The sequence below is a fragment of the Gavia stellata genome, chromosome 1, assembly GCF_030936135.1.
Source record: "Gavia stellata isolate bGavSte3 chromosome 1, bGavSte3.hap2, whole genome shotgun sequence".
Taxonomy (NCBI): domain Eukaryota; kingdom Metazoa; phylum Chordata; class Aves; order Gaviiformes; family Gaviidae; genus Gavia; species Gavia stellata.
Genome location: NC_082594.1, coordinates 45,372,756 through 45,661,113, shown reverse-complemented (window position 1 = coordinate 45,661,113; position 288,358 = coordinate 45,372,756). Strand labels below are relative to the sequence as shown.

At 42.0% G+C, this 288,358-nt stretch overlaps 1 protein-coding gene across 1 annotated transcript; it reads left to right on the top strand.

The window, feature by feature from the left end:
• Positions 1–101,522: 101,522 nt before the first annotated feature.
• Positions 101,523–236,238, top strand: KLF12 (KLF transcription factor 12). Its single transcript, XM_059818127.1, has 6 exons — positions 101,523–101,588; positions 163,177–163,720; positions 179,304–179,439; positions 192,115–192,174; positions 232,573–232,730; positions 236,096–236,238. The coding sequence occupies exons 1-6, from the start codon at positions 101,523–101,525 to the stop codon at positions 236,236–236,238; spliced, it is 1,107 nt and encodes a 368-aa protein (XP_059674110.1).
• Positions 236,239–288,358: the final 52,120 nt, after the last annotated feature.

Genomic DNA, 288,358 nt, shown 5'->3' with positions numbered 1-288,358 from the left:
CCGGGGCCGGGCGGGGGGCGGTGCGGCCGGGCGTTCCCGTCCCCACCCCCCGGGGCGGGGCGGGCGGTGCACCGGGCGCCGGGGCGGCCGAGGGGCGGGGGCGCGGCCCCTCCCCTCCCCCCACCCGGCTGCCGGTGGGGGCGGGGACGCGCCGCATGCCAGCGACGCCACCGGCGCCCGCCGCGGCCGGAGCAGGGGCCGGGAGCTGGGGAGAGGGACAGCGGTCCGGACCGGGCCCTTTGTCTGAGCGGCCGGTGGGGTGTAGCGGCGGCGGCCCCACCGTGAGGCGAGGCGAGGCGAGGCGGCGCCGGGAGCCCCCACCCCCGGCCCACCCTGCCCCCGGCTCATCATGTGACGCGGGTAAGTCGGCGGCGAGCGCCGCGGTTCCCCGGGCTGCCCCCATTCATTTCCCGGGGACGGCGGCGAGCCCGGCCGCCGGCTGCCTCCGCCGGTGCCGTGTGTGAGCGTGCGTGTGGCACTGCCCGGGAGAGCGGGGCGGACAGAGAGAGAGGGCGAGAGGGAGAGCGGGGACCCTCTGTCAGGGGAAGGAAACAGTTTCTCCTGCTCTGCCGCTTCTGCTCAGGTCTGTGCCGATTCCCTTTCTTACCAGAATAAACGGCTAACGTGCGGATTTCTTGCTGCTGCTGTCCCCATCGCCTTTCTTTTAAAGAGAATGGTAGTAATCGCTCCTATACTGAAGTTAAATGAGCTTAAAGAACAGCGGGGTCAGGGCGCCCCCCCACCCCCCCTTCCCCCAGCGCCGCCGGAGCGGGCTCCGCCGCCGGGGCGAGCCGGGGGTTAACGGCGGTGCCCCCCCCCCCCCGGTGCCCCGGCGGCAGCGATGTCGGTGTATGTGTATGTGTGTGTGCGCAGGGTGCCGGGGGCCGCCCCCGCCGCCGGCCCGAAGTTTTCCCTCAACTTTCCCGCTAAGACTTTGGGGGGGGGCGGTGAAAAAAGCGGGGGAAAAAATGAAAAAGCGGTAAGCGAGGAGTGATGAGCAGCGAGCTGGGAGCGCCCGGCCCTTTGTGCTGCCGTCCCCGGGCGGGCGCGGTGCCCCTGCGCCTTTGGGCGGGGGGGTGGGAAAAAATTTAATACCTCACAATAAATCTTAAAAAAAATGCAAAAAATGGGGGTGAACGCTATAGGGGGGGAAAATTCAGGGTGTAACGCTTGGGAGGGGGGAATAAAATCGGAGTGTGTATTATCTTCTACAAAAATAATTACCTTGTATATAATGAATACTTGCTTTCCCAGAAGTCGGCCGGCGTTGCTCGGGGAGCAAAGCGCTGGTATTTACGTTAAAGCGTCTGCCCAGCGCGGCCACGGCAGATGCGTGCCCGTGGCACCGGCGTCACCCTGTGAAGCCCACCGAAAGCTTTCCGCTGCTGGTGCAGGCGGGTAAATGCGCTGCGATGAAATTTGGGCTCCTATCCGCCTCCCGTTAGGGTGCTGCGGGATTTTGGGGGAGGCGGATAGGAGCAACCAGATGGGTTATTTTGTATTTCCCCCCCTGTCCATGGTTTGCAGGGGTGCGATGCTCCGCGCCAGGCAGCGGGGTTTTTCGTGTCTTGGCTCCCGTCAACGGGCTTGTGTGGAAAATAACTGTTTTAGGGAGCAGGTACGAGCAGTTTGGTAGGAGGCACCGAAGAGAAGTTCACTTGCATCGGGGTTTATATCGAGCTTGTAAAATCCCGCTAGCTTTTGGCAGTCCCCCTGAATAAGTAAGTAAACCAATTTATTTTTTTTAATTATCCATCATGAAATAAATGGCATTCTAACACACCCCCCCCTTTTTTTTTTGCTTTTCCCTTTTTTGTCTCGCCACGGCAGGTAGATATTCGCGGCAACTTTGCGAGGCTGCTTTATATAGCGCTGGCATATGGGCTCCATTTTCTGCTTTCTGGTTGGTCTCCAACTCTGAAATGTACAGGAACAGCAAAGTGGTCTTAGCATGGGATTAGTAACTGTGCTGGATAGGTCGCAGATGGGGCGATAGGAGCATTTTATTAGTGACGTAAGGCTGCATAAAAAGAGCCCGCTTATTTTTTTTTTTTGGTACATATTATTCGTGCTGGGGGAGGGGGAATATCTTTCTAATGGGACGTAATCAACTTGAAACCGCTGCCTGCAAGCCGGCGTGTCACCTATCGTCACAAACCGACCGCGCATAGCGAAGGAAACGTTGCATGCGGGTTTTTTCTTTTTTTAATGGTTTTTTTTTTTCATTTTTTTTTCCCCTCCCAGTGCTGCCAGAGGCTTTGGCAGCCGGTCGGAGCTGCCGCCGCTGCCGGCGGGTGCCCGGGCTGGAGCCTGGCGGGATGACATCACCCCCTCGGCGGCCGGGGAGCAGCACCCATGCGCACCCCTCCCTGGGCCAGCACCCCCACCCACTCCCCCCCCCCCCCCCCCCCCCCCGTTGCATCCGGAACAGCAGTGGTGGTATTTTCCTTCTTTTTTCCCTTTTATTATTCACTCCACCCCCCTGCTTTTATTTTCCTATATCTGGTACCTGGAACTGGGGGTGGGTGGGGGGGCAGTCTGGGGAGCACCTTTCTTTAGGCAAACCTTTTCATTAGGGTACTGGCAGCTTTACAAGGTGGCTTGGGCCTTTTATTTTTTTTCCTCCCCCCCCCCCAGTTCATGGAGTGGTAAATAGCCTTTAAAAAGGGCTGCAAAAAATCATATTTTCTCTTCTGTCCCCCAGCTGTGGGGGAAAAAGAGGCTTTTTGAGGAGGAGATAGGCCATGGGGCATTTGAGGAGTCATTGCACATGTGCTGGAGGGGCTGGTAAGGAGTTTAGGATGTGGGAGATACTGTTTGGTTTCTGCTTCTGATAGTGAGGCAATATCAGATGCATAAAGAAGGGGGGATGGGAGATGAGGTATTTCTAAATTTTTTTTTTTTTCTTTCCCCAGCAATACTTGGTGGTAATATTTCCAGGCCTTCCTGCGTTCTCTTGTAGAAAAACCTTTGCTGGAAAGGCCCCTGAGAGCCCAAGAAGACTATGTGTAACAACTTTTAAAAATAAACTTTGAGATTCCAGGGCAGGCTAGTTGTGGAGTCCTCTGCCAGCTGTTTCTGTCAGGATGAGCCAGACCTGAACGTGCGTGAGCAGAGTTTTACTCAGAGAGAGGAGGCTGAAATGCGGCGGGGCTGAACCAGCCCTTCTTCCCCCAGGAGATGGTAGAGTGGGGTCAGCAAAGGGCTGGGGCTGCAAAGCCCCGTGGTAGCAACCGTCTTCTACTTCACCCAGACCAGGGTGGTGTGTGGTGGTACCCACCATAATTAAACAGAAATACAGACCATGTTTTTGAGGAAGATGGGCGATGCCTCTCCCAGGTGCTTGGGGAGCTCTCTGCTGCGCTGTGGGGTTGCAGAAGGTCTGCGTAGTTCAGTGCGGGTTTCAGTGCTAGAAGGGCGTCCTGTTGTTTAGATTTTGGATAGTTTATAAAGGGAAGGTCTGTGTCTTTTCTCACTACTGGGTGGATGGTGCCCGCTTAAGCTAACCTTAGCAAAGCTGTAGTGCTGTAGGCGTCAGGCTGCTGTATCACCTCTCTGAGCCTTGCGCAGCTGCTGGCACCACTTTCCAGGATGGCCAACCTCCTTGCTCGTTCCTTCAGTAGGTGTCACTTGCATTGTCTAACAGTTCTCGTCAGTAGAAGGTTGGTTTTGACCAAGTCTTTGTTTGAATCAAGTAAAATATGAGACTGTGAGTGAGGAGTTTGTATATTAATAAAGCTGGGGAAATAATTATTTTTACTGAAGTGTTTTGCTTATGGCTTTTGAAGTATTGTATCTTGATTTATTTTGTTGGAAGATGATAGTGGCTTGCCTTTCCTTGGCGTAACTACAAAACAAAACAAAAAATTAAGTTCTTGAAATGGAAATTTCATTTTTAGAGAAGCTGAAATGGATGCAGCACCGAGACTTTGACCTTCTCAGCTCCTGACTAGTGGTTGTTTACTACAGCTGCAGCTGTGCCTCTTTGAAAGAGGAGGAGCTGCAAACACAAGCATGCTCACTTTCCCCAGCTAAGAGGAAAACATATAATGAGCATGCTGTTTCAAAGTGAGATGTAAAGTACTGAGCAGTCAGGTTGTGGCTTTTCCTTTCCTTTTGTGCAAGGTGTGCTGTGCTGTATCTGTAAGACAAACTTTGAATCTTGGAAGTGCAAATGTGGAAGCATGAAATGACTATGCTTCCTATGCAGTGAAAAATAAACTAATTTTTTGAAATTAAATGCATACTTATGCTAGAAAAGAGAAATCCTTTTGCACTGTAATACTAAGGACACTTTCAACATTGTTTGTCGGTGGAAAAAGCTCCATGTAACCTTACCCTGTGTTCAACAACAGAACTTTAGACAGTCCTCTTGCTTCAACTGAACTGGTTACTAAGTGCAAAAAATAAATAAGAGCAAGAATTATATTTTGAGGATACAGTGTCAAAATGATTGTTTTAGTTTATAGCTAGGCATAGAGCTATGTTGACAAACTTGACTGAAGCGTCGACTAGACCGAATACATGTATGTGGGGCACTGTTGCAAAAGTGGGTAAAATTGGACCAATGTGAGGATAGTTGTGCAGTCTCTTTCGGTTTATATACACAAAAAACCCCCAAACCTGTGTTAGTGGTGCTGTGTTTACATTTGGAAGCTCTTTTCTGTGCTACTTAGACTTGGTGCCCTAGAATCTGTGAACTTTCTCATACTTCTGCGAAGTTTGGTATGACTGGTAGGTTTGAAGTTTATTCTGAGTCTGTGCTCTCATGTTTGATCCCAAGCAATAACTGTAATACAAAAATGGTAGAGTATTCTTTAATTAGGTTTATTTAGCTTTTGGTGGCAGAGATTCTTAAAATAATACTGAGAGACAGAAGGAGGAGGAAAAATGAACATGGCTTTGCCAAAAAGTCAGTATAGCTACACTGTATGTAACGCTGAGCTTGTGTGGACTTCCCTTTCTTGAATTCAGTGTAAAATCTCGTGGTATTAATCAGAAAGCATGATCTAGACTTTGGTCTAAACCAAAACCAAATTATAATACACAAATATTTTTTGCATTTATGTCTACTGCAGAATGATGTATTTTGGAGAAGACAACTTTAAATTATGGTGTGCCTTGGTTCTATAACTATTTCTGTCATTTCCTGCGTTTTTGGGAAGGGATAGTGGCATGAGCCATCCCAGTGTTTCTCAAATGAATATATGGTAAAACTTGGGAGTGAATATATGAAGTCATGTGAAATATAATCAGGGACTGTGTGCTACCTACTGACTATGTTTCCTCATGCACTCCACATCTTAGCACATCAGCTCCTGTGTCAGAGGAGCCCCTTCAGCTGCAGGTGCAAGGGTAGGACTTGTCTAGGTGTTGGCTTGCTGATTATTCCTTTTTTTTTAATTTGAATTTTTATTTTTAAAGTTCAGTAAAATCACAAGGATGCATAGGCTAAGGTATATCAGAACTAAAATTGTGCGTGTTAGGGTCAAGGGAGGTCACATGATTAAAGACTAATAAAGATATATGCTCAGGGATACTGAATAGTTTGCCAAGATGGTTGCACACTGGTGTTTCCTACCCTCTGAATGCAATCCTAGCATTGTCTGTATTTTTTTTTAATCTCCTGGTTTGTTTATTTGTTCATAGATTTTTTTTTATTTATTTTTTAATTTTTTTTCATAGAAACAAATGCCCTCATGTGCAATGGTGTTTATCCTTTTGTGGGTCACTGGTAGTGCTGGCGTTGACAGGCTTTGGACTCGCAGCGCAGACCAGCACCACTTGAGTTAAGGAATGTCTGGTTAGCAGTAGCAATCTTTTGTCCTCTCTGTGAACCAGCCTCCAGGACCGGAATGAAGCACACTCTTTGCTAATGGCTGGCACGGTATTTGCTACATAGCAGAGTAATGATGGGACTCAAAAATCCCAAGCTTTGTTCCTGGTGTGTTCTCATTGTTTAAACGTAGAACAATCAAATGCATGACCTTGGACATCCGTGCCACAAAGGGAATAATTAATTGGATGATGTATCATGTTGGGAGACCTGAGTTCTGGTCTCGGTTTTGTCAGATGTCACCTAGGACAACCACTTCGTTACCCTCTCTATAAGGTGATAAGCAGTGACCCTAATTCCTTATTAGTGTGGGGCATTGTCCAGCGGTCAGAGCTGCGAAGAGTACAAGGTTATGCATGCTAACGCAGATTGGCCTGCTGAGTACCTAAATAGTTACTTTTTCTCTGCCTTGGCCAAGAAGGGCTTTGCCGACGGTGGTGTTGCATCTCTTCTCTGGAGCCTTCTAAGTCCCCGATGGCAATGCAGGAAGCATGGTGATGCTGGCTGGCCAGGTCAGTGTGGGTGATGTGCAGAGAGCTCAGGCCGGCTGGAAATAAGATCAGGTCCATTAGCGGAGTTGGAGGTGCTACTAGTGCGCTCTGGAAGCCTTCCTAAGCATGAGCGAACTGTAATTTTCGGGTGTTTTGTTCAAGTCTTGACAGACTGGCATTGACATGGGTAAAGGCAACTATCTAAGCCCAGCAGTTTCTGTCTTTTTCTGTGGACCCCTGAGGAAGAATCTTTTTCCAAACAAAATATTCTGAATTACTTTTTAGCTTTTTTCCACTACCAAAATTGTCAGAAGTGACTGGTGTGTTCTCAAAAACCTTCAAATCAAACTTTGCAGAAGCAGTCACTGAGAATTTCAGCTGAAATGATTGAAGTTTGTTAAATGGAATAATGCAATATTAGAAATTTGTAACTTGAATTTCAAAGAGTAACTGTGACTGTTGTCATTTACCATGGATGTTATTCCTTTTTTTTCCGTGGGACCAGCATTTTAAGATGGTCCTCTAGAAATTGAGGACACCTTTTATAGCAGATGTGATAACACATCATCAGAGGTAGCCACTGAGATATTTAGGATTAATGGTATCAGTTGCCAGTTTTTCCTAGGAAAAAAAAGAAAGGTAACGGCTGTATTATGTAGTAACATCTGACATGAATCTGAGCAGGACTTGACTTAAAATCAGAATTCTATAGAAATATTTTTTTGTATTTGTCTTTATTTTGAGTGTGCAATGCTGGCATAAACCAGTTTTGAGTTACTCTTCAAGTATGAGTTGGCAGTGCTGTAGAAGAGCATGTAAAGATCTGGGATTGATGACACTTTAAAATTTTTTTAAGTGTTGGACAGTAGCTGGAGCTCTTCCAGTTCCTTTTTCAGAGAATCTTTCAGTTGCAAGAAAATTTGGGTTAAGTGGGAAATGAAAAGATTTCTCTTAACAAAAAAAAAAAAAGGTGGGGAAAAATGTTCCTTTCCAGTTTCTATAAATCGGTAACAGTTACAAGGCAACGTAATTTTTCATTGGTTCCATCTAACCAAGGAAATATTTTGTATAGACAGTGCCCTACAGAATTTTGAATGGAAAAATGAGCGAAGTGGGTTATTTTTTCCCCTTTTGAAAGGGTGAGCATACAAACTCAGTCTAGTTTAGCAGGCGGATTTGGAGGCTGCTATTTTGGAAAGCATTGCCATTTTCACTTTTACTTTCCAGATCTATATTCAACTAAATCAACATTTTGCTGAAATGTCTTTGATGCTTGTCTAAAGAGTATTTATCAGTAATTCTGGACCTTCTATTTTGAGAAGGTGATAGATTTGTAATTTTTGGTTGTGACTCTATTGGAAAAAAGTTTACAATAGTCACATGGAACAATTAAATAGAAACATAGCACAAAATGAAAAATATCATGAGATTTAGTACACTTTTTCTTCTTTGCATCCCAGCCAGTATCCAAGATGAATTTATTTTGTGCTTGCCGGAGATGTGCTCTCTTTTAGGTTTCATGTCTTGCTGGATTTAGGAAGACAATATTTCTTTTTCATTGTGATGCTAAAGAAGCATGTGGGCTAGGCAGGGATGGAAGGCTTGAGTCTATGCATAGCAATCAGAGACACTTGCCTAAGTCAGTTCTGGCAGATAGCTTGAATAAAATATGTTCTTTTCCCAAAAAGAGGAGCCTAGCTATGCTTGCCTCAGAGGTGTGTACTCAAATCACGACGCCAGAATTATTCAAGAATCAGGACAAGAGGAAATGCCCTCAAGTTGCACCAGGGGAGGTTCAGGCTGGATATTAGGAAAAATTTCTTTACTGAGAGAGTGGTGAGACACTGGAACAAGCTGCCCAGGGAAGTGGTGGAGTCTCCCTCACTGGAGGTGTTCAAGGAACGTGTGGACGTGGCATTGTGGGACATGGTTTAATGGGCATGGTGGTGTTGGGTGATGGTTGGACTTGATGATCTTACAGGTCTTTTCCAACCTTAGTGATTCTGTGATTCTCATGGTCAGAAGACCGTTAGAAAACCTCTCTGTTGGCTGACAGTAGAGGAAGTCTGAGATGTTTAGCTCACAAACAGATGCGTGCGGTGTACTTGTTTCAAGATAGGTGAGAGGAGACCTGCTTTGCTGAAATCCTGGGAGAAGCATTCCTAGCCTTGCAGGATTTGGTGGTGGTGAGGAAGGAATAGAAATTTCTCTGGACTTTTCTCGTGGCTTTTGTTATTTGGTGTTTAACTTACCCTGTGCATTGTGAGAGCAGGCACCCCTAGCCAGGCTGTGGCTTCCTACAGTTGGGACGGCACTGGGAGCTGTGCAGTTTGGTACCCAAGTCCTCTTGTGGGCACAGCCTGAAATGAAAAATACTTGTACCTTCAGATCCCTCCCAAATACTATTGAAGTTCCATGTATGTGTGGCTTTCATTGACATGTCTTTTTTTCTTGCCTTAAAAAAAAAAAGAGGAATTAAAGTAAAAAGAGAAAGTTTCTTCTTGTGATGAATTCTGTCCATTCTGTCCACAGTCGATGTTGCACGTTCCCGTCCATCGGTTCTCATCATTACGCGTTTAGCTATTGCACTGCCTTCTGCCTCTTGCCAGCAGCGCTGTCCTGCCCCTGTTTGGGTGAGGAGTGCTGTTCTCTGCCATCCTCTTCCTCTTGTTGTAACCCTTCTGCCGGTGACCTGAATGGAACAGTGTCTTGTCACTAAAAAGCTTCTTCAATTGTTATTTCCAGCCACGTTTTCTGGATCCTGGATTATTGTAAAGCTGCCTTCACGTTATGAAAAGCGTAGCAACTTTAACCACTCTTCCCCCCCGCCCCTGCTTTTCCTTAAAAACGTTTCTACTTGTACTGTTGTGCTTTTCAACCCATCCGACTGAAGAAGCCAGTGGCCCTTAATGCTATTTCTAGTGTGTGTATTCATATATATGTTTAAAATTGCTACTTGCTCCGCGTAAGGGATATTTTCCTCAGTTGTTCAGCACCTAACGGGCAAGCCCTCTAAGCAGGGCTGCTTTCCTGAGAGCGCGGCTTTCCATGGTGGCTTGTGCCTGGCCAGAGAGTGGGGCAAGTGGGGTGAGGATGCTCCCCTGCATTTGGCTGCGGGTGCTGGAGTGTCTTTAAGCAGATCCAGAGCGAGCCAGGGTCAGTCCCACGTCCAGGCTGACTCCTTGGATACTGCTGTGATATCATAAATAGAAACATGAGGGTAGCACTCAGTCTTCTTTTCATACCGGTTAAATATTAGAAATATGAAAATAGTCAGTGGAAATATTCTCCTTGTGTTATACAAAGTTAAAACTAATTCAGCAAACCCCAAAATTTTTATCTCCATCAAAGAATCTGTAAAAGTTATTTTTATAGGAGGGTGCAGAAATGAGACACATGCTACAGCAATCATTTGGTATGATCTAAAACAGTAATTCCAGTCAGCATTTGTCAGACTTTATAGTGTTTTCAGTTTAAAAGTTGAACAACTAGACCACAGCTTTTATGAAGCTTGAGGATTGGCAACCATGTCAAGTACTGGAATTGTGTCCTAAAAGCATCTTGACAGTGCTGCAAGTGCCGTAGAAGAAGTGAAGCCATGAAGCCACATTTAATGAACGTGTAAGTTGCAGGATTTCTGGATTTCTGCCTGGATGAACAAGTTCGAATTTAGCCACAGGTGCCAAATTCAATTCGTTCTCCCAGTTTGTAATATGAACCCTGTTTTTGGAGAACCATCTAGTGCTGTATGTCTACTAGGAGGCTTCCGGCTTGAAACTGAGCTCTTAGTTCAGTGGTTGAGGATTACTTCTAGGCTGTTTTGCTTTAAAACTATCATCCTTGCTCCTGGTGCATGATGTAGGCTTTCCTAGCCCTCTGTACAGCAATCTTCTGCCTAAACATGAAGTCCCATGTTGAGAGGGGAGCTTAATTCCCTGTGTCATAGGCTAAAGAACATGTTAGGTACCACCCATAGTGTAGCGTGTAAAATACAGTTTAAGTCTGCAGTGACTTAGTGAAAAGGCTTTGAAAAGTGTGTGTTTGAGGTCTTAATTGAAGAGTGAAGCTGCATTTTGAGTTCAGTGCCACCCCAAAGGATGGTTTCAGATGATAGCTGGTTCTCTTCAAAGTCTTCAGTTGGTGGTGGACATGTTGGCATTTAAGCAGATAGCAGAAGGAACGTACTGTAAAGTCAAATGAAGTTATAGTCACTGGGGCAGGACTTAGTGAAGTGAGAAGAAATACCAGCTCTCAGTATGGGGTCAAATTGTAGATTAATTGATTTGAAGATCAGAAAATGCCAGTCTGATCATCCAATTCAATTTAAATAATGCTGTCAGTAATCGCCTTGGCCTGCATGAAGCACGCATGGTCTCTTGGAACTGGAACATTTTGTGAATACATGGTTGTAACGTAAAAAACTTCATGCAGTGGGGAATCGGCTGTCGTCTTTGGTAGGCTGTTCCAGTGGTTATAATTACTTTAATCTGTATGCATTATTTGTACCCTGAATTTATCCATATATTTGGCTTCCAGCCACTTAACCTTGTCATACCTCTGTCTCTTAAGTGAGTGGTCAACCAGTCTCCTCTCAATTCCTTCTCCATCTTCGTTTTCAGAGTTTGCATAATTGAACAGTGTTTTAATTTGTGGCTGTTGAAGAGGGTGAATTGATTTAAATCATTTTGACTTTAAAGTAGCGGGCAGGAAAACTTGATTTAAACAATCAGTTTAATCTTGTTTGGTTTGTGCAGTTCTTACTGATTTTCTGTTCCCAGTGATGTCTGTTGGGAAAGTGACATTTAGCATGCTGATATGCAGCAAATGAAATAGTCTTTATGCAGAGTATACTCAAATTTTTTAGCCAAGAGAATGCATTGTATGCATACCTAAATATTTAAAAAGTTTGTGGAGTTAATGTTCATTTACTGAGTTTTAATTTTTGCATGTTTAATATTACAATATGACTGATGATGTGTTTCTTATTTACTAGATGGTTTAATTTCACTATTGACTTTGTCAGCTATACTTAAGGTAGAAATTGGAACTGATATAAGCTGTAGAAAACATAATTGAAATTATTTTTATTAATATTTTGATTTATTTTTAATGTGCCAGGTTACTTTAAAAATCTTATTAAAAGTATTTGTGTTTAAACCTAAGTTTTATATTAAATAAAGGAAAAATAATACTTGGTTATTAAGAGAAACTCATAGTTTCTGTTGAAAATAGCCTTGAGAGTTTTAGAACTAGTAGGTATCACCCTTCAGCATATTGTTTATCTTGAAAGACTGGAAGAGAATACCACATGTACCTAGTTTCTTTTGCTCCGGGTAGATTTTTCAACTTTTGAATGAGCTAGTTATAGGTCTGTGGTGGGTTGAATAAGCTGTGAGAAAGAACATACTCTCTTATGCACCTGCTTATTGATTAGTTTTCTACATTTCAGTTTTGTTTAATCTGTGATTTTTATCAGGTTAGTAGTTTCTCTGAAACGTGAACAGCAAATGAGTGCTGCTTGAGCATTGATGAAAGAAGGAATGTAAATGGGTTTCATAATTTCAAGTGTAATTTTGTGGAATAATTTAAATAAGAGTCAGAATTTTTCATTAGAACATATAATAATGTTACAGGAAAAAAAGCCATTTCTTTACCAGACAGGTTTTGGAGCACTGTTGGTTAGCCTGCTGCTTCTAGGAGTATTAAACATTGTCAAAAGATAGGAGTAGCCATCTGTTCTCATTTTGTGAAACTGCCTATGAAAATAACTTTTTCAAATATTTCACTTATTCTCAGCTGGTGACACTGACACCCCATTTCTCAGTTGCCTTTTCGGACATGTCTATTCAGCGTATTATATCTAAAGTATGAAATAGGATGCTCGCTGGCTAGAGGTACCAGCTGAGCAGAATCGCCCAGGCTCAGTGTTTCGTGTGCTTACCTTGTGTTGCACTTCTCAGACCTTTCTGTCTCTTGCTCACTCTTTTTTTTTTCTTCCTATCATTTTCCAGGATCATTTCAAACTTAATAGTGCTGTTACTTGGATACTCCCATTTTTTTCCCCCATAACTGCTGTTTGTTAATCATACCAGTTTTAAGAGTGAGTAAGAATACCAGGTGATGTTGCTGAGCTCTACTCAACTTGGGGAAATTGTGCTCTTTCACAGTGATCTTATCATTGAAGTCCTACTGGTACTTGAATGTTCAACTGGAGCTCTTGTAATTATTTCATCCTTCTTAGAGACCTTCTTCAGTGCTTACGTATATGCTGCTCTATTTCCTCAGTCTTTTCAAGGAGATATAATTATGTAAATAAAGCTTAATTTCTACATATTCTGACTTTAAAACTGTGATCATAGGTAACCTTATTTTATAAGGAAACCAAACTAAAGATGGGCTTTTCTTCTTGTTCTCTGCCTTCTCCCTAACTTCTTGAAATAGCAACTAAAGGCTAAAGCAAGATGATTATTTTTTTTTTTGCCAGCTTTTCATTGTATAGTTTTGTTCAGTGTGATAACTCCATTTCTACTTGTATTTCTCATGGAGCCAGACAAAATGATGTAGGATGCAGAGTTAACAAAAATAGTACAATTGGAAGTGTAATTCCCTTCCCCCTTCTCAAAGAGGGAAAAGGAAGTTTGTTGGCTGTGTCACTTACTTTTTGCAAATTGGCCTAACTAGTGCAGATCCTGTGAGAAGGATCAGGGTCGGGAACAAGGACCGTTGTGCGGTGTAGCCCTGTGCAGCAAGTCAGAAAACTGACAAGCGTCGGTCAGAGGAAAGGTTTTATTAATGCTTCAAGCTGCCTGAGAGGAAAGCGAACCAGGTAAAGAGCACTAGAAAGATATCCAGGCACGATGGAGACTCTCTGCCAAAAGAGTATCTCCTTATGCTCTTGAGAGAAGTCCAAATGGGTGTTTACTTATCTGTGTTTTAAAAAAGGAAACACACTGTACAGCTAACTTTACACATATCTTGTACACCACTACTGCAAAACTAATTGGTCTGTGGGGAAACATCACCTTTCCAAAATCCAGTCCGACCTCTGGTTGTTAGAGTCCCAGCATTTGCTCCAGTTCCTCTTCCTGACAAACTTCTCCAGTGCACTGCAGTGTCTTGGTTTAGGCTTCTAGTGGGGTGCTTGAAGTAAGCTTGTGCTTTCCTCCATTGGGCTTACTACTATTAATGATTTTTATGTTCTTTATGAACCACCAGTTTATGAAGAAATAGCCCCTTACAGCCCAGCAGTGGTGTGTGATGCTCATGAACAGCTCTCCACAGAGCTTTTGAACTTTGTCTTCTGAGTACAGCCCTTCGTGTGGCAAAGAAGAAATGTGAGCCTAAAGCGTTTGCAGTCATTAGCTTAAAATTCTTTCTTTGCAAAGTCTAATAATGATTTCACTTTTTACTGAAGACGAATTTTTAGGTGGTGTTTGTTGTTCTTCACCAGTAACGTTGTCCTTGTTTTCTCCATGCGATGTCTGTTAGCTTTTTCATCTTTTTTTGACTTTCAAGTTGTTTTTTTTTAAAATGCAGAATTAGTTTCTGTTGCACACGATTCTAAATGCAAAAAATGACCATCCTTTAATTTATATTTTCATCTTATAGATGACATAGCATGTTATAGGTCCCTGGAGCCCTGAATTTCTGCTGAAGATTTATTGCAGCGGTTCCTGAAGGCATCGCGGTGAACCAGTAACCCCTTGGTTTCTGGGTCGGTGCAGTAGACAGCCGGAGCTGCACGTGGCGTCTCAGTACTGGCGTCTCTCATTACCTTTGGGAAAACTTGTGATACCTCACAAGTTGCCACGTGGAAAGTGACTCCATTTCTTCCGTTTAGGTCAGGCTGTCAGGTGCCTTTCATGTCCTGGTCTTGTGTAACTGGGACATCTGAGGTTCGAGGTGACCATGACTTCACTTGCAGTCTAGCAGGAGGGTCCCTTGGGCCTTTCCCTCTCCTTGCACTCTGGGTGAGGGCTGCCTTTGGTACGTGTCCTTATGTTTGTTCTGGCTCCAGGATCTTGGGAGAGTATTTCTGTTTTTTCCCATCTGTTTCCCAGTTGTGCTGTTGGACTCTGAGTGAGTCGTGCTTCTCGGGGATGAAGGCAGGTTGCAGGGGCGAGAAACTACTAAATTAAGGGGTGGGGGGGAGGGTACAAATCATCCAAGAAAAGTGAGCGTGTGTATGTGTTTTTCATTAGTAAACGGTGACAAAAAGAAAGACGGTTGTTGCTCAGCGATGACTTAAGATCGTTTGAAAACTATGTGCTGCTGAATATACTTTCCATCAACATGGATTTCTCTTACTGCAGCACTAGTTATTGTCCACCGAAGAGCTTGTCCATTACTAATATCTCAGTCGTCAGCTCTGGAATGACATTTCTTATACTGCAGACAACTTTGAGATGTTTTGTAAGACAGAAATTGGTTTTCACTGCTCGCCGCAGAAGTGTATGATGCTGGGTACGTTGTGTAAAGTAATTCTGTTGTAATGGGTTCATTTTTGTTGTTTGAACAATCCTCTGTTGTAATGTCAGAAGAGTCTCCTGGCTGCTGCTTGTAGGCTTGTTGAGAAGCTGCAGGTTTATGTCGTCTGTTGTTCTTGAATGTGATCTTTGTAGGTTGCGGATTTGTGCTGGATGCAGTAAATTTTGTTACAGCCAAAGTCTGTGGATTCGGCTTGATGCCTGTTACGTCAGGAAATGCAACATCCTGAGGAACTTTGGATACGTGTTTTGTGTATTAAACAGTTGTCGAAGGCATCTCGTAGTTAGATACGAGCAGGTGTGAGAGTGTGATGTGTATTTTTCTAGTCTGGATGCTTCTGGTGAAACTTCAGAGTCTTTGTTTTTCAGCAAGGATGTTTGGACACATAATGCTTTTTAAGTGTATCGTTTAAAAGCACATTACCAGGCTTTTTGGAAACAGAAGTCGTACAGAACTTCTAACAGACAGGAAAATTGATTTCTTTTTTGCTTTGATCTGTCTTCAGTGTGCAAGAGCACAAAAATACTCTTGCAGGTGTTTTGTTTTAAAGTTTTAAGTCTCCACATAAAGTGGAATTCATAGATTTGTTATTTCTACTTAATGTCAGGCTTTACTTTTTCCGCGTCTCTTCTTCAGATAGAGATATTATGTCATTGCTGCTTCACTGATAATCTTGCTTTTTCCAAAGATCCCATAAAAAAAATTACTTTGAGTGTATTTTGTGCTCCTCACCATTTATTTTATGTCTGCAGGATGCAGTAAGCTAGTCATGCCTTAAATTGATTTAAATATCTGTCAAATAAGAAAAATAACAGAAAAAAATCAAGTAAGCAGCATTCTGTTATAACATGCTACTCTATCAATAGATTTAGTCTCTGTCTTCATTAATACTTGAATTTTACCATGAGATGCATAGGACATTTTTAGAGAGGGTGGTGAGATATGTTCAGACCTCCATAGGTGGTGCACTGGCTGTTAATTTGGAAGTCATTTAAGAAGTGCCTCATTTTTGCACGTGCAAAATGAATGTAATGCTGTTTACCCTGGGCACTTTTAGATCTACCATTGAGGAAAAATATGTAGACAAGCTGACTAATACAAGGGTTATTACATGTGTGCTTCAGATGGCAAAGTCCACAGGGATTTCTGTAGATGCTTGCTACGTATGTTGCTTTAGTTGCTTCTGCAGCATGATGTTTTTCTCGGAAGATGTAAGGAGAAATGTAACTTCTTTCCTTTGTCAGACTGAGAATAACTTCTATGAGCCCTGTAGCCATGAAAACTATATTGAAGGAGGCTGTTTGCAAGAGGTATTACCCACTTGGTTTCCTTGGAAACATGAAACATGATTTACAAATATTGACTTGAGAAAGCTGCAGCTTAGAGGAAACCCTAAACTGTTGGTTCAGGCTTTTAAATTAATATCTCTGAAGAGTTTGAAAGTTACTGCATGTCCATGAAATGATATTTATAGTAATTCTGGGTTTCTGTGTTTCTTGGTGTAATAGCTAATTCTGGATGCTGGAGGACTGAAGAGAATCTGTGAGAGTTTTGCTGGATAAGGAGGGCTGAACTGGGATCTCTGTCTCCAGTTTCACCTGTGTTAAACATCCCAACTCCCACTGGAGTTAACAAGTTAATGCTCCTAAAAATCAGGTCGTTAGTGCCTTACTCACAACTGGTGGACTGCAACCTGGAATGTTTTCTTCTTGGTGGAGTTAGACACTGTCAGTCATCATTCATGTCTTGTAAATGTTTCTAAACTCTATGGAGGGTGGTTTGAATGCTCTTTGTTATGTTTATGCAAGAGATTGTGTGATAAGCCTAAGTAAATTACATTTACTGAATAACTTCTTTTTATTATATAGGAATTTGCATATACACTTATTTTTAAAGGGTGCTGATCATAATTTGGTCTTGCTGGGCTTGTTAAGGTTATCAAAGCTAAAAGCTCCTTTATCCCTGGAGCATGGGCTTAGATTATCCTGAAGTCGGTGTTAGATTCATGCTGAATGAGTGGAAAGGGGCATTCTGTATGGGAGAAAAAGCACACAGCAGGGTGTTGTGTACATGTTATGAGTGCTGAGTTGTGTACAGAGTGGCTAGAGATAGCTTCTGTGCACTCATTAGTGAGGAGCAGGTCTTCGCTCGGTCTTTCTAACCTAGGTGCTGCCAGCTGTGGTTTTATTTGTGCTTCTCTTAGTGTCAGTGCTGGCTTATGCAGTTCTTCTTGCCACCCATCTCCTGTGGTGCCTGTCCCTCTGTCACTCATGCTGCTTCCACTGTCAGTGGACTGGATTGGATCAAGAAACTGCCCTAACTTCATGGGTTTTACTGATTTATTCTTAATTTTAGGTTATTTTCCCAATGCGGTTGACTGTTCATCCTCCAAGGCAGTTGTGGCTGTGCAAGAGTGGACCAGGTGGCTGGAGGCCACCAGTGCTGCCATCAGGAAGGCACCTCCAACTGTTCCCGGAGTTGGGAGTGTGACAGCCTTATGTCCCTGGCATGTTTAGTCCAGAGGATTGCCTCCAGAGCGGAGATGAGATCTTGGATTTCTCTAGGGAAAAGCCCATCCCACCTGTGTTTGCTGGCTTGTAGTGCTCGTTGTTTTCATGGCCGTGGCCATGAGAAGATGGCAAGGCATGGTTTTTAAGGAGATTCGATGTATTATGATGAACAAATAATGCAATTGGAAAGAACATGAGCATGCAAGCCTGTACTTCTGTTTCAGACCTGGGTAAGACCTTGTGTGTCCCAAACAGCTGGATTTTTTTCCCCAAAATGTATTACATGTTTTATGCCAAATATTATTACTCCTTACAAACTGTGCCTTGATGGGTGATTATAAAGGTGTTTATTGTGAGTGACATTTATGATGAGTGGCCTAAGGTAGCCTTATGTGGCTACCTTAATTAAGGCAGGATGAATCTAGATCTGCCTACGTCTGGGGCTGCAGGAGGATTTTACACTGGAAGTAGGAGGTGGGATGCAGGCAGATGGCTGCCCAGGTGCTTCAAGGGGTCAGGTCCTAAATGTCTAGAGGCATTGGTAGTATAGGCAAGTAAGGACCACTAAAATCGGTAGGTCACTGTGTCACGGAAAGACAGCTATATCTATGGGCTATATGTCTTGTGGGACTTAAGAGCAAATGGGAGACCACAAAAGCCCTCCATGCATGGGCCAAGCGATGCTGCTTTTCTCACCAAGCCAGCTTAACTGGGGAAAAAGGCTTTGTTCAATGCTTCTGTAAATAACGCTTAACATCCTGAAGGTTACAAGGATGTTCGTCTCTGATGTGGGTACTAAGGAAGGATTCAGCCATTTTTCAGTGGCTAGTTCTAGCAGATGAAGGTGGCTTGCTCTTGACTTGCCACCTGCAATGGCTATGAATGATGGTGGCAGAGGCTGTGAGATGGCAGGAAGATTAATGAATGGGAGGAGGGAGTTGGGGATCTATGGAAAGAGGGAAAGTGCATATATAGAACAGACATAGTAGAAAATGGCAGTGATGCAGCACCCCACAGGGACTCCTGCCGCTGGCAACTCGTGTATAGAAGCGTTAAGCTGAAGGGGAGATCAGTAAATCAGGAAAAAAAAAAGGTTTCTTGGTTGGTGTTTGCAGAAGGAAGACTGAGAAAGGGGAGTGCTTGCTTGCTTAATGAGTTTTAGGGTGGGGTTTTTTTGTTTACTTGTTTTAAAGTCCGCAGATAAAGCAGAAGGTAGAGTTTTATATGGCTGAAGGCAGAACAGCAGGTATACTTAGACGTTCGTTGAGGATTATGAACACGCATCAGAAAAAGTGAGCATGGTGGTTTAAGATGCCAAACATAGATCCTAACAGAAAAGGAAGATAATTATGTCAAATGAACTGTGGTTCTTTGTGTAACCAAACTACATGGATTACTGCAAAGTCAGTCAAGATGGGAACAAGGGTTTGCAGCATAGGAGTTCTGCTAAAATTATGGTTGTTTTTATGTGAAACCATTGTGCCAATACAAACTGAATTTCATACTGCAGGGTTGATTGTAAGATAAATGCCTCTAGATGAAAGCTGGAGAGAAGTCACTGCTCTTTAGTTAAACTTACAAGGAAGAAGGAATAACTGCATTGAAGGTATATGGAGAATTCTCAGAATATGAAAATAAAAGATGGAAATGTATGAGATGGCAGTGTGATACTGCTTTTATTTGAAGAGAGGATTATTCTGGGTTCTTTCATTTCATAGTATGATGAGGTCTTCTGTATATCACTTGCTTTAAGTCATTAGAACAGTAGCCCTATATGTAGGGTATGCAGCCTCTAAGGCAACAGTTGGGGAAAAATATACCCTTACACCTATTGCTTTTTTCCAATTTCTTCTGATTTTTTAGGGTGTCACCAGTAAATTGGTAGTTGCAAGAACTAAGTCCTATAGAAACATCAGGGGAGCTTTAAATGTTCAGTGTTTTTCTGGCAGAATATTGATACTATTTTTAGCTTTAGACTTCTTGTTGTTTCTAGCAAGTATAGGTACAGTTTAGAAATAGTTATGTGATGTTTATTTAGCTGTTGCTTGTATAATTCTGGAGGCTCAGAGCATCTCTAAGCTTTGTGGTGGCTCCAAAGCAGCTCCAATGCAGCATCAATGTCAGTCGTCAGATACGTTGGCTTTTGCCCTAGGTTGTATTGACTTCTGGGAGTAAGGTGATGGAAGAAGTGAGAGATGACATTAGGCACAGATAAAGAGAAATCAATTCAAGTAGAAAGTAAATATCTCTTTCTTACTTACCTTCAGCCTATAATGCGTGTGAATCTCTGACTATCAGTCAGTTCTCTGACCGGGCATGGGAGCTACAAGGTGTTAAAGCTTTCTGGACAGAGCACTTGGATTCTCTGTAGCCTGATGTGATGAAAGAGTGAGTTATTTCTGCTAGAGGAAAGATGGAGACTTCTGTTTTCAGCTCTATAACAAGATGTTCTTCACGTTGATGCTGAAATAACCATTGGAAGTGTTCAAGGTCAGGTTGGATGGCGCTTTGAGCAACCTGATCTAGTGGCAGATGTCTCTCCATGGTGGGGGGGAGGACTAGATGATCTTCAAAGGTACCTTCCAACCCAACCCATTCTGTGATTCTAAATGAGAGAAGTTAGTGTGGAGGTAAGTTGGAGATGTCATCTTCTTCGAATCAGAATTATCTCTTTCGTGTCTTCCAGTGTGTGTTTGTCACGAAGCTGTCTTTGCCGCAGGCTGCCCGGGGAGGTTAGAGCCAGTGGGCAAATGGCCTCTTCTAAGAAGAGGGAAGGGCGAGGAAGAGAACTGGTGGTAGAATTTGCAAGGCCCACAGAGTCCTCCTCCTCACTAGTTATTCTGGACTTGTGTGTCAGATTTACTTGGTCTGGATTCAAATCTGTGTCCTTTACGACTTGAAAATAAATTCACTGAACAGCAATATAATAGACTGAGCATAGGTAAATGGTGAAGTTACTGAGAGAATAGGAAATCCTGGGTTTAAGAGGGAAAGATTCATGTGGCAAATGGAGTCTCGTGGAAAAAGCCTGGTTTTAATGTACTCTAAAAAAAGTAAAAATCTGAGATACTGGCAGGCATCCTCTTCAGTTAGCAAACTGCAGAAGCATGTCTGTGCAAAATGAGAAATGTGTTTGCTTGGCCAGCTTTTCTGAACTGAAACATTAAAGGTGTTGTGAAATACTGTAGAATGTACAAATGAGCATGTTGTCAAGAAAAGCACTTTGCAACACGTGAAGGTTGCACGTAGAATGCAGCTGAGGTGGCCCTATAAAAACAAGAGTGAAGCTGGTTAAGAGCGGTTGGCCCTGTTTCCAAGAAAGATGACTTTCCTCTATATACATAAGAACTTACACCATTCTCCAGGCTTGCCAGAGGCAGTTTATACACTGCGGTGCACCACACTTAGTCATAGTGACAGTCCCAAACTTATGAATGTTGAGATGTTGGGGACAAGATTTAGGAATGGGGACAAGACTTAGGAATCTGGTCTTAATTGCATTGTTATAAGTATTTCTCTGTGTGTGGTGGGGTGAGATGGAGATGGGAATGGAGAGGAGGGAGGTGGAGCACCTGTTTCTTACTGAGCTGAAATTGTTTGGTTTTTTTTTTTTCTGAACTGAATCAGTCATTGAAATAAAGGGGGGACGAGTTAGGGAAAGAGCAAGCCCTTGGAAAGAGCCAAGCAAGCAAGAAAGGGGAGCTGCAGGAACCAATGGGGGACCAAAGGAGTGGCTTTTGGTGTGGGGCTAGTGGGAGGTAGAGTGGGCCACGGTAGCCGGAGGCTTCCTAGTGAATGTGAGAACTGGTTGTGTTCCCACTTGCCAACAGGCTACTCGGGAGAATAACAAATAATAACAGAGAAGACCCAAGGACAGCTCACAGAATCACTAAGGTTGGAAGAGACCTGTAAGATCATCAAATCCAACCATCACCCAACACCACCATGCCCATTAAACCATGTCCCACAATGCCACGTCCATACGTTCCTTGAACACCTCCAGTGATGGTGACTCCACCACTTCCCTGGGCAGCTTATTCCAGTGTCTCACCACTCTCTCAGTAAAGAAATTTTTCCTAATATCCAGCCTGAACCTCCCCTGGCACAACTTGAGGCCATTTCCTCTTATCCTGTCGCTTGTCACTTGGGAGAAGAGACCAACACCCACCTCTCTGCAACCCCCTTTCAGGTAGTTGTAGAGAGCGATGAGGTCTCCCCTCAGCCTCCTCTTCTCCAGGCTAAACAACCCCAGCTCCCTCAGCCGCTCCTCATAAGACTTGTGCTCCAGACCCCTCACCAGCTTCATCGCCCTTCTCTGGACACGCTCCAGCACCTCAATGTCCTTCTTGTAGTGAGGGGCCCAAAACTGAACACAGGATTTGAGGTGCGGCCTCACCACCACTGAGTACAGAGGCATGATCACCTCCCTGCTCCTGCTGGCCACACCATTTCTGATCCAGGCCAGGATGCCGTTGGCCTTCTTGGCCACCTGGGCACACTGCTGGCTCATCTTCAGACAGCTGTTGATCAACACCCCCAGGTCCTTTTCTGCGGGGGAGCTTTCCAGCCACTCATCCCCAAGCCTGTAGCGTTGCCTGGGGTTATTGTTACCCAAGTGCAGGACCCGGCACTTGGCCTCGTTGAACCTCATCCAATTGGCCTCAGCCCATCGATCCAGCCTGTCCAGATCCCTCTGCAGAGCCTTCCTACCCTCAAGCAGATCTACACTCCCGCCCAACTTGGTGTCATCTGCAAACTTGCTGAGGGAGCACTCAATCCCCTCATCCAGATCATCGATAAAGATATTAAACAAGACCGGTCCCAAAACTGAGCCCTGGGGGACTCCGTTTGTGACCGGCCGCCAGCTGGATTTCACTGCATTCACCACAACTCTCTGGGCTCGGCCATCCAGCCAGTTTTTTACCCTGCGAATAGTAAAGCTATCTAAGCCACGAGCCGCCAGGTTCTCCAGGAGAATACTGTGGGAGACAGTGTCGAAGGCTTTACTAAAGTCCGGGTAGACAACATCGACAGCCTTTCTCTCACCTGGTCATAGGAGGAGATCAGGTTGGTCAAGCAGGACCTGCCTTTCATGAATCCGTGCTGGCTGGGCCTGATCCCTTGGTTGTCCTGTGCGTGCCCTCAAGAAGAACCTCTCCATAATCTTCCCTGGCACTGACGTCAGGCTGACAGGCCTGTAGTTCCCCGGATCCTCCTTCTGGCCCTTCTTGTAGATGGGCGTCACGTTGGCAAGACTCCAGTCATCCGGGACCTCCTCTGTTAACCAGGTCTGTTGATAAACGATGGAGAGAGCAAGATCCGGGTGCACTCACATAGTACCAGGGAATGAGGGAATAAGGTTGCGCTGCTCAGAAGAATTAAACTATTGCCAGTGCTGCGTGGCAGTGCCAGCGTACCTGCCTGCCTTCTGTGCACAGGGAATACTGAAAATATGCATTGGTGGGCTTCGTAATTCACAGCTGAAGAGCCTGTGCCTCTGCAAGGGTATGCCTGCGTTGCTTGGGTGTAAGAGCAGCTTGCTGACCAGAGCTGTGCCACCGTGCAGCATCTGGCTCTTTTCGCCTGCCTCCATCTCCCTTTCTGCTCAGTAGCAGAAGTAGCTCCATCCTTGCGTAGGTCTGGAGAGCACGGCTCTCTGAACCAGAGTTCTCGGGTGCTGGAGTGGAGGTACCGTACAAATAGACAAAAAATTGTGGCATGGGGAAAAAAAAATGCATTAATCTTGGATTTACTGGAAGTTTAAACAGTGAAGCACTCTCTTTTTACACAGTAAGTAGAGGAGTATCTATTGAAGGAAATAAACCACTGCATGTCAAAATCTAAAACAGCCACTGAGGGATTTTTTTGAAACAACTCCTCATTAAAAAAATCAGGTCCTTTAATTTGCAAGCAGCAGGGACATTGCATAGTGCAGTTTCACTCTTGATATAAGTGGATATCCACTTCGGTCACTAGCAGCTTTTCGTGTGGGGAGTGTATTATTTCAGTCAGTGTGTTCTGAATGTCTCTGTAGCTAAACTGAAGTTATTCCTTTATAGTTTCATCATATTGTTTGGATTTATAATAGTGAAAAATCCTGTAGTTCGTAGACACTCTTGGGGCTGCCTTTGCTGACTTCTTTTCTTAGATGCTTAAAGTTAACTCTTCTTGAGGGTTTTAAAGACTTGTTGATTAGTTAAGTGTAGTATAGATGGCTATACATATCGAAATTGCTGATTTTCATGGTTTATCATTGTGTCTGCGCTTCAAGTTAAAAAAACTTGATTTTTTTTTTTTTTTCCTTTGACATACTTGAAAATTTGAGCTGAGATTGCTTCCTCATCAGTAATAAAAGCGTAGCAGGTAAATAGAGGCCTCCATTCACATCTGTAACTGCGTTGTCTTAAAAAATGCAGGTGATACCAAAGGAATGAAATACAGACTCTGGTGCATTGTCTGCTTTCATTTCACTGTGTAGAATAGGTAACTTCAATGGGAAGAAAAAAAAATCCTGCAAAACTGGGAAAATACAGGAACTCATTGTTCATCTTGCCCAAGTATAATGTGTAGAAGAAACTATTGATTCAAGCTTACACTTACATTCTTTATAACACTTAGAAGTTCCTTTTGTCTTGTAGCCAGCTTTTCCCTCTTAATTAGTCTCTGTGTGTATAATTTCTTTCTCCTTTTTTTGTGCCCTTGTTACGCTGCCCGTCCTTGTTTGGGATTTGAAATCTAATCATGTAATTGGGCAACAGTCTTCTCCAAATACACTTAACAGTGACTGACTTCTCCTCTAGCCCCTCTTTCCCATCTCTGGTATAAATTAACAATGCAGTAGCGTACAGAGGAAGATAAAGACTGGGGAGCGTGGGAGTGTGGACGGGGGCTTTCCCTTTCCATCCCTTGTACAGGTTGTCTGTATGAATCTGGGAAATGGTCTTAGTATTCATTCTTCTCTTATTCAAATACTGATGATAATACTTGAGGGAGAAGAGTGTTCTCATAAAGGTACTAAAACTGGAGGTTGTATTAGATTGGCTTGAGACAGTCTGGGTGCAGTGCAGAGTTGTTTCAGTTCATCTACTGAAATAGTAAAGTTGGCCTGAAAATTTACCCACAGGGTATCTGAAGTTGGGTGCCAAAAATGTGTGTCTGCTTTTGAAACAGTTCAGCTACTGGTATTAGTTTTCATATCAATACGTTGAAAAATGGTGTGCGTATATTTGTAAATAAATAGAGGATAGTTACGAGACGCATTCGTTATAGATGACTGTCCTTAAATGTTCTTGCATAAGTAAGTAACTGGAGACAATTATTACCCTTCCACATCTGGGACTGAACTGAGAGGCAACCGAAGAAATTATTAGCTTTGCATCCTTTGCCTTTTTGCTCACAGGCATAAAGCTTGGTTTAATGTCAGTGCCAAGGAGATAGTCGTTATCCTTTTTAAAAAAGTACTCCCTTCATTATCATCTATACAAACTGTGAGTGATATGAGATGTACCTCACATCATGTCACTTTAAAGAATTATGAATTTTACTTGCATAATGGTTTCAATCAGATGAAAATGCAATTCACGTTGTAACTTGCAAATTGTAACATAGCAGTGACAAGGAGCTGAAATCTCGGGGAGGCTGACTTTGGGGAGTATGTGATTTCTGTAAGTGATTCTACTAGAATGATGTGAGGAAGAACAATTTTGATCTTTTTCTCCAGATACCAAATACATGAACACTTACCGTATTTGTGTTTAGTGCATCGGTACTCTGTTAAACTGGAATTAGAAAAGTGAAGTTTTAAAACTATTTTTTCTGTCTTTGTACTGAATTATATCAGAGTTACAGTGCATCCAAATGGGTTATTGCTGTTCAGTAAGTCTTTGAGAAAATGCACAAATACTGTGATCAACCTATTTGCCGAGATCTTTCATAGAGGTTTGTTATAATTAGATCAGTACCCAAAGCACACTTCAATTTTGCTAACAGTAGTGCCTGATCAGAAGGCCATGGAGAGTAACAGAGTATATGGGTGGTCCCTTCGAAGAGAAGCTGATCTCCTCATTTGGGTCTATCCAAAGACTCAGTCACTGTAAATTGTTTAATCTGCTTGGAGAGCACAAAAGCTATTCAATTATGTTAATCAGCAGTTCTGCATCATCAGAGTTGAGCTGTGCTTTTCTTGTTCTGTTGGAGAATATTGTCCGTAAATGCATCATAAATGTTTCCTTTTCAAATAATTTATTTATTTGTACAAGCCCTGGTCATTGGTCAGGATCCCTTATGATAGGTGGTCCACAAACAAACTCCTAAGAGTCGTAAGAGTAAGACAGCTGGCAGTAGATGGACACAAGCGGACTAACGGGGGAACACACGGGAGAGCAATGAGGAGGATACTTATCAAAAAGAAGAAAACCCAACCAAGCAAACAAAAAAAATCAACCCCCCCCCCAAACAAGTCAAAACAAGTGGAAAAACAACCCAGGTCTCGGCACAACTGCATCATTGAAAAGAAAGTTTGAAGGTGGACAAATGCCTCTTGTAAATGACTACAAAATGCACTATATCGTGTGCTTGTGTGTGTATATATATAAAAAAATATTCTATATATATTACACTTTTAAGTATATGTATAAATACAGTCTTTTCTGTGTGTTTCACCCATCCTTTATTTGATTGTCACTGTGCTGTACAAAAACTGCCTTGCTCTTTCCTGGGTGTTTATGTCATTTCAGTACAACTGGTGCTCGCACAGCAAACGAGGCCATAGCAGTGATGGTTCACCGCTCTTGCTGGCTCTTTGTTCTTCTTGACCTACTCTTGTTTCTCCTTTCTACTTGGAAAGCAGCTCCTTGCATCAAATCTACCCGAGAGGCATCATGATAACTTTTTCCCTTACCTTTCAAAACCCTTTAAAACCTTTTATGGTTGGGAGTTTTTTGGGGGGTTTCCTCTCATGTCTTGTCCTTGTTTGTTATAGCAATTCATTTTCCTGCTGTTTCACCTTACTGGTGGGTATCCAGCCCAAAGGGTACATGCCTACAAATCTGTCATCTTTACTCAGACTTCTTGTTTTTCAAGGAGATAACTTTTTCCCTTATTGTATGAGGAATATCTTCTGGTCTCTGTGTCTTTCTACCATGCCTGTCTTTGTAGACTTTGAGTCCTCCTAGGTAAGGACTTAATCAGAAGTTGGGCTTAATGATGGGTGCTCAAAAAAAAAACCAAACACCCCAGCAACCTGCTAACCAACCCATCAGTGAAAGCTGAAAAAGATTTAAGACTGCCAGAGGCTGGGCAAGGCGGGGAGAGGTGAGGGGAGACAGGAGGTGCTGAGGTAAGGACTTTGCTCACTTGGTCCACTGAAAGTGGGAGAGCACATCAGCTACACCGGTGGCAGCTGCCACGCTTTTGGCACACTTCTTGTGCTGGTGCTGTAGGCCCTTCTGTAGATGGGGGGGATGCTTGGAGGCAGGAGTGCTCCTGCTGGATTTGCAGCCCTTTGGGCAGGAGGGGAGGTTTTTGGGCAGGTGTGCCATGCGGAGCAGAGGGCTCGCAGTGTAGCACTGCAGTGCAGCAGCAGCAAGAGCGGGAAAGGCAAAATGCGATGCTGTCTGGTTGGCAACTGAGATTAAAAAAAAAAAAAGACAGTGTTAACAGTTTAATGGCAGCCGGGGGGTTTTTGCAGAACTCCGGAAAGTTTATGACGTTGTTGATAATAGCATGCAAATCCTCATGCTTAACAAAGCTTTAGTAGGCTATCAAGTGACATTAGCTGCTGACATGGTGCTTAACTCTTATGCCATAATATGTATAGCTGAACAAGAAATGTAAGAAGTAGGCTTCTTCAAGTCACACTGCTGGCTGAAAGTGCCATCAAAGAGGTTAAATGCTTGGTGTGCTTTTTTTTTTTGTCTACATTACTGCATATGTAAGGATGTCTTCAGGCAAGACCGACTTGCCCAGGACTGTTCCAGGGCTGAGGTGTTTTCTGTGGTGTGCTGTAACTGTTTGGTCCTTGTGGTGCTTTGTGTGTTCGGGCTCCTGGCGTCCTGCGAGGCGGCCTCTGCGTGGCCATGCTTCAAAGGTTGCTCCTTCCGTCTGATTCCCGCAGCAGCTGGGGCAGTGAAATTGAATCCTGCTACGTTGGAAGTAAAAAAGAAAGTCGATTGTGATCTGTTTTTAGAGAAAACATCATGGACAAAGAATTTCCTCAAGGAGACCTGGAGAGGATTTAGTGCTTCCATACATCTTTGGGGGAGGGAGCATCGGACGTGGAGGGCCAGCATGTATTTTCACTTACGGTAACTGATAACTTTGTTTTTCAGATGCATGATTTGAAAATGGGGCAAACAAATTCCTGAAATTGCTCAGATAGTTTCGGAAGTAAAACTTGTTCTGGCGTAGGTGGCGGCTCTACTGCACCTCTGATTTTCACCTCCATTTTTCTGTGCTGTTCAGTTGTCGGGTGTGTGTATAACTTCAGTGGGAATTAGAAACTTGGAAAAGTTCAAAGTTGAACTTTTCCAGAACATGACCTCCACCATCTCAGGCATGAGCAGGCTCTGACAGATAGATATCTTACTTGGCAATTACTTCTGCTCAGCAGTAACAAACGTGGCAAGGTACTAAAGAGCTTTTAATGCTCACTTTGAATAAGCTGATAAAATGTGATGGAAGGAAGCCAGAGGAGATGAATCAAGTGCAGTTTGTTAAAGATACTGCAGCAAATCACGGTAGTTTCGAGTGTTGCCCATCAGTCTTGTTTTCCCCTTTTCTACTAAAAAAGTACCCCTGCCACGCTGCAAAGAAGTGGAAATACTTTGTGAATGCGATGGTACGTATTTCTCCTTTACCTTCTTCTGTGCAGTCTCCACCAATCTTCATCCTGTTACATTGAGTTTTTGGTAGTGTTCTCTGAAGGCTTCATGTTATCAGTGGGGATCAGTTGGAGCCAAGTCCCCTGGTCACTCCTGTGCAGACCGCAGAAAGGGGTGCTGCTGGAGGTGGCAGATGTCCCTCACCGTGCTCTGTGCTCGTAAATGTCAGAAAAGACATTGCCAAGCACGCTTCACCAGGAAACTATTGAATGTCTTTGGTTTTTACTTAATTTTGACTTGGAGAACGTGCCTTAGATGTAAGTATTAAAGATCCTTCCACTAGTGGTCCTTGACGTGCGTCTGCACCCCTTCTTTGTTCCCTGAAGAACGGAAGTCCTAAGTTATTTTGCGCAAATGTATTTTCTTGAGGTGGTTCTCTTCCATGTGCCAAGTAGTTCTGTCACCTTGCAGACTGCAAGGTTTAAAGTTGTTTCCCCTATGTTCGGTCACTGCAGTTAGGCATCTGGTTTAGCCTAGTTGCCTAGATGTCCTCTACTAGCAGTGCTAGACAAAGAGATCTCCAAAGGATGTTTCCTCCCAGCAGTCACAGAAATGGATCTTAAAAGAGGATAAACTGCTGTCTGGAGGTGGCTGTCCTTTTCTTCGACTACAGAGGGAGCCTTGGACTGTTAGCTTTAGTTAAAAGTGTTTAGATAGCTAATGTTAGGTGAGCTGAAATCCACCCTTGGTGTATAGCACAAGATGAGTAGTTGTGGTAGCCTTTTTTCTGCGTTATCCTTCTCTTGGTTGAGGAGGATAATGCAGAAAATAAAAAAAACAGGAGAGTGCTATAGTTGTGGTGTTTGATGTATCCCCACAACAAGGCCTGAGTAAAAGATAAAGGTTTCTTGAAAACTTGATTTGCATAGTATGCAAGGGATGGTTATCAAATCAGTCAGGCACTGAGGTGGTAGCACATGAACACGCACGTGTAAATCTTCTATTTAGTCACCTTTTTCTTTCCTTTTGTTCTGAATTCCTATGCTTCTGTTCCATGATTTAGTGGAGTTATTCAACGTAATATTTAGCTGCCTTTTTCTTTCTCTTTTCTCTTAATTTCTTCCCCACTCCTTCTGGTCCATCTCTTTCTCAATCAGATTTATTCCCTCGACGTTTTCCTTTCACCCGCCCGTAAGTGTATTCAGGCTTGACTGGGAAAGGGGCATGAAATGATCATCTTCCTCTCTTCCCTCTGAAAAGTTTATCTGGCAAGTTCATGAGTTTCCTTTATTTCCAAGAGCAGCTCACAAAGGATAGATTTCTTCTTCCATGTGCAGTGAATGTGAGGTGATTGCCAGAGCATTGTTCTTCTAAATAGCTTATTTTTCTCTGTGGATGGACCCTCCCCCGCAGCTATTTTTAGAGCACTGGTTAAGTGATAATTTAAGTTTGTGTTCAGGCTTCTCTGAAGTACCCGTAAAGTAATCCAGTACCAATTGGTTGGTGGATTTGGTATTCTGGGCAGAGCACGAGCAAACTCATGCACCGAAGCCCAGATGAAAAATGCAACCGAGTTTTTCTCGGAGACTGCGGGAAAGCCCTAGCCCATCCCTTCCTCCGTGCAACGTTCCTGGTTTTTGGCTGGGCTGTTTCAGGTGGCAAGGAGAAGGTAGATAGCTATGCTGAAGTGCTTGGATCAGTATAGATGGCTCACGTGCAACTTCTGTGAGGCAACCGCATCATGTGTCCAGAAGCAGGACTGTACTGGCGCAGGGGTTTTGGGTGATCTGAGCGCACAGCTGTAGGAGGAGGCAAGCCAACAGGCTTTGCCGAGGCTAACATTGCTGCACCTCCTCACACAGAGCGCTGTGTCCAGCGCTGGAGAAATGAGACCTCTGGAGATCCATTGTCATCTCCCCCCAGCTCCTCCAAGGCGTGAGGTACGTGTTTTGTGCTTCTCAAAACACGTGGAGATTTTGGTATGTAGGCTTGGCAAGGCTGGCCAGCTTGACTTGCTGCCTCCCTGAGGAACTCCCTTCCCTGTCCTGAGTGCTCTCACTCACTGCAGCTGCATTGCTTCCCAGCTGCTGCTTCTGCATCTCTCTTCCCTGCTGTGAAAGGCTTGTAAACCTCACCACTGACCTCTCTCCTTTGCTAGGAGGTTGATGCATCTCCAGCAGAGTCTCTGTGCCCTCGGAAGAAGTGCTACTTGCTTTCCCCAGCTATTAGCTCTGCATTCAGTGGCCCAATTGCAATGTCAGACTGCTCTGCATTCAGTGGCCCAATTGCAATGTCAGACTGGGATTGTAGCACTGGCCTCATTTGTGCCACTGAGCCATTTCAGCAGGTTATGGGTGAGACTGGTGTAAAATGACTCCTTAGTGGGTGGTTCCCAGCACCTTTGCAGTATTTAATTGCTGGTATCCCCATGTGTGCTTTCCTTTACTAATAGTTTCTAGGTGATGTACAAAGCTTGCTTCACCTTAGTCTTGCAGAGGTCTGGCACTGCTCTGACAGCCCACGTGGCTGGAGACACCTGAGTAGTTCTGTTATGTTCTGGGCTGTGGTCATCCTGACTCTGGGTAGCAAATAACCTACAAATTAATTGCTGCTGAAATTTCCACCTGTGCTGTTGGGCTGTCAGCTTGGGATTAGTTTCTTTTGCAGCACAAAACTCTCGGAAGTATTCACAGAAAAGGTATGACCTGTGAAAGTGTTCACAGAAGTCAGTTAGCAGCTATGCAGAAGACTGCTCTCACAGGCTAGCCCTAAAGCATTAGGGTAAGTAATGATTGTTGTGTTAAAAGTAGAAATACTTTCTTTTTTTTTTTGTGAAGGTTTACCTGTAAGCACAAGTTGAGGTGGTTGCTCTGTTCAGCTGGGTTTGTCTCTTTGCTGTGTGCAGGCCAGACGCTTTAAAATACTAAAAAAGGATTTCTTCCCACAAGTTCTTACAAGTGTGTTGGGGTTGTACTGAGTCTGTGGGCTCCACCTGCTTTTCATGCATGCATTGGGCTATCTCCAATTTGCAGTTCTGTACTTGAGGATCTTCCTATTGCTTTTCTGGTGATCAGTATACTGAATTTTCTTTGTCATGTGGCAACCTGTCTGCTTTATTTGATTTATTTTTGTTGGAGATCTGCAAATGGCTCATCTGGGGTAGAAAAGACACCCTTGTTGTGGCTCTCACCAGTCAACAGCAACAGGCTTGGAAGATGGCCCAGATCCCAGCTGGTCAGGCCCTGATGTGGCCAGCTTCCATGTATGCAGCACCCCACTAGTCTTCTGCAGACAGATGGCTTCCACCACAGTTTCAGCTCAGTACTGGTAGACCCCAGACCCTTATCCATGTGTTACAACAGTCACTAGCTCTGTCATGGCTACGTGTGGTCCTTCAGCATGAGACGGGATGTCAGAAACAATTTTTGCTAGTGTGGGGGCCAGGACCTCTGAGCTGCTTACTGTCAAGTTGTTACTGGACTGATATGCCCAGTCTGTAGAGCAAAACAAGAGGAAGAAAGTGCGGTCCACAGTTGTCTTAGTCCTGCTTGCTTGATAAGATAAGAATAGTTTAAGGGTCCTTTTTGGTAGGAAGGAGTATGGAGGCCTATGCAGCCATGAGATAGGTGACCGGGACACCCTGCCGTGCAGCTGTGATGATGGCTTTCTGGCATGAACATCACAGGTGCTCTTCAGACCAGTTCCATGTCCACTTCCTTCCTACTTTCTGGCTTCTCCCGACGGATCTAGGACTTGCTTGACTTCTTGGTCTTTCAGTGGTGCATTCCTCAGTCCTTCACCCTGAAGAGCTCCTACTTTCTTTTACAGCCTTCTCCTAAATTCCTTGATTCCCTCTAAAAGGAGGTTTTTGAAGGCTACAGGATGAAAAACTTGGAACACCGTGTTACCAGATATGGGATGCAGGCAGAAAGCTCCTACCCAGATGAGTTATACTCGCTTTCAGTGTCGGTAGGAAAGCTTCAGAGAGTAAAAACCTAAAGATCAGACAGGAGATGGGAATTAGTGATGGGATGGGACTCCAGGCCTGTCCAAGTCCAATAGATATGTTCAGCTTCCTCTCCATAGTAAAATTGCTATCTCCATGTGACGTATGTTGGATTTTGGTCTGCCACCTGTATGTAACAAATAACTCTATCTTAAAAATGAACAAAGCACCAATCAAAGAAAAAAAAGTATTTGGAGCTGATCCCCTTTTCTTTTTCTTTCTTTCTCTGTCCATCACCATTCCTCCTTCCAGTGTAATTCCCCCCTTTTCTTCACAAAGCTCTTCCTTTGCAACTTCAGACCATTGATGGCAGAAAAGCAGGCTACGCTCCTGCATCATGACAGCCCACAGACACTCAGTACCGTCTGCTGAAGGGATGTGCTGGGAGCACACTACCCCTGAGAGTCTGCTAGTAGATGTCTGTTCGGGGGAAAGCAGGTTGGTCCTCTTATGACCTTCCAGAAGTGCCTTTCAGAAGTGATCTCTTGTGTATGACCTCCATACTAAACATTTATGTGCTGTTGTACCAACAGTTTTCGGAGGGTGTCATAATTAAGCAGATTTGTCTATTCAAACCACCCGTGTCTTTATTTCTGGACATAAATCTTGAGTTAAAATTTCTGAAAGCCTCTTACTCATTTTGACTTTCAGTGAGAAATAGGCTCCAAAACCTAGCAGTTTTAGCAGCGGCTCCAAAGCATCTGAAGTGGAGAGATGATTTGGAAAATGACCTGTGTGGTACTGAGATGGTTAATTTAGGTTTTTCAAGTAAATTCAGTGCAAACCTTTTTGCCTTATGAAACCTCCTCTTGTATTGCCACTGATGACCGCTGCCAGAGCAGCAGTGTTTTCTGTCTGCGCTGTGACCACACCTGGGCCCTGGTTGAAATCTTACATGGGTGACTTACGTCCCTGGTAATCTGATCCTGAAAAGGTGTGGAGTGGTCATGGGCCAAAAAAAGCATGTTGACCGTGCCACCTGATCCATAAACGCAATTCCAGGTCGCTCCTCTGCAGCTCGGTGTGCACAAGTGAGGTGCTGCAGTCCCTGGAAATGCAGCTCTGCAAGCTTGGGCGGTTGGGGTAGGGATGCAGCCGTGGCAGTGTTGCTCTTCGGGCTTTCTCCCGAGACAGGGCTGTGAACTTGTGATGCATGACAGGTGCTTGCACTCTGCACTGATTTGTGCATTGAAATGTAAAGCATCGATTGTAAAATATCCCCCAGGGATTTATAGTCCTGTTGGAGCAAAATTTACCGACACAGATGTTCTTATGAAGAACTTGCTGGTATGCATTTAAGTTTATTTAAGAAAGTTTAGTTAACTTAAGACATTTTATTGAGTATTTTGTACTGTTTAGCAGGCTGTATCTCCATCTCCTCCAACTCCTGGGTACATCACAGGTGTTTTGGGTGCTTCTACTCTTGCAGGCTTTTCTTAACTGTCCTGTTAGATCTTCTGTGCCCCGTAGCTCTTTACATCTCTCTTGCTAATCTGCCTCTCCAGAGTCTCCCTGAATTATGGCGGAATAGCAGCAGTGTGAAATTTAGGCTTGTTTGTCAGTTTGGGGTTTGTCCCCAGGTTTTCCTCACAGGAATGCTCTGAAGTGGTGTAGCGAGGTACAACAGCATCACTAGGAGTGATTCTGTAGCTCATTGCCTCACTATATGCTTGCTTGTGTTTGGAAGGTTATCTCTGTAGTCGTAACTTCTAGGTTTTTTTTTTTCTCGTAGGGAAGATTAGATTCTGCAGAACCAGATGACACTCGTGGAGGTTTCCTACTTGCCAAGTGTGGGCAGATGTTTGGATTCTTCAGATTTTGTGTTCAAAAGAGATTTTTTTTCTCCCCCCCCACTCAAAATGAAAGTGAATATTCAGACTTGGGGAGGAGGAAATAATAAACTCACCCTTTTCTACCTAGGAGCAGACTGCTGCTTTTGCCAGCTGGCCTCTTTGAGAGAGCCAGCGCAGTCATCAAGCCCGTCTATTTTCATCCGCTGACACAGTGCACCGAGGCAGCTGGAGGTGCAGGCACACAGCAAGCAAGCGAGGGAAGGAGGGTGGGTTTTATTTTTCCTTCCTCTGCTCCCCAAGCAGCAGAAGTTTTTTTTGTTGTTGATTGGCAACATCACCATTTCAATCCTGTTGAGGTTTTGGTAGATGGAGTGATCTGAAGGGGCTGGAAGCAGCCAGAAGTGTTGAAGGGGCACCTCAACCTTCGTCATCTAAAGAAGCTGGTCTCAGCCTCACATGCGCGTGGCTCGGTGTCAAGCTGCTGTGATGCCGTTGTTGAACTGACCGGGTCACCGTGGGTAGGTGAAATGGTGACCATCGGGGGCTGCAGGCAGGATCCTTGATTTAAACAACAAAATGGAAATTTTTTGACCAAGTAAAGGTCAGAGATGCCAAGGCTGCTATTAGCTGACTCGATCATGCAGGGGATGATCAGAAAAGTGGTACTGCCAGAAGTAGGACATACATAATTTATAATTTATCAGTATTTAGGAAAACACAGTTAATGTCCTGCTGTGCAATACATGTATCCGCTACAGGATCACCAAAGAGTGATAAGATGCTCTGCTTGTTTTTTAATTTACATCTTTTCACCTAGTTAAAAAAAGTCGCTTTTGTTCTTTATTGTTCAGTTAATCAAGAGCTTTATCTTGTGTGCTTGTATCTGCAGGGTTAGAGTGAATGACACATAGGATCCTGCCTTGAGGATTACATATTTGCCACCACAGTGTATTTAAAGGTGTACCATGAACTTCATATTGCGAGCAATTAGTGAAAACTGTTATTTCTGAAACATGAAAATACTATTATCTGTATGCAGCCTGAAGGAGCATGCTGGCAGCCTCTCAGCTGGCTGAGGGAAGAGGCAGGCTGTTTTGGAGGTAGGCGCAGAAGCGCTATCTCACTGCGACGTGTAGTTAATGGAACTAGACAGAGTTGTGGCATGACTGCGTTCAGGGGTCACGACGGTGAAGGATGCCATGATTCAACCTGATGTAGCAGGGTAGCCTTGGCAGGAAGCTGCCGTGTTTATAAGAAGCGGGGTAACCACAACTGCCGGCGGCCCTGAAAGATTCTATTGTGTCTTTCGTTATGCAGAGCAGGCATGGCTGCTGAAAACTCAGGTTAAAAAAGATACCAACAGGAGACACCGTGTGAAGGAGACATGAGTTCTGTCTCCCAGTAACAATAAAAATTTCTGGTTCTGCATCTGTCACGGTTGTTGTAAGATGGAAAAGGATCAAAGATCAAATAATTCCAAAACACCAATTTTTTTTTTTTAGTATGAATTTGATGTTGGGGAGAAGTGGGGAAAGAGGAAGGCCACCATCGTTTTGGTTTGTTTCAGTAGAAGTGGAGAAGATGGGCTCCTTGCAGTCTGCTGCTCACTTCATTGGGTTAAAAGACCTCTCCTATCAGTGGCTGTGTTCTTTTGCAGAAATCAAGTGGTTTTGTTTTTGTCTTAAAATGCTTTCTGAAAATGATAGGCTGCATTTGCCTGACTGTTGAAATAATGTCTCATCTTAATCATTTGAATGCCACACAAATACATCTCACTTAAAGCCTGAACTGGAATTTAGATCGAAACTGGTAAAGAAACTCCCAAGTTTTACAGTAGTTTTTATTTTGTACAAGGGATACATTTTTCTGCCTAAGTGAAGGGAAATCTCTGGAAGTTACACACCTCGGTCAAGGTTGAATCTATCCCAATGTGATGTGTGTTTTCCAGTGTAGGTAGATTATATTTATGCATAAAGCATCAGAAATGAAGTTCCCGGTCTTTGGCTAGGATAACAAATGAGGCATATGAGCCAGGATTTTTGGGTGACGTGTTATTGTGAAACAAAGTGTCAGTCAGTTTTGCCTTCTCAACATCGTTTATATGAAAATGGTTTAAAATGCCAAAGATAAATTAAGAATTTTCGGCCAAGCTTTTCTACTGCAGATCTGTTTCTCTGCCTTGATGGCATGGCATGGATTTAGCTTTTAACCTGCTATATTATTCCACATAAGAGTTGGTATTAATCAACTTGAAAAGAAATTTTGTTTGCTTTGTTGGCTTTTCATTCTGCAGCCTGTTAATCTCTTGACTCTTTCTAGTCTTGGGTATCTCTTTTTGGTGCATTACTGTGAATGCTTAAAAGGGTGCTGAACCTTTGTGGTACCAGGCTCAGTCCTGCCTGTTGTTTCTTCCATGTAAGTACAGACTTTTTGAGATGTCTGCCATTTTGTAGCTCTGAGCTGGGCTTGCCTTGATCCTTGTAGGGCCAGGTACCTGGTTGCCAAAGCTCAGTGCCCTGTGCCACTTCTGCTTTGCCTGTGGCATCCATCCTTGCTCTGCTCGCCCCTCCTGGGGAGTCAGAAAAAGGGCAGCGTGTCCCTGCTGCCCTTTGCTAACCTGCCACAAGCTCAGCTGATGAATTGCGTAAGTGCCGTGCATGAAATCAGTGCAGAAAGGAAAGCACGGGGGCGGGGAAGTGCAGGGTGAGTTGCTGCACGTTTATAGTTTGGTTCTTACTTGGTGCTTCTGGCATCCCGCGTTGGAGGGAAGTTTGACGAAACTTATCAGACAGTTAATTCTGAACTTGACTGATGTTATCTGCTGCCTCAGAGGTCAGGAAAGTGCAGGCTTGAGCTTGTTTTGGTCACTGCTGGCATTGAATTACAAACATGGCATGTGGGTTGGGCAGATGATGAACTCTCCAGCTGCTGGGGAGGGAGGAACAAAGAGCCCAAATCTGGCTGGTCTGCACTTGGTTTTGTAACTGAGTAGATTAGCTCCTTTTTATACCATACCGTGCTCTTGCGGAGCATTTACACATAATGTGCAGTTACGGGTGGTCTAGATTAATTTTGACTTGGTTAAATGTAGTGGTTGCTTTCATAAAACGTTTGGATGGGTTACAGAGGTGATAACGGCAGTCTCCCGTCTTGTGATGTCTTTGTAGAGAAAGTGGAATTCACTTACTTACTTTTTTTTTTTAGTGTGGCTTTGTTTGGTATATCGTGTAATAAATCTCTTGGGATCAACATATTTAAGAACCCCTTTCTCTTCCTCTATGATACCTCTGCTGTTATGATGGGAGAAATTACTTGAGTTGGAGTCCTTGTTACATTAAAAGACAGTTATTAGCAACAAATTTTCCATGGGGAGCTTTGGACTTTCTGAATTTGCCCAGATCTCTGTTAACTGTAGAGCACAGCACAAACCCCTCATGCCTAGCCATCTTATGAACAGAGGGGATCACTGAGCATTGTAATTAGCGTGCTAAGAAATGAATTTTGCAGCTGGATTGGTTTTTGTCTTTTGGGGAGTTCAGTGAACAGTTTCTAGCTGCCGCCTTGTGTTTGTAAATTTACCAGACAGGGGAAGTGCCTAAAACCATGGGGTGGTTTTTTTTCCCCTCCCCTGTGATACAGATCTGAAGCTGCTGGGTTGGAAAACTTTGATATTGCAGAGCAATGCAAATACGTAGGGGGTTGTGATACCATTAAATCTATTACAACAAATTAGTCTTGTAATGTCTGTACGGAAGAATTAAAGTTCAGAGTGCCACTTTGCATTGACACTCACGCCTCCTGAAAGCCACAAGTATCTTTTAGGTTTCTCGATTATGTGCTTCCCAGCCTTGAAGACGAGCTTTAAGAGAGCAACAGCACACGTAAAATCTTAACTGCTTTAAGACGTCTCGAGTTGGATGCTTACCTTCTGAGAAGCTCAGCCTCCTCTGAAAATCCTGTCTGACAGAGCAGGTTTTGTTTTATTTTTTATGTTTTTTGTGTCTGTAGACTCCAGCAGCTGACAAAGTCGAGCCCAGAGGATTCGCAGAAGGCCGAGAGAGCCCCTTCCTCCTCCATGCCTATGTTGGTCCAACCCCCAGCACCAGGGCTTTGGTGGAACACCTCGTCTGGCTGACGAAGCCTGGGTTTGCTTTCTTGTTGCTGTGGCTCAAGTCAAGCAACGTGCGGTTGAGTGCAAAGACCTGGTGGCACTGGTTTGGATCAGGGGAGATGAGAAATCAGCAGGCCTGGAGGACGGATCCATTTGAGAGACAGGGGCTGCGAGTGGGTGTGGGAGATAAGTGATGGGGAGGGACGGGCACGCCACGCCACGTGGCGCCAGGGTCTCGCACCCTGTCACGTCTCTAGACGTCCTTCAGTGGGAAGGAAGAGGTTTGCAGCCCCCGCGCACTGCTGGTCCAACCAGAGCAGGTGACAGCTGCCTGTGAGAGCACGAGCCAGTGGTTTTTAGAAGTACCGGACACCCACGAGAGGTTTTTCTTTCCTCCTAAGCAAAATTTGTCAGGTTTTCTGATAAACTTCTCCTTTGGCTGCTCCCACCTACCTGTCCAGAGCTTCCCGTTTTGGTATTTAGCTTCAAAAGGCATTCGAGGGCTGTTTGGGCTCAGAGATCTAGAACTTACAAATGGGCTGATAGACCAGAACAGGACTTCATTTTTGAAAGGCCAAAGTGACTTCTCCTACCTGCCCTGAAGTTTGAGCACGGAAATATGCTGCATCTTAAGAGCCTGCATACGGACAAGAAAGGTACAATCTATTTGTCAAATCCAAGAGCACGTGGCGGGAAGACAGAAATACCAGTAAGGAAAGCTCTGGGATGTGAGTGTAGTGGTGCAAGAAAGTTTACTAGTGTAGATCATTGTGAAATGGGATTATTTTTTTTTTTCTGGGGGGGGGTGTGTGAATATATGAGGGCATTGGGATGGTGACAGTCATGATGGAGAAGAGGAATTCTGTTCTGGACATAGCTACCATTTTGCCTCTTCCTATGCTTCTAAACTGGGCAGAAAGCTGTAATCTTTGTCTTTCCTAAACCAAATGCTGCTTTCCAGGCACAGCCCAAGTGTGGAAAATCTGATGCTGAATGGTAGGAGCTTCCTTCTGGAAGTGACTGCAAGAGATTTAGCATGGCAATACTTGTGTGACCCTATGCTTAAGACTGTCGGATTTAACACCCTCTCATGAATCATATTTCCCACTTTCCTTTTTGAGTATCTTCTGTTCTGAAGACAGGGAGATTAAACTTAATATTACTTGGTGACCATAAATATCTCCTCTTTAGGAGTTTGGATCTGTGGTAGGATAGCCAATTAACAGCTGTGTTATTTTCAAATTACCTACATTGCCTGAAAGACAAAATGAAGCCTAAGTGACCCCCTCAGGTGGTGCTGGTGGTTGTTACAAATACGTTGTGGTTGTGTCTTCCTCTTTGGGGCTGTTTCATGTTTGAACGTGGCAGGGTTGCAGCAAGAGACTTCTCCAACTTTCTTGTTGGTTCACAGGTCTCGAAGAGTGGGAATTTTGGACTCTTTCGAGAATGGCAAGAACACGGGAGGGAGGCAGAGCATTCCTTTTGCAGTATATGGAAAACAAATCTGAGCTATGTTTCCAGATGCTCAGGCTGTGATTGCCTTAAAATGCTAATAAAAAAATAAGGGGAACTGCTTTTATGGTGAGAGATGGTTGAAACAAAAGGAGCATGTACAGGAAACTATACCTTACAACCTTTAGAAAAGTCTGGAAAAGCTGGATCTCCCCGAATACATTCCTTTTGCTTAGCCTTTTAGAAAACTGAAGATGCACATAGTGTGTGTTAATTTTCATACAGCAAGACATCTTGGGTAAGATCAGCTGTATCTCCTTTTCTTCTCTTCTTTTGACTTCTCTCGTTTTCTTGCTACAGACCATCTATTTCCTTAATGATGCTCAGACTCTTCTAGATCTTGCTGCTCCATCCCTCTTCCCTCAGGTCATTTTCAAATCATCCATGTTCTCATGACTAAGGATAAACAAATGTGCAGATGTATGTGCGGGACAAAAAGAAGAATGAAATAACCCCAAATCCCCCAAGCACTGCAGTGCATGTGTGGTTTTTCCCAGGAAAGATTTGAGAGAGACTAAGCTTAAGATGACAGATGTTAGTTATGTTTCTTTACATCCTTTTGGACGATGCTCAGATGCAACAGAGCAAAGGGCCTGAATTAGTTCAGTTTGTTTAAATACCCTCGTACCTTTTACATTTTGCTTTCTTTATGGTTGGCAGACTTGAGATTGTTTTATAACTGTGTGATCTTTTTTCCTGCCTGGGTCAAACAATTTAAATATACCAATGATTCACATAACCCTTTTTGAGACGCACATATTTTTTTCTTATCTAGGAACACATGCGCAACAACAAAAAAAAAAAGGCACCAGAATGTTATGAGAGAGGGTCTCCTCTTAGTACATTGGTCTCTGCTGTTGTGAAACTCTCTACAAAATAAGCACCTAAAATTTCTGTGACAAAGATTTGGCTTCTTAATGCCGAAGCATTTCCTGAATTTAGTTGTTATCTAGTCTTGGTCAAGACAGTGGCATTTGTTTTGATTTCAAAGCAGCTCAGTTTTCAGCTGGAAGAAGTCTGAAGCTGTATCTTTTTCTTATTCAGGACGGGAAGCTGGAAGGCTAGCAATGCATTCTTCCTTCTGCGGCAGGCTTCCTATAGGAAGCTACTGAACCGCTCAACTCTTCTGCACCTCACTGTGTGCTTTAGTCACTTGAAATGTTAATGCTCTGGAAACAATTGCTTTGGAAATTAATTAAATTTGGAGATTTTTGCATGAAGGTGGTCTCATACAGACTTTGTATTTTTAATATACATGCATAAAAATATGTATTTATATAATCTATATTATATGTAAAAAATATATATTTAATGCCTCATATTTTTAAAAACTATTTTAGCAATGAAGGGTACTATCCAGAAGAGAAGGATTTTTAATTTTTAAAATTAAAAAACAATCTTACGAGAGCAGTTTACAACTTGCTCTTGATATATTTTATGTTTTGGCTTTCGGAATTCAACATGTGTTAGTTGTGGTTCTCTTCATTCTAGTCATCATTGAGGGACACGATATGTACTTCAGGGCAGGGAGGTGATGAGTAAGAGCTGGTCAGGCAGGAACAAGTCCAAAGTCTTGTTTTCAAAGCTTCTTGTGGATTATAAATAATTTTAATCAAAATGTTCTAAATACTGTTTTGTTCTGCCTGTTGGACAAAATAAAATGAGTGAAAGCAAAGAGCACCTTCAGACCATCAAGGTATAACTTTCTGTAGTTAAATGCACAAAATAATAAACAAGAAAAAACTTGCATTTGGCAATAAATATTTTAAGAGGTAGATTCTATGTATTGCTCCATATAAATTCCAGACACATAGTGGAGGAGGTGAGCAGAAAATAAAAAGAAAATGCTTTTAAGGTAGATGAGGAATAAAAGGAATATAGGATGTTGGCTTTTTAAGTAAGATTATTTAATCAATAAATTTATAGGAAACCAGTGCATATCAGTGCTGTAACCATGAAGCAAATAATATTATTTAAGTATTATTCTTGCAAGTGGCAAAAATATCTTGCATAGTGTAATCCAGTATGCTTCGTGATGGTATTTGATGCTTGTGTAAGGGCCACCTACCTACCTGCAACGACCTGACCCAAACATTTCCTTTTGAGGTTAGTCCTTTTACCAAGCACACCTGGAAGATTGCTGTGAGACTTGCTCTAGAAGCCTCTCTTCCCCCACTTTGACAGTAAGGGGAGCCTTGGGTGGTGGTTTCAGATGTGCTGCTGCCCAAAGGTACCACTGATCAGATGCTTGCATTTTTTGATTCGAGGATGTCCGTGAAGTCTAGCAATGTCCTCCTTACATGTTCCCAGGGGCAAAGCTGCCAGATTCTTCAGCTTCAGTACTTAAGCCTTTGAGCTACTTTCCCATGATTTTGTAATTATTTGTAAACATGCTTAAATGTTCTGCCTGCATGGAAAATAGGGGAAGGTGGTTCAAAGAAGCAGCAGGAGTCAAGGAGAGTAAAGGGAACCATAAAATATCCAACAAATACAGGTTTGGTAGTATTAGCAAAACATGCATCATGCAGCGTGAGTTTATTTTAAAAGGTATTCAAAGCAGTCGTAGAATCTTGAAACTACCGGATTTAGACTTGTCTCACCTAACTATGTGCTGGAGGCTATGTCTACGTGAGCAGGTGGTTTGGTGCAGCAGAAGCAGATGGAAACGATGAGAGCAGTTGTTATTGCAGGCCCTTATGACCCCATTGGGGGTTGGAGTGCATTTGGTGTGCAGCTGGAGAGGGGCTTCTGGTTTAGCTTCCTCCAAAAGCGACCTGGTTTGTGTGCACCACAGCTCCCCGGGAACCAGGGTAAGCTGATGGCCCAAGCCAACGTGCTGATACAGAGGTGGCCTCCATGTTGCAAGGTCCCTCCAGAGAGGGACGCATCTGCAGGTACAGTTCGGCTCTTATGTCTCTCTTCATTTGACTGTATTTGAAACTTCGGGTCACCAAACTCCTAATTAGGCTACTTTGGCATTTAGAGCTTGTGTGGAGGAAAGCTCTACTTAACTACTTGAAGAGTAGTAGAAGATTGCTCCTTTTGCCACAGAGTTTGCGGTGCTGTGTTACAACTCTGTTCTCAGTTACTGTTTCAACGAAAGATTTGTTGCATGCTAAATTTTCTGAACTTCAGAGCAGACCAAAATTCAAAGAAAAATGCTTCTTCCCCTTCTCAGAAAGGGAAGCGGTCTCATTTTATTTATTTACTCTGCACTTGGTTTGTGGAGTGGTTGTCTCTTTATCTGGCATCCTCGCTTGGCCTGGATGTTCCTCAGGGCACAACAGTGAATCATTCATCTCTGCACGGGGTGAGACACTTCCTTTTTTAAATAAATAATATTGTGGCAGAACTCGCATGTGTTTTTTTCCTTGCAAATTGCTGCTGCTGCGTAGAAAATCAACCAAATAGGACATAGCTACATAAAAGACGAATCGCCCCTCGCTGTGTACTGGAGGATGTCACTGGGAGTCGCAACGCAACATACCATGCGGATGCTGTCCATTTAGGATGTAACCATATAGAGGACCATTGCTCCAGGTCCCCTTGCTTGGGGGCTTTGTCCCTTTGACACCTGGAAGGTCACTTAACTTCCTTCTTTAACTTTCCCATAGCCTACAAGCAGGATGTATTGCCTTATACTGAATCCTGCATAGATAATTAGGGTTTTAGATGTGTTTTATAATTTGTTTATCTGTTGATTGTGTCATGATCGCTCAGTTTCCTTTCTTTTGCCAGTCTGATAAATGAGCTGTAGAATTGCATAATTGTGGGCTTACACCATAATTTGTGTCTTTTTTGTGCCTCTGGACCAAAGGGCCGGGGAAAGACAAAAACAACAGTCATGAAGGGCTTAAAATAACTTGTCTTAAGTCAAACTCCAAACAGTTAACGCTCAAAGGATACTGGAATATATTCTAGGTTTTTAAATGCATAAGCTTGCAATATGGCTAGTTACCTTAAAATTCAGTTGCCTATTACATGCAAATTACTATTTTTGTGTGCTACGTGCAGGTTTTTTTAGCGTGAAAGAGATTGATTGCCAAAGTGGATTAATGCCTTTCACATCTGCAAGTCTTAGTTCAGATCAAAAGTGAAATAAGCCATACGTGTTCAGAGCAGGCATGTGCGCACATCGTAAATACTGCCACACAGGCTGGCCTGGTTTGAGAATTAAGAGCTCCTTTTTTTCGTAGGAGGGATTCAGTGCTAAAATATTAGTATTTCATAAGCAGCACAGATTTAGCCTCAATTATTTTTTTCAATTATTATTTGGATTAATCCCCAAATCATTCTCATTGGAAAATTTTCAGTCAAACTTTTTATTTTAAATTTTAAATGTATGTTACAATTTTAAAGTTTCATAGCCGTGGGATTTGAAGGACCGGAGTTGTCTGGCGTTTTTCCAGCTAGTCCAGCTGTCTTCAGAGGAACTGAGTAGGTTGGCAAAGTGTGGCGTGGGCTCTTTTCTTAAACCCATCACAGAGAGCGAGAGAAACGGGTGGTAGCTGTGGTGAGAGCTTTATTGTGTGTGTACTTTCCGCCTTTTCATCTCGACCTCCCAAAATTCTCTCTTCTTCCAGGGTTTTCTGGTTTTGTGCAAGGTTTCCTGAGGGTGTTCAGGTGGGGCAAGCCTGGGGTCGTTACTCTGCTGCTTTCTCGGGAGCTGCTGGGGGAGCATGAGCTCCTGTTGCATCTTCCTCAGGTGTTGGTGCTGCTCTGAGATGGCCTTCTGCAAAAATGCGTGACGTGGGCTTTGTCCTGAGGGTCTCTGGCTAGCGGAGGGGCCTCTGAGCATCCTCTGGGAAGGCGGGAGCAGCCTCCTCATCTTTTGGTCATAACATGGGAGGGATAGGATTTCTGACACTTGATAAGACCACTGGTGAGTGTGGGACAGGGGCTCCCAGGTGCTTATTTGACATGGCTTACTTGGAGGTATGGATGAACAAATACAAAGATTAAAGCAAGCAGTGAGCTGCAGGTGTGGACACCTCAGCAAACACAGGCAAGAAAAATCAATTTTTCACAAATGAAAGAGGAGAAAAAAAATCAATAGGGAAAGGACTGTTATTTTCAATTTAAAGCCGGAGGACTTGGGGTTTGATCTCTGAGTTCATGCTTTCCTGTTCTCATTCACATGTTGCATGACTCTGTTATTGGAGAACTCTAGACTGTGTTGTATAGAGATCATTAAATATAAATGGTTGAAAGAATGTGAAATGCTTCCCATCCTTATTTATTTATTTGTCTTGTCTGCTTGCAGATACTTCTTCCTCTGTAGTTAACTCCTATGTATGCTAGTTCCCTGTACGGGAGTATTGGAGTGCATCGAGCTTTCGCTGTGAAGTCCACCAGCCTTTTCCTCGTGCATGTTTTGACAATATTTAAAGCACACAAATCAGACTGTAATTATTGATCTGTGTTTGTTTCTTTTCAACAGACTGTGATTCCATCTGGCTACCTGATGGTGAGAGTGCCCCACAAAAACATGGCCGATATTTTAAGTAGAAATACAGAAATTGACTTTGCAGTATTATCTGCATGAGGTCTGGTAAACACGGTGTGAAGGGACCCAGGTGGGATGCAGAAGACCCTTTCGTCTCCTCTTGGTGCAGCCTGCTGTAATGGCAGGGCAGGGTGCCAGTTTCTTATGTTAAAAACAACCAAACCAGTGTTTTTGGCTGATTCCTACTGCTAGATTCCACGTTGCCAAACACATGTCTGCTAGCATTAACTGTGAGAGCTGTGCTACCTTGCGAATCTATTCGTGTGGAGACTCAGCCTGGTCAGTAGTAGGCAAAACTGTGTACCGATGCAAAGACTCTTTCCTTATTAAAGCGCCGCAAAAGTGTAGGGCTTGCTTGCAAACAGGCACTTGCTAGGTCTTGGCTCCGGTGGCGTCTCAGGAGAGCAAACAGAAGTGATCATTAGGAAGGTACTGCCAAGTTCATGAGTGATCTGCAAAACTACATGTCTTTATCGCTCTCTTCAATCTATAGTAACTTTTTTTATAGTATATATTTTTTAGCTTAATTGGATTAATTTCTCTGCTGTGTATGACTCCAGCTATGTCAGTACAAAAGTGTGTCAGGAGATGCACCCACACCCACGAAAGGCTTAGAGGTTCTGTAAAGGTGGATGGGAGGAAAAACAGTCTGTCCTGGCTTGGACCAGTTAATTTCTTTGCAGGAGCAGCTTACTGCTTGAGTGCAAGCGTACCAAGAGCAGTTGTGCTGAAGAATGCTTAAGTGCATGTATTTATATGTGCATGTCTGTATGTACATATATATGTATTTGTACGTGTTTATATATCGATATGTATATGTGTGTATATATGGGTACGAAATACAACAATAAAGGAAGGTGGCGTAGGTTTCTTTCATTTAACTGTAACATCTGATGCAGGCACTGTGCTCGGATAAAGGTGTAGTCAGCACAGTGCTCCTGCTATGGTCAAGGCAGAGGTAGAAAGCCCTCCTAGATCTCAGGTGGGCTGTGGCAACCTCCAGAGATGCCTGTCCACGTGTAAACTGTCTGTAGGGAGAGTCTAGGACACCTTGGGTCCCCAGCTGGGTACTTTGATTAAATGCCTAACATTGGGGGGAGGTGGACATAGGCCACGGCGGCAAAAAAAAAATGTAAAAGGTCGGATTTTCAAATAGTCTGAATGACTGAGACAACTAAATGTGACTCTGGCTTTCAAGGGGATGTGTCTGAATGGCTGAGATACTCTTGAAAATGCCTCTCAAGCTAATATGTAAGGACTTTTGAATGAAACCAGTAAGGGGCGTACAAATTGCAAACCAATTACCACGTGAGACAGTGTGTTCCCATGTTCCAGGAGCTCCGTAATAGGACTGTGCGAGCCAGGCAAGGCAACTTTGCGTTTCACTATATGTTCTCTTTCAGGTACTACCCCAAAAACTTGCTACCCCAACCTCACCCCATCATAGGTTACTACCTGCTCAAGTGTGTTGCATATTTGAGCGTGTTATCGTTCCCTAATGGAGAATACCAGGTGTGAAGGGAGGGCAACCACTGGCTGGGGCAGTATCTTCTTCAGCAGTGGTGGTTGGAGGACATGTTCTCAAACCCTCAGTTGTTTACACATTGTGTTGCTGTGTGGAGAGTGGTTGGAAATGGCAATTTAGTCTCGCTTTTTTCTCCCTTTCTTGGCAGTTTCTTGAGGCTGTGCAACTTTTCTGTCCCTGCAGCTTCTGATGTGAAGCAAAGCTGGTGCATCTAATGAAGGGGGGTTGTTGCAGGAAGAATCCTTGCCGTGCGGTTTGAGGAAAGGTTCTGTTACTGTTCTGAAACTTTTTTTTGGCTGTGACTGCAGGAAGATACAAGAGGCAAACAGGGAGGGGAAAAAAATTCTTCATGGATACTCAGACTAACATTTTTAGGGGATTCTTTTACTATATACATACGTGCCTGGGTGGGAAAATGGCCAGAGAAGTTGGAAAAAACAAAGATGTTAGCTAGCTAGAGAGCAGGAGAAATATAAGCATGCTGGACCCAGAGTGCTGCTCTGGTTCTAGGTGAGGTGAATAGAAGAGAAAATAAAATTAGCCCAAGGCTTTAAAAGCAATTCTCCAGTATTAATTGGCTGCGGTCATGTAGGGATTGGAGAAAGCAGGAGAATCTTTAGGATAGTACAGATCTCTTTTGCTGCAGTTTGACTCCTTCCTCTGAGGTTGCTGTGGTTGCCAACAATTGGAAGAACAGTTTCTTGAAAGCACTTTAAGTACAGCAGGAGCCTTAGTGGTGGGAGGGCTCCCGTGCTCCTGCAGAGCTGGAGCATGGGTGCAGTAGAGGTGATTTCATCCTTCTGTCTTGCTATTGGTTTGCTAAAATTCAGAACAGCCAGAAATACTAATATAATGAAAATACTCCTACTAGTCCTATCATCTTTTTATTATGCTCATAAATACAGGACACTTGCCAGATACGTGTAGTGTAAAAGTAAGGAAAGCACAAGCATTATAACTGAGTAGCTTGAAAGTTGCATCTTACTGAATTTTTCAATCCTCTCACTTCTTTGAACAGTGTTTTTTTTTTCTTACAGAAAGTCAGATATAGAAAAGTATCCTCTTACTAGTGTCTCATTCGCATTTGTCAAATGTTTTCTGTTTATGGCTCACTCACCTTTTTGTGTCTTTTTCCATTCTGTTCTCTTGCTCATGAGTATGCATATGCAAGCCACTCTTGCGATTTAAAAACATTTAAAATCAATAGACATAGCTTGTCTCAAAGACTTCACTTCCTGGCAGTGGTCAACTCAGCTTTCAGATCTAACAGTTTCTGTAAAAACAGAGAAGCAGGAAAAAAAACCCCACTACACCCAACCAAACAACAACAGCAAAATGACATTGTTCCCTCAGAGGAGTATTCTGAGGCTTCTTAAAGTACTGAAAGAGCTGTAGAAGTTTACACCATTTCTTTTGTGTTTCTTCTCTGCCCATCACTTATCCTGTTCTTCCTCCTTTTGACCACCATTTTTTACTTTGCGTGTTCTGTTCTCTTCCTCATGTTCATCCTTCTAGTACTCTTTTTCCTTCCTTTATCCATCCTTTTCCTTTTCCGGGAGGAGGTTATACTCCTGCTGTTCCTCCTGTCCCTAAAGGTAACTGCTGGCCACTTGCCATCTCCCTCTCTTTGCTTCCCTCTGTTAGTGGAAGACTTGGAGGAGACTCCTCTGCTCTTGTGCAGCTGAGTTCCTTATTGCATGGTGATGTCCTTGGTCTGTCCATCTTCCTTCAGGGAGAAAGTTCAGGAGTGCCTAAATCCTACTGGATGGTACCTTTTTGTTTGTGGTTCTGATATTAGAAGGTAGTGGGGATTACAAATAACTAGTGATGAAAAAACATTGGGACAAAGTTAGCATCAAGCAGTTTGATCTGTAGTTTGAAGGGTACTTCACTGCAAGATGTTGTGGTTTTTTTTTTATAAAAGCTTTTAAAATGAAAGCTGAGATAAGCACTATCAGTGAAAGCACCTTAAAAAGGTTGCAGGCAGCAGTCATAAAGATAGGACATGTATGGAAGCGATTGTAGATAATGTTTTACCTTGAACTGTCCATTTCTTTTTATATTCTTACAGTAAGGCTTTTTGATAAGTAGCTGAAAACCCATATTTCTTTTATCATATCTGTTTAAATATGTTCATGCTTCCACTGGAAATCCGTATCTTCAGGGGCTGCTAATTCTCAGCTGTAAAAATGTGTTCTGAGCAGAAACTTAGTGTAGGATATCTCAACAAAAATAAAATCAAAGTCACTTCAGGTATAAATCAGCTGCTGCCTGTAGAAAACCTGAAAAAAAGGACTGCAGAAGTTACATTGTACTGTACTGCAAAGAAGTCTGCTACATAATAGAAATGACATATTGTCCAGAAAAGAAGGCTAATGGTCTGTATGTGACTAGAGTTAAGGTGTTGCCCAGTAATAGTGGCTTTGAATTACCTGGGAGGGACCAGTTTTCTTAAATAAAGTGTCGTGTTTAGAGACTATGCTGAAGTATTCCTAGATGGACATAGGAATGTGTGCTTCATTGGCTTAGTGACTGGGTCCAGGATGCTTCTCTCTTTTGCTGGACCTACAAGCAAATCTTGGAGGTTTCATTGTAGTTCTATTTTGGTTTGCCTCTATAAACAGACACGTAATTTAAATACGCTTTTTGTACTGTCTGCTGTGAGAGGTAAAGATTTGAACATGTTCACTTGTATGGAAGCAAAGTACTGAAAGTCACCGCAGTGAATCCTACCTCTTGTCTCTGTCTGGTCTTTGTTAAAGTGCCCATTGGCATCATATCTGACAGTTAAATAGCACTCATGGGTTAATTTAATTTTCTTCTGAAGTATGTCTGTAACATAAAGAGAAAAGAATGTTGAGAAATAAAAATACTCGGGTGGACTCTTCATCTCCTTTTTATGGAGAGTTCTCTTTATATTTCGCTCACTGTTTCAGGAGTGCAATTACATTAAGGATTGATCCCACTGAAGTTTAATGAGAACATGTATAGCTCTGTCAACAGTAGATGAGTCCTGAGATGATTCCAGAATTACAGGAAAAATGAAATGATTACAGGGCCATAGGACACGGTCCTACCAGCTCTTGCTGATGAATTTGTGACATCTCTCTACCTTGATATCACCAATCAAAAGTACAAGTGTTGTTTTAGATTACTTAAAATTTCCATGCAAAATTATCCAGTTATTGAAGAATGTAAAAAATCTGGAAAGCATTTCAGTTCTGCAGTAAGTCAGCTGTTGGCATTTTGTCCCATTTGTCCACCAGATATGGTTTTGGTGAGAGAGACTTAGCAAACCCAGTACCTCACTGTGCCAGAAGCAGTGGTCTCCATCTCCCCTTCTCCTTCCGTTTGTACTCCCCTCTGTATGCTGGCTCCAGTGCTGATTTGGCCTCTGGGCAAGCGGATTCAGTTCGCTAATCTGGCTGAAAATTAATTATATTTTTTTAAAGTCAATTGTAGTTTTGCCTGTTTGGTGACCTTAGTTCTCCAAAGGGTTCAGATGAACATCTGAGGTGGTGAACCTCTTGTGAACCAAGAGTCAATGAGGTGAATCCAGAGTGGGGAATGGGGAAGGGAAGTGCGGGGCTGCTCTGTTAGTGGTACCATGCTTTGAGCTGGGTTCAGCTGTTTTGATTAACTCTGCCCTCCACCAAGACATGTGACTGTCTCCTCCTGGTAGAGTTGCTGTTTTGCTTTACAGCTGAGGCTGGGGTGCACAAAGGGTTTCCTAAACAGTACAGCGTGAAAAACAGGACTTCAGTTGGGGACTACTTGCACTGGGTCTGCATTATCCCTTAGAAGGACATTGCATTCCTTGAAGTGCTTTGATTTTTAACTTAATACCCTGCTTCTTTTTATCAAGTATGAATTAAGGATTGCAAAAAGTAAAATAAATAATAAAACCATAGTTGTTTTTCTAAAGTACAGCTTTCATCCGTTAGAGACATTTCGGTCTACGTCAAGATCTAGAAATTGTTACTGCCACAGTTAAAACCTATTTTGGGGTAAACTGCATTACAGCAGTGATTTTAATAGGGGACCTGACACTCGGAGACAGTGAGTAAACCTTTGCTGGGCTCTGAAACAACCTGTGCTCCTCACTTAAACGGGTGTCCCAGGCACCTCACATAGTTGAGTCACGTATTTGTGTAGGGAAGAAGTAAACGCTAGGTCTGTAGCATTACTAATACATTATCTTGAAGGATTAGCTACAAATTTATGATGTTAAAAATTTGAGCTAGACCAATGTGGTGGTTTTTCCTGCCTCAGGCTATATTTATGCAGTGTAATCCTAATAAAAATTGTCATAAATCTGTGTTTTTTCCTCTTATTTTCAGTGAAAGCTAATACGTAAAACTGTGCTTGCCATACTTCTCTTAATACTTTTATGCCTTGCCAGTATAATAATTAACTTAAATCCCCTGTGTTTCCCACTTCAAAATCCACGAGGGTGAAACTGGCTTTGTATTTTACCAACAACAGTATAACAGTGAATCTGGATTTTTAAATCTTCTTAGGCAACATGTATTTATCCTCCCTCCTTCCCTCCCTTCCCTGGAGAATGTGGGTTAAAAGTTAAAACATCTAAGTCTTGTGACCGAGCAAGAGGATGCTTTGCTTTTGTGGTTGGGGTTTTTTGGTTGTTGTTTTTTTTTTTTGTTTGTGGTGTGTTTTTTTTTTTTCCTCCAGTGCTGTATATTCTCTTTAGCATGTGACTTGATCATTTAAAAACTGATACGGTGTTTCTCATTGAAATTACAGTTACAGTGCAAGGATGGTTATGGGACAGAGCACTAGATATTTGGTGTGAACCGTTGGGTTTTTTCTTATTATTCATTCAGTACCACTGCCAGTTGCTTGGCTGCTGCTTGCTTTCACAAAAATGTTGAATGCTGGGTATCCATGGTGTGATACAACATAGGGAGGGAGGTATGTTCGCTTGCCCTTGGGCTTTTACTGTGGGCACCTGATGGTGAAGTTTGTGGAGAGCTGTGCTGGTGACCATCCATTGCTGAAGGTGGTGGGGGCTCTGGAGAGATGCCGGAGGCACCATGCGGGTAGTGAGCTGGACCAAGGCAGAGCTCCCTCGCTCTCTTCCAGATGTTTCTCAAGGATAGATATGTCTCACGGCCCAAAACAAAGTGTGACCTTCATGATTTACGGTTGAAATGCAGGCAGAATTTTCCACAGTCTGCTTTATGTTCCTTGTTTCTGCTTTTATACAAAATCCGTTTCAGCATTGCAAAAAAAATTATTACAGACATTGCTGAAAACCACTGTTTTAGTGTGGCGATAGGTATTTTGGAACTGAGACACAACCGGAGCATTGCATTATTTTTCTAGAAGGGAGAAACATATCATCTGAGGTTGCACCAGTTTTGACAGAAAAAGGGAACTGAACGTGTCCTCTGAGTCCTCGGTACTGAGCGCAGTCTAACTTTAGCATCAAAGTATAATAATAATTGTGGATTCCATATGCAATTCTGCTGATGCAATCTGTGGAGTCCTGGGTGATTAATATCATGCATGCGTCCTGATGCTTCATTCACAGACGATAGGAAACTACAGAAATCTGTTCGTCCTTCTGTTTCATCATGTGATTCATATTCTTAGTTTGTACATAAAAATCTGAAACTTGAAATTTCTCTTTGGAAGATATTTTATATCTCTGATGGATCATAACATGCTTACATAAACATACCAAAAAAATACTGATGGAATTATTATTACTTTGCTTTTCACTTCTTGAAGGTTTATGAAGTCTTTCTCAGAGCAGTTGATTTGAGCTATTGAAGTCCCCTAGGTGTAGTCTAAAAGTATGTGCTACTGATGGCACATGACTTGGCACTCACGTAATGTGGGTCTTTCTTCTCAGCTGAAAACATACTGTCACTTTTATGGTGTCTATGTAAGCCGTGGTTGAAGCTGTTGTGACTGGTGGGCATCACATGGGGAGAATAGGAAACCTGCGGGACAGGAACTGTGTTTTAAAATACAGTTTGTATTGTGGGAAAGCTGGAATATCCCCAGACAGGGAGAAATAACTATGTGAACTGTATTTCTGTGGTATGGTACTTAAATATGAAGGTCCTGTTTTTCCCCCTTCAGAATGCCATGAACAAATCAGAGTTTTCAAGATGTGTTAGCAAATACATATAAATATACAGTACAATATATATTCATGCATACATGCATATGCATATGTATGCATGTTCATGGTTAGGAGTTCTGAAGAAAAATTGCATTGTTTTTTGAATATCTTAGAAGGGAAATAGGGTTTGGTGTTTGTTTTGTGGTTTTTTTGTTTTTGTTTTGTTTTTTTTCCTAGTTGTAGGAATACTAAAACTTGGTAGAAGCTCCCTAGTTGAGATTTTTTTCCCTGAATTTTGGGTCTTAAAAACTTGTGTCACTGGAGTGGGATATTCCTATACTCCCAAAAAACTGTATTGCCAAAGTCTTAATGGTTGGAGAAACCTAATATACACAGGTGAAGACTCAGAATGGCAGACTAATGTAGGTTGGAGGGGATCTCTAGAGGTCATTCATTCAGTCCAGCCCTGGCTCAAAGCAGGGCCAAATTCAAAGTTGATTCCAGCCTCAAAGTTAGATGAAGTTCCTCAGACCCTTGTGTAATCAAGTTTTGAGTATCTCCAAGGATGGAGATTAAGTGGCCTTTCTAGGCACCCTGTTGCAGTGTTTGATGACCTCACAGAATCACTAAGGTTGGAAAAGACCTGTAAGATCATCAAGTCCAACCATTACAAAAAAAAAACCCCACAAACCCACAACCAAAAAAACCAAAACCACCCCACACCCCACCATGCCCATCAAGCCACGTCCCACAATGCCACATCCACACGCTCCTTGAATACCTCCAGAGAGGGTGACTCTACCACCTCCCTGCGCAGCCTGTTCCAATGTTTCACTACTCTCTCAGTAAAGAACTTTTTCCTAATATCCAGTCTGAACCTCCCCTGGCGCAACTTGAGGCCATTTCCTCTAGTCCTGTCACTAGTCACTTGGGAGAAGAGACCAACACCCACCTCTCTGCAACCCCCTTTCAGGTAGTTGTAGAGAGCGATGAGGTCTCCCCTCAGCCTCCTCTTCTCCAGGCTAAACAACCCCAGTTCCCTCAGCCGCTCCTCATAAGACTTGTGCTCCAGACCCCTCACCAGCTTCGTTGCCCTTCTCTGGACACGCTCCAGCACCTCAATGTCCTTCTTGTAGTGAGGGGCACAAAACTGAACACAGGATTCGAGGTGTGGCCTCACCAGCGCCGAGTACAGGGGGCACGATCACCTCCCTACTCCTGCTGGCCACACCATTTCTGATCCAGGCCAGGATGCCGTTGGCCTTCTTGGCCACCTGGGCACACTGCTGGCTCATCTTCAGCCGGCTGTCAATCGACACCCCCAGGTCCTTTTCTGTGGGGGAGCTTTCCAGCCACTCATCCCCAAGCCTGTAGCATTGCCTGGGGTTGTTGTGGCCAAAGTGTAGAACCCGGCACTTGGCCTTGTTGAACCTCATCCAGTTGGCCTCGGCCCATCGATCCAGCCTGTCCAGATCCCTCTGCAGAGCCTTCTGACCTTCAAGCAGATCAACACTCCCACCCAACTTGGTGTCATCTGCAAACTTGCTGAGGGAGCACTCTGTCCCCTCCTCCAGATCATTGATAAAGATACTAAACAAGACTGGCCCCTTTAGCATAAAACCCTTTTCCTTGTGTTTAATCAGAATTTCAGTTGTTGCAGTTGTGTCCTTTGCCTCCTGTCCTGTTTCTGCACACCTCCGAGAGCAGTCGGGGTCTGTTGTCTTTGTCCCCTATTAGGTAGTTGCAGATAGCAGTAAGTTCCCCTGCCGAAGCCTTCTCTTCTCCAGGCTGAACAGCCCCAGCTCTCACAGCCTTTCCACAAGCACCATGTGTCCCAGCACCTGACCAGCATGATGGCCTGCTGTGGACTCCCTCCAATGAGTTCATGTCTGTCTTGTACTGGGGAGCCCAGCAGTTGCCCCAGCACTCCAGATGTGTCTCACCAGTGCTGAGCAGAGGGGGAGGATCATCCCCCTCAACCTGCTTGTGATGCTCTTTCTAATGCAGCCCAGGATGCTGTTGGCCTTCTTGGCCATGAGGGCCCATGGTCAACTTGTCATCCACCAGGACCCCCAGGTCTTTCTCTGCCAAGCTGCCTTCCAGCTGGTTGCCCTGCAGCATGTACTGGTATGTGGAGTTACTCCTCCCCGAGTGCAGGACCTGCCATTTACTTTTGCTGAACTTCACAATGTTCCTGCCAAACCATTTCGCCAACTTGCTGAGATCCTTCTGAACGGCAGTGCTGCCCTTAAGTGTACTGACTGCTTCCCTAAATTTTGTATTAGCTGCAAACCTGCTGAAGGTGTGCTCTGTCCCAGCATACCAGTTTTAATGAAGCTGTTTTATAGTATTGGCACCTAGAAATTGGCTACTAGTAGGACTTTGAGTAGCTGTTGCATGTATTTTGAGGCCAGTGGTCCAGCTGGTTTTCCACCTACTTTGTAGTCCAATAATTGGAGGTGAAGGATGATTTATCTGGTGTACGTAATGAATTATATGGGTTTCGTAGAATTAAAATTTCTCTCTTGTTAAGTCTTCTAGATTTTTTTTTTTTTTTAGGTATAGTTAGAAGAATGATTTCATTCTGACAGCCTCTGGTTCCCTTCATATTAAGGGTTTTATTTCAATCAGTCTGCTTCTGTCAGCCATCTGCAAGGTGCTCGTTCAGCTCGTGTTTTCATAACTCCCCACAGACCTTCCTCCCCTGTATTTCACATACAGAAGACTTGCACATGGGATATTTATGGGAGGCAGTCTTGGCTTTTGAAGGTTGTCGTATTTTGCTTCCTTTTACCAGTGCTTTGTCCTGTCCTCCTCTTGTTCCACCATATGCTGAGACTTCTCCTTCTTTGCCGTTATCTCCTCTTCACTTTACTCCAGATACTAAATTTAACCCTGTCACCTCTAGACCTCATATCTATTACCCTATTTTTCTGTTTTTCTCTTTAAATATAAATTAATATAAAAAAAATTACGTCTTCATCATGCTGCTACCTTGCACCTGTGCCTGGTGCACTGTTTGCAACTTTGGTGGCAGGGCTTCCTGTCGGTGTGTGAAAGAAAACCCGATACTCGAGCTCCTTCACACAGGAAGGAATCACAAAAAATGGCAAAGCCGGGGCACTGGAGTGTGAGAAAGCAAGCAAAAATTCGTAGAGAAACCTGTTTTAAAGTCAATAGAAGTGCACAGTCACAATATAGCAGTCAGTTGCTGGACTCATCTGCTACTTCCCTGAAAAGAATCTCATTAAAAAATATTGGATTTACATAAAGAAATGAACAGAGCAAAATAAATGTAAAGGATAATGTTCAATTTGTTGTATTTTACAGAGTCGTTTAGTCTTTTTAAAGAGATACTGTGTATAACCCTAGTTTTACACTCAAGGGCTTGATGATTTCTTCTGTGGTGGCAGTAAGCTAGATGGTCTTCACTGTCATTAATACCCCTCTGTTTCCATTTCTGAGCAGCAGAGAAAATGCAAATGCAGTAGGGTGAGTTGCAGTAAATGTGTTCATTTGCCTTCCCTACTTTTCAGTGGCATTTGAGTCTTTTTCTTCTGGTTCCCTTCCTGCTATTTCCTTTCCATTCCTGTTAGTCTTCCCTTGTCTTTCACAAGTGAGTATTGGTGTTTGTTGCTGCTTTTAACAACACTGTTTTCTTATGTGACTGTAGCATATAAGGGAAGATAATTATAAGTTAGCTCATTGCTCTGTATAGATGAATGCTTATGATAATGGATTTCTATCTTTTTCAGACAATGCATCTCCATGGCACAGTACAGGAGCGACGCATTCTCTCTGACCATTATCTATCAGAGTAGATACATAACGATCAGGATTCTTATAGCTAAAATGATATTAATATTGTATGATCAAATTCTAATATTAAAAAAATAAGTAGTTCGCAAGGTTTTGTCTATGCAATAGAAAAAAAATCCTGTTATTATTTATGGTGTGACTAATTGGATGTAACCACATCCCAAGAGATCAGAGGTATTTAGAAATCTCTGTAGGAAGTAATAACACCTTCTGTATGTGGTTACCTTGAGGGTGTCTACATTTCTATGTGTCCTTTTACTGTAATAAAAAGATTTTTATTTTAGTGATGAGAATAGTGTTATTTTGAGTGCATTCACTACTGTTCTTTATTAACGTATAGCCCATTTGGTGGTACAGATTTACATTTCATCTTTACGTACCTTGAGATGCATTGAAATAAAAAATAAAATAAAATACACGCACCAAATACTGACTTTTGTATTTCACTAGGGGTCACAACCAATTAGATCATCAGCTCCAGGACCTTTGTAATGACCTAGATGTGCCAGTATTAGAGAGTTCAGCGGTATCCAGAAACTTCATCTGACTAGGGTTAGCAACAGCCTTGCCTCTTTCAGAAAATAGATTTAGCCAGGGGAACACGGACTTCTGCATGAAGGAACTGACTGCCTTTTGCCAGTCCTGTTGCTGTTTTGGGGGGGCACAGATCATAAAGATTGTGTACAAAATCAGTTTTTAAGAAATTGGAGGACTGATTGCTATTGTGTATGGTTGTTTTCTTTCCATTTAAGACTACTGTATTATTTCATATCATACTGAGGACTGAAAACGTATTTTTCTTACATTCCCTTTTGTTCTTGACAGCTAAAACCTTGTGATAATAATTCATGTTGATTTTCATCTTTAAAACATTTTGCAGACATCATCTGTGATAGCTGATCTGCAAAACATCCTTAAAAGGCATAAAATTTATTGGAATTAGTCATATTTGGGGAGGGGGGTTAATCCTAATTTTCCACTGAAAAATGTTTACTTTATAGATGCCTATAGGAACAATTGAAGTAAATATCAGAAATCTTGGCAAACTCCCAGCCCGCATACACTGACTATTTTTGTTTTGTTTGTGGTCCTGATGGTAAGTTAAAGCAGATGTTTTGTCTTCAGAGTGAATTAGGATGAATCTTGGTGCTACAGGCAGTTTTGCTTTGCAGGTCCAGTGATTCCATTCTTGAAGCTGGTCTATAATGGATATAATGAAGGTGTAATGATTTCTGAGGTAATCAGTGGTGTGAATTGCTAGGGAGAGACGAGATGATCTCTTGAGGTTTCCTCCATCCTAGTTTTTGCAATTTGTGTGAATTCTTCATTGATGGCTCTTTAGGTGGCAACAGAGAAAATGAAACTGTGAAAGCAGGGGAGGGCCAGGTGATAAGGACCCTGATGTGGCACACCCCTAGCAGGAGTGGAGGAGAAGGACTGATGCTTTCCCAGCTATGCTGTCCCACTCCTGCTAATTTCTTTCAGTTTGGGAACAGCTCAGAAGACATGGCAGTCTGCTGGACCTTGCCTCCAGGGTGGTCATAGCTTAAGCTTCAAGCTAATGTTGGTCAGCTGCTTGAAGCTTAACTTAGTTTAATTTAGTGTTACTGCCTCCCACTCCTATGGCAGAGGTCCTTTGTCTTGGTCTAGCTTGGGGGACAGGAGGGGAGAGGATGATGTGGGCAGGAATCTCTGCTTTGCAGAGGCAGCATGGCAACGGTCTCTTGCTGAGGTCTATAGCAAGCCTTCTCCAGCTCAGGGCCCTGTCTTGCTTTCCAATGCCTACAAGAGACTTTTATCATCACCTGTGTAAAGGTTTGTGTTGCTCTGTTCTTACTACTTACTGCTCCAACCCCATAACAGAACTCACCACAGCTACTTGTCTTTATCGTCCTTCCCAAGAGGAGGGGAGGGCGTGTTATGACTGTCTGTTCAGTCTTTTAACTTGAAAATGTACTCTTTCCTTCTTTTCTGAACCCAGAAATTGTGCTCATTTGAGAGTGCTGGGTACAAAGTGTATAAAAGTTCAGAAGACAGAGCTGGTACTGCTGTCACCATTGTTGGTGCATTGTTCTTCAGGAAGCTTCTCAAGAGCAGCTTCTGTGAAACTTCTGCATCCCTGGTGCAGCCTAGAGATGTTTGTGTGTTTTGAAGGCATTTACAGGATAGTAACAAGATTTTGTGAATGTCATCCCTGATGTTAGTACAAATGTGCTTCCGTATTGAGATAATACGCTCCTTCCAAACTCATTCAATGTAATGTTTCCTTGTGGGCTCTTTTCAAACCCTGATAAGAAAAACAACATGGAAAAAAAAATACATTATTTCTTTCAATATGTGTTTAAAAGAGCGTACTTTGTATTTGATGACATACTGGAGGTTAAGAAGTTTCCAGTTAAGCTTGTGGCTTTTTAGTGAATTTGCTTGTTAGGAAGCCAGACCTCGCTGCTTTTTCATTTTGAAATGGTGCTGGCTTGTTCTAATCCTTTTCCGCGTGTCAAAGCTCTTTAAACCGCTGGCCCCAGTCCATGAGATTTTTCCATACAAGAGGATGACTTACCATATGTGATACCCTAAAGATTAGGGCCCTGTGGAGATTTCCTGACGGCTTGACACTTGTATTCTAGCCTGCCTGCTGTGAGCAGTGGGACGTGAAAGCGGATGGGCGGATGAATCACCGGACCGATCTCGCGTTATTGTCACCTGGTCAGTTGATAAGGGAAAGAGAGATGAGAAAAGTGGGCTTCCTCTGTATGTTAGATTGGAAAATGCAGCTGGAAAAGCAAAATAATCTGACTGTAATGCAACAGCAGGACTAAGAATAGAAGTGATGCAGCTGGTGAAAATAGCCCTTAAATGCAAGAGGCCTTCCCCTGTTTGCCCTGCCCAGCTGCAAGCCTTCAGTTGGGTGTGGAGGCCTAATGGGCCAGGGAGGGGTGGTAATAGGGCTGTGCTGAATATAGCCTTGGTGGGAGCAGTTTGGACTTTAACCCTTCGATACGTGTTCCTTGTGCGGGTTTGTGCCTATGTCCACATGCAGGTTTTTTTTTGTTTGAACTAACCCTTGAAGGATCTAGAAGAGCCTGATCCAATATGTAGACATTGTTCTCTTGCGTATTTGCTCCAATATTAACTTGAGGGTTGTAAGACTGATTTTTGTGTTTTGTTTTGTTTTTTTTAAACTGTAAATGTACACTTCTGGGAATTTTATTTTCAGTGGTTTACTTTTTATTATCTATAAAGTTTGGTCTATGTAACCAAAATTTACGATTTTTATTGACTTATATTACTTTCTCCAGTGTATATTAAAATCGGTTTGATTTCCTTCTCCCCCCAAGAGACTAACATTTGTTTTGTTTTCTAATCCTTAATTCATTGTCTTACAAAAATCAGCAAGTTATAACCTGCTTCATATTATAAGATTGAATTACAGTTAATTAAAAATAGATATTTGTAATGGGCATTTTAACAGAATCTTAATTGTGATAACTCAACAGGATGCAACTCTGTAGGGGTTATCATTAGGATGATGACATTTGCCACTTGTGGAGTGTTAGTTGTTTGCAGTCTTCCTTATGTTTACTACAAAGACTATTGCAGCTACTCTGCTTTTAATAAAACCATTCTTAGAATGTCTTAATATTGCAGCATACAGAGATATTTGCTGTTCGCCTCTGGACTGCTGTCAGTACTTTGTGTGTGGTGGTGTTATTAACTGGAGTTTGCTCCTGTAGTGATGCTTTTATAAGTGTTTTGTCTTTGGTAACAAAACCTTTTCAAAAGGAGAGCATTGTGTGAGACGGGTTCTGTTTCAGTGGCATCTCGGAGTAGGTAGCACCAGCCACCTGCACTGCTAGCAGTGAATTTAGAATATTGAAAGCTCAAAATATAGAGAACAGAGAATATTTGTATCTACTGAAAAATCAGGAGCACAACTTAGTGTATAGAAGAAATAATTATTTCCTGTATAAAAAAAAAAAAGCTTGAAATCTTTCATAGTTAGTGGTGGATTAAACAGCAGGATGGAGTCAGAATTTGTCTTTTTACTGGGAATAAAGCCAGTCTCAGTGAAACTGTGAGAGGGTTGTTGCTGGAATATTGCTGGTGGATGAGTGGTCTGCAAAAGGAGGAAGCTCAGGGAAGAGGACGAAGCAAGAGCTGTGGTAAGAGGAGTTATGAGGGTAGGTGGAACAAGTCACAGAGGAGTGTTGGGTTCACAAACTCTTCATCGCCTTGTTTCAGATGATAATTTTAAACTGTTTTGAAGCCACTGAAAGTAAGGCAGTGGGGCATGAGACTGCTTACTCCCTGGGGTGAGGACAGGGTGGTCCTGTTAACAGCCCCACACCCCTGAAGTTTGTGGCTGGAGGTGCCAGGCGTGCACGGGGGACAACCACGCTTGAGCAGGAGGGGCTGCTGCTTTGCAGTGCCAACTCACGTACTAGCAGCCTGCCCTGGCAGCAAAGGAGACGGAAAGGAACATCCAGCCGTCAAGACGTGGGAGGATTTCCCTGCCTGGGTCAAGTGTCAATGGGAGCAGGGTCTGGTGGTGGCTGTGTCTGAAGGGTGGCCGTAGGGATTGTGAACCTGAGAGAGATGGGGGGACACTTGAGGCTTGAGATCTGGACAACTGCGATGTTTCTGTTGGGTAACGCGGAAGGAAGAAGAGGTGTCACCGAAAGGAGTAGTTGGGAGAAAGGGCTGGGGGAACTCTGTGATGCTGACAGTAGATAAGGGGCAACCTCTTGAAGTCAGTATAATTGTAACAGCAAAAGCTGTGTTCGCTATCTCTGATTTAGTCAAATTAAAGGAATATTTTTCAATAGATAACATATCTTAGGAGCTTCCTTATAATTTCAAAATACCAGGTGGGTGTATTCCTGGCATTAAACCGAGGATGGGTGTGGCCCCAGGTGCATCTTCAGCTAACGCATTTCTGCTACTGCCAGTTAGTTCAACCACTTATTTAAGCAGTTTGTCACCTACTGTGTCAGGTGTTACCTGCAAATGAAAAAAGTAATCAGAGGGAATTGATAGAAAAAATAAAAGCTTTGCTTGTTGGGGCATTGCTGAACTTGATCCTCAGGGAAGTGGTGAGTGTGGTTCATCATTCATGTTCTTCTGAGTCAGGATGATTTGTAGGGGTTACAGATCGTGGTGGTTAGTCAGGAATACTTTCTTGTGTCTTGGGTAGACGTCTTTGAGCCTTTCCAGAGGCACGCTTCATTCAAAACAGTGTCCATACTGTCATGTCTACATTGTTTTTCTGTTACACCCGGAATATCGGGGGAAAAAAAGAAAAAGAAGTGGTTCTCCTCAGTGGTAATCTTCTCTGGTATTCATGTCTTCTATTGATATTGAATTATTTATTAATGTTTTTTATTAATTTATTTGTTGCACACTCTTCCCTGACAGATAATTAAATATGATGAGTCCACTTGCTAGCTTGTAATGGGAATGGCAGGAGCATAAATTTGGATTGACTGGTTTCACTGGAATGACACAGAAGTGTGAGACTAGCCAGCCTGGCCAAGCTCCAGGGTGAAAATCCTTGGTTTTTAAAATTGTGTTTTCCTCCATGCAGTACAGGATTGTTTCTTTGGAGTGCTTTCCTCTCTAGTTTAATAAACCAAGCAATGTGACTTCCTTACCATCCTTAGTTTCTGATTTTTGTAATAATTTTTTTATGGTTTTGTCCATGTAACTGATGAGCAGCGTACTTGTATTAACTTTATACATGTAACCTTGGTATGCAGGAAGCTTAGCATGGGCGGTGTTGCCAGTTCGTGCTTGACAGTAGTATTTAACCATCTCAGGTTACCTTTTTTTTTTCTTTTTTCTCGAAGCTCTTTTAAAAATGGGATGCCTTTCCAAGTCTGCCTGGCTCTGTTGAAAATGACGACTTTTAAAGTCTTAAAAATTGGAGGTTTTGGTCGGGAGAACAAAGGAACCTAAGACTTGTTTAAAAAAACCAAAGCTCTTAACTTGTAATACCCTTCACTCTGCAGACAACTACATACCATTTTATTTAAAATACTTTTCAGTCAAGAGCAGTTGCTGGACTGACTGAAATGGCAGTGACTCAGGCCCTTGCACTGCCTCTTTCTCTCCTTTAACTACAGAGCCATGAAGGGCAGGTAGCGCAGGTGTAGGCGTCCGTAGGTAGGTGAGATGAACCCGCCAACTGGCAAGAACTTCATCCGCTGAAGTTATTCTTCAGGTTATAGTTTCTGGGCTGTGAATGTGAATAGTTACTGAGCCCCAGTTAAGAGGGTTGTTTGTCCATGTTCGTCTGCAGAATGAAATGGCAGTAGCTTACTGCATGCAGATGGTGAGTCCTGCAGGCTGCTGCAGTGATCTCAGTAGGGGACTGGAAAGTACAAATTACCTTTGGAAATCAGGCTACTTCTGGTTTTTGCGCTTAAATATGTTGTCAGATGGGCAGGTGAATCCCCCCTTGTAGTACTGAATGAAACAGTACATTGAGTTACTCCCTAATGCCCCCCTGCTCTCCGCACCACCACCCCCCCCCCAAAAAAAAAAAAAAAATCTAAGTGATGGGGAACTATCAGATAGGGGAGAAGTAAATATTTTCTTGCCCTTGCTTAAACAGAAATATAACCAGAGCAACGGTGTCTCCTGTCAAAAATAAGAGGGCTGTTAGAACAAGGAGAGAAGTGACGACAGCTAGGGAGGCCAGTGGAATTAGACCAGGTATGTATCAGGAAGATCTCCACACAGATGCACCTTTTCCTAAGGTTAATCATGGCTTGCACTGAGCTTTACAGTGTGTTGGGAAGTTTGAAATGCTGGGATGGAGAGTTTCCAGTGGAAATTCTCCAGGAACAGTACCGGCGTCAATTTTACTCTTCTTGCTCATCCCAAAGACATCAAGAGCATGAGTATGTGTCAGGGACTTTCTCTGGATTTCAGATTATTAAAAGATTTGTAGCTACTGAATCTGGTAGTGGAGCTGTTTCGAGCTGGCCAATGCCCGAAGGGAACATTGTATACTTAGATACGGGATTTCTGCCTTTTCTGAACTTTTTACCTACAATGTGCTGAGGGATAATTATTAGTAATAATGGTAGCCTGCACTTTCAGGAAGGGGCAGGCTAGGAGAAAAGACATTAAAAATGATTAATGGAAACACTCGTGGTCAATTGATCAATTTTAGAGAGTGTACCTTCCTATTAAAATAGACATTCGTCAGCCACATTTGTAGGATGCCAGCCAAATAAACTCCTTAAACTGATTAATAGCATCAGTGCTGTCACATAGTGCCCCCAGTGCAGAGCCTGAATATGTACCCACACCTTCACATACATAGATATCATGCTCTTTTCTTGAGAAAGCATTTTATTGGTACATTTCTAATGGAAAAAGATGGGGCCTGACTTGTAACGAATGCAGTGATGAAATTTATTGTGTGTTGAGCAAAGGCAGGAGTAGGAGCTGAACATAACTACTCGCTATGTAGAGCAGAGTGCATTCAACTGTTGACTTTCTTTTTTCTTGGAAGCATAACTTGGAGCCTGGAAATGAGGATGGTTGGGTTTCTTCGGTGTATGTCACAGCTTTGAACAGTGTTTGCTTGGTTTTCTTTGTTCATTTTTCCCAACTTTGTGGTAAGTTGTGAGAACCCATCCTCCCTTAGCTGCTGTGGCTGTGCTAGCTAGAGAGGTCAATGTCGCCTCATGCTTATTGCCACCTCTGTTTTGTCTGAGCAGTTTGACAGGTTTTTTTCTAACTTATCTTACGCTGATGGATGCGGTGAGGTGAGACTCCCCACATGTAGCTCAGCAGGTGCTTCTAAGGAGGTGACCCCTCTCCAGGCTGGGGCTTGGTGCAACGGGATGTTGGCTCTCACTGCGTGTGCCGGCTGCGGGGGCATCAACACCGATTTTACCACCATCTTCTGGTCATGTATGAATTTAAAGCTTGTGCAGCTTTCTCTGCTGCTTGTGAGACTGAGTTTGTTCCCTCTTTTAAGACAAGTTTAACGGGTACAGCTTATTCTAGTTTTGCTTATTCTTTAAGTGGTTTTGTTGTGAAAGTTGGCACTGTGTGCTTGACACTGTGGTAAGGGGATCACAGGATGCTTACTACAGCTGGGTTGATCGAGAGCAGATTTTGGCTCAAGTCTCCAGCAAATTTGTGCTCGTTCCTTTGGACTTGTAGCAAGCGGCCTTAGGTGTTCAGCCACCCTCCCTTGGATTAGGTAGTTGGGGAGTTGCTGTCACCACAAGAAACATCAGATGCACACAGAAACTGATGTTCCACTGAGTGTTCTAAGGAAACTGGTGACCTCATCCTTAAGCTCTGGCTATTTCATTTATAACTGTGTACAAGTGCAAGGGTTGTTTGTTCTTCTAGTGGTCTCTGGGATTCAGCAGCCTCTTAACAGGAAATAAAGAAAATCCTTATTTCATTTTTGACTGGGTTAGAGCATAAATGAACATTATCTTGCAACTTTGAGAAGAGAGCATAAGTACTGCTGCCCATACTACAGGTAGAGCCCATACTGCAACTCAGTTCTGGACTGAGCATAAACCTAGTTTGAGTACACATATTAAACTAGAAGAGGGTGAGTGGGTGATAGCATTTGGTAATGTTGATCCTTACTAGCAGGGCAAAATAAGAGTATGAAACCTGTGCAATTAGGTCTTTTTCTGTGCAGCCTCTCTAGTCAATCCAGTCCCTTGATGAAAGATCTGCTGGAGAGGTTGGTCTTTATCCCTTTCCCCACCGTGGTGATACGGAAGAATTACTGGCAAGTCTCTTCCCTCTTACCCTACTTGAAGCACGAGCAGTTGTCCTGTGGGATAACTTCCTTTTGGATTTCACGCTTTGACTTCATTTTTAGTACAAGTAATCACAGTCGTTTTGTCTGAAGTGCAGACGAAATGTAGAAACACGACATAGATGGTTCCGACCTGAAATTAGGAGTTACTAGTTTTTAAAAATTACTGGTTTATAATTTCTTTCAGATGCTCATAAGCCCTTATGAGTAGAAATCTAGGATAGTCATTGTCTGGAGAGTAATACGTACTGTTTTGCTGAAGAAAGTCTGAACATAAAGGGAAAAAGAAAGTCTGAAGATAAGGGGAAGAGACCACTGCTTTTAATTCCAGTTCTTTATGGGTTCAGAACAGTTACATTTTACAGCTTGGCTGAAAATCCTGTGTTGTTTTGATGATGTATTAGAAAGTATGCTTTGAGCGGATTCTTTTAAGACACTTATTTACCAAAAATAATTAATCAATTCACCAGAAACTTGTGGCTGTATGTGTGCATGTTTTTATATTCATATACATATACGTGTATATATGCGTGTATGTGTATATATATATGTATAAAGGTGTAATTCTTGTAACAAGAAAAGGCCCACTAAGTCCTTTGACTTTGTGCACAGGCTGGTAAATAGAATTTTAACTCTAGTGTGGAATTTGAACTGTGTGCGAGGATGATGTGAACTAAGAGGCCTTGCGCTGAGTGTGTGCACTGTGTAACACAAACATTTCCTTATGTCAGAGAAGCTGTCCAAAGTGATGTGTGACTGTGTTTATCAAAATTTTATTTCATTTAGATCTAACAAAAAACAATGTCATTCTATTTAAACTAGAGTTCTGAAGGGAGTATCAAGGTTTCAGAGCTATCCATTCAAACAACTGAAAGTGTCAAAGATAACCACTACTTTTAGAATAAAAAATCGAGGGGGATGTGGTATTTTGCTGTGTTTTTCTCTGCTCCCTGCAATTTATTGCGCTCTTCTAGATTGACCATTGATTATTACCTAAACCCAGGCATTTGAAGACTCCATTAGTTCTCCAGATTTTAACTACTAAATCTTTTTTTACCTTTACAATATAACAGCATGCACACACACTTTCTAATTTCATTTGCGGTACCAAAAGTCTTTGTGTACATTGATACAGTTGCAGGCTTTTTTAAATATTGCTGAAAGACATCATCCTTCCCAGAGTAATAATTCTCTGAAATTATGAAATATAGCATATTTATATATAATTACTTTTGTCAAACCAGACTCTTAAGTTCTAGGGAGAACAGAGAGTTCTTGAAATTCATCTTTAAGTCCCAGAAGGTCTGGGACTTATCCTTGAAGCTGTTCAATTCAAAATAATTCATTAATGTCAAATAAAAGACCCTGTAAAGAATAATGTTTATTCCTCTAAGCCTCTGCTGAAAGACTGTGTAAGCACTCCTTGGAAGCTTACTCATTGAATAAACCTTTTAAAATGAGGAGGGGGAGGTGCATGGCGCACAGACTTCTTGCAAAGGTTGTATGTTCGGTTAATGAATCATTCATCCACATATGGCCAGCTGTTTGCTTTCCTTCTATGGAAACCTGTTTATCAGAGTATAATGATTTGGGGGAAAATTACAGAATCACAGAATCATTAACTTTGGACAACCATCAATCAACACCACCATGCTCACTAAACCACGTCCCGCAATGCCACGTCCATACATTCCTTGAACACCTCCAGTGATGGTGACTCCACCACCTCCCTGGGCAGCCTGTTCCAGTGTCTCACCACTCTCTCGGTAAAGAAATTTTTCCTAATGTCCAGTCTAAACCTCCCCTGGCACAACCTGAGGCCATTTCCTCTTGTCCTGTCGCTAGTCACTTGGGAGAAGAGACCAACAGCCACCACTCTGCAACCTCCTTTCAGGTAATTGTAGAGAGTGATAAGGTTGTGGCCAAAGTGCAGGACCTGGCACTTGGCCTTGTTGAACCTCTTACAATTGGCCAAAAATTCAAACAACACAGAAACAACACTGCTAGACAGTCAGGTGAGCAAAAGATACGCTTCCTCGTGCTGCCGAGAGCCCGATGGCATTGAGATCATTCTGGTTTGGCATAAAAGTTTTGGAGGCATCACCTCATGAGGCTCATCTGAAATCAGGGTAGACATTTGGGAGGAGCTGCATCAGCCCCCCCCATCACAGACTGCAGCTTCTGCAGCTTAGGTGCCGAGCAGGTGGCTAAACTGCTCCTTCTTACCTTGAATCATGATGTACTTCAGCAATTGCCTGTGTCTCTTCTTTCTCTATGCTAGATGTCTTTTTATGTGGGAGTCTGGATAAATATTTCAGTCTGTAGGAGTTCAGGAGAGCTAGGTATCGCCTAGCAACAAGCATCCCACTCTCTGCCTCCTGCTTCTCTTTACTTTTATTAAAATACCAGTGAAATCCAGAAGTTGAAGCATGAAGTTAATTTTCAGAAATATTTTGAGCAGCTTAAGATATTTTTGTTATGACACTACGTCAGAGCAACAAAGATGTTAGCGGGGGGGCTGGCATCTTAAAGCAAGTAACTCCGCTTGCCTTATTTGAGCAGAAATCCCTGTCAAGGACTAGCAAAAACTTCAGCTGAGAACATAGCAAACCTTATTATCACAGTTGTTTAGTGAGTGGCAGAATGCGTAGCAAGTACTTCTTTGGTCTGGTGTGGTCTATAAAGTACATAGCAGTTACGCTTAACCTAAACTGAATGGATTTTCAGTTGTATTACCTGGTCATCTTGCAGCTTGTGATGGCTGCTGGTGGGATAGTGGCTGATGTTGGAATTTGAAGTTTTTTAACTTTTTTACGGACAACTTTGTGGCAAAGTGTTTTGGCTACTTTCACTTACAATGGTACAGAACTCAGTTTACAAAAATCCTTGGGGCTAGACCCAAGTCAAGAAAGGTAGGCACTCGAAGCACAATATAGGTAGGTTCTCGGGTACGCTGATGCAGTACAATGCTGCACTGAATTTCAGCCTCTCCTGTCCCTTATTGATTCTAAATATTGAGGATTGTTGCAAATCTGTAGCTTGCGGTTAACGTATATGTTATCTGCAGCTTCTGCAGAATGTCTGCTGTATGGTGTTTACGAATTTCCCTGCAAGAATCAGAAACATAAGAAAAAAGGGCAAGTATGTGGCTACTATTAACAATGGGTTGAGGATAACCTGTGTTCTTTCATCTGTGAATGCTGCTGAAACCGTGCTTTCGGTGATCCTGCCTTATCTGATGTTCAGGTTGGCCTTCATGAGTTTGGGAGAAGTTGCACTCCATCTTCAGGGAAGTTTTGTGTGACTCAGGGCCTTTGAAAGGGATTACGGAAGTGTAAGTGTAGATTTAAGGGCTTTCAAGAAGAAAAGTGCATACTTTAAAGGTAAATCAATGATGCAAGAAGGTGATTCAGAAATACAGTTATGCCCAAATATGGGATTGCTTTGTAGAGGAAAAAGTTAAGTCATTCTCTGGATCAAGATTTATTAACTTTGTGACTGAGTTAGTCTTTTCCAAATGTGTGTTCCCATATCTATCCAAATTAGAAAAGGGGCAAAATAGCGTGAGGAATAATAGTTTGTAACTGTATTAATGCGAATTTACTTAAAAGTTAGCAGTATGTAAAAGAGATGTGAAAATGGTACTGGTATGAACTTGTTTTTTAATGAACTAACGTGGGTTTATATGTTCGAAAATGGTCTACTTGTAGAGACAAGGGCACCTCTACACACATAGTGGCCTCTGTTTGTCTGGAAATACGCTCAGCATGATTGTCCTGAAACCCTTCTCATGTTCCTTACTCTGGTCCATGATTCCCTGCTCAGTTTCACCGGTGGGTGAAGATGCCGGCCAGGGTGGGGCTACCAGGGCAGGGCTACCAGGGCATTTATTCTGATCAAGACAGGTTTTCAAAATGGACTAGGTGTTACAATTTCTGTTTGGTTTTCTCTTGCTGTAGGAGAAGGAATCTAACGTTTGGTAGCTTTATAAACTCCTGGGGTCTGAAAACACAATTTTAAGATGATGGTTAGCCTTTGGCTAGAAGTGGACATGATTCTGTGTTTGCTACTTACATTTCTTTCTTTTGGTTGAAACCGGTGGTTTCTTAGGTGCTTTGCTCTATGATTACTTAAAGAACCCTTTTGACATAAAGGTGTCGAGTCAGGAATATTGTGCAGTTGTTCTGTCAGGTAGATTTTCTTCTGGTATAAAAACCACTTGATACAAATGGAAGATGCTTCTATTAGGACTTTTATGTCTGTTTTCATATTTCAGATAGTAGAAACAGATTTCACAGTAAGCTGCTGAAAACCAAAGTCCAGAGCAGGTTTGGCAGAATGGATGCACTAGATCTGTAAGGATGGCCGGTCCTATTTTTCATAAGCATTTCAGAGTCATTTCAGCTAAAGCTGAAGCTTTTCAGCTCTTCTGAAAATCAGACAACAGATTTGTGGAGTTACTAGTTAAATTCTGTTGTCAGATGAGTGGTTTGCTCTTCATCTTTTCCCCAAAAGCAGCCTAAAATAGTCACGATGAAGAGGTGTGTGGCCTGTATGGGTGGCATTTGTGGCAAGTGTGTGTTGGCCATCAAAATTGATGCTCTTGGTCACTCTTGCTGGCGGTCAGTGCCAGGGGATAACCCCTGCCCTACCCCCAAACCGCGTGTATGAGGGTGGAGCAGCCTCGTGGGACGGTGGCGCTGCCAGAGCTTGTGGTGTGCCGCTCGTGCTTGGCAAAGAGGAGGACATGCAGAAACCCTTCTATGGAGGGAGAGCACCTCAGTGATGGAAGGACATGGGCAATTCGGTGCTTGATAAATTGTGCAGACCGGAAGAGAATTAATGAGACCCAATTATTTATCATTGCTAATGAAGTAGCTCTTTCATGAGGAGGGCCACTGTACGTCATTTAATAACGCAAAACCAGCTGCAGCTATTGGCTAGTTTGATAGCGGCATGTTAGCAGTTTTGAAACATGTACCCATGTTTGCTCTGTCACCATAGCCACAGTAACCTAATAGGACCTCAGTGTTCGTGTGTAACTTGAAGCTGAGTTGTGTTGTAGGGAGTGTGTGTGGCTGTGTGCATGTAGGGAGGAGTAATGATGAGAAAACCTGGAGAACTGGAAACAATTACAGCTCAAACTCTTGTCTTCCTCTGAGAGAGACCCCATGAAGCTTTTGAATACATTACATTTAATTTTAAAGAACTTGATGACTGAGATATTTCCTGCTGAGGTTAGATAACCACATCTTGTAAGTCCAGGATATAAGAAAACCTCATTCACTTGTCCCATTTTTGGACATGAGCACAGAGAAGGAGCAGCTAGAAACTAAAAGGTGGTTCTTCAAGTGTGCAATTTAAAGAAACAAAAAAAGAAAACCTGCTTCATGAAATGGAAATTTTGAAGCAATCTAAATAATTCCAAGGGAGATTAAAAAAACAAAAGGAAAGAGAGTCTACAAGATGCATGAGAGATGGGGCAAATGGTCTACAATAGTGTAGCATGGTCTAAGCCTACAGTATTTAATTACATTTAGTGAGGTCAGTGTTTGTGATGATTTTGCAACCTTTTATGATTCATATGAATATTTGGAACTTAATTGTATTTCTAAGAAAATATTAAGGTTACTAAAAAAGAGTAAGTGCATGGTGTTTAGTTAGTATAAAAATAGCACAGTATATTAATATTTACTAATTTTACATGCTTAGGGGAGCTTCTTGTCTTGTTTTCAGTGTAAAAGTTTGCTTAGTGTTTGGAAACCTGTTAGCCATGTTGTCGTATATGCAGCAGTAAAGAAATACTGGGTTGTGGTTTAAAAGCGGGCAGGTGATGCTCCACTGCTATTTGAAGGATGACCTTATTTTGAATGGTATAAAAATAACAGCAGATTGTTTATAATAACTCTGACAGCAGATTTAGATTCTTGACTTCACACCATTTCCATTATTAAGAGACATATGTAAGTAGTATTTGCTTCCGGATATATGCACGTATTTTGGCAAGAGATTTAAGACATACTGTCTATTATTTAAATACTGAACATCTGAAGTTTTTTTTTTCCTCAAGACTTTAAAAAAGTTAGACTACTGGATTTGTATATTTTCTTAAACCTGAAGGAGCCTCCCAAAAGTATAATTATAGTATTTAAATCTCTATATACATTTTTCTTTTATAGATTCACATGGAAACGTAACTAAAATAATCATGTATCCATAGGAAACCTTTCAAGAAATGTGTATTCAAATTTTGTAATGGTCTTGCACAGTTATTTCCCATGGCTGGAGTATTGACTGTGTTCACTAATAAATGTATTTTGGCTTTTGATGTGTTATTGTCCAGCTCTCACATAGTATTTCTGGGAAACACATTTTGAAATACCAGTAAAGAATATTTGTACTTGGTAACTGCTGGGAAGTTTACCTGTACAAATGCAGGGTACCGATATACAATGGTCCCTGAAGGCTAATTAAAGCAGTTGGGATTTAGTGTGCTCAAGTAGCGGCTCAGAAATTAAAGACACTGAGAGCATTGACTAAAATCATTAGTTAAGAGGAAACATAAGGCTTTCTCCAATATACTTTTTGTCGTCTTTATCCTTTTTTTTTTTTTTTTGAAGTGCTTATAAACATACTGTTCTTCTGACCTCTGTTTTACTATGGAACAGATGTGCGTGGTTAGGTTTTTTATTTACATATACAATAATGTTTGAGAAATTAATGAACCTCTAAGAAAATACATCAATTATTTCATTTTCTTTTTCAGGACTGAAGTGGATCTAGGGACGAATGGATGACTGAATATTCATATGAAGAGGAAAGCCATAAAAGTTGGTTGACATTTTTACAGGCATATGCATTATACATATTACTGCTATTATCAAAAATTTATATTGTGTTACAAAATGTAATGGATGAAATAACTGATCTGAGCTTCATATGCCGTATTGTCTTTCAGGCAGGGGAATACTATAGCTTAACACAGCTGTAGTTTAATGCAACAGTTCCTGACCAAACCTCAGTGTTCAAAGGAAAACCTAGTAGTATGTTAAGGAAATAGGTAATTCCTTTGAAGCCAAGTGTTTGAATGGGCTGATGCATAGTGGTGTTCATTATTCTCATATGCAAGGATGATGGGAGAATGAGAGAGGCGTTGTCTTCCATTACAGCTACTGACTATGAAGCTTAATACATTGATGAGTGGCACTCAGATGCCACACTGACAAATGCTTTTTAAGAAGTCAAATAGGATATGATAGCTTTGAAAGTATCTTGGTGCTTTGTTTTCTCATCATAGAGAGATGGCTGTCTTACAGCATGCATTTTCTGCACTAGTTAAAAAGGAAGAAGCTGTTAGTGGACCTCCACGCTTTACTGACTTTATTGTTATGCTTTGTAAGGTGATAAAATTCAGTAGGCCTTGACATCTGTCAATCTGACTTGTTAGTAACTGTGAACTATAGGTTTTGGCTGGGATGCTGCGTTAACCAGTTGCTGCCAAGGATGCTTAAACAAAGCTGACTGTGCCTTTGGGTTTGCACCGGTGCAAATGAATTGTAAAGAGAGAAGCAGTGCGCGGTACAGCAGGATGCAGGGTGCGGTACAGTGGGATGCTGTGCAGCAGCTCAGTTAATAAGGCATTCTGGAAATTCTACTGGTCAAGGAGGAATATGTTATAGTGGAAAACCTCTTTCCTAGAGAGCTTTCTTCAATGCCCGAATCCCAGTTAGGGGTGGGAACAATCAAAAAAACAGCAAAGTCCCCAGATTTTCTCAAAAGTACAGTGTCAGTTCAATACCAGAAATGTAAGTCTATAGTTCTATTAACTTGAGTAAAGTAGTTCAGGAGGACAAAGATTCTTATTTATCTCAATGATAATTTGGTTTTATCAATCTTTTAGTGGTTCAGAAGTTTTACAGTTTTTCAACAACTGACTTGGATAAACAAGAGTTTACTTTAACTCCTTGTTGGGTACTCTTTTTTAGTGTTTACAACAGGTAGTGGACATGCTGATCCTAGCTACCTCCAGAATCACAAGGAGCATAAAACTTGAGGGAATAATCTGTGTCCTTGAATCCAGTCTCCCAAAGTAACAGCCAGCAAAACAATCTTCAGTTCAGAAGCATCTATACAACATCTGCTTTATATACCACAGGTCCCAGAAAACACTTCCAGGAGCCGAATTTAAACCCTATTAGAGACAGTGAGTGGTATTAGTAGCTCTGCAGTAATGTACACAATTTCTCTATGGGATCAGGGACCCATATGCCCAGATATGAACGAGCAGTTGTTGCCCGCTAAAACCAGCGCACAAAGTCTTAAGGAATTTCTCTTTGGTTTGATTGCTGATGTGTCAGCAGCTGCTGTCCATACCGATGTCTGATAGCTTGAGATGAGCTCGCGTCATGGGGGAGCAAACACTTCCCTGCTCAGACCTCCTGGCTATCAATAGCAGAGTGAAAAACTGGTACCACCCAAACCTCGCTTGTGTCGTCCAGAACTGCAGTGATAAAATCCTGTATGTATGAATTTGGGGACCAGTTTACTGGCAGAAAGTGTGAGAGGGTGCAAAGAGCAACCTAATTATCTGTGAGCTATCTCTGGTTATCATTATGTTACAGTGGACTCCTCAAACTGTCCAGAAGGCAGCACAGAGCAGTACTACCATAGCGTGGTAATGTTTTGCATTGAATTGTGGAGGAACTGGGCCAAGACTAGAGGACAGTATTTGGCTTGGGAAGTGACACCAGAGCAGAAAACGTTAAGGATTTATCAGATCCTTGAAAGGGGTCATCGTAACCAGAGTCTGCACAGAGGCGGAAGGGCTTGCAGATCAGGCAAATGCAAAACTCTTGGACTCAGTGGCCTTTTCCCAAGTTTCTTGGGAGAGACTGCAGTTGCATGAGAGATGCAGCACTGCTGGCTCTGAATCTCTGTTCCTCTCTCTGGTTTTGCCTTTCTGGTTCAACTTAGAGTGGTGGCAGAAGGAAAGAAGAACAGGAGAACAGGGTGACCTCTTTCTTGTCAAGCCATAGTTTCACTCTCTCATGCCCTTCTGATGACATCCTGCAGTAATCATGGGGAAGCTGCACAAACTATGTGCAGATGAAGAAGGGGATACTGAGTTATTTCTTTACATGTTTTCTGTTTGGCAGTCTTTGCAAACGTAGGGCTCGGAATCCAGCCATTAATCTTTTCTGTTAGGAAAGTACCGTGATTAAATCATATCACTGAACGAGAAAAAAATGTGGGTTTGTGCAGGAATTAAAAGTTAGAGGCTAAAAATTCCTTTTCTGGGAAGACTGATTCCAGAAAACTTAAGCAATAGAGGTGGAGAGGGCTCCTCTGTGGTCACTGTTAAGATCAGTTGATAAAATTCTGGCTCCAAGAGGAAAGAGAGTGGATTTTACCCAGCACCATGCCTCAGCCTTTCACTTTATTGCTGCTTTGCTAATGAAGTTCTGAAAGCTTTCCATTGGTAACATGAGTATGTTGGTGTATCATTGGGAGTGTAAACAACTTGAGTTGCATCATCTGTATGTTCTGTTGGTATATTTTAGGTATTTGTCGGTCTGCCTCAGGTTCAGTTCTCTGAATCTGACATTTAAAGTTTACATTTTTCAGTCTACAGTGATTGAATGTGGATGTATGGAGATGAGAGACCAGGGTAGGAGCTGGTAAGGGAATTGGTAATTGACAGGGAGGAACTATAGCTCAGAAAGTCCTGGGCAAAATAAAGATCAAGACTTTAAACGAAAAAGAAGTGGGCAGGACTGAAAGGAGGTCAGAGTGAAATTAAAGGGGAGAAGAGATTGCTCAGATTGAAACGGTAGATCTGTGTTGTACTTAACGAGTGGTCTTGGGTACAGTCTCCCACTCACACTGTGGTTTCATGGACAGCCTGCAGAAATACTACTGGGCAGTTCATGTGATCAGGCTTAATGACGTTCTAAGTTGTTTAATGCTCAAAAATGATAAACAACACAGTTGTATTGAATTCAGTGATGTTAGGAGACGACTATTTATTTTCAAGAGTTCTATGTGATAAGCCCAGAAAGTACTGCTGTCTCATGTAACCTGTGCTTCATCTCTTAAAAAACAAAACCAAAAACCAACAATGAAAAACAAGAGCCAAGTTTGGCTCAGCTATTTAGAGGAAAGGGCTCAGTACAAAGGAGATCTTTCTTGAGCTCTCCAGAGCTCATCCTATCTCAGGAGTCTTCCTACCTCTGATGAGCCCTTGCCTCACCTCCCCTGACTCCTGTGCGGAGCAGGGCGTAGGAGGGTGCCGGCTAAATGTGTGGTGCTGCGTAGTGGTACCCAGGTGATGCAGTGAGGGCATGGCTGCCGTCTGGGGCGACCTCAGCAGGCTGGAGAAATGGTCTGGCAGGGACCTCATCCAGTTCAGCAGAGGGGAAGGTCCTGCACCTGGGGAGGAACAACCCCATGCTCACGGCGCAGGCTGGGCAAGCCCCTGGGCCGTCTTACCTAACTTTGGAGCTACCCTGATTTTGGATGGAGTTCGGACTCATTGGACTTTTGATCTTTACTTTTTTTCATGATTCTAAAGTCTGGTCATGATAAAAATGATTTACTTATTTTTTAATGTGTTTGAGGGTGTTTTGAGGAATTTTTATGTTTTTATTTGCATAGTCAGAATATTAGTAGCAGCATGATGATTATGTTTGTTTTTTGTCCTCTGCTGTCCCTCCATATCCATTACAAACAAATGCAGTTTTCCTACAAAGAAAGCGACTGCTCTGAAGTGGTCTTTCACATCTAACATCATTCAGTGGATTCTTGGAGTATAATTATGACTAGAAACATCAACAGGATAAAATATATTAATCTCAAGGGAGTTATTTTGCACTGACCATCAATCCATCCTTTCTGTTACATGCTTTTCAGTTTAGATTACTCTCAGGCAAAGAGGCTGTAGTTTGATGTTTTGTCTCAATTCATTATGATTATAAATATCTTGGATAAAACAATGTAACAAACGACCACTTAAAAATGACTGATGGCCTCATTCAGCAAGGCAGGGAGACTTTTGGTTTCATCTGTTGTCTAGCATTTATCAAGATGGGTCCCTTAACAGTCCATTGGTGGTTGATATTTAATGAATATTTCACAGCGTAAATAGATTGACTGGAACTTAGTCATATTCGTAGGACAGATTTGCTTTTACTTACTGTCACTTAAAAATGTAAAACTTATGCTGAAACTGTAGAGTGGGAGGAAAACTTTTCCCCAAACCTTGTACTCAGGAAAGGGAGGAGCAGCAGAGATTTTCTTTCTTATTCTGTTCCTTACATTGACTGCTGCATATTGTGCTGTCTCTTGCTCCCATCCTTTCCCGTTGGGTGCCGTGCGGCTTCTGGGCTGCCGGAAGGCTGTGCATTGTGAGTGGTATAGCTCCCAGGTTTGGTTGCTGCCAGCTCAGCCCTGCTGGGAGTGGGGTGGGGTAGACTTGGAACTGATCCCCATGTCTGAAAAATTGCTGGGGGCATTTCCAACATTGATCTTTTCCCAGAAGAAAAAGGCATTTAAGATGCCTGCAATGAACCCCTTCAGCTTGACGCATTTGCATTGCATACGAGCTCATTCCTCTTCCCTTTGCCTTTGTGAAATAAATGAACGATTTCTGGGAAGACCTCAGCGTTCCTGTTAGGCTTTCCTTACAAACAGCAGTACAAAATTTGTTCTACACCACTTCTTTCTTCATTTCTTCTGGGCAGTTGCTTTCACAGCCTAAATGGTTTCTTGTTCATGGGTCTCAGATCTTGGCTCCATTCCACTCATTTCCCAGTGATTTTGGTGTGTTTACACAGTGCTCTTCAGCAGCTGGCTTGGGGCGGGTATCCAATGCACACATATACACACACATGCGTGTGCACACACACATAAAATCAGTTCATCGGAGTTAGGGCCAAATAATACTTAGTGCTTGGCTTGTGATCTGACCTTGTTTAAACTAAGTTGGATTATGATTTTGAGGGTTTTGTCCTTGTATTTCATTCCTACCAGCGAGGATCAGGGGGCAGGCATATACGGAGGATCATAACTGTTGCTTTTAAGTTTCATATATCAAAACCACAATATATTTTAGAAGTGTTATTTTAGTGGTTGAAGATAGCTGTGGTCTTTCTGCAGCCTCAAACTTGAGAAAAGCAATGGAAGTAGTCACAGGGGTGGGTTAGATTTTCCCCATCAAAACCTGGTCTGTTGCAAAAGTCTCAAGCTTTGCTTTAAAATCATTAAATAAAGATATCTTTATATATAATAAATATAGGCCCAGTCAGCATGGGTTTATGAAAAGGCAGGTCCTGCCTGACTAACCTGATTTCCTTCTATGACAAAGTGACCCACTTAGTGGATGAGGAAGAGGCTGTGGCTATATTCTACCTAGACTTTACTAAAGCCTTCAACACTGTTGCCCACAGCATTCTCCTGGAGAAACTGGCTGCTGATGGCTTGGACAGGCACACGCTTCGCTGGCTAAAAAAACTGGCTGGATGGCCGAGCCCAGAGAGTGGTGGTGAATGGAGTCAAATCCAGTTGGAGGCCCATCACCAGTGGTATTCCCCAGGGCTCAGTACTGGGGCCAGTTCTGTTTAATATCTTTATCAATGATCTGGAGGAGGGGATTGAGTGCTCCCTCAGTAAGTCTGCAGATGGCACCAAGTTGGGCAGGAGTGTTGATCTGCTTGAGGGTAGGAAGGCTCTGCAGAGGGATCTGGACAGGCTGGATCGATGGGCCCAGGCCAACTGTATGCGGTTCAACAAGGCCAAGTGCCAGGTCCTGCCCTTGGGTCACAACAACCCCATGCAATGCTACAGGCTTGGGGAAGAGTGGCTGGAAAGCTGCCCTGCAGAAAAGGACCTGGGGGTGTTGATTGACAGCCGGCTGAATATGAGCCAGCAGTGTGCCCAGGTGGCCAAGAAGGCCAACGGCATCCTGGCCTGGATCAGAAACAGTGTGGTCAGCAGGAGCAGGGAGGTGATCGTGCCCCTGTACTCGGCGCTGGTGAGGCCGCACCTCGAATCCTGTGTTCAGTTTTGGGCCCTTCACTACAAGAAGGACATTGAGGTGCTGGAGCGTGTCCAGAGAAGGGCGACGAAGCTGGTGAGGGGTCTGGAGCACAAGTCTTATGAGGAGCGGCTGAGGGAGCTGGGGTTGTTCAGTCTGGAGGAGAGGAGGCTGAGGGGAGACCTCATCGGTCTCTACAATTACCTGCAAGGGGGTTGCAGAGAGGTGGGTGTTGGTCTCTTCTCCCAGGTGACAAGTGACAGGAGAAGAGGAAATGGCCTCGAGTTGCGCCAGGGGAGGTTCAGGCTGGATATTAGGAAAAACTTCTTCATTGAAAGGGTTGCCAGACATTGGAACGGGCTTCCCAGGGAGGTGGTGGAGTCACCATCCCTGGAGGTATTTAAAAGACATGTGGATGAGGCACTTAGGGACATGGTTTAGTGGTGGGCTTAGCAGTGTTAGGTTAATGGTTGGACTTGATGATCTTACAGGTCTTTTCCAACCTAAATGATTCTGTGAGTCTATGAAATAAGGTTGCATTTTCAAGTAGTCAGTGCAGAACTCCCCAAGAGACTTTGCTCAGAATCGTGAGAAATGTCTCTGGCCCAGCAGTGCTCAGCAGCGGTGTACGGGGTTTGCATCCCGGTGGCTGCACAGATTTCTACTCTGCTTGGAGCTGCTGTGGGGTGTTTCAGGTGCATTGATTTTGCAGTTCTTGAATTAAAATCCTATTTATTCAGCAGTTTTTTGAAACAGGAAGAATGAAGAATTGCATAAAAAAGGATGGCAGCAACCTTTGTGTGAGGTGGTGTGTAGGGGAGTAAGGCGGCCCACGTTGTCGTGCAGCTCACAGGGGAGTAATTAGTCTAGAATTGACAAAATGTTACAAAAATGTGGAATATTTAAAGTACTGGAGTTCTGTTCACAGTTCATCTCATTAAAATTACTAAATGTCATTGTAAAGCAAAGGTAGATCTTTCTGGTGTTGCCTAGATCACTCTTCCACGAAGACATAGGAGGTGATGAGCCTGTGGTTAGTAAATTGTGGGTGTAGGTGAAAGCTGTGTTTAAGGGCCTGCTGCAGCATCTGTTGACGTAACTCGGTGTGGTAGAGTGCCTGTTAAACTACTTCTGAAAGTTAATAGATAACCCCTTAGAATTTTAGTTAGTAAACGTTGGCATCTATCATTTGTATTATTTACTGCTGTTGATTTTAAGGTTTGGTGTGTGATTACTTAACTTATTTTGATTAATTTAAGTCTTACAGAGCTTAAACTCTTCCTGTCATGAGTGTCCTCCTGTAACTGTTTTCAAAGTTTTGGGGTTTTGGGGTGTTTTTTGTTTGTTTTTGAATTCATTCTGGGAGTGAAAACCAAAAAACTCCACCTTGAAAAGTTTTGCCAGGGCTGAGAACAGAGATAGCAAAAACTAGCCTGTGAGCATAAAATGTCCAAGTGCTTTACAATGCAGACACAGACACCCTTGGTTCCCATTTCTGTTATTTGAAATGCATGGTGTGTCAGTGTTCCCATGCTGGGAGGGAGAGGAGGTGCTTTACCAGCAGAGTTCCTGCTTCTTGGGAGCATGTTGTAGACTATATGAAATAAAATGATGGAAGCAGCCCGAAGATCGAGGTGAGAAATTTTGACGTGAGCTGTTTTCTCAGTTCTGGCTGCTGCTGTGTTTAGTACCTCAGGACTGCCAAGCCTAAACGTAGGACCTGCTGTATCTGCCTTGCTGAGTGCATCCACTTCAGTGAGCAAACTGTGGCCGTGGTGTGAGCGATGCCAGCTCCCTGCATGCCCACCCGCCAGGGTTAGCTCCCTCCATACTGCGCTTGCTGCAGGTGTGCTACTGACTTTTGGAGTTTGGGTGTCCTCCCATACCTTTGCCATGCTCCTGTTGCTCGTTGTTGTTGTTGTTGGAGGTAACTGGAGGTCTATCAGTGTCGTGTTTCCATGGTATGAAAGTATCTGTTGCATGTTGTGGGCTCTGGTGTGAGGCCATGTGTGGGGATCTGAGGGGGCAGGCTTGGGGGGCTCGGTAGGACCAGTCAAACTGGTAGAGATTTGTCCACAGTCACTAGAAAAGCCTAGAAGGATCAGTCCCCCAAACCACAAGCTGGTTTTGGTTTTGGAGGAAGCTGGCTGGAGCAGACCAGACCAGAGCTGGGGGGTGAGCTGAGTGTGTTACTGGTTTAGCTTAGATCAGGAAATGCTTCCATGAATGACCCGGCCTGGCGTGCTTCAGTTCGCCTCGTCGCATGGCCTTGGGCTGTGCAAGCTAGGTGGCTTTTGGAAGAAACCAAACTGGGAGGCATGCTCCAAAAAGCTTACCTAACATGCTCTGATTTCTCATGGGCTATTATAAGACATAGGCTGTGTATATCTTCAGCTAAACTGAGAAGATACCTTCCTGTTGCAACAGTGCTGCTTTCTGAGGGAGGTGCAGACTCGTGGTTCTGCAAGGTGAACGCTCAAGGACCTCCCAGTTGAGATTGCGTGATGTCCCTCTTTGTTTAGTGGTGTTTCCAAACCAGTTTCTGGTTCAAACCAGCTTCTTCGGTTTCTCTTTCAGCCTTGATATCCCTGGTGAGGACTAGTCATAAGTGAGAGGTCATAGTCCACAGGGAGCTAGATCTCCAAGGCCTGGATCTGTTCCTTTCAACGTCAGTCATTTTGCTGAAGGCTCCTGTCTTCCACTAGTTGGCAGACAGCAGTAGGCATCTCCAGAGGGCATTTATTCCCATGGGATTTCTGTGTCCTCCCTGGAAGAACAGACATCTCTACCTGTAAGCTATGCTTGCGCAGACATGGTGAGTACACCAGGCTCCACTTTGGGCTCATTCTCCAGTCCTTGGGTTTTCAAAGCATCCCTGCCCTGAGCATCCCTGCTCTTGCAGCCCGACTTCACTGCTGCGGCATGTTCTCGTGGGAATGAAAGAGCAGTCACCGAGCATATTTCACCTTTTATTCCTAGAACACTTAGAGAACAATTATACTAATTCTAATAATGACTAAATTTATACTACTCCAGAGAGGGAAGCACAAGGCATTTAATTTCAAAGCTGTTTGACAAGACCATTTTGATGTGTGTATTTTCGGAAGTATGACACAAGTTTCCAAAGCGCCCAATGGGGATAAAGATGTTTAAGTTCATACCCTCAGGTTTTTGGTTTCCAAGAAGCTGCATACTGTTCAGTTCTGTTGAGCATGATCCATCAAATCAAGTTTAAACCAGAGATTTATAGGACTTACTACTTCTTGTTTCCTAATGACCTGTTTCTGGTCATTAGTTATCAGGATATAAGTGTGTTCATGGGAAAAAAGGATACTTCTGTTGTGGGGGGTATTAATTCTCAGTATGATGAAGCAGCACAGCTAACTGCGTTTTAGAGTTAATCTTTATTTCTCAATGAGAAGGGAAAAACCCATGGTTCTTGGTCTGCACAGCAGTGCTGATTAAGATACATTGAACTAGAAATTGAAATACTACATACGTTTTCTTGTTTTCCTTTTCCTACATATCTGACAATAAACATTTAGTGCTAGAAATAAATGTGTTTGGATTTTAGTATTTTTGACATGCAGTGGAGAGAATAATATCAAACAATGGCAATTTGTCACTTCTTATATGAAGGCATAGAAGAACGTGTTAGAATTCAGTAGCTAGCACGTAAGGAGAAGGCAGTTATTTTAATACTGATATCCACTGCTAACAGACCTGAATAATGATTCCACTGGCTATGGTATTTCATATACCCAAGGACATGTGTCTGAAAGGAAAAATAAGCTCGTGGTATTAATCTAAATCTTGACCCACTCTTAACGCTTCCCACACAGTGTTTCATGTGTACTCCTGGTGATTCATTAAGTCTTTCTTGTGCAGAGGTTTGGTGATGAGTCAGGAAAGGGCAAGTTTTCTGCTTTGACGCTGTCACCTTCTTTTGAACTTCGCTATTTACTTAGGGTTTTTTGTTGTTGTTTCAGTTCAGTTTGGTAACAGTCTGCTACAGCTGTGATTGCAGCAGTCAGCTGTGATGGACATGTGGGCTATGTGGGCATAGCTCAACTGAAAACAAAAGCCTTGGCTTTCAGACGTTATAGGTAAACATGCACTGAGTTTCCACCTTAATTTCTAAGTAATACAGAAATGTTTCAGTATTTGTATTACGAAAAAAACAAAAACAAAAAAGATGTCCTAGAACTAGGGAGATTGAAAACATTATTTTTCCTTGGCTTTATTTTCCTGTTTTTAGAGGAGATTGTGCAACTCCCCAAACCCAAACATTTGGAGTTAAGTCTGAGTTCCATTTAAAACTATATGGGCTTGGGCTTTGGTGGTTATGAAGAAAGATGATAGTGAGAATCTCTCTTGCAAATTAAGAAGTAAAGAGTTTCTGCTGGTCTTAGGAAGATGAAAATTAACTTAGATGTGTAGGTCGCCTTATTAAGTGCAGTGGAACTGAGATGATGTTTGCTGAGCTACTCTTTGGAGATTTACATAATGGATGAGATACAGGAGCTCCAGGCAGCATGACAGTGGAGTTTATTTTATCGCAGAATGTAAAACAAGTGAATTGCCTTAATAATCTCTGCAGAAAGCAAGGGTAATCTTTTTTTATATGCAGAAAGAGAGCCAGAGAGTTCATAATATCCTGGCTATTCATGTACAAGGAGCCAAACCTTTCTTTTGAATAATCTGGATCCCTTTAACTATTATGCTGTCTTATTCAGGACTTTTAAAGCTCTTCAGGAATGGCAAGCAACATGCATCTCTCTGTGAAAATATGGCTTTTACACAGTAAAAATATACTATGTGCTGATAATTCATGGATTGATAAAAAAGGCTCATAAGAGGCTGGGTAATTACCCTAACTGCTATGTATTTAAATATATGGAAAGCATTTCTAAACCAAGCTCACCTGCTATTTATTTCTGTAGTGGTAATAATAGTAATTTCAAAAGTTTTAGAACCTTCATAATTTCAAAGTGGGTGTGTGTTGGAAAGATGTTTTAATATTAACATTAAGAGATTTCAGGCTTTAATTAACTCAAACCAGTTCACCCACGTTGGTTGGTGTGGGTGTTTTTTCCTACCTCAGCTGATGGAATCTTTTCAGCATGGAAAATGGACAAAGAAACACTGGAAAAGTAGAATAATTAAATGTAGATAGTAATAACAACACCCAGCTCCTATTGTGTGCTTCTCAACCATGTATTTGTCTTATAGCAAAACTCTTGCTTGTACTTTACTCTGAATATAAATGTGCCATTACTCTTTGAGCTGTAGCAACAGTTTGTTATGAGCAAGGCTGCTTACCACTTCTGCCTGAAGGGAAAGATCTACTGTTGGGCATAGCAGGTTTCCAAAAGAGTGAATGATGTCCTTAGTTTCTGGTTTCTGTGAGCTATGTGCAGCTTAAGAATCCTTTTGTGTTAACCTGATGTCAGTTGCTACTTCTCTTAGAAAAGTCTGGGCAAGTAATTCATCATACAGTGTTGCACAGAAACACAGGCATTTATTTGCCTAATATGAAACCAGGTCACTGGAAAAAAGGGATAATTTCATGAATATAGCATTCCATGAGCAGGGTTAGTTTCTGCTTTTGTTCATGAAAAAACTTAACATGTTTCCAGTGGTATCAGTAGTGGTGGACAATACCTGGTTGGTGTACTAAATATGCTGTGCTTTACTCTTAATTCCAGGATGCAGGCTGGGATTAATTCTGCCAAATTTACTCTGGGTACTGGATAGCGATTACTATGTCAGTTAATGTACAAAGTTAGATTTTTCTTTTTACCCATTTCTTTTTCTGGCTGGGTTTCTAGTAAACCAGTTATTTTTGTCTAGTCATAAGTTTATATCAGTAACAGTTACTGCAGTATGCAAGGGAGAGCACCGAAGTAATAACCCGTTTGCATATACTTGCTGGGGTCTGTCCACATCGTGGCCTGGTGGGATCAGAGACCGAGGAATGTTTTATGAGGACAAACAGTTGTTTTCATCAGAAAGTGTTTAAAACACTGAAATTCTTCCACCGTGGTGGCTCTGAACTCTCGCACTTGGGGATCTTTAGAGTAAATAAATAAAAGATCACACCAGGCAAATGCGATTTAAAGTGTCTGTAAGTGTTCCCCAAACGGCGCTGAATTCCTAAATAAGATATGAGCAAGGCAAGCAAGGGGAAAAGTTCACTTCAACCTCCAGACTTTCCAACATACTGCGTAGCTACGTAGCACCGGACACTGAGGACACAGAAGAGGATCCTGAAGGAGCCCCCGGTTAGGACAGCTTCCTCGTGCCCTACTTCTCCACAGCTTACCCTACTTTGGGATGTGTGTACATTTGTCTCAGAAGTTTCTCATTTCTAATCCAAACATAAGTGACCTAAAAGTATTTGCCTACATATGTATCTAGTAAGTCAGGAAAAAAAAGGTGGTTTTCCATGTGTAACTGAGATAACGTTGCATTTGCAAAGGAGCCTAAGTGCCGGCTAGCATGGCTGTCGTTGTTTTGTTAAACTATTGTTCATGTAGTTAAAAATCCTGAAGCTTTCAGTTGGAAAATTTTACAAGTTACAAGAATTTTAAAGGGAGAAAAGAGTAAGCATCTACTCTTGTTGTGTTGTCGCAGCATGGAAGTGTCTGCCTCCTTCATGTCTTTCTGAGATGGCAGCTCAAGAATGCTTATTACACTTAAACTGATGAACCCATATTCCTTGCTAGTGAGGAATGAAGCTGGTCATTTCCATCCTGCATCGTCTTGGACTGCTTTGAACCCTGGGGGACGTTCCAGGTAGCAAGCCAAGATTTTGCCCTGCACGGTCGCTTGTTACTAACCTCTCTGTAGGCCATTCCACGTGATGAGCATGTGAAGTAATTAACTAGTATCCGCCTTGCAAAATTTCAATAAAAGTTAACCAATGCGGGCATAAACCTTTACATCTGACCCTAGGGCAGTTGTGTGGCAGCTGATGATGGTAAAAATGTGAAGGATTATTTGGTAACCTATTTTAAAAGGCTTGTTTTGCCTGAGTAGGGTTCTACAGGGCTTGATAATTAGATATAGTCATAACAGTATTAACAGTGATCTCTTGGATCAGTCTAGTAGTTCCTCACAGTCGATCAGCGGCATGACTTCTTTTTTTTTTCTTCCCAGTTTTAGTGTATTCAGGTTAATACTTAATTTTGTGTTTTAGAATAATATACATAATCCATTGATTTTGCGAGTATTCTCACAGGTTGAAAATAAATTCACAGTTCTGCTGTTTTTCAGGTAAATGGCCACTCACGTAGAGTTGTCATTACTTTAAAAAGAACCTAAACAAACGAACAACAAAAAAACAAACCAAAAAACCACACCTGAATGTTTCGGAGACTATTTTAAATTTAAGAATAAATTATGATAGACTTTCACAATTTTTGCTTAAGAGTGGATAATTTATTATTCCTGGCATCAAACATGTGATAGAATTAACATGCTTTTTTCTATAATTCTTGAAAGACAGAGTTTGTTAATATCTTTAGACAATATAAAGTATACGTCCACGTACATAAGGCATACGCGTGCGCACACAAAAGTTGGATGGAGGTGCTGTGTTGATTGTGCTGAGCCAGGGGATGGACATCTGAAGAAACAGCACCAACAATGACATAGCTTTGGTGCTTTTCATCACTAAACATAAGCTGGGTACCTGGCATAGATTCTTTAAGCTGTAGTCCTTTGCGGAGTGATTTTTAAGAAAAGGTGTATTTTCCTGAAAGAATTCTTAGAATTCTTTCTTTACTTTACATGTGAACTGGTGAGCTGGCATGAGCTTTCAACGTGAAAAGCATTCCTGTGAATCATCTACATTGATTGAGGGAACTATTCCCCAGATTTGTGTCCAGCATCATTCAGTGTCTGATAAACACTGTTCTTGAAACCACTGTGGCTGTGATTTTAGAGGTTAGAATATTTTAGTAATGTTTATTGAATTTCAGCATCCAGAGTGATGATGGAGGCAGTTTGTCACATTATTAATGTTAGTGCTTCAGATCTCTTCAGAAAGATGCAGTACACATAACATTCTGTGCCTGTGCAGAGATCATTGCTTAAAAATATGAGCAGCTTAACCTATCCAATTCTTGTGGTGCAAAGTAAATCTAATAAAAGCATTTTATTCTATGTGAGACATAGCTAGTGAGGACAGGAAATCGTTTTCATCATTTTACACAGTGTAACTAAGCCACGTGTTGGGAATAAATATGTGATTTATACAGGCACAATTTCTTATTATATCGTAATGAGAAACGTTAAATATGTTAGTATGACTCAGGGCTTGACACATGCTATAAAGGCTATGTACGATGCCAAACAACCAATTATCTCAGTGCATTATTTCTTGAAAGCCTTGACATGGGTAAGGTCACTATACATTTTTAATGGGAGCAGGATGCTAGATTACAAAAAGATAATACAAATAACAATACTTTGTTAGATCTTCCTGCTGCGCGATGTATAATCAGGTGCACTGACTTGAAGAACACTAATGAGGATTTAAAGACCCAGAAGGGGCACATTTAGCAGTCACACACAGTTCTGTCAAATGCTTTTGCATAGGGCACCTCTGATGCAAGGTAGAGTTCAACAGCAGGTAGGAACATATGGTTTTATTGTATAGCTTGCTGCAATACTTCTGTATATTTCAGTGAGAATAACAATAACTTGCAATGTTCTGATGTTTGCCAGGCACTATTGTTTGGCTGTGATTTTTACCATTCATTAAATCAGCCAGGGATGGTGGTACGCATGGACAGACTGTATTGCCCCATTTTCAGCAATTGAGTAATGACTGAGGGAAGCAAAGGAAGAGGGCTCTGAAGGTATCATTTGAAGTCCATGCTAAGCTGTAGATGCCATGTGCTGACCATCTCTACCTCTGGAATAAATCACAGGGAGTGAAATGCTGCAGAAGAGTAGACAGTAGCCCACCTAGCTTAAGGTCCCTTTTGACAGTGATCCGTACCAGGTACTTGGCAGAAGAATGTCAATTCATTCTTGAGTGCAAGTCTTGAGACTGGAATCCTGTGATTTAGAGCTGATTTAACTTTCATGTTTTTGGTATGTATTATACTTAAAGGAAAGACATAGAAATATAAATGTGGATGTTTTCTGTCAGAGCAAAGGACCAGGTACCTTGTACGATTCCTCTAACAACAATCAGTAACAGATCGATGCTTAGGGAAAGGATGTAGCAAGGTTGTGTATGAGCGATGGTAATGCCCTGATACATCTTCCAAATTTGCCAAAAATCTAGGGCAGAAATACTTCCATAGTCAGAGGTTGTATCTGTATTTTTGTGCTTGATAGCTCTTGATAAACTTGATTGCTTTTAAGCGTTGATAAACTCTTGATTGTTTTTTCAACCAATTTCCAGCTCATCAGACAAGTGGACTTGTCAGGAGACCAGCTTCTCTGAGTGGGGAGGTCATGGCTTCCAGTGCTAAAAGGCAGCATGTAGCAGGAGGTGGAAGCAGAGACAGGCTACAAAGGGTGAACACAGAAATACTGTGCAGGCACACAGGGATGGCATCCGGAAAGCCGAAGTCCAGCTGGGGTTCAGACTTGCAGGAAATATCAAAGACAACAAGAAGAGCTTCTATCACTACATCAGCAGTAAAAGGCTGGACAAGGAAAATGTGGGTCGGTGGCTGAATGGGGTGGGTGAGTTACTGACAGCGAACACCAGTAAGGCTGAGTTACTCCATTGCCTTCTCTGCCTCAGCCTTCACCTGCGTAGCCTTCTCACAGACCTCTGTGCTTACAGACAAGGTTCAAGAAGCAGAACCACCAGTCATGAATGAGGACCAAGTCCCAGGGATTACCTGAGAGGACTCAACCCTCACAAGCCCATGGGACCCACCTGGCTGCATCCATGGGTGCTGAGAGAGCTGGGCGATGTCCTTGCAGCACCCTTCTCTACAGTGCTTCAAAGGTCCTGGAGACCATGGGAGATCCCTGATGACTAGAAGAAAGCAAATGGTGCACTCCTTTTCAGATAAATCCAAAAGGGTGATCTGGGGCACTACAGACCAGTCAGCCTCCCTTCAGTCCATGGGAAAAAATCATAGAGTGAGTCCTCTGGGAACGGACTTCTGAGGACCATGAAGGAGGAGAAGGTGACTGTGAACAGTCAGCATGGATTCACCCAGGATAAAGCATGCCTGAGCCACCTGATTGCCATCCGCAGTGTGACGTGACTGGAATAGTGGGTGAAGGGAGAGAGGTGAACACCATTCACCTCAGCTTCTGCAAGGCTTTCAACAGTGTCTCCAACAATGTTCTTGTATATGAGTTACAGTTATTACCACCTGGATGGGTGCACAGTCAGATGGGCAAAAACTGCAGGATATGTGGACTCAGGGGGATCTTGGTCAGTTCATAGCCGTGCGTGGTGGGAGAATGCGAGACACTGCATTGAAAACAAGAGAGGTTCAGGCTGGGTGTGAGGAAAACGTTTTTCCCCCCCATGGGGGCTGTCTCCCAATTGAGCAGGTTGCCCAGAGAGGTGGTGCCATCTCCATCCTTCGAGGTTGTTAAGACGTGACTGGAGGCTGGATGGGAGACCTCCTGAGGTGCCTTCCCACCTGAATGATCCTGGGATCCTAGGAAAAACCCATTGGCTTATAGCATTCGTTGTTCCCCAGATTTTTCCAGGGTTACGTGATGTTTCATGCTGTAAAATGATACGTTATAAATTAATTACTCATTTTTCTTGTCTTTTCCATAGACACACACACTCATGTATTTTGGTTATAACCTTAAATTTAATATATATGCCCAGTTTGATTGGCTGTATATAGCAAATTTGCTATGTCTGAATTTTAAAGATGCTGTAATGAAAGTTCAAAGCATCTGTTAATGTAGTTCTGTATGTGCTACTCATATATCTCTTTTTGTGATGCTTTTCTGTCATTTTTAAGGCTATACCCATAGTTACTTAAAATACTCTTTAATCTTGAAGTTACGCAGTTAATTATTAGCAGAAATTTTGTTTATGTGCAGTACACTTTTTTAAACTTGTTTGAGGAATTGCAACTTTTCTGAGAATCTGTGGGAAATGCATGTTGGCAACATTTGAAACTTGCTAATTAGAAATTCTTAACACTTAATTAGAATTACCTTTAGAGTGGACCCTAGTTCCACAATAGTTTATTGCTTGTGGGGTCTAATTTGACAGTTTCATACAAAAGCGTTTTGGTCATCCTGTCTCAGGTAAGAAAGCACCTCGTGTGAGCAATCAGGTATCGGCTTCTATCTCAAAGTTGATGTGAGCAGTCTGAGAGCAGTATGTTGTAGACAATTTTTTCATATATTTGGTGGATACTTACAAATTCTCATTCATGAATTGAGGTGCTTTATAATTCATTCACTAAGTGAACAAAAGCCAGAGTTTTACCTTTTTTTGAAATGTACCAAATACTACTCGCCAGCTTTAATATTAATATTTTCACAGGAGTTTGCCCTGAAGCCTGTGGGGAGCGGGAAACCTCAAACTGATGTTAAATAGAACAGAGATCAGGTTGCAACAGGATGTTAAACATTTGCAGTTTGGGAGTTTCATCAGAGCATACACCCTTTCTTTTGAAATGTCAGAATAAGCAGTTTGTTTGCTCCATGGAAAGAAGTGTATAAAGCCATTACCATTCCCCCACGTGCACGTAAAGTGCTGTGCAAAAGGTGCAGGGAAAGGTGACGGAGTAACGCTTAGCTTCTGGCAAATAGTCTGACTTTTTCATCTAAGCATGCAATCGTTCAGCTTTATTTAATTATCCCGTTGTTATTTTGGCATGTGCATGAATCAAACGATCTTTACGTGCAGTTTTGCAAACACCGGCACTCTGGCTGTGCTTCTGCTCCGGTGGAGCTGCTGGGGCGAAGGTTGCGGTTACAGCTCTTCCTAGCAGCTGGAATAGGGCCATTGAAAGAACATTTTTGGTTTCATTGCTTATTGCCTATTGTATCTATGACTTTGTACGTGAACCATGGCAGATGGATTCTGAGGTCCTGTGAGAACCGGCTGCACTCCTTGCAGGTGTGTCCTATGATATTTAGCGTTGGAGGGTGCAGCTGTACACAAGCGTGTTCTCCTTCTCTTAAGGCTGCAGTGAATTTGCTCCATCCCTGTAGCGGGCAGTGCAACAAGCTGAGCTGGAAATGAGCAACTGGGAACAAGGGGTTCTCTTACGGGTGCCATATACTGCTCTGTATTTAGTAGTTAAAAAAAAAAAAAGTTCTAAAAAACTGCTTGTGAACGAAGTAAATCTGACATAAAAATAAGGCTTAACTGAATTTCCTAAATTTTAGCGGTATGTTTTTAACCCAAAGGGGGAAGCTGGCTTATCCTGGTTTCCTTTTAGTTCTGCCTACATGTTGGAGCTCTCAGATAAGTGAGAAATGTTTCTGCTAGCTAAAAGCAATGTCAGCTGCTTAACATTTCTGTGGCCCAGCTGCTAGAAGGCAGCTAGGCATATTTAATGAGTTACCTTATATCCTATGAATAAAAGCAATACAGTTTGTAATGTCTGATTTGTAGAAAGTCAGCTTTTGGCGCTCACAATCAATTTATCACTAGATTTTATCCTAGCGGAGGGAACATGGCACCTGGAGGAGCAACAGTTTTCTCCCCAAGCTAAAGGGTTGGGGATGATCCACCAGCCAGTTGCCCTCCAGCCTTCTTTGCCTCAGTCTTTAATAGCCTGACCAGGTATTCTCAGGGTGTTCAGCTCCCTAAGCTGGAGGACAGGGATGGAGAGCAAAATAAACTCCCCAGGATCCAGGAGGAAGCAGTTAACGACCTGCTATGCCACCTGGACACTCACAAGTCTATGGGGCCTGATGGCATCCACCCAAGGGTGCTGAGGGAGCTGGTGGAGGAGCTTGCCACGCCACTCTCCATCATTTATCAACAGTCCTGGTTAACGGGGGAGGTCCCAATGGACTGGGGGCTTGCCAACGTGACGCCCATCTACAAGAAAGGCCGGAAGGAGGATCCAGGGAACTACAGGCCTGTCAGCCTGACCTTGGTGCCGGGGAAGATTATGGAGGGGTTCTTCTTGAGGGTGCTCACAGGGCACGTGCAGGATAACCAAGGGATCAGGCCCAGCCAGCACGGCAGGTCCTGCTTGACCAACCTGATCTCCTTCTATGACCAGGTGACCCGCCTAGTGGGTGAGGGAAAGGCTGTGGATGTTGTCTACCTGGACTTTAGTAAAGCCTTTGACACTGTTCCCCACAGTATTCTCCTGGAGAAGCTGGTGACTCGTGGCTTAGACAGGTGTACTTTTCGCTGGGTTAAAAACTGGCTGGACGGCCGAGCCCAGAGAGTTGTGGCGAATGGGGTGAAATCCAGTTGGTGGCCGGTCACAAGCAGAGTCCCCCAGGGCTCAGTTTTGGGATCGGTCTTGTTTAATGTCTTTATCGATGATCTGGATGAGGGGATTGAGTGCACCCTCAGCAAGTTTGCAGACGACACCAAGTTGGGCGGGAGTGTTGATCTGCTCAAGGGTAGGAAGGCTCTGCAGAGGGATCTGGACAGGCTGGATCGATGGGCCCAGGCCAATTGTGTGAGGTTCAACGAAGCCTGCACTTGGGTCACAACAACCCCATGCCATGCTACAGGCTTGGGGATGAGTGGCTGGAAAGCTGCCCCGCAGAAAAGGACCTGGGGGTGTTGGTTGACAGGCGGCTGAAGATGAGCCAGCAGTGTGCCCAGGTGGCCAAGAAGGCCAATGGCATCCTGGCCTGGATCAGAAATAGTGTGGCCAGCAGGAGTAGGGAGGTGATCGTGCCTTGGTGCTGGTGAGGCCATACCTTGAATCCTGTGTTCAGTTTTGGGCCCCTCACTACAAGAAGGACATTGAGGTGCTGGAGCATGTCCAGAGAAGAGCAACGAAGCTGGTGAGGGGTCTGGAGCACAAGTCTTATGAGGAGTGGCTGAGGGAACTGGGGTTGTTCAGCCTGGAGAAGAGGAGGCTGAGGGGAGACCTTATTGCTCTCTACAATTACCTGAAAGGAGGTTGCAGAGAGGTGGGTGTTGGTCTCTTCTCCCAAGTGACGAGTGACAGGACAAGAGGAAATGGCCTCAAGTTGCACCAGGGGAAGTGGAAGTTCAGACTGGATATCACGAAAAAGTTCTTTACTGAGAGAGTGGTGAAGCATTGGAACAGGTTGCCCAGGGAGGTGGTGGAGTCACCATCACTGGAGGTGTTCAAAAAATGTGTAGATGTGGCATTGTGGGACATGGTTTAGTGGGCATGGTGGTGTTGGGTGGTGGTTGGACTTGATGATCTTAAAGGTCTTTTCCAACCTTAATGATTCTGTGATTGTTTGGTAGCGTGTTTGCTTTCTTTGAAACCTAGGATGGAATGGGCCAGTGTAGTTTGTGGATGAAGCGATGATGTCCAGGCCTCTGAAACCTCCTATGCGGTTGTTTCACCACTCCCTCTGGGGTTATTCAATCGCAGAGCTGAAGGTGCTGTCGCTTCGGGGTGATGGTCCCTTTGGGCTGCAGGGAGTGATGGGGCCAAGCAGGCCCTGTAGACGGCATCTTGTCGTCTTGGCAAAGAGCAACTATGTTTGGCCATTTGGCCAGCCACATGATATCTCGGACAAAAATTTTGGACTAAACTATGGCTATAGCTACATGCTAAACGCTCCCTTTATTCTCCAGCGTGCAGGGCCTGTGTTGTATCTGTCTTCATGGAAGCAGACTTTGCACTTTGACAGGTGGGGAGAAAGTGTGCCAACCATCTCCCCATGCTTTCAGCAGCTCATTTTCCTACCAGAGCAGGTAAGGGCAGAATTTGGAGTAAAATTTCGGTCACTGTGTGTTCGCTGATATGCTCCTGGGTAATGCCATTCAACACTCAGTTGCTCGACAAGTACAGCGCAATAATCACATTTTAGAAAAATAACAAATACAGGAAAATTTTGTTAGATGGCAGAATTATTCCCCTGACACTCTATTGATGTCGCATACTCCTTTGAGCACCAGAAGCTAAAAATGTGTTGTGGCCTGAGACTTACTTCTTGATTATCTGAAGTTTGATTTTACTTTCTGGTAAGGCAAAAGACGGGGGACCTTTTGAATGAAAACCTGAACTGAAACTGTTCTCACCAGCTGTTCATGTAATTTTTTTCTGAATTTTAATAATTGAGGCAACAACCCACCTAATAGTAAAGGGAACCTTTAAGTAGTGTATGTTTTAGTAAATTTGATCAATATAATATTTGTCAGACTATGGAAATTCTTTTATATTTCCCATTGCAATTTTTTGGTGGGAGGTGGTTATGTTTTAATTTTAAGCCTCATATTCTTCAAACTCTTCTCCAAACTAAAGGAGAGTTGACATAAGATAGCAGAAGACTACTTTGGAAATTGAGTAGTATTTTTTTTAAAATCACTTGACTTATAACTGTGGTCAAGGAAAAGTGGCAATCTAGGTCAATTAATAAGGGGGGTTTTTTGTGATAAAGTCATGAATTTCTACTTGATAGCAGTCTTTACTACTTGTCTGTGCTTTAGAAACACAAAGGAAACTATCAAGAGTTTATTTTACTATTACGCGTCATGAAGTGTTATGAAAAGGGTTTTTTTTAATTAATTCTAGTGTAAAGATAAATGCAGTGCATACTTTTTCCGACCTTAGCCTTTCTTAAGTATATGTCTCTCCTAAATGATGGCTGGTTTTCAGCTCTCTATTTTTCTGTTGTTTTTTGGCGGGATGGGTTTTTTCTGATTAGCAGGACTTCTAAGTGTAAGATAAAGAAAATCCACAAATATTTAATGAATCCATTGGTATTCACAAAAGTCTTGTCAAATATTCTGTGAATGTTGTATTAGAAGGAAAACAATGAAGCCATTAATGTTGATAAAAGTTAAATATATGGGTCTGTTGTAATTACTGTTACTTGTGACATATTGTGTCTGAGTTCCATACTATAGGACTGATCAGTAATTCTTTGTAGAGACAGCTAAAAGTGGCAGCAGAGCAGAGCTGATGTAAAGGGATTTTAAGCACTCTAAGCTGACAGCGTTGACTGCTGAGTCTGAGAAATAGCAGATTGGCCTCTAGTTGCCAATGCACTTGATGCTCCTCTGTCACCTGGAAGGTGACCACATCTCTTCAATTCTATTTATATTTGCTAAAACTAAATTAAACCCAAACAAACTAAAAAGACTTCAGAAGCAAAACATGAGATTTTGGTTCTCTTCACTGAATATTGTCTGGACTTAAACTTTTTCCCTGGAGACAGATTTGTAAAAATGTCTAGCAAATTAAAACATAGCTACATCCTTAGGGATCTGGATACTTAACAACTTTTGGAAACTCTCTCTCTGCAAAGTTAGTATTTTTTTTTTTCTAAAGGATCTAGGCACCGGAATAGGAGTCCAAGAAACTTGTGTTGCATGTGTACATCTTTGTACTGGCAGCAGCGGGATGCAGCCGGACATGGTCTGGTACATCAGGTGAGGATCTCAGCAGGACAACATGAGCCAAAGGCCAACCATTGCACGTGCTTCTCTGGCATTGACAGCATGGAGTCACAGCTGCTGTTGAGGTCTGGGCTCTACCTGCGTGTGCGGATGTAGTAAGAGATCACACTCAGAGGCCTTCCCGGAAAGCTTAGAGCTATGATGCCTCCGTGATCACTGGATGCCATGCAGATGCATGTCCATGATATATATACCTATACCTAGACTGCTCTCCTCCCACGGCCTCCTATGGTGTGAGGAATTTCACGCGCTGCCTTTGGGTCCACCCTGAGCTCTGTTCAGGGCTAACAAGCATACCAGAGAGAGGTATGTAGATCAGTGAGAAATAACCTTGTTGTTAGCTTTAGTTAATTATTCTTCACACCCATGCTGAGCTGCTGCCCTAGTGTATTTCCAAAAGTCCATTGTTGTGATGTTTTAAGCTTTTGTTTTTTAGATAGAACAATATGGACATACAAGGTGCGGTTTATGTCTACCGCACCTTGTATGTCCATATTGTTCGCCCAGGCTTCGGCAAACTCTGTGTTCTCTTCTCACTAAAGGAATTTCATCTTGAATTGGGACAAACTCAAATCAACCCCACCCAGTTTCACATGAAAACAGTATCAAGTTTACGGCTTCACTATTTTTTTCTTAAGAGATTGTTTTGGTTTTCCTTGAAGCATCAATAAATGCAAATGATCCTTTTCTTTTCTAGTGAATTTGACTGGAAACTCAAGTTCGGAGTAAAATGCAGAACGACCAGAAGCTCTGCTTTCTTTATGAACATTTCACATAGCTATAGACATAATTACATATGATGAAGATCTTATGTCAAGACATGGGCTGTTAACCCCGATTCCCTGGCAGAACTCCCAGTTGAGTGATTATCTTCTAGCCACATAAATTTACTTTTATTTTCTATCAGAGAGTTGCTTCCTTCACTTTTTGGAATTAACTGCTCTTATATATACTGTGGCAATGTTAACTGGTATGCTTCACCCTAAACATAACTACACTTAAGTGACTAACAAATCTCATTGTATGGTATATAAAGGACTTCTGAAGACCTTAATTTCCAAAGACTGAGGTGGTAGACTATTGAGTGATTCTTTCCTGTGAGAATTTGGAAAGAAGACATTCTCCTTGGCTTCCTCTCCCTGTGGGAGATGGTTATATTTGAGAAGAGATGGTAATCTTTCATTCTTCTATTATCCCTTGAAACAAAGAGAAAAAACAATTTCAAACTTTGGAAATCTTACCTAGTCGTATCCTTAAAAGGATCTGTCATATCTTCAAAAGCTTTGCCTTGAGTGGATCACTTCAGATTTTTTGCCCTGAAGTATTATGCTGTCTGTTGCTTTGACTGATGGATAACTTCAGTATAGTAATGTAAGTAATGAGAATAATATGAATTTAGGTATTCATGTTCAGAAAAATCAACAGGGTAATCTTATTCCTAGGGCATATAAGTAATGTAGGCTACTTCATGGTTAGCTCAGTGATGTTTCTAAGATATCTGTATAAAAAAGGAAAACTTAAAAATTCGTGTTTCTGAGCACACTGTTTTCAGAAAAGTGACTCAAAATTTTTGAACCATAAAATGAGAATATAATGATGAATTAAGAAATTACTACATGTGCAGAAAACTTGTGTAAAAATAACTAGAAGATGAGGCAGGGAAAGTTGTAAGTCATAGCTTTGAGATGGAAAGACTGCTTAAGGGCTGTTGTTGGCTCTTAGCTATTCAAATGTACTCCCCTTAAATTTGCAAGTTTTTACTGTAGCTTTAATGCTGAATTTGAGACTGCTCTTCCCCCAACTGATACTTATTTCTCAAAAATGAAAGTGTTTCATGTTAGAAGTTAAGGTTGTACAGAAAAGTAAAGGAAGAGTTGGAATGAAGGAGTGAAGTTGGGCCTGGGAAGAAAGGAGGGGTGTGGGGAGGAGTTTTAGTTTTTGTCTTTGTTTCTCACTATCCAACTCTATTTTAATTGGCAATAAATTAAATTGGTTTTCCCCAAATCAAGTATTTTGCCCATGATCGTACCTCCTAAGTGTTCTCCCTGTCTTTATCTTGACCCATGAGCTTTTCCATCTTATTTACTGTTGAGGAGGAGGCATGCGAGAGCAGCTGGGTGGGCATCTGGCAGCCGCCTAAGGTCAACCCACCAGAGTTACAAAGCATTGAATTGTTAGCTGAACATTTTTGGTGTCTCACAGAAAAGTTCAGAACCATCAGTGGCTTTGTCTTGGCGGTGTGCAGCTCTTCAGCGTGAATAAGTAAGCCTGTTGCCGTCATTAGTGACAGCAGTAACTAACATCATCCACCTTGCTTCTGTGTATCTCTTGCATTCATGAGATGAAACAAGAGGAGGAGACTGTCTTGCACAGGAACATAAATGTTTGTTGATCCATGCAGGAAATGTGAGATCTGGGTTCTGGGTACTCTGAAGCCGGGACTCACCGCTTTCTTCCTGGGGTTGTGTTGGGTTGTGCCCATCACAGTCTGGTCAGGTCTGGGAGAGCATCGTTTCATTTCTGATGCCTTAGTAATGAGCAGCTAGACATGAAAATCTCGGGAAAGACAGCTGTGGTGTGGGATGGGGATGTGCAGTTTCTGTCATCTTGTGCTTAGAAGAAATTATGGAGGGGGTTTAGGGGTGTCTTTGGTGGTGTCTCAGGACAGGAGGTTGGTTGTGACTCCGGCTCCCCTGTTGTTGTTAGAAGTTTGCAGCGTGATTCTCAAACGTACGGCTTGGCCACATTAAAAACTTGGCTACAAAACCATAGCCCTTCTCATGGATGGAGCCAAATTTCATAATAGTGTAATTCATAATTAAATAAGCACTACAGGATGCTGGGGGGTTTTGTACCAGGATTAGATACAAGTTTTTGTTTTCTCTTCCTCTGAAGTAGCCAAAGATAATTTGATTAAAACTGGCAACAGAAAGTCATCCGCATGAAGAAAATGCCAGCTGTAGTTGCAGCGGTGCTGTACTGAAAACGTAGGCCTTTTAAGAGGGGGGAGAGTCTTGTTATTAGACTGATTGCCATAGATTCTCAGAAGAAAAGCTTGTAAGCCCGAGAGCTTATCTGTCTTCTGTAACAACTGCTCTAATAGCAGTTGCCCATACGGACCTGGGTATGATTTGTGTTTTTAATTAATCTTTCACGGGAATAAATGTCCAAAAGTGATTAGTGAAAGGCTCCAACGGATGGCAGTGAGAAAGAGAGGTTGATCTCTTTTAGGATGAGTCAGTTTATTGATCCAAGAGAACAGATGTTTGGTAAGGTCATGCAGTGTTTGGCTTGATTATATGCCCAGTTTAGGACGTACATCTACTATGTGTTTTACCTAGGTGGGTGACTGGAGCCTACCAGGTGGGTTGGGGTGGGAGGTAGAAGACTAGAGAAGGAAGGGCTGTCGCATGAATTCAGGTCCCCTTCACCTGGGTGATGTTGGGAGCTGGAAGTTAGCTGCCACAGTCAACAGAGAGAGTTGAGTGAGCCGGGAGGGGACTGCGGCCTGAAAAATGCATTGACTCAATACCTCATATTGGTAATCTCTGCTGGTGGGTCTCCTGGGTGTCATCAGTTAATGTGGGGTGCTGGAGCAGCCTGGCCTCACTCAGGTGTGGATGCTCCATCTGCCTGGCTGACCGCAGAGGCTCCCGTGGGAAGTCAGTTCACACCTCCAGCCCCTGTGGGGATGAGTCAAGCCCCTTTGCCTTAGATGACTGCCCACCGTATGCAAACCTCGGCAATTACATCCTATTTGCTGAATGGCTTTGAGCATACTGTAGCGCAAATGCTGGTTATGGCAGGAGAGCGCAGTTTGGAAAGATCAGCTCTCTGGATGACTGTTGGGCTAAGCGTGTCATCCATATGTATAGCACACAGACTGGATCTACTCAGCTATTACCAGGCAGCAGGCCTGCCAGGATGTGTCACACAATGTCCTTCCAGTTATAAATGCCGAAGGGATCAAATAGTTTGGAAAGAACCTACTTTTGTGATTATTGCTACTCTGAATTATAAATGACCCAAAAGCCAGAGCTATTCACTGCATTCACTCTTCAGACCAGCGCTCAAAAGGCAGAGTGCTGCTTTTAAGAAATATGATTTTAGAGAACAAAAGGGGAAGCGAGCGATATGAAAATTTAGTTAAATGTAAATGTGCTAAATGGTACATGAACTAGTCAGGTTTTCATGATTTATCAGGTTTAAACTTCAAAGGCTCTGGTTAGCTTGCATTTTTAAATCTAATGAGTTTATCACAGCCAGTGGGGAAAAATGGTTCAAGTATATCAGCTGTAAATTGGTACAAAGCACTAAAAGGGACATTAGCCTCTAATCAGATTCTAACAGTTCATTAAACCTGCCTTTCCTCGGTGGCGCTTTGTCTTCCCCCCTCCTCCTGCCTGGGCCTCCTGCGCAAGCCAGCTCGTCCCTTCATTCAGGCGGGTAAGACCTCCTCAGGGACGCGAAGCAGTATCAGCTCATCCTTCTTTGTCTACGAGCTAAACCGCCTAAGGAGTGCTTGATGATGGTATATTCCTGATCTTGCTGTAAAACTCGACTGTGCCACATAATCGAGAAGGGAGAGGGACCTCTCTGCTTGCAGAATAGGTGCTGGAGGGAGCCAGGAATGCCAGGCTGGCTCCTGCTCTTGCTCCACCCCAAACCACATCCAAACCGCTGGAGCTCAGCGATGCCCAGGATCTGCTTCTGATAAGTAAACAGTGCACCGCCCTTGCTGGGAAGAGGGATGTAAAGCCTGCAACAATTTCAGCCAGCTTTGTGGCATTGGAGTCCCTCCTGCTCTTTCCCCACCTCGTGCTTCGAACGCTGAATAAAGGTCAAGGTGCGCAAAATAAATTGCTGAGGAGACATAGGAAGAACTTTTTTTTTCTTCTTCCTGTTGTGTCAAGCTTAAAGTACAGTAGATACACAGCGATAGCATAGCATGGACTGGGACATCTCAACAACTTGACTCATCTTCATTAACACATGTTTGAATACGGAGGTGTTCTGCTGAAAATTACTTGTTTGATCTGAAATTTTGTAACTTAAGCGTTTAGAGCTTTTTATGAACTACCTAAATCTACTGTTTAAGGAAAAAAAATAGAGATTGCGTTTGCTGTTGCATTTGCTTATCTGATTTACTATCAAGTTCCTGCCTAGCCTGTAGTACCAAACCGCAGCTCTGTGTGCTGTAACACATGGGGTTCAAAGTGAGGGCGGTGGGGATTTTAAGCAGGTCATTGGCTCTGCCTGTGGCACCGTGTTGGAGCATGGGCGTATCGGTTTCCCGGCTTTTCAGCATGTTATTTAAATTACAATAAAGTAAAGGAGCATGGAAAAATAAGCAGCTGCTGCAATATTTATATCCCTGAAAATGAAGATTCTGGGACAAGGTGCATTAATTTGAAAAAAGAAAATGTTTAAAGTAACTTAAGTTTTTAAAATGTATTTTGGAAGCTTCATTAGGACAGACCATTTTTCTTAAAATTCTCCTGAAGCAGCCATGATAAGAAACGGGGGTATGAACATGTGTCTTACGAATAAAAGTACTGTGCAGTACTGAACAGATCTGCTGCCCATGAAACACAGGGAAAGCTTTTTTCCATTACAGTGCAGTTACTGAGGACTGTGATGTAACGGTTAGAGCGGAGGTTAGTTTCCAGTCTCGAGTGCTGCCTTCCAGATGGGGCTGCAGATAAGTCAGTGGCTGTGAATGAATCACTTAGAAGCGATACATGCTGTAGTTTCGCTATTTGAAAAATAGCTGTGACGTCTTCGTATTTCTGTACCACTGACCAAGGTGTCTGGATTAGTAAGGTCAGATTTTAGCTTGAGGGATAAAATGTCTTTTATTCTCTCCATGTTGTCCAAACTACGTGGCAGCTGAAGGGGCTAGCTTTCAAACAGCAGCCTTGAGGCTTGGCTGGAATAGAAAATTGACTCAGGTTGAGGTAGTGTTTGAACTCAAGGCACAAGAGGTTGTTTTGCATGTCTCCATCCCCCTGAGATGTTCATAGGAGGGATGTTGATTCAGGGAAGCACAGTTCTGCAAATCTCACTTCACGTTGAAGCTTTCAGCACATATTGCCCATTACTGCAAGGACAATGCATGGTTTAACGTGCTTTTTTATTTCTTTTGTGTCAGAGGTGAGCGTGTGGAGATTTTCTTTAACAAATGCTGATGACTCTGCAAGATAATGAATGATAGGAAATCTGAGGAGTTGTTGATGTGTTAATTTATGGGAGGGGGGTGTGTGTACAGGCCTTCACTATAACTTCTCTGAATTCAAGGGTATGCTTTCTCTAGATAATACAGAAGTACAAACGTTCTGATTGAAATCAAATATACCTAAGTATAGTGCCAAAAACGTGAAGCTATTTGACATCACTGCTCTTCTTTCCAGTTCTGGATAACTGAAATTATAATTTACTATTTTAAAAGAAGTAGTAACTTGGTAGCTACTCCTTGAAATTAATATTACGTCTTCATTAAAGTTATTTCCGCTAAAAGAAACTTACTTCCACAATATTGTAGAACTAAACGAGTGAATTAAACCAAGTGTTTTTCATCATTTTTTTTATTAACCTTGTCCTTTTTTGCCTTAGGACATCAGCGCCTTTGAGAACAGAATGTTAATGCTTGATGGGATGCCGGCAGTCAGAGTCAAAACAGAGCTGCTGGAATCCGAGCAAGGGGTAAGCAGAGGTTTCTGTGTGGCCTCACTCTGCAGCATGCTGGTGACCCTTCCCGAGCTTCTCTGTGGTTAGCTGTCCCTCCCGTTGTATTGTCGTTTTCTTTTCTACGTTTTTCTTCATTTCTACCATTTTGGAGCTCATTTTCTTGTGAGACGTACTAGTGAGCATCTGGGACCTCACTAGTTTCAACTGCTGGGAGCACAAAACAAAACTCTGTGGAAGACTTCTTGAAATTACCTGGGTAGCTGAGATGCTGTTGGTGTAATTTTATGGTTATAAAAAAGATGCAGTTTAAAAAAAAAACCAGGAAAGAATAATGGATTACAGTAAAGAAGCCAAATTCATATGTCTGAGAAGGCCGTACGTATCTTTGCCATTCTGCCTTCTTGGGGATATTTGCCTTACTGTGTTTGTTTCATCCTTTATATGCTTGTATTACTCCATTTTCTGTTTGTGCAAACCTGCTTCCTTTCTGGTGGAATACACTTGTTTATCATTATTTAAGAGGGCTGGAAGCTTCAGATTGTTAAAGCTGGTATCGCGTTGACTGCTGAATACAGGACAAAGATCATGAATAGGATTTGGAATTTTTTGCAGAACAAGTGTTTGGCATTGGAGTGGTAGATTTAAGAAAATGGAATACTACGTTTTTGGACGTATTACGGGTATTTTCTTACATATGTGGTAATAATTAAATCAGGGATTTTACATCACTATGAGGGCATCTATTTAATGGATTTTGTGTTATCATGAATCTTTATTTCCTTGTGTGCATCTTACATTATCCCAAAGAATCCAAGCCACCTTACTGCTCTGAAGACGGATCCCTTCAACAAGCAGAGAGCATAATAGAAGCAGCAATGCTGTTGCCATGTAGGGATGGGCTTTTGCCTCCTTCTGTTAGCTGGCTTTTTTCCTTCCTGCTATTTTCTCAATTATTTAATTGAGAATTTAAATGATATGGAAGAGAGGGAATTAACTTTCAGGATGACTTAATTTGAAAGACATGTAAGGAGATACCAGTTACTCAGGATGTTTTTGAGGCTTTAAATTTGAGAGGAAAAAAACACCTTGACATTTAATGGAGTTCTTGTGCATCTCTCTGCCTTCTTGAGAGCAAGTACCCTCAGAAAATATGCCAATACAGCATACTTTGAGGGGACATGAAAGTTCGACTATTGTGTGAGCCACGATGATGAAAAGACAGATCCATTAGAGGTAATTTTTAATATCTTTTGGATGCTTTGCATTTTGTCTTTGTATGTATCATAAACCTTTCTTTATATTGTTCAGAAGACAAATGATTTATTGGTATGTGCCTTTGTCTAGTTTAAAATAAATTCTATGCATGATGCGTATTGCTGGGTCCTTTATGAAGAATACTTCCTTTAGCAAAGTGTGATTTGATTCTGGAAGACCTATTTGGTGTCTTAGGAGCTGGAAGGAAATGAACAATTTATATAGTTTTTAATTTCCTTAGGGTTTTTTTTTTAATAAAATTTCACAGACTTCTGTGTAAGCAGAAAATGATGTCATCTTTTTCTCTTCCAGTGAGTGAGCCGTTGGACAAAGAGCTTGGTTTGATTTGGGATTTTATGCGCTTTGGTACTAATTAAGTAGTGTCTGGTCAAGAGTCTCTGGCACCTTTATGACTCTTCATTAGGGAACAATCAATAAATACAAAATGAATTCTCCAGTTCACTAGCAGAGGAGCTAGCCATTAGGATGGCAATTTTCCAGAAAACAGCTTAAACTCTGAAGAGAAAGGTGGTTGAAACAGATGCTTAGCATGTGCTTCAGAGACTGTTTTGAATATGTAGATGTTGGTAGACATAAACAGGGACAAGTGTTTGAAGGATGTGATTACTGAAAACAGCATGTGGAGCTGTTTGGGAAGATGAATATCATAACTGGGAAGCATGGAGTGGGAACTAAAGTGTGATCCAAGTAGTATGAATTTGAAATTGCGATGTCTGTTTGTGTTGTTACAGTGTCGAAAGTGCCTAGAGTTGCACCTCCATTGCAGCGTATGCATATACAGGGAGATGTGATTTGTACTTTGAAGATTTGCAAGCTAAGATGGCATTTTGATTCTTCTGAAGGTAGAGGCCAAAGCTTCATCACTCAGGATGCTGAACACCAGACAAGACCAGGCAAACTTTTCCAAAAATCTGTAGGAAGACGGCTGTTTTTTTTGCTGTCCCTGCTTGGTATTTGCTATTGGCTCTAGGTTTGCTGCAAGGGCAAAAGTGAGACATGGTTTAAGGGTTATGAAAAGAAAGTTTCATCTGTGGTTAGGGGATCCTGAAGGCTGTGTCAGTTGTGGAGGAGTGAAACCAACAGAGTCTGGAACACCAGTGGCCCTCAACCAGGGTGGTGAGCACAGAGCGATCAGACCAGAGAGTACTGAGTTGCCATGCCTTGCTAATGAGGCTTTGGAGGAGATGGGATAGTATCATCTGATCTTTTTTCTGAGAAGGGCTACAGAACCACTTTGAATTGTCTCCTGTTTAAGTCTGAGCCCATATTTCAAATAAACATCTTGATTTTAAAACCATTCGTGGTGAAGAACATCCCACAGCTGTGCTAGTAGTTACCCATTCTTGTTGTGAAAGCATGCACCTAATTTTTAATCTGAATTTATCTAGTATCAGCTTCCAGCCCTTTCCAGTGGCAACAGAAAAATTCCCTCGTGGTGCTGTGTGATGATCTCGCTTAGCCCTTTCGGGGCCAGGCCGTACAATGCTTGGTGAAGCGAGGGTGGTTGCTCCTCAGGTTGCTGTTGCTGTGTGGGAGGCTGCCACATGTGATAGCTAAGCAGCCCGGTCTTGACGGGTCTTCCATGTTAATGGTGATGGGTATTTACAAGGCAATTACTGCAAAACTTTATTGAAATTAAGATTAAATTAATTGTGAGTTCCAAGGATATGTGCCTACTTTCTGCAGGCTTTCCTACAAGAACGTTTTCCTGCAGGGCATATGAATATGTCAGCCAGAAAAGGTATTTTCTCAGTAGTTGTGCCTTGATTAGCTGTCCCTAGTGGTTCATGACCTCCAAGGTGGGATTCACAGAAAGTTCAACAAGGCCAAGTGCCGGGTGCTGCACTTGGGTCACAACAACCCCAGGCAACGCTACAGGCTTGGGGACGAGTGGCTGGAAAGCTGCCCCGCAGAAAAGGACCTGGGGGTGTTGATCGACAGCCGGCTGAATGTGAGCCAGCAGTGTGCCCAGGTGGCCAAGAAGGCCAACGGCATCCTGGCCTGTATCAGAAATAGTGTGGCCAGCAGGAGTAGGGAAGTGATCGTGCCCCTGTACTCAGCACTGGTGAGGCCACACCTCAAATCCTGTGTTCAGTTTTGGGCCCCTCACTACAAGAAGGACATTGAGGTGCTGGAGCGTGTCCAGAGAAGGGCGACGAAGCTGGTGAGGGGTCTGGAGCACAAGTCTTATGAGGAGCGGCTGAGGGAACTGGGGTTGTTCAGTCTGGAGAAGAGGAGGCTGAGGGGAGATCTTATTGCTCTCTACAATTACCTGAAAGGGGGTTGCAGAGAGGTGGGTGTTGGTCTCTTCTCCCAAGTGACTAGTGATAGGACAAGAGGAAATGGCCTCAAGTTGCGCCAGGGGAGGTTCAGGCTGGATATTAGGAAAAATTTCTTTACTGAGAGAGTGGTGGGTGACACACTGGAATAAGTTGCCCAGGGAAGTGGTGGAGTCACCCTCCCTGGAGGTGTTCAAGGAATGTGTGGACGAGGCATTGTGGGACATGGTTTAATGGGCATGGTGGTGGGTTTTTTTGGTTGATGGTTAGACTTGATGATCTTACAGGTCTTTTTCTGTGATTCTGTGACCTTGCTTGGGGAATGTGGATATTGTTTGGCCGTGCATGCATGCAGTGCTGTGTGAGACACCCAGCTGGTCCTCCCCACTGTCCTGGCTCTTGCAATGTTGACCTGATGAGAGAGCAGCCAGTAGAGGAGAGTCTAATCGCACCCTGGGCAGTTATTGCATGGAGGCAAGTGTGCGTGCTTGGAGGGATGGCAGGCTGGTGCTGGGTCAAATCCCACTTGGGTGCCAGCATGCCTTGTCGCCTTTGTGTTCCCATGGTGTCCTGTGCGTTACTGGTGTAGGTGAGGCAAAGGTGCGGAGGTTTTCTCAGGAGTTGCTTGGTGCCAGTGCTGAATTACTGGTAAAGAGCGGGGGCCAGAAGGAACCCCTGTGATTCTGTGTTTGACTCCAAGGCCACAAAGAGATGGACGAAATGCCTACGTCTGTGCTTCAAATGGGAATTTTCGTAATGACGTTGTGTACGATGCTGGCTTGGTAGATTACTTCAGCAGATGACATGATCACAAGAGTTTGAGTCCATTTTTACTCCAAGGTTTGAATTTATTTCATAATTTGATGAGTTTAATGATTAAACAATATGTGTTTATCCTAGGACTTTGTGAAAAGCCTGTTTTTGAAATTCATGTGTCTCCGTATAATTTGTGAACCAGTAACCCACCAACCTATTGACTCGAGCAGTAGAAAATACCACCACTTAGCAACCTTGGTATGAACAATGATCACTGCAGTGACTTGACAATATAGAAATAAAAAGCTCAGGAAGAAGTAACGTTCCCCTTCCTTTTATACCGAGTCCACCACAATGGAAGCACAATAGGAGAAAAAAAAGTATATACAAACAGCACCAGCTTTTACCCTTAAGTTCGTTCTTCACTTAAACTTTTGTGGCATACAGCTATGGTGAAATAGGCCCCATCTGGCTCTGTGCATTTCATTGATCAGAAATTCATCTACTCTGTGCTGCTCTGGCTAGCCTTGTGTTCACCAGGTGTTGTCTCTTGACTACGTGTGGTGGTGGTGGTAGAAGTCACCCATGATGAGAACCAGGACAGAGCAAATCATTGAGCTGAGACTAGCATTTTGTGCTGTATTTGGATACCAAGCTAGGCAATCAATCCGTTATATTCCCGTGTTGCTTTTGGTTTTCCTACTGGAGTCCTTGGTCTTTTTGCAGGAGAGGTTAAGTATAAGATAAGGTTCTTCTTTACCACCTGTGCATGACCTCCAGATCTTTAACTTTCTTGTTAGATCTTTTGTTTTGTTTCATGATTCATCTGTGTCTTGCACTGTGTTTGGGTGCTCTGTGTCCAAACCTGGGCTGATAACCTCTGAAAAGTTTTTAAGAAGTATTCTTAAAAATGTCCTTACACTACAGAAGTGTTACATATCTAGAGCAAGTGACAGTGGATTTAAAATGCAATACAGCAGAAGGAATAAGCGAACAAAGAAAGCGTAGTCCAGCTGAAATTTTAGGGTGGCCCTGGGAGAATGAAGCTGTGCGAGCTACTCCCACTGCAAACCAGCCCAGTCTCTAGGCCGAGAGGAAATTGGAGCTGACGCCTGTGTTTCAGCTACGCCCCATGCACCAGTTCCTTCGAGCCTGTGACTAGAAGAGAGGGGGCAGGTTTAAAAGACACTGAGTTCAAGCTAGATGATTGTGGGCGAATGCGATTTAGGGAGACATGCCTTATGAGATACAGGTTACTAGGCAAATTTTGAACAAAGAAGTATTTACAAGGGAAATGGATTTTCTCTTTGCTTTGGAAAAAGTTAAAACAGTTCTGCTTTGTTTTATCGTTCCCAATTTACAATAGTTTAATGATTTTTAGAAGGCCATCAGCATTAGCAAGAACAGATGCTTATTTTTCCAGTGAACTGCTGTCCTTAATTTTGCACGGGAGATTTAATGCAGACTATTGTTTGAGGCTTCAAGAAGACATAGTGCTGCTTTAATGACTTTATCACAAATGAAAAAAAGACATTACATAAAAGATATCGCATTGCCCTTTAACAAGGCTTCGTTATTATCTCCCCTACTGTGGAACAGGAGCTAGCATTGCTAATAAATTGGTAGAATTACTTCAGAAATGTGAATTTGCTTATCATTTAATATCCTCCAGTGACCTACAGCTTTAGATCTTTTGGTCTGCAGGAAAAATCTTTGTATGCTAGTAACCAGCTTCAGAGAAGGATGTGAAGGTGGTCCCTCCCCATGTAGGTGAAGGTGGGTACTTCAGCAGGAAAAAAAATACTCATTCTTTGGCTGTGCCAGAAACTATTTTGAAAAGTAATACTCCTCATTGTAAAAATGTACGGTGGCTGGCTTAATTTAAACGGTAATACCGACTGGGCAGTGAAGTTGTTAGCTGCTGGCTACTGTCAGGAAGTTAGGATGGGTAGTGTTGACTGGCTTCAGTGTGAAGTCTCAAAGTCTTGCTGGTTGTTGCAGGATGTGGCCCGGTTTCTAAAAACTGGTAAATGTGTCTGTCTTAGACATGTGAAGTTACACTTTCTCAAGTATTTGCAGAGTCGGGCCACAAGCTTTTGTTAAAAGGAGATGTGAATGTGGGACTTACGTCCCACAATTACTCTTCAAATACAGAGAATAATGAACCTCTAATTTTCATCAGCCTTTTTGTTTCCAGATCTGCAATCTCATCCATTCCTGTGCCTGCATTTTGTCTCCTCAAATTATTCTTTGAAGATTATGTATCTTACTTTGAATTCACCTCCTAATTCTGCTTGATCCGTCTCCATTCCCATGCTTTATCGTGGCTGAATTATGAAAAGAATGGCTGAAATGACAAAACCCTTTAACAAGCCAATATTGTTCTCTGTGTCTTTCGTCTCCAGCCAAATTATCTTGTCGTCTTGTGTCTGAAGAATGCCATCCATGCTTATGTTGTTATATACATAAACATGTTCTACCTCAACCTGGGTAATAGTGACAGAAATCTGTTTTATTTTCAAAGATTTCCAAAAATACCTATTGAGATTCAGTTGAGAATAGTCTCAATAGCAAAGTTTGCTCCTTGCCTATATGGGGAACTGTTCTATGTTGATTCATTTAGCTTATGTACATTCTTTGCATTATTAGAAGAAAGAGCACTTCTGTTATTTGCTGTTGTAATTTATGAATCTCTGCTTCATTCAGTTAATTTAATGTTTTTTTCTGAATTACTTAATGTTTAGCACAACTGATTTGGGGAAACAAACGGCATATGGGCAATGCACATGCATTGATCTCTTCTGCAGAGAAACTAGCCCTGCTTACTTTCTGTTGGTTTTCTTCATCTTGCAATAGACGATACTCAAGGACTGTTACTGAGGTGTTAGAAACACAGCTGATACGATTCATTAGTTGCTTTACAGTGACATAAATAGATGACATTCTTCAGAAAGAGGTCAAGATCTGATCCCAAAGACCAGTAAGGACATAATCTACAGGACATGATGCAAAGCCATGTGAGATGTACCTAAGGAGAAACAGCTATATTCCCTGAGCACTGCTGAAGGGATATGTTTGCAACCCAGAAGAGGGTGCAAGACACATCCCAGAAGGGTGCCCCACAGCTATATCAGTTGGATTAATTAAGCCAAGTGAAGCACCACAAGCTGATAAATACTGTGGGTGTTGTTTCACGTTAAGTTGAAGCTTGCGTGAAGAATAAAAGGTAGCCAACTCCTACAATTTCACTCTCAACCTGGCATTCCTGCTGTATCCATTGCCAGTGGCTGAATGACATTGGGGAGAGTTGGGACGACTGACCACTGATCCAAGAAAACCGAACCCAACAGGAGAAGGGGAATGGCTGTATACATCCTGCAGTCATGCTGTTAGGAAATCATGGATATCTTCTATCCTATGGAGAGGAGATGGGCGGGAAGAAGATTGTGGGTGCTGCTTTTGACTAAGATCTGTAGTTAGAGCTGGTTAACTGTATCTGAAACTACATCCTGAAACACCTTTACTGCTTCTGGGACTCAGGCTACCTACTTTGGGCATGTCTCTGCACTTCTGCCTTGCCAAATACTGAGTGTTTACAGTGCTGCACATGTTCCTTACTCCTTTTGAAGTCAGCCCTCCTACAGAATAGACAGTTAATGGGGTTTTGCACCATGGTTTTAGGTGTGGTTTATTTATTTGGGATTTTTTCCCCAAGGATCAGACACAAAAGTGCAATAGAAAGGTAATAGATTTAAGACTAATAGGAAATGATAGCTTAACCAGCTCAGTCAGCACACTCACTGTCAATGCTTGCCAGGCAGTCTTTTTGTGAAGTTAACTGAATTTACAGATAGAAAATGCAGGTGGGGTTGTAAGATGTATGATGCTGTCTGAAATTCTCACTAAGAGAAGGATCCCAGATCCTCTGAGACTTAATTTACTGACCACCGTTTGCCATTGCTTTCCTTTCCTAGGCAGTTAAGTTGGCTGTTACAGAGCACTGCAGGGAATGTAGTCCTTATTCTGTCTGGTATTGTTTGTTGTATGTGTGGTAGGAACAGGGAGATTTTCAGTTGTGGGTGAGGACTTCATTGCGCTAGTCACTATACAAATAAAGGGCAGTCCCGGGATATCTTAGTTTAATTAATCAGAAGTTGTGTTTAGATGCTGTTTTAATGGGCATTTTCAGGTAACAATGATTTAGCATATTGGGAATGTAGTAGCAAGTCTAAAAGGAGTGAAGCAGAGAAAGATCTTTGCTCCAAACAGCTCATGTTTAGGTAACAGCACCATGCCAGAAAGAGGTTTCCCATATATATAATGATAGACAACGGGCAGCAAGAAGATGATTTCACTTACTAAAAAATCAGATTTTACAAGGATGCATTTGGTAGAAGAGAAGGATAATATTTTATGTGCAAGACTGGAAAGAGTTTCAAAGAGAACGTGTGATATTACCCAGAAATTAGCATAACTTAATATTGTTACAGTTCTGTAGAAAAATCGTAGTTACACATATCATGTGTTAAATACATGAACTGATAACAATTCTGTGTGCTTATATGGACTGAAAAAATTATGTTGGCTTTGGGAGAAGGAACGTCAACCCTTTGATTTGAGCATAGTGCTGAAGTGCGTCGTGATATTATAGTATGGTTGCCTTCTATCCCCAGTCAATTATTTTGTGAGCTCACCTTGAAGCCAGTCTGCTTTTTTGATGATGTATGACCTCTCAGCTTGCTCTGCTACCAAAGCTTATAATGGGAATCTCATGGAAGATTTATTCAGCTGAGAAAATCCAGCCATAAAGAAAAACAAGCATGGTACATACAAGCTGTATATCTGTTGGTTACTGTGAATTTCTAAATCCACATTTTGTGTTGAAAATTGTTTGCTTTATAGAGATGTGAAAGGTCAACATTAAAAAATAGTTGAAAATGTAAAAAAAAGTGTAAGAAAAAATTTCAACCATCCAAATATCTGCACTTACGTCATTCCCCCTCATAACTCCATTTCCAATGACTCTTGTGTGTGCTCCATGTTCTATTGCTTTTGGGAATCCAATATCCACAGCTTAACTGTGATTTTGATCTAGTTTGCAATCCTAATTGAGGAACCAGTGACGTACAGATTTTTGCTCTTTGCATCCCGCCAGAAGGGTATTAATGCTACAGTCACGGGAGTGCAGAGCATGCCATGTATCAGCTGGTATATAGTAGTCTAAAATCCTGTTGCACTTCTGCGTTGAAACTCAACACAGGTCTCTGGTGTTCCGTGTTACAGTGCAATGCAATTTTAAGATACAGTAATGTGAGTTTTGGACTTCATGCAAAACAATTATTGGCATCTAAAAGCAGTTACTCTTCTGATCTGGTGACTTATCTGGTAGGACGTCTGAAGTTTAATTCAGGTTGCAACTGCAGTGAAATTCAGTAGTTTCCAAGCAAATGTAGTCCCTCCGTTCCTATGGAGAAACTGATGAAGGTGAGCTGGGCAATCCCACTTCTATTAAAAAGAAAGCTACCTTGAATTACCTCACATTTACCTCTGCGCGTGATTATGTATATAGATGGGTAGTGCAGACCTGCTGATGCATGATAACTTCTTCATGGTTCAGAGTTCCTTATTTAAAACGTTTTCCTTTGAAACGTCTCAGTAATAATTGTGAATCACAAAATCTTTAAAGTATTTCACTAGGAGAAAAGTTAATTATTACGTTTCATCTTGTTCTACTCACTGGTGAGTTTAACGGATTTTTACTTTTTTAAAATCCTCATTAGAGTAGTCTTTTCATTATGATGGTCTGTATTTTGTTCAACAGGGCATGTTGGTACGTTCAGAATGGAAGAGAAATGGAAGTGGCTGGGCTCTCGTCCTTTCCCTTTATTTTGGCTCAGGGTGAAGTGAAATCTTTTCTGTATTCCTGTTTCTCGCTTGGTTTATTGCTATACTTTATTTCTTTAAGGACACTGATACTTGAAGTGAGAAGTATTGTGTAAGTGTGTGTTGTTATTGTATTTTTATTATATAGTGGCTAGCTTAAGAAAAATAAGCATAAGCCAATATAACTCAATAATTTACAGTATCACAGAACACTTCAGCAGCATGAGACAAATGCCGCTATGTTATGATAGTACCAAAATTACTTTAATCTTTGTTGTTTGTTATGAGAAGGGATTACTTCTAGTATTCACTTGCTTGTTGATGTTCTCTTAACTCTTCTTTTCTATTTGAGGTTGCCTTATAAATAGTCTTTTTAATGTATATTTTACCCTTGTTCTGTATCCTGCTGGGAAGTACTGAAAGAGCTGTATATTTTTTAGCTTTATTGGCTTTTTTCCTTATTTCTCCCTGTGGAGATGAGCCTTTACATAAATTACTTTAAGGATCCTGTCGTCTTGATTTTTTTTTTTAAATTTTTTTTTAATTCCTTTCCTTCACCCTCCTCCCCCCGCTTTGTTTCACACTGGGAGGATGAGTATTTAATAAACTGTTATTTAGGAGGCATCTGCTTTCACAGACATCCTGTTACAAATGTTGTTATTGCTTGGTTGCATCACTTAAACACACCAGAAAAATCATAGGAGCCACAGGCAAAAAAGCCAACAGCAACAAAAGGTGGTGTTCGTCCTCCCCTGCCTGCACAGGTCGCTGCCCATGCTTGCCATTGCCCAAAGATGGAGCCCAGGCAGACGAGGATGGCGAGGCCCGTGGCAGCTCCACGCGGGCCACCCCTGCGATGGAGCCCCAGCTTCTTGGGGTGGGCAGGGAGCGAGGGGCTGGCGGAGCAGGAGAGGCACTGGGGATGCAATGGAGGGAGGACAGCAGGTCTTCCCAAGTGAGGCTTATTCATGGAAAGGCTCATGTCAGATCAGCCTCCCCAGCCCTGTCTCCTCCAAATGCCTCCACTCCCCTTGTTCCTTGGGGGGACACCAGCCACACAGGTGTCACCTGCATCCCACCTCCTTAGGCTGATCTGGTGGCATTTGTAGCCCATGTCCTACTTCCATAATTTACACTAGAGATCAGTATTGATACAGAGGCACTGACTTTGGCTTTGATCTTCATCTGTGATGCTGCGTGTGGAGCTTACGTCATTGCGGCAGGTGAGTTACTGGAAATTCCTTAGCAGTTGGGTCAGTTTGTCCTTGGAAGCATCACCCTCTCCTGTTTGGGTACAGATAGGCCCGGTTATGTTACTAATACTGTAGGTGCCCTTCCACGACATTTGCCACTTTCTTTGGTAGTTTTTTGCCAGATAGATGGTTTGGATACAGCCTGGTTGTATTCCATCTTGGTAGTTCTCAAGTACTGGGTGCCTGGTGGCTCCGAATGTTTTCTTGTCCCCTTTGCTGGATTTCTTTGGTGGTTTTGCTCTTCTAAGACTGAACAGCTGTTTGTGCACAGAAAGGTGTAAACTGATAAAAGATCAATTGTGGGCCTCTGTTTTGCGCTGTGTTTTGTGTTTCTGCACAGGGAATTCTTGGTGAGGAGGGACAACTGTTGACTGAGGAAGGAAAGGTAGGATTGGGTACCGTTAGCAATATCAAACACTTCACCCTGGGTGAATCCGTGCTGACTGTTCGCAGTCACCCTCTCCTCCTTCATGGTCCTTAGAAGTCTGTTCCCGGAGGACTCACTCTATGATTTTTCCATGGACCAGAGGGAGGATGACTGGTCTGTAGTGCCCCAGATCACTCTTGGAGTGCACCATTTGCTTTCTTCTAGTCATCAGGGATCTCCCATGGTCCCCAGGACCTTTGAAGCATTGTAGAGAAGGGTGCTGCAAGGACATCGCCCAGCTGTCCCAGTGCCTGCACACGCAGGCAGGTGGGTCCCATGGGCTTGTTTGGGTTGAGTCTTTTCAGGTAATCCCCAGGATTTGGTCCTCATTCATGACTGGTGGTTCTTCGCCTCGAACCCTGTCTCTTAAACATGAAGGCTGTGCTGGTGAAGACTGATGGAGAGAAAGCAGTGGAGTACCTCAGCCTTATCAGTGTTCACTATCAATAGCTCATTCTCATGTCAACCTCATTCTGCCACATTTTTCTTGTCCAGCCTTTTACTGCTGGTAGTGGTAGAAGTTCTTGTTGTTGCCTTTGATATTCCCTGCAAGTCTGAATCCCACCTGAGCTTTGGCTTTCCTGATACCACCCCTGTGTGCCTGTGCGTTATTTCTCTGTTCATACTTTGTAGCTCATCCCTGCTTTCTCCTCCTGCTATACTGCCTTTTTGCACTGGAGCTCCATCATGTGTTCCACATCTGCCAAACTGGTCTCCTGATACTTCTTGCTTTTCTGAGTAGTGGGATGCACTAGTCTTGCACTTCGATGTTGTCCTTCAAGATGTTCTGATTTTCCTGTGCTCTTTGGCCCTTCTAGAGCTACCTCCCATGGGATCCCACTTAGTTCCCTGAAAACTTTTGCTCTCTTATAGTTGAGGGTCTAGATCGACCTGGACTAGGTCTCTGTTACTGTCTTTCTTTCCTCACAATCTCAAACTCCATTACTTAAAGGTCATTACACCAAAGCTACCACTGGTTACCACAGCTCCAGCCTGTTCTTCCTTCCACACAAACAGTGGTCATTTTGGTTTTGTCCATATGGGACTTTATGAGAACACCAGAGTGACCACAGTGTGTCAGATGAAAGGTTCTTCTTATCCATACAATGGCAGCTCATAGCACGTGCCTGCAAAAAGCAAGCATACAGCAATACTACCCTGGTACACTCTCCAGTATCTGTCAATGTGCAGACTGGGGACCACGTGAGCAGATGCTGCCCTTTAGTATTGCAAGTTGTCACTGCTCTTTGAGCTCTGTGGAGATTTTCCTGATAACCAGAGGTTGTGACGTTGGTCTTGACCTGTAAAACCTTAAACTGTCTTGCACCTACCTACTGCCATCCTGAGACTACCGTAAGAGCTTAAGATTTAGTTATATAGATGGCAGTGGCAGAGAGAGCATTTCCTGTGATAGACTCTTGATTTATTTTCCCATTAGTCATAGCAGAACAGAGTTGTGGATTTTTAGGGAGTCCATGTGATGACATTTCTGGGGAGGGCAGAAGCTATGGTGTTAAGAACACTGCGACATGCAGAAGGTTTTTTGTTCCTTTGGCTGCTGGATATTGTCGAACAATACTGTGTAATAACTTCATGGGACTATAAACCTTATGTTTAACAGGGTACTTAGGGCTTGTATACTAGTATGTTGTTGTATTGTTGAATAAAAAGCAGATGAAGTACTAATGTCCTTAAAGGCTTTCAAGAAAAAAAGGCCCCTGTGGAAGTAGTAGTGGTCTGGGCTGTGGTTTTTATGGCAGAACATTGATTCGGGAAGCTCCTGTCCACTGTCAACTCTTCCGTGGTTGTGCCAGTTCAGACGTGTGCAGGGATGTGCTTTAAACCAGAAAAAGAGGATAAAAACCTAAAACACCTCAAAGATTTTTTTCTGTCTAAACTCAGGTTATTTCACAGATCCAGGTTAGGGTGTAGGTATAAACTGATTAAAGTGTTAGATCTGCAACATCCACAGTTCTGTGTGGTCCGCACGTTAAAACACACTGTGCAAACGTGGCACAGAAAACATGATTGTTTTTCATGAAAATAGCAGATAGAAATAGAATAGAAGCCAAAATTATTCCAGTTGGCTTCTGAATAGTATTCATTTTTACAAAATAAACTAAAAAAATCCAGAGTGGAAGGGTAGGTATTACTTACCTCTGCTCTTGGAAAACAGTTCATAGTTTGGCTCATTGAAGCTTAAATTTGTTTCCTTTGTTGCTATACCTGTTAGTTTTTGCGAATGGATTTAGGTTGAATGACTTGTCTGGAACATGAAATACACTTAATTATTTTTTTTTTCCTGAATAACTATTCAGAGTATTGATGGGATAAAGTGGCAATTTAAGACAGCTGTTAGCATAAAATAAATACGCATGTTGTTAGTGTTGAATACAAAAGCATTAATTTATTCCTGGTTTAAAATTCCATAAATGCCTCTAGCCTACCCAAGAGCACTCCTTGAGTTTCATCCCACTTTCACTGCCTAGATTGGGATCTTACTGTTGTCAGAAAAGGATCAAATATTTATCAAAGGCTGAACAATAAAATAGCTGGCATACCTAGAAATTTGGTAGCTTTAAATGGATTATGGAGAAACACTTGCAGCTTCCTGTAAATTGGTATTTGCCAGTTCCTGTCTGCAAACCCCAAGTTAAAAAGAAACAAATGATACTCAAAATAAAGTAAATCCAAGTCACATATGGACGAAATATCTGGTCCACAATGGAAAGCATGCTGTGGGCTTGTTCTTGAAAGGTACTGAATATTCAGCATCCAGCAGAGAATGTAAATATCTGCTTCGTTTTTAAGAACAGGAGGAGCTCTCTTACTTACTCATGGCACCGACTTGGGGCCAGGGTACAGTGCAGGAACCTTAAATGTATAAAAACTGCGACCATAATCTCTAGAACCACTGAGGTGTATAAAAGTCTTCAAAATAATTGGAAGAAATCAACTAGATGAAATTTTCTCAGTTTTTAAGGCACAGTAATGTATTGCTTGTCAGGTATGATGCTTCTTTATTTTGTTTTAACGCTACTATTAAACTAATCCATTTCCAATACATCCTACAACAGGAGATGTTTTTGTGAAGAATTGAATTTTAAATATTCTTTCTGGACTAATTTTGTTAATATCAAATGGAGGGATGTTGTGAAGTGTGTATGAGCCAGGGTTTATTGTTGATTGTGTACTCTGATTCTCTAAAAAGATACATGTTTTTTGTTGTTATCCAGTAGTTAATGGTGAGCATCAATTACATCAGCAAATGTCGTTGGAGGGCATGCTATGCTAAAATAACTTTCTGTTTAAAAATTTCGTGTGTAGTATCATTAGATGGATTTGCCTTACTCACTTATTTTAAAATAAGTGAAAAATCTTTTTCTCTCAAACAGTAATTTTTTCATCTAAAAGATGCGTGACAGAGGTCAGTAACTGAGCCCTGATCACTTCTCCTGTATGTTTAGGAGTTGCTCTTTACATTGAGCATGTGTTCCTGAACTTCAGCTCTGTCCCCAGCTCCACTGCAGAACGTGTTCGCCAGAGAACAAGATGACTGTGCACCCCTATGGATGCCAGATGCAATTTAATTAAAAGCCTGTGTGAAGGAGTTAGGGTATGGACAGTAATGGCATGAAAGGGTGAAGAGGGACCAGTGATGCTCACAGTTTTTGGGAGCTGAAAGGGAAAGCACAGGGATAGAAATTCAGGATGGGAATACGTTGCCATGCCAACCAAGTAATTTCTCTAACAGGAGGAAACTGGTAATGAATAACTGCTGAGTGGGAATTTTAAGAGAAAAATATGCCCTGTGAAAAACCGAAAGGTTACATTTTTGATAATTGACCTTTGCCACCCTCCCTATGAAATCCTGCACTGGCAGTCTCTCTGTCAGAGCTTCCTGCTGTCCTGTACCAGACTGTGCTGTGCCCATCTGCTGACCTGGGAAGTGCTCGCCCGCGGTGCGGTGATGGGTGCCAGTGCCGAGCCCGCAGCCGCGGGCTGACCTGAGCCCTGCGTGGAGCGTTCCTCCAGCAGCTGCGAAAGCCAGATGAGGGTTTCACAAGTCTGTCTTCCCTAGTAACTGTGTTGAGTCTTCCCTTTAAATCACTGACTAGAGTATTTACTTTTTGTCTTCATTGTCTCTTCTAACATAATGTGAAAATACTGAGGAGAAGAAGTTTTAACACTGGCATTTCTTACAGATATTTATTTCTAAACCCTGATTAGCTGGGTGTCCTGGAAGTTGGACATGTGCTATTTGTGTTTGGTCTGTAGCTCTGTAAAACCATCTGGCTTTAAAAAAGGAGGGGGGAAAAAAAAAGTCAGTGAAGCTTTATCTGAAATGCTGATTTTTTGTCTTCCTCATGCATTGCAGGAGGAATTAGCAGTGCGAGACAGTTGCATTGCTTTACCTCCAGTACCCTTAAAGCAGTGTTCAACTTGGACCGTGAGCTGTGTTCAGAGCAGTACTCCCACCCTTAGGGTTTTGCACTTAAGTTATGAGCCACCTCTGGGATCCGAAGCAGCCAAATGGTGTTAGTAGGGAGTATCTCCGGATAGGTCAGCCCTTGCTGAGTTCTGAGCTGCTGCAGCGAGGCTCCTGCTGGGCCCTGGCGTGGCCAGGTAGCTCTGCCGTGTGCCGCCGTGCCCCTGCCCTTGTGCAGGTGGCTTGTGCTCCTCTGCTGCCTTCTCAATTCCCCACTCCTTCCGTTGCTTCTCTTGCAGACACACAAACCTCAGGGCAGCAGCTAACAAGATTCTTCCACCTCTCTGTGCTGATGTTTTAAATGATGGCCTCTGCTTTTTCTGGCAGGGTAAGGCATTGCTTTAGCAAACTGGCTGAACACAGAGCGTGGTGGCTTCTCTAGACTTACGCTACCAAAAGGGCAAGATGAGTGCTTACCAGTCTTAACAAGATTTAATACTCCTTGTAGTAATTATCTTACTGTTAGTTGTAGCGGAGGCTAGGTTAGGCATTGGAAGAAGTTGTCCCATTCCTTTGCTCTTCCCTTCCCTTCCCCGCCTCCTCAACTGCCATCCCTGAGCTGACGCTGGTACCCATGGGATCACTTGGTAAGCTGGTTCAGCTTGCCAGTCCGGCATAAAAGTAACCTGGGGAAAAAAATGGCAAAAATGGTAGCTGGAAAGGCATTGATAACACACCAGTGTTTTGGCTACTGCTGAGCAGTGCTAAGGCAGCACCGAGGCTGTCTCTCCAACATTCTCCCCTCACCAGCAGGCTGGGGGTGGGCAAGATCTTGGGAAGGGACGTACCCAGGACAGCTGACCCAAGCTGACCAAAGGGATATTCCATACCATATGATGTCTGCTCAGCAATAAAAGCCTCTGTGTAGTCTGCGCTGTTTCTGGTTGTGGAGTATATCAACCTTTTGAGCCACACAAGGACTCACAGGATCAAGGCCTTTCTTTATGAGGGCGATGTATCTGCATGCTAGAAATCTTAGGAGCATGTCATGCAAAAAAAAAAAAAAAAAAAAAGTGCAGTGGCACAGAGCTGTTAAGATTTATTGCATCATTATCTCACATAAAACAGGAAGATCATCTTGGCATGACTGAGCAAAAACAATGGTGTGAGAGTATCATCATTTATTTGGACTCTGCCGATTGCCCCTAGACATTTCTGGGAGCCAAGGCATCCTCAGCAGCGCGGCCTTTTGTTTCACATAGTTTCAAAGACAGCAATTTCAAGGAGGGAAGCTTGATCTACATCATGTTTCCTTCTTCGTTGTATTCCATAGATGGGATGTGTTCACCTGTGAGTTAGTGAGACTCTCTAAGTGGGAAGGGTTTCTCCTCCTGGCTTTGATATGCTCCTATAAAACCTGACAGAAAAGCCCCTGAGCAGATGATTTGCAAGTTTACACTGAAGAAACATAAAGACCAATCCCTTTCCTTATAGACCTGGAGGAAAAACAAGCTCCACACAATATATTCCCTCTCTGCTGACTGTAACGAACCAGCAGTTACTGCTGTCTGCAGGAACGACAGGAGACTGCACAGCTCAAGCTCAAGATACAACCCGTGACATAGTTCTGTTTGGTCTACAGTCATAAGATTATTTTTTGGGGAGCATTATTAATGAGTAATAATACAGTGTTAATGTAATCTTAATATGTATCCCGAGAAGAGAGCTTGAAATGAATAAGCTGCCCATTTTTGTATGAGGAGCTTCATAACCTGGAAGTGATGCACCAAACATGAAATTGCAGTATTTTAACTTGGATAGAGCCTGGTGCTAGTGGAATGGCTTCAAAATGAAGGTCGTTGGCTCATAGCAGGAAGTACTTGATCAGATCAGCGTTTAAAAATCAGTGATCAATATGGATAATACTATTATTGGTTGGACATTGTTACTGTTTCATACAGCATAAAGGTTTTGAAGCATTTACAGCATCCAGGGTTTTCAGTATGAGCTTCAGTGTGCATAAGAATGTTCCCATTAGGCATTTCTTGTTCTCAGTATTTTGTTTATCTGTAGCACGTTGGTGTATTTCTATAGATAGTTCTTAAAATTCACTTATCAATTTACTCTGGGCAAAAAGTGCCTACACTGAAGCTTTCAAAAAACCCCCTCTTCATATGAGATACAGATAAATGTATTCATTACGGTCCAGCTTCAGTTAAAGGCTCAGTCTAATTTTGAATTCAGAGTGTGTCTCCTCCCAAGTAAATCATTTAGTTCACTGCTACCCACCACTTCAAGCCTGACCTTGAGGAAGTAAAAGAATTTCTCATCATTCTCATAAGCTCGGGGGTGGGGGGAAAAAAGAAGGTTGGGCTCTCCTGGGCCAAGGAAAGCACTCTTGTCACAAATGACCTAAACATCTTACTCTGGTCAGACTCTAGCTAGAGAACCTTATCTGAGTTCAGTTGTCAGGGAAGAATGTATGGAGGAGAGTTTATCTGGGCTAACCAGCCTCTAAGTCAGTAAAGAATTCATAGATGAAAAACAACTGCTTCCATTGCGCCCTGATAAGAATGAGAAGTCTGTGCCTTTTGCAAAACACAGGTATTTGTTTTGTTGCTCTTTTGGTGGGGTGAGATGAATGCTGCACTAGATGATGTTCAAATGAACTTTGTGGCCCTAATAGGAAAAATTAGCTTTACATCTAATATGTGTGGTCTCATCTTTGCTGTGTTGTACTGACCCCTGTGTCATGTTTCCTCAGTCTAAAAATAAAAACGTGCTCAAAATCTACCATCAACGCTGTGTATTTCACTGTGCTGCTTAAATCCATGTGCAGCTCTTGTCTTTTAATACTTGAGCCCCAGCATAAATGTTCTGTAGATCTGTTAGCCTGGTTGATGCCTTGGGTAACTTCAATGGCGAGGTATTGGGTAGCCTCATTGGGAGGCAGTGGGGCAAATGGTGAGGCTGAGGGAGTACATTGGTCTCTAAAATTACTGTTGCTGCGTGGTAGCTGCTGAACCCTCTGCCACTGGGAAAGCCTCACCTTCAGCCTGTGGAAGCTGAGCGGTGTGAGCCCTGCCCTCACGCTGCTGGAAGCTAAGGGTAACTGGGGAAAAATACAAACCTGTATTGAAGGAAGAAACTGTTCCTTCATCTCATACTTCATTTATCAAATGATCTCTTTCATGGTTTTGTTATTGGGAACATGACAACGTAGGTGCTTCACAACCTATTAATTAGATTTTTATCCAAATGGCATCTGACTGAGTACGTGGCATGACATTTTGAGTGGTAATATCCACAAAGGAGCTACATTGACACTTAACAAAAAAACAACCCAAAACCTTCGTTACGTGAGCATGTGGTGAAACCTACTGTGCATTAAAGCAGTATATGGTTTAAGTCTGGTTGTGTGGTGTGAGGTGGTAACAGTAGCGGGCTGATTTATTCAGAACCACCATAACCACCATGGGGAGTCAAGCCAAAGGTCCATTTGGCCACACACTACAGCAAGGGTGCTGAGGGAGCTGGCGGAGGAGCTTGCCAAGCCGCTCTCCATCATTTATCAACAGCCCTGGTCAACGGGGGAGGTCCCGGATGACTGGAGGCTTGCCAACGTGACGCCCATCTACAAGAAGGGTCGGAAGGAGGATCCGGGGAACTACAGGCCTGTCAGCCTGACCTCGGTGTCGGGGAAGATTATGGAGAGGCTCATCTTGAGGGCGCTCACGGGACACGTGCAGGACAACCAAGGGATCAGGCCAAGCCAGCACGGGTTCATGAAAGGCAGGTCCTTCTTGACCAACCTGATCTCCTTCTATGACCAGGTGACCCGCCTAGTGGATGAGGGGAAGGCTGTTGATGTTGTCTACCTGGACTTCAGCAAAGCCTTTGACACTGTTCCCCACATTATTCTTCTGGAGAAGCTGGCGGCCCGTGGTTTAGACAGGTACACTCTTCGCTGGGTAAAAAAATTGGCTGGATGGCCGAGCCCAGAGAGTTGTGGTGAATGGGGTGAAATCCAGCTGGCGGCCGGTCACAAGCGGAGTCCCCCAGGGCTCAGTTTTGGGACCGGTCTTGTTTAATATCTTTATCAATGATCTGGATGAGGGGATAGAGTGCTCCCTCAGCAAGTTTGCAGACGACACCAAGTTGGGCGGGAGTGTTGATCTGCTTGAGGGTAGGAAGGCTCTGCAGAGGGATCTGGACAGGCTGGATCGATGGGCTGAGGCCAACTGGATGAAGTTCAGTAAGGCCAAGTGCCGGGTTCTACACTTCGGCCACAACAACCCCAGGCAACGCTACAGGCTTGGGGATGAGTGGCTGGAAAGCTCCCCTGCAGAAAAGGACCTGGGGGTGTTGATTGACAGCCGGCTGAAGATGAGCCAGCAGTGTGCCCAGGTGGCCAAGAAGGCCAATGGCATCCTGGCCTGTATCAGAAACAGTGTGTCCAGCAGGAGTGGGGAGGTGATCGTGCCCTGTACTCGGCTCTGGTGAGGCCGCACCTCGAATCCTGTGTTCAGTTTTGGGCCCCTCACTACAAGAAAGACATTGAGGTGCTGGAGCGTGTCCAGAGAAGGGCAACGAAGGTGTTGAGGGGTCTGGAGCACAAGTCTTATGAGGAGCGGCTGAGGGAGCTGGGGTTGTTCAGCCTGGAGAAGAGGAGGCTGAGGGGAGACCTTATCGCTCTCTACAACTACCTGAAAGGGGGTTGCAGAGAGGTGGGTGTTGGTCTCTTCTCCCAAGTGACTAGTGACAGGACTAGAGGAAATGGCCTCAAGTTGCGCCAGGGGAGGTTCAGGCTGGATATTAGGAAAAAGTTCTTTACTGAGAGAGTGGTGAAGCATTGGAACAGGCTGCCCAGGGAGGTGGTAGAGTCACCCTCCCTGGAGGTATTCAAGGAGCGTGTGGATGTGGCATTGTGGGATGTAGCTTGATGGACATGGTGCTGTGTGGTGTTGGGTGGGTTGGTTTTTGGTGTGTTGTGGCTTGTTGTTGTTGTGTGGTGGTTGGTTTTTTTTTTTTTTTTTTTTTTCCAGGTTGGACTTGATGATCTTACAGGTCTTTTCCAACCGTAGTGATTCTGTGAAGGGTCTTCAACAGGTGAGGAAACCAGGGAAGATGAAAAAGGTCCATGTTGTGTGATCTTTCCTTGGACATAACTTCGATCAGTCCACAGTTTTTAGGTGATTTTTATCCCGTTGCTATACTTGGACCATTGTGTTAAATAGCCACTAATGAACTCTAGTGAAACTGTTTACTCCATCTTTTAACTCATTTATGCTTCTGGTCTCCAGAATACCTGTGGCAATGTGATGGTAAACGTAGGTGTTACACAAAAGGCTACTTATTTTCAGTTATTTCATAGCTGTCGTCTGCCGATTGCACTTGTTCTTATGTTGTGAGGAACAGTTTCCATGTCAATCAGGATTTTGATGTTTATCATAGGACTTCAGTCATCATTTTCCAAACCCAAGGCATATTATCTGCTTTATATATCCTTGAATGTTCATTTCTCACATCATCCTTGTGGCTTTTTTTGTATTTTTTTCAGTGCTAACATACCTTTTTAAATAACAGATGTAGGATTCTTCTTCAGTAACTTAGGTATTTAAATGTTAAATAGCAGTGTCTTAGTTAATCATCCTTCCTCTCTAGGACAGGCAAGATAAATTATCCTCTGACCCCCTAATTTTTCTCCACTGGGTAGAATGGGTGCATGGATGACCAGCAGAGATTAAGGTGTCAAATATACATCTGAAGATAGAGGAGGTGAGTCCCACAGGGGGAACCAGACTTAAGTGGTGCATGTTGGATTTGTTCAGTTGTGTGGTGGCTCCCTCCCTGCATCTTCCTTGCATGTGATAATATGCCCAAACACGGTTGAGCTGATGTTCTCAGAGAAGTGTTCACAGTAGCTTCGAGCTCTCTTGAGACATTTGTGTTGTCATTCATTATATATGTAAGATAAAGATTTACGGTGAGTTTTCGGGCTTTAGGTTGTGGTTGGCTTAAAACAAAAAGTCACCTAAACTCCCCGAGCCCTTGCCCAAAAGAGGACGTCGATTTAATCGAAGTCCTCGATGTAAGAGAAATTTATTCTTGAAAGATAGGAGGTCTTTAGCACTTTGCCCATGTCTATCTTCCACGCAGCATTTAAAGGGAAGTGTTACACATCTTACTCCATAACTTGGCATCTTCTTTAAGGAAATTTCTTGTTTCCCAAGAGAACTACTGTAATATAACGCATTACCACCAGAACAGCTACATTTAGATGTGCGGCCAGTTTACAGGTCATCATTGTGTACGCACAGTAAGGGTTAGTTTTCCCACATGCATTATGTGTTACTGCCTTGTCACTCAGTATCGCAAGTGCGTTCTGCAAGTCTTTGTAGACAGAGAACTGATATAATGAACGTAAGAAAAGTCTCTGAAACGGGACTTAAAAAACGGAAGTGCCATGTGTTAAGGGTTCTTTAAAGGCCCAAGAACACCGCATATTAAATAACATGACCTTTTGTGGCAGTCTCTTCATTTAATAGGCATTGGTCTTCCCACTTACGCAACTGCTGTATGTTAAGTGGCAAGTTCTTTCTCAGAACTGTGCTGCTTAGTGAGAAGCCCCCTTGCCTAGAAAATGGCACTTTCTTTGTGCACGTTGTGCTTTGGCTGCTACCTACTTCCACTTTTTCATTGATTTGAGGTTTAATTTGATGGGAAGTATATTTTTAAAAAAAAATCTTTTCTGTGTCTACTTTGAAATATAAAAAAAGCTCAGAAATCACGCGATTGTGTGTTTTATATATGGAAAGTACTAGTGGGATTATTGGTTATTTCTTTAAATAGATGCATTGTTCTTGGCAGATACATTGTTTGCAAAGCCAGTAACGCTACCAGAGATCATTTGCTGTACAGCTAAATGCTGCTAGATTGTTTGTCGTTATCTCATTGTTCTTAATTGGAACTGTATTGAGCTTAGGATCTGCAGAGATCTTCGCTTTTCTCTTTTAATTAAAAAATAATACTACTTTTTCTGACCTGCTTATTGTGCCTGCTGTTCATCAGGGGTTGTTTGTATGCAGTGCAGCTTAAATTAAGCCTTCTGATTGACTTTCTACTGTTACTTAGCTGTTCGTCTTTTAACTTCTTTGGCTTCTGAAGTGTAGAGGGGAGGATGCTGAGTGCCTGTCCCCACTGTCCTCCTTTTCTTTCATGCGCAGTTTATCATTGACATTATTGCCCCATCTGCTTTGGGTCTGTTTAGTTTGGTGGGTGTGTTTTTCACATCCATGGAAGCTTACCCCTGTGGCACTTTCATGGTGGGGGGGGAGGATTTTGAGAGAGGAAGGCTGGCAGGACAAGTAGCACAGATTACCTGTGCCCTGCCGGGAACAGAAGTGGAGCTCATGAAGTAAGATGCAGGGGCTCGGCTTCACACAGTGTTGAGGCCTGGCTGGTGGGTCTGTACGGCAGTGGGGAATTCAGTAAACCTTGAACTTGGATTGTGTCTTCTACAACATGAATGAGAAAGCTTTAATATTACTTAAATGGCTTGAGTAGCATCTTCCAAATGAAACAGAGTATCAAGCGGTCATCGGTGACAATGGAATAACAAGTATGACCTGTTGTCTCATTCATTGATGGCCATTTATCATGAGTGCTGAACGAATGGAGAGCTTTGTACAAGTGATAGTGTGTGATCACGTAAATTAAACACACGGGAAAACACTTTAAGGACAGTGGCACAAGAAGTCGTCCATGCGTGGTCCTGCTGATCCCAGTGGGATTACTGGCAGAAGAAGGCACCACTGAATGTGAGCTGATTATACAGGACTCCAACCGCCCAGGCAGATGTCACTGTCCTTACCCTTTTGCATTGCCCTCAGACCCCCGCTTCGTTTCGTCATCACCATCCCATGGCATAAGCCAGTACTGCTGCCAGCACGCAGCATCCTCTTGCCTTGTCTTCTTGGCTGCGTGTGGTTGACCTCAAGCTCCTTCCTCATCACCAACAGAAGCATTTCTAGTGCATCGGGTTGAGGAACTGATACAAATAAAAGTTAATCCTTCTTTGGGGGTAAGAAAGAGGTTGTTTTCAGCATGCTAGTTCCTTGGTGCCACTCTGCGAGTCCCTATGGCAGCATGAGGGAGGAGGCAAGTTGGGGACAGGAGGGAGGTGGGATTGCTGCTTCTTGTAACATCAGGGTTTGATGTCAGTTTACACTGACCTTGGAATGGTGGTGTAGTGCAAATGCTGCTCTAGAAAGACCAAGGCGACAAATCAGTTCCTTAGCTGTGGTGCTGCCTGCTTGGTACTGATGGTAGCTGGGCCACTTGTTATTATGTGAAGATTTTCATCCTGCAGCCCTGTTCTCAAGTATTTCTGATTTTAGTTTGCATAAAACAACATCCCTATGCTTAGTAAAAGAGTAACTTTTTGTTGTTGGAGGGAATAAGGTCAAGCAGAAGGAAAATAAAGATTGAAAGAAGGTTGTAAGGAAGAAGAGGGAAAGCTCAGTTTTAGCTGTTTTAAATTGTTGATTGAACCTGACGTTACTTCTGAGCAATAATCAGACTTTCTGGGGTCCCTGGGAGGATTTCTGTAGACTTTTGTTTGAGGCAGAAGTGCAAAAATAGCTCTTAAATCACTGTTCACACTCTGGACAGTCTGATAAAAATAATTCTTTTTAATTTTATTTTGCAGTTATAAGGTATTAGAAGAATATAGAAAATACTTTTATAGAAAATAATTTTCTTTATCTGAGCAACTCCACTAACAGCCTTTCACTAGTAGATGCAGTTCATACTAGGTAAGCACCAGCAGCCTTAGCTTTATGTTTCCTAGCATTCTCTTGATATCTATTTTTTGTGGGTTTCAAATTATGTCATTCGGTTCCTGCTTAAGACCTTGCCTGTACTTCTTTGGACAGCAATTTAATGATCGTCTTCAAAAGTCTATCATCAAATACTTGTTGAAAAAATTTAGTGGTCGCAATTCAAGCCAGTAGGGAAAACTCTTCTGATTGATTTTCTGTTTAAAAGTTATTGACAATATGAAATATCATCAGACTGAGGAACATTTTCAATTATGTCTGATTTAATTTTAGAGAAGCAGTCAAAATGTCGTAGTTAATTATGAAAAATCTAATTTTCAAGCTTGGATCCCTCACCCTTCTCGAGACCAATGGTTCATATCTTAGCAGAGGTTAATTTCTTTCTTCATTTATATGAAATAAGTAAATTGAATACTGTGCACTTGACTGTGTGGGTGTGTTTTGGATGAGATCTTAAAAACTGAGATCCTGTTTATTCTGTGTGGGTGTTAAAGATCTCACTGTTATGCTATATGCTGTTTGCAAGTTGCTTAATACCTTCTACCCTTTGAGATGACTACATTTCAGCAGTGTTCTGTGTACATAGTTGCAAAATGTTTTGGTGTCCTTCAAAGCGAAAGGTCCTCCACATGACAGCGTCTGTTGTACGCATTTTTTTGTGCCTATCGCTATAGCGTTCTACATAATTTGTTATTGTTGTTTATTGCATTCATCATTATTACTGCATTAATCAGATAGTCTCAAAAAGTAGTCATCTATTTAATATTTTGATCTGGCGCATCTTACGTTTCATCCAAACTTTTACAGTGAAAGAAAAAAAATTTAGTTGTGAACTGCTCACTAGCCTTCAGAAAGTGCAGCAGTGGTTGTGGGGCTCGGTGCCGTGCTGGGAGCCCTGACTTACCCCAGTTACTGGTGGAAGCCGAAAATGTTCGGGACCTCGTGGAGTAAATCCGTGCAATATCAGGTAGGTATTCAGTCTGTCTAGAAGTCCAGGAATTTTTACCCTTCTCTGTAGCATTTGTGACTCCTTGTTCGTCAGAATCCCTCAAAGTCAGATGTATTATCATTTATAATAATCTGATTGGGGTGAGTTAGTCCATAATTTGTACTAATACCCAAAGAAAAGCCTAAGAATAGGTTAATGTGGAGGTAAAGTGTGGCGCTAAAGACAGCTTGGCCTGAAGCTATTTCCATGGCAACAGAAGGGTCCCTACAGATGTCTTCCTTCTAAACTTGATGCTGTTTATTAAAGGCTGTCTGTAGTACAATCTGTAATTATCATTAGGTAAAGAAAGGTTGTGAACGTGGGTGGACTGCTTGGCTGATGCTCTCTGACTGATTTGTTTAGCACAGCTTTGAAATACAGTTACAAAAGAATATTAAAAACCCGAGATCATTTAGCAGTTTCTCTCTGCAGGTAAGCTGAGACTTAATTCAAGACTGTTGGCTAATAAGAGAGAAGCATCTGAACAACTATATGGGGAGGACAGGGAGAAATGTTTTCAAACTCTTTCAGCATGATGACTATTAAAGATAAAAGAACATCTAAAGTATGCTGGACAAATTAGAAAAATGCTGAGCTACACATAGTAAGGGAGGTCACGCACAGTAAAATAAGGTTTTGTAAATAAAAAAAGCTTCTGTAAGTAGAGGGAGACAAAGGAAACTGTAAGACTGTTATCTAAAGGAGAAAATTGAGAAAATAATGGATGACAGAAGAAGCTGGAATATGGATCGACCTTTCTTGCTTCTGCCTTTACGAAGAAGGTTAATTGGGATCACCTGCTTAGCATGGTTGAAGCTAACAGCAAGGTGGCAGGAACACCGGGCAGAAAAACGAAATAACAGGTTAAAGGACATTTTCATGAGTTAGATGCATTCAGGTTTGTAGGCTTAGGAGGGAGTTTATTCTGGTCCACCCAAGCAACTAACTGAAGCAGCTTCAAATCCATGAGCAATTACCATGTAAAAACAACAAAGGACAGGTGAGATCCCATAAGAGGGCACATAGAGAATATGTTCTTAAAACGAAGCAAGAAGGAAGATTTTGAAATTGCAGACTGATCAACCAAATTTTGTACCATGAAAGATCCTCAGATGCATAACTTGTTAAAAGCAAGTGGCCATGAATAAGAGAAGACTGGAAGTTTAAAGATAATTTTGTAATAGAGCACCTAGATTTTAAGTCTCCTAGTTACAGTACTGGAGGCCAAAACGAAATGTAATGATGGAATATAGTGAGTTTGTTAAATGGATTTTATGAAATGATTGCCTGAGATGGTGACGTGGTGACCCTGAAGCTAAGCTGGGGTAGGGGAACAGTCTAACTGTTCCTTCTTGACTTCAGTAAGGCTTTGGTTAGAGTCATACATGGCATCTCAGAAACAATCTGGAGATTTACAGTGTGTGTATGATTATTACTATGTGGATGACTGCAAACAGACACAAGCATGCTATGTTGTCATCGTTTAGTCCCAGCCGGACTAATCACCACACAGCCGCTCACTCACTCCCCTTCCTCAGCTGGACAGGAGAGAGAAAATATGACGAAAGGCTCGTAGGTCGAGAGAAGGACATAGGGAGATCACTCACCAATTACCATCATGGGCAAAACAGACTTGACTTGGGGAAATTAGTTTAATTTATTACCAATTAAAATCAGAGTAGGATAATGAGAAATAAAACCAAATCTTAAAAACACCTTCCCCCCACCCCTCCCTTCTTCCCGGGCTCAACTTCACTCCCGATTTTCTCTACCTTTTCCCCCCGAGCAGCGCAGGGGGACGGGGAATGGGGGTTGCGGTCAGTTCATCACACGTTGTTTCTGCCGCTCCTTCCTCCTCACACTCTTCCCCTGCTCCAGCGTGGGGTCCCTCCCACAGGAGACAGTTCTCCACGAACTTCTCCAATGTGGGTCCTTCCCATGGGCTGCAGTTCTTCACGAACTGCTCCAGCATACATCCTTTCCATGGGGTGCGGTCCTTCGGGAACAGACTGCTCCAGTGTGGGTCACCCACAGGGTCACAAGTCCTGCCAGCAAACCTGCTCCAGCGTGGGCTCCTCTCTCCACGGCTCCACAGGTCCTGCCAGGAGCCTGCTCCAACATGGGCTTCCCACAGGGTCACAGCCTCCTTTGGGTGCATCCACCTGCTCTGCCGTGGGGTCCTCCACGGGCTGCAGGTGGATATCTGCTCCACCGTGGACCTCCATGGGCTGCCAGGGGACAGCCTGCCTCATCATGGTCTTCATCACGGGCTGCAGGGGAATCTCTGCTCCGGCACCTGGAGCACCTCCTCCCCCTCCTTCTTCACTGACCTTGGTGTCTGCAGAGCTGTTTCTCTCACATATTCTCACTCCTCTCTTCTCCGGCTGCCGTTTCCCGGTTTTCCCCCCCTTCTTAAATATGTTATCCCAGAGGCGCTACCACTGTTGCTGATTAGCTCGGCCTTAGCCAGTGGCAGATCCGTCTTGGAGCCGGCTGGCATTGGCTCTGTCAGACATAGGAGAAGCTTCTAGCAGCTTCTCACAGAAGCCACCCTGGTAGCCCACCCCGCTACTAAAATGTTGCCATGCAAACCCAATACATATGTGGATCACTGCAAACATACAGAGTAATTGGTGATGGTATGCTGTCTGGTAGAAGGATATATCTAGCGGGGTTATCAATCTTGGGATGGTAGGATGCAGTTGGACAGAACCACAGGATCACAGAACAGCTGAGGCAGGCAGGTGCCTCTGGAGATGGTCTGGACCAACCCCTTGGTCAAGCAGGACCACCCAGAACAGGTTGCTCAAGGCTTTATCCAGTCCATGTTTGAGTATCTCCAAGGATGGAGGCTCCACAGCCTCTCTGGGCAGCTTGTTCCAGTGTCTCACAACCCTCACAGTACAGGAGTTTTTCTCTTATGTTTAAATAGTATTTTCTGTATTTCGATTCGTGCCATTGCTTCTTGTCTGTTCACTGGGCACCGCTGAGAAGGGTCTGGCTCTATCTTCTCTACTCCCTCCCATCAGCTATTTATTATACACATTGATGGTAAGATCCCTCTAAGCCCTCTCTTCTTGTGGCTAAACAAAGCCTGTAAACTTGAAGCTGGACTGCAAGCGCTATGGAAAATGGGATTAAAATCAGTGAACCGGAGGTGAGATCCAGCATCATTAAGAGGAAGATCAATACAGAAAAGTGAAAAATAATTTTAGAATGGAAAATCACGTTAATAAATGCATAACATGAAATAACTGAATAGGAGAAGCATTGACAGGTAAATACTTGTTTAGTCTAGAAAGAAGAAAAAATGATAGCATTGAAATTCTTGGAAAGGTTGTTTATAGGCAGCACAATAAACATTTGTTCTTCCTGTTCTCTGAGGCTGTGATGAGAAGTTTTAGTTTTCAAAGGAAGGAAAAACTCTGTGTAACATTAATGACAGCTAAGCACTGTAACAGGCTGCCTCCTGAGGTTGTAAGCCCCTTAGTTCTTAAAGGTTTAAGAATAAATTGAACAAACCTCTCTAAATCTATCTGGTTCAGTTTTTAGGACAATAAAATTACTTAGTTTCTACCTTTAATATCATGTGCAGCCTTATTTTTCTGTGCTGCTGTGATCTCCTACAAAGGGAATTTTCTTTGTTTCAGGGGATGGGGCATCCTTTGAATATGTTTCAGGATGTACGTCTGTCATCATTACAGTAGAGTATGTTTCTTTAATGTTTTGCCTTGTTTTCTGTTAAGAAGCAAATGTGAAAACCTGAATCAGCTGGTGGAATTAGGGTGATCCTGTAACTCCTTGTAGTGTGCACATGTCTGATTAGGGGCCAAGTCTGTCATTACCAGAGGAAAAAAATTAGCAGCAGTCCATTTTACAGTGTTAATAAATTATGCCCTGGTGAGTTTTGCTCATTTGTTTGCCTGGAACTCACATTTTAAATTGTAGCTCAGTCAGAAGATGTTAGTTGATATTCATGGTAAGGTTCACGTCTGCATTTGAAATGTAGTGATTTTAGCAGCTAAGTAAATAGCGAGTAAGAGGGGAGGAGAAATGTAGCAAATAGATTTGTGAAATAATTTTTTGATAATATCTTGCATTCATAATATGGTACTGTCGTGGTTTAAGCCCAGCTGGCAACTATGTACCACACAGCCGCTCACTCACTCCGCCCCAGGTGGGGTGGGGGAGAGAATCAGAAGAGTAGAAGTGAGAAAACTCATGGGCTGAGATGAAGACAGTTTAATAGGTAGAGCAAAAACCACACGGAGAAGCAAAGCAAAAGAAGGAATGCATTCACCACTTCCCGTCGGCAGGCAGGTGTTCAGCTATATCCAGGATAGCAGGGCTCCATCACGCTTAATGGTTACTTGGGAAGACAAACACCAGTACTCCGAATGTCCCCACTTTCCTTCTTCCTCCCCCAGCTTTGTATGCTGAGCATGACATCATATGGTCTGGAATATCCCTTTGGTCAGTTGGGGTGAGCTGTCCCGGCTGTGTCCCCTCCCAACTTCTTGTGCACCCCCAGTCCATTCACTGGTGGGGTGGTGTGAGGAGCAGAAAAGGCCGTGACGCTGTGTGAGCCCTGCTCAGCAGTAACTAAAACATCCCTGCTTTATCAACACTGTTTCCAGCACAAATCCAAAACACAGCCCCATACTAGCTGCTATGAAGAAAGTTAACCCTATCCCAGCCAAAACCAGCACAGGTACAGTGCTCTTCTGTTAATATTGGTAGTGAGGCATTTTGCATATTACTGTATGGTAGGTGCATGATCTCTGCTGAGATGGGAGCAAGAATACACTGGCCCAATAACAAAAAATCTGGTAAAAACAGAGCGATGTCTCTGTGTATCTCAAGACAAGAGCAAATCAACTTTTGAGTTATTGCTAGCCTGTCTCTGCAGAACTTTGCCAATCCCTAACCAATGTCTGAAACTTCACAAAAATTAAAAAGCGTCGTTGACTACTTCTGCAGCATTTTATGTAAATTAAAAAGACATAGAAGACAGATAGAAGCTACATACAGTTGAGCAAATACTTTTTGCTTTTTTTTTTTTTTTCCTTTCTCCTTAGGTCATCATTTTAGCATCTCCTGGAGAAGACTTTTTTATTGTTTATGAAGTTAATCCCTGATTATATCTGGGTTCATGTCTGTGGGGAGAAGAGAAAGGCAGCTGGGGCTGTTCATCAAGCCCTGTGAACCTGAGCGTTTTCTTCACATATTTAGTCTGAGCTGTACAACTATTTTGGGCTTACCTGCAGGTTAGGATAACTACAGGAAGATTCCTAGGGGCTTATTTTATTTGAATTAGACGGTGATGGTTGCTCAGTTCTAGAAGTGAGAAAAGAGAGATCCTGAGGTACTTGTTCGAGGCTTGTCAGTCTCCAAGTTGAATGATAAGCTGAGGTGCTTACTTTTTAACCATGTCTCATGCTGAATACACTTTATTAATGCTGTAAGGGCTGAGTCATCTGCTAATTTTTCATAGAAATAAAAAAAAAAGCTTTTTTTTTTTTAATAAAGCTTTTCTTTAGATGGAGAAGGAAGGAGGCACCTGCCTCAGTCTCCATGCTTTATGCAAGCATGGAGTAAATGACTGATGCTGTTATAATCTCTGGCATCTCTAGGTGAGGTGAGTACCGTCACGCAACCACATGGTCCTTCCTCCCTTAGTTGTGTTCACCATGGGAATTTAGATTTGAATTTGAATTGCACTGGGATGTAGAAAATTCTGTCCCAGGACAGGAGCCCATTCTTGTAGGAGCTGATCACATTTCCACCCCAGCCTACCCGCTGAAGAGAACAACTAAGTAATTTCTCCTGTAGATTAATCAGTGCAGAAACATGCTTGTATTTGAGAATATGTTTCTATTTTTTTTTATTTTCCAAGTATTCTTCAGCAGAAGAATGGTTGTATCCATGTTTATTTAAACTCTCCATACCTTCCCACCATCAGATGGAGGAGGGTGCAGGAAAGCTTTTCTGAAGGATTATGATGTCTAGAAGTTGTGCATGACCGAAGCAAGGCATTTGAACATAATGCTATGTATTGCATCGCTTACTCGCTTGTATTTCACGGGTGTTAAGAGAAATGCACTTGTTTTTTCATGCCCTGTAGGTAGCTAAGAGGTTTGTCCCAGTCATAATTAAAGTCAAAAAAAGGGGCAGTGATATATTTGGTGTGCTTGTTAATGTCAACGTGGAGTTTGCATCAGCTCTCTAGGAGTTACGAATATGTGGCAGTGTTACTTACTGTTGGAGTAGTGCTAGAGTAAACCGGGGAGCCTGGGACATGTCTATGGACACTTGAGTCTTTTCTTAAATAGTCTTTGGAAACAAAAATACTGTGAAAAGCATCCTGTTTCACCAAACTGATCACAGAATCACAGAATGATCTGCTGTTGTGTTTTAGATGCTTAAAGCAATGTGGTCACTGCTTGCAACCCAAAAAAATACATTTTTCTTTTGAGTGCTGTGTCCTGCCCTTGCTGTTTTGCACTCTCTCTGCTCTGGCTGTGCATGCACAGTTCAGAGAGATGCTGCTTGGCATTTTCCTTTTCACTGGGTCAGTTAAGGTAACTGCTTGTCTTCAAGTGTTACAGAGAAAATGAGCTTCATACACTCACATTTAAAAGCTTAGATAGTTTCAAAGTCCGTTGGAGACTAGCCTGATTTTAAGATACCTTCCTGCAGCAGTCATTGTAATATGTCTCTGAACAGAGTGTCAAGCTGCAAGACAGCTGTTACCTGGAAGAACGGTGTTTATTACTGCTGGGAAGCAGTAGTGAAAAGGACTTTGAAAGGAAAATACAGGCTTAGTCTGCAAAGGATCAGAGCTGAAAGTGCCTGAACAGTGACCGGTGCTCTGGAAAAAATGCAATTTTTAAAGAGATACAGGGAGATAATACATCAGCAGGCTTTGCTGTACCATGTGAATCTGAGTTCACAATCTAGTTTTTGCAAGTATGCCAACTTTACAAAGAATGGGGTCCAAGGGTCAAAACTCAGATACATCTGTTTACAGGGCTGTAGCTATACTATGATGAAAATTTAGTTTAACAGTAGTAAAAATATACCAAAAAAACCTTTGTTGCCTAATGGAAGGTATTAGAAAAATACTGAACCAGTATGTTTCACTTACAAAGTCCCCATATAAGCTTGCTATGCTATGTCAGGGAGGAAAAAAAAGGGGGGGAGCCCTGAAAGAAGGAATCTGAGGAGCACGTGTCATGACACTGCTTTCTTTTTGAAAGAAACTCTGCTTGCTGCTGTATACAGAAAAGCTGTCTGGGTTTTTTTTGTTTGCTTGCTTACTTGTATTTTTTCAAACTTTTTTACATTCTTGAACATACTGTTACAGGAACACTTTCTCCCCTTTTTCTATACAGCACCTTTGACATAGAAAAGTTGAGAGAAACTAAACAAGCATAGTCCATCTAAGTTTTTTGGGGTTTGGATTGCCTTTACAGACAAGCTTTTGGATTCTTGGTGCATAGAGGTTGGATCCACTCATCAGGACTCAGAGCGTATCTGGAAACGTTTGCTGTTGAATGTTCAGCGTTTACATTGTATACTTTCTGACTTAAATATGGAAATTTATAATCTTCATCCCCTGACCGTGAGTGTGGATAGAACATTTCATTATGCATGAAAAAAATCCGTCAAGAATGTCCTCCAATTTTTGTGAAGTTCTCAGTTTCAGTCTCAGTTTCTCTTTTTCCTAGCTGTGACTGTAGCCGAGATCAGAATAAAACCCTGTTGCCCACAGAGTGTTGGTAGTGATTAAAAACAGCTCCTAATTTAAAAAATTGGCTTCTCCTTGGTGGAGACATTCTGGTATCAAATTTAATCTCCCTCCTGCTGTTCCAGTGGTCGGACTAGCATGTCTGGGAGGAAAGTCAAAGTAAGTTTTGGAAGACGTTGCATAACAGCATAAATCAGTAATTCTGGAAGAGACGGTAGTTTCAGGGGCAGGGGGTGGGGAGCTGCCGAGAAGATGATGTTTTTATTATGGTTTGCTTAAGTATGGAGTGCAAAGTAGAGCATGGAAAGGCGGTACCCCATGATCTCTGTGGGTGGCAGGAGATAATGTTTAGTGTGTGGGAATGGCCTTTAGGGACATCGTCTTTATAATGCTATCTGATTTAAAACTAAAAATAAGCATAGATGCAGCCCTCTAAGATATCCTGTAATACTGTGCCCTCAAGTCTACTATAAGAGCCAGATGATGATGTTTGATAGAGTAGGATTTAGCTGCTGTTGTAATGCTGTATGTGTCACTTATCTCAGGTTCTCTTTCTCTTTGATCTTTGTGTCCCCAAATGTCTTTCTGTGGCATCTCCTATGAGTGCAGCTCCTGCCCCTCTGTAACTGCAAACCAGAAGGAAATGGCTGTAATTCCCACTACTTCTACCTGGTTCTGGTGGGAAGATAACGATGATATTCTCTCCAGAAACTTTTGTTACATTTCCTCAAAACAAATTAAATACTTCAGTTACTTCTGGAACTTTTTTCACTTGGCTTTTAATACCAGGCTGGGTAGCGTAGAAGAAATATAAAGCCAGTAAAAATAGGCTATGTCAGGAAAGGAGATATTTAGATCAGATCAATTTCTGTATGAACAGTGAAAAATAAAGACCATGCTTCTTTCAGAAGGACTTCCAGACGATTACACTGAAGTGACTGATGGTTCATGAGAGAGCTAATGGTCCCAGTGCTCCTCAGGCCTTTGCTGAGGGACGTATCCTGTTGGACAAAAACACGTACGTGGGCCTTCTCCTAGGAAGAAACGTATGAACCTGCATTAATTACTGACACATTCTCTTTGAAGAATACTGGAATACCCAAAGGAGCAAACTGATGTTAAATTCATGCTGGAGTTTTCTTTAAATGGATCCTTTCCTAATAAGACTGTAAATTCAGTGAATTATGAATGTCCTGCACGGGGGAGGCGCATGGATGTGGCACAGAGGGGATACAGCCAAGGTGAGGGGATGCCCTTGTCTCTTACAAGCCTTTTTGGCCAGTGACATCAAGGAAGCAGCACAGGAGTAGTTAACTCATGGTTGAGATTGCCCTAGGACCTCTGTCTTTGTTAGTTTGATAATTTTTAGGAATGGTTTAGCTTTATTGTCTTGAACTTGCACATTGTAAAAAGAATGATTAATGAAATTTGCAAGTATAAAAAGCTTTTGCAAACCAAGATGATTTATTTTTGAGCGCTCTTTACCTCTTGAGCTGCAGTGATTTCAATATCTGTCTGAAGATTAAACTTCTTTACTTTCTCTGGGGCATAAACCAATGACAGGATCGAAACACTGAAAAGTGGGATCAGGAACTGTTTGACCTGTCTTGAAGATTGAGACTGAGCAAAGCTTCTTACATTTCTTCTGTTTGCATACATTTTCCCCATTATTTTTTGTGTACCTTTTAATTCTGATTTATTTCCCTGTTAGCAGAAATTCTTGAGCCTTGAGTACCAACTAGCTTTACAAGTTGGGAACTCAAGTGTGTCCTATAAACCTAAGAATTTTCCTTGGAAATGCAAGCAATTGGTATCCTTGGAAGACGTGTCTAAGGTGGACCTCATTTGAACGCAGGAGCTTTGCAAAAATACGTTGTGTTTTGTTTTCAGGTCTTTCAAGCCTTTGAAGAGTCTTGGCAGTGCTGTGCCTCTGAGGTTAGCTGGGTCTGAGATGAGATCATATTTGGGGAAATCAGAAGAATTAGCAACGGGTTTGGTTTGGGGGACAGAGTGTTTCAGCTGGCTACAATTTGTCTGAATTTTAAACGAGCACTGAATTTGGTCTGGGTCATACCCATAGGTTCTGGCAAAGGCCATTTTTCCCAAGTCAGTTCCTTCACCCCCAGTGTAAAACACATGCAGAAAGTTTCCTGGGAAATATGTGCTTCTGACTCTTTCCCCCTCCAGTAATTTATGCTGCAGCGGTTGGGAGACTGGAGAGAATAACCTTCCCTGGTTAACTGACAGAGAAGAAAGAAATGGAAGGAACCATTATTTTCCTGTCAAGAATTCCTTGAAACAAAGAGGTGTAGAATTATGCATGCTGAGGGGTGTCTTTGGTCCTTTGATTAACAGCAGAGGCCCAATTTCGCCATCAAAAGCGTTCTTAATTATAAGCCCTGTTGAAAAGGCTGCCTTGAATGCTGCAGAAATGATATTACAGGGGCACGTCTGTCTTTGCTTAGGTGATCTGCAGGCATTTTGTGGAATCGTTTTATTTAAATCATTGGAAATACGCTGAGAACACAAGAGAAAACTGGAAATATCTGTTACTTGTTTCAGTTTAATCGCAGCAGAAGGCATTGCATCAGTGAGGAACTCAAATAGCTGGTCGTGGCTTGAGTGTGAGAAAGCTTCCCGCTTTGCTACCTTAGCAAAGCCTGATACTCTCCCCGTGCAGCTGGTGACATAATGTGTATCACAAGGTCTTCCTCAAATAAAAGACATCCGTCTTGGTTATTTTATGAGTCTGCTGATTAAAGAGATTTTATTGTAATTACTATGACTAAAAGGCTGCAGCAGAAGATGGAAATGTTAATTTACAATCTGCTTGCTGACCAAGTGTCATGTGATAATGGATGGGGACAGACTGTGGTTTGCAAATGGACCTGAATTTTCAGAGTCACTAATTTGAAGTGGCAGATAAAGTACCAGCATGTACGTTTCAAAAGGGACGCGTTTGATTAATCAGCTACAGCGCAGGAGCGGTGGTTTGACAGGTTGGTTGAGAAGTGATCACCTTTGGTTTTATAGTGGCGGTGGCGATGTGCATGGAAAAGGAGGAGAGGGAAGTAGCAGAAAGACAGAGGGACAGAGCTTGAAGGTAAATCTCTGCTTTGTAGTAAGCACAGTGTGCTCCAGACCCACCACAGGACTTATGTTCCCAATTTCCAGTTAAACAAAGGGGATTCAGGTACCTAACTAGATATGTAGATCAGGTCTTTAATTCTATTAGTCTCTTCAATATGTGTGTATAGTCACAGATGCAGCTAATTCATTTAAATAAATTTTAAAAAAAAGGTATTTTTCCAGCCGTAGCCTTGGCCCTGCTCTTTTATCAGAGGCTTTGTAACTCAGAATGCAAGGTGTCAGGCACCCTCACTCTGATATGGTGCCAAAGGATTTGAAGGAGTTTCATAGATGTGGGCTCAGGTGTTTCAAACAATAGTAGTGATGGTAGCCTGACAGCATTTCAAAAGAGTTTTAATATTTCTAAGGAAATTTTGAAGTAGAATATTCCATAGCAGAGGGATAATCCTTTCTGAAATCCCCCATCTGGGTCTGCATGTCCTATTAAAAAGATCATCCTAATGTGTAAACTTACAAAACAATTTTTGCAAATTTTGATTCTTTATGTATGCTATTGAAATTTCCTGTACAGGTAAACTTATATACAGCACTGCTGAGTCTTGTTACGGGCTCTTAATGGATCACTGTACTGAAACTTTAATTGTAATGGTCTTGAACTAACAATAAAAAAAGAGAATATTGATTGTTTAAGTTCTGATTTTGGAAGGTGATGTTATGTTACTGAAAGAATAGTTTGCAGTGCAGAACCTGGCTGTACTTGTACTGTGACTTTGAAGTAAATATTTTGTATTAGTCACTCTAAAAACATTGATGTATCCCATAGCATCATGCAGAGCTTTGTTTTTTGAAAAAATTTGCTCCTGTTATGTGTGATAATTGAAAAATAAGAATAGAGCTTAAATGCAGATTTGTTACAATTGGCAAACAGATTTCTAGGTAGACATCATTGCTTTACAGAGTGATGTATGACACATTGCTGTGATATCCTTGTAAGTTACACATGAATTGCAAACGATCGATTACAGTTCTGCTCCAGAGCTGACAGTGGCAATGAGGAGTAGAAATAGCCATGTGGCTTTAGGTCTGTTTTACACACTGAAGGATTGCAAGTTGGAAGCAACAAGTGTATGCGCTGTGTATATTAGGCATCTTTTTCTGGGCAATAGTCACCGCAATATATTGTATATACACTACAAAAATATTCATTGCTGCATCATGAGTGGGTACTGAATTTCTAAAGAAGATATAAAAAATAACAAGCCACAGCTGAAAGAGGCATTTTAGTGATTGGCCCCCAAGGAGCAGATTCATAAGCACTGCTTGAAATCTAATGTAATTAGAGCTGATTTTATTAGAATTCTCCCTCTTCTCCTTTGATCTTTGAAGGGGCAATATTAGGGTTGTGCTGGTATAAAACAACTGTCACAAGCAGAAAGGAATTGGAAATTCTCAAACTAAAATGTTCATTATGATATTGAGGGGAGTCTTAATAAAAACTAACTGGCTAAAAAGGAGGAACTGGTGTTTGGATTTTTTTTCCCAAAGAGTTTGCAAAGGGGAAAAAACAAAGAGAAAAAGAGATACTCAAGTGAAGTCAATGTCTTACGCTGATTTTTCAGCTGTTCTGCAGGTCAGTGAGTAGAAGCTCAGCGGTGCAAAGAATAGCCCTGGTCTCAAAAAATGTACGTCTTTATAATGTATGTCTTTGTCTTTATACGTATAGATAAATAAATTATTGTATAATATGAATATATACACAAACATATACTATATAACGATATAGATATAGAATTATTTCTTTTAATTTCTATTTTATACTTTTTGTGTTTATTTATCTATATATAAATAGTTATTAATATTCCACTGTTCTTGTTGGATCCCAAAATGAATGGATTTGGGGTGGATATTATTAGACAGATGCATTCTCAGGCTTGAGCTTATATAAAAAGCCTTGGCACTTGTTGATGTCGTTTTAAAGGCAGAATGAAAAGGATGGAGTGACTTGGTACTGTAGGCAATGCTGAGGCAGGTGTTTGAATTTTGAGAGGCCTGTTTTGGGGTGGCAAAAGGAAATCTTCTACTGAGTTTGTTGGGGATTCTGGATTCCACCGAAGTTAATAGTAAAGCAAAAGCACTGGTCTGACCTGTTCACTACCCGGAAGCATGTGTGATGCTTTCATTGACTTTGTCACATGTGAGACAAAATGTCAGTGGATCTGTTATCATTTTATTGGGATGTCATTTGCGATAGAGCTGATATGCCATAGAAAGTAGTTGCTGACCTATGTGTAACTATACTGTGACTGTTGAGTGCTGCTGTGGTGGCAATCTGTGTTCAGGAGACCACGGAGGAGATACCAAAAGGTGGGTCAGACCTTGAACTAGTCCCAAACTCTGAATGAGAGGCAAGAGGAGGAAGGCAAATAAATCTTAACAACCTACAGCACCACTAAAGAGCACTTGCACTGTAGTGCCAAATAAAGCTGCTTCACCTCGCTGTCATCTTGGTGGGCTTTGAAGGTAGCTGGAGTGAAATTTCTAGGCCATGACGACATTGGGTAGGTCTCCTGGCCCGGATCCCAGGCAGCCTGCGGTGAGGCTGCCAAGGGCTTTGTGGAGAGCACATTTCAGACATGTGCTTCAGCTGAGTGTATCAAAATGTTGTTTAGTGAGGTTTTTTCCAATTTTCCAATTTTTGCGAGTTCATTCAAGATGTTGACAGAGCTATTGAAGTATTATTGTTGTGGTGTGACATCACTTTAATGCAAGTGGGCTACAAGGGGGTGGATCCAGCTTTCGCCCTGAGCGCCGTCATTGACACCTTGCATAACTTCATTGAATCCTCAGTCTTGTGTTCACTGTCTCTGAAAGAAAAGGTGATCCTTATTGACCATAAACAAACTCTGTGAGATCTCCAGACAAGTCGTCCCGTTTTCCCAGAGCAGTGTTGCACACAGCCGCCTTCCTCCGTAAGGTTTTCTGGTTTGTCCAAAGCAGTCTTGACATGGCTCTACCAAGAGTGGTGTTTGTTGCCCTGCCACCAGCCCCCTCCAGAAACAAGGTTTTCTGTGCAGTGAATGTACCAGCACCGTGTGGCTGAGATGAAAGTGGTGATTCATCACCCAAAAATAAGCGCTGTGCTGGTGGTAGCTGCCAAATACTCACTCATCAGTTTCCTCCCCGTTAAGCATTTACCACCTCTCTGACTGTGGTGTAAGCAGATGGCAGGCGGAGAGAGTTAACCACTGATGAAGTTAGTCATTGCTGGAGCACAGTGGTGATCTTGTAGCTGCCCAAGGTGTTAGGGACACGTGAGGCCAGGTCTGCAGTCCTCACATTAATGCCCGTTCTTATATTAGTAGTAATCTTGGTAGTTTAAGCAAGGAAAAAGCTATATCTCATAGTCCTTGGAGATCAGTTGAATTTAGTCACTATTAGTGGAAAACAAAATTTGGTTTTCGTGTTTGCAGTCTATTTTATCAGAAATTGTTATTCTATAAGGTGAACCAATTCAGTACATTGAACTCAGCTGTAAACTGAACTTGGTCACAGTCCCCCGTGCCATTTAGTAACCACGCAAGTGTTGTGTTTATTATCTTTCCATTTGTATTACATGTATAGTAATACTATGTAAACCACAAATTGTATCAGGTTACATTGTGTCTTCTGTGATACAAGCTCAGATTAAGTATCTTAATTTTCATTTGGTTTATGGCGCACTGTAAAACAGAAAAGACAGCAATTCACATGTGCCGTACTCATTCTTTCTAATCTCCTATGTATTGTTAATTTTCCTGTTCAAAAATGTCTCTGTCATGAATGCAAACAATGAATCTTACTCCATTTTATCAAAGTCATTCATTAGTATATAGATATTTTCATTGTGTTGGTCACTTCAGAGTTTTCTGTTGAGAATAAATTGAACCACTTCACTGGTTTCTGGTAATAAATATTCTTAATACCTGTGATTCCCTTGGTTGCCCTAAAGATATTAATACCCTTCCTGGGAAAACCAGGCTGAAGTTAAAATTCAGTATTCTGGACATCCTCTAAGTCTAGTGCCTTCTAAAAGCCTATCAATGGTGCCTCATTTAAAGAAGAAGAAAAAAAGTCTTTCTGGAGCATTGTGTAGCCAGCTCTGTTTTAGTTTGGCTGAGTAACATTGTGCTATTTCTGCTTCCTTCTCTGTTCTTTATATTTTTACTTCAGCCACATTCTGACCGTGCTTACCTTTTGCCGAAGGTTAATCTGGACAAAACAAAGGGGATATTGGCAGATCAAGGAAATGATAATTTCTGAACGAGACTACCCCTTTTATTGAGGCACTTTGCTTCCCTTTTTCATTACTTACCCATTTTGCAGCTTGGGGTCTACAGTTAGGAAGCAGAAAGAGCTGAGTATACAGCTCCCCACCTGAAATCTTGATTATCCCTTTGTACGTTGTAATTATGGCAAGAGTGGCCTTCTTCCAATATACAGGTGGAATAGTAGAAAAATCTCAGTGATGTATTTTCTTACCTTAGCTTTAGCCCATTTCAGTACATGCATATGTAGGCTGGTGGTTGGACCTGGTTAACAAAGGGAAGCTTTCTTGGTGGAAGCCCAAAGCCTGGAGGGCTGATCTTGTCCTCGGGGAGACAGCAGCTCCACTCAGCCCAGGAGCTCTCTGGCCTCTTTTGGCTCTGCTGACTATAGCCAAAGATTAAACTCTTATAGCTCACGTGCCAACATTTACATTGTAGACATCCAAATACAGGAGTGGGGAATATTATCCTTTCCTGCAACCTGTTTGTGGCACACCTTTATGATGGCAGGTGTCAGTGCTTTTCTTACAGTATTCAAAGTACACTCTCTTCAAATATCGTAAAGGTTACTTAAGTCTAACGCACATTTTGTTGTTTTATTGTCATAATACAAGCAGTTTGACATGCTCCTTTCACCATCAGTAAATTTTCTGGATTTTATTCTGTGTAATGTATGTTGGTTCATTAGCTTCAGGTGTAGCATATGGTTAAGTTAACTTAAAGTGAACTAAAAACCAGCTCTCAAAACTCACAGCAAGATTTCAAGAGGCATGTTGACCCATGAGTACCATAAGCAGAATAATATTTGATAATGAAATGCCTCCCAAATTTCATAAGCTACTTTACTTATCTATTAAGGAAGGTGTTTCATCTAGATTAATTCATCAATAGTAGTAACATATCAGAAATACCATATTATGACATTTTAAACAGATTATATATTCTGGGTTTTAAGCCCTTGTGTTCTAGTTTGGGCAAATTTTTATTGCCTTATATCCTCTTGTTTGAGGAAAGAAAGTTCAGTGTTACCTGTGGTTTTGAGATCATCTCGCCCAGCAGTGTTCTCCCTCTTTATATGTGTACACACATGTACAAAGTCTGTTTGGGAATTTAAAGCAGAGGACTTGCTTTTCCTAATTTTCTTTCTTAAATCCTCTAGTTATAAATTAGATGAACTAAATGGTCTAATCTTTTAAAATTTCTCTCCGTTTCACATCATTTTTTGGATTTTTTTTCTTCTTCCTTGATTTTTACAGTGTTCTGTGTCATTACCAAAAATGTATGTGGAGAGAAGTGGCATACTTCTTACTATTTATATACCAAGGATTTGGCCTTTCTGCCAGATCTGAAAGACTGAAGGTAAGACTCGGAGACGTCTGTTCCCCAGGAGGATTTGACTGCTTGTTTGAGAGTAGCCGGGCTAGTTTTTTTACTGGACGAAGCTAATCTGTAAGGGGAATTGTCTCGCATCATTCACAACCTTTCAAGCAGGAGAGACTTACTGAACTTAACATGAACTTAATACCTTTAACTTAAATACCTTAACTTAAATACCTTTCCAAGAACCACCAGTTACCCTATTTGCCAACTTCGTTGTACACAGTTGCTATTGCAAGTGCTGCATTATCACTGTGAGATGTATTTCCGTGTTTTGAAAGAGTTACGTAGTAAGCTAATTTTCCAGAGATAACTGGCTTAGCCTCACAATGTTAAAACATACCCATCTATGATAGTATTCTGTTACTTCAGGTTGTAAGGAAGATGTGATCTGAAATGTCATGACTTTGGTGTGTAATCAATGTTTCTAAGATCAACTGTATCATATGCATTAATATTGTTCTGTATATAGAATTATTTGGAGACAGGTAGGATGAAGGCAAAGCATGAATGAGGTTTTACTTGCCAAACATCTCCTTTTTCCTAGATTTATATCTTACATAATACTATAAAAAGTTTGGTTGTTTTGTCTTATTAAGGTTCCTTCATTTTTCACATTTAGGTACATCAAGGGCCAGCATTTTGAAACAGCACTGATGCCTGAAGCAGGGCACAGTCTGCAAATTCTGGCCTAAACAAATGTTTTACCTCTTTTGAGACGCTGAGTATGAATAAATAACCTGAGATTTCCCTCAATAGATTCTCACATTCAGTCATTTTTTTGGCAGCCGGCCGGCCCTACTATTTTAACTGTCAGCCCTGTTGGGACATATTTTTAATTGTCAGAGTGGATCAATTGGTAAGCTGGCTTTCTTGGCTGTTTGGAAAGCTGTTCCCTAAGAATAGGAGTCATGAGTTGGTTCAGCAACAGCCCTGGTCACTCTAAGCAATGCCTGCATCTCATGGGACTGGTGTCTGGGCTGATCCACTATCTAATGTTATGATGAACACATAAGACATCATAAACTGAAGTAAGCACATTTTAGAGGATGACACATTCACGTACAAAACAAAATTAGAATTTGACAACCAAAGTCTGCTTCCTTTAATCTACAGGTGTCAGCTTTGTTGTATTCCTCCACATAGCACGTCCACTGTAGTTAGTCTTTGGGCTAGTACAGCTGGCTTTGTAAAGTCCAAGTGATGACCTTTCAGTATGATTGTTAACTTACTTTAAATTTAATAAAATTGCAATATATGTGACAGACAGTGCAATAAAACTGTTATTTTCCTTCCATATAAGAACTTGCTTTTTAAAAGGGAGGGAAGGGAAAGGATATTTTTTTGTAATGGTTGGACTTGATGATCTTACAGGTCTTTTCCAACCTTTGTGATTCTGTGAGATGGTGATAAAGCTTCTCGCTACATTCCAGGATAATAAAGCAATAAAACTATCAATTATATCCTGTGCAGGCACTAGATTAGTTAGTAGTTGAATATAAATTGCTGTCTAAGCTGTAGGGTCATTTGGTTTGAAGTTAAACAGATTCCTCAGAAATGCTTAGAGCACTTGAGGAATAGGCCCTTGTATATCAAAGTTCTTGTTACCATGTAATATAATGAAGTACCTCATCTGTCTCTGAAGACCACCTGGGTTTATATTAACTGTGAGTTATTCTATTAAAATCTTGTAATGGGATTATAAACAGTCTTTTCACAGCACTGTTGTCATGTTAAATGACGTCCATGTCAAGCTAGTCGCTTGGACACCTAGGCATGCACAAGTGTGAATCTGACTTTCCTTTTCTCCTGATCCTCTACACAGCAAAATAAATGGGCCTTCAGCCTGATATGTTCCTGGAGTGGAACATAGATAGGGATTTTGGTGCCAGAATTCAAAACTGGAATCTTTAAATATTCTGTTTGACCACAAAAATTTGGTGGAATGTAATACCTTTTTTTTAATAATATATTACATTTCTTAGGCCCTAAAATCTTCTTTATGTTTATGTGGTCCTTTTAAAAGGCAGAGCAGCTCCGTGATGCCTGCGTCTAATCAGGACTAGGAAGAGAGGTGATCTATGTATCTCCTGTTGAGGGTATCTGACCTGGCAGGTGAGATGTTAAAACTTCTACTGCTCTGACTCAGACTCTGCTTTAGATGCCCTGAAACCTTGTATTTCAAAATACAGAAATAACAGGTAATGTTCCTGTCCTCTTTTTTACCTAGAAGCATGGATCACTTAACCACTAATGATGTGGAAGACCTGAGTTCGCTTTGCACTGGTGCCTGAAGAGATTCAAATCCGTCTCCTGCACTTGCAGGGAGAGCTCCATTTATGAGGCTTTTTATGGTTTGTGAGGTGCAGTTATGAGGCTATTCTGAGATGGGATCCTTCTGATGCATCCTTTTCAAACTGGTCTGCTTTACAGGTTTTAAGATTTATGGGACAGGAGAGAGAGGGAGACTATTTTGATCATAGTTTACTTGCTTAGGCAAATTTTGAAGAGTGGTGTTCTCAACAGGATTTTTCTCTTAACTGGACATGTGTTACCAGACAGGTAATTCGTGACATCTTGTTTCTGTCAGAGGCAGACGATTTTAATTCTGTCTGTGTGCTATTTGCAATCTACCCACATGCCACAGTTGGAATGCAGGCCAGAGGTTGCTGATAGCTGTGCTAGAGGAGGGCGGGCGCACACCATCTCACACATTGCTTACAAAATGCCCTTCACTGATTTCATCCACTGTTTATCTAAAGTAACATGGGACCAAAACTCAAGACTCCATCCTCATTGTCTCCTCACTGAGGAATAGTCATTATTTCCCTATAAAATGCAAAACAAAGGTCGGCGTGGTACTCAGGTCTCCCAACTGCACCTTCCTTCTTTTCAGGAGGGACTTCAGGGCTGTAGAAGAGGACTCCAGTGCTGGAGTCTGGTGGCAGGTGGTGAGGATGCTGGATGGCTTAGCCCAGCACCAGCAGGACAGGCAGTGGGATGTTCTGCTGCTCTGAGAGACCAGTTCCCTGCTAGCTATGTTAGGTGGGTTTCTATTCAGCGTGATGGGTTTTATTTGTTGGGTGGGGTTTTTTCTTACAAAATTAATCCGAAGTGCTTAACTCTCTCTAGTCTGTAATTAATAAGGGCATAGGAAACCTTCCTTGTCATCAGAATTTTCAATACCTGCTCATTTTCGTAGCTGCTTCAACCTTTCTTTGGAAAACTGGCTTGTTCACAGTTGGAGATGCAAGTGGTAGACCCATGGTTCTTTGCTGGTGTGGCAGTTACTGTGAAGGTTGTTGCTTGGGAAGTACGTACAAGATGAGCTCCTTACCATGGCCAACGTATCTGTAAAAATGAGCAGTATCTGGCAAACTTGCCCCTGTGTAATGGATTACAAATCATGGACTAGACAAGCTGTTGAAGCAGGAAGGAGAGAACTGCAGAAGAGTGTTATATATGCCATCAGAGCATGATTTTCATTTATTACTGTCAATGTGCCTCTAAAATATTTTTTGGCAGGTGAGGGAGTGGTTGGCTCTGTACCAGCTAAGAAGGATAATCTCTGTTGTGGAATGAGAATACCGTAGGGAGGACATTCAGAGCTAGTCCAGAGGAGTGCCACAAGAATGATCAGAGGGCTGGAACAACTCTCCTATGAAGACAGGCTGAGAGAGCTGGAGTTGCTCAGCCTGGAGAAGAGAAGGCTCCAGGGAGACCTTATTGCAGCCTTTCAATACTTAAACAGGGCTTAAAAGAAAGGCAGAGAAAGACTCTTTACTCTTTACCTTGTGCTGTAGTGACAGCACAAGGGGCAATGGTTTTAAACTGAAACAGTGTAGATTTAGATTGGACATAAGGGAGAAATTTTTTACAATGAGGGTGGTGAGACCGTAGAACAGGTTGTCCAGAGAAGTTGTGGATACCTCATCATTGCAAGTGCTCAGTGTTAGAGGGGGCTTTGAGCAACCTGATCTAGTGAAAGATGTCCCTGCCCATGGCAGGGTGGTGGACTAGGTAAATCTTCAAAGTCCTTTCCAACCCAAACCATTCTACGATTCTATGATATATTCGGGTGTAGATGTGAAGGATAGTAGAGGTGAAATGGAGCAAAAGTGGTGAGTGTACTGACATTCAGAAGGGGATACCTGAGCTAATCAGCACAATTACACTGTGGCTCTGCCCCAGGTAGCACCACAGAGAAACCATGGCCCTGTCTGCTCAGGTGTTGCCCTGTGTCAGAAGCTGTCTTCTGTATTGCTTGAATGCAAAAGTCTTGAATTATTAAAGCAAACTTTTGAGACAGCAAGCCATTTATGAAACAGCTGCACTTTACAGCTTTTAGTTTTCTCATGTTGGAATTTCGTGGCTGTAACATGCAATTATGTATATATTAAAGCTAGAGATATCTTTTTAATTCAGTGGGGAGAAAAAAAACCCTAAACCAAAGTGTGAATTCTACTTAATTTGTAATATATTGAGAAATGTCAGTACTAATTGGTGCTGTAAAATAGCTTAAACATAAGACCCACGTGTCAACAAGAGTAATAGTGTCTGTGTCTCAGGAGAAGCAGAAACTTGAGTATGTCTACTCAGAGATGTATTTGGTGCGCTCATCTTCATTTGGTTGTGCATGGTAACAATGGTTAGTGGAAAAACAGAATGATTCAATTTATACTTTTTTTAAAGTTACCTCATGCACCCCTCCCGAAGTAAATTAGCACGTCAGTTTTGCATGTAACTCAAGTCTTCCATCTGAGTCAGAGCAGCAAAGCAGCACATGTGCAGGGATCAGCTCTTGCACCTTAAACCATGGTTCTCCTTGAACAGGAAGGAGGAGTATTTGGAAATGCTCAGTAGCTTTGGATCCTTCACGTAAACTTTGGCTGTTGAGTAGGGTGAATCCATGTGTCTGTGTATGCATCTAAAAATGCAACAATAAATTCTCAGAGTTAATGATGGACATACACAGTTAAGGACCTTCTTTCTTTGACCCTAACAATAATTTTGACTCAAATACGGGGAGTGATTTCAATGGCGTGGCGAAACGTCAGCTCCATAGCCGGTACCAGGTGTCGTGTCCTGTTGCATCTAATGTGGATATGAGTGACAGTGCTTACCCTAACATCACTGTTGTGATGTTATGCAACACCACGCAGTGGGCAGTGTGTTTATTTCTGTATTAAAAATGAAATAAAGCATTACAGAACCTTTTTACCAGCATGGAGCAAAGCATGAACTTTTCTCTTCTGGCCTTTCTGTGCTTGCAAGAGGTGCTTGTATGTGTCTTTTGCTGGGGTTTGCATAGGTAGCAAATTGCATGACTGTCAGCATCGTCACCTTGTGCCCTCCGAGGTGTGCTGGCGTACCCCAGCTGCCGCCAGTGCCTCCCCGTGAGGGTGCCGGAGCCTGTCCCCCAGCTCTGTGCCATTTTCTGTACTCCAGGAGGTCTCAGATGGCACCACGTGCCTATGCCTGCGCAGCCAAATTGAGCCCAAATCATTTGGCTTAGTGAAAAAGCTGAGGGTAAATGTTGTACAAAATGTTGTTTTGTTAACAAAGGAAAGGGGTGGGGAGGAGGCAGGGAAAGGAGATTTAGGTCAACCGAAAACTTTTGGAAATTGATTTCAAATTCACTAGCTTCTTATGATCAGTAAAGAAATAACAAAAAGATCAGAAAATAACCAGTATGTGTTCTTTGACTGCCTAAATATTAAATGGGTCAATGTGCATCATTAATGAAGGTTCATTTTAACATTTACCTCCCACGACCCTTTTTTTTTTAGACAGAAACTTCTAAAGAGCTTGGAAATAAAACTTTTCATTCTGTTGAAAAATAATTTTTGGACCAAAATAAGAGTTCCTTTCTCCTTTTCCGTTTCTTCGACTTTTTCTCTGGGCAAGCGGGAGAAGTAGTTTGTGCCTTGTTGCCCCTGTCACTGTGGGGAGCATATAAGAAGCTTCCATTAAATTAAAATAGGTATCTCTTAAGGGAGCTCAAGAGGATTGTTTTAACTACAGTTTAGCTTCAGGTGTCTACTCTGGTATTTTATATGTATTACTTGTTGTCAAAAAACAACAATTTAGTCTGTAACAGAATTTAATTACAGGGACTGTCATATATTCTGAAGTTGATACAAGCTTAGGAAATGAAAAGTTATTCAGCTGCTGTTGCGAACACCTTATTTGCAAATAGATGTTTCCTCTGTTTGAAAACAATTAGTCTTCTGGAACAAACTTAGAGTGATGTTATCCATGACTAATAACATGGTGATCATATTAGTTTTGTACTAATCTGTTCTGAGAAAAACAAGTAAGTGCCCAGTTTCTTCTGCTGCGTAATAAAAATCACCGTGATATTATTAGATACTAAAAAATAATCTGTTTGATTTCATTTTGGTTCAGTTGCTGAGATATATATTGTTGTTAAGATTAAAGGTATAAAGAAATAAGAATATAAGTATGTACAGTTGTCTCAGATTTCAAATGGGATCATTTCAGATAATGAGAGTTGTTACAGATAAACACTGCAGGCTTTACTTTAGAGCACGAAAATTATTATGAATAATTACAGATTTTGTTCTATGCTGTTTATATTCAGTAACATTAAAATCAGTGTGCTGGTTTTGGCTGGGATAGAGTTAATTTTCTTCATAGCAGCTAGTATGGGGCTGTGTTTTGGATTTGTGCTGGAAACAGTGTTGATACACAGGGATGTTTTAGTTACTGCTGAGCAGTGCTTACACAGAGTCAAGGCCTTTTCTGCTTCTCACCCCACCCCACCAGCGAGTAGGCTGGGGGTGCACAAGAAGTTGGGAGGGGACACAGCTGACCCCAACTGACCCCAACTGACCAAAGGGATATTCTATACCATATGATGTCATGCTCAGCATATAGACCAGGGGGAAAGGTGGCCGGGAGACCACTGCTTGGGCTGGGCATCGGTTGGAGGGTGGTGAGCAATTGTTTTCATTTGCATCACTTGCTTTTCTTGGGTTTTATTGACATTTTTTAAAATTTCCCTTTTCATTACAATTGAGTAGTAGTAGTAGTAGTAGTAGTATTTCATTTATTAGACTTTATTATTTATTAAACCTTTTTGGGTGGGTTCAAGCCCTGCTTGGGTGCCAAAACTGCACTTGGACTGTTGTGGTGTAACCCCAGCTGGCAACTAAGCACCACACAGCCTCTTGCTCAACTCTCCCCCACCCCAGTGGGATGGAGGAGAGAATCGGAAAAGTAAAAGCGAGAAAGCTCGTGGCTTGAGATAAGAACAGCTTAAGAAATGAAATGAAATGAAATGATGATGATGATGATAAATTGTAATGAAAAGGAAAATAATAAAAAAAAAAAACAAGAAAGACAAGTGGTGCAAATGAAAACCATTGCTCACCACCCACCGATCGATGTTCAGCCTGTCCCCAGGCAGCGGTCTCCTGGCCAGCTTTCCCCCTACTTTATATATGCTGAGCATGACATCATATGGTCTGGAATATCCCTTTGGTCAGTTGGGGTCAGCTGTCCCGGCTGTGTCCCCTCCCAACTTCTTGTGCACCCCCAGCCTACTCACCAGTGGGGTGGTATGAGAAGCAGAAAAGGCCGTGACTCTGTGTGAGCCCTGCTCAGCAGTAACTAAAACATCCCTGCTTTATTAACACTGTTTTCAGCACAAATCCAAAACACAGCTCCATGCTAGCTACTATGAAGAAAATTAACTCTACCCCAGCCAAAACCACCACAATCAGAAAGAATAAAATAATATAAATAGGGCTTTGTGGTTAGAATGTATTTAATTTTTTATTGAGTGTTACAGTGTTTTAGCTCTAATGTTGTAACTCTAAACTTTGATATTGTAGTACTGGAAAAACTCTTGAGATTCTCCTCCTACATTTTCCCTTCTGTAAAGTGGAAGTAGTCTGTATTATCCCCATCTAAAGGAGTTTTCTGAAGACTAATCAGTTTGCAATTATCAGTAAGTGGTTATTAGTACCTTAGGGTAAGGACTGAAACAAGGAAGCCTTCAGAGTCAGCTCCAGAGTGTTGCGTTAAATGGTCTGTACCTGAGTGTTCGTTTGCTCTTCCATGTATGGTGTCAATAGGTTGTCCATCTCATAATCCATACCCTATCTTATTTAGCCTTTAACTGTAATTTTTATAGTATATATAAAGACTCAGAAAAGGTGCACAGTGAGGGTTAGGTTTTTATTCTTGGTCTTTTCTTTTGTAACAGTAAGTACTCTGACATACCAGGTCAGTGAGTTGAATCAAAATTCATTCCAGAGGCATTAAAAACTAATTTTCCAAATATACATATTCATAGTTTATATAAGAGCACATTGACTTTTGGGGGAAAAAGTCAAAAACAGCTATCCCAATCCTCCCTTCCCAAAAGCTGCGTGAAAAGAACATGAGTAAGCCAGGTAGATGAAGCAACCTGTCTTTGGGCAGTGTTAGGAGGAGGGCTGTCTGCGCTACCTTTGATCAGACCCTGTAGCAGGCAATTACTGCATTACGCACTTCTTGTCTTTATTTTTTGTGGATGGGTGTTGTGGAGGGATGGGATGTTTCGCCAGGGGGTTTCAGGGATATCTGCTGACAGCAGAAGAATGGTGAACCTCAGTGGCTTCGGGTGGTGTGCCAGGCGCTGGCAGGGTGTTTTGCTGTACTTGGCACGAACCCTTTTGTCTGGTCATTCCAAGCTTGATCTGTCTGCTCTCCTCTGGGGTGGGACCTGCATGCTCTTCCTCACATCCAGCCAAGCCCCACAGCCTTCCCAGCCAACCCCACCACCCAGGGAGACAGGCAGCATTTCCTTCCCACCCTCATCTTCATTTCATAGCCCTCCCAGTTGCATCTGAGGTGACATTAGGTGACCTAATGGCTTGCTTAGGATTTTAAATGCCTGATTTCCTTAATTCAGACTCACCTTGTATGACCCCTTGGCGCCCCGGTCCCTTTGCTGATGGTATCCCAGCCTTCCCTGCCAGGACTCGCTATCAGTTTCCTCTCTCAGACAGCGCCAGACCACATCTCTGCATTTTGTCTGCTTCTGTAGGGCTTTTTTCCAGCCAGTGTTATTCTTCTCCCAAATTTGGTTCTTTTTCCTTCTTTGAAGTCAGCTGATGTCTTCTTCAGTGCTGTCCCGTCCCAGAGGAAGGGTGGTGGTGGGAAGCAGGAGGAAGAGTTCAGGGGGTTAGAGGTGAGCTCGTTGCACCCAGTTTAACGAGCCAGGGGAAGAGCCACCCACACTCGGAGGATGCGAGGTTTTGGCTATACAAATTCAGGCCATGGACTCTCAGTACTAGAGAACGGTACCGGGCATGTTTGTTTTAGCTGGACTGACAGCCAGTTCTGGGGTGGGTCGCGCTGGAAGTCTGTTCAAGGAACAGACACTTGAAAGTGCTAGTTTTAGTAAAACTTCTTTAAATTTTTTCTCTCTGAAGTGAACCTTCTTTTTTTTTTCCTCCCCCAGACCACTGAAAGGCTTAATTTCCATCAAATCCAACTATAGTTAGTTCTACTCAGTGTATTTATTTTAGTAAAGAGAAGTATGTCGAAATTGAGATGCAATCTCAATTGAGAGGTCAGAAGAACAAAATGAACCTAAACTTCAGCTTGAAGGACAGTAAACAGAAGAAGGAGGTTCGTCTGGGAAATTGAATCCTTCTGGTGGAAATTAAGATGAACAAAGACATGTGGAGAGAGACAGAGAAGCCCAGTTGCAGTGTATGGATAGCATTAGATGTGAATTTCAGGCATGGCACCTCCACCACCACCACTCCTGGTGTATTTATTGGCTAGCTGGAGAATTGTTGAGGTCTTGTGTATAATGTTACAACAGTTCATGGGTATCTTCATACCACAGAGGACATAAGAGGAGGACTGAGCAATGAGGAATAATTAAAAAGAACTAACTGTCCAGTCTTTTATGCCTTTTTCATGTCAGCTGTATTTACTGGGTGCACAGAATCCTCTTGCAGTATCTGGCACTGCTTGCCCAAGGAAGAATGACTTGAAAGTGCAAGATCAGTTTGGGAGTGCTGAGCTCCAAGGCTGGTGGGAACATGGCTGAGCTTTGACTGGAGCTGGGCAACAGCTTGCAGGTGGTTAAAAGGTATAAATAATAGTTTTGTGTGTTATTTGTCACAGTCCTTTCTTTACTAATACATCTATGAATATTCTATGATGATGTGCAGGGTAGGAAAATAGTTACCAAATCTTTGCATCACAATTTTAACTTGTAGATCTTCAGCAAATTGTTGGCTGCAAATAATTCTTCAGGCTTTCATTGTTTTTCAGTGCAAATTGGTTTGTGTGGAAACATTGAATGCATCCATGTTAGATAAAAATAAATCTTAGAATATAATTCGAATATTTTCACCTAGAAATGTAAATTGTTGCTGAGTACTTTTTTCAAAAATGACTTTCACTAAGCCTTGCTAATTTGGTGGACCTCTTTATCAGCAAACCTGCTTGGTAGGTACTTGCGGAACGTTCTGATGTATTCCACGTCAGGCTACGTAATTGGTCTAGATTAACAAAACCAAATTAATAAAAAAATCCTAATGTATGTCCAGTACAATTTTTCTAACGATTTTCTAATGTAAACATCAAGGGTTCAAATTTATTAACTCAAGTTTTTGGATAAACTAAATGGAAAGATTCTGCTTTAAAATTGGACTGGAGAAAATAAAGAACTAAGTGAAATCAAAAAGGGGAAGTATTACACCAAAAACATGAGGGAAAAACTTACAAGGAGAGGGGCTAAGTGGATGCGTGAAGTTCTTGTTGTCTGGGATTTTATAAACCAACATTTTTTTTATTCCCCAGAATAATTCTGAATTGGGGGCAATAAGGTATTTTTTCATGGTATTATTTTACCTCACATTTAACAATTATTTAGGGATCTGCCATTTGTTCAGAAATTATTCTGAAATATAAAATGGATTAGTACAAAGAATACATTGTCGTATTCTTTATATGTTAAAAAAGTAATATTGCAAGCAACATCTTATAATACTGTTGTTCCACACCTTTGTTAGTCTCGTTTCTCTCGAAGAGTTGTGTCATAGTGATAGGCATAAATTAGTTTCTTTCAACAGATTCTTCCTTTGATAGAGCATTCTAGTAAGACTGCTCAAACATAAATATTATATCTATGCTGAACAGCTAGTTTTCTGAATGTGGTAATGATTTAGGGATTGAGGGAGTAGGTTTTGTTGCTTTTCAAAAAAAATCACAGCAGGCCCACGTAGAGTTTGAGATACTGAGAATTTGGCCTCATGTTCAAGAAATGCATCATTTTGACATTTAATGTATCCGATAGTACAGGGGCTGATGAGTTTATTGGGCTGTAGAAGTCTGTAATCACTTGTTCTCCTTCTGTGCCATTGGAGAAACCCTTTGGTAAACCTGTCAGTTTTGGGACAGGAGAGTTAAATGCCAAGTGACCTTAATGCTTACTCTGTCTTTGCAAACGTATTATCTAAAAATAAGTCATTTCACACTAGATGTATTTGCATTCATTGTTAAACATGTTTAAAAATTAATGCTGTTTGCATAGGGATCTCCTTTCATTTTGAAGTACATTTCTGCAGTCTTCATTTGAGCTGTTACTAAAGGTTGCAGCACGTGGTACTTTTTTATTGTTGAAGTAGTTGTGGAATAACACCATAGTGTGACTGTTCAGGAAAAGTTAAAAGATAATTTTTACGGCCTTGGAGCTTGAATTTTGCTTGTGTATTTATGAATGGTTGGTTTGAATTTGGTCTCCCCAGCTCTTAGTTAATTCTCTTCTAGGTTCTCTTCTGTAGGTTCTACACATTTAGCAACACTCTGCTAACAAAGGCCACCTGTGCCTCATAGCGTGTGCTGAGTTTCTTTTGCCTCTACAGACTCACAAAGAGAATAAAAATTTTATTTTTAGACCTTGAGGGTTGGAAACATCCACTTTGAAATCAAACATCGAAGTGTTATGCAGAGATAATGGTACATTAAGTGAATCATGAGTATTTTAAAGGGGGTATCTTTCAGTCTCTCCTGTTGAATCAATTCCAATTTGTTTAAATGCATTTTCATTGAATCTTTTTTTATTGTAATAATTCCTGGACTCTACCTTCTGTCTTTTTCGGTGCCAACTGGTGCTTTTTAGAAAAGCTTCAATGGGACTTGTTGTAACAGAGTCTGACTCAACCTTACTTGTGAGTGCCATCTCTTGGGCATCTCTTTTCTTCCTTGGAACATGGAACACAAATTTAACCTTGACCCTGAGCAACGGTTTCTTGAAAACTGATAGTAAGCCACTTTTTAATTTATGCTTCCAGAAAAAAAGAAGAAAGATCCAGCTATCTTGCATTTTGCTCTCTTCTTCTGCGTGACCTCCCGCATTTGTCCAATGCATCTGAGTTGAGCAGTTCTGTCAGCCTGGGAAAGCCTGCAGCAGCAGCTTCAAGCAGAAAGGCACAAATGCCTGTTCACTTGGTGCTTTTGCATTTGGAAACAAATTTTCAAGTATTTTGCTCAGTTTTAGTTTTCAGCTGTCTATGTGTTCACCCTCCTGATGTTACACAGCTGTCTATCACCACAGTACTGGCGTATCCCTCATGTACAGATTAATAATGATAGCCACATCTCAAAGTAAGTCTTGGATGTGTTGTCTTTTCAGGGGGATAGCAGAGTGTTTCAGGTAGAGGTTGCTTAGTTCATTTTTTTGCAGGTTGTATTACTTGTCCCTTTTCTTAGAGTATTTTGTTCGCTTTGGTTGAAGTGGCGATTTTTGGGCGGAAGCGTTTGAGTATTGTGAATGTAATTTCTCATGACGGGAAGGTGTTTTCAAAAACATGTCTTCCTGTAATTTTAAAGAGAGTTCACTCCTAGATTAGCAAGATAAACCAAAAAAGACTCCGAGTAAAGGGCTGGGCACTTGGGCCATAACTTACAGGGCTCTTTGAAGTTCCCAAGCTGCTACTTACCCAAGCTAGCCATATGCCAACCTTTCATGCTCTTCAGGTGCCTAGTCAAGGCGTGACAGGACAAAAACTGATCCAGGCAGATGTCCTTCATGGCAAGCACCTACAGAACTGCAGTTTGAGGGGGTGAGCTTTCTACCCTTATCTACAGGACAGGTGAGGAAAATGTTCTGTTTTAATTATAAAAAACGAATTGTGTACTAAGGATGAACACACCATATCCTAAACCCAATCCACCTGCACATCTCATGGCATTAGCGTTGTAAGCACATTTGTGTGCTATGCAGAAGCAAAATTACTTCTGCTAGAGCAAGTGCTTTTTGTCATTTCAAACCTAGCATGTGTTTCTTTTACTGTGAAGTGTTAGAAAATCTGTATAATCTGCAGAATATTGTTGGTTATTTAGATTTCATCCTCCAAGCATGATGATCAGAGCTGAAAGCTCTAGTTCTGCACTGCCTGCCTGGAAGACTGCATGCCTGCACCGCTGAGCCTTAGCATTTTGGTATGGCAGTGGCAACGACACGGTTAAAATTGTGCGTAGCTTTTCAGAAGGATTTTCTCATATCACTCTCCTTTAACTCTGAAAAAACAAAATCATCCTCCCTGAAATTTCTTCTGCCAGAGCAGAATGAGGTGGGGCAGCACAATGACAACCAAAAAGGGGTTTTGTGTGATTTGACTGAAGAGTTAAACACTTAGCAATTTATTTTTTAACTTCCTGTCCTCAAAGCCAGCTTATTTTATAAATGCTAAATTTAGTCTGTTCGGTTTCCGTCATCAAGGACAGCTTTTTTGGTATGCTTTCTTACAAATTGTTTGACCTTGGGAGATTGCTGCCAGAAAGGAAGAACACTTTAAAAGCTGACAACTGATTGTTGGAGGTTTGTAAACTCTGTTGTGTGGGAGCAATAAAATTCCACAAAGGCATAAAGACTCGCTGAAGCTTAGTACCCTGTGAAGTTGACGCACTGCAAGGCATCAGGATGAGTTGCTGAAAACAAAATGATCTTTGCTTTTTCACTGGTTTTAATCTCAGCTGTGTGGAAACTGAGCTTTTTGTGGCTTGGTCATGGATGGGAGACAATGCTGGTACACAGAGAAGATTGCCATGAATAGAGTAAGAGAGTGGAAAGGGGCTGTTGCAAAATTTACTCCGAAATAAATTAAGAGGAGGTGGATTATAGGGGTCTGGAAAGAAGATTAAGTAGAACCATGCAGGAAAGGATGGCCATCCAGCAGATAAGATCATCCATAACTTCATGTTCTGCTCAGGGTCTTGTGGCTGGTTGTGTGGCTGGCTGTTTGTTTTTCCATAATGGCTGGGGAAACAGGCAGTAAGGAATGCTTTTTTACCCAGCCAAAAAAAGCTTTGTGAATAGGGAAATCACGTGTTATGTGCCTGGTGGTGTTTATTAATGGCAAGCTAATGAAATGGAGCACTGCAGAGAATACTGGTGTACAGCTTTAAAGGGCAGGCACAAAAAGCATGAGCCAAGAGCACTGACTAGTAGAGGCTGCAGCTTTATTAAAAAGCCTTTTCTCGCAGGGAGCCAGCCTAACCTGCCTTCCAGTTCAGTCTGGATTTGAGTGGATGATGAACAGCATAAGGATGTGATGGTGGTGCTGCAGAGAGAGGCATTGCTGAGATTTGCCTCCGAGTCCCAGCTGGAGGCAGGGCTGAAGCTGTCCCTCTCCTTTGTACCAGTGGGCAGGACCAGTGAGATGAGGGAAGCTGCGTGGAGCTGTACCCCCTCATGTTGTATTCCCATGGTCTGGGCTGGCATCCAAGGCTGCCCACTGGCTTCCAGGGACCTCAGGCTGAACCCTTTCTAACCCACCAAACGCTCTGGAAGCTGCCAAACTCTCAACAGAGTTTAGACCCCTAAAACCAAAACGGAGTTTGCAAAACCAACACAGACCGTTTTTGGAGCCAGACAGGGAAAACCTGTTTGAGATATCCAAACTAGCAATCAGCTGAGCCCACATCACCACAAGAAGCCCAGTTTACTAGATGAGGATGGAAAGGCAGGAATAGAGAGACAGGAGAAAAAACATGCAACCATTTGTTTTTCATCCAGTTGACTTTATGAGCTGACAGAATGGCTGAAGGTATACCTCTGAATATCCCAGCCATGGTGTTGTGATCCTCTCAATTAGAAAAGATGTGGTTCTGTTAAACAAAACTAACGGCAACACTCATCGTCTAGGGAAATGAACAGTTAATTCTTGGTTAATAACATCCTGGGGAAATGCTAAGAAATAGTGTGCTGAGAATTCAGCCATCCCTTTTGGCTTTGTTGCTACTCTTCGTCACATAGTTCCTAATTCTGGAGTAGTCATCATCGTTGGGAAAGGTTTGCATATACCATCCATTTTCAGAAAATTACGATGATTTAATGTTCAACGTTTTGATTCAAATACAGTTTAAACAGAGCTTTGGCAGCTTAGATAAAACCTGAGATTATGGAGAAACATCTCTACCACTTGTAAGTTACTGTAAGGGAGCGTGAGTTGTTGAGGTAGATCTCTTTGTTCACCACCACCAGAACAAAATATAACACTTGTTTACAATTTTTATCTTAAGTACGGGATGTATAAACCTGTTTTGATAAGGATCCTGCTGTCTTTTGTAGTGTCGACTGACATCAGTCACAGCCTGAATTTACCAAAGAAGGGACATTCTTAGTCTTGCAGTTTTGGCAGAGAAAGGAGGTCATTGAAGGGCATACCAGTTTTCATCCTGTTTGTAGAAATTAATGAAGGGATTGTAAAGGTTTTGTGTTTAGTTTCACTGCTGAAGACTGAAATAATAATATCAACTGTATTACTGGAGTACATAGAGACTGCATGGCCCTTCTAGCAGCTCTGGACAAGAAGAGGGTACCTACCGAAAAGTAGAAGCAATATAAGGAATATACAGTACAAAAGTAAATGCAGAAGAGCTATTAAAAGCAAAAATGATTTGTATGATAGACTGCAGTTCCATGATATGTTTTTCTTTTTTTTTTTTCATTCCCAAAAGATTAGGTGTGATTACTATAGTAAACCAAAGGCCTGTTCTTAGCACAGTCTAGTAGAATCCCTAAGTCATGACCTGTGCTTTGTTTCAAAAACGATTGACTGTATCCATGGAACAAGTACTTTGTGTGGTGTCAGATACATAAGGGTTTGGGGTTCTTCGTTACTCTTCCTGTAAGGGACCTGATGCTGCTTGCTGCAAAGGCGGGTGGGGCAGACTGCACTCAATTTGGTGATGGATGGCTTTCAAGGTCCATGTGGATCCCTTGTGTCCAGTCTCAGAAGTATCCCAGAAGTCAGAAGACTCCTGGGTGTAGTCTGACGTGCATATGCTGGGTACATAAGTCCCCAGTGCCCTCAGAGCACTTCAGTGTGCTCTGAAAAGCAATGGAGGACAGCAACAGCAGGGTAATCCATCCTTCAGCTCACAGAGTATCAAGTTGTGCTGCTGAGGCAGGTGCCATTGGGTCAACCTAAAATCTGCCTCTAGCAGACAGGGGAAGCCTGGAAGTACATTAACATACAGGATTTCCTCCATGGCACATTTATGGAATTGTGGATGGAGCTGGTGATTTGTACTGCTTCTAGATGACCCTTGCCCAGCCATGTGCACAAGGGGATCTCTCATCTCCCTTGTACATGAGTTGATCCCATTTATCCCCCTTCTCTCAAACATTTAAGGTAGAAGATGTTGCCTTTGGCCTTACGAAGATTTGGTTATAGCCTGTGCAGGCTGTCCCTCTCCGCCTTGCCGTCACTCTACCATCAGTCTGTTTAGTTCAGCAGAACCAGTTGGTTTGTCCATTGTATGCATAAGACTTACCAAGACTTGACAAATGAACTACTTGTGCCATATATGTTTATGGTTTTGTCTTAATCACGGCAGACATGGTATGCCTAATGCAGAATCTCATTACTGACAATAGCCTGGATAAGGTGTTTCAGAGGAAGTTACCAGGAATCATCACTGGGCACTTTACAGGCGGTTTTGCCTTCTTGAGGGGGAAATTTTGTAACCTTGTCATTCATAGCTGGTTATGCGCTTTGAAAAGTGACCCGTTCTTCACTCCGTGCTCTATTTAGCAGAAGAACTTCCCATTGTTTTTATGAAGGGATTTTTTGCTTTTGTTCTTTGTATTACAGCAGAACAGCAGGGTCCAGGGGCCGAATGAATTGGGGTCCCTTTGTTTTAAGTTGATTTGTGTATGAATAGAGGAAGAGACTCACTGTTCCAGAGATGTTCTTGCTTTCAAATGGAGGGAAATGTCAGATCCAAGAACCAGTCTAAATCAGCTGAATAGATTGGATCTATTCTGTCAGCATGCCAGGGATAATATCCACTTAGGCTGTTATTATTACAATTTTTAATATTAGTGTTTCTATTTTCCTTTTGCAATAGAACTCCATTCTGTGATGAAATTTGGCTCTCACTCAACACCAGGAGGGTTCTCCATGAAAATATTTAACATAGTTGATTATAAAAATCCCAAAGTGTATTCATAGCTTGCTTGATTGTTAGCTTATTCAGAATAGATGAACTAAAGTATTTGTGGCTTCAATATTTCTGACTTAATATTTTTAGATACTTAGTAAATACTATAACCGAGAGAATGCATTTAGAGCTGCTTAGGTACCATAAAAAGATTGCTTGTTAGATCTGGATATGGAATAATTGCTTTGGGTCAAGTGAGGTTTGAAGTAGCTTGGCAAATGCTTTTTATCGAGGTTGTTTTTCCATACTACAGCACATAACGGGGTGTGTGTGCCTGTAGAGAATCTCTGCTGCAGTGCAGTGCCATGGAGGTACTTAGCTGAAGAGCTGAGAGCTGTGCTTTGTCTTACTACCAGGTTATCGATGGACATTCCCTTCCTTGCTCTGCCTATTGAAAATTACTTGAAAAAACATTTTTAAAGAGTAGTTATTAATGATGTACTGTCAAAAAGGAAAGATATATCAAATGAGCTTCTTCAGGGATCTATCTTTGGCCTAACATTATTCAAAAATTCTATTAACCTCTTTTATGATGGAAATAAGGAATAAAACTATAAAAATAGCAGATGGCACCGGTCCAGAATAAATTTAGACCAACTAACTTTGAAAGAGTTGGTCTAAAGCATAAAATGATTTTGCGAAGTCAGGAAAATTTTTCTTAATTAGTATGGAAAAATAAAATTAAAATTATAACAATGGGGAAGGCTATCTAATGTGCTAATTCAGAATAACTAATTGCTGTAGCCATTGCTGCCTGTATCAGGACAACCATACAAACGTGGGGCTCTGTACTGACCTGTGATTTCATTATCAGTGACCACGCAGGATGCAAAAAGTCAAACACTGAACTGAAGGACTGTGTTTAGCATAAGGTACTGCCTTCTGAAAAGGGGCGTGGACAAAACTACAAAGATCACTGCAAAGAGCAAACGAGCGCTAAGGCTTGTTCTTTTAAAGGTGACTTATGACAGAAAGAAGAAGCAAGGTCTGCCTAGTCTGGAAGAAGGTAGACCAGTAGGGGGATATTCTGCATGCTTGAAGACTGTATGTAAAGTTGTTTGAAAAACCGTGGTGATCAGTTTTTCTTCATGTCCATTAGAGATGATACAAGAGAGTAACACTGTAGCTTAAGGTTAAATGTTGGGAAGAAACGTCCTGTCAGTATAAATAGTGGTTACTTCTGGAGATCTTAAAATTTTTGTCGCTGAAGACTTTGAGTAGTGCAAAGAAACAGGGTGGTTTTGTACAGTTAATCCTACCACCATCTAAGAAATGGGAGTAGAACTACTTTTAATGGTCTGTTCAAACTGAACATGTCAGAGCTTTCTAGCATGATTTGTCATTTAAGAAACTGGAACAAATCCTGTTACTTTCAGGACCAAACAGTGTGACGTGTGTGTTAGCAATTGGGTGTGCAAGTTCTCTCTAGCCACATATGTAACTATGTCCCCTTGTCCTTCCTCAACAGTCTCCAAACATCCATAACTACCCAGATATGGAAGCTGTACCCTTGTTACTAAACAACATGAAGGCAGACCCCGCGGAGGATTCATTATCTACAGACCATTTCCAAACACAGACTGAACCAGTGGACTTGTCAATAAACAAAGCCAGGTCGTCCCCTATAGCAGCTTCATCTTCACCAGTTTCCATGACAGCATCAGCCTCCTCCCCTTCTTCTACTTCTACTTCTTCTTCTTCTAGTCGGCCAGCTTCATCACCCACAGTAATAACATCGGTATCCTCAGCGGCATCCGTACCGTCAGTATTAACTCCAGGTCCTCTTGTGGCCTCTGCATCTGGTGTTGGAGGCCAGCAGTTTTTGCACATTATCCATCCAGTACCACCTTCAAGCCCCATGAACTTGCAGTCCAACAAAATGAGTCACGTGCACCGTATCCCCGTGGTGGTACAGTCGGTACCTGTTGTCTACACAGCTGTGAGATCACCTGGGAATATGAACAACACTATAGTAGTACCACTGTTGGAGGATGGGAGAAGCCACGTCAAAGGTAAGGTGGAACCAGTTTTGTGCATCTGTTGCATCTCTAAAACCACTGTTGTATGAGGAAAAATGTAATGAAGTTATAAAACTGTCAGCTTACAAACTTACAGGGTTGTTTGCTGAAAAGACACGTAACTTAGAGTATCAAGAGGAACCTTTAAAAGTCTTATCCCAGATGCTTTTTAAAATGAATAAATATTTTTAAAGTGATTGAGGTCAGCAGTGGTGTTAGATGCTCAGACAACTCATGGCAAGTTTTCTCCTGAGAGGAATAAATCCTTCCCAGAAGCTGAAGAAAGAGGACAACAGAATAATGACAATACACAAAACATCATAGATGAACATGGAAAACTCACCAGGTGATACAGATTTGGCAAGGGAAAGATTGCCAGAGAGTGTTTCCATACAAAGAGAAAGCAGTCGTTGGGCTGTAGGAACATGAGAAGGAAAGGCTTTTGGACCAAAGAGTGGTAGCAGATGCAGAGAGGTGGATTTTATTAAGCTCAAGGAGTGGCAGTGCAATACTTTGAATTAGGTTTCTTCTTACAGATTAAACAGCAGAAGGGAAGGCAGCCACACGGAGTGTATATGTTGGGAATGAGTTTTGCAGACACAGGACCTAAGAGGCACATGGAGGTGTGAAGGGAGGAAGAAAGAACATGCCAGAAGGACAGATAGTCTTGGAGAGGTGTCCAAAGAACACAGAAAGGGGAGCTGGAGAGCAAGAAAAAATGAGAATATAACAGTTACTGAGGGAGCAAAAACTTGTTAGAGACGGTGACATGGTGGGTGGAGGAAGAAAAGAGAAAACAGATGTGCCCAGATACTTGGAAAAGCATAGCTTTATAAAGAAGGCATTAGTGACAGAGATGGGAATGTGAGAAAAGGAATGAGAGAGACTCATTTCAAGGTTCATCGTGTGTGAATGAGTAAAATATGGCTAATTCTTCCCTGAAATGAGGTATTGCTTGAGGCGTAAAGGGAGGGTACTGACAGATAACCTTACTTTCGGGCTTATGAGACTACAGGGCATTTAGTAATACATCTTATAACATCTCTTATGTACCTAATTGCATAATGAATGGGTCTCTACAACTAAAAGGCCTTTTTTCTTCAACTCTCATGTCTGTTTTTGATGTACCGGCAACCGTGTATTATTGTACAGGACTACAGTGATGGGTCATTCTGATGTTTAGTAGCATCCTGTTGTTCATAAAGCTTTGGTTCTCCTCCCGTTCCCTCAGTACCCGAGTGTGGACTGTGCCCTTTCAACAGGCTTGGACATAGGAAGTGAGCTCACAGCTGATCTGGGTTTTGGTTTAAGCCTCAAAATGATGGTTTAAGAACTTTTATTGCACTTCATACAGTGACGTAATTTTAGGACTTTGTGCCGTTATGTCAAGAAATGATGAATGAAAGGAGAACTTTTCACCATGTTGTCTGGGGAAAAAAAAGGAAGTTTTAGTCTGTATCTTGGTTTTTGAGCTTTGAGCTGCATCTGACCTTGAGCTCATCCAAAAATTCTCCCGTTTGTTTTCTTTTCAAAGGTGCTAGTTGGCTCTGGTAGTAGTCTTCTCTGTAGAAAGCACCTCCTGATCTTGTAAAACTGGAACCTTAGTACCCCAGTTTTATCAACAAAATTCCAGAATTTAATGTGCCGTAGGGATTTCAGTGCACGAGCTCCAGGACTCCTGAGCTGCCCTGACAATATCACCTTTGTGCTATTATTGGCAGTGATCATTAACCAGCCCTGCAGCACTTATTAATGTGCAGCTAAAGAAAAAGAAGGGATTAAACATTCTTTAATTTTTTTTTTCTCATCAGTTGTACCCATTTTGCTATCACTAATTCTTTTGATATAAATGTTCAGGTTTATTTGAATAAATACAATAGATGAATAATGGGCAACACTCCACTCTAGGTAGTCATCTTCTGTCAGCTTTCACTGGCATGTGTTTTTCTTTCTTTCATGTAGAACAATATAAATAATAAAATGCAATGTTGTTGCATAAATTAACTGATTAAGTAAATTTCATACGTGCGTAGACTAACTTCCCTTCAGTGGACAGCTTTTGTGCTGAAAACAAGAAATAAATGTACACAGATGCCAACAGGACATTGCTGTCAGATTGAATTGGTTGCTAATTGTCTACCAGCTGTAGGAGAAACGCGGTTTCAGAATCATCTAAGAGACAGTGCTTTCAACTTTTACATGAACATTGATCATTTTCTGAAACAAAAAAATACGCATGCTGAAACAAAGTTGATCCACAGGTAGCATGGGCAGCATTTGTCCCATAATCTCTTGTGTTGTTGCTGCTTTGGGGCTAAATCGGAGACCATGTTGATGATCCACAGGAGTGGTTGGGAAGCACTTAAAGTTATATTTTACATTAGCCTGTATCACAGTCATTTTCACTTGCATGAGACTTACGCACTTTCCTGAACAGTGATACTTTCAGTGGTAAAATTAATGAAAATTACATTAGACTTAAGTTCAGACCTCTCCTGTTTTTCTAGACACTGGTACTTAGGGGAAAAATGCAAGAAACAGGATGTAGAGAAAGGTTTTTTCCTTGTTATTCCCAGTTTTATTTTCCTCATGCTGAATTTTTCTCTTCCTTCCAGGTTTGACTAAAACCATTTCATTTTTAATTTTAATGCAAAACCTTCCCAGGCCACCACCATCCCTCTAATCCTGCCTCTAGGCGTTTTGCTCAGGTGGCTTTCTGCTTCCCCTGATGCTTTCCAGTCCACCTTCCTCTCTCGGACAAAACTGTCCTCCTGGCAGCTGCTTTTCTACGCAGTTCAAGCAAATCTTTCTTCATGTTCCATTTGAATTCTCTCTTCCCTCCAGCACAAGAAATCACTACCTCCTCTTCTGTTTCCCCCTCTTTTTCTATTTGTCCATTTTTTCTAGTCCTTCATGCTGACTGTTCTTTGAGTGCCAGTTTCAGCAGCTCTGCTTCGTCTCTCCCTCCTTATCTGTTAATACTTCTAACCCATACTGTCATCTCCTCCGCTGCCACTGTACATCCTTCTCTATGGCATCATTCATCCTGGAGTTCTCCGTCGCATCTTCTTTCAGGAGAGTCTCAGATCTCCTTTTCTGCCTCCCAATGTGCTGCTTGTTTCTGCTCTCTGTCCTGCCTCCTCTCTCCTATTTTTTACTTGCAAGGTTTCCTGTTAAATCAAACCCTTTCTGCAGCATTGAAAACCAGATGGGTTTGCAGAGAATTAGCTCATGTATATATGAGCTGCTGGCAGCATCCCATCAGGTCCTGTGCCATGTGCTACACCCCAAGGGGGGCAATGGGAGCCAGGGGTATCATGCTACAAAAGCACCCTTCTGTCAGATTGATGCTCTTTGCAGGATGAAAACCTCTCAGTTCACCTAGTGTAAGTCAAAATCAAGATCAAAGCATTTTTAGGAATTTATTAACAACACATAATTGGAAGGTAATCCGTGGACGATATGTTCAGTATCTGTAATGCAACGGGGAGGAGGCATCCCAGGGACACCCCCAAAGTGGGGGTCTCTGTGTTCTGCCCCCACACCGCCAGGCCAGCTGTGCAAGTTGCCAGCTACAACCTAATCTTCGCGTTATTTCATAGGTGCAAAGCATAGTAATGTGTTAGGGCTGCCAGGCACAGAGGGGAAGGGAGCCAGCCACAAGTCCCCATGGGCACCACGGGTCCAGGCTGCACCCTCTGCCACCCCCTGCAACGTGGCAAAGAGACGAAGTTGACTTCCTTCAGTGGTCACCACTGTTGTCTTGTCATCCCAAGCCTTAAAAAGCACTTGGAGATCTTTTTCTGCATGGAGTAGGTGGAGACCACTAGACATTATTATACATTAAAATATTCCAGAGCATTAAAATCCCATGAAAAACTCTTTCCTTGCCTTTTTTTCTCCCTGTTCAGCAACGGTGAGGATTGCTGTAAGGTGTAATTAGAGGCACAGCAGGTAGCAGCACCTATAGATAAGGTTGCCTGATGGTTCCTTTAAAACCCTGTCTTCAGTTGCTCAAAGTCTGTCTGTATGTTAACCATTTAGGCTAACATTTTCCATGCCGCATGTCTGCCTCAGGCTATTTCTTTTTTCTTTTTTTTTTTTTTTTTTGAGGAAAGTTTTTTCAAGAAAAAACTATTCTACTCTTCCTGAGACTGAGTGTAAAGGAAAAAAAAGTAGCATTTTCCATGTTGAAAAATTTATTCCAGCTTTTTGGTGAAAAACTCTAGAACCTCTGTGGTTTTGTGCCATGAACCTCAAGTTTGGTTTGGACCATTGTCCTTTTTTTTTGTCTTTATAAGCACTTCTGGAAACCAAGCCAGGTTTGGAGATCTGAAAAAAATGTAAGTCCCCTTAAAGGGTAAAGCAAAAAAATTGTGGCTGGGAAAAGGCAGGGAGGAGGTTGGAAGGGGCTGGGCAATGGGGAGAGGGGCAGGGTGCAAGGGAGCAGGGGAGAAAAGGAGAGGTGGTAAGATGGCTACCGATGTGTGAACATGTTTAGGAGGAAAAGTGGGAAAGGGAGGAAGGGGAGATGAAGCAAAAGGAGGGTAGAAAAGAGATCTGGGCAGGTTGAAGGGGAACAGAGAAAGGCTGAGGCGGACAGGAGTGAAAGGGCCTGCCATGGCAGCAACACATTCCCCTACAAACTCTGGTTCCATTAGCCTGAGTCTTTCCACTGCTTTGCTTTCAGAAGATACCCATGAATACTACTGGCAAATCATGTCCCTCTACCAGCAGGTTTTGCCAAAGATCATATCCTTAAAAATTGTTTTCTGTAGTTCAAAAGAGTTATTCCTTTCAATGAAGGGCCTTTTAGAAGATCCCTCCTGATGATGGTGCACCAAGGACTTGTGCAACTTTGATATTTCTAGGTTTTTGAGTTCAAGATTTTGGGGTCTCACTCTTACAGGTTTTAAAGTTTTCAGAAGACACAACCACTTGCAAAATCCAGTGGTCAGAACATTATAAATTTAAATTTGCCAACTCAACTTGATCCATTTACCGTGTACGTAAACATCTATAATGACATTGGTGTGGACTATTTTTATGTTACTGTGTCTGTGTATAACCTAGCAGAAATAAACAGATTGTGTCTTTTAACAGTTTACACCTGCCGTATTCCTCACTGTGGATACATTAATAAGTAGTAAATGCAGTACCTTTTGGTACAGATTTTTCTGTGACTTCAAACAGATAATACCACTAGTTTACATTATCCACCGCCCTTGGTTTTTTTTTGAAGTACAGCCTGTTATTTCTGCCTACTGTAAAGTTTATTCCACAAAAGTAAACGCAATTTGTAGTACAAAGTTAGAAATTTAGAGAACCATTCCATGTGTTTAAAGGTCAGATTATATGGTCTGTTTGTATAAATTATGCTATGGAAGAGACTCTTAATTAAAACCAGTAGTGTTGCCTTTTTTATTTCATGTGGAGCAATTATCCTTTCTACATTTTAAGAGATTATTTTGGATTTGAGTTGCATTGAGGCGGAGAGTTTCTACTTTAGCTGTAATTTTTTTTGTTGTTACGCACAAAAATCTTTGGCGGCTGTACGTAGTCCAACCTGTCCATCTCTACCCTCCTGCCCCCCAAAATGTGGAATCTCTCTCCCTCTGTTTTCTTGGTTCGTCTGGAAGAAATACTAGTGGTTCTTGGAAAGGAGAAGCAGGTTGGCAGTGGCTAGCCAGGAAGAGAAGCAGGCAGAGGAGAGGCTTGCGTTCAGGATGGGACCTGTGTTACTAGAGATGGTGCATATATTTAAGAACTAGAGTAAACAGTAATTCCTCCCAGAATGGAGAGTTAAAATACAGGTTACAAGATATACTGTGGTATTTGAAATTGAAAAGGAGGTTGCTTGAAGACAAAGTAGCTTGGGTTGACTATGGGGAGTCCCATAAGCAGTCTTCTACTTAAATCTCCAGAAAAGTTGTATTTCTGGTGACTCACTAGTGACATGCTTAGGTTTTTCCACCATAGAAACACATGCTCTTCTAAGATTTATCAACAGTGGATTTAACATCATGTATGTTTTTAACCAGGAGCAGGTTTGGGGAAGGGAATGAGGTAGATGTGTATTCCAACTACCTGTGAAGCACAGCGTAAGGAGGATGAGGAAGGCCATTTCAACATATCCTGAGTCCCAGCGCCTTTTGGAACCTGTTAATTCCTTGTCTTCCATGCCAGGAATGCCTCTGGTCCTTCAGCTCTGCACTCTCACCAGGGCTGAGCTTTGATCTAGTTGCTTTTATCCCACAAATTTGGATCCAGCGGAAACACATGCATAAAACTTCTCATTTATTTTATCCTTGCCTTGGGTTTTATTGTGCCTTGGACCAACCTGCTGGAAACTTTCTGGTGTCTAAAATACCTCTAGACTGTTGAGTGTGTAAGTTGCAGTCTGCTACCGTTTTGTAGTGGCTTTGCAATATTTTATTTAATATTAAATATATTCTGTCCTTATTGTTTTCCTTGTTTACTTTCGGTGATAGAGTATTTGTATATTGGATGCTCAGTGAGATATAAATCTCAGTAGTCTCAGTAGGTTTTTTTTGTGTAGATGAGGTCTCGTGGCATTCAAATAGCTTAGAAAAAGAAAAGTCCTTCGCTTAAAAAAAATGGTGTTGTATGCTTATGTATACAACCCAATGGCAGAGATGCTTAAGTATGTGCATATATTACATCCATGCAATCACTGTCACCTCTGTATTTCTCCACACAGCTATTCTTTTACAGGTTTATGGCAAATTATTTGACTGGTGAAATGATTTTAAATATTGCCTTTGATTGGATCATAGCAATTAATATTCTCTGGTAGATTAGTTACACTGCATTCTGTGCCAATTCCCATTCTCTGTGAACCATAGCTATGCTGGGTGCAGTTAACTGCTCTAGCCATATAGTCCCATAAAATCTCAATAAAATCTGAAAACTGTGGAGTATGGGTAATCTTGCTATAAATTGTAATAAAAATTACCCCTGTAGACTCTATATTCTGACCATTAAGTTCATGGATACTGCTGCTTTGTACATAAAGTTTTATGAAAGAAATCGACCAATTCTGCTGCCCCGACCAGACACCAAGCTGTTTTGATTGAAAATCTGATAGGTGCGCTCAGAGCATTTTCCAACACATAAAGCGCTTATAGTGAACTTTAAGTAGGAAGAAAAATGCTGTATATGTGCTTCATATAGTATGGACCAGCTTAGGAGGAGAAAATCATTAATACCATCATTCCTGTGCATTTGTTAGGTCCATAAAGCCAGGATTCGGTTTCCTAAAACACGTTAAGTAAATCTGAGTATAACACTTAATCTCTGAGGGCATAATTTCAAATATCTCCTGTACATCTGTGTCTGGCAGTGTTGCTTCCACCGGTAAAGACACACAGCGGTGTCTGTGACGTTCTCCTTTGACGTTCTGCTGCTGGGGAAATCCATGCTGGGTTCCTGTTCTCTAAAACAACTGCCAGGAAGAGGGATGATCAGTTGCTTCAGACATCAAGCTACCATGTGAGGCTGGGCTTGCACAGTTGTAAAACCTGTGTTCCAAGAGTAACTGAGACGGATGGAGATGAGTCGGTCCCTCTACTTGGTGTTTGATCCACCCAGATGCAGTTTTTTATCAGAGATTCTTGAAACAGTGGCAGTTTAAGAGAGCAAAAGAAGTCACTGTTGGCCATCAGTTTCCTTCTTGCAATATTTCAGGTACCTAAATGAGTCGTATGCCAAATGTAGAGACCAAAGTTAGGGTTTAGACACTACAATATTCATAACTGTTGGCAGATTATTGGTTTTAATGATGATTACTGTGTCCCCCTGTGAATTACTCCTCTTCCAAATTTGCCCACTAGGGCCCTGAGGCCAAAGATCATTTTTTTCAGCATTGCTGCTGGCGACCGAGACGCCTCTATGGCATTAAGTGGCAGGCGGGGAGAGAGTGGGAGCAAATGAGGCCACGTAGTGCTGTTACCATTGTCCCATCTTCAGGCACTTACTGAGATCCCCCAGGGACTTTTGCTCCTTTCCCAGAAAACCAAGGCATGACGGAGTCATATGGCAAAGGCTCCTCTCCTCCTCTTCCCAGCAAAGAGCGGGTCCACAGCAGTTCAAGGGGGCACGGAGCCACTTTCCTCTGCCAGGGCTGGTGCCCCAGCATCTGGCGAGAGAAGGGAGCGGGGCTCACACCACTGAACTCCCCCTGCAGTCCACAGAGGTGGGTGGGCTCAGCACCCCTGAAGGCACCCATCTGCCTCCACTGGCTGTATGGGAGGGTTGGGGTGGTTGTATTTGCAATGCAGGTGCCTGAAGACAGGAGGTAGGAAGCTCCTCCCTCACCTCCCAGTGTCACCCAGCTCCTTATGTCCAGGGCTCTGAGAGAGGATGGGGGCTGATGGAAACATACTGTTAGGTGCTGTTGGGTCATGGGGTCATTGCGAGTAGCAGATTATTATTATTAGGTTCAAACTACTTCTTCCACAGCGTTTCTGATGCTGGCAGATAAATAGCATATTGTGCTAAAGCATGAGTGCCATATAATTTTCTTAAACATATTTTCCAATACCATCCTTCTAGGAGTTTGGCAGCAAATGTCTCTTTGTTACTTCAGTCCTCCATGCTCTGCAGACACACAGACACACACATGTGTAACAGCAGTACTAATGATATTCTTGTAAATGTTAAATTTTGGGGTGTGGGGTTGTATTTGGTTTTCCATTCCTAATGGAGATTAGTGCAAAGTGACCATTACTTACAGCTAGAGATAATCTTCTTTTACCTGCTGTATGCCAATATACACTAGAAGCAACTGGAGAGGAGTTTCTAAGACAGACATTTGGCAACAGCAAACATGACTCTTTCAGGCTTATTTGAGGTACCTCAGGTTTCTGCATAATTTAAACTTCCATTGCAATAAAAACCCATGGCTATGTTTGCTAGAGCAAACATGTCACCTGGGTGTGGATCAGAGTTAGTGAGGCCAGGGGGGCCTCCCCACCATCCAGGCTGATGCCTCACCTGGCATGGGCCTTGGTGTTACTCTCCCTGCTGCAGACCTGTGTAACCCTGCCGGTGGCTGGCAAGTCTAGTGGGTGGCTGTCAGGGCCACTTGGAAATCTCGTAGTGAGCCATCATTTTGATTAGCAGGCTGAATATTAGGCATCCTTCAGAGAAAGCAGGGTGGGTAGTTTAATAAGTGAAACAAAAGCAAAGTGACTCTGAATTTGGACATCCTTTCAAAAAGCAGAAATAGATTTTTAATTATTTTAAGAGAACAGCTAAGCATAGTTCAGTATTTATTAAGTTGTGGTGTTTCAGCAGGCCTACATGTATGTATGTTGACAAGTTATTAGCACAGAACGTAACTTAATGCAGAAGACTGAGGTTTTAAGATAAAATGAGCCAGAGGCTTCAATATTTCAGGATGCTGAAATCTTCTCTCTCTATTTTCACACCAGCAAGCATCATCTCATAATGATTCATTTCGGCATTACTTAATACTACATGGCTTAGCTATAAAGAGAGCAAAACTCCTGATGGTTACTTAGTTTTCTCCTGCTCTTAAATATTTCATTCATCTTTAACCCAAGGGGCTCATATTTGCCTTTAAATCAAAGATAGTGTGTAGATGTGGAATTACTTCTAGTGGGTCTTCGTGAGCCTGCTGATTGGATGAGTTTTCATCCCTTTCACTCGCAGGAAATTTGACTGGATAAAAAAAATCAGGTTGTGGTAAGTGGTGATAGCAGTATGTTAGCGTAAGGGCCCTTTCACCCCTGAGAGGGCCCAGATTCAGGCCACCTACAGGCATCCAACTGCAGGATTTCCGATGGTGCTTGGCCTTGCCCGAGCAGGTCACAGCACTTGAGCTGCGTATCCCTAAATAATCGCTGGAAAGAAGCAAAACGATTAGGACATATTCAGGTGGAGCCCGAATATGACAGACAGGAGGGACAGCATTTACCCAGTAGCCTGGTGACACCAGCATGTGTGTGAGAAGTGAGAGGAGGCGTGCTGGGCTCTCGTCAGCCTGGAGAGATTTAAATCAGCAATTGCCCCTTCGCAAGAGATGCCCCAATGCAGACAGGAGCACAAATTTAGAGAGTGGAGGAGAAAAATACCCTGATGGCATGGCCCTGCGCTCAGGTTATTCCCCTGGGAAGATGGAGGCTGCATCCTGTCCCGAGGGGTTCATCTGCTCTTAGCAGCCGGCAGGCTGGATCCTTCCCAGAGATTTTGCTCCCATGACAAGGCTAATGCTGTACCATGTCAAAAATGATGCAGCTGTGTACCAGAAAGCACAAATTCAATCAGTGCTCATTAGAAAGTTGCTGTGCAAGTTTAAATCTGTTACAGCATTGTAGAAGGGGAAATCTTCTCCTGAGAAACAGGATCAGGTATTGTCTGGCCCCCACAGCCAGCATAAATTTTAAAGACAAGAAACTGTTTAGTTTGATAGAAATAGAAGCAAGCTTATATCTGGTCCAGATCAGATTTTTTCCTAGTGGCAACTGACAGTTGGCAGATACAATATTAATGATGGTGGACCAAGTTCTGGAGTATTTACAGGCTGGTATGTGCCTTATGTGAGACCGACCCATTTGCACATCTTACCTTAAAACAAGTTCAGAGAGTGAGTTTGCTCCTGTTGCCCAAAGGGAAACTCCTTTTTGGTACAGTTTGGCAAAGGGGCCATTGAGAAGTGATTGCATATATGTACATGCATCAAGAGCAATGTTCCGTACTTTCTTTATCAAAAAGGGTCATTGTTTCTTGAGGCTAACAAGGATGGAAAGCGATGTGGCCACTTGCAGCCTTCAGCACTTGCAGACTTTCTTAAATAACTCCCCTGGCTCGCTAGTCTTTTCAGCATGGAGTGTGAACAGCTTGCTTCTGTAGCTCCTGTGCACTCTTTCAATGACACCTTTGTCCCACAAAAGCAGTCTCTGACTCGTTTCTTTTTGCTTCCCTCCCCTTAGCCTCATTCACACTTCACAAAACCACTGGATAGCTCTATTGGGCAAATCTTGCCTTTCAAGAGTGGTAGCAAGGGCAAGAAAAACAGCTCGTTTTTAGGGCCTGAGCTTTATTAATGAAATGTGTCTGCCTGTGATAGGGAGGACTCGATTCAGTGACCCAACTGGGTCTTAAGTTCAAGGAAAAGATTGGTCGTCAGAGCAAGGTACAGCAAAAAGGGAGGTTAAAATGCACTGGCATGTTTTGTGGGCTCTCTTCCACCTTGCTTGCCGATTGCATTACATTACTCACTTGTCCTCCACCTTTTTCATTTCATTTGCTAAATCATCTCTTGCCTGCATCTCTTCAGTCTTTCCAGTTTGATGTTCATTAGGCCAATAATTACTCTTAAGTCAGTGTTTATAAACTGCTGCTGGTATTTATAAACCTTGGTGCCAGCAGTTCGACAGTTGTTCTTAGATGTCCAAGAGAAAGTCAAAGCTGTTGACATAAGTAGGAGTCATGAACTCTGAGTGTATAAAAATCCTGTACTGCGGTTTGCACACTGTAGCGAGTGGTGTGGAGGAGATATCTGTTAGGCTTTCGGCCAGTTGGTTATTCATATGGCTCATTTGGGGGAGGAGAATAGCTTTAAAGGCTGTTTTTCCCCGCAGCAGCTGCAGCCGTGCTGATGAGAAAACAGGGCAGTTTACACCAGCTGGCAACAGCGAAGTTCAGCCTCCTGGTTAGTCACCACAGCTCCCCAGCACCTCAGCCACCCAAGTCTGCACACTGAGAAGAGGTCACAAATAGAGGAGGGGACAAAAAAGGGTGTATATGTGGGTCGATATTAAAAATTAAGGTAATAATCCCTAGATCATTCTCTAAATTAATTATCAACTTTTGTTAGGTTCACTGCAAAAATATAACAAAAAGTGTCTTTGAAGTGCCCGCCTTTGAATTTGCCCACTGATACGTTTCCGTTCCTTGCGTTTTGTTCTTACCATGCTCCAGTGTGGCAGCACCTTGTGATGTGCTCCAACATTGGCATCTGGTGGGGCAAACCATGCCCAGTGGGCCAAATCATCCATAGGTGCAAAAGCACAACCCCATTGGCAGCATTGTGGCTATGTTAGCATATGGAGTAGGAATTACCTCACCGAGCAGAAACAAAAAGAAGGTAGCCTTTTAATGTAATTGAGAGTTTTCATCCTAACAGATTCCTCTGGTAATCTAAACCCAACACCAAATATCATAGGAGTCTCAATAATATCTTAAGAGCTGGCATTCTGCAATAATAATGAGACAGCTTGTCTTACAAGGAACAAAAATACTTAAGATTTTTCATATACTTTTATACTGTCTCTTTTTATGTAAATGTATTCACACTTAAGTGATCAAAATTCATGTATAATAACTGTATTACAGACTAAATTATGTAACAACTTTTGTGATTTCAAGTTAGGTTTAAACATTAAGAACGTTTCTGAGCCAGCTACTTAAAACTTTTGCTGTAGTGTAGGTCAGATTAAGCCACTGTTAATACGAAGTATTGCATACATAGTTTTTTGTTGCGTTTTTAATTCTATTTACAAACATTAGCTTTCACAAAGCATCAGGTATAGCAGCATTTAAATATTGGGCAGAGACAAACATGTAACTTCTTGTAACGAGATTCACTTTAAGAAAAACTGAAGAATTAATAAAATAAGTAATAATAATCTCATACTTAAAGTTGCTTTTAAGAAGGAACATTAGGGAACAAGACACCCCCAGAAATAGCACTTCTTTCCAAATAGTTTTTTGGGGCTGAATCAGCTGACTAGATGATTCAGTTGCTCTTAAATCAAATACTAGATTATCCCTAATGCTGAGGTATGCATTGAATACCACCATGTGTAAGTCATGATTTTTAAGGAGCACAGTCAGAATGGTGCTCTTTCTGCTTAAAACAATTACGTGTTTTGAACAACTTCTAAGCTGCTGTATGTTTGTCTCATACAGGTCATTGTTCATTGTCAACAGTCTTTGCTTTGATAAACAAAAGATGTTTTCTTTACCACACATGAAGAAATAATAAGCAGCCCAAATGTAGCCAGTGAGGTACCTAAACTGTGCTAGTAGAAAGCTAATAGAAGTCATACTGTGCATCTGTAAATGCACTGTGCTTCCAGATGGGTTTGTTGCATCAGCTTACTGAACATATTTCAATAGTATTTTCTTTATGAAGCTCTTTAACATAAAAAAAATGCAGCTGAAGGGTAGTTATAATCACTCACTGTTCTTTTACTCAGAGGTGGTTCATAGCTAAGACATAAATTAAAATTTAAGACCAACTTTCCCTCAAGTCGTCACTCATTTGGGGAGAGCTTTCTTTTTGAGAGCCCAGCTATCCATCAATGCTACTTTTATGGCTGCACAGCTCCTGGAGTATCTACAGCCCTCCCATTTTTCAGTGTAACTCAGTCCCTTTTCTAGGGTCAGTGAACATGGTAACATAAGAAACATGACAAAATGGGAAATTGAACTGTGACTTTTGGAGCTGCTGTCTAGCCGTAGGCCCGCTGAACTGTTCATGATCTCTAAAGGGAGCCCGTGATACCTGTTGTCCACAGCTGTGGTTAGGCAGAGCTGAGTAGGAATGACAGCTATTTTTCTTGTAAAGCATGTCGCAAGACCCAGAAAGTGTCCTATCTCTGACACTGCAATACAGGAGAGCACAAGCTAACAAACTCAACAGTTAGCTTTTTAAATAAATAATCTTGGATTCCCCTATTTCACCTGGCCAAACAAAACAAACACATACTTAAAACAAATCTCTTTGCCTGTCTTCCCCTTCCCTCTCCTCCCTTGCAGGGTCAGGCATTTCTCCAGTTTTGCTCTCTACTCCAGCTGCTTTCAGCATATCTCAGCACTTACTACTCCTATGTGGTATTTCATGGGTGAGGAGGAATGTCTCTTTCTTTACATCACCTCCAAAGCTTGCCTCTGGGTCTGTCCCCTGACGCAAGAAACACCCGGTTCCTCTCAGGACTATCCCAGGTCACACTTGTGCCCCATAGTATCCCTCACACCCATCTCTTGCTTTCCTTCCCCTGCCCATATGCAGGTTGCGGTTACTTGCCTTTGGGGGGCAGCAGCCTGGATAAGAGGGAAGGCAGGTAGCCTACCTTTGTGCTCTCCTTTCCTTTCCCGTCTCTTTTTGGCACAAAACATAACTCCGGTGAGCTGATCCTGGCTGGCTGCCGGACGCCAACCCAGCTGCTCTCACACTCTGTTCTCCTCAGTGGGGCAGGGGGAGAAGATCAGGTGGAAGAGCTCATGGGTTGAGATGAAGACAGGAAGGTCTGATTACTGTCACGGGCAAGACAGACTTGACTTGGGAAAAATTAATTTAATTTATTGCCAATTAGAAGTAGATTAGCATGGTAAGAACCGACTCCCCGCCTCCTTTTTCTTGGGCTCAACTTCACTCCTTCATTGAGGGGAATGGGGAATGGCAGCTGTGGTCAGTCCATAACAGGTCCTCTCTGCTGTTCCTTCCTCCTCGAGCTGTTCCCCTGCTCCGCCATGGTCTCTTCAGGTGAAGGCGAATCTCTGCTCCACCATGGAGCAGCTCATCCTCCCCTCCTTCCCCTCTCCCCTTGGTGTCTGCAGGGCTGTTTTTCACACTTTCTTCCTTGCTCTGTCTGTGTGGCATTTTTTTTGCTCTTTCTTAAATACGTTTTCCCTGAGGCGCCACCATCTTGGCTGCGGGGCTCAGCCGTGCCCTGCGGTGGGTCGGTTGGAGCCGGCTGGAACCGGCTGTGTCCGGCGCGGGGCAGCCCCCGCCTCTCCTCACAGAGGGCCCTGCAGCCCCCGCTGCCAGCGCCTGGGCACCTGCACCCAGTGCATTGCCATGCAGCATGGATACTGTAAGCTGTGGATGGTTAAAACAATCCTGCAATTCTCGATCTTCAGCTGTTCATAAGACCTGAGGCCATGTGACTTTTCAAAAAAATCTGCCTAAGCCTACCTGACATCAGTCACCAGAAGGTTAGTAGCCTGTGTGAAGTTACATGCAGCGGCTTTGCCACATGTAACATGGAGGGAAGGCACCTTCAGAGGTTGATACTGGTGTTGAACTGAGTCAGAAATCAGGACAACTGGTTCTTTTCGGTTGCCTAAACTTGAGCTGACTGGAGTGACAGGGGTTCCAGCCTGGTGTCTCATGATCAACAGTCGAAATCAAAGTTTGCTCCTGAAATTTTGCTGTAAAATTTACTCTCAAGTGTGCTGTGTTATACAAAGCAGACATGGCCCTTTCTCTTTCTTTTCTGAAGACAGCCAGAATAAGTAACTTGAGGCTAACCTGAGTTTTTGACGAATATTATATGTGCAGTTTTATTTCAGGTCTGCCAAATGCGTTGGTGTAGCCTGTGTGTGCTCGCACGCCTGCATGCCGCTGGAAATGCTTGCGCCTCGCTGTAGCACCGCTAGATGCCTTTGCAAATCCATCACCTGATTTGGGAAGCTCAGCACAAGCGGTGCCCGAGCGAGTGGATGTATTGTGCACCCTGATGTTGTTCTGGGACAAGATTAATTTCAGCACGCTCATATTAATCCATTATATGTCTCTTTCCAGCACAAATGGACCCCCGAGGCCTATCTCCCAGGCAAATTAAAAGTGACAGTGATGATGACGACCTGCCAAATGTGACCTTAGATAGCGTTAATGAAACTGGATCTACAGCGCTCTCCATAGCCAGAGCAGTACAAGAGTAAGTATCACATTCCCAGAGCAATATGAGTGTTGCCAAGGTGCTCCCTGGCCGATGGAGGCACCGGCCCTCGGCAGCACCGCAGGGGTGTCCCCCCAGCTGTGGGCCAGCATACCTGACAGCATCTCTTCTGTGTAGCTTCGTTCCCTTCAGGAAAAGATGGCTGCATCTCTTGTCTCTCTCTTATTCTCTTTTCCTTTCTTTCCCTCCATCCTCATTATTAGGTAAAATTTCAAATTGAAATTGTTTCTTCCCCTTTATTTACCTGCAAAGCTTGCAATGGTTTTATATCCTCTCCAAAGGGAGACCAGGTTAGACTTTCACTCAAAAAACATGACATTTTTTCTTGACTGAAAGCAGCATCAAGAAGTTTCTTCTAGTTGCTGTCAAATAGGAACTACCTACATTTATCCTGAAGGACATTGTCATTGAAAGGAAATTAGCAAGGGGCTTTGAACAGTTTTTCCATTGCCGTTATTTTTCTGTGTACTTTTACTCACTGGATGGACAAATAATTTCTTAACATAATGTCTGTATTGCTTGTTTAAAAAAAAGAAAAAGTTTATCATGAACATTAGCAATTCTGTAGATGGATGAGCATGCTCGGTCACTGTAGCAGCTGGAAGGGAACCAACTGTGAGGTGAATAAGTATTAATATCCCCATTTTATAGGTGAGGAAAATGAGGTTATGCGTAAAGGTCACCCTGTAGGTCTGAAGCAGAGCTGGAAATAGAACTAGAGCCTCCAGGCGCTGAAGCCTGTGCTAGACCCACAAAACACATTACTTTACCTGAGAGGTTCAAAATATGGGCATTCTGGATGTTATTAAATAGGAAGGGATATAATAAAGACCATTAGACATTGTTATTATATAATTTATTACAGAGGCATTTGAAATGTCTTATCTAAAAGAAATTAGTTTTGCTTTGTTTTCCTGGCCATCAGTAGCCAAAAGTACTGACGTTTCCAAAGCAGTGTCCTATTCGCTTAGAGGAAACTAAGCCATGTTTAAAGGGTAACTACTTTTTTTGGGTTTTCACCAGACACTCACTAATTCATTTTCTAGTCAAGTGGAGTAACCTCAAACCTGTATTCCTCTTAAGCAGAGAGGGAGTTCTCTGTGGGCAAGGTAAGGCGTTGGCTGTCACTGTAATTAGCATGCTCCCCTTCTGACGGTGATAAAAGAAGGGAAGGTTTCTTCACCAGTGGCACTATTGCTTGATTAGACAGGCCTCACACATATTTTGAATTCACTAGTTACAACATGAGGCCCTGAAGTGCTAAGTATATTTTTCTCAGTTTATAGCAGACATAATAAGCCAGAAAAATGAAACAACCTGTCATGATTTTTCACTAAATGGTTTTGTCTAATTAATGAAAAGAGGAAGCATGGGGTGCTAGCAAATAGTTCTAACACATGACTGGCAGGCAGATACTATTGTCTGTGATTGATACTGCTTGAACACTTAGAGAACTGGTCAAACCATGAAATGCTTTTTTAGCTTTTCCACAATGCATTCCCCAGTTTGTGAAGGTAAATGTGTTGAATATTACTTGGCTGGCTCTGGAGCTTAAGAATTGAATTAAGAAATTTAATAATACAACATCAACTCATCCTTGTTACAGGTTTTATTTAAACAGTAATCTGTTAGTTTATTTCAAAAGCCCCATTAGGAAAATCTAATTTGACTGTGATCTGCAATTTGTCTTCTTTTTTACTTCATTCTTAGTCACAGACATCGCACATACAGCTGCTGAGCTGAAAAGAGACACTAGCACATTACACCAACTCCACTCAATCCATTTCTTTCTTGGTCTATAATATAGTGCCTTACACAGGCAGGCTCTATTATTAATTTAGGCATCTAATGTGTACCTTAATATTAGATGTTTAGCTAAGCGGTCCACTGAGAGTAAAAGCCCGCATTCTATGTACCCTTACTACAGAGAGGAAAGTGCCTTTGAAGCCTTTCAAAGGGAGATCCTTTGTGCTCGATTTCAGTGTCTAAACTTAGCAGACAGGAATTTCCTCCGAGGACGTGGAAAGACACCTACTGTTTTGCTGAATAACCGGGCAGCGTAGGGGCATGCATAGAAAGACTGCTTCAGTAGGCAGTAAAGTGTAGGTCTAAGCAAAGTGCCTAAGTGAGGTAGGCTGGACCTCAGAGTCTAGAACACTGTCCCATAGAGTGTGTTCTTTCTTAAGTGAGCTTCTACGCGCTTTCTTGACAGTTAACAAGAAAAAATAACTTCTTGCTGAGACAGAGTCTTCTCTTCTTGTGGGATACTGAGAAGTACAGCATGACATGGCTGAGAAGTACAGGATGGCACCTCCAAAGGGATGGCAGCATCCTTTCCTTCAGTACTGGATTGCTGTTGTGCGATCTTGTCTTTGTTAAACAAAATACCAAGCCTGGTTTGTAGATGCTGATGGCAGATGCGAGACAACAGTTGACCATTTCCTGGTTGGTTTTCAGACATTTTTAAATTATCCTGCATAAGGATTATAAAAATACATATGTATGTATATACATTTGCCTATTGCTGCCTATTCTCCAAGAGCAGAAAGGGATTTCAAATACCCTGTGGTGGGTATTTGCTCTGGGTCGGTCCTGTGCAGCCCCTCACACAATGTGTGGCACTGTGGGGGGGTTGCCTTGGTGACGCTCCTGACTTCCCCTGTGTGCTGTCTGTGGGGTTCAGGATTCGTCTTGCCTGGTTAGACATCTGCAACGTAGGTATCTGCATCCAAGCTAGTTATCTCGCCTCCCTGCATATGGACTGGGTAGCAGTTGGCGTGTCCAGGCAGTAATTCTTTTGACCTATTCTAGCTGATATAGGGAGACAGAAGGACTGAAGCCCATGAGCGCCCGTTCCTCTCCATTGACTGCAGGCGGCGCAGACAGCTGCCTGGGACACACGTGTCAGCACTGCCGATCTCTTGTGTGAGGTGAGGGTAAGGCAATCCACGGCGCCTGACTGGGGAGTCAGCATGCCAGAAGCTGGGAGTGACAGGATGATACTGAATGCTCTGACATCTTCCCTTGGATCTAAAACTGCCAGGTGGGGTTAGCAATCCCAAGGTTTTAACCACAAGCTGAAGGAAATAAACTAGTCAGTGTTTGGGGAGGAACTGTTTTTTTAATACACCCATTTTTAAGCTTGTTGTCTTGGAAATCACTCTTACGTGGCTGGGTCATACGACAGTCTGGAATGCCTATATGAAAGCTTTGCTTTTCATGTCCTCTAAAACTGGAAGGCATCCTCCTGTGTTGCTGCTTTGTTTCAGGTCTACTGTAGTCTTACAAGAAAAAAATTCTTACCAGTAAAAATTGTCTGACAATCAGACACTAAGAGCCACATGTTTGGCTTTAGTTCTTATTTACTTAAACAGAATGTAATTTGCTTGTGTATTTGTCAAATAACCAAGTATGACTTTTTTTTTTTCAGGGAAATTGCCTTCTTGCTGCTAGCTTTATATTGGCTGAGGTTCCAGGCTTCTCTGTAGTTCTTTTGGAATGACTTCATAGTCCCTCTTCAGTTCAGCAAGCGCAATCAATAATGTAAAGTTATAGATAAACAAAGTCATTATTTCAAGCAGGGTACTTTGGTGAAATTTCTTCATGTGACAGTGCTGCTTTATGGCTGTTGCTATGCCTTACCATAATATGGACTAAGAATAATTTATTAATCTCAGATAATTCGCACTAGCTGATAATAAATATTGCAGCAATATGTAGATTTCAGTGGGCTTTGCATTGTAAGCAGCATTTCATCCTTTTTGTAGCATGTTTTACAAACTCATTTTGACATGTAGCTCTCTAACAAAGAGCAAATTTGCGTCTGTACGCGTGACACCACTGACGCTTATTATACAGCAAGAATAGCATCATATATTCAGGGTCAAATCTCAGATACACTCTAGAAATCTTTATGAAGCCAAGGGAAGAGAAGGCATTAGTTAAGCCCTAGAAGACCAGTAAAACTTTTTAAGGGTCACCCTTGGAGGCAGCGTTCTGTTGCCTCAGCCTGGCATCCCTAGGTAGCCCTGGTGCAGCGGGGCTCAGGAGCCATCTCCATGGTACTTAGTAATGCAAACCTGGAACAGGGCATTCTTGTCCTTCTTTCCCTGCACACTTGCACAATAAAATACATTATTTTACATCATGCAGCTCTCTTTCCCTGAACACACACAACATAAGATCTCCTTGCAGAGGCTGAGGGCAGAAGTAGGAGAGGCAGAGGGTGATTTTTAGCATGAGCTTTTGATCAGTGTATCGGTACAAATCCAAAGATCCAGAAATTCCTCTTTCTCTTTCTAGACTTTTTTCTCCTTAAGGGTTGTAGGCAGAGGGAACCCCTTGGACAAAACCATTTTTTCTTTGAAATAATGTCAAGGAGAAGATGGACTGTGCATATAAACTGATGATACTTAAGGTAGCTTCTTGTTTTTCCGGGGTGATGGAGAGACAGAAAATTCAGAGGAAATCCTGAATACCTGTAGTTGTAGCTGCAGCTAATTCATAGAAATGTGATTTGTCATTTTGATGTGACCGTGGTGACCTTTAGCGTGAACTCTTCTTTGCACTGAGCAAAGGATGCCTCTGAGTGCTTGTATGAAAATGAGATTAGGGGCTTTGCCCCTACCCCATGATCTCTTTGGCTGCATTATGTGATTGATACATTGATGTGGTCATCTTACTTTATTTTTAAATTCTGATGGCTTTTATTATTGCAATACAGTAGAAGATAGTTTTGGATACTGCACTAGCGAAAAAGAAATTCCACAGCAGGCAGACAGTATAGCCACAGTGCCAATGTACTCTTTTAAATTGGTATGTATTTTTCAAGTCTGAATTTTTCTCCTTAGATCTCTTTTTTTCTCCCTCCTCTTCTTCAACGTAAATCAACTTCTGTGGTTGATTTTTATCTCTTTTGAGGTTTATAACTGTGTTTCTAGCAGCCATTCATTTTCTACACTGATATTGTCTGTTTTCCTGCTTCAGCTGCAGTCATTACTACCATTGCGCTATTCATTATTGGGAACTATCACCTCAGTTTTTTCTTCTAGTTACAGACAAAATACTTTGTCCTGAGTCTCCAAGAAACATAAGCAAGGGTGTTTTGGCAGTACTTGTGTGAACTTTGCTTCTCTCTCTTCTGGTACATCCGCCCTCTGTGAACAAATGCTCATTTTAAAACTGGCACGCAATTGGATGGTGATTTTACAGATGGACAACTGAATAGTGCTGATCCAGAATTTCTCAATAAAGCATTTTTTTCACTGGAGAATGCTAATTTGTCTAAAGCAAAATCGTGGGAATACATCAGTTTCAATTTTACTTTTCTCACTAAGATTTCCCAAGTCTGGGATACATTTTTCCATTGTAGTAAGACTTTAAGCAGAAGATCTCACGGTTGGTGCAGCGCTCCTGGGGGGAAATTGGATCCCAAACTCAGAAAGCAGAACTGCGTGGGGGCCTGCCACCTCCCCACATACTGTCATGCCATGGGTCTTCTCAGCCACCTTGAGAGTCGCTCTACAAACTGAACTTACTTACTAAACATTAATAGAGAGAGGTGTGTATGCAGATACGTAAGTGAAAGACACTGGTGACGTAGAGCCCTGTAAGGCAGGCATTCATCTGTATTATGGTTGATGCCCCCACTGTGTCGTTATTTCAGGGATGTTTCTGTTCTAGTTTTGTTTCATTTTTTGTCAGCAGTCTCAGATATGTATCCTGTGGGAGAAAAGAAGAGGTTTCTGCAGTGAAAAGTGTTGCGGGATTGGAAGTTGGCTAATGACCCAAGGGCACCCTTGAGCTGGCAGAGGTGTGCTGTGTCTCAGCTAGCTTAGGGAACCCCTGGGCAGTACTAGACTGTCTAGTTTGGACATACCCTTACAGCAAGCTTCATCTCTCACAATGTAATCTATCTAAAAGTTAGGCTCAAGTATTTTGGATTTCCTCAGCGGAGAGATGTGCATACTTCTACGTCCAATGATCTCATCAGTTGTGATCATCTACCTTTTGGAGCTGCCTGCCTTCCCCAGTGTTTGTAAAGGAGCCTGGACAAATGGCTTAGGGAGAGTGATAAGCCTTAACTTTGTTGAAGTTATATGTGAGGAATCCCCCTCTACGTGATTTTCTAAGGCCATGCTGGAAGTCTCTGACTCAAGAAGAAACTAAACCAGTACATCTAAACTTTGGGCCTATGCAGCTACTATAGGTGTGATTTCTCCTACCTACATGAGGTTGCGGTTCAGATAACTCGCTAAAGAAGTACTGAATTCCTCTACAGTGTATTTATATGGCACTTCTTTATAAACTTTCTTCTAGTAGAATTTCAATGTACCTGTTTGTATATAAAAATGAATGTGCCTAAAGCTGTACTAAGGACTTCTACTGCAAGAGCTTGAAAGCCCTATATACCTTTGGGAATTGCTCTTTAGGCACTAACTATAAGCCTTGGGTTTCAGTAATCCAAATGGACCTATACTAGTCTAAAAAGGTTTGGTTGGGTTTTTTTTTTCTTTTTTTTTTTTTTTTTTGCATGTGTGATATTTTACCAAAAAAAAGTTTAGTAACTTGACAGTTGGGCAGTAAAATCAAAGGATGCCATTCTGTGCATGCACAGACATGCTAGGATTTTTGGTGTAGAAATTTGCTGGTATATGTCCCAGAGCCTTTTGCCAGGGTAACAGATTTCCCATCAGCCAGCGATCATTAGGAACAAGTGCCAGGTGGACGGCAACTGTAAATCAAAAGCAAGTTCTACAAAAATACTGACATCGCTGCCTGCTTTGAAAGGATGATATTGCTTAAATGACGGTGTATTAGGGATATTGTCAAATTGTCCCCTGAAGAAAGCTAATTTGAAAATAAAATTGCTTTTAGCTTGATCTACACAAAATTACGTTTTCCTATCTCCTCTCTAACAGTAAGTTACTATGACTGTTGAGTAGATGAATCTAGAGCAAGGACACATTGCCATTTGGATGTCTGTTCTCTTCCTTTGAATCACTTTGAAGTGCTAGACGTTGCTCTTCAATACATATTTTATCACACCGTTGCTAGGAGTAGTATTTTCCTTTTAAGAGAAATATTTAAATTAAGTGTGTAATAAGCTGGAAGAACCAAGGAATCCTGGCTCTGATAAAGTTCAGAGGAGTTTTACCTTTAACTTCATTGGGTCTAACCATTAATTCTAAAACTGTAACAGAAGTCTGGATGCTAAAAAAAAAAAAGTAACTCAACAGTTAGGCTATTTTCGGGACCAGCATGGTGCAGCCAGAGAGGTATTTGTAACATGCATGGGTTCATAGATGCCTTTCTGTATGTCTCTCTCATTACGTTTATCCATCACAAGCAAACTTTCCAAGATCTTGTTTCCCACCTTCAGTTCACTGTCTATATTGAATTGTCTCATATAATTGTCTTCTCAAAAATAGATTAGATTTGTTAATTAGTTTAAATTTTAGTCTAAGGAGTGCTAATCATTTCAAGGTAGTTATCAAACTTTGCCATTATTGGGATTTTACATTACTAAACATGTTTACACAAATGTGCTTTGGAATAAAATGCCCCAAAACAATAGTGTATGATTATAATTCATATAGCACTTTTTATCTTCGGAGTGCTTTGCAAACATTAACTAATTAAATTGTACAGGTCCCCTGTGTGTTCAAATATTATCATTATCTGCGGGTTAGTGACTTGCTCAAGGCCATGCAGCAAAGGAGAGGATAAGCTGGGATCAGGAATGTCTGCCTTCTAGTCCCATGCTTAATCCACTACAATGTGTTGCAGCAGAATGAAGCTTGAGTTATTACTGGTTAGGTATGTGAAATGCATTTTATTGATAGGGAGGCAGGCATTTTGTAATTGCTTGAAAAGCATGACGCCGAAGAGTGAATTATGAATAACATTTTGCATTACTGCTACCCAGTTAGCAGTTTGTACACCTATTTGGCAGCTGTTTCCCTAGTGATTCGTTATTCAGCTTTTTCTGTTTTTTCTTTCTAAATCAGCACAGAAAGCAGAGGCAGAGCTGTGTGCATGAAGAAATTCAGAGCTGTAGCAAATACTCATCAGTGCGGATTAGATAGCAGAACACCGCCAGAAAAAAACACAATAAAACTACCTTGGTGAACTGCTACCTTGACTTACTGATAAGAAAAAGAAAGAGCATTGTCCTCTGCTGTCACTTGAGCTAAAATTACTTCTTTTTTCATTATCTAGATCAGATAAGTTTTTATCTTTCCTCTTCCATAAGGCAGTTCCTGTGATTTTGTGACAGACAAACATGCAGCACAATTAAATCTTAATAGCAGCGCTTATACTGATTTATGGAAAAATGTTTCCTGAGTGTTTAGATCAATGCATGTAAAAACACAAAAAAAGTTGTGTAGGTCACAGGTATGTAAACTGCATGCAAAGGAGGGCACTATTAAGAGGGGAACACTGTTTAGCAAGGCATAATTGAATGAGCATGTGAATACAGGGATCTAAAAAAAAAAAACCAACCCACATTTTTTCTGCCATCTTCCTTTTTCCTGCATGATGGGAAAAGATTGTGCTAGGTTTTCCCCTTTATTAGTTCAGTCCTCTTTCACTAGTAGTGACTCCACCGCAACCTCATTTCTCACAGCAAGTTCTTTTTAGGCTGGAGATAAAGAGGAATGAAAGGAAGTTCCTGGATGATGGATATGGAAGAGTTTTTTGTGCTGAGCCTGTGTGCCAGGGAGGTGTCGTTCTCCATGTGTATGTGACTGAGGATATGAGTGTTACTATTTTGGACGCATCAAGAAAAGGATAATTGGAGCTTAAAGCCGCCACATGTATGCAGTTACTCTAGCCAAAATAAAAGGAACTGAAGGCTGGAACAAGGAGTAAAGCAATGCAATGTCTGAGATAATAACGTCTAATCCTGAGGTGTATCAGAATTAATGATAGTCACAGGTTTCAGTGTCAAGTGGAGCACCTTCATTGTTATAGCCATGACAAACAAAAGATGTGTCAAGAATGAAGTTTTGGGTCACGTTTTTATTTATTTACCCTTCTGGGATATACCAAGTTGCCACAGGCTACAGCAGTGCAAGGAAATACGAAAACTGAGGCAAGCAGAAAATAAGAAAGGGACCAGGGTGACTCAGAGGAGGCAGCAACGGCCAAACCACTCTTGCCTAGCACGTGTTGCTAAGCTCAGGCAGTGTGGAGCAGGCTGGCAGGTACTGAGGTTAGAGGCTGCTCTGAAAAGTGCTCATCCTGAGGCCTGTCTACAGTATCTGCTGCTGGCAGAAATCTCCAGCGTTGCAAACAGAGCCTGAAAAATGAAATAACCTGGAAATGACCAGAAGCTGCCGGCAGGGATGAAAAGTAATGCTTGCATTTATATACTCATTAAAAGTCAGCAGGAGTCTCAATCTTGCCGAAATATCTCCTTCAATTATTTGTATTAAAAATACAATATTTAGCATAGGGCTGGGATACTGCATAATAAATCAGGGACACACAGTCCTGTCAGATAGACGGCTTCACATAGAAGTCACCATGGTGTTTCTCTTAAGAACTGATGGCCATTGCTGTTTCTATGATCAGTTGCTTATCAGGGCCAAAGAGTCAAACCATTTATAAATAAGTTCACAGGAGGAACTGGACTAATGACCAAAATCTCAGTCATAGAAGTTTCAAAAGCAGAGTAACAGGATAATGTTGTATAATAAATTATTTGCTGAAAATTATTTACTCAGCTGAACAGGTTGATTCGCTTTGCACTCAATATTTCCACTTCTGAACTACTTGCTGTCTGTATCACCACATAATTTCTGGGATTCTTAGCCACTACTAAGTCATAGTCAAAATAAAATGTGTTTTTCCTCTTGCTTGAGAGGAACTACCAAGTACATACAGTTCTGTAACAGCCACGTCCTTCTCCATATACTGCATGGCACAGAGGTACCGCTATCCGCATATGCTCGCAACATGCATGAAATAACTGCAGGTACCCAGAACTAAGATGAACTATAACAGCACAGGCACTTGAAAGGAGGTGCAGATTGCCTGCTTTGGGGGAGGTCTGGTGGAAGTGTTGTGAGGTTTTAAAATAGGTGATTGGCTCCAGCAGTGTTTCGGAGCACCTACACAAGGCATCAACACTCCCACAATATAGTCAACACAGAGTTAAATGCTCTGAAGTTCAAGGCGCAGAGCAACCGGCTTCCTAGTGCCGGCTCTGCTTACCTGCTAAGTACTTGACTATGGGTCATCTGTGCTCTCTTTGGAGCTTGGGCTTCTGACCTGCAGTTGTTCATTAAATTGCAGTTTGGGGGGGAAAAAAAGGGGGGGGGGGCTTAAGTTCCCAAGTTCCCATTGTGGAAAATAAGAGATCAAGTACTTTGTTCTGAGCTTAGCTATTTCTACCTGTTTTAAAACCCAGAGCACGTTGTCCTGTTCCTACCAGCCTTCACTCTCTTTAAAAATGTGACAGCCAGCAACAGCAGTGGTGCAGCCACCCACATCTGGCATAAAAACCTAGTGGTTAGAGCACTGACTCAGAAAGCCAGATACCTACATTTGCCAATGCTGGAACATAAGGCTAGGATGCAAAAGATATCCAGGAGTGCTCCTACAGCATCCTTTTCCTCTTCTTTTACCTCCTACACTCGTATTTTGTATTGGGAAGTGACTATTACAGATCCCTTTTATGCTGAATTTGTGTTGTCAGGTGTGTTTTAGCCATTTTCATAGCACAGGTAAGGTTCATGCCCCAGAGGCAACGGTTATTTCTCCCCACGGTTTCTGGATCAGAGGAGAGGCTGGGTGGGAGGCCACAGCCATTTGGCTTTCAGGCCAAACAGAGAGGAACATAGTAAGTTTTAGGTGTGTATGAGGTTGGTTGGAGGATGTCTGGGTGTCTTTCGCTTCAGTGCCTGGATGCTGTAGGTTCTAACCAGAGTTTTAGTTGTCTGCTAAATGTCCCACTGACAAAAATTCAGCGTGCAAATGCTTATCATCCTCACCAACTGCATTTTTGCCTGCCCTGTTGCTTAGTTGTTAAAAAGGGACCTTATGAAAAGAAGTGTACAAAATGTAGAGTCATGACTTCTGGGTAATGTATTGCTGTCTGTATCAGCTGTAGGAATAAATATTTTTCCAATAAGATGGAGAGATGATTATAAATTAATTGACATGGGAGAGAACGGTCAATGTTATGGTTTCCAGTTACCATTTTTCCAGTGCATATTGATTTCAGTTGAGGGCTAATGGGGTAGGGGAGATTTTGTCCCAGTGCCCTTTGATTAGGTAGTGATGCAACTGTCAACATCTGTACCTAGTGATACCATGGGACAGGTTCCTGAGATATGTTTCTGAAGAAGGAAAAGACTCTACAAGGAGACTGGAAAAAGAGGGTGGAAAAAACCAATGTCAGGCTGTGGTAGAGCTAATAACTTAGACTTTGAAAATTGTTAACATTATTTTGTCATCTTGATAGCAGATTTCTGTCATTGTCAGAAATTTTAACATTTAACAAATGGCAAAATCAAGCAAACAGTAAAGACCAATATTTACTGTACACTTGAAGCAAGGAAATATGAGAGGTTCGAAAGATGCAGTGCAAAACCTTGGGAGAAGATACATTATTTGTAGGTTTCCAAGGGCCAATGGGAAGTGCAATTATATAAAATCAAAATAAGTTGCTTTGAAAATTTCCTTTTCACTTTCAACAATTACCATGCCAACCTGGCCATTTTAAACCAGCATTATAAAGGATCCAAAATGTTTACAGTGCAAATGCATTCAACTGCTAGTGTGCTAGAACATTTTTATGATGCATGTTGTTATTCTAATATTTTTGCTAGTTTCTTGGGCGTTGGCCTCAGACTAATTTCATGGTACATTTGAGGTCTAAACCACAGAGAGAAGGACTGAAGGGGGTAATTCATGGACTTGGCTATCTACAGGTTTTTCTTTTTTTTCTTCCCTAACATGGTGGAACTGTTTCCAAAAGCCAGCTGTATGATGCTACCTGTTTGAGCACATGCAGTAGATCAGAATTTGTCAGTGAAAAGGAGCATTCCACGTAGTCCAAATCCCAACATAGGAGTTTATACAGCTATGACATCGTATACTTGTGTTGTTCAATATTCCACATAATATTCTAAAAGATTATCTATTTTCCCTGGAGTCTCAGTTTTAAGTAAAAAGTGTTAAAGGCTAGGTTTTTCAGTGATGCGTTGGGAATAATATTACTTAAGCAGCAGAATTCTTGGAGCAGACATTCGCTCCAGCCTCTATTTCTTCTTCATGCAGTGTCTGCCTGCTCTAGATTCTCATTAATGTTTTCCTCTTGGTCACTGATTATTTTTTAATAAGAAAGTATGATCCACCCTGATCCAGCATTACCACTAAATGACACACGGGCCCTTAAGGTTTGACTCTGCTCCCATGCAAATTAATGGCAGAGCTCCTAATGATTTGCTTAGCATTAGTGGGGAGCTCTACAGAGCAATTTCAGTTTAAGAAGGAGTTCTAAGCAAATGGGAAAATCCTAAAGTCCCATCCACACTGAGGCTATGTGCTTACTTTGCAGTAAGTGTTCCTCAAGCTTGTCTAAGTCCCCTGCAATTGTTTGGGGTAACTTAAAATTCCTAATTGTCTGTGTTCAATTTCCAGAGAGAGCATGTGGGGCTGTGCCAGGTCAGCTGTTAACCCTTTTCGTTTTTTCAACTCCAGGTATGAAGCATTTTATTGTGTATTATATAATGTTCTGTTATATTGACAAAGTCTAGTAGCAGTGCTTTTCAGCTTTCTTTCCCTCTTTATGTCATGGCTGCGGGATATGCGGGGCTGGGCAAGGTCCAAACTTGATTTTTGCTATTGCTTTTTATATTTTGGGGCTGGGAGGGTGGTGGTGTGTATTATGGGAAAGCTGCAATTTTTTTTTTCCAAATCCCAATGACTAAAATATGAGAACAGGAAAAAAAATCCTGTCTGATATTTGATAATGCAGTTTAAAATGTTCAAAATAGTCTACTGAAATTGAGTAACGAAGTTAATGTGAGTGAGCATAGCTCATGTTGTAATGGGTCATTGCCAGTTACCATGAAACAGTCGACAAGCACAGCTGTGAAATGTAGGAAGAGGTCTTTGCAATCATCTCCTTGCTTTTTTTTCAAGGAGGCCAAAATTTTAAAACCTTACTGTGTAATGCACCTAGTAGATGCCCTGCTTTAGAGTGCAGAGATTATATACAAATCCAGTGGTGGGGGGTGACTGGGAGGTCTCAGTGAGTGTTGTGAATGCCATAAGGTGCCTCAGGTTTGCCTCGCTTCCCCAAGTAGAAATGATGTCACGTGACAGAAGGGATGTACCAACGCTGATAGGGTTCCTGTTTTTGTTGGATTCGTTGGTGTTGTTTTATTGGGTTTTAAAATAGTGTGCAATGAAATGTCCACTCTCAGTGTGCTTGTTTGCTTGTTTGTCCTCCCCCCTTCTTTTGTTTGTTTTGTGGGCCCCTAAAAAGATTCCTTTGGAGTCATGTTCATTGTGTAACAAGTGTAAATCTATCAACTCCCTGCTTTGTCTACTCTTAGTAATCCGTGGGCCCTCTATCTGTGGAGTAGAGAAGGAAAAACAACTTCACACATTCAGTATAAGCAAATTAGTTGCAGAATAAATCTAATTCTTCACATTTATAAGTAGAGCTAAGCTTCGTAATAAAATTAAGAAGACGGCATGTTTAAGAGCAATTACACTTTCAAATTGCTAATGAGTAGTCAAATACAAAAATCATTCCTCAAATCTACTCCTATCTGCAATTTGCAGTTAATTGCATTACAACTGGTAATTTATATTAAAAATTTGCAGGATCTTATTACTCAAGCATTTTCAAAGTAGCAGCAGCAGCAACTTCTCTGTGAAAGCCAATACAAAGTTTTTGAGGTTTCCTTGGGTGTGAAATTAAGATGATATGTTTATTTTTAAAAAATTCTTAGAATTTTCTTTGATCTGATTGAAATTATCAGTGCAACTTAAGAAATTATTCTGAAGAGAGTACTAGTCTCCCACATTGTTGTGTTTCTAAAATAAATTTATATTTCAGATACAATTTTGAATGCAGGCTCCTTTAGCCAAAATTGCCAATAATATTCTATGTAATCACCAATTACATTAGCATCTATTCTATAGGAAGCATTTTCAAGAAGGAGGCTTATGTTGTCATTTTTATGCTCTTTTTTCAATATTGTCAATATTTTGCTCAAAAAATTGCTCATGAATTTACACATAGAGTTTACACATACCATAACAATGAATATGAGATCCTACTAACGAGGCCCCCTGAACAACATGCATGGTTTGATGTATATGAAGATGGCATAATTAATTTCAGGTACTAATTCTAAACCACTGAAAGTTTGTTGGCTCTGCCTGGAGTGAGATGAGACTGAAATGTAATATTTGATGAGGCAAATAGCTGCTAATAAAAACAGAAACTTGGAAAAGAGATATAGGGTCTTCTGTGTCTTTTTAAAATAAAGGACCAAATTGTTCAAGAAAGTCACATCTGTCAAACCCCGTTAAGGCCATGTGGACCTGTCTATAGAGTGAAAGGTGGAAATGGGGCCAATGCATCGTTTGAAAATATGAATTTTTATAGTGCACTTAAAACCACTCACATTGCTAGGAGTGTTCCTCACAGCTGGTCTTGCTTCTTGGAGTATGGCTGCTTGTCAGAAGTGAATTCTGCTACAATTAAATACAGCTATGTGAGTGTGTATCTATCACTTGAATGAAATTTCATGCCTGCCCGGTTTTGGTGGGTTTTTTCAGTTTCGTATTACTAAAGTTATCTTTTTCGACTAAATTTCAGGAAAGTTATTCTTCCATAAAATTACACTCAAAATTATGGTATTCTAGTTATGAAAGTACAGAAACATTCTTAGATGTTTGATTTTCTTTGTGGTGGCGGGGGAACAGAATGGATCACAAAGTCTTGAAGAAACATTTTTTGTAGGCTTCTTTCCCTTTTTTTTATTTGGCTCATAAAATCTACTAAAAGCTGTAAGTTTTACTCAAAACCCATCCCACACGAATGTTCGGCATCTGCTGACCTCTGTGGATGGCCACAGACTGGGACTGTTGCTCCAATTCATACATGTCTAACTGTTCTTTTCCTGTAAAATGTTGAGCATTTTGTTCATACTGCCTCTCCTGATCCAGAAGTGCCCTGATCCACCATTTCACTGGTGACAAAGTGATTACATGCGAGTTTCAGATGTTGGCGGGCACAAACTGCTTCTTCGTCCTTGGTGTCTCGCGAACGGTACTGCTCTTTACTCTTGTATAATTTAACCTGGTTCTTCTTTTTAGCACATCGTTCCACAGGCTCAGCCAGATGGGAGATGTTTGGCAGCTGGAGGACCCAGATGCCAAATTCTGGAATATAGCTTTCCTGCATTGGCATGTGGGTTCATGGCTGGCTTCTTGGCTTGCACCTCTGCTAGCTTCTTGGCTCGCTGTCTAGCTGGCAGCTGTAGCACTGTCTCGGGGGCTATGTTAGGGTCAAGCTGCTATGGTGTTGGATGACTTTCCTGATCTAAATTATGCTACCGGACACCATTTTCACCTTAGTTTGCTTTGACTCTCCACTGTTCAAAGACAAACGTTTGCACTGTTCTGTTTTATTCCTGCCATTTGTAAGACTAACTCAAAACAGTAGTTGTCATTTGTCACCAGTTCAAAAAGAAAATAAGTATTGCAGAGTACACTGTTTCACTTGTTAGGATTTACATTCAGTCAGTAGGAATGTAAGGCCCAAGTCTGTACTTTAAATTCGTCTCCAGGACCAAATTGTAACTACAGAGCACAAGCTTTAAAAAAATATATTTCTTATGTCTAAATTTTGATTGCTTTCAACTGTGAGTGGATCTAGCCTCTGTTGAACAGAAAAAAAATACACATTTGGGAAGACAATCTGGATCGTTTTTAAAGAAAAAGTATAAAGAATAATGATGATGATAGTAAATAGGATATTACCGGTAATAATTAAGAGCGCTGCCAGAAGAAAATGCTTGATCTTCTCTTTGCCTGATTTGGAATGTCCTCATTACATACTTCAGTTTTACCTCAGGTTTGTGGGGTTTTTTTCATAAATGAGGTAATGAAAAATTAATGCATCTAGGATGGCCAAAGCATTTGAAGTAATTCCCTAGTCTACACCTTTTCCTCGATGCAGCGCAGTGCATAAACATTACTTTCAGTGGGAAAAACTGCAAAATCAGGTCACTAAAACTCGGGATACTTACAGTAAAGTACAGATTAGTCATACCTGCTATTAAATTTTCATTCCCTCACTCAGCTGTAATGAGAGTATGTTATGCTACACTGGAGGTAGTGATATCTCTATTACACACTCACAAAACTTTTTAAACACTTCAGCAAATGGCACTTGTGTCTAACGTGACAACAAACTTCCACCTGTATGTTAAGGTTAAGATTTGCAAGGTGATCTGACCTCTGGAGAAAAGCACCTGAATTCCCCATTATAATCACTGGAGAGAGTAGCATGTCTCAGGAGCGACCAAAAAGGAGACCGTACCCATCTGGTTTAGGTGTATACTCCTCCTCGCTGACTGCCTAGGGAACGTAAGTGCTTCCGTAGGAATACAGCCCGGTTACATTAGAGGAGTTGTTATGGGCCATATAGGGAACCAGTAGGAACTAAAAGCATCTGTTTCACTCAGAGGTAGTCCACATAGCCCTTTCTGGATGGTAAAGGAGCAGGGATGATTCTTTTGAAAAACAAGCTGGCAGCAGCAACAGCAATATTCTCACCTTTTGCAGGAGAGCTTCCTTAACTAGCTTGTCAACAAAGTAGGAGACCTGAGTTTTAGGTTCTCAGCACAAGCATCACAGAAGTGTTTTAGTCATTAGGATCTTTGGCACAGGTCTAATCAGGTGAGATACTTGGGGAGCAGTGGAGCGTCTCATGTCCCTTCTTGCTGAATATGGGCAATTGATACGGATATTGACAGGAGCACAGAAGTCATGGGATGGGAGGGGGAGTGAGTAAGAAAGAGCCTGAATCCTACCTGAGCATGGACAGGACTGGGACTGTAGGCTCTGTTCCCTGGAACAACATTAGGCCAGAAACAGCTATGGATACTGAAATAGAGCTTTCACCATTCCCCTCTCGGAGCTGAGTGTCCAGATTTGTAGTATGGAGCCAAGATCCCCTTTTTCTGTCCAACCCTTTAGCCTCGTGGTTCTTGCATTCCTGATTGCAGAGTAGCCTTGCTTCCATGGACTCTCAAGCAGAAGAGCCCGAGTCCTTATAGCCAGGTTATTCCTGGGACGATGGAGATGCCGAATCAGCCTTCTGTCTGAGAAGGACCTACAACCAAAGTCTGTCCTTCCCTAGGTGAAATACCTGACTGCAAGGCTATGATACAACACCTTGCCAGTGCAACCGCTATCAGAACTCTGCCTGCCCTTTGGGATTTCTTCACAAGGCAAAGTTCAGGACATTGCCCTGCCTGTAGGTGGAAAATGGGCACCTGCCAGCAAGAGCATGTGTGAACACGTGTCTTCTGGTAAGTGCCTGAAGAAGCTCCAGCTTAACGGTGAAGGACCTCATGAGCTTAGGGACATGCTGGGTAGCACTGTTCATGGGACAGTGGGTAGGAATGCAGTCATGGACCTAGGAAGGCTTTTGGGTGCCTCCCTCCCAAATTAGGGTTTCAGCATGCCAGTTGCCATACTTGTCCATGTATTTCACTTTCCAATCTATATTTTCTCTTTCCAAATGAGCAAGTTTTCAGTGCTTTTTAATGTAGTAGAATTAAAGATGTTATTCCATTATCTAGAGTATTCCTTTTCCCTGTTTACCTGTTTCTGCCCTTTTGCCTATCAAAGGATGGATCTGGCTGTCCTTAATTTTTACATCTCAGCCACAATTTCTGCCCCATTAAAGAGATTCTTGTCACTTTCTGTATCCCAGGGGCTTTGGAAATCATATATAAGGTAGAGCAAATTCTATTCTTCTTTTTAAAAAAAAAGCAGCTATGATTGTTGTCCCTTATGCATTCTTTTCAAGCAGAGAAACAATGTGTGCTTACTGTTAAAAAAGGAAAATAAACAACTGCAAAGATGTTTTTCTCTTCCGTTGCACCTCCAGTACATTCCATAACACAGTTACTGTAATTGTTTTTAAACTTTTTTAAACATGCATACTGTCAAGAGGTTGCAGTAAAACAAGTGTAAGTATTTCTCCTAAGGCCAATGTGACCGCAGGGGGTGAAAAAAGATGACAGAGCAAACAGAAAATCACATGTTTTGTTTATCAACATCTTTTTTTGCCTAATGGCAGATACTTGGAGAGAGAATCTGTTTACTTCAATGAAAGACTAGCTTAGGGCTTGCTGATTCCCATGGCAAAAAGAAGGCATAGTTTCCAACTTGCAAGCTCTTCAGTGTGTGTGATGAGCTAAAGTAATTTGTGGATTTGTATGTTGCATTTTGACGTGATTAAATGTTTTAAGTCTATTGATTTCATGATGGGGATTAATGATGCTGAATGAAAGAGCATCAAAGAATAAAACGTGTTTACATGCCCGATTAAAATACCTTAAAAAAGAGCCAGAGTACCTATTATTGGATAGGAATGAGATAAGAGCAGTATAGGACCAATCATGCATTCTGCAACGAAAGGAAAATGAATTAACTTCTTAGGCATAGAAAGAAGAAGAGCGAAGATTTGATAAGGATTGACTGTACCTTTCTGAATGCTTAACACTTGTGTTTGACTTGTTATTTTGGAAGAGGGGATTAAAGAGGTTTCATTATCAGTTGCCGCAGATCTGTTTTACTGAATCAATCAAAGCATGATGCTTAGCTGCTTGGGATTAATGAGACGATCTTTTAACTGGAGAACTTGTTGGTAATGGCATGTTAATAAAGAGCAAGACCCAAAGATACTCAGTGCAACTGTGGACATGAGATACAGTACAGATGATGTTTGCTGCTTTGAATTTGCATAATACTTTTAGATCTGTTTGCCTTAGCATATTAACTCAAAAAAAATATTGTTATCTTAAAATGTTCATAGTGCTAATTGGTTTGTATCTGCTCTCTGCAAATGTTCCTAATGGCTGTCTAGATTCATGGGTCATATCTGGATTTGCAGTTAGGTGTCACGTTCTGTTTGCCAAGATAGTACTGGATGAAGATGGAAAAGACCTATTTGCTTGTTAAATCTATCCTGTTGAAAGCTCGATACAGGCTCTTCCAATAGTATTAACTGTTAGTACCCCCATGTTAGCCAGAATGCCAGAGAGAGAATTTATTTGGGCTGTATCTGTGGAGAGGGATGCCTTAATGATCAAGTTAGTATGTGAAATACTTGATGCACATGAAATACTTCCTACCTAGCTAGGGAGAAGTAAACATGCAGTCTAATACAGCTGAGTAAATACCTGACGAGACCAGCTCATGCACACATTCGTTTTTTCTCTGCTGATCCGGATTAGCATATGTGAGATGAATTCAGCAGTCTGATACAAACTACAATTCGTTTGTCTCAGAAGGGGTTGAATGATTATCCTGAGTTTGGTGCAGTGGAGGGGGGGCTTGACAACGTGAGATTATTTTTTGCCCCCCAGTTCCACTGCTTAATACAAGACCTGAAGCCCTTAGTTACAGAACAAAGTGTCTGAGCCGTAACCGAGCTTGTGCAAACCCAGAAGAAGAGTAATGACTGTTCCTCACAAGCTTCCTGCCTCGGTGCAGGTGCAGGAATCAGGAGGGCCTGAATAATTCATAAGGTGCAAATTAGCCCCAGCTTGCTCCCACTGCTCGGATTTTGCTTCTGCTTACCTACCTAGTTGCTAGAAAGAACAGAAATAAAGTAAGCTTGGGAAACTGGGGAGGGAAAGGCAAAAAGTGTTACAGTTTAAAGGCCAGAGTCACAGAGACTGCTGAATACTGGGTGTGTTTGAAGGCTCGGTGCTTATTGAGGAATTGGACTGTGCATTGATTATTCATGAAGCGTTTTCTCAGGAAGAAGTAAGCTCTGGGGACCTATTCCATAGCTTTCGGAGAGGGGAAAACTTCCTTTTAAGAATTAGGTTCTTCCCGCTTTTGTTGTTATTGTTTCTAAAAATTATTGGCTGAAAAAAAACCTCCTAAAAGCTCATTTAAAGCCTATTAAGCTATTTCAGAGTATGTGTTTATTGTGTCACTGAACGCAAGGGTCCAAAGAAATTTCATGAGAAATTTCAGCTGTTAGGATGGTTACTGCTGCAAGTACACGTGGGTTCCAAGAGCTTATATAACACTAGTTATATCTGGAAATGTAATGTGTAATTAGCTTGTATTTTTATCATTTAGAAGGCAACATCCCTCTGTTTTAAATCCTATTCGTGATGGTTACCTTTTCTGTTGGGTTACTTAGCCCAGAAGAATGAAACGAGAAGCTGTGGTGCTTAATCCTTCTGATGCACAACATTGCACCTCACCCAAAATACCAAGTAAAAGGTTTTGCTGAGCACTGTTGTTACGGGAGGAGGGAATTCCCGACACAGATCTTTGAACAGTTCGTGTGTTGTCGCATAGTACAGAGAGGACCCAGTCTGAAAAAGGCAGCTTGTTTCTGCCGCGTACCTGAATATCCCTTTGCCATTCCTCATGTGGGAGATGGAAGCATCCGACATCCCCAGCAGGAGCAGGAACAAGGTAGTTAGTTCTCCCTATCGGCAGGTGTTCGTATGGAGAAAAACTCTCCTAGTGTTTTTGCTGTGCTGAATGTGAAAAGAGAAGAGCAGGAAAAAGCTTCTTTTCAGTGGTTTTGGGGGGGTGTGTCTGTTTTGTGTTTTGTTTTTTTTTCAACATTTACCCCTTCTTTTTCCATTCCCTTCTACCCCACCCCCTCTTGGCTCCCGCATGCAGCAGCTAGATCACGTTGCCATCATCTGTTTTTGTATTTCCCTCATTTGGGTGGCTGGAATAGGAGCTGGCTCTCATTTCTAGCTGATTCTGTCATTTCCGCTAGGCCCCAGCTTGGGCGAGCGCCAAGACCAACAGGTGATCCTCGTAGCTGCAAAGCAGCAGGAAGGAGGCTGTGCATGTAGGAGACAGTGCACCAGAGGGGCTGCCTGGCCCTGCTCCATCGTTCTGTATAATTAACGCCCCCCTCCCCAACCCCCCATACCGAGCAGAAAATCTGTGTAGAACAGCTCAGCTGCAGCAGCCGTCGTAGGGAAAATGTTAATAAAGAGTCCTGGAAAAATATCGGCTGTGTGAGCGCAGAGGTGCACTCTGTCTTAGAGAGAAACCATAGTTGGTCCTTTATAGGAACAGGGGCAAAATTGTATTAGCAGCTGAAAAGTAATACACACTCTGTCAACCGTTGCAGGAAAGTAAGCATTTCAATAAATTTCAATGCTATGCTCACGGGCTTTCCTATTTGTGTAGGAACTAGTTTGGAATGAGGTGATAATTCAGTTAAGCTTTTCTCTAAGAAGTAGCTTGCAAAGTCATGTGGAAATTATTTGGGCAGAGAGTTAGCTCTGGTCAGGAAGGGCCATCTCGAGCTGGAGAGCTGGGGGCAGCTGGTGCAGGAGCCATGCAGGCTCTGCAGTCTCTGGACGTCTCTGCCACGGAGGCATGACTGTGTGAGGCTTCTCAGGGGTAATTTTTAGAACACATGAAAAACTTCCAGGAATCCTCAAGACAGCCTCAAAGAATTATTTTTTTCAGAGGAAACTCCTAAAGGATTTTTTTTTTTTTCCCTAATGAAAACAAAGTTATATTTAGGAGATGACAGTGGCTTAACAAAACCAGTTTTAAAACATATCTCCAAGGCCTAGGTTAACCCCTTGGCATATACCATAATGTGAGATAATGTGTCCCTGGAAACCCTAACTACATATTTGTATTTGTGAGGCAGGCTGATGTTTTAAGATAGACACTTGGTAGCCTTAATCCTCTGCAAAATAGATGATATCTCGAATTCTTTCTGCTCGGTACACATGGAAGCCAAATTGCTTCTCCCACCTGTGGAGTCAGTGCTAGTGGTTTGAAAGTTTGAAGTTGTATATAGACAAGGTATAAATTTTCTATAGGGAGCTGGGCTCTCTCTTGATGCACCACAGCACATCTCCATAGCAAGGGTCGGCTGCTGGGAGAAATGAACTGGGAAGCCTCGATCAGCTCCACCGGTGAAAATGAGGTATTGCGGCAGATCTGCACAACAGCAACCATTTGCCCTGCCTGGCTGTTCCTGCTATACGCAAACCAGAAGCACGAAGAGTAATGAGAGTAAGCTTGGTTTTGAAACATCAACATATTTAGTAATGCTTCTAGCAGCTAGTTGTCTGCAATCCTTTTAACTAAGCCAGCAATCATTTCTCTGTGCATTGTTCTGCAGTTTGTCAGCCATCTGAAGGGGGAAGAAGTGCCCTAGTAGGGACACATTGCATCTCAGGGGTATGTCGTGTGTGGAAACCTAAAGGTGATCCAAGACCTGAACTGGCAACAGATTGTTCATGAATACACACTTTGCTTCCCTTGGACATGTCTCCCCATGCTAAATGGTGCACCGATGGACACTAGCATCTCAACTTTTTTTTTCCTTGTGCCCCTGCCTTTCTCAGTGCTGGTTTACTACGTTTGCCCCCTTCCAAAACCTCTGGTATGTGAGGCTATTAGCAGGGAGTGAGATGTTTCCATTAAAACATTCTGAATTTTTCTTTTCTCTCCTCTGTATCTTGTGAGACTGTCCTAATCCCTATGTTTGCAGTGGGTCCTGGACAAACCTGAATAGTCTGTCTGGTAGGCTCTGCTGCCCCTCTTGCTTTCCCTTGGGTTAAGGGGCTAATGGGAATGATTTCTTTCTCAGATGCTCACCACCAGCTTCAGTGACCTCTATACCCCTCCCCGGGCATGGCAGGATGAAGCGGAAGCTTTTATCTGTAGGGTGAGCCCAGTGACTCCATTTCATCAGGAGGCAGCAGTACCAGTTGGGGAGGCTGAAAAGCGAGCAGGAATACTTCCCACCTGTGTTTGGCTCAGTGCAGCCCAGTCCCAGCAAAAACCCTCCAAAGAGTACTGCAGGCGGCATAAAAGCATCCTTTGCCGGCCCCCAGAAAGTCAAGTTTTCCAGTGCATCTGGCAGGCAGCCTGGAGCAGATCCATTCCTTATGCCAGCCCTGTGGAGCACCACGCCTCGCAGTTCTCCCTCCTGCTGCAGCACATACCTTACTATTATTAATAGTCTGGAGGCGCCAACAGTGTGCTTTGTTCTGGACGGTATGCCATTGCCCAAAGAGCAGGGAACTGTGTGGCAATTGTTTTTGTACTGGTAGATGGATTTGGTAACGAGCACTGTAATTTTTCCTGGTCTTTTTTTTTTAATGCACCACCTTCTCTTCTGCCTCCCTGCCCTGGGCTGTCCCCAGTGCACTCAGCAGGTGAAGGATGCTTTAATCCCTCTGGCAGAGGAGAGGGAAATGCTGTTGGGACACCAAGGTGCGTGGGAACAGCAGGCCCACATGGTATCGTAGCACTTCAGTGGGGTTAGACCAGCTGCACCAAGTGGGCTGCATGGTTCCCTGAACAGTGAGCCCTAAAAATCAAATGAAGAGTGAGCAAGAGAAACAAGTCAGTCGCAAGTTCTTCTAACTTGCGCTGTGAGTGTGCAGAGTCCCACAGTGTGTTTTGTTGGTGCATTATGTAGTGTGCGAGGAAGCGAGCTGCTCCTGTGCATTTGGCCTGGTGTGTCTTGGCCCAAAGCCATAGACTTCACTGTGCCATCACTGTGAAATCAGTGGAAGCTTCAAAATCTGTGGCTGCTGTTTGTTGAACTGTAAATCCTTAACAGTCATATTTACTTCGGAACTGACAAAACTTTCAAATATATCTGCTTTCAGGCTGCAAAACCTAACCAAAGAAAGATGCGGATTAGCATGCGAGCAAATGGCACTTTTGGAAAAAAACAGTGGATTTGGAAAGCGTGCTAACAAAATGTCCAGTCACGGGGATTCCTCTGAACTCAGTGTGGAACAAGAATAGGCAGCATGCACTGAACCTCATGTCCCCCAGATTAGTAACTGTTTAATGTTATTCTTGTAACCCGTATACTTCCTCTTGTTACACCACCTCCTCCTGTTTTTCCACTCTGTGTAGTTCTACTGTTTCACTGAGTATTAGCTCACTGTGGCACATAGTTTGTCTTTTTAACTACTTTGTGAAGTACCTAGTGCTCTTTTGGGTGCCATAGAAGTAGTAATAATAATAATAATAATAATAATTTGCCAGGTGTACTGTGTCAAGTTGGTCTTGTATTGTTTGTTGCGCAGATACAAAGTAAGGGTGGCTGCTGAATGCTGATAACTCAGCTGTAAGGTAAACCTCTAACACAGAAAGGGAAATGGTCTGGTTTATTTATGAATACACTGAGAAACAGTGTCTGCCTTCCAGTATACCCGTGCTTTTTTAGGATAGCGCATTTTACTTGGATGCAGCATCACCAAAGGTCAATAATAATCAGGGCTAAATTGCTTACAACGCAAAGGTAATGAAATGCTCTCATTACACCGGTCATCATTTTCATTGTTAATTCAGTGTTGTTTAACTTTTCACTGTTTTCTCCATTACGAATGCAGCAGTGAGACAGCCAGGCTGAGCCATCTGCTGCTGGTACTGGAAAGGTACAAAAAGACACTGCAAAGAAAATTGATTGACTGCAGTTGACCGTATTAGGGAGAGACCTTACTTGAACCAGCAGTAACTGGAGAGAAGCGTAAACTGGCTTTAGTTCTCTAGCAGACCTCTGAATATTAAGGATGTACACAGCAGTTGGGAGGATGCATTCAGAGTCCGGTCATGTTCAAGTTCACATCCCCTGAGCTTTCTTGTTGTCACTGTGGTTGTTTGCAGCCAAGGGGAATTCTTTAGCTTTTGGACTTAAATATGTAATTGGGTGGAGAATTAATGTAAACTTAAAATAATTCAGTTTCACCGTCATTATACTCCTTAGCTTTAAATTATTTAGCTTTGTGTCTCTGGTATCTCCCAAAAGCCCTGCCATTACTGATCGTCTGACTCTCTTTATTAGCTTATATTTTTCCCTAAAAGCAAGGCCTCATGTACGGTGTAATTATCCAGCAGCATCAATTAACTGCGTAATTCTCTTTTCTGTAAAACTGCTGTGTAAATTACTTTTCATTTCACAAAAATGACTCGTCAGGCAATTTTGTGGAGGGCTTTTTGTTGGGTTTGGGTTTTTTTTGAGTCCCCCTTTCCCAGCCACCCTCTCCATCACTGTGTCGTGGTAATATCATTAAATACTGTTGTGTATGATCTTGGTGCAAGTACTAAGCCCTACAATGATTTCAGTGGAAAAAATTGAAGTGGTTTCCATGGTATTGTTACTTCTACGACCAGACCTGATGAGCAAAAGTTGCTAAGATATCCTGCTCTTAGAGTAGGGATGTTTTTAGAGAAAAAGGTCTTAACGAGATCAAGGAGACTTGCTTGGTTGAGCTAGCTGTTAAAATCTCTGCCACTTCTGAACCTTTCAGACTGCCCGTTGCTGCTTCCAGTATGCTTCAGTCACCTCAGCAGCCTACATGTCCTATTCTTTTTTGTTGATGTCCTTTCTCTATTTGCCTTGGCAATGGCTCCTCACCCTTCCTCCAGCCTCTCACACCGAGACCAAGAAGCCCATCCAGCACCTTCCCATGCCCTTAGATATTTTTTTCATGCTCCCTACCCCTGCTTCCTGAGCTAGATGATAGTGAGAAGATGGCGTGTCCTTATGGGACTATAAAATACTCTTGAATAGGAAATGGTACAATGCTCATCAGCTTGTCACCTGGATTCACCTGAACAAAACAATGGACAATGTACAACAAAGAGCCCTGCCTTCTTGGACTGAAGGATAGCCTGGGTGTTGCAGATTGAACCTTTTCCTTCTGATGAGTGTGATTCCTTGCGTCTGCCATTTTTAAAACCGTCATTTGTTGCACATGCCATGTATTTGTAAATACCCCAAGCACTGTGGAGTTTGGAGGTCATCCTAGTCCTGCTGGCATAAGAACCAGCCTACCTACTCCCCTGATATGGGAGTCCTTCACTAAAGCTGGCATTTGGTTTCAAAAGGGCATATTGCACTAGTGTGTATGTGTAGAAATAAATGACCAAAGTCTAAAATCCTTCCTACTGATTCTGTCTAAGCGGACCCAGTAGCCTGGCTAGTATTTACCGAAAGAGCAGGAAAACGAGGTTGGTATATAGTGATTCTTCTTCTGGAATAGCTACATCCCCTCCCTCTATCCATCTTCCACTTTATAGCTAAAAAAATCAGTAGTTTATGCACCTTCATCCTCTGAGGCTATTTCTTGACCTTAGTGTTTCATATCCATATATGGCCCTGCCCTTTGTGAACTTGTCTAATCCTCTTTTGAACCCATTTATTCTCTTGGCTTCTGCAGTATGCGGTGGCAATGAGTTCCAAGTATGTGTTACATGAAAAAAAAAAAAAGTTCTTCCCTCTGTTCAGTTTAAGCCTCCAGTTCTTAGAAAAAATAGTGGATAATCACTTCCTATCGTTACATTCTTGGCTGTGCAGAGCTGTGCTATCTCCCCTCGGTTATCTCACAAATTTGGCATTCCCAGGGTAACATGGTTGTGGGCCAGCTGTCAAAGATGTGGCTGAAATCATTTTCACAGGGAGAGTTTTCACTCTGCGCTCTTTTCTTGAGACCAAATTAATCCTAGATCTGCTGTTGTTTGAATCTGTTACTAAGAATAGCATAAATTAAAGAAACATGTTTCCTGTGAACTTTTCTATCACTCTCTACATTCAGAACATCACTACCAATAATTTCTCGTGGCACAAATAGTTGCAAAGCATAAAACTGCTGAAATGCCAGTCATTTAGCTGCTCTCACCATTTGCTTCTAATGAGTTGGTAGCTTGTTCAACCCTCTGTTTTTTAAGTATGACGAAATGATGCTTGTTGCTGTTCTGCTGCCTGAGCTGTTGGCGTATCCCTGTAGAGCTTCTCATTTCTGCAGTGCCAGGAAGAACTGGGATTACTGTACCAATTGTTCTAATTATTTCCAGATTTCTTTCTCTAGCTTGTGTTTCTGGAGCTAATTTGTTGTATTTTTACATTGTTTTATGTTTTCTTTTTGTTTAATCCCATGCACCTGCGCTTTTAGGGTACATGTCCTTTCGCTAACGTTCTGTGTGCTGCTGTGAGTTACAGCAATGAGCAGATGGAGTCAGAAGAATAAGTATCTTTTACGATTAAAAAAAAAGTTGATTCAATGTGTCTAAAAATGCAACTGTATATTTTGCATTACATATTTTCCTGAGTTTTAGACTTTAACCCCTTGTGTTAAAAATGATCCTGATACAGTTATTTCCCTGGTTCTTCTAGTCTCAGTGACCTTAACAACCAGTATTTTTGTTGGCACATGGCTTGGCAAATAAAGGCTGAAATAGTAAATGGAGTATCCTCTTTGATGTGTTTCATAACCTGTTTTCCATCAGGCATTTGCAATACTGTTTTTAAATGTTTAATTATACTCAAAGTCATTAGAAATCTATTACATATGTCTGACTTTGAAGGGAGAGAAGTAACCACTTCAATACACTCTTCCCCCCACCCCCAATTCCACTGCAACATTGTGACTGATATTATTTTCTCCTATTAATTAGTTTTATTATCAGAGCATAGAGATCACTGTCTTCAAATCTCCATAGGCCTTCGACTAGAGTGGCTGTTGGTACTGAGGACAGATTTTTGTGGGATGTTAGGGGATATTATTATTGTTCAGAGCACCATAAACCCTGTGTTTTCCTCTTCCATGTTTCAGTACAGCTCTGTACTGCAGAAGGGGTTTGTATCAGTATGTGTACTAAAGAGTTGCTCTTAACGTTAGCAGTCCCTTCCTTATAATTGGGAGAAAAAGACACAAATGTGTTGCTTTGCAACAAGGATCTGCCTAATTGTAACAAAGGTGGGGCTGTAAACCATTCTAAGTCATAAAGGTCACAGCTTCTGTGAAAAGTTTCTCTATTAATAGTCTGTAAGTATTTTGTTTCTGCCAAGCTAGTACTTAGAACCAAATTAGTCCCTCATTACAAGTCTGATACATTAAAGTCAAGGGTGTATCGGCGTGCCCTGTGTTGCCTCCAGACAGCCTCCCTGGTCCCTTGCTCAGACTGCATTTTCATAAATGTACGCATATGGCAAATGTGAGTAGACAAAGGACTAAGCAATTTGTTGGGCAATCAACCAACTTGTAAAACAAATGAGTCTTTTTTGCTTTCCTTTTTCTCTGCTCCTAGATACATTTTGCAAACCACCACCTTTTTTTGTCAGCTGTGTGGAAATAGTTGCCTGGATTTCTCAGTGTCACCGGTTGCCTTCAGTGTAACAGCTAAAGATACTGCCATGGATAAATAAATATTCAGTGATTCTCTTGGTATGACTCTTTTCACCAGTAAAGTAGATAGGTAGAGTTCATTCTGCATTTAATGGAGAGAGGTGGGTATCTCCATTCCATTTTGAAACATATGTCTAAGATACATGAGGTGAATTATCCCAAGAATTGCCAGTTACTCCCTATGTCTTGCCTTTGATCATCAAAGTAGTCTAAGCAAACCACTTAACTAAGTTAGAACAGAGAAAGAGAAGGAGTTTTGAAGAGGACGTAACAAATGTAGAGGAGATGTAAGGTAAAAATACCATCCTGGAGCAAAAATGCTTCTTTGAAAATTAGTATGTGAGTTCTAATCCTAAATGCTGTAAAACGAGCACCCAGTGAAAGCCAGGAAAGTGGAGTTTGAAGGATGGATTATCTGGAATCACATACACCTTTGCGTTCAGAGGTATACGAGACTGTCACTCAGGATTTCTTATGTACCATATGCCACCCCTGTTATCTTAGATTTCTTATGCCCTGAATTTTAAGGATGCCCCAATCACCCATATTTTGCATTCTAGATAACACCTACTGTAAAAACAAACAAACAAACAAACAAACAAAAAAATTGGGCAGTTAATTACTGTGTGTCATTCCTTTGTCTGAAAAATGGTAGTAACATTGTCCATCAGCCTCACTTGGGTATTGAGAGAATAAATTCGTAAATCTGAGCTCTGTTCAGATTTTATGTTGATTCTCATAGTAAGACCTATGAATTATAGATAAACCTGATAATAATGGAGAAGAAGGGGAAGAGGAAGGTTTACTGCTTTGTTTGCTCTGGTTTTTTGCTCCCTCTAGTAGCACGAAAATGAATTGTTCATTACTGTAGTCCTAAGGGTGAGACCACTGGTGACTTCCGATGCTCTCATAAGTTGTGTTGGGCCCGTTGAGATGCAGTTTTTAAAGTGGCCATGGTTTATGTGCAATTTCTGAATCGTAATAGTGTTAGTCTCAAAAGTAAAGTTTTTGATGCCAGTGGTGCAAGTGCACTCATGCAAGGAACCTTTTGCACCTTCAGGGAACATCTTTAACTTCCGTGGGGTCCCACGTGGACACAGGTTCAGCCATCTGGATCCAATTGTGGGATTTAACGTTTAGATCCACCAATTTCAGTTTTTTACCCTAAAGCACACCACAAAACGCAGAACTATGTATGTCGGTGTTGGGTAGTCAGGGCTTTCTCCTTAAAAAGCATTGGGATAGTGTTAGTGTGGTCTTCTAGAAGACACTTTATGTCTAGGATGCTTGAGTTGTGATGTGACAAGGAAGTTAAGTTTTGGAGTGCATGGGGTGGAAGTTTTCATTTGTTGACTTAGTGCTCAGGTCTTTTAGCAATGACGTGACTTGCTGATGATATTAGTTAGTTTTCCAAAAGTAGCAGGGATAACTTGATTTCATAGATGAATGGGCAAATCTAATGGGCAGAGTCCCGGCCCCGTTCCTAGCCATGGGTTTTGGCCACTTCTCTTGTGCAAGTACCAATGTTCAGCCGAGCGCTGGTGAATCACGCTGTGGAGGGCAGTGGCACACATTAGCTCCCTAACCTGCTTCTTCATCAGGTTACAGGTGCCTATGGCTTGGGATGGAGGGGGAAGAAAGCAAAACTGCTGCCTTTATTAGAGGCCTGTGCTTACATCGTTTCAGGTGTATGGTAAAACCGCACTGTAAGAAATGTCATGTAATGATCATGTAATTAGTAATGATGGTCAAGTAGAGTCTAGTAACAGGCCTGGTCTGTATTCAGACTTCTTAAAATTGTCTGATCTTGCAATAGAGTGAGTCAGAGATGAATTAAGAAGTTGAACTTGATACTTTTTGTTTCTTACATATTTGTGTTTCTTACAGTACTTTATGGCAGTCTGCTAGTCTTAAATCCTTGCTTCTCAGAATCCTTGTTTCTCTTGTTTCTGTGCTTTTCATAGAAAAATGCATTTCCTGGCTGCAACTGGAGAAAGGTGAAGATGAAGATACCTATTGGAGTTTTCTGCATTTTTATAGCCCTTATCATTCCACAAGACTGCGCGTATGCCTCACAGCAAGGCAGCTAGGTCCACACTTCTTAACCAGCTTCACCAGCCTTTCGGTATTTGAAGCCTCAAATTGGCATGTAGGGGACTGAACTGTGTGCTTTTTACACAGAAAAAAGAAGTCCATGAGTTGTGAAGATAGGACAAACATAACCCTAGGATACAACGCTAACATGTTGATATGTTAGAGCACCACATTAAGTACCCCTCAGCAGTAACTATTCCAAAAGGCAGTTTCCTGAATGGTCTCTGATGTTCCTGTGTGTACTTACCAGTAGAAATAAGACCATGACAACATGTGTATGTGGGAACCCTCAAAATGCTGACAGTAAATGTGAACTTAAAGTCTAATAGCTTGGTTTTGAAGACACATTTATGGGAAACTGCACAGAGGGGACTTATCCAGCTGAACTGGAATTGTTTGCCCAAATAAAATTGCTTGTGTGCTTGAGGGCTCACAGAATCAGCCTCTAATTGCAACAGTTTACAGATGTTAAGGCGTTATGCATGCATGGACTTTAGAAATCTCTGTTTAAGATAACCTGGTCTAGTGGAAGCGGTCCCTGCCTATGGCAGGGGTGTTGGAACTAGATGATTGTTAAGGTCCCTTCCAACCCAAACCATTCTGTCATTCCATTATCCTGTATTTCTGTATTTCCATTTGATTCACGCGAATGCTGGAGATGTGATCACGTCAAAGAGCACCTGAGAAATGCTAGAGTTGGAGGAGGTATGGTACCCTGCCTAATACCCATTACGGTGGAAGACACTAGCAAGAGGGTAGGGGAAGGACATGCGTAGAAAAATACAGAGACTTGCCAAGACTGGCAGCTGAGTGGCAAGACTAAATGCAAATATTAGGAAAAGGGAAAAAAGAAAGGAGTTCAGACCAGGTGTTTTAGCTTGAGCAATAGCTTTCCTTATGTGTTAAGTTTTACGACACATAAAGTAGCCTTGGCTCATCTAATAAACTGCACCAGCATAGTGTCAGTATACTGTGCCCGAAGAGAGAGATTTGTAAAATTGTTCAGTGCTTTAAAGGCACATTCTTTAGGTAGACTTTTTTCCAGGTTCAAAGTCTTTATGAAATGGCACCTTTTTGTTCCGTTTCTTCTGTGTCCCTTTCTTTTCTTTGTCCTTTGCCCCCTCCCTTTCTAGCTAAGGGGCTGTCATTAGAGGAAAAGAAGCACTGTTTTTCTAACATTTCTCCAGGTGACTGGTAGGGGAAGGGGGAGGGGGAAAATCTTCCTTTCTTTTTTTCCCACTTCAGGCCTCAATTATTCTGTACACTTTGAAGAACTGTGTAGCTTAACTGCAGGAATGGCCTGATTTCTTCTAGTGAAAATGCCTTCCAGTCATCTTCCTCAAACTGTGCAGCTTGGAGCACTGAAGTCTTTATTTTGGGGGAAGAGAAGGAAGTGTAGAATTATATGGAGGATTAAGGAACAAAGACCAGGAAACTAAGGAAGGAGAAAACTAAAAACTAAAGGAGGCTGCTGCCATCTAGAGTCGAGACTTAATGTTGTTTGTGTTTTCAAGAGTGGCATTCAGTTAATGTATATGTGAAAACAATAGTAGAGGAAGACCCCACCACAGCAATAGAATTGTTTTCTTCGCTTTTCATTTCAGTGGGAATAACAGGAACTTCTAAAAGTATTTTGGATTTTTAGTAAGTGCTTTTTTGTGTGCAGGTAATCTAGGTATATTAATTCTGATTAAAATTTTCTGATCACTTATAAAAATGGAGAAATAACGTAGATGGTGCTAAAAGGAGGAGAACAATTTACAAGTAAGTACACGTTTAGCGGAGGCAACAAAAAGTTGCAACCAAGCTGAATACAGATAACTGAGACTGAAAACATTCCCTTCAATGTTGTAGTCAATATGATGCAATTTTCATTCATATCTATGATTTCGCTTGGATATGCTATAATATTAAGCATCAAGATGCAAGTTTTACTTTTTTAATCTTTTAAAAAAATCTAATTTTATAATGTTGTTAAATCCCAAACTTCGCCTGACAGTGAAGTTGTAGAGGGGTTTTGAGCTTTCTTTAAAATATTGTGAGCACATACTGCGTAACATGAAGATCAACCTGAAAAAGTATGTGTGTAGAAGCTAACCAAGCTGATTAGAAGCTAAGCTTTCTCTCCAGAGAGGAAAAGAGAAAACAGATTGCTCAGTTTTCATGAGTTCAAGCCCTGGAGAGATTTAGGAGGACAACAAACTACTAATTGAGTAAAAGTATGTTTCATTTTTAAAATTCTCTATTTTTATAGCATAAGCAAGTATCTTTTTAAGATAGCTTCCAAACATGAATGAGTCACTCTGGTATCCTACTTTGGTTTTAGACTTTAAAAATTAATTACGTTTTTGGAGTGACATGGTCTCTCCTTAACTTTTTGACCAACTTAAAATTTGACCTAAATTTTAAACCCTTCTATGCCATTTCCTGGCGCTATTCCTTCAAGTAGTTGCACTGAAAGCAAATTGGATTTAGAAGAGTACATCTAAAGATGCTGTTAGACTGTGGTGTGTATTAGGACTTGTTAACTGACAAGCATCTTTTTGTTTATCTTTGCTTGATTTAAAAAGTCTGCTCAGTATTTTCCAAGTTGATTGCATTCTTCTTTGCAAGGGCTTGCAGAGTATCCTGGGAGTACTGACTGAAGAGCACCCTGTGTGTAGAAGGGCCTATACAGAGGGGCTATTCCCACTGCAGTGTCGGAGGGCTTTTCTCATCTCCCTCGTCTCCTTTCCCTCAGATGTTTCTCCAGCTCCAGCCTCTCAGTCCTTTGTGTAACATCGTACTGAGAAGTTAGCACTCAGACCAGGTGGTAGCATATTGGCGAGGGCTGGGAGCAGGACAGGCGCATGAAGAAGATCCAGTGCAGAGTTGGTTGGAGTAAGGCTGTGACTTTTGACTTACAATTCACAAATAAGAACTGCTTGTTTATTTGTTTGTTTTACAGGGTTTTTTCCCCCTTCTAATTACAATTAGAAATCGGAATTAGTGACCTTTGTATGACGTGAAGGCTTGTAGCACCTTGAGCTGGGACAATGGCAGACACCTTTTGTCCTGTGTCACATTTGGTGCCCTCACTTGTCTGGTCCTCCTTTGCTGCTCCCTCTGCTCCTGGTTGTCCAGTTTCACAGTCCCAAGGGAAGACCCAGCGATGGGGCCTTCTGGGAGGATAATCTCTCTTGTGCAAGGCCAGTCTCCTCTCTCCCAGCAAGGCAGCATCCCACTGAAGTCTGAGTTTGCAGGAACAAGCAAACCCACTTGATAAAACCAGGTACCTCTGATCTCCTGCTGTGGTGCAAACAGAAGCTCCTGCTTCTGTCATGTTTTCGTTAGGACTGCGAAGCAGGCTACCTCACAGCACAGCCTCTGCATAGAGCAGCACGTCTCATCCAGTTCCTGAAGGCATTAGAAATCTCGTTGCGTGCTTGAAGGAGTAGAGGTATGGCATTCGATGCAGAAAGGGTAACAAACTGTCCTAACTTGAATCTATGCGAATGTCCCATCCCTAACGTATAGCTTGCAGTCTGGTGGAACGGCCTCATTCTGCTTGGTGGATTGCAGATTGGGGCAGGGGAAGGAGGACAACCATTAGGTGGAGCAGAGCAGGGCTGGGCTCAGCATGGCATACACAAGCTCAAAATATTGTGCCATAATATTTGGTACTGGGTGTGCTTTCAGAATGAGGTATCTATTGCCATTACAGCATCCTTATGTCTTTTCATCACTGGTGCATCCTACTTCCAGAGCCTTGATATAACTGTTCATTAGCAAAAACATTTTGAATAAGTTTAGATATTTCCATTCTCTGTATAGAAGACTATGTTTCAATTGGCCTCCTTTTCACCTGTGTCATTTGATACTATTTTAATTTTCAGCTCTTCAGGTTGTGATCTCTTGGGTTTAGTCAATTAAATGTGTAAACACAGTTTTTGGGAACTGCCTTTTAGCTACATGTATAGAGACATTTGTGTCTATACATGCAGCACCCCTAATTTAAAATCAGAAGGTGCTCTTTGTCTTTTTCTTTGGTTATGGCAGCATTTATCTGACCTCTGAACAGAAAGGAATATGATTCTGTTTTCATGGAAGTTCAGCTTAGGATCAAACATTTCACACACTTTGATAAATCTGCTCAGCCACTTTTTAAAAAGAAGGCTGTCAAAAAGCGCTTTATAGTTTTACTCTTCCTTTTTGTTCTCAGTTCTTTGAATTATCCTGTTCCGAGTCTTGAAAATAACTTCACATTCATTAGTAGTTTTATCTTTTTCCATTTTCCCCCAGTATGCTCTTGTCTTATTATTGCAGCCTAGACGCAACTATTAAGAAGTTAAATTCACAAAGTATGTGAACTCTTTTTACCTTCATCTCCTTTGAACTACTTGATCTCTGTATTTAATTCTGAGCTCTAAAATGAAACCCTAGCACTGTATCTTTCTCTCTACCTTGCTGAATTCTCCACAGCTCTAAAAGAATGCGACTTATGGCAGATTACTCATACTATTTTTCTTTGTAGTTGCTGCAATTAAGATTCACCAAAAACTTTTTGAGGGTTTTGGGGGGGGATTAAAATTCTCTGCTTGCTGGTCTAAAATGATTACTTCCTCCAATCTCCTTTGCCCTCTTATGGTTTAATAGAGTTTTAAACTAACACAATATTTCTGTTTACTTTCTTATTTGAGCATAACCATCTCAGAATTTATGAGCAGGACCTGGGTTAAAAAAAAAAAGGTAGATTAGTTTGCTTGTATTTTCTGACAGATTTATGGGACTGGGCATTTAGTCATTAATAAATCCATTGCATTCTTCAAAGTAGAGTTTTACATGGAACAAAATGTGGAGGGGAATAATATTCTGCACAGGAGGTATTTACCAGGTTTTTAGATTTCTGCATGCTTGCTTCATTCTTTATGGTGGCAGTTCCACCCACCCTCATTTACAATGGCTTTTCATATATGGCATCCGCATGGCGTAACATCATTAGATTACACATACAGCAGGGTCTCATCCTGCAAATGCTATTGTCACGCTTCTCCGCTGAGAACATAGCATTATTTCAGGGAACTGTGCTGCATTCAGTACATTTACAAATCTGAACAAGACCTGGGAGGAGCAGCAAACTGCTTAGATTGCTGCAGGGGATAGCTACGAGGACAGAGTTAAATACGTATGGCTTGGCTAAACAGCAGTTCAGGAGAGTGTAGCATCATGTCTTGGAAATGCAGAGAGAAGATGGAACAAGAATTAAGACTGTACATGAAGGTATTAGGTAAAAGCAGCGGCAGCAGATTACTTTAATCTATTTAACCCTCAGTTTAAAAACTTTCTGCCAGCACCTTTCCTTTGCATCACAACATATGGTGGAAAAAACCTTTAGAATATTTATATGAAGCAAAAAAGCCTAAGGATCCTTTATGAGTGGGAACCAGAAGAAAGTATGACAGTGGACTTTCAATTCGTTGGGTGTTAAATTTGGGGGAATCTCCCAGTCCTGCTGTAAGGAGTAGTTTGCGTGGCTGCTGTTTCTTTGGATGGTTTGTACCACCTCCCCCTTTCTCCTGTCAACACCTCCTGTAGGACGTTTGTTATTACTGGTGATGTCCCCATGCAGTTGCCTCCAGGAGAGAGGCTGAGGTGTCAGGTGAAGCATATGTAATTCAAAATTCTGCTACGTTGCAATTTGTCTTGTCTGTGCAGGGGAAAAGCGCGTGACCCATGCTGTATGCATGCCTCCCTGGATGCCCATCCTGTTAATCTGTATTTCTGTATCAGTTGTCATGCTGATAGTCTGGGCAGTGTTAGTTGTAGGCCTAAACCAAGGCAGAGCTGCAAAGGGAGTAGGGAGGTATGGGAGGGATGGGTGAAATTATGGCTCCATGGAAATCAGTAGGAGGTTGCTAGACAGTGTGACCAGAATTTACCCCCGAGATAGTGGCATGTTAGTAGAGTTATCTTCTTGTAAGTTAACTTCTCCACGTTTCATAATTTGAGCCATTAGAGATTTTACTCTCTTAAAAGAATTCTTTTTCTTCCCCAGATACTTACTGAACAGCTCTTCCCCAAGATGCCCTGTTAGATTTTGGTTAGCTCCAGTAAAAAAATATTTATATTACCATGTCTCCATTTAAATAGGCCCTACTGTCCTTGAAATGTCACATATAATATGACATGTCAATTACTGTATGTCAAGCACATGATGTATTTTCAGCCTCTGTTGATTTAGATGGGTTTTGACGTGTGCTTGACGTATTCTAATGGTGCTTCTTCAGTTCAGTGAATGTCTTGAAAACAACATTGAATAGCACATAAATCACAGCACCACCTTTTGCAGGGACGTTTGCCAGAACGTGAAGTAGCGGCTTCATGTTCCTGTGATCGTTTGGCCAATAATGGCTCTCTTGTCCCAGAGCTGGGAGCCTGCAGTTTCTGGCAGGTTTGCCAGCAGGGCAGAAGCAGTCTGATGACAAGCCTGTTTTACTCAAGGATTTTTTAATCATTACTTAGAAAAAGAAAACCTAATATTTTCTTAAGAGATCTTTTATTAATCTCATACCATTATGTGGCTCGCATTGAGTCTGGCGATGTGTGTGTGATATGGAATTATGCAGTAGGACCATAGGCATGATCACCATATAGCATTAGTAAGGTTTTCTTCCTAACTATATTCACCTAGGATAAGGATGAAACACTCTCTCTAGACATTGTTGCAACAGTAAGTGGCATTTGCTGGCTGCTAGCAGAGTGAGAAATGAGGAGAGATCAAGTTTTGATCTTTTATACTATATACTTTCAGAATTTGTTCTTTCTGTTTTGTACTAGCATTTACTCTTCTGCCTGAAAAATGTGGGTGGAGTTGGAGTCCCCTTGCTGCTGTGTTCATACAACCATGCAATTCAGTACTTCCCAAAAGGATGATAGACCTAAGGTGGTGGGAGGAAGAAGGAGCGGAGGAGGAAGGCTAGTATCCCCATACTTTTCAAATTGGGAACTAAACCACAAAAAGAATAAGGGACCAGGACTAAGGATACCGTGGAAATAATTTGCAGCATTCTCGAGCCCCCAGGCATGTTATCCTCCTTTCTTGATCTTCGCTACTGTTTGAAAGTAGCACATTGCTTTAATGAGAAACTGCATTTAATTTAGGTATACTTTCAAGTGGTACTGTTGAGTAAGATGGGCCCTGAAATAACGTGAGACTTCCTAATAGTGTCGATCCTTCAAAATGGCTTTTAAATCCAGAGTTTTCAGATGGGTCAAGTTAGGCTTCAGCCCTTCAGAAAAAAAAGCTCACCCACAGCACATCTATGTAAACCACGTCTCTGCTCTTTGAACTCTGGAGGCTGAAATGAAAGCAGCCTGTCACAAAAACAGATGAATACTGGGCCATTTTTTGTTGTTGCTTGATTTTTTGTCACAGAAATGAGATAGTAGGATTTACCATCCTGGTGTTAAATAGAGAGCAGTGCAGTATGCGCTACTGGTTTGGCTGATACTCTGTAATTTTACATACCATCTCCCTGCCTGCCTTGCCTTTTCCAGAAGAGGTTTGTCAGACTTTTAGTATGAAAAGACGCAAGAGTTCTGCCTGTCAGGCCACCGGCCACTGAAGAGGTTAAAGATCTTTTGAAAACGACTATAATTTACTGAACACAAAACACATTGAAATTCTGACATCTCATTTTTGTAGGAAAGACCATAACAAGAGCAAGAAATAACTGGCCAGTGAATGCAGCCCTTTAATGCTACCTTGAACGAATACGTTGGCAGAAGCGCTACAGTTTTATTCTGTGCCTGCTGCGGGGCGAGCGGTGGGGTGGGTATCCCTGTCCACATCCTCCACCTACATGCTGTATGGCCGGAGAAGGACTTTTTCGCGCCACAAGATGCTTCTACATCACATTTAATTAACATTTTTACTATTAAGAAATCCATTATGTCAGTATTCAAGACTTCTCTACCTCCGTTTGTTTAACAAGCTGGGTTGGATTTGAATGGCCAAATGTGAGACTTAAATGAGAAATGGATTTTGTGGCTGCTGTTACAGCTAACACAAAACTCAGAATGGACCTCCACTTTCCCAGGCAAACTGGGAAGAGGTGGACTTGGAAATGGGGGTTTCCAAAGAGGATTCAGGGGCGTAATTGAAGTGAATGGCTTCCCTATAGCAATATTCCTGAAAAAAAAGTGGGTATGGGCACATCAAGTTGGGTTTTGTGCATCCAAGTTGTGATCTTGTGTCAAACTCAATTTTCAGTCTGCGATGACAGTCCTCCTCCCTCCATCCCTCCTGTATGGGCTAAAAGGATATAACAGGGGCAAAGAAATGAGAACTGCGGTGGGAGGGAAGAGCCCCGCTCTCTCTTCCTCCCTGAAATGTGTTTCCTCACCTCTGGGGGGGTGTCGTGAGGTGCCTCGAGCAACCTCCTGCACCTCCCCAGTGGTGTTGGCAGGGACACCTGCCCAAAGCGGTGGGCAGCTCCATGGTGCACGTGGGGCGCGGGACCCCATTTCCAGGGTGAGATGTCTAGCTTGTCTTTTGCAGGCAGTCACTTGCAATGGTCGCGGTTGTCTCATCTGACCTTGTGCCGAATGCTGCTCTGACATCCCCCTCCACCTGCCCAACACTTCTTCTTATTTACTGTGGTTACAGCGCTATCATTCTGTCATGCTGGGAGTTTTGGATTTGGGTTTGGTTTTTTTTCTGTGCCTCTTCCAAACAAACAATTGTGACAGCAAAATGCTTTGATAATTATCCCTTTTTACTACATGCGAAGGCTCCAAATGTTTTACAAAATTATGGGGTTTTTCTGATCTTTAAAGTTCTGGTATGTTCCATCCCATTTAACAAAATAAAACAAAACAACATATGTGCGGGGTTGAGTTTTGCTAGATTTTAACAGACTCTGATTTCTCCAGTAAAAGCTTGAGTGTAAGCACACCAGTTGTTCTTAATTACTATATTGGCAGTACTAGTTGGTGCTTTATTTGGTGACTGATACTGTTTGTAAGATCTCCGATAGTAAACAAGCAGAGATTTTAATAGATTAGGGAGGGAAAAATATCCAGAAGTGGGTGTGGGGATTTTTCAATTTTTTTTTTTTCCAAAAAGCAAATTTAAAAAGTACAACTGAAGAAGTCCTGATGTGGATTTAAGTTATTAAGCCAAACATCCTGTTGGTGAAGATTTGGGAGACTGGTGCTTTCAGGGAAGCAATAGAAATTCCAGAGGCAAATTAACTGGATCTTGGGTCTGGCTTTGGGCTAATGTATGCAGGAAACTTGTGGCAAAGCAAGGGACTGCTGGGTCCTAGACCAGTGCTCCTGACTGCATATTTAAGATGCTTGAAATTCAGAGCACTCTCTTCTAACCACTCGGATGTGTTGACCTGCCTTCGGGACTTAAAAACTACGCTTGGTGGAGCGCTAATGAGCAACATGCATAAATTAGCAAGGTGAACGGAGTGGCCCGTTACTACCATCCCTTGATTCTCAGCGTTGTAGGAGACGCAGTCGGGAGGGATGTACCGACTTCAGAGAGAGCAGCTAGACAGATCCGCTTCACTTCTTTGCAAGATTTCCTTTGTAATGTGAGTGCACTTCCAAGTGTGAAAATAAGTGATAGTGGTGGTAGAGTAAAAAATAAATACACCAAGTAATAACAAGGCCATAGAAATAGTCTTTAGCACTATATAGGACAAGGATGTCATGCAGATGAAGGAGGTCCGATACGCGTTTCTAAGGCATCTGCAAGAAATCCTGCTGGGGAATGGGTGATGTTTCTGCATGGATGGAAACCGAGTTCCTTCCCTCCTTCCTGAGACATTTTCAAATCAAAGGAAACAGTGTACTAATCTGAAAATGGTGGCTATTTAACCCCCAGTGAAAAAGTGTTCATTTAACTGCAATACTGTATGACTATGAATTCTCTTTCTTTCTTTCTTTGGGCAGCATTGTTTCTAAATATTTATCTAAATAATTCTTGTGGGATGAAGCTAAACAAAATTTATTTCATAAAGCCTGCCTGTTGCTAGTCTTTAGGGAAGGGCTGGGTCAAAAATCTGACAGTTACAAAGCTTGTTCAACTTCATATATTCTTATCCTTTTCTGAACAAAACACTCAATGTCTGTTGGAAATAGCAGAATAATTTCCCTCAAATAATTGAATACTTGGTGTCCCAAAGGGAGACATTCGCCCTTTAGCCAGTGGGAAAACGTTTCTTATCAGAACACATTGTGTTACAGTTCAAAAAACCTGAAGAGGTAACTTCATTTAGGTCTTACCCAATTTAAATCCTTGCATGAGAACTTTCCTATAAATTCACATACAAAGTGACAGCTAATATAACGAGCCAAGTCCTCAGTCTGATTTTGCCTTAGCGGGGCTGGAGCACGCACAGGGTGAAATCTTAACCCTTTATTTTGGTGGCAAAAAGTCCTCAGGATTTTGTTCTTGCCTTCCTAAAGAAGAATATTGCCATCCTAAAGGTGCCTGTGTTTTTTCCTGACCAGGAAATAGCCACACTGAGGGCCACCTAGTTGTTTAAGTGAAGGCGCATTAGAGCAAGCCCAGGGAGCCACCTTGACCCAGTGAAGCCCAGAGGCGTGGAGCTGCTTGGCCACACCACCAATGCCCTTGAAGAAGTGTTATGGGATATTTTTCATGAAGAATAGAGACTGTGTACTCTGCGTGCAAATGGAGCAATTTCTGATGTGACAAACAGATCTGTTAAAGATGTATTTCCTTAGATTTCTCAGTATAAAACGTACCTTATGGCTACATGCAGTCTGCCTACAGAAGAAATTTTGCTCTTAATCAAACCTTGCCCTGCCCATGAGCACTTGAGATCGTAAACGCAGTGCTGCCTTGGTGAGAAAGTGTTAAGGGGACCAGTTAATGAAAACCACAATACTCTGGTTTCCTCTTTCTGTTGGGAGATTGTAAGTTTGACTCCACTGAAGACAATGGCAGCTGTGCTGGACTTTTCCGAGGCCCACGTCCAAGCTGGTTATCTTTCTAACTGCTGAACTGGTGTAATAATAAACAAGGAATTGTTGAAATTTGCCTTTTTGATATGTGTGAGAAGTAGGTAAGTGTTCTATTGCCTAACTAATTACAAGTGGAAAGACTCAGTACCTACGCGCAGTTACTTAGAGTGTAGACTTGAGTATTCATTGGGTGGAAATTAGATTGATTTCCATGATGGAGAGAAGAAAAGGAATGGTTGCCCACACGGTCCAACCAATCTGTACAAGGCCAGTAAAAAGATACGGTAACTCTTCTAGCTCGTAGATGGTACTCGTGGGTTCTTCTTTCTCAGAAATTACATGGCAGAGTGATCTCTATAACTTTCAGAGACACCTTCTATCCCAGTGTGCGGAAGAAGCCACTAGAAATCTTTCAGATACTAGTAAACACGGTGAAACTGCAACTATATAAATTTCTGCCTATGTAAATATCTTACTCAGTGACAAAACCTGGCCCTGTGATTCTCTAGAGAGGCAGTTCCCAGCTGGGGAGGTTGCAGCAAGTCTGGGGGAAGACGGAAGGAAAATAAAGTGCAGGAAGAGAAAAGAAGTGGCAGTCCCCAGGAAAAGAGGCTGGGGAGCTGGACCTGGTGAATCCCAGAACATTGCTTGATTTTCAGGTGAGACTGTGTTATAAATAGGTGTGGAAAACCACAGATGCAAGGAGAGGTAGTGGGGTTTCTTTGTATTGCAGTAGTGTATTAGTACTCTGTTTCTGGATTTGGACCTCACTGTACTTATTTTGCTTTGCAAACACAAATCAGCAAAAAAGGTGTAGCAACGATCTTGTAATCTAAATGAAGAGATGCTTCATCAACATGCATGGCTGTAAAGCCAGGTACAAGTTAGCGTAGAATCATAGAATCATGGAATCGATTAGCTTGGAAAAGACCTTTAAGATCATCAAGTCCAACTGTAAACCTAACACTGCCAAATCCACCACTAAACCACAAAATATTGAATAGAAAAGCTAGCTTCTTGTATAACAAATACATCAGGATTCCTTATTGTTGTTAATGAAAATGCATGGCAACACAATCTCTATGGCCTCTGGGGTGTAGTAACAATTTTGATTTATAGAATATTTTCTTATGGTCTTTTATAAAAAATTCCTTTCAAAAAGATAGGGTGCTCTGGAAGGAAAAAAAACCCATGAATCTCAAACTTTATTGATTAGAAAGTAGTTTTAGAAAAAGAAACGCAGATCCCTGAAGTATGATCTTGTGCTCAGTAACATTTTTGTCCCCAAATGAATTAAATTATTTAGTCCCTTTTCTCCTAGCCAGACCAAATAGATATGATACTTACTTTATATCTGCAATAGATGAATTCTTTGCAATATATATTCTCAGAGACAGGAGCTTGTAGATGGATGTGGGGCATACAAAATTGGTTTTTTGAAATTACATTCTGTTGGGGGTGGCAGGTTATCTTTACGTAGATAAGCACCAAAGTGTGCACTTCAATGGAGTCAACTATTTAGTAGTTACCGAAATCTGCTTGATGACACACAGTATGACAGATGACCACCCATAATTGCATTATACATAGGTATCCAGGGTAATCAAATATTTATCTTATTGATAATAAGCCTTCTGAACAGGAAGGAAGAAAAGGTCATTCACATGAGCTTCAGTCCCAGTGGACGCAATGTCCTCATTTAATGTCACTGACCTGGCAAGACGTTACACGACAATTTCGTCAGCTAAGGATACAGAAGAGACTTTAATCACCACTGCAGTGATTGGTTCCACATTTGTTAGTCTGACCAACAAGAAGAGGTGGATGTACAGGCAAGAGTCATCATTGTACAGACGTTGGGACTGACTGCTGTGCTGCACAGGTGTGAGAAATCAGAATTAGAGATGTAAGAAGAAAGTGAAATCTGGAGAGCAAGGTACGGCACGCAGGGAGTCCTGCACTAGAAATGGAGCATCTATGTTGTTTCTACAAGTAACCAGAACAAAGGTGAAAGACGTGAATATGCACATACTCATCTAATTTCCATGCTGGAAATTTCAGCTCAGCTCATGTCTCCAACAGAGTAGTCTTTATTTCACTTTTTTAATTTCCTCTTCTGAGAATACCAGTGTTGCTGTAGCTTGTTTGCATATGTGTTGCCAGAAAAACGTGAAGGAAAAGTATGAACCAGAAGGGAACAGGAAAGGTAAAAAGTAGGGCCCTGTGCTCTCAAAGCTGAGTTGGAGGTGCTTAGTTACCCAGTTTTCTGCTCTGTATAAAAGGGGACAAAAAAGAAAGAACAGACTCGGCATTGATGCAGCCTCCGTCTGGAAGGAGTGTTAGAACGGCTGGTACATTAGAGATCCTGTGAATGATCGCTGCTGTTCTGCCAGCTCTGAAAGGAGGGGATGAAATAAGATGCTCTTTCTCTGCACGACCAGGTTCAGCTCCCAGGCTTGAACTAGCATGCATCTAACACGTTTGGCATACAGGATTTCAGGAACTATTCCTCTTTTCAAGAAGACATATAATGCTTTGTTGTCAAATCCAAAGAACAGACCTTTGCTCATGCACTTTATTCCACCTGCAAGTTCATTTTGAAGATATGTTTTCCCCACTGCTTGAGGTTTCCTTATTTTCATGGATTTCCAGTTCAGCTCAGAAGAACATTGGGCTAAAGCAAAGTAAGCTAGTATTTTTAAAAAAGAAAGAAATGCAGGTTTGTGTTAGCTTATGGTCACTCAGTTATCTTTCATTATAATGTGTAGATATGTGTATTTATAAATATAAACATTTATGTAGGAACTATTCAGAAAAAGCGAGCTTTCATTAGAAACTCCCTTTAGAATATGAGGTGACTGAGCACTGGAACATCTTGCCCAGAGAGATGTTTTTTTTTCTATCTCTCTTCAAACATTTTCAGACTTCATCAAGACAAGGCCATGAGCAATCTGATCTAGCTCTGAAGTTAACCCTGCTGAGCAGAAAATTGATAGGTCCCTCGCCAGCTGAGTTTTTCTATTACTCTTTATTCCACAGTAATGCGGCATGTTACCAAAGGAGGTGTTAATGTGGGCTTCAGCATCCAGAGCAGCCTTTGCACCATGTTCAGCTATCCTGAGGAGCTGGAATTGTTGATGATGCAGCCATGCATCTTCTGTATGTTGCACGTGTTAGAAGAAAATATCTCCTAAACAGATGTAAACAACTGCTGTCATTTGTCACCTCAAAATCTATGGCAAAACCTAAGGCCAAGTGTCTCACCTAATGTGAGTCCCTCTATCCAAACCAAGGGAAAGACAGAGAGCAGTGAAGCGGAATTATGTTTAAAATTACTGAAAGTATTTTGTCTATGTGTAAAACATCATAGCCTTACTGTCAAATGTTTCTAAAACTTTTACGGGTAGAAACAAGCTCTGTAAGTCCTGCCATGTTAGGAAAAATGTGAAATTCATCTTTGTTAAGCAGCAGACCAGTAATTCGGTAGGGGTGTCACTGGTTCAGGAGCTGCTGTTGCCCATGCTTAGCTACGGCTGGATGTAGTTGTGCAGGAGTAAGTTTGCCCCTGCTTAGAGGCTGGCCCGGGTTCTGATTCTTACAGCAGGATCTGCAGGTGGTGTAAGCGCGGCCATGAACTTTCCCAAAATCAGGAATAAGCATTTTAATTATGTAGGCAATGCTTACATGCAAGATAGTTAACATGTAATTCCTTTGCTCTTTCACACAATAACTCCCTAGGATAGAATTTTCTTAGTTAATGCTAAGGATAAAATAGATGGAAAGTTTTGGTGTGGTTTTATTTTAGTGGCATTTCAGAGTTCATCATAGGCTTGATATATAGGTTTTCTCTATGTGTATTTTGCAGTCCCAGTCCTCCAGTCATCAGATCTGGAGGACGTGCTGGAGCATGTCATAGATACTTTCTGGCCCATCTTCCTTTCCTTAGAAACCCAGCACAGAGGAACAGCGTGAAAGAGGAGAACGTGGTATGTGCTCAGGTCTCAGCCCAAGTGTGGAGCTGGGGTACCCCCCAGGACAGTGCTGCCCTAGGAGCTGGAAAGTGCTTCCAGATCCCAGAGCACAAACACAGCTCAGGAGGATCAGGCAACTGTCTCATTCTCATGTCTCAGCTTAACACAGCTGATAATGGAGGTGATGGATAATTTTGGTAAGGTGTGCCATGGTTGACATTAGTGCTTTTCCTAGTAGACCCCAAAGGTTTTCGCTCTGCCAGAAGTTTGTTTCATGTATAGTTGTGCTTTCGGTTCCACTACTGCTGGAGAGATGTTGTAATGCACTCAGGTATCGCAGAGCAGCTCACCAGTTCAAGTAACTTTAGCTGGTCTCCGTGGGAATAAATGCTGCAGATAAAGTCATGATCAGAGATGTACAGGGTATTTTGTTTGCTGATCGCCCAGGACAGGGATGTAAAAGCATGGGAATGGCTGTATGGAGCCAGAGCGGAGGATCCTCTAGCCTGGGGCTCTGCCTCTGGTCGGAGCCAGAAGCAGGCACCTAGGACAGAGCATAAGAGGGCAAACTTACTATGCTCCTACTCCCATCTGCTCCCAGTGCAATTTCCCACCATCTCCAGCTCAGGCACTTTCTGAACCAAATGTATTCAAATCTTCTCCTATCTGTGTTTTGTTTATCCATGTGATTTTCCCATTTAATATGTATACTGTTTGTGTATGCTGCAAAATTCCTCCTCTCTTTCTTGACAAAAAGTATAATTTCCAGTATAACATCACCTTAAAGTACACTGATTGAAGTAACTACCACTAATAAAAGAGTAGTACATATTTTCCTTTTATGATCAGCTTAAGTACTGCTTGATATGTTTTAATGTCTGACATTCCTAAGGCAGATGTTTGCCTTCCATGAAACATTAATTAGAGTCTAAGAATCAAAGAGTAGAAAAAATACATAATGTATATATGCATGTGCATCTGTTTGTGAACAGGAGACAGTAGAAACTCTGTATTAAAAAAAAGCAGTAAGTAAATATTTGAGGGGAATACTTTATCAGGAGATTACACTGATATTTAAGCGTATTAAAGAAAAAACTACTATGTTTTTATATAGTATGATTTTGGCATCTCACTACTAGTTGAAGTTTTATAAATTGTAATGAAAAATAACCCATATCATATTTCTTCACAGTTTAATATGTAGTGTTTATAAGGATACTTTCACCAATATCCTGAGTGGGAAGGTAACATTATACGAGCTATCAGAAAATGAAATTACGTTATGTGAAAAGCTGCTACAAAAGAAAGTAATTGAGAGCTGGAAACTGGGAAATGCGGTTCAATTTCCCTTTTCAAAAACACGCGGAGTACCCATATCATGCCTTTTAGCGTCTGAAACTTGAAGGTCTTAACAGAAAGAGGATGCTTTATCTTAAGCGAGATTAGCTCCCTGAATGAGTGGTGTGCTGCTGTGCATGTGTTCACTCGATTCAGAAATGTGCCAGAGGAGCCAAGCAAAGGCGTTGGGACCGCAGTCATCTCTGCTTCCGACTGTCCTTGGTGGGGAGCTGCTCTGTGAGCTGTGTGCGGTCGCTACTGCCCCACCTCACCTGAAGGAGGGCTGACAGCTGCCATGGGTTTGCGTGAGCGCGCTGCTTCACGTGCTCAGGGGGTGCTGTCCCGCCACTGGATCCAAAGGCCAAGATTTTCAAAAATAATGCAGGAAGCTCGACTGATGCCCATAGTTACTCATGTAAGAGCTCTGGTTTCTATAAAAGCTAAGTGGCCAAAACTCATGATGTTTCTGCAGCCTAGGTTCCCTTTGAATGCTGAGCGAATGCTAGAGATCCAAGGATTTTCTTCAACTGCTCATTACTATCTGAATGCAGACGTGTTATATTCTAGTTTTCTGCTTTTACTTCATTTGCCTACACTTTTAGTTACTACGACTGAAAGGTTAGCCCAGAAGCTTTGCATGTCTCAAAAAGTAACGATTCACATCACTAAATTTATGCACTGTTTGTGTATTTGAATATTGTATAATTATATCTTTTTTCCCTTTAAAAACAAAAAACTGTAAATATCTGGATGTCCAAAATTGGCCTGCAGGTGATATATAAATGTTTGCCTGTTGGTTCTATCCTGTATTGCCAAGGCACATTGTCAACTCCTAAGTATTTAGCATGGTAATATCTCCCAATTTTTGTTTTCAGCCTATCTATTTATGTGTTTATTTTTGTTTGTTTTATATACACAAGTATCACAAGAAGAAGCTTCGTTGTGGAGCAAAAGGTGGATTTTTCCAGTTGTTCCTTGTGTTGATTGCTTATATCCATGTTCTTGATTTCTTCATACAAATTCTGAATTTCTGTGGAAGTTGTGGCATTGGTGGTAATCACAGCTGGTTGCCACTGAAAGGGGTGATGACACTCCTCTAACCTTTGGCCACAAGTTCCCATCCTCTCCCATGTGTCAGTGCAGGTACTTGGCAGACTCCACTATTTAGGGAGCTAAACCAGCAAAAGCAAGCAAGCTCAAGTGTTTTTCTGCAGAATTGGCTTTTTGTCATTGTGGGTCCCTGAACTGGCTTGCTGCAGAATCATACAAGAGCCGGTGCTGACACAAGGAAAAGCAACTAGAACAAGACTGTCCTGGTATGCCAGCTTAGCCAAATGACATCCTTCGACAACCCAGAGCCTGAGAAACACAAGAGGACCACGGCTCGTGTTATGCCCACCTTGTGGGGCATGCTCTGCCCTACCGAGCCCCTCATCCAGGCTGAGCAGATGTCGCACAGGGCTGAGACCAGTCTGGTTCTCCTTCTCGTGGAAGCTGGAGTGGAGAGGGCACAGCTGATATGTGCCCAGGCCTTGCCTCAAAGTGAGGTTAGCATCTGTTTTTAGCAGCTGCGGGCTATTGTTAAGGTGTAGCCGTAAGTCTCTCATTTAACTACAGCTAGGGAGGAAGGTAATACAGTCTGAAGGCTGTAAAGGAGGGACGTATGGTAAGGTGGATGGGACTTTGGATACAAGCTGGTCAATACCTGTTGGCCCCAGGTCCATGCATTTTCCATGGGGTCTTTTGCAAGGCAGGCAGAAAGCGTAGCCAAAGAGCCTGAGCTCATAGTGGAGGGGCCGAGGAAGAGTAAAGGTGGCAATCTCAAGGACAAAAACGCAATGCTGGGACACCATTTGGGTTTGTACAGCAAAGAGCAAAGCGGCGACTTGCTGCACATCACTGGCTCTGTGCTGGCCGTGTCAGCCAGCTCTTGCCTGTCTTCCTGGGTCACTGGCAGCGCCAGGAAGCTCATACTTTGGTGGCCAAAGGTAACCCTGCATGTTTGCCGCAGGGTGAGAGTGTGTGAGCAGGCTGTTTGTGGGGAGCGGCCAGCGTGCAGCAACTTGTCACCGCATGGCATGTTGTTGGTGTGTCGCAGCACTGAACACAGTTCAAGTCTTTAATAAACATACCGTGCTCCCCGGGAAGCTCTGCTCTACGTATCTCTCAGAAAACACAGGATCGGTATAAAAAGACCCACTACGTATTTTTAACAGTGTTACTGAATATGCCAAGGGCCTTTCCCAGTCTGTATGTAGAATGGAGGCAAAACACTTAGGAGGTCGTGGGCAGCATTCATAGAAAGGAAAAATAATCCTGTGTTACCAGGGTTGTTATAATCCCTGTCGCATGCAGCACGGATGACATTCAGGAGAACTTGATGGCCATCTACTGGCGAAGCCCCAGACTTTGTTTTACTTTGCAGACTTTTTTCCATCGGAGAGACAAGCACTTGGCCATGTGTGAGTTGCAGAGATGTGTGTTTTCACTTCTAGCTGGAAAGAACACAGCGGAAGTTTTGTGTTGTACATCACCGTAAACGCTCACATTGATTTCATTCATTTCACCCTATGAGCAGTACTGACTACAGGTGTTGCAGCTGCGTATGGAGGCAGCCAGCAGTGTCCCAGGATTTCTGTTTGTGTAATGGTTTCTACGCTGATATAGAAATTGCAGTGTTTTTAGAAATAATGAACTGCAAATAAATAAATGTCAAGCTGAAAGGTCAGAACCCAGTTTTCTTCTTTGTTAATTTATCTTTCAAACTTGATGTATCAGCAGTAACTTGATACATCCTGCAGTTTGCCTGGGATGTTACCTGTGGTATCAGTCCTATTGCTAAATCCACCTTGAGTCTTAAAGGCTGCGTGAGATCGTGGCTGTTAACAGGCGAACTGACAGCTCCTTGCCTGGGCACCCCGGCAGCTCTCGGCTGCTGACGTGTTTCCAGGTCTTCACTCTGGGCAGTCTGTGAGGGATGCTTACCGTCAAGAGAGGCTGCTAAGATATGGTGGGGTTTTTTTAATTTTTGGTTTTTTAATTTATTTTACATGATTTTAAAACACATTGTAAAAAAAAAAGAAAAAAACTCAGTAAAAAAATAAATACTTGTGAGTTCCCTGTCATGTTCATTCTCAAAGTCTTTGTCCACCATGGTATCATCAAACAGTAGTTTCTGGAGCCCTGTGCTGACCAGAGCCACCTGGCAGAACCCCCATGGCCTTTAAAAAGCACAAAACATGGTTTTGAGGACTTTTTTTATGTCTCTGTGTGTGGTCATTGTGGGTTTTTGTAGAAATTGCTTGAGAAAGAGGAGAGTGTCCCTTTACTGCTGCATGGCTAAGGGAAAGAACATCAGCAAATCAGCTGAAAGTTACTGTGAGAGGGACTAACCTCAGGAAGCTCAAAAAAGCACCTTGTGCTCTTTTTAGGGCTTCCTGTGGTATCTCTGTTTAAAAAAATCACACAGCTTTTGTAAGGCCAAAACAAGACTGGTGGTATCAGGTAGGATCTGGCTCCTTTTCCACCCGTGAGCGTGTCTGCAGTGTAAGGGCCCCTTGTGCCATGGGGGTTAGCGTGGCACAAGATCACCTTGGAAGCGTGCTCTCACTTGCCACATGAGTCCCTTCTGCTGTCTAGTTTTGTCGTTTAGCCTGCGTTGCTGCAAAGGGAAGGCATGAGGTTACATTTGCTGATTCCAGCTGACAGTAACCTTTCTGCTCGACGTGCTGAGCAAGCGATGACTGTGAAGCTTGCAGGGGATGGTGGCAACGCACAGCACCTTCTGTGGCTTAGTCGGTTATTTTCCCTGGCGTGGAATAGGTAGGGTGCTTCGCCTTTTAGAAAGAGAGAGCAATCCGGTTAAAAGGCAGCGGCATTGATTGTGTGCCACCTTTGCAGCACCGCTTTATGCCACCACCTCCTGTATAAATACTCAGGAAAGCACAGAGCGGTTCTCAGCAGTGAGGTCACTTGCTTGTACATGACAAATAGCTTTTTACAAGGTGCTGACTCTGCTCAAGGTTCATTTTGGCTCGGGGCTGGAAATTGCAGCAGCATTATAAGCTTGATCCTCCTCCCATTTAAACGAGCTGTACTATCCAGGATCTGAACGCCCTCTTACAAAATAGGCTTTTAAGACCGCTTGTAAATCACATGCAGCAAAAAATGATGCACAAATATTTAAGGATAAAGATTTTCTGGTTTTGAGCACTGGATTTTGTACCTTCAGTACTGAGCTTTTAAGATTTGATTTACATGTTTGCTTTTTATTTTAGCTGGTGTGATGTTTAAAAAAAAACAAACTGGAGTAGCGAGACCGTTCTTAGTGAATCATCTAACCCAAGACTTTTATTTGCCCTGAGATGCAGCTACTTAAATGCAATTCCTAATCCATTTCTGTGACAGCTAAACATATCTGTATTCCTGTCACATAGTTCAAGTGCTGATGTGTCTTAGTCTCTTGGGGACTACTTTTTCCTACGTTAATGTTGGTATTATGGCCCTCTGTCCATTTCTTCCTCCATTTCAGATATTCCCTGTATGCCCATTTACACACATTATATTACAGGCAAAAATAATTAATCTGGAAAATCTCTTTGCCTGAAGGTGAAATATGAATATATATCAAGTGTTAAGAGAAAAGGAGGGCTGTCAGAAAGAGAGTACTCCATTTTTTTCAAATAGTGCTTTAAATTAGGGTGGTACTGTAAAAATATTTAAACAAAAAGAAAAATGCGTAATTTGAACTACCAGAAGTTCAAGGCTGAAAGGTCTGTAATGCAGTGAATTGGCACATCAGTGAAATCACATGCTAATGGTGCGAGATGCTTTATGCAAAGTTTTAACCCAATGTAAATAGTCCTCAGCAAATTCTGGAAATCTCTAAAAGTGAAGTTTATGGCAGAACAGCTATAGCTGTAACAGCACTGGCTATTGTAACAGAAGGTTGAAGATTGGTGTTGACACAGGAGCTTCTCAGCAGATGCATCAACATCAGTGTTTCGTTCAAATGCCTTTCTTAGTATCTTAGCTTCCCCAAAGGTTCGTGCTTGCTTCTTCTCGTGATCAGATGCAGTTTCTTTTCCTCTGATTCATTTTCATTTGACAGTCAAAAATTCTTTCAGGAGAACCAGGAACTTCCATCTTAAGAGTTTCAAAGAGCTGGCTGATACATCTAGATCATTTACGTTCGATGTCAATACACACAGGAATGTGGGGGAAGCCCCAGAAAGTTAATGAAGGCTAATGTTGTTCCAGTACTTAAGGTGGCTAAACAGACTAGTATAACAGTAGGTGAACGTGACTGCTGTGCAGTATAACCATAATGGGGTTGATAAGGCGATCAATTAAAAATGATTTATAGCTGGGTAATATAATTAATGGAAGCCAATGAGGGTTTGGATCTTGGCATACCAGCTTGATAATAGTTTATGACACAAGTTTATCTAACCAAGGCAAGTACATGGTTGTAGCATGCATTCTTCAAGTATTAGACTCAGTATATACTGTATTTATAAAATAAAGCAATGTGACTTCAACATTACTTTTTTATTTGCTTAAAATTGGGATAACTGGTAGGCCTTAGGATGTTGCTGTAAATGGAGTATCTTCGCTGAGCATAGGCATTTCTGTGGGGATCGTTTGCTGGCCCTGTGCTGATGAACTTTTTTATTTATCAGTGGTCTGAAAGGAAATAAAATTAATTGACTTGCAGGTGATAGATTGAGAATTGTTAAATAATTAATGGAAAAATCACTGCTGCAGGGTGCTGTGGGTCTCTTAGCAGTCTGTATGCAAGCAAACAACAGATGTTTGGCCAAATGTGAGGATCCATAGTCCAGATCTGGGTACTGGAAACACTTTTTCATAAAAGGTTTCATGATTTTTATCTATTTAAACTTGTCAAAGAGAAGTTATGGAGGCTATATATAAAGTTGTTTAGAAAGCAGGGTTCAGTGAGCTTGGATCTGGACATGTATAAAATAGAAATAAAGCTCAGATGAAGTCAGGCTACTTCATTACTGGAGCAGTATTTCAGGGATCGTGGTGTTTTCTCTGGCAATAAGCACTTCTAAATCAGGATTTGAATTATTTCATACTGCAAAATACGCTCAAGTTCAAGCACAAATTGTTTCAAATACGTGCTGTGGACTACATTGTAGAAAAGGAGATATTTAATTAATTGTTAAGGTCACTTCTGGCACAGTGATCTATTACAGCTGATCTTTTGGGGCCCAGGGTATACACCATGCTCTTGCTTCATTTTTTGCTTCTGTTCTGTTTTTTAGTTCAATTTCACCGTTCAGTATCGAGAGCACAAGGCGTCAGAGAAGGTCTGAGTCTCCAGACTCCAGGAAGCGGCGCATCCATCGGTGTGACTTTGAGGGATGCAACAAAGTATACACAAAAAGTTCCCACCTGAAGGCTCACCGGCGGACGCACACAGGTAAGACTTTTCTGGCACTGTGTACGACAGTTAAGACAAGCAGGTTGCTTTCTGCCTGATTTACGATGTATTGAACTCGTTGTCCTACACTAAGAGCCAAAGGCCTGTACCTAAATAACAGAGATGTCTGCAAGTGCATCAGCATCGGCACTCTGGTACAGATCCAAGAATGTGCTTTTGAATTGAACTTCCCTGTCATCCCTATGTCGCAGCACAAGAGCGGTCTCAGCACAAAGCGGACTCCTTTCAGATGAAACTAAACAGAAAAGTGGCCTCCAGGGGCATACGTACTGTGCTTCAACGAACAACGGGTGTTCATTGCTTGGGACCAACCAGAGCTAGTCCAAAGAAGACCCTCAAGAAGAGCATGTAGTGTGGACATGGATCTTCAGCACCATTTTTTTCACTCTACAGACTTGATCCTATTGAGCTGCTACTCGCTTTTACAGATGTAGCCTTTGAATGCTAGGTGCCACTAGATACCTTCAGTTCAATTCAAGTGTAAACGTAAGAGCTCAGTATTTCTTTCTGGAGGCTTTCAGAGGCACCTACCACATACTGCAGAAGAAGTCAGTCACTTTATGAGAATAGGTTGCACTAGGTCCCTACAACAGAGATGCAAGAGAGGTGCCTGGATGAGCTGGGTCCCATTCAGTGATGATAATACTTAACAGTTAATCAATACTTGGTGTCCTTATTAACTTTATGGGCTGTTACTACTCTACATGACAGGCATGTAAGGATAGCTGAAGCAGTGATGTGTAATTGTTGTAATTGTATTGTGGATAAACTCAGGAGCAGCAATTTAAAGTCATCAAGAACAATTTAAAAGGGGATCACTTGGATGGCTAGAAAGACAGTGGACAGAACGCTCTGAGTTTCAGTGCTGTTCCTTATTCTGCTGCTGATTTGCTTAAATTAAATTTACTGATCTCTGCTCTTAATGTACTCCAGCGTTCTTGTAACTCCTTAGAGAAAAGATGGTGTTTATCCAGCACGTAGTTTTTCTTTGCTGAGAATCTGCTGGCGCTTTCTGTGGTGTGATACAGTCTAAAGAGTATGAGATATTATTTTAAAAAATTAAGTGATGGCTTCTCCATTTCAAGTGAGGCCACGTCTCCATCATTCTTTCCAATATGTCTTTTGGTTGGTAGGACTTTTGTTGAGAGGAATACTGAACAAGGCTCCATCCTAATACCCCTACTAAACCAATTTTTGTAAGGTAAGAGTCCCTTCCTTAAACAGTGGAAATGTTCTGGTGATCTGGGAATTTCATTATGTTTCCCTCCAGGCCAGTTTTTCTAGTTTTATCATATCTTCCTATTAATACTTGTGCTTTCTCTTCTCTCTTAATTTATCATGTCTTGTCTTAATTCTTTTTTCCTCTTCTGTCTTCTTTCCTGTCTTCAGTGTGGTCTTTCGTCCCTGCCCTTCTGATATATTTTATATACCTTACCCTTTCACTTTGTTCTCTGTCATTCTTGGTTTATTTCTTTTATCTCTATCTAACCCTAATCTCTCCCTTTCCTTCTCCCTGCCCTGATTTCTAAGTTGTTTCCCTATTCTTGCCTGTAGCACCATTTGAGCATTTTATGGCTGTAGCAGATTAGAAGGCAGAGAGCCCAGCAGAGGTGTGAAACAGGTAGACCTTTTGGTTTGAACCAAAAATACCACTAACGTGCTTTTACCACAGGGAGGTCATTCTCTTCTAGCCTGCAAGACTGGTGACCAGCGCACAAGTATAAGTAAGCACCACGTAAAGAGCTGAGTTACAAAACTAGATGTGAACAACCTCAGAAATGTCACACCCAAGTTAGCCCAGAAATAACAGAAGGCTCTTCTCAGTCGTGATGTTTTAAATCACTGAGAGTCACATTTGTCATGATTCTGTAATTCATTAGTGATCTCATGGCAGACCAGCGCTTGTGGGTAACGCACCCAAATCAGTGTTAGATAGTGTGCACCACTGAATCTCAGGCCGTGCACTTAGGGTGCTCAAAACTAGGCACTGAAGGCTTGAAATGCTGTTGGTAATTACAGCTTTTGCAGTTGTAACTCTCCAGCAGCATGAAGGGAGTTTCTGTACCTCCTGTAATCGTAGGATCCATCTCCTCAGCCTTGGTTCCCTGGCAGCTGGTTGTCTAGGCTATGCTATCTGTCTGGGATCTCTGGGTAGTCAGAGAAGAGGGATTGGCACCTCTGGGGCATGTTATTCCCTCTTCAGGTAGACCCAGGGATTGGCTTGCAAAGGTGCTTCTCTTTCACTGCTGAATACAGAGGAAGCCCGGATACCTACCTGTTAGCTGGCTGAAATGAATCCCCACCCCAAAAGGCAGCTGCCTGAAATATTTTGCAGTCATGTTGGATGTTGGTTTATTCCTTCAGGGAGAAAAGAAAAATAACATCGAATCAAAAACCTTCATTAAATGGTCAGCTGTTAACTGCTTTATATTGTCATGTTTTTATGCCTGCTGCAATATAAGAAGTAAAGTGTAGTCTAGAGAGAAGGTGGGCACTGAATTTAGCCAATGGATCCAGTGAGAAAACCTGTATTGTGCTGTTAAAATTAAATGTGTTTTACAGAACACTTTTCAGGTCTTGGTAAGAAGTTGGTATATTCAGACTTAAATGTAGCATTGGCCATGAGCATACTCTATGTATTAATCTCTTCTTACATTTATTATCTTGGCCTTTACTTTTGCTTCAGGCAAAGAAAGTTAATTATTCACATATGACCCACAGTAATTAGTGCAGTTTTGGATAAGTATAAATGAAGTATGACAGCTATGCACGCAAGGGTGAGCAAGTTTCAGTAGGAAACTTTCTGAGAAAAGATCGCAGAAACTCAGCATTGCATAACCTGGACTTTTTTTTTTAGGCAGGCTGATCTTGCTGACAATTGTTTACCTAAGCAGGATGTGTTTGAGAACTATTTTTTTTTTTTTTCATTTACTATATATGCATAGCCATTAAAACATTCACAGTTGTTTGGATACAGGAGAAAAAAACAATGCGGTATTTTGAAGAACTTTGTTGGTTGGAAAATATACTTCTTTTAAACTTAATTAACAACAGAAACAAAATATTACAGACCGTAGCAGTTGCATTTAATTCTCTTAGAGTGACCCCTAGTTTTTTTTAAGTATGCTATCGTCTAGCTGCCCAATACTTCTCCCAGTGTCCTCAAAACTTGGTGTACTGGTAGGGGCACGGATTCCACTGGGGGGCGAGCTTGAATTACACATCCTCTCTCCAACTAGAAAAACTGCAAGTGAAACCTGTAATAGTCAGAGCATTTCATAAATCACAAGCACTGGTGTTAAATTTCTCTTTCTAGTATCAGCTTCTTGTTGTTGTTTTGCCAAATCGTCAAATAAAGCTATCAGGAGGTATCGGGTGTGATGGAGAGCCTTCGGGGCTCGCAGGCAATCTCGCAGCTCAGGTTTATCAACTCTTTCCACAAGGAGAAACTGTGAGAAATTGGCTCACTGGAGTTGTGTTGAGTTAGTTTCTGCTTCAGTGAACTTTAAGAAAATTACTAATGTGTGACTCTACAAATGAGTAATCTTTAAAAATGGGAAAACCAGCAGCCCTGGGTTCCATTACTGGTCTACCTATGTCTGCGTTGTGCTCGGCGTAGGTGCTGGTGTCAGCCTGGGGAATGGGGAGAGCTGTAACTCCTGTTACCCATGAGCTCTGCACCTATGCAGCCCTGGCGGGACTCACCTTCTTTAGTTTGCTGCTTTTACTTTGAAGATGGAGAGGGAAGCAACCATAGCATTATTTTATGATCTATAATGGCTATCTCAGGCCTTTTAGGTGGTACTAAAGTTGCCATTGACATTTCCGGTAGGATAGCTGAGCAGTGCAGGCTAAGTAACACTGGTTGCTTCCACTGTGGTTTTTTTCCCTTCATCAAAATGTCATTCTAAAAATCCTTACATTTATCTTAATGAATTGTTGTTTCCTTTTCTACTAGCCCTGGTTTGTGAAAGATCTACAGACTCTCTTCCCTCTGAAAAGATGATGAAAATCTCATAGGTTTTATGTAAATCGAAGAGGCAAATCATGCCTTCTGTTGAGAGGCTGATACGGGTTATAAAAACTAGACTTTAATAACTGATCTGTGAAGTTGGTGAGACTGGAAATCATGGGTCTTTGAAAACTCTAAAATGCGTTAAATAATTTCATTGTTTTGGCACAAAGCAGGCATATATTTTCATGCCATAAAATTGAGGACATACGTCTTGACGTCCTCTCTAGTTGACTGGATGTTTCTGAAATGTCAATGGAAAACTACAAAGTAGTCAAAATTGTTTGCAGTTGCCCTGCAAAATTTCACTTGACATGTCATTATTTTTCAATCATCTGTAACTATAATGAAACTAAGTTCGTGAGCTAGTTGCGGTGAAGGTGGCAGGACGAAGCCATGCAGTCTGGCCATTTATCAGGTCAAATGCAATGCAGTAAAGTCTCAGGTGAAATAATATGTTTCATGTGTATATTATTATAGTGTCAATCAGCTTATTAGTTGTGGATAAAGGGAGTGAATGGAAAGATGAGAGGATAGGGGAGTCTGTTTTAGGGAGAGAGTAGAAATGGAAAGAAGAGAAGAGAAAGGAAAACAAGAACGAACAAACATCCAGGACCCTTTGGGCTAGTTGCTGTAACAGTGCAAAGGAGACATTAGAAAGCGGACACACCTTTTGGATAGATGACAGTGATCATACGAAAAACTCACAAACCCTTTTTTATTCATAGTGATTTCAGTTGCCTTGTTAATGCATTAAATAATTAAAAGCATGATTATCAAAAGATGGCAGGTTTTGGCTGTCAACAGAGACACTGCAGGGCAGAGGCTGCTGGTTGTGGGCGATGTCCTGGGGCACGCATGGGGTGGTGCACCCAGTCATGGACAAACTGTCCCACTGGCTGACCACGCAGCTAAAAGCTACTTTCACTTTTCACTTAGCCTGAAAATCCTAGTGTGCAATATTCTGTTTTAACCTGAATTGTGGGCTTGTTGGTACTAAAGCTAACCTTTGCATATCATGATCCAGTTTTCACAGACATCATCTGTCTCCTTTTAAATAGGGACAGCATGTAAATTCGAGGCATGTTATGTAAACTGAAGAGGCAAATTATGCTGTCTGTTAGGGGGCCTGGTAGAGAACACAGACGTGAAACATGTATAATGGATAGTACATGTGGAGGAGATTTAAAGCTCTTCTCTTTTTCCTAAGTATGCAGACTACACTGGGTGGTGTGAATGTGTCTCAAAGCGGTGCCTAGCATGGGGACTATGACCTGAGAAATCTAACCAACTATGTAGTCAGTTAAAGGGAAATTTGATTTGTCTTGGATTTCACATCTAAAGTTGCTCACACCTAAATCCAGTTGTAGCTCATTGTGGCTACCCTCTTACCATATGGAGAAGCCCAAGGAGTTTAAAACATCGTGCAAATCATCCTGAAGAAGTTAATAAAGAAAGAAGATGCCTGCTTTAAGGTTATATGTGAGACATAATTTTACAACGTCTGATACAGAAGAGATGGCTCCCTGTCTCTCGCCTCCGCAGGATTTTCTTTTATTGTAGGAGTGATCAGCATTCTGTATTTCTGTGCAGCCTTATTTCAGTCATTGGTTACTAATTTCTGGAGGAGTGTGGCAGACTGGCTGTCTGGGGTCAATGGCAGCAAAAGCCTGGGACTTCCCAGTTGGCATGAAGTGGAAATGGTTTTAGTCTGTGAGCGTAGGGCATCGTATAGCCACAGCCGTGGCTTTGCTCCTGCCTCCGAGGGGTGGAGGAAGGCAAGGGCTGTAACCAGAGCACCTTCTGTAGGGCTCAGATACTGGGCTGCAACTGCTGCTTTTCATCCCTGAGCCCCAACCAGCACTGGGTCTGAATCACTCTTCGTGCCGCTGCTGCAGAAGATGCGGCTGCTTCATCAGGCACTTACAGAGGCAGGCTGAATATAGCCCCCAGGCCAAATGAATTTTTTAGTGTTTGGTGCTTTGTCCTTGATCAACGCCTATATAATTCCTGAGAGATGAGAGCAAATACCTTTGCCACAGATGTAATGAAGCCTATTTGTCAGTGTCAGGGGGTCTTCAGCGGCGTTACGTGGAGACAGTAAACATCTCAGAAATGCGGGTTTGTACCTGAGAAAATGACAGCATTTCCTCCCTGAGATGTTCCTTTATAGCTGGGTTGAGACACCACCCTAGGAGAGAGAGGGCTAGTGAGTACATGGGTATTTTATTTAGTCTGTGCTTTTTCAAACATTGCATTCCTCTCACTCACTGTTGCTCCATATATTATTTTAATATGAAAGGGCCCCTGTCATTAGTCTTTGTTCACATTTTCCTTTGAGCAATTTCAGAGCAGACTTAAGAAGTTGGAGACACCAAAAAAGTTATTTTTGCTCTGTAGGTTTTAAAACTCCATTCATTACCTGTTGTTTTCTTAAGGTCTGTTTAATGACTTTTGCTCTAGCTATAAGTTCCAGAGAGATATTTACAGGTTTGTAATCCCTTCTTTAGGCAAATATTGGGAGGAAGCAACATTTTTTTAAATAATCCTTCTGGATTTGACTTGAACTGTGTAGATTTTTGGCCTACTTTAAAATTAACACCTCTTTGTCACCTACACTTCAGACTCGCTCTTCAAAAGCCCAGCTTTTCTTTCTCATGTCCTACGTGCTCCCTAGGCCCTTATCCCAGAGCTCTCCCTCCTCCACGTAAATCTGTCGGGTGAAAAAAGCTGCAACAGCAGGTTCACATGCTGTTCCAGAAACTGGGAATTTAAATAAACAAAGCCAATTTAAAAATTAATTTGCTTTAAGTAAAATAGGAGGTTCTGTTTGTATTGGGTGATGCTTTTATTTTTTAAGAAATACTTTCTTTTAGTGTTCAAAATTTACTGCCAGTTTCAATAAACAGTAGAGCTTTCCAATGTGGAAACCAGTATATTTCATGGAATTCTTCACTTCCAGCTTTTTTGCTCTTTCTTCATGCAGTTTCTATTTAGAAGATAAACATATTATTTAATAAACAGGGCTGCTGAAGCCTCAGCCTATTCCCATTGATGTAACTGGGTTCAGATTTCAGGACAGAAATATATTTAAAAGCAGATGTCTGCTGGTGCAATATGTACCAGGGTATAAAGGCAGACTCGCCAAAGCCACCACAGGCTAGTAAGGTGATGTTCAGAAATGGTAACCTCTGGATGTAGTGAGATAGTTGTCTGAGTCCAGCTACTTACGGGCAGGTGTCCATACCACAAGGAGCTTGTACATCCAGTTCTCTTCCAATAGCTGCTCTGTGGAAAGTGAAATGATTTCATTTCTGGCGCATTCTGCGAGCTCTGAATTCACCTTACACACGGGCAGTCATTCCTCTGCATTGTAGGTCTGATGCTGTGCCGATATGGAAGAGTGCCCACGTGGTTATTCGAAGGCATGTTGATGGGAAAGCAAGTCTAACTGTGTCTGTGATTGCTTTCGGTCTCTAGGTTATGAAAAATATTTGCAACGGTGCCCCTTGACTTCGTAAATATGGAGTGCATATGTGTTTTGTCTGTGTGTGGCACGAGGGAATAATGATGATTTCATTATGCAGAATAAAATTTTCTCTAAGTAAACCATTTAGTACTTAATATTCTACCTCCAAAGAACTGCAGTTCATCTAAGGTCTCAGGCATGATTGTGGTCTACCATGTGTAGCCCTGCAGTGGCATGAAGGCGAGAAAGACCTCTCTACTCCCATTCCCTCCAAAATGCTTTCCCAGATGTTGCACCCAGACCTGGAGGAGTAAATACACAGTACAGGGTTTCCAAGGACGTTAACTCTTGCAGCTTGCTCAGTCCCCGACAGAGGGAACAGGATAGCAACTTGCTACTGAAATGCCCGTTCCTGGTGAGACCCTATGTCTTTTGGGAAGTGTGTCTGGAGTTGCTCATGCCCGCCCTGTCCTTTTCAGGGCAGCCTTTGATCGGCGCATGCTCAGAACTGCAAGTAAGCTTCGCAAAAGCCTTTGTTTTAATGTTTCGCTCAGGTTTTCTTTTTTTCTGCTTTCTTTTTTCCATGGCTTAAAAGGAAACAAGAGGTAGAGCCTGAAAGCTAGTGTTTTCAATCTTCACTTTTTGCAAATAAGTAGGTAGAAAACTGGGGACATTTTACAAAAACGTCTTGTTTCGTGGGAAAGGAAAAAAATCAGATGACACCTATGTAGGGCAACGGATTATTTTCTGCACTTCAGTGTTTTCTCCACATAGGATATGAAATGTAGTGGTATCTTGGTCACATTAACTCTAATGATCTTTTCCCTTGTCATGTGTATTTTTGTCAGTTAATATTTTTCTTCAGTCTGATATATATTTATTCTGCTTTTTATGGTGATATCAATTGGTATCTCTTCATATGGGAGGTTTCATTCCATTCACAACCATTTACTTAAATGGGAGGTGGGTTTTTTACAGCTCTGTTTCTGCAGATAGCCCGGCACACCAGGGTCCCAGCCTCTGCTTGAGCCTGACTTCTAGCACAGTGCAAACAAATAATTGGTTGTGCAAAACTGAGTGAGACAAAGCTCATCCCTTGGAGCGTTTTTGTTGATTTTTATTTGTTTGTTTATTTCTTTGGGCATTTGTTTGTTGTTTTGTTTTCAACAGGTAGTGGAAGGTTTAACTTTTATACTGAGAAACATCAGTATTGCTCTTGATGAACATGGTGGAGCAATCCCTGGAGCATCCAGGAGGAGTGACGGTAGCAGAATCAGAGGCAGATGGAAAGGGACGTGTCACTTGTTTGGCATCTCCCTTGCAGTTATGGACCACAATGAAGGAAAGGTGTTTTATTTGGAGAGGCCAAACTAAAGCCCAGGCCTACAGCACCCCAGGTAAAGAGAGTTAGTGTGCAGATCTGCTGGCACCCTCCGTGCAGTTGGTTGCTGATGAAAGTAAGGATCTGTTGCATCACCTTTCCCAAATAGCTGTGTGAGTGAAGGCTGCCGTAAAAGGAAAAATCTCAGCCTTCCCCACGGCACTGGAAATTTGATAGTCCCATATATTTGCTGTGGCTGGAGGGAAGGAGAAAACTTCATGCCATCTTCCACTATATATATATATATATATATGTGTAAATATAAAAAATATGTATGTTAAGTGTATGTATATGCTCTTAACATATACTTAAATATTTATATATATACCAAATCATGCAGGAAAAAATTATCAGAAAGAGTGATAAAATGCTATTTGTCATCTACTGTTGGGATTTGGTCTGGCTCCTGAATTCAGGTGCACAGGAAGAGGCCTTTTACCTTTCAAAAAATTTTATTTTTTCTGGTTTTACAGGAACTAAAATTTATCTTTATACATCAGCAATGCCCTTGGTAATGTACGTAACTAATCCTTGTCCCAGAGCGTTAATTCATTTGTATCTCACATAGTACTAGGTATGTCCCATCGTGGGGCAAAGTCTCTGTACAGAAGCCCAAAAAGAGAAAATGTGCAAGAGAAGTTTCTTGGATTCCCCCTCTTCATTTCTCTCCTATGCGTGCAGTGATAGAACAGGGCTGAGACCAATGTAACGCATTTGCCTTCTTAAATTATGGAGAGTTGAATTTTGTGAATTGGGTCACAAAGGCTTTTTTGCTGGGATTTGTATTAAAATAGCGGCAAACTGAGGCAGCTGTATACCTAGAGGGCCATGTGGGGCAATAGTAGGAGAAGGAAAGAGATAAGGTTGCTGAACTAGTACTGGTCTTGCAGAGGCGAGTGAGAAGAAGGGCCAGGACAGTTAACAGGACCCAAGCTCAGCAGCTGAATGAAATGAAAAGATAGTTGTGTGTTGTGATGTGGGAAAAGGACTCGTGCCTGAATTAACAGAAGTGGAGCTTGTAAATAATTGGCTCAAGAGTTGTCAAAAGTGTGATGAAGTTCTGTCTCTTGTTTTAGAGTGGAGGTTGTCACTGTATTTTTGAATTGAAGAAATTGGTTTGTTCCCAGTTTTCACATGAAGAAACCATGTCCCTGTGCTTTGCCTAAGTCAGACTGAGAACAAGGAATAAAAAACCTGAATTTCAAGACGTGTCACAGGCAGCACAGTATGTTCCTGTTCTGCTCGTAGAAATTGTTTTTCCAGACTTGCTCAACTGATACAAAACTTTAATCTCTTCCCAGAAAGATATTTTATTTGCATATTTTGACAATACTGAAACACAAAAGTCAAATTCACTATGTTCAGCAAAGACATACAGTGAATCAGTAACTTAGAAACAGAGATCCCAAATGACCTTTAGAAAGACATCTAAATAATTGAATTGGATTTTTGCATCAAAATCATTGAAAATATTTCAGACTTTTAAAGGGATGAAACTGAGATCTAGCAGTTTCATTACAGAAGGTAAGGTGTTCCTAATAGCATTGCTATTCACTTTCTCTGCCGTTTTGGGAAGGTTGCTGATGCTTGCTGTGTTGTTTTTCCCACCTGCAGAATGGACACGATATTTGTTACATAGTGCTATTACGAAGACAGACTTTTATGAAGGATTACATTTTAAAGAAAAGCTTTATAAGGCACTTTGAAGTTGGAAAGTGCTTTATAAGTGCTCTCATGTTTTTTCATTAAAAAATTATACTAATAAAAATATCACACAAAACATAAGAGTTGTCATTTTTCCCTTTCCCCTGTGTCTAAAAGCTAAGCTGCCCTCTTCCTCTGGGAGTGGATGCTCATTATCTGTAAAAAGATTCTTTTCTGCCTGAAATTGCTTATTTTTAGTAGAAATGCAAAATCTAATTAGCCATCATTTGTGGTTTTCAATTTATGATTTCCCCTTCCAGAGTCCTATCAGTATGGGTACAGTGTGACTATCCCATATGTTTCAGAACAATTCTGGTGTTTACATGGGACCTGAAAACAGCTGACATAAATACTACATCTTATATGTATTGCATAATATCCTGTAGCATAAACCAAACCAGGAGTCACCAGGAGATGTCCTCAACCCTGCAAAGCTGTGGATCTGTTGACTTTGACTAGACAATTTAACATCTTCAAACACAGGCATAGGCATGCATTCTGGATTATTTGTTTTCTTTCAACTTGCTGGGGGCTAAATCCTTAGGGCCTCACTCTGTTTTTATGTGGGGAATACTCCTCCAAGAGTAACGGCAGTAGAAACTGAGTGTTTAAAGATGTGGCTGTAGATAGCACAGCTAGGCAGGTGCCACCTATTAAACTGTGCAAGTTTGACTCCAAACCATTGCATTTTGTGAATGGAGTGAGGGACGGCATCTCCCCTGTGCTCCCACCCTCCCAGTCTGGAAACACTACACAAACCTATAAACCAAGTTTCGTTTCCAAGAGATTTCTAACGTTGTCCTTCCCAAAAGTGGAATTTCAGCTTGACTCTTTCACAGGGTGATGAAAGCTTAAATACAGAAAAATCTGACTAGGTGGCTAAGCCTGTACCCCTGAACAGTCCCTTATGTGTATTTTCTAGTTGACTTTATTTGGAATAAAAATGTTACCAGTATTTCAAAATGCTGAGTACTGTTGCAGGAAGAGGCTACAGAGAAATGATGTAATAACTCAGACTCATGGTGAGAATTACATGTGTGGAAAAATTGGATAGATGGGAATGTCTAAAGAGGACACAAATAAGAAGGGACATGGCACTCACCTGTGATACCAGAGAATGAGGTGAGTTTATGCCAGAGGAAGAAATTGGTTTAGAACTTGATCGCTGGGATGTTTTCGGTCCTGGTAGTAGACAGCTTTACCTCACCGTTACTTAATGAGATGGTTGCCAAGAGCCTGCTAAACTGATGAATAAATGAAGCTTAAATAATACACAAATGAAAGGAGCTGCAAGTGTGCAGGGAGTGCGTAGGACATCTGCAGTTGCAGTAAATAAAGTTCCTTGCCTAGGGAACGTAAGCCCGGCTCCGTTTTGTTGAGCTCCGGAGCAGTTTCCCCGCTGGCAGAATAACCCATAACTATTTACGTACCGTTTTTGTGGTGCCTGCCTTTGAAGCATCTGGCATCAAATACCATGATACCAGCTAGTTGATGGGCAGAGGATAACTGCCGAGGAACATACCACATGGGAAGTTCTGCCCGGAGTAGAGCAGACCCTAATCCCTTCATCTGTTACATGGCATGGTCTCCTGCTGGTACCCACATAGTGGGGGGGGTTAAGGAATATGTGAATGTCATTGGGTTGCAAAGTAGAAGTCTGAGAGAGATTTATTTCCGTGGGTGAATAATCTTCCGGATGTTAGAGTACATGAATAAGGATATGGGAAGACAGATGATAAGCTGTGGGGAGGTTGGAAAATTTTGGAAGGATTGGCTGAACAGTGGTCATTATGGCTGAACAGTGGTCATTATTCAGCATTATTAATTCATTATTTGCTTGAGTTTAGGGAGATTTAATGAGTAACCATTGTAACTATGTTCTTAAGTGCTTAAGTGAGAGGAGTCATGGTAGGGTAGGAAAAATAATATGGTAAAAGTAATTAAACTAATTTGGATTGTGGCATCTGGACTACAAAAGGCAAGGTTTTAGAGGGCTCTTAGAAATAGTTGTTTTGTTAATAGAAGATTAAAAAAATGACTAGTTCCATTTGGGGCGTTGAGTCATACCTTTAAAACTTCATAATTAACTTCCCCAAACAATAGAAAATACTCATTTTGTACAGGGAACTCTCTAGAAGAACTTTTTCATGCTCCAGGGTCCGTCTTGATCCATGTAAATACCTGTCATGGCATACTGTTCACTGTACATATATTGCAAGACAGACCTGCGAAAAAGCATCAGAATACAATTTCATTGTGTTTTGGGATCTTTCTGTCAGGTTTTGGGACAAAACGATAGAGCTCTCAAAAGACAGGTGCAAAAGTAGAGGGTCTGCTCCCATGAAAAAGCTCACAGCTTCAGGCATTTATTTTTAAGTGGGTAGCTTCTGTAAGTCTAAAACCTTACAGATTCAGACGATTGAACTAACTAACAGACCTCATGTTAATTGCTTCAGGTTCTTAGTCTCTTTCTGCGGCTCTCTTTACTACTGTTTTCCAAGAACTGTCCACTGTTTTGTCTTCTCCTTCATTCCCATGTTTCCACTACCCTGGGCAAGACTCACACCACCTGCTTTTGCTCCTTAGAGCTGAATGAGAATTTGAGTGTCTGGATGCACAACAGTAACTCTGTGGTCCATGCTCCAGTGGCTGCTGAGCCATGGAAGGAGCCAAAACGTGCCCACACTTTGAACCCAAGAGTTTCTTAGACGCTTAAGCTGAAGTGCTCGCAGAGAGGCAGAAGTGTCTGAGTCAAAATGGTTGAGTATTTGACTTTAACTCCAGTGCAATCCAGTCTTGAAATGGCAATATATATAAAAGCACTGGGGCTAGTTCCTTCCTATTAACAAACTAGTTTTGTCCACGTCCTCACTCACTGCTTTCTGGGTTGCCCTGCTACGGTCCTGCTTCTCTTTGTTGATTGTACTGAGAATTTCAGCTGTGAGTGCCCAAGCTCATCAGCCAAAGCTGGTGTGTGATATCTGACACCAGCTTCCCATCCTCTAGTAATTCTGCTCCTGCTGGTCCTTTCTCCATCCTTTGAACTCCTGGATCTTCCATTTTTTACTGTAGTTCTGATAGTCTCAGTGGTCACTCTTCACGTCTGGGATGTTACCAAACAAAAAGCTAACAGTTAGTATAGTATTGCCTAGGAAGAAGAACATTTTTTTCCTAGCACCTGTCCATCCACAGATAATGTGGGTGTTCAACCGAAAAGTAATATTATTATTCTTCCTCTAAAAATTAGGTTTGCATAAAATGTTATTGATCAATCTTAATGAAAAATTGTATCTTTCACAGTTTAGAGTGGCTTTTTTAAGGTGCATGTGAGTGAATGTCTTCAGAGTAACGCTACTTTGCCTGTTTTTTTCCTTTATATGCTATACACATACATTTAATTGAAAATAATGAAAGGTCTTCTTAGGTTGAGCTTTTAAGAGCGATTTTCCTTCAGTGGTGTAAATAGCTTGAGAGGAATGTGGTTAGTCCTGTCTCTTTCACATAGTTCTATAGGGGCTGGGTAAGCAGGACTCATTGAGGAGGGAGGCTGGAAGCAACACCTGGGAACTCCAGCGAGTGACCCACACTCACGTCGTTCCATCAGCTGACTTTCATTTCTTACCCAAAGTGGTACTGTTTTAATGGATGAAGAAACTATTTCTGGTATTTCTCTTTCACCAACTGTCCCTCCCTGCATCAGGTTCTCCATTTGTCTTCTGCCAAGGGGAAGAAGAGCTGGGATTTGTGTACCAAAGAGGCCATTGCAGGGGAAGGATCTCGGGGCAGGGGGAGACTTAGAATTTCAGATGCTTTTAAATAAGGATCCAAAGCTTAGGAAATAGCTCCTCGTTTTGCTCTGGAAGTCTCCGCGGTCAAAGAAACCAACCGGGTCAGTATCCAGAGTCTAAACAAAACCAGAGGTTTACAGTACGTTGAGATTGGACAGGGCAAGCACTCCACTTGGAAACTGTGGCTGTGGTGTGATGACACCATTAGGATAGACCTGCCAAGTCAAATGAGGAGACTGCTGTATTTGTCCGGTGCTCCGCACCAACTGTTTGTGGCAAGTGTATGTGTGTAAGACAGTTCGGTGGTGAATCTGAACACGTTTTGTAGCACTTTGTCATTGGCAAGAGCATGCAACCTGCCATCTGCCGTGTAGCTTGTGCCCATCCAGCTTGCAGCAGCTGCCGGATTCCAGGCGCCCAATGCTGCGGCTGCCCAGGGGCAGTGAACACTATTTGGTGCTTTGTGCTTGGCTAAGGACTGTAAAATTATCTAGGCTGAGTTGCTGCTGGTGCAGCTATGTGCTGTGGTCACCTCAGAGCCTGGATTGCTGGGCTCTCCTCACAGCAACTGTTTCCCACCCCCATCTGACATCAAAACTGCAGGACAGCCCAGATGGTGCACAGAAGGTACCAACTCAGGGAGCTCAAATGTTGCTGACAACCCTGCTGACGTGCCTGTACAGCATTCGATTTCCTTATAGAGGCGCCCATGGCCATTTCAGCTGGACTTTTCAGGGCTGTTTGAACTTTGTGATGATACTCTTACTCGGGAATTTTCTTTTGAAACCAAGGGCTCTCAGCAAAGCATTTATTGACTTTTGAAGAGATGCATGGAGGGAGGTGCTGCCTACGACAAAGCAAGTGTTGTGTCACTGGTTCATGTAATTGAAATAGTTTCTTGCAAGCTGTTCATGATTCATAAGAGATAATAAATAACTGAGGAATGATTGTGCCTGACAAAGGAAACAGTTGTTGCAGAGATGCTCTTTTGTTGTCCTGGTTGTGATTAGCTGGTTTCAGAAGGGGAAGTCAAAGAACATTTTTGACACACCAAAGGAAGATACGTACGGACCTCACACAGTTTCCCTTCCTCCGTTTTGATGCATGCTTGACTGGGGGATCAAGGTAACTGCTGAGGGCATTTTAACATGTAGACATTGAGGGCTGGTGATAGAAATCACAAATAAGTATAGCCTACAAACGTGGCAGAAATGGGGGTTTATAACAGTTTGCTTTATAAAAGCACAAAATCCAGATTTGCTGTATTAATCTCCTCTGACATGATATGACACAGAACATGGGGCATGCATCATGCTTAACTATAAATAAAAAGCAGAGGGTAGGATTTTCCAAAAATCTACACTTAGCCCGAGTCTGATCTCATTGAAGTAAATGGGTATTTATCAAGTGTTGTGCAAGTCCCATGGCTGAGTACATTTAAAAATTGTACACCGTTCCTGATAACATCTTACACACAAAATTAATTTTACTGAAAGTAAGTGCAATAAATAAAGAGGGCGTTTTGCAGATTGAATTTTTATGCTTAATCGTAGTTCATTTTTACCAGCTTGCTAAGCAATGCAGTGTTGTTTACAGAAATAATTAGAAACCTTCATAAACTTCATAAAAATAATTGGAAGCTTGTGGCAGCCTGAAATATCAGGTAATCTGGCCGTTTTGGGAGAAAGTGTAGCCTGACGAGATGAGGGTAGCAAACTTGTATGGTAATCATGAGAATAATTACACGTCCCTGCATCACCCCTGCAAGGTAGGATCTATATTGTTGCCTTAATCCTGTTGATTTTCTTAGTCATGTGAATGCCACAGGAATGATAAATCTTAAGGCCCTTTCCTTATATTCAGCAGATTCGGTACCTTGTAATTGTGTAATTTGGCCTAAAGCAACCCCTAGGCAGTGGGTGTTCATGGGAAGCGTGAAGAGGGGGTTGTGGGGATTAAGAGCAACAAGGGGAAAGTCACCACCTGTTTTTCCCCCCCCTCCCCTCTTTCTTTTGTCTCTCCCAGGAGAAAAACCCTACAAATGTACCTGGGAAGGCTGCACCTGGAAGTTTGCTCGCTCCGACGAACTGACGAGGCATTACCGCAAGCACACGGGAGTGAAGCCATTCAAGTGTGCAGACTGTGACCGCAGCTTTTCCCGCTCAGATCACTTGGCGCTCCACCGCCGCAGGCACATGCTGGTTTGAGAAACGCTACCTGTTCCAGCCGAGTTTAAGAGCTGGGTCTCTTAACTACCCGGAGTGAATTCAGCAGGGCTGAATCCCCCTCTACAGTGTTAACAGGCAGGGCTTTCCCTGATGTCTGTAACAAAAAATAATAACAGAAATTTAAAAAAAAAAAAGCAGGAAAAGAAGTGCCACTCTTCTCCTCGCCATCTGAAGTTAACCCCGTCTGCCCCTCAGCATGGCTACTCCCTGAAAGTGTCATCACAATCACCTGGGAAATAGCAGCCGAAATGCTACAGGAATGGGCATTATTTTACATGCTGCGTCCTTTGACAAAAAGTGTTTATAGCTTGTATGTTTTCTCAGCTGTCGGACATTTTGTTCCTGAAAAATCACTGCTGATTGGAGGATTAGATACGACAAACCGATGATGATGATGATGATGATGATGATGATGATGATGATGATAGCAAGACCGCTAGACCTTTATTATCCCATCTTTTCCCCTTATTTTGAATACCATCTGGCCGGTGACAACATTACGCCCAGGCTGTGCTACAGACAAGCTGTGTGTGAGTAGGCAAGAAGATTCTGCTGGAGAGGTCCCGCTGTCAGAGCTGAAGGGTCACTTGAGCAGACTTTTGCAATAACAATGGTGGCATTTTAATATTGTACCACAATTCATCATTATGCCCTAGAGGACACCAGCCATTTAACCTTTTTCTTTTACCTTTTTTTTTTCCTTTCTTTTCTTTTGTTGTTGTCGTTGTTGAAGTCTGTAAAACAAACAAGGGGCAGCAGCATCTCTGCTGAAAGTACAATATTAAGTATCTGTATTTTACCATGGACTTACTTAGAACCATTTTCTGATTTGTATAGAAAAAGCCCATCTGAAAACTACTACCCCATTCTCAGAGTGCAGTTTTCTTTCATGCAGGTATCCTCTTCCCCACGACCAGTGTTTGAACACAAGGAAATAGTCAGATCATATACTCGCTGGTACCAAGGTTAGTGGTGTAGCCATTCATGAAATGAAATTGAATGTACCAACAAAACAAAACAGAGAAGAAATGGCTGCATCTCTTGCAGAGAAAAAGCAATAATAATTAAAATGGCTCTTGAGATAATAATTTACTCCACACCAACAGAAGGGGGGGGTATGCAGAAATAGCACGTAAGATCATTTAAGTTAATCTTTCTGATGGTTTCACTGACCTGCTAAGTACCACAATTAAGGACTTTCATTTCCTTCAATGTAATACTTGTGTCTGGAAAGCAAGATAGATAAAGGAAAGAGCTGAATGTTGAGGAGTCAGTGGATGAACTGTAAGTAGGAAGGTGAAATGGTTCTGCAGTGGTGCTCTGCAAGACATTAGGTTTCTCCCTGGGAGTTAGGGAATAACAAGATTTTGCCAGCTGTCTAGTATGATATAAATGGCCTTTTATATGGGTACCAGTGGCTGCCCCTGCTGGGATTTTCAATCCAAGCCTTTTCAGATTAAATAAAAGGAAATTCTTGATCATTCCCATACAGCCCTATAATTGTGAACCAATTTGTGTTAACTGAATTATGTAAGAAAGAGAGAAACTCTTAGTCATCAGTTGTTCATGCAAACGGAATAGTGTTTTTCTGTTTTCTTTCTTCACAAGGATCTGCCTATTCAGCTAAATTTGACAAAGAGGAGGCTTGGCAAGATTATTTAAGTGTTGAGATTTTTATAGATTAGAGATAAAAGATGTATACGTAAAGTTCTTTTGCAATGCATTTAATTATGAATATTTGGTTCCAGGAATTGCACAGATTAAACTTGTGATGCCGCTTGTTCATTTTTAAATGTTTGACCAGTCTGAATTAATTTCTGGTTCCTGAAGTAACCGTAGTAGTGTTGGAGGGATTCTGAGATCGAGGTAATCTTAAAGAAAAAACAGCACAGAGTACCCATACAAATACTGAAAGCAATGACAGTTAATTGACGATTAATATGACTGGGATAATACTTTATAACAGCATTCACAGGCACCGGAGTTGGATTGTCTTTAAATATATTCTTAACATTCCCCAGTACCGGATAGTTTATCAGCTCTCTGAAAGAAGAACTTCAATACTCTTAAAGCTCAGGCTCTCCTCTGCTGAGTGATCAGCAAGACATTGTTCACAGCCATTGTGGGAAAAATGCCTCTATCAATTCCCATTGACCGCGTTGGTAATCAGCTTCCACAAAATTCAGCAATGTTTTAGTATCTGGCTCCAAATCGGGAATGAAGCAGAGGCGCTAAGTGTCCGTGCAAAGCATGAAAAGGCTGCGACGGATCAGGGCTTCTGCATAGGCCATGAGGCATTGCGGGGCAGCAGAACTGGGTCTTTACCAGCAGCATTACTGCTGTTGGTTAAAAAACTGGTTGTCGGTATTGTGTGTGAGATGGTTCATGGATTACGTCTGAGGTCTGTCTTTTATGTACTTCAGTATCATCCCCTTAAATGGATCTGTCATTCTCAGCGTTTAGGGAAAGAAGTCAGGTCAGGTAGAAGTCAATTGATAAAATTATTTTCCTGCCCAAGAACATTTTACCAACTAATTACTTGAATAGCAGTAATTCAGTTGAAGAACCGATGGCATACAGAATTCCTTTCAGAATCTGTGATTTTTTTCTCCCATAGAAAATGAAGTTTATTTGACCAGAAGCTCTTAAGGCCATTCTATTAGCATACAAGAGGAGCAGTGAGAGATATCTTCTCTGATGTTATTCACAGAGGCAGGGTATAACTGGGAGAGAGACCCGTGTCCTCTTTGGGCTTCCTCTGCAGTCAAGAGAGAAAAACTCCTCCGAGAGAAATTGAGAGGCCTTAAATATCAGCATTCAGCTCTGAACTGCCCCGCGGAGGAGCATATCTATTGCAGACCCTGGGGAGGCTCATCTCCCAAGGTCGAGGTTGGTCTGTGTGAATCCATTGTCTTTCAGCTGGTTGCCCATTACTTTATGCATAGGAAACACGACAACAGAAAGAGGGTCTGGTTTTATTCAAGGAACCCCAGAGTGATACAGGGATAAAGCAGCGCTCACGTCAAGGGACACAGGCACAGAGCGTGTCAATAGTAACAGAATGAAGCCAAAAGGTAAAGGATTGTACTCCAGATTTTCTTATTTCACAGGCAGGAGGTATATCCTCAACCTTTCCAGCACACGTGTAAGGGCTTTTCATGCTGCTGTTACCTCTAAGCAACTTACACAAGTAGCAGTAGTCCGCCGCTGGGTTTCAAGTACCCAGTATGGTTCTTGGCAAGTTTCTCATTCATACCAGCGCCCGCAGGCTTTGGCCCCAAATACTCTGTGAGGTTGTTTACTGGTTTTCCCCTTCAGAAGTATTTTAAATGAAGTTACTCTGTGGGAGGAGGGTGTTTGGATGTGGAGCTGATGTACCCCAGATTCTCAGGGTGTCCTTCCATCAGTGGCTATGGTACAGACCCGCCAAACTTCTGTGCTTGTGCAAAGACCAAGGGCGATTGATCCAGGGCGGTTTCCTCAAAAAACCTGGTATTCCATTGCAGGTGCTATATCACTGCAGGTATCACACTGCATGACCATGGCAAAGGCTTACCTCATATGTAGCATGCAGAAATACCAGATCTCATCTTGACACAACACAATAGGTCCATCTTAATTGAGCAGTTGGGAGAGACAAATATACAGTGTCCTGTTCTTTTGGAAAGAAAGAAATTTATGCTTTTAAGTGTGAGTAAAGGATGGGTAATATCCGCTGTGCCCGTTACAGCTTACAAGGGAAACTATGCCACAAAGTGTCAGATTTCAAACGTTTCCAAAAGGATCCAGTGGTTTTGTCAGGAAATCTCAATAGCCAGCATTATAGGAAAACGTAACAAGCAAGCAGCTTTGATACAGAACTTTTTAAATTTTAAATTGTCATTATTTTTTGAGCACCTGTTTTATTCAGCACTGTAAAATTGGCTCATTGCAACAGCAGTTTATACTTTGGGATGAAGATGCAGTATTCCTTATTCTCTATCATGCTTATACAATTAATTAAATAGATTTAGACTGACTTGTATATACGATTATTTGCTGGAGCAATGTATAACAAAATTAACAGTGTTAAAAATTACATCAGTGATGTTGATGTTTGGGGTAAACTCGCAGTGCAGAGCATGGACAAATAGCTGGGTAACCTTTCTCACCTTTAATAATGGGAATAACAGTGATCATAAGTCTCGTTTTCCATTAGTCACATTGAAAATGTATTCTAGTTGCCATTTATAAATTTATCTTCTGATAATAAATGCTGTTTAATGGAAAAAATCTCTTTCTCCTTTATTGAAGGTGGGTACCTCAAAATCGGAGTAAGTTTCACCATTAATATCCCACTTATTTTTTAGTTTGAACTTTGGTTTGGAAAAATCAGTGTGTGAAACTGCATCTTCCACAGCAGACAAGTCTAAAAGTCATTCAGTAAATCCACCCTACTCCCGCATGCTCATCCATACACCCATGCATATAAACCCCAGCACTTCCACATGCCTCCACCCATGTGCAGGTAATAAAGAAGTTTATTTAAAAAAAAAATCAGAAAAGGAAGAATTGGAAATAAAAAACTGTAAAAGAAAATACTGCCTTCTTAAGAAACAGCTTATGTTATTGTACTATGCCTTCACCTGTGATTTATAACTGGAGAAGTGCACAAAAAAATTTAAAGATTGTTACATTTTCACAGTTCTGTTATAGCATAACAGTTGCTGTGTAACGTATGCTTATGAAGTCAAGCCCATTGGTACCTTGAAAATGCTTAAATTCTGATCAGTTTCCGCAGTACATCAGGTTTTAGTACAAAAATCTAACTATAAGGATACTGCATCTTTAGAAATCAAAATACATTTAAAGTATTTTACTACACTTGTAACAGTTTAAACATTCTGTAATATATGTGATAGTGGAAAAGTATTTTCAAACTCACAATTTTACATGGTGTGTAAATAGGTTAAATGAATTACATTTTTAAAAATCCTTTCGTTTTCATCAGGAAAAACAGTAAGATAACGCCTTGTAAAGCTTAAACACAAAATGTAAGAGGTAAATTATTCTGTTTTGTCAGAGCATGTTTTCTCTGCAAAATGGAGTGGCCACTTCTTTGCTGTTTCGCAGATTGTGTGCGATATAGCAAAGTCGTATTGAGTCCTTCAATGTCGAATAAGTCAACACTCAGAATGTCATTGGCTGAATAAAGGAAAAACCCACTTAATCAAAATGAAAACCATATGAACGGGTTTGGGTTTTCTGTGGGGTTTGTTTTTTTTTTCCCTTCTGGCATTTCACAGTGAACTGCAGATACAGTAATGACAAACTCTCATTTGATTTTATTTCTTCTTGTATTTCCCTGACTACAATGCATCTTGAATAAAGGTTGCAGAGCTGAAATGGGCAGCTGCTCTTTGTTGATTCCAGGGGAGTTTAGTCTTCTAGGTGCGATAGCATGTCAACAAAATCAATTGTAGCAGGGCAGTTATGACATTTAAAATGCACGTACACTTCAACAAGATTGCCTAAAATCTATTTTAAAAGATGAAACAGAAACTGAAAGTGCCTGTAATTAGAACTGATGGGATGTTCCTATACTTTTACACAGCAATAACTTATGGGATTATGTTAACAATAAGGTGAAAATGAAATTTTACTTGGAGAACAATAATGCAGCACAGAAACAAACACAAAGTGCCATTTGTATATTCACATGTTGAGATACTGTGTTAGAGGTTTTAGTTATTTTCTCAGATAATGTCTGTCATCTACTTGTAAGAGAAAATTACTCTTAGCGTAAAAATTACTCATATCCATGTTGATTCTCAGTAGGTGTGAATGGAGGTCATTGTCAAGCAGTGTTTTAGGGGATTTCTTCCTAATTTATGTCTGATGTGCCCATGTATCCAGGGTATTCTCTCGTGAAATAATCCAAAAACCAGCAATAAGCCCAACGGAGCTTTTTTAGGGTATATGGTAAAATGGGAATTCTCTTGAAAAATCCTCTGCGTTGAACTCTGGAAATGCAGAGTTCACTTTATGTCTCCTTTCTATTCGTCATGTAATGCTCATAGTATTTAATATCATCTTAGAACTGATTGACTTCAGGAGTGGACAAAATATATCACTTACTTTTCTTCCTTTTTTGGGACAAATGAGTGAAAAATTGGGGACTGTCAGTCTATAGACCATTTGAATAGCAAACAAGAAGTTGATATTCCTAAAATGGAGTAAGGAGATTTTTATATTGAGTGGCCTAAACATTTGCATCAGTAGACTAATTGATCTTACAAGAAAATGGCCAGCTGTGACTCTTCCACTCTTTCTTTTCCTCAATTATTTTTTTTTTAATCTGGTAGGTTTCTGTAAAAAAAAAAATTATTAACTGCTGCTAATGGATTCTTAAAATAGCAGTGTAATGCCATCCTTCTTGTTTCTTCTGTTTCTAAAAATTAATTTATTGGAGATCAAAATGTAATTGGTTGTCCTCATACCTTTGCCAAGGAAGATTGCTTTCTATCCTCTAAATTTGTACCTGTCGTTTTTCCAGGCAGAGTTTTGTATTTGAAAAATTCCAGATTTTGCCTAGATTTTTGCTGCCATCGGTGGGTTGCTGCTGGAGTGAGAGTATGGGTGTTCAGTTTTTATTCACTGAGGCAGGATTGGGTGTGCACAAGGATGCTGATATACAGAAGAACGTGCAGGTGCAAAAAAAAAAGCACATGGGCTCGCATGTGAAAAATAGACATTTATGCACATCAGTTAATCATGTGACAGGACTGCTAGTTTAGTATCAGCTTGTTTTTAAATGTTAGCCGCCAGTGGAAATAATCCCATCAGAACATGCATATACTTATTCTGTCATCCTGACCTTTATCTCCAGATACTAAGCACATGAAAGAACACAACTCATGCTGGGGATTTTAGGAGGACACCAGGGAATGTGTCATCAGAAGGGCAAAGGAAACATTAGTTTCTTACCTTGTGCCTGAGCCGTTGTTGGAGAGGAGGGTTTGGTTCTTTGTTCTGCAGCAGCAGTGCTACAAGGAGAGACTTTTAGAAACTGGCGGTGTTGGGAGGTTTGGCTGACTCCAGCCCTACGTGTGTTAGTTCTTGCACAGGAAAGAGCACCTTGTCTTCACCATCCCAAAATGAGCCAGGCTTTTTTTTCCTTCTTTCTGAAAAACAAATACAGAGTTGGGTTTTCCTCAATTTCATTGATTTGCCAGTATACCATTACAGCAGTTTGTGCTTACTGACTTTAAATTATGAAATAAAATGAGTTGCCCTTTCAGTAATTTTTAGATTATTCAGTACACAGTTGTTCAGTCCTCCAGACAAGCAAAACTGTGATTGTGAATTTTAGCTATTATGAAACTAAGAATTGAAAAATTATTTGAGGTCCTCTTGTCCATATGTGTGACCTGCAACATCTTCCCCAGCTCAGTCTCAAAAGTTTCAGTGAGCCAAGATGCTGTCAGTTATAAAAAAAGAGGTGTATGGCGGTTCACACATGGACTTGCTAAACCTTGCTGCATGCTGTGACCTCTGCATTTAAAAAACAATAGTTCAATGTCTGGTAGGGGACCACAGGCGATGGCTTTGATGTATTGTCATAAACATGAACCATGAAATACAGAAGTAGCTTCAGATACTGCTTTTCTCCCTGTTCCTGCCTTTCTAGATTTAAAGAGCTTCTTTGGAAAGACAGTTTGAGCCATAATCTTCACAGCTGAACTAATCATTTCCACAATTCAGAGTTCATGTTGTCATTTCTGGTTTCGAACTATTTTTCACTGCTACATTTGCATCTTATTTTTCATTTTAAAAAAACACAATTTATTTCTTTCCTTATCGTCCTATACATTGCTTCCTTGGTAATGTACGTTCTCCGCTGAACACCTACACAGTATGCTCTCTTGACCTGCTGTCTGTCCCTAAAAAGTTGCATCTCCCATTTGCACATGCAATAGAGTGCACACACAGATGGTAATGAATTACTTAAGTTTCATGCACCATCAGCCTTAAGACCTGCAACCCACACACACAGACACATGCATTCATACACTTCAAGTGAATGAGAGATTTGGACACTGCAATCAACATGTGGGGTCAAAAATACCATTAAATTGGAAAGTTCTTTCAGCTGTGTTTGGGAAGAAACAACAATAATGAAAAATAGCATTCTTGGCCAAGTCGCTTATGGATGAAGCAAATTCCCCTATGGCATTGGTTGAATGAAATCCTAAGGATGGGCTTGCATTTGGCCCCAAATGGTTCCTTCTAATCAGGTCGTTATCGTTGTATGTACCAATGAGTGTTCATTTGATCCTCCTGTGTAAAAATACAAAAACATCCCTTAGTTTGCAAAGTGATTAATTTGGGACTGAAGCTTCACAGCAATGGAATTAGTACGTACAGCACCACAGTCTTTTTCCTAGATAAGATGCAAAAGGGAGGGTCATTATCAGTAACCCCATAGAGATAATAGTGTCAATAGAGGTCCTACGCTTAAAAGGAATAAAAATACCAGTGCTAGCAAGCAAACATATTAGTTTCTTAAGTCTTTCCTTTTGCCTTCTTTTCAAAAGCTTTTAAATACAAAAATTACTTTTCTTCAACAATAGAAGTAATCATCTGAAGATCTGATTTCCCAATAGTTTCCTCTGCATTTATATACTATGTAGTGTTTAGGCAACACCTATGTTATAAGTTTATTAATATTATGTAAGTGTTGTTCTTGTATTTATGTATAGTGTATGTATTGTAAATATACTCAGAGCTTTTTTTCCTCTTACTGTAAAATGGTGATTTTTGCCCTATGATAATGTAAAGGGAGTCCCCTAATGAAATTCTGTCAGAGGATGATTATTCCAGTCTGTTCTCAAAGATTTAAATGAACAAGTGTTATCGTTTTTAATGGTGTCTCAGACATATTTTGTTGGTGCATTGCTTTTCTGTATTCAACTTTCCTATGAATTGAGCTGTGAATTGAAATAGAGTTTAAACCTTTAAATGTATGCATTTGTATAATTATCTGAATGGAGGCATGAAGGTTAAATAAAGCATTTTGTATGGAACAAAACCCCTAATTATTACTGTGGATGACTCAAACCTTCTGGAATACCCAGTTATTAACTTTTTTAAATTAAACCTTTGTTAAAAAATCTTTTCTATAAACATATAGTCATTTTTTTAATGGCATGTTTGCTTAAGAAATGGATTTTGCTGGCTTTTCTGATTTTTTTAAAAGACATCATATAGAGTAGACATTCTTTCTCCTTTCACAGTGTTTGTGCATCTGTGGCAAAGCTGGACCAAATAAAATAGCACTCAGCAGTATAAACAAAAATGTCCTGGGATGATATAAAAATATTTTGCATTACTATATAATGTGAGTTGCCCAAGTACTTTAAAATGGTGTTGTGTGTCTGTCTCTCTGCTTCTTTCCCTCTCCTTTCCCTGTGTGTGGGGAAGCTGGCACAGTTAATGTGCAGCGTGCTCAAGGTACCCGTGCAGCCCAGAGGGGATTCGTTCACTGTGTGCCTGTGAAGTAAAGAAACAGCTATGGAGGCATGGCAGTGGCACACTGGAAACATCGGCTTCATGCTTAGTTGAAGAGGGTTGGTATTTGTGATTGCTCCTAGGGACGTTTCGAGGCCCGTGGGCTTCTTCATGTCTGACCGTTCCACAAAGAAGCTTCCTTTATGTTTGAGCCAGTCTTGGACAACTGTGGGTATCAAGTCAGAGGCTTTGAGCTGCACTTTGCCCTTACTGGTGAAATTTCTCCTTGAATGTGAATTTTCCCTTTCCCTTGCATTTCCATCCGCTTGCTTTTCACTGATATGATCATTTATCTAATAAAAACCATAGCGCTATGTGGTTACAGGCATGAAACAAGTAAATAAAGTGATTTGATTTGGAGACCTCTGAGCCTTATCAAGAGATGTGTCTAAACCAAAGCTGTGCTAGAACAGATCTTGAACCTCTCAAACCACTGATGAATTTTAAAATCAGTTAGTCCTACTGGCCCTTCCAAAGCACTTTTGCTTTCCACACAATAAGTTGTTTGTTCTTCCTCAGTGTCCTGCGTGTGTTTAATATCATTTTTTCTCCCAGCAGTGCCATAAGTATAAAACGCACCACTGCCTGTTTAGTCTGACTTCTCCAGCGAACGCCCACACCGTCCACTGCCCTGACCCATGGCCTGTTCCTGAAAAGTTATTTCTTCCACTTGCACAAACAAGAGCTCAATTGTCATCTAATCCCTCCCCCCCTTTTTTTTCCTTTGTTATTGAACGGTCTGTTTGGAGTGAAAAGTCGGCGCGTGGTGGTTCGTACACTGCACGCAGCATGTCTGGCTCTCAGCGAGCGTGACGAGGAGTGGCCGCTGGTAACCATCTTCAACTTTGCACATTTGAGTTGCTGGATCAGATAAGCACAGTCCCTTCTCTACGTGCAGAAACAGTCGCATTGGCATCATCCTTGAACCCGGGGAGACTGCCCGCCTCCCGGACGGAGCTCTGGTGCTGCAGACTTTCACCCGCGGGTTTACGATGCTATTCCTTCTCATCAGCCTGCAATAGGGAAGCACACCCGTACGGGAGGTTTGGGTGAAAGACCTGCTCGCTGTACCCTGGTGTGCTGCACTGTGACCCAGTGGTGTGAGGTCTTGGTTGGCAGTTGAAAGGGCGAGGATAGGGGAGCCAAATTTTGGTGGTCGCTAAGTATTTGTCCTTTCCAAGGAGAAGCCAGCCCTCTGGGGCAGACTGCTCCTGGACATAATCGGTCTCTTCAGCAACGCCTGTGGTGCACGCCGTGGAAACGTGTCCCTTACCAACCCTCCCATCCTTGCAAATCAGGCCAAGTTACACCCTTGTAATAGACGAAGAACTGAAGGCAATCGACTGAAGCTGGAGTGACTCAGTAAGTTGAGCAAGAAATGACAGAATTACAGAATGGTTGAGGTTGGAAGGGACCTCTGGAGGCATCTGGTCCAACCCCCCCTGCTCAAACAGGGACACCTGGGGCCAATTGCCAGGACTGTGTCAGATGGCTCCTGAATATCTCCGAGGATGGAGATTCCACAGCCTCTCTGGGCAACTTGTGCCAGGGCTCAGTCACCCTCACAGTAAAAAGTGTTTCCTGATGTTCTGAATAGTACCTACCATTTCAGGTCCCTACTCTTTCGCTTTAGCCATTAGGCAGAATGGCTTCCCTCATTAAGGTTTCCACCCAGTCCATAACTGGCCACAGTTTTTTTACCCTTTTTTTTCCCTGAGAAGCCCCGAATAGCAGCAGTAGCCACTACCCTTCCTGTTGAAGCGTACTAACAAAGGCATTTACTGCCTCACGTATTTGTCTTAGCAAAAATATATAGCCCATAATAACTAGGGCTGCCACTCATGGAGGAATGAGTAACCAGATTTAGCCAGTAAGCTCAAATATGTCAATATATTTTATCCTTCATGTTTTTGTTTGTATCTTTGCACAACCTCACTCACAGGTGTACTGTGCCCTTTCCTGGTTATCTTTCTCATTCGCTGGGGATATTGATCTATAAAATCTCCTTGTAAAATATTTCAAATAAATTCCTTTTTTTTCTGGGGTGACTTCTCTACGCCTGTGTTTTTGGGCCTGTACAAAATATTAACAGACAGAAACTAACAATAAAGTCCAGAAAGGACTACAAAAGCAAACAGTGAAACCAAGACACTCACAAAGCTCTATAAACCTTTGCTGAGCTTGGGTTGCTGTTTAATCTTTATATACAGGTACGTCTCAAGGTTATCTGCTCCTGAGGGGGTTCACTGGAGGCTTTTGTGATTTGTCATCTGTTCAGCTCCTTATCAGTAGAAGGTATTTCCCCTTGTAACATTTATTATAGGCTCCCCTCTGAGTTTCTTACTAATGCGATGCCGTGAAGAGGCTCTGGTATGCACTCTGTAAGGAGTTACTAGATTTCTCTCTCCTGTGATCAACGGGATCATAAATGTGACACGTGGCGCAGCGCACATGGCACCGCTGATGTCTGAACGCCGTCGCTGGGTGCTGAATGAAAACAAGGAAGCCTGCAGCTCTGGAAAGGAGTTTTCTGTCTCCGTCCAGCAGTCTCTGGCTGTAAAAGAAGTATAGTTAAATACACTCACACTGAAACTTAATGTATCTGTAAAGAAACTACTGCAAATAGCATAAATAAAGTATAGCCATTGTAGCACCTTCGCTAACACACTGTGTCTCATTTCCAGGTGGAAAAATCTGAACCCTTTCCACCAGTGCGAGCGCGGCCATCCTGCCGTGCTGTTTTATTTCAGCAGAGGTGAATCCGGCCCTGGCTGATGCAACCACACGTCACCATGTCCGAGGAACTGGCAGACGTGGGAGAGGAGCACACCGAAATTGCTTCATCGCCGGGATGGCACGGAGCCCATCTGCCTGTGTCCGAGGCTGGGATGGCAGGGGTTTTCCTGGGAAACAGCTTCCTCTAATGCCTCCACAGCCTGGTGGAAATGTGCCAAAGCCGCCGAAAGAGAGGGCTGGCTGCTGCGGGAAGCGGGATGCAACTGCTCCCCAGCTATCACTTTATCCAGCAGATAAAGCCGCTTTAATTCCTCATTTGTTCTTAAATACCAGCTATGTCTACATTGACGTCAGAGGTCTGACTGGTAGCATGTATAGGCATGCAAGTACATATATATATATATATCTGCTTAGTACATACATACATATATACACAGACACACACGTGCATGCACTGTACATATATATGGATGTATGTTCTGACTAGCTCCTTCTAAAGGTAGTTGGGGTACCTCTGCGAATTCATGCCTGTGGGCACCAGGAGCAGTACTAGGAGTATCTTAGGAGCCAGGTGTCCATGTAACTATGCAAAAGCTGCGTAGTGCTTTTGAAGATCTTTAAGATGTGAGAACCGAAAGGCCAAAGGGAGGAAATGATTGCTCAGACTCCTTCTATGCCTGTCCCCCCTTCCTGAGCTGGTGCTTCAAGGGGTGCTCCAAAGCCCCGGGTACCCCCCAGACCTGACCTGTTCTCATCTCCCCCCCAGGCATCATGGGTTCAGCCCAAGCCCAGACTGCAAAGTGCACCTGGTAGGGCACAACGTGCCACCCCCCAAAATGGGGACACCAGGTCACCCAGACAGCCATGGGTCCTGAACGCAGCAGCACCACCACAGCACCCAGGCATGGACAAAGGCAGACGAGGAAGACACAGAGCCCCAGGGGACAGCAGGGACACGAAGCAGAGGTTTTAGCCTCGGCTGTGCTAGGGACCTCGCCTCGCATTGAGTCTGGCGGGTGGGTTCGCAGGTAAGTGAGTGAGAAACCGGGGCCTGGCAGCTTTGCCTCCTCTCCTCCGGCAAGCAGAGGTCTGGTATGTCCCTTCTTCCAGGGGGAGTCACAGCGCCGGGGAAGGAGCTTCATGGTACTCGAAAACCTGGGGTTAGCTGAAATGAAATTGATCTCTGTATGCGCAAATGGGTAACATGGCTGTTTCAGTTGGCTGGTGAAGTATGCAATCTGTTTCTGAGGCATTTTATAAAAAATTAGAAAAGGCTGGTAGAGGGTTTCTGTGGAGCTTTTTGGTTCTGATTATTCATTTATTTACAAACGATCATTTATACCATCTGGGGCTTTTCAATGTAACTGAGAGTAAACTCTGAGCTTCCCAGGGCTCTACGAATGTGCCAAGAAGGGAAGACTGCAAAGGCTTTTAGAGCAAATAAAACAAAGGCAGAAAAGCAGCCCGTTGTGACGAGGCGGGGGAGGAGAACGCGGGGACGGGGCCCTTTTCCTTCCTCAGCCTTGCTTTGTTTCCCGTTTTGTTTGACATTTGTAATCAAAGCCTCAGCACCTTTGCTTTAGTTATAATAACTTTGCTGTAGTTATTACATGAGCCTCCACAGATGTACACACAACCCAAGTTTCTAGCCTCCGGCACTGACCGCTCCCCAGACAAGATGCTTGTTCCTCTACTACGGTACGTGTGATTCTGCAAGTTTCATTTATCACAAAGCAGCAGTACAGACACAAGAAAAGTACAGCGGGAGCCAGGGGCTCAAGACGAGGTTTGGCACACAGTACATCAACAGCAGAAAAGGCTTATTCCTTGAGCTTTCATCACTAACAACATCTGGGAAGATGAATGTAACTCAGTCACGGTTACTGCAAATTAAAATAAATGAATAACCTGCCAAGTGTGGGACAGAAGTGCTACATTCATGTTTTTTTGTGGGAAAACTAATATGGCCCTTTGGGACTGTCAGCTTTAGTTTGATTCACACTGATGGCCGGGTACCCATAAACTCTAAGGAGGTTTCAGGGTTCAAAATATTTTCCTTTACTATCATAGCAGGAAGGTTATTGGTAGGAAGCAGGGATGGCATTGCCAGAAATTTCGAGCTTGAATTCAGCTCAGAGCAGTAGTCACCAAAAGTTAGGTCACTGGCCGTAACTCGCAGGAGCGGTGGCGATGCGCGGTAGATAGATAGTCACTTATCAAAGACACAGTGGAAGGTGACACCTTGCTGTAGGAGGCAGGAAGGGCTTAATAAATATAAGAAACCTTTTTTTTTTTTTCTCTTTGTTATTTCTTTTATATTTCTGATTTGAGCTGCTGCTGGTAGATTGAAAGGCTGTCTCTGCAGCTCAGCGTAGCAGGGCTGGGGTGCAGCCCCTGGTCCTGAAGGCATGGGGTGAAGGCTGGCCCATGTCCACACAGCTTGGTGCCAGCCCCCGTTAAAGGCTGACGTGTCCGTGCTGCATAACACATGGAGCTCTTTCGGGCCCCGTGCGGGCATACTCCTGTGCCACAGATTATTTTCCGTGTGTTTTCCCGCGTTCAGAGGGTCTGGGGCAGAGGCTGGGCTCTGCTGTGATCCATTGCAGTCCCGGGTTTATAGTTGCAAGAGGAGGAAGGGTGGGCACGTTCCAAGGTGTGGCAGCGGGGCACGGAGCCTGCGGAGGAGGTGTGGGAGGGCGGCGGAGGCAGCCAGGCTCCGTGCTCTGAGATGCCCACTCTGCTGTGTGAGTGGTGCGGAGCGGGAAGGCTCCCCAGAGCCCAGGATGACCCATTTCCCGGAGGAGAGGAGGCTCTGGAGTCCCCCACGCACTCCCACCAGAGAGGGTAGCGGGGTTACCACCGGTTCCAGTGCTGAAGGATTGATCATTTAACCTCTTTAGCAAAAATAATGAGCATGAGTAGAGGGCAGTGGCACAGACAGAAACCTTGACATTGTGGTGTGTGCTCTCAAGGCGAATCTCCTCTAAAATGTGAATCACTGATTCCTGTTCTTAGATGTCTCCAGGGAGTCCCCTGTCACTTGTGATGGAAGTCTTTGTCCCAAATCTTTGTCCTAAATCTGCCTCAGAACCTGATATGTTTTTCTTCCAGAGTCAATTTATATAAAGTAGCAGATTTGGAGCCGTTTGGCTCACTTCATGCTAAAGCCAAAAGCTATCAAACACATCTTGTTCCCCGTGCATAATGTCTAACACATCTTATCTCAGGAGTACATGTACTATGCTGACTGCAGTGGCATCTTCATGGGACACTGTAAGCTTAATTAAAGTTCACAAAGGACCCGGATGGGAAGTGTTTAATAACTCTCATGTAATATATTTAGTTATAACGATAATAATACAGTAGGTAGAGTCTGAGGTGGTGCTTTTATATGTGGGAGGAGCACAGGATGCAGAACTCGGGGTTTCTCAGCATCTTTTGCAAACAAACAGCTGTATTTATTACTCACAACCACAAAAAGCACCACCAGATGATACAAAAGTCGCCGGTTCCTGCCTGGGGAGGCAAGTCTCACACCACGCTTGTTAGCCCAAGCCAACTGGTTTTCTGGCCTTTGTGTAGGTCTGGTGTGATGGAGATTCAGCTGGGTGTATTTGAGGCTGTTGTCTTTGATTCCCACCTAGCAGAGGATGGTGGGGTTGGGGGGAGAAGGAAGAAGCAATAGCAGTATGGAGGGGTGGTAAGGCACCTGTAGCATGAACCAAGGTTTAAGACAGGAGTGGGATATGAAGTCAGGAAAAGGGACAAAAGGACACAGGGGAGTATCAATAACCCTGGGGCTGAGATGAGGGTGAAGTATGATTATACAGTGATCCTAGGAGTCAGGGTTAGGGGGAAAGAAGATGGTGGCAGCACTAAGATTTGGAAATAATTAGGCTGTGAAACACTGAATCAGATGGTGCCAAACATAACCATTTATACCTCCATTACACCTTTATCTGTACATTCCACATAAATGTTTTTAGAAATCTCCTTGCAAGCTTTGTAAGAATTACTGATGCTAGTGTAGTTCTCCTCTTTTAAAATATGGTTCCCTACCCCCAAGATTCAAACTAAACAAAACCAGAAAGACATATTTCAAAAAACTTGTACAATCATCTTATCTGAAGTGTTAATTGTATCAGATTTATCTCCAGTTTTATTAGAGAAAGGCCAAGCATTTTGTATCCCATGTGAAAATCTAGGTCTTCCCATTCTTTTGTGGTATAAATCCAGTATTTCTAATCCTAGTGGCCAACACCATGAGCCAGGGGCTTAAAGGTTCAAATCAACATCAAGTGAAGCAAATACTGTGAGAGTGACATTTATTTCTTTATGACAGGTGTTTTAAGTTTATTAAGAGATTAGAAGTTGGGCTAACTCTTGAAAAGCCTGTATGAAATGACTTTAGGTCCGTAAGGTATGTTTTCTTATTTGAAATTACATTCTAGTCCAGCTTTAACTAAACCCATGAATTTTAGACATTTCCAGTGACCTTTAAGGAAGCCCCCTCTGCATCTGCCTGGAGATAGATACTGAGCTTTTCCTGTTTTCACTGCTAACAGAAAATGGTGAAAGTAGACAAGAGTGTGTATTCACTCAGAAGCTGCCAGGGACCCATAGGGTCCAAATAACTGATACCCATTAGGGATATGAAAACCTTCCTGGGCTTATTAAGTAGGTATTGAAATGCCTTGGCTGGATCAGTGGAGCGAAGTGAACCAACACATTTTAAAAAGAAATTCTCTCGTGCTGAAAAACGGGTTGACCGATGCTCATCTTTATGTGAACTAGTAGATTATACAGTCCACGACTGGCAAACAAACAGGCATTCGATTCAGCCTAATTGTACAACTTTCTGTTCCTCTCCTGGGCATCTTCTCTGCATAAGGGGCAAAGATGCCACAGATGATTGAACCTGCAAGACTGTGAAGTATATGTTTTTATTCTGTATTTTATTCTATCCATGTAGAGGTACAGTTACATATTTTAAATGTGCAACAACAACAAAGCTTGCAACAAAAAGAAAAGCGGTGGCCGCAGTGCTTGACTGTAGCACAAGCTTGAACTCTGGTGGATTTACCATGTATGCTTAACCACAATGCCAGTGACATGTCAGCAGTTTATGGACTGGAAAACAAAGCCATTAAGTTCTTTTGGCATTGTGTTTCTCACAACAAAAGAAGGTCTGAAGAAAGGGAGTTACAAAAATGTGTTTTACACTGGAGGCCCATTAGCTCTATTGGTCGGAGAAACTGCTTTGCAGCCTCCACCTGCAGTATTGTGTGCGAGGGATTTATTTTATGCTCTGTTCATCACAACAAACAGACCTCCCGAGTAGCAATGTGTGTTCTTATATAAAAGATAGTTTGGGGGCTCTGAAGACTTGAAACTCAAATTTGGTCATAATTATTAGAAGGTCACCTAGGAATTGTGGAGCAGTTTGTTTACCCTGATTCCAGCCTGCTAGGTCCAAGAAAATACACTTAATTCAATCCAGGTGACTCTCCATTAAATATAATCTTGTCTTAATTGGTGCCACCTTGACCTCTACTTGTGAAGTCTGTTTTGTGGTCTACAAGTCTAGCTTTAAGTGCTCAAACACACATTTTTCCATCTGATTCCCCATGATTTCATTATGGCAACAACACACTTCATACCAGGCGTTCCATGTGTGTGTGAAATGAAGGGGAGGTTTAGAAACGAGACCGCATCCGAGAGGGTTGGCGGTTGATGCCTCAGGCTGCCAGCCGTGATGGGCTCTGTCATTTGCACCCAGCTTAGTTATCACAACCTTTAAGATGTCCAAGATCAAGAGATCAGTGAGTGATTCAGAGCCACTGCTCTCTGGGGCTCCCAGATCCGGGCTGCTTCTACAGCCCGTGGAGAGTAACGCCAACATTCATTAGCCCAGCTAGTCTGACGAGTGCATATGGTGTGTGTGATTACTACTCCCCATTGAAAAGTCCAAGTCCGGTGAGTAGCAAGAACTGAGCTGACCTGAACGCCACTCACTCTCCCCAGTAGAGAGGTCTCAGTGTCCAGTTTATGTGACCACTGAGTAGTCTGCGTGCACCCCGTGCGTTTCAGCTTACATCCCCGCCGGTGTGCTTTCCTCTTTGAGGCAAACTTCTTAGCCTGGCAGCCCTATAACAGGCTTGAATTCACCCTAGCAGGGCTGTTTCCAGAAGACCTCAGCCTCTGTTAATGATTTGACACTTCAGCACTGCTCTAATGAGGGGAGTAACAGGAAGGTCGAGGTGCTCCTACAAAGTGGTGGACCGAAGAGCATTAAGAACTGCAGTTCAAAGCAGTGCATCAGATGCCCTCCTCTTGGCATCAGAGCTTTTAATCTGATCTGGCATTTCAAGCTGATGAAAAGATTGCGCTGAATTTCCATTTCTGACAGTGGCAGAGAAACAGAAGCTCCTTTATTTCACCAAAAGCCGTAGTTTCCATTCTGGGAAGGAACACAGGAGTTAAGTAGCCTGTATCACAGGCGATAGCCAAGAGGCAGCTTGTCATGTTTGATCAATTGCTGGTCGTAGGAGATTTTCTGTGAAATGCGGTTAAAAAAAAATGGACTCAACCACTGACATAAATTAATACACTAATGATATTAAACCTTGGCTCCAATGCTGGCTGCTGCTTCAGAGGGCTTGAAAAACTGAAGTTCTGAATTATGTACCAAACCCAGGCCACCGATGCATCTGGCAACGTTTACAAATGTCATATCAATGCTTTGCCAGCAAAGAACAAAGTAGAAACACTGACAGGTCCCAGCAAGCTTGGAATAGATAGAAATTGGATAGAAATTCATGTGGAGTGCTTAAAGCAGGTATGATCTGGATTGAGCTGTAGGTCGGCGTCTCAGGTACTTTACACAAGCAGGAGGTTTGAAAGCTTTCAGGTAAATTAGATGAAAATCAGTACTTTTATTGAAACTGCACCATATGGCATAAGGAAGCCAAGCACTGCTTGATACAATGCACAAACATATTCGTTGTCAAGATAATATAAAGTGTATTTTATATGCAGTGTTTGAATAGCATCTACATTTTGCACAGCAGAAGGCAGATATTTTGGCTTGCTTTCAAAGCCACGGCTTCTGGAGTCACGTGGCATTGTAAGACGCAACTCCCGTTTGAGCTGGGAGCAGGAAATGGTCATTCTCAGGGCCACAGAGGAAATTCAAAAATTGAAATTGTTCAAGAACAGGGAAGGCAAATAGAAGGAATAGATTTCTACAGCATTATTGTTTTTAAGCCAAGTTTGAAGTTTGAACCCTCACACGAAGATTTTTATAACAATATTGATAATGCTACCTGACAGCTTGGACTAACCTGACTAATAAATATCCTAATATATTTTATTACAGAAAAGATTTTCGTATTGCTGCCCGAGAGCCGCATGCAGTTCCTGAAGCAAAATGTGGGATCTTCAGCTTCCCGGTGGTGTGGGATTTAGCATGTGCCACCTTAAGGCACTTGACTGGAATCTTATTAGAGGAAAGGAAGACCTGAGTGTCAGAGATGGGTGGGGAGAAATGTGAGACCTGTTAAATCTCCCTAAAAAGAGATTAAGAGATGTTGCAAGGTGTGGGAACAATGGTCTCCTGAGCAACGGTTGGTGCAGGGGGGCAGCACAGGGGACCCTGTTTTTTAGGGTATGTTTAAAGGAATCAGTTTAGAGGCCAACCAGTGTTTCAGGAATGTGTGCTGGGTCTTAAATTTCTTTTTGGAAAGCTTAGGCAGGGTGAAGGGGTGATGGGTAGAATGAAGGGGTGGATCAGTACTGCCATACATCATGTTGACAAGACATGGCCAAACCTTCTCTGTGGCCTGCAGATTGTGCCAGTCTGGTATTTTGGAGTATGACTCAAGTAGATACCCAGAAACTCATCTGTGCCAATGGATCTCACTACAAGCTAGGCTTCAGTCCCACCATGACTGTCTCTGTTGGTTTAGGAGGAATAGGTCACCATTTCACCGGAGAGTGCTCCCAAAGTTTCCCCCAAAGCCCATGTGGACATGCTGACCTCACTGGGTTGCAGCTATGGAGCATGGCAGCAGTACTAAATCAGGATCTGGGGAGAAAGGGTAGGAAGGAATCTCATACAGGCAACTAGTTCAACAGGGTCCTATTTTGCGCTGGGTCCAATCCAGCCATGTGCTTACGCCATGGTGACCCACAAGGTACTCCAGAACTGCTTCAGCTAAGCTGAAATAATTAACAAACTATTGCCAGATCCCTCAAATACATTTTTTTTCTTTTTCTATTCAACTGACCATGGTTTTCAAAGCACGTTATGAGCACAGAAAAGCATTGTTTGTTATGTAGGTGTATTGTTCCCCGTTTAACGTATGTATTTTCAAAGGAGTTGAAATTCACCTGACTGGTCTTTTCTTTCACAGTAGCTTTGGCTTCCATGGTACTATGCCAAGAAAGACATCTTTATTTGTGCCCTTAACTATCAGTGGTGTCAGCAAATTACTGGCAACAGCACATATTAGTGTCTTCATCAGAGTGAGGATTTATGATGTCACCACTAAATCCATCAGGGACATTACATCCTTATAATTCATAGCTGACTCTTGAACACATGAAAGGAATGGCGATGTGCCAGCTAACAAAGAATAATTGTGTTACTTACCTCAGCCATGATAATTTGCTTAAATAATAAAAATACGCTGGTGCAACAAGAAAAAATTAATGCACTGATAAACACAAAGGAGAAAAACGGGGAAGTACTCAGCATTACATTAAATACCCATCTTTTTGACAGCACCATTTTCAATTTCTGATATTTTAAGCAGATGGAAGCTTTGATCAATATTTACACTTCATTCAGTCGAGAGGAACACAGCAGCATTATTTAAATTTCATTTTATAACCAAAAGGATGGCAATACTCTATGGCAGGAAAAAATGGCAGAGGCAGCAAGTTGTAGTCATTCCATATTTTTAATGCAAGATGGTTGACTATGCCTGAGAAAGGATATTAAGTAGGTATTCCAGAAGCCTAATTTCATCTGGGAAGGAAGCTGAGCTCACTCATGAAAGGAATTGCTAAAAACAGGCCCCCAGTGTAGATTTCTGGGTTCTTCACTGCTCATGTCAGGCTCACCTTTTCTTTGAACTTTTTCTCAATGAGAAAAGATTCACAAAGATGGGAATAGTAGAGCTAATCAGAAAATGGGATTTCTTTTCCCATGAAAATATTATTATTATTTTTGTCACCATTATTATTATCATTGCTGTTATAAGGACCATTGCAAAAGCAGAGTTTTGTTTCAAAACTGAAAAGCGTTGCCTGGAAAGTACCATCTTCTGTATGGAAAAGGTGTCAAGGTGTTTCTATGAGCTGAACACCATTCTTGCTGAGCTGCCTCATGGGCCTCCTGGCTATTGTGAACGAAGGGAAATGTAGTCCAAGCAACACGCTTGGCACACAGAGGAGAATTAGGGCACAAACAAACTTCAGTGGGATACCGAAGGAGTCACCTTGGGATCTACACATTGAAGATTTTTAATTTGGAAAGTATCCATTACTGAATCAAAATACCTTTGCTTTTTAGCACCAAGAAAAAGCCTTTTCCCCTCTTTCTTTACTCTGCACCCTGAAAATTCTCTTTAAAAAACCCTTTTCATTAGAAGTCAGCCTCACTGGAACACTTCCAGTCAATTCAAATGAACGTGTTTCTGGTAAAACAGACTTTGGTAAAGCAAACTGAAAAGGAGGAGCGTATGCTGAAGGCATTTGCCATATTAACCCATGCCTAATTTATTAAATGCTAGAAAGGACTCTGTAGTCAAATAGTTTTGCTTTTCAAAACATTGCACTGAAACTCAGAGGGACGGGGGAGGGAAGGAGAAAGGAAGGGGAAGCTTGGTGTAAGAAATCATCTATACAAGCTACAAAGGCTGCCAGACAAAATATTAGTCTTCTGTTAAATGACACAGTGTGATATGGAAATGCTTGCATTCCTCTTTTCGTTTCTGAAATGCAAGGACAGAGAAAAATAGTGACAAAGAAACCGAACCTCAAAAGCCAAAGTCAGGGATGGTATTCTCCATTTCACGGTAAACCCCACCTTATACCAGCTCTCATTTTGGTCCCCAGTGCCAAGGGACGGTAAGCTCCAGTGATTTCACCGCCACTATCCTGCAGCCTATGAATCAGAGACATTGTATTACCGCCAGGAAAAAGGAACCTGTTGAAAGTGATGTGCTCTGTTACCATGGCAGTCATCAAGAGGGTTACAAATTTTAACCACATTAGTGAGTAAAGTAAAGCAAAGCAAAGCAAACTGTCAGCATAAGCATGTAAAGGGAAAAAATCCAGAGGGAGGCAAACTACTGCAGTGATGATATTTCCATGATTATGTGAGACTGGAGAACAGTGCATACCTTGTTATGTGACTTATGAAAGCAGTTATAATTTGTGCTCCTTACATTTTGGAAGATGTTTACTGCCATAGATCATGTCATTAATGGTAAGAAAAGTTGTCTATACTTCCTGCACTAAAGCTAACACGCAGCCAGCCCAGACTTTTCTAGTTTCTTATCCAAAACTTGTGAAGTGCAGTTTCTCCTGCAACTTCTATTAGCCAGCCAGAAATATCAGTATAACTACTCTGCAATATGTCATGGGTTACCTGGAATACCTGAGTCACTTTGTATTCTACATTCCTCTAGTTCTTTTAGTGTTCAGTCTCAATGTTATCATGTTAAGATGGGATTTATTGCTATAAATATTTTTCTTATGACTCTTTCCCAGTGCTTGTTTGACAGTGATAAAAACCAAACTGACATATGTCCATTGTGTGGTAGTGCACTTAATCCATGCCTTGTCTCTTGAGTCTTATAATCTGTAGGCTGCATTGCATAAAGGAATGGCTTTTACAGTACTTCAGTCTTTATAAAGCAAACATTTGTGGATTAAGCGTGCATTTCCCTACTGATACATGTTGGCACACCTACTTCTAATTTCCGTGGTATAAGCCAAGAGAGAATTCTGCTTGGTAAGAACATGTAGGTGTATTGATGCAGGTGCACTGCATTTCAAGGGTTACCTGAGGCCATCCAAAAGCCCAATCTGCTCTTGACTGTCTGGGAGGCCACAAGGTTGGTGCAATGGAAGACTTTTTGGAGCATTTTAGTGCTTAATGTGTTCAGGCATGTCCAGCACGTTCGTAAGCTGTCATCATGCCATGAGAAGGTCAGGGTGCACATGAGGAGGTCAGGCCAAGCAGACCTAGACAGACTTTTTGCAGGTTGCATATGAGGACCTCAGGTGGACAGGAGGTGGGATTATATGTTCACAGCTACAGATGCAGCTGTAGCATGCCCTGGCCAAAGAATGCTGAACACATGTACATACAGCTAACTCAGGGGGAGGAAGCAAAATCTATGGCACTTTTATTTAAATAAAAATGACCAGTGGAATTGGAACTGAATAACATCTTGCTCCACAAGCAGGAACCTACAGACACAGAACACATTCACTCAAGCAGCTGAAGAAAACACTGTACCAAGGAATCATCTCCATTGCAGGCCAGTGCTTTGGAGTGCTGAGGTATGACGTATTACTCAACCTGCTGTGTCAAAATGTACCTGTTTATGAATAACCCTCCCCAAAACTGTGGCTTGTGTCAATCAATCCATCCTTAAGATTGTATCAGATTCAAAACTGTCGTGATCCTGGTTTTTGGATTTGATTCAAATGTGGTCAGAAAAACAAGTGAATGATTTCTGTAGTTGGAAGTAAAATTTCTAAAGGACCACGCATCAGCACTGCTACATCCAACTGAACTCCCTCTATTCGTGTGCACATCTTGCATCCTGAAACAAACACAGCCTACACTCTCTCCCATGTCTCAAAGGTAACACGTCCATATCTAAAACACTCTTTGGTTGTGAGACTTGCAAGAAGCCCCACAATTTATGTATGGCATAAAATACATTTATGGTCTTTAACAGGTCAGCTTAAGCAACAAACAAAAAACGCAGCAACTTCCTCATAATCCACTGTGAGTAAAGAGGGTGGAGTGCATTTAAAAGGTGGAGGTGCTTTTGAGAGCCTTTCAGCAACCTATTCAGGAATCATCCAGAGGCAAGATCAAACCTGTTGATTTAGAGGCCAAATGGTTCATACCTGTGACACATGCTGCAAGTGGGAGATTATTGCAGCAGAACAGCTATGATCTCATGATCGCTGACTACATGTAGATCTCATTGCTATCATCCTAGTCCTATATGGACTAGATAGGCTGCACACTCTGTATGGGGCTATGAGTCAAGGGGACTGCAAGACTTTTGAGTAAAATAGCATGATGAGAGAATATCACACTTCATCTCTAGATGAAGTATCATGCGGTGATCACCACGTGAGCCAGAGACCAGGTGATGACGACTGTCTTTTCTGTGCCACCAATGCTCTTTCAGCGAGCTCAGCAACAGGGGTAGAAGGAAGTCTGGGTGTGGTGCTGCAGAGGACAGGTAATTGCTACCTTAGCAGTTCCTCCTTCTGTTAGAAACACATCTAAACCTGAGCTTCCCCATGTTCAGCAAGGGACTGAAGACCCACCTCTTTGTTCAGGCTTTTAGCCAACTTCCCTCTCAGATAAAAATAACTAATAGCGAATGCGGAGTTCTTGGCAGTTTCGTAGCAAACTGGTAAAAGTTTCTACTTGTTTTTCTTTCAAAGCTGAAGTGCTTCAGGAGTTCACGAGATGTTTGTTTCTCAAATCAGGGAATGGCACTTCTTTTTAATTGAAGGTTTGTGAGTACCTTAGATACTTGTAATAAATAAAAAAAAAAACAAATAAAAGAAGAGTAAAGCCACTTTTTGTGTTGAGGAATGCCATTGATGCCCTAGACTGCTTTCGGCATGGTGATGTCTGTCTGCCTGTTGCTGTATCCCTCTCAGCTTAGCTGTACCCCGATCCTGCAGCAACTCTATGCCTCTCTGAGGGCTTCCCAGAGAACCTGAAGAGCGTCCGTATCAACATGGTACAGGTCTTTGTTCTTAAATACAGATAAATTTGTTGTGCTATTTTCTTACAAAAACTTGATTATCAGTCAAAATGGTGACATCCATGTCTGTCCAGGACTAATACTTTGCTCAGCAAGAATTGTTATGTGGAGGGAGGGGAGAGGAAGGAACACATTTTTGAGGTTTTTTCATGTTAATGAAGCAACAAACTCTGGAGAAAGGTTTATATGCATGTTACCACACCTTCACACATGTTTAGTTTATGTAGACAGCATGTTGTATTCAGCATCTCTTCTACTCCTCCTACCCCATCCTTTCTCTACTAAGTGACCGGAGGAGTATCTGCCTTTCTAATTCTTCAGTATCCGGTTTCATTCACAAAAGCATCGCTTCTTTCAGGCAGGGAGGCTGGTTTGAAGATACTTATGCAGACTGTTTGCACTAGGCCGGATGTTCAGCACACTATTAGTTTCAAGTTTGGCAATAAAATCCTACTTTGGATAAGGAGTTGCAGCTCACAATGACCAGAACTGCAATTGCACCTCCGTATTAAAAGGCCCTTCTTTCTTGGTGACCTTCCACATAATTGAAAATGAGGTATATCTTTCTTCATGAGGGTGACTCTATATTGTATGAAAGTAATCTCCTTGAGATCTTTTCCAGTATCTGCTTGATTATAATGTTCTATTTAAACAAACTAGCAAGCCTGTCAGAAATGGTACTTATTGCAGGGCAAGAGGCTTTTGACCTTCTGTGTAATTATTCCCAGCTCACCCTTGGAAGTCTGCATTACCCTGAGCTGAATTTGTGGCATTGTGTGGTGCAGAAAGGAACTGAATTGTATCCATTAGTAAATTTGAACTAGAACACACAGTAAATGTCAAGATTCTTAATTGCGCTTTCCATAATGGCTTCCAAGATTACTAAGGAACAATCAAAAGCTGTTAGTTATGACTAGGTAAACATTTTAAGGATTTTTTTTTTGCCAGAAGACTCTTTACTTCTATTTGATGAGTCTTCGTACATGACTTAATGTAAAGTTATGAAAGAGTAGATGTGTTTGTGATAAAATTATTGTGGGGACTTTTATGAGAACATTCAGGCCTAAATACTCATGGTTTCAAAGTTTTACCTATAAAGCTTTCTGCATTGGTCTACATTACAGCAAAGTCTTTTTTTACACCAAAGTATCTGAGATGCATTCTTACCTATCAGTCTACCTTCTGTGCCGGACTTTCTCCTGTTAGGTGTTATCATCTCTTCCCTGCTCAGCAGTGTGAAGTTCACCATGGAAGTGATCTTCCTTTTATGTGAAATCAGTGACAGAGCTTCTGCTGGGGGTTTTTCTAGACCAATATTTTTTTCCAAAGTTATACAGCAGTATTGCGAAAGATCTGGTCAGGAACAACATAATGAAAATGTCTTCCTTTGGAAATCTCTTGCCCAACATTTGACTGAAAGCTAGGCAGAGGGCAAAGACTGTAGCTGCTTGCAACAGCTCCTCAAAAGCCAGTGTTATCTCACTGACAGTAACACATGGTTATCCAAGACTAAGAATCTGTTCAAAGACGAAGATAAGTAGTTGGCTGCTGCAGCAAGATTGGTTAAGATACAATGCTTCTGTAGCCAGCAGCACAAAAGGGAACAATGTGTTTAGCATCAGATCTAGGTCAGATCTCAGCTCACATAACCACATATGCATTTAAGTTGCACAGAGTGGAAGCAGCTTTCAGCAGGAGAAAGGCTTGAAGTAAGTCCAGAGCAAGACTTAAAATCTTATCAGTGAAGCCCTAGTTCTGCCACCACTACCCACAATCTCACTTAGATACTCAGAAAAAGTGCATACAGGGCCATGTTCCATGGCACTTCAGGTAACTTCTGAATTCTGATATGTAGCAATAAGCAACAGCAAAAAAACCCAAAACTGAAGTAACACATGAGGCACCAGCAAGAAAATTTGTAAATCACTTGCTGACAAGTGGCTAAATAACTTGAAAGGCATTGATCACTGTTACATATGGACACCAAAGTATATGGTCAGACAGTGAAAACTTGATCTATATTCCCTGTGCTTAGTGTGCCCTGTGTCCCTGGAGACATAGGGGCAACCAAAAGGAGACACAAGCTATAGGGAAGTAGATGGAATCTAGACTGCCTTAATCTAGGCTCAAGTGCTTTAAAGTCCACCATGTTAAAGATTTCTTCATTCGCTGTTCTTAACAACAGCTGCCTCTTATTAACCATGAAATGAATTTATGCTGATTAACCTTTAGAAAATTATGCCGATTTTAGTAGAAGATTAGTGTCAAATCATCAAGACATCGTTGCTTGCAACTGGCTCCTTTTTTCCCCCAAATGGAAGCATCTGTTAAAGCTATACAGTTCATCTACACAGGGGCTGCAAAATTAGAGACATTGTTGTCTACAGTGACTATGTGTGAGAACAAGGATGCTCTTAAGAATGCAGTGAAAGAGAAATCAGAAACTTTCTGGGAAGAAATCCAGAAAGCAAGTTCTTCACAAGCAGTTTTCAGAAAGATTACCCAAGTTAAAATGTCAAAAGCAGCTGACAGTCAACAAGAAACTTATTTTTTACATCTTGATTTTTATATAGTCTCAAATAATAGTGTCATAGGAAACTGGAACATGTACTCAAGAGGAAGTAATTATAAGAAATATTAGTAAAAAAGATGCTACCATTGCTTATTGCCATATAGTTTCTTCACAAAATTAGTTCAGGTTGCGGGTTCTTTGATATGAAGAGGTAGACTTTAAGTAGAGAGGAGGAAGGATGAAAGATAACCACAGTAAAGGAGAAGGGATAACTACCTCTATGCCACTAGAAAAGACAGATATAAACAGAAGCAATGTGAGATGATGCCAGTGATGACCTATTTCTTTTTCCAAAGACAAACATTGCCCTATTAATTCTTCTGCCAGTGCCCTATCTACATGCAATCAAACTGTCTCAGTGCTATGCCACACAGCTTGCTTATCTCTTATGAGGAGGTGCTGCATTTGGGTGGAATTCGCCTGCCCTATCTCAGGTAGCTGGACTGCTTCAGGCACCCAAATGCTTGTCATTGGGTCATCACATCCCTATGCTACCACCACTCTCCGGCTTTGTGTCCAGTAAGTGACTAAATTCAGGGGCTTGAAAATCCTCACACATCCATGGCAGCATCCCTAAGCCATGGTAAAAACCATAACTACCCAGAAGCCGTTATACTATTAATGGGCAAACGAGGTCAAATGGGCAGCCTGAAAAAAAATGCAGCAGGACAGTGTGAAAAGCATCAAGGTCACACAGGATCTCCCTGACCTTTAGGCAGCTGGGGAGGAGGGAGACAGCAGATCTACTGAGAGCAGGGTCCTTTTTGTGGGCCCTTGAGACTTCATGAGCACGGACTAACCAGGAGGCACTAGTGGAGGATGAGGGTGGTTTTAACTTTAGGTCAGGGTCTGGTCTAACACAGGGATCAAAGCCAGAGTCAGAATGAATGAGATGAGGGACAGGGGGGTTTCGGTAAGTGCGTAACATTGGGACCCCACTGCTTTTTGGGTATCTGTCTCACCTGATGCTTGGCTTGATCTCAGCTAGTACTATGAGTGTTGAACAATACCTCAAAACTATCCATTGTTTTGGGGTTTTGTACTTTCTCAGTAGAAGCCAGTGCCTGTCTTCCTTGTCCCTGACTCCAGACCTGCATGAAGCATGTCTAAACCCTTTCTGAGAAGCAGCGTGGGGAGCATTCACAAGCAACGCAATCCCCTGTACTGTTGTATTGTTGGCGTGGCCTCTGGCCTGAGCGAGCATTCTTCCAAGTAACACCCAAGCATCCTTAGGGAGTTAGCATGGCCCAGAGATCCTTCCCAACAGGCAGATGGATGCTGCTATCCTATTTTGGGGACTAAGAGAGTTGAAATGCGTAGACATGAATTGTCCCATGCCAGCTGGCATCAGTGCTAGAAAATGGCCTCAGGGTTTTTTTAAAATGTACTAGCCATTAGGTAGTAGGGCAGCTCCTCTGTTCTTGCAGCCTGGTGGCCCAGGCCTTCAGCACCAGGTTTGTCCACATGTCTTTTAAGAACTTGAAGCAGTTTCTGTTTCATCCCACTTTATTGAAAGCTAGGGACCTGGTAAAGGCTTGGAGTCAGTGACTTAGGACATATTAAGACATGCATGAAAGGTCTTACACAGCTATGAAGGGAGACCACAGAGCTGTGAAGTTTTGTTTTCTTTTCCTGTGCAGTTCGGAATTAAACTCATTAGCTGCTTGTGGTGGGCAGAGAGCTGTTCACAGCTATCCACAGGCTGGGTGAGGTGCAACTTGTCAGCGAGTGGTTGTGGGCAGGAGAAGTGATAAGACATATAAGTCTCAATTCTGTTATCTAAACCTGTGTATCTAGTATAAATCAGAGATGTCCTAGAGCATCATACCTGGCCTCATCTGCCTCTCCATGAGGACAGGGGTCACCCACAGGCCAGGCTTCATAGCTGCCAATTCCACGTGGGCCATCTGCTTGCCTATGTTTAAAGTACTGACTTGAACCTTGCAGGAGTCTTTATCTGGAGTAGCTGAAAAGTCTGCTGTCCTGAGAAAGCCACTGAGGATGAAAACCTTGGCGTCTGGATGGTTGATGGCGGGTGTATGGAAGAATTGTCTCCTGCAGGCAACTGTCTTGCAGCTAAGTGCAAGCATCTAACTGGGAGAGATGTCTACCTGTACTTTGGATGCATAGCTTAGGGCAGACAAATTGCAGTGAAGAAGCCTAATAAATTGCTTTGTCACGAGTATAACCAAAGCAGTAATGTGCTCTCATTCAGTGGAGGCAATAAAGTTCTGTGGAAACCAGCCAGTATGATTTAGCACTGGCTTTAGAAGTTCCTTAATGTTATTTGCTAATGGTGCAATTGTTCTTTTGGAAGGCCTTTACAGGGAAGAGCGATCACACTGTCTCGCAAAGAGGCTGAAAACCAAACAGATTTATAAATGACTCAGCGAAGAACTCAAAAATGGCCAGACTAAACAGACCTCGTGGCCATCTGCTCTCCTCCTTCCCAGCGGAAGTGTAGGAGGGTAGATCAGGCAGACAGTGATACTTCCTTCAGAGTTTAAAAGCCTGGGCTAAGGCTTCTCACTGTTTTCCCTATACCAGTATCTAAAATTAATTTAGGGGACTCTCAGAAAGTCCATATTTAACTTCAAGCACATCATAGACTCTTCAGCACAGCAGCAGGTTGGTGGCAAGGAACCACAGTGGTGCTTAAGGCAAGGATTTCCTCAATGCCTGAGCATCTAGGGTCACTGAAATGTCATGGAGAAATTGCTGCAGTCCCTGTGACAGACTTCTATTAGCTGCTGTGGAGGTGGTGACTGCTCCAGGAGGGGAAACCTTTCTTCTCATAAAACTGCCACTCTGGCAATTAAAGGTGGCATTTCCAGAAGACCTCACCAGAGCTCAAACTGCTTTCATTAGAGCCAGATGGAGTTTCACCACTGGCATCTGTAAGATCAGTGTCAGTCCATCTCTCTCTAAACCAAATTTAAATAACTGTATAGTATTATATAGCAAACACAGAAGATCTTCAGATATGTCATTTTTTTTCCAGTAAACAGCTGGAACAGAAAGTGATTGATCATTAGTTGAGCACTGTGTCATTGGTTTTGAATTCACTCTACTACATGGGAGAGCTTATAAATAAGAGAAGAAGCTATAAAAGCGAACAGTTCCTATTCACGTACACAAGGCAATCCCAGAGGATACTCCTAAATGAAACAGAGAGATAAATAATTTCAAAAGCTGGATTTCATTTATTTGGGCATAGCAGGATAAACAAGGTGGAGAATGTATTGTGCTGATTCTCAAAATTGCATCACAGGAGCAATAATCAGCCTTTTAATTACTTTCCTCTGTAGTCAGCTTAGATCAATATCAAGTTCTCTGTTTTATTTGAATCCTACTATTTTTCTTTTTTTTCAAGGGAGGACATTGCGTGACTGTGCAGGTACTGGAACAGAGAAGAGATCTTAAGGTTTTGGCAGGTGAAAGCTGATTGCCTGTTGGAAGTGACACATATGCAGCTCCCCCCCAGTGTTTCTGAAATAAAGAGGAGATTTGCAGTGTATATATTTTTGACAGGACAATAAAAAATAAGAGCTGAATAAATGAATCTCTGACTTGTTTCCACCTGCAAAGGGGGCCTCCCCAGACTGAGCAAACTGGAAGTGACTCATAATCACAATCAAGGAATAATAAGGTTCTTATAGGAATTGCCTATCTAATCATCAGGGATCTGGACTTGACAACCCAAGCCTGCATTCCTAAAATAGGCTTTATAAGCCAATATCAAGAGTGTGGAAACAGGAAAAAGAGAACCACCTAAAAGATATTTTAGCATAGGCCTCCTCTTTGTCCCCATTAGCTAATTCACCTTGCAATATGGTGGCAGGAAATTCTGCTGTATGCCTCCTTTTCCTAAGTATTGAGGTAATTTAACTGGAAGACCAAGGTTCTCCTCCCAGGGAAACACTTAGCATTCCATTCATGTAAGTGACTTTTTGATTCAGCTCCGCAAATTAAAAGCAAAAGGAAAGAGAAGTCTAAGACGGGAGAGGGATGAACTTCAGGTGCGTCTGATCCAAAAGCCAAACAAACAAAAACATCACGCTTGCTTAGCCTAACCTTACTGAGCTCGCTAGACTTGCTGAACTGATTTGCTGTTTGACCTGAGAGTTGCCTTGGTGCCCGCATGCCCAAGCATGCCCCAAAACACTGGTCTGAGTAGTTCTGGGACTTAGCTCCAGTCTACAACATGCTGAGGTTCAGAGTTTGACAGAGCAGAATGGCCTGATCCAGAAGTTTCAAAGGGCACTGCCACATACAAATCTAAAGGCTGCGTGTTGCAGACATGAAGTACTCATTTTCATACGGCCTTGATGAGCATTTACAAGTCTGGTGGAATGAATCCTAGACCCTGCTGCCTATAACTGAAGCATTCAAGAGCTACGCTTGGAAGCACCGTCGAAGACCTCAGCTGGATCTGTCCCGTTGTGCCACTATAAAATAATTATTTTATTTAAAATAGGAGTACACATATAGAAAATGTAAATTTTAAGCAGCTGGGACATACTGGCAATTTATTCAGAGAGCCGCAAACAAATGAAAAAAACCTCAGACTTACTTTCTGGTCTATTAAAATAAGTTAGCTGTACTGTACGGAGATGTCCCGTTTTGCAACACTGTATGCAAAACGCTCTTTCTTATATAGGACTTCTAGCTGGAGAACAAGTGCAACAGGAAAAACAGCAATGTAAACAATTCCATTTAACTACATTTATCTGGGCAAAGACACAGAAAAGTCTGGACAAGCTTTGGCTCTCGGAGAAATTCTCAAGCTGAGGGCCAGAGTGCCAAGATTTCATTACTTTTATGCTGAAAGAGCTGTTGCTATGCCGAGAAAAAGTTGGAAACCTGCATCCAAATATTGAAGATGAATTTGTACTTAATACTACAGTCCTCCATTGGCAAAGAGAGAATGAACTGGGTGATGTAATATCTATTTTCCATCTCAAAGTTCTACTAGGCTGTATATTTTCTTTGGTAATTTTTGTGATTTCTCTTAATGACTTGAAGAGTGCCTCAAGCTTTGGCAGAGAAGTGCCGTTTGTTAATAGCAGTATCATTAATTACAATAATTATACAGTTCAATAAGTGTTTTTTGCTATGGTATATTTTGCTGTTCATCCATGAAATTGCCAGCAGTTCCTATTTTAAACTTGGCGAGAAATTGCTTGAGACTATGTCTTTTCCCAATATTCTGTGAAGACCTAAATGGGCAGTAGCACACAAAATGGAAGTCAAATTTTGTTTCAAAACTTAACAACTTCTCAAAATGCAGGGTAACTGCTACTCAGGAAGTTCATTTTTTGGTTGTTTTCAAAATAGAGTTCTGAATCAGATATAACTTCAGTTCAGATTTTTTGAAATTTCTTGTGAACTGGAAATTCCAGGAGAATAATTAAATAAATACATCATAACTATTTAATGAAATAAAAAAGCTGGCAAGAGGTTTGGGGTTTTGCTTACCATACTTTTTCTTCCTCATAGGATCAAGTATGGACAAATGCAGTATTGTTATGGCCTCCTCAAATAGGTCAGATAAAACTTTACTGACTGAGTCTTGTTATACTGAGCTAAAGGACGAAAGAATACCAGTCTGAAAACAGCCAAACAATCTTAAGTTTCTGCGATGACAGTTAGGTGAGAGAGCAGGAAGGACTGTCATAAATACTGTGTTGCAAGCATCCAAAATCTAGGGGCAGTGCAACTTACTTTGTACAGCTCTGGTAGTATAGTTGAGAGCTTTTGACTGTGCATAGATATTTGCTAGATAAGATTTAAAGGAAGTAAATTAAATTAATATAACAACTATTAAAGAGCAAGTGCAAATTTAATAACTCCTTCTATCACATGAAATAGAAGAAAGCAGAGACTGTGCCATGATTCTGCATTATCCTTATGGGTAATCATAAGAAACACAGCTTAACAGAGCAATGATTATTCTGTTTCACTGCTGAATTGTAACACAAGATTTAATGGAACTTGCACCTTATATGCCTGTCTATTATGGAGAGATTTGTAACACAACTCAGAAAACCCATAGAAAAGATACCATTCAAAGGAAAAGTATTCCGATCTGAGACAATAGGTTCAAGGACAAGAAAATAAATGTTTGTGAAAGGAAGAATCCCTGTCCGATATGACTACTATATGCATGTAATGAAGCTGTGATGAATGGATGAAAGAGGCTGGATGTGCTCAGCAGCTGGTTTTTCTTCTGTATTTGAAGAGAGGTTGGAAGTTGTGTCCATTATATACAAAGTCGTGGATGGAATAGAGAAGTTACCATCTGTAACTGCAGAGGAGGGAAGGCAACATCTGCTGGAGAACTTGCATCTGAAAGCCATAAGGAAATTAGCCAAGATCTTTGAAGGCCCATGGTAAATTTTCAGCAAAGCTTGGAAAAATGAAGGAATTCCTGAGGATTTAAAAACTCTTGGTACTGGTCTGGTGCTTGAAAATGATGAAAGGAATGACACAGGTAGCTATCAGATAATTATTCTGACAGTGTTCGTTAGAAAATACAGGGCTATGGGTTTTGGACTGTAGAACAAAGAGTTAGAAGCTGTAAGTATTTGGTTGGAAGGTAGGTTTTGTTTGTTGTCTTTTGTTCTGAAGCTGGCAGACAATGGTAACTATACTGATGTCACATACTTGGATTTCTCCGAGGCATTTGACGATCTATCCATTACATTTTGACTAAGAAACATGAATTATATAAAATTAACACAGCACAACACGTAACAAGCATGTCATAAAGTGGCTGCTGGAGAGATCTCAAGCAGTTGCTACAAAGGAAGACCAGATCTGTTTCCAGCGCTGACTCTTAAGCTGGCACTGTTCAGTATTTTCATTAGCATCAATGATCATACAAAGTGTTTTCCGGTATGGTTCTTAGGCAACACACAGTTGTTGGGTTAAAAAATGTGGAAGGAAACACAATACAGGCAGCATCAATATAATTTCCTGCTTAAACAATCAAAATCCCATAAAATGTGTTTCAGTACCAGACACGCATTAGACAATACCTCTAGAAACAAAGACGCCAAGAAACAATTCCTTCCACAGGAAGGTGGGCTTCACCCTGGATACACTCTGCCTTGTGTTAGAGCCTTAACAGAGCCATGTGTTCTGACCGGTGTTTGTTAACTCTTTGACTATAAGTCTTTAATTATTTAGCCTTTTAGTCTTATACTACCAACTTAGATGCAATCAGGGGCCGTAGGTGGGGGGGTATAAAGTTAGGTGGGATTTATCTTGACCATTCTCCATGGAAAAAAGTGGCTATAAGAAAGACAATTATTATCTTTGAAAAATTTGATCTCAGAATAGTGCAGTGGCAAAATAGCACCTGTGATCCTGGGATATAAAAAGGAGAATAACCCATAAAGACTGGGAAATTCGATGGCTGTCCACACAGCTTTGACAAGACTGCTACTGTGATACCAAGCCTGCTCTGCTGTCCACTGTTTCAAGAAGAATATGAAAATACCAATGTGGCTATAAAAGGGACCTAAGGGTTGGAAGACAAACCTCTCCTAAGGGTTAAGATGTGCAACTTTCTAAATTCACTGAAGAGGAGACATCATTCGTCCCATATGCTACTGTGTATGATAAGACCTGATAGTAGGATGCTTTCCAATCTTGCTGTCAAAGGCTTAACGAGAGGTAATGGCTTGAAGTTCAATTTAGACAAACCTGGCGTTGACATCAGTTGCATTTTCCTAGCAGTAAGGTTAGTTAAGCACTTGAAATGCTTAACCGGGATGGTAGTGGATTTAGACTTTCTTAAATATGGTCAGAAATACTGCTAGGGATATGGTCTAATCCAGAAACTGGATTAAAGAGTGAGGTTTATTCTGGTGACTTCCTGAGGTGCTGGAATCAGCAGATCTGTTGATTGTCTATTTTTTTCTCTCTCTCCTTTGTGATCCATGGTGAAAACACGAAACTAGGCATTTAGCTCAACATGCTTGTAACTTCCACGTTTTGACAGAGACTTGTAGTGTATCTCATATGTCACATCTTCAGTAGGTTGCTGGGGAGGATTTCCCACTCTGTCTTTATGTTAAATGACCAGATATATTTGTATGCTTATGTACTTTTTTCTCCCTCTGAATCATTGCTGGTTTGACCCAGCTGGAGGAAGGGCTGCACATCGATGTTCTCAGGGGGAGCAGACGCAAGCTTGGTCTCTCCTGCTTGCATGCTCAGGAGTCAACTGATCACCAGATTTGATTTGGTGCAGACTGGTAGGGCTTTCCTGTTCTGTACCTGTGGCATTTATTATCCTGCTTGATTCATCCCTAGCACATTTTATTTTCCCTTCATTTGGTACAGGACACGAGAACTAGGGTCTTCAATACAAACAACTTGAACAAAATTGCCAACAAATTAATACCATCATTCTGTAATCATCTGACATGTTGTCTGCCAGCTACTTCCAATTAAGAATATTTCATAGTCAACAAATTATGATGAACTACAGTGCACAGCTGCACTCTGACTCTAATATAGGCCTGTTCTGCTATGCTGTTTCAGCCATGCAAAATTGAATAAGGAACAGAGATCCACAGGTGGTGGGGGGGGAAATAAGTGAATTAATTCATGTTGTAATTTAGATGGCAAAATCTTCAATGTACTAGTGCTGGAGTCCTCTGAATGTCACTTTAGTAAACATATACTGTCATTATGAATGATTTTTGGCTTGTTAGTGTTTTGTGAGGTAATGGTCTGCGTAATGGTTACACATGAGCAATCATGATAAAGGAAAACACTTAATATGACATCTTGCATTGCCCACAATCTATGGCTGAACATTAACTCATTTCATCCAATCTGATGCACCTGGGACTCTGAATTACTATTGGAATGAGCTTGGAAGCCCCAAAAGATCTGCTGTCTGACCTCATACCATACTCTGAATTCTCTCCTCCTGGGCACCCATTGCATTGTCTAAACCTGATACACTTTAACTGTTATTAGCAAGTGGAACAGATCTTAAATCGAGAAGAACATTTGCATGAAGTCAAGATCAAGAGTTTTCATACAAACAAAATGTTTACTTCAATTTAGGTAATATTGGGCAAGAAGCTGGCAGCAGTGAAAAGGCCCGCAAGGCCAGCTCCACTTGACTGAATTTCTGAAGTCATGGATTTATTTATTTATTTATTTTAAATCTGGGCTTGGGATGTGAAAAAGCGCAGCTCTGCTGAAGCCAGCTGAGCTCCTGCAGGCTGCATCAGCAGAGGAGCTGGTCAAAGGACAGTGGAGATGGCCCTTCTGAGAGCCACCAGCTGCTGCTCAGGTAACAAGACCCTCTGCTGCGAGGTGCTCTGAGCATGACAGTAAAGAAGGGACAGGCTTTGTGTTAAAGCTGGCATGTTCCATACAAGTGTGGAACATCTTTCTGTAATGGTAGCTTGTTAAGTTTCATTTTTCATGAACTGTAACAACTCACTTCAATTACATCGTTTTTCTTTAATTATTTATTAATTGAGTCATAGCCACCTGCTGGACTATTTTGCCTGGTATTGACATCAGGATGACACATCTATAATTATCCAAGCCACTCCGTTTAGCCTTTTGAAGTGTTGGCAGAATGCGTGGGTGGAAGGGGGGAGAGTGTTATTAATTCTGTTACTGTTAAAATGTGCCAGATGTTTCAGATCGCTCCACAAATTTTCATTTTACTACTTTATTGTTCAAGAGATCTACACCTGTAAATTAAGAAATGCCATTTGTTAGTTTTCTTAATTACTGATCTGGTAGAAAGCATTTCATCCTCAGAGGGTGGTATGATGATACCATGGAAGAAGAGAATTTAATGACTTACTCTGTTTTTTCATGAAAAAGTTAAAGTAAGATGTTCAGTCACTTCTATAAGGTATAGTTGCTCCAAATCCACTGGAAAGCCAGAGATCTTAAAAATTTACTTCCTCTCTATTTTTACTCTGTATATTCAGTGGTTATCCAAGCTCTTCTGATACCAGCAGTCCAAAAGATAACGTGTCAGCATTAGAAGTTGAGTGAGGATGTACAAGGAATACTCTGGAGTGATGGTAGATCATCTCAGGGCATTGTTAGAAAGTGTTAAAATTAATTTGTATTTCAACTTCAGTCTTCGAAAATGGCTGGGTTATAGCTACAATACTTAACATCTCTTATGTATCATTACCAGTCATTAGCAAATGTCACCTGTCATGTTTTCCAGTTCCCGCATTATGACGTGCATTTCTGCTTCTCGATGACTGTGAATTGCCCCTGTTCGATCCTGAACTGTTGAGACAGCTGGCGGGAACATCCAAGACGTCAATTATCTCGCATGTTTGGCAGATGGACAAGACTTTTAGCAGAAGACCTTTCTGACAGACTCTTACTGAAGCTGTCATATCCCCCACCTGACCCTCATCCTTACTACATTTGCTTCTGTCAGAGGACTTTGCTATGTATTTTCATAATTACTTTCCACAACTTATCATATAACTCATATTCTTAGCGATGAACTGTGAAATGTAACAGATGGGATTGCAAACCCCCAAAATACCAGGAAGTAGACATTTCCCGTGGCTGCTATACAATCATGCAGGGATGTTAGCGACATGTGAAATAGCTTGAGACTTGCAAATCTTTCAAGAACACCTGCAAAAGGGGTGTTGATTTTTTGTTTAAAAAGTAATGTGAATCTCTACAACTGTTACCCATATTGGGCTGTAAATTCATCCCTTTGATTTTAAAAAATGACTTTAGGGAGAACTGACCATCAGAAAAGTTCTGAGACGTGTAGAGCACAAACTTGAAATGAAAAAAAGTCTAAAATAAAAGTCACTGATTGTTCTGCATTGTTTTTCACATCCAGTGAGAACAAGCAATTGAGTCCCGCCACTTTTGGTTATTATATGCATGCAGAGGTGCCAGTTTTGTACCTTTCCTTTGGGCATATCCCAGTAATTATGAGCGTGATTAACGGCACAAAAATGTCACCTTTTTGAAAAGCCTTGAGGTCACCCCAAGCTCTCCTTTGCACCAAATATTGGTGTGCACAGCATCTATCCTGCACTTAACTGGGTGTGAAATATTCTAGGCATCGAGACAGAGTACATACATTTGAGACTAATTT

Coding starts and splice junctions, on each gene's coding strand:
- KLF12 (XM_059818127.1), top strand. CDS start 101,523: ATGTTAATGCTTGATGGGATGCCGGCAGTCAGAGTCAAAACAGAGCTG. Junction 101,589..163,176: donor TGCTGGAATCCGAGCAAGGG/GTAAGCAGAGGT, acceptor CTTCCTCAACAG/TCTCCAAACATCCATAACTA. Junction 192,175..232,572: donor TTTCGTTTTTTCAACTCCAG/GTATGAAGCATT, acceptor TCTGTTTTTTAG/TTCAATTTCACCGTTCAGTA.